The sequence below is a fragment of the Schistocerca gregaria genome, chromosome 1 (genome assembly GCF_023897955.1).
Source record: "Schistocerca gregaria isolate iqSchGreg1 chromosome 1, iqSchGreg1.2, whole genome shotgun sequence".
NCBI classification, from domain to species: Eukaryota; Metazoa; Arthropoda; class Insecta; order Orthoptera; family Acrididae; genus Schistocerca; species Schistocerca gregaria.
The window spans coordinates 280,335,572-280,623,929 of record NC_064920.1 but is presented as its reverse complement, the minus strand read 5'-3'; the positions used below and the strand labels follow the sequence as shown (position 1 = coordinate 280,623,929).

General features: G+C 43.0%; 1 protein-coding gene across 3 annotated transcripts; it reads left to right on the top strand.

Moving 5' to 3' along the window:
• Positions 1-64,141: 64,141 nt before the first annotated feature.
• Positions 64,142-265,344, top strand: LOC126341097 (uncharacterized). Of its 3 annotated transcripts, XM_050001751.1 has the most exons (5): positions 153,803-153,894; positions 154,090-154,215; positions 241,860-242,052; positions 251,649-251,838; positions 263,068-265,344. In XM_050001751.1, the coding sequence occupies exons 4-5, from the start codon at positions 251,677-251,679 to the stop codon at positions 263,602-263,604; spliced, it is 699 nt and encodes a 232-aa protein (XP_049857708.1). In that variant the 5' UTR covers positions 153,803-153,894; positions 154,090-154,215; positions 241,860-242,052; positions 251,649-251,676; the 3' UTR covers positions 263,605-265,344. The 3 variants fall into 3 exon arrangements, with proteins under 3 accessions (XP_049857706.1, XP_049857707.1, XP_049857708.1); XM_050001749.1 differs by lacking the exons at positions 153,803-153,894; positions 154,090-154,215 and adding an exon at positions 64,142-64,402; XM_050001750.1 differs by lacking the exon at positions 154,090-154,215 and having other exon boundaries at positions 153,797-153,894.
• The last annotated feature ends 23,014 nt before the right edge of the window (positions 265,345-288,358 follow it).

Sequence of the window (288,358 nt, the reverse complement as noted above, 5' to 3'; positions counted from 1 at the left end):
GGATCAAAAGTATTCGGAAACGCTTGTGTAGTGCGGAGCTGATCACTAGATGCCATGAGAGGAGAATCTGCCACTATAAAAGTAGGCGAGGAGTGTTCTGTTCTCAGCAGAGTAACAGCAGAATGGGTCGTTCAGGGGAGCTGAGTGGCTTCGAAATTGGACTAGACACTGGATGCCACTGAGTGACACATCCATCAGTGACATTTCAAACTATCTAATCTGGCAAAATATGTTTGTTAGTGACGTGACTCGCAAGTGGAAACGCTTAGAGACAATTACAGCTAAACAAAGACCAGCCAGACGTCATGTATTGACAAACGGGGAGCACCGAGCATTACGGAAGACGGTCGTAAGAAAATAGCGTGAAATTAGCGATATCAATCACTTGTGAGTTCCAGAGTGCTACCAGCTGTCCAATTAACACAGCGATTGCGCTTACAGAGTTAAAGAGAATGTATTAGCAAGTTGGAGCAGCTCCTTACATGCCACAAACATCTGTAATCAAATCCAAGCGACGCTCAAGTTGGTGCAAAGAGCAATGCCACTGGACATTAGATGACTGGAAACGAGCGAATCGGAGTGATGAATCACGCTTACTCTGCGGAGGGTTTGCGAGTACCTGCGAAACGTTACGTACCATAAGGGGCGCTGCAGACAGTATTTCGATAACGGTGAGCTTTCCTTCGGTAGGTCATCGTCCCCTTACTGTGCTTAAGAAACATTAAATGCCCAAGAATATGAACACACTTTACAGCAATGTGTATAGTGTACAGCAGAGGAACAGTTTGGTAACAGCATATATGTGGCAATGGTTTGTGGACAATAACGTTTCTGAAAGTGAGTGGCCTGCCCAGAGTCGTGAAGTGAACTCACCTGCATACTTTTTGAAAGAACAAGACTTCCACTTCGCTTCAGATCCCAGCGCCCAACATTACTACCTTATCTGGTTTCGAGTCTTTAGGAAGAATCGGCTGCCATTCCTCCACAGACATTCTACCACTTCATTGGAAATGTGCCCAGGATAGTTCAAGCGGAATTCAAAGCACCGGCAATGTTTCGTCAAGGACTCATTTAATTAGTTAGATACACTGCATCACTGAAATGCTCACCAATCTGCAGCGGTTATACATTACAAGATAAATATAACGTATAGCTAGGAGCATTACTGTAACATATCATTTCTGGACCTCACCTGTTTGCTCTTTTTCTCGTTTCGTGGCTGTTGTGTACGACTGGGAAAGAGGATTCCTGTAACCTAGAGGTTATAGGCTGGTCTTCCCCTAATCCCCTAGATGGGAAGTCGTCGGAGGCACGCCATGCCGCCTTCAGATCGAATGAGTTCCTAGTGAAGGCCAGCATTTTTCAAAGTTACGGAGAAACTACCAAGAATTCTGGAAGGAAGCAGCACTTAACAGAAGTGCTATACATGCTACCAGGAAATGTCAGTAAAAATATCTGCCTTTTGCTCCCGACTGATTCAGTGAAAGAGATAATGGTTAAATAATTCCATGGCCCGATGTAGTGCCACCTCACAGGATCAACCCACCATCACTTTGCTCCACAATGTTGGAGGCTTTCAGTCTTACCTGGTTACCTCCAAAAACGTTATTAGGATACAAACAGATCCGAGTTCTGTACGTAAACAATACCAGACGCCAATCCTCGGGCGTCCGTTCTGCATGATTTCTTGCCCTTCTGTAATGGAGTCCATGGTATTTGGCGTAAGACGTAATGCTAGCCATGGTCGTCGAGAATGAAGGTTCATATCATGCAATCGTCTCCAGTTTGAAGTGTCACATGATATCCTCTAGCCTCTAATAAAGTCGAATTCAGTTCCTTTGACTCACAAACGTGTAGTGTAAGTCCTCAACATTACCTGTCACTTGGAACCGATTCCGCAGGTCCACACCTCATCACTTTAACTGCCGTGCACACGTCAAGCAACTTCCCCGGTGGACAAACCTTCTACGCGTAACATTGGGGATGCGGACCCGGTCATTGATCGCGGTTGTCCGAGGCAAGAAGGATGTTCACTCTAATGTTCCACGTACGCGCGTCTCTACTGGTACTTTACTTTCAACTGAATGCTACGGTCCATTAGAGAGTGGGGCTTCGTACCTGTAGGTAGCGCTCACGGTAGCGGTGTGTACGTTAAACAAAATGTCGTGTGACAAGGGCCCCCCGTCGGGTAGACCGTTCGCCGGGTGCAAGTCTTTCGATTTTACGCCACGTCGGCGACTTTCGCGCCGATGGGGATGAAATGATGATGATTAGTAAAACGCAACACCCAGTCCTGAGCGGAGAAAATCTCCGACCCATCAGGAATCGAACCAGGGCCCTTAGGTTTGACATTCTGTCGCGATGAGCACTTTTTTTTCTCTCGTTGCGTTTGGTCTGCGCGGACGTCACAAGACTTCAAGTTGATAGTTGATTCCTTTACTCAGTTTTTTTTTTATTACAGAGGGCGAGCAGCAACTCTGACCGAACCACTCAGCTACCGGGGGCGGACGGTGTGTACGTTTACAAACCACGTCAGCGATGGCATTCCGATCGGCACAGTAAGAGTCACGATTCCAATACACCTGAACGACGTACCTGTGTGATGCAAAACTTCTGTTGGTGTGTGTATTTTACTAGAATCAGAACGAATATTTTCATTTAGAACACACCACTATGCATGTCGCTCATGTTTTACCACATAAAAACGAAGAGTGAACCCATTATCAAGCAGGCAGAGGCACTGAAATGCGTTGATCTATTATTAGTGTAGGCGGGACATAATTCGTTTGGCTACACCTATGTTTTGTCTCTCCGTAAAATGTGAACCGTGATGAGAAAGAAAGTGAATGAAAGAAACGAAAAGAAAGAATTAGACAACTATATCTCGAAAGTGCACCAAAGTAAATGATACAAAATCGTGTGTTTTAAATGGAATTTTATTCTCATAAATAAGTTTTCAGTTTCCGGCGAGTAACGCGCAAGCAGTACAGTGCAGTTTCAGATGTGACATGTAGTACGTTTTGTAAATAACGTAAATAGCAATTTGAGATTGAAAGCATGCGTATTTTTAATTATACGCGTTTATCGCTTATTCGTGTAGTCTCTGGTTTGCATTAACTCAGAGTATCGGGAGCTTGCTGTGTAGTATTGTGTGCTACGAATAAACAGAAACGCGTCTACAGCTGCATGAATGGCTACATGAACTACAAGAAAAAAACCAATTTCTTAAACTTATCTAGTGTAGTTTGTACGGGTGTTCGTGTGTCACACAATCTCGCTATTTACATCGTTATCCTCTCCCAGGGTGTCTGGAAGCGAGTGCGCCGCGCCGAGTAGATGCGAATTAGGTTTCCAGAGATTTCATCTCGCGGAGTATCACGTTCCATCTGCCAACGCTCATTACAGCTGATACTGGAAGCCCTTACTCCACCCGTGAACCGTGCCGCGTCGGCGATCGGCGGCAGTTCATGCGAAACACGCAGGCCACTGGAGCTGATATTTACTGCTAATGGAATCATTACCGGCTGAGCGGCGCAGGTGGCGTGTTCCCGATAATCTCGACAATTTACTGCTAATACGACGTGTGCAATAGCTTCCCTCACGGCATATGCGTCGGTTAACGCTCCGGCAGCGCGTTAACATCTAAGGCGTGTAATGTTACGGCGACACCCGCTGAGCTGCCGATACTGATACTTACGCATCGTTGCACCTCCTAAAGTAATAGCCTGTAAGGCAGCTTCGACAATCTAAAATCAGTCTGTATTATTACCTTGTGATCGTTTCTGGAGCAAATACGTAACAGACCAAAGTATCACTGCCTTCCAGCTATTACTATGAGCACAACAAATATGCGGTCTGGTAACAAGAGCCGGCCGAGCGGTTCTAGGCGTTACAGTCTGGAACCGCGCGACTGCTTCGGTCGCAGGTTCGAATCCTGCCTCGGGAATGTATGTGTGTGATGTCCTTAGGTTAGTTAGGTTTAAGTAGTTCTAAGTTCATAGGGATTAATGACCTCAGAAGTTAAGTCTCATAGCCCTCAGAGCCCTTTGAATCATTTTTGTTAACAAGACCTGAAAGATAACATTACTGATCCTCAGAACGACGGTCTAAAACCGCTCTCTTCGTAGACTATCTACTGTTAGAATACCATCGTGAACCTAGAGAAAAAGTTACAGAGCGCCAGGTGGCGGAGGATGTTCTAATGCCTGAAAAAAATGTTCAAATGTGTCTGAAATCTTATGGGACTTAACTGCTAAGGTCATCAGTCCCTAAGCTTACACACTACGTAACCTACATTATGCTAAGGACAAACACAGACATGTCCGAGGGAGGACTCGAACCTCCGCCGGGACCAGCCGTACAATCCGAGACTGCAGCGCCGCTAACCGCTCGGCTAATCCCGCGCGGCAGAGAGAGAGAGAGAGAGAGAGAGAGAGAGAGAGAGAGAGAGAGAGAATAATAATAATAATAATTTACAACAGCTGTAATGTGTTTGGTTTCTCTTATCTTGTACTCCTAAGGAATGACATCTTCTCTTGATACACTAATCGCACGCCACACTACACAAGCAAATCACCCTATGGCTCTCTGGCTCTCTCCATACCTCATAGATTGTGTATTAAGGTCACCAACCTCACTTTACCTTCATAACCCCTTGAGACAAAGATTATAAACTTAATAGATTTCCTTAGACCATCTGCCCATCTGACTAATTCAGTATCAAAGATTTGCGGTTCCTTATTGGGATCGGAGAAATGTAGGGAGATTATCAACTGGAGGAACTTGGCTACAACTAAGCATAAAAACCAATAAAACTAAGGCGACCGAGACCGTCCTACACGTTCCATGTTAAATTTAAGGAACTTTTTGTCCTAAACTACACTACTGCAAAGATATTTTTTGGAACAGCATGGTGGGCATGTTTGGATGCGATTATCAAAGGGATTTCAAAATGTTGGTAGTCTTTCTGCACATGCTAATTTTATATCACCGCAAAAAATTTTAAAATTTGTCACGAATTTCTAGTCATGCTGCTCTTTCATTTTTTTAAAAAAATATTTCGAAAAGCTATGTTACAATATGTTGTTATACGTTGCGCAGACACTGAAAATTTGAGGTCTCTAGTAGTTCACTAGAGCATGTTCCTTGTATGAACAAAACAGCACGTTGGTCGGAAATGGAGTCTGAAACTTCAACAACAGCTAAATTATGTCCCGAACCGTAAGAAGGCTTTTTGAATTACTAAATAACTCTGCATCTGTGCTTCTTTTAGCACATAACGTCGTTTGTCTAGCTTGCCTCCGCAATTATACTGCTTCCATCCAACATTACTTTTTATCTCATTATACGCGAATGACAAGCATTGATGATGTCTTTTCCAGAGCATTTGTAAACGAAAAAATATAAAAATGCAGCAAATAAAGCCGGCGAAAGGGAATGCAAAGGTATAAAAAATGATATTTCCAGGAATTGTAAAATGGCTAAGCAGTGATGGCTAGAGGACAAATGCAAGCTTTTTAAGCAAGCAGAAATAGGGGAAAGATATGGCTCCCAAAGGAAGACCTTTGCACAAAATACGAGCAGCTTTATAAATATCGAAAACTCAGATGCCAACCCATACTAAGCAATGAAAAGAATGCTGAAGAGCGGTAGAACTTGGCTAGCTGTTTACAGCTGAATAAAGTTAGTTCCTCGAACATTACATCCATCCTGAATCTTTAGTGTGTACACGAGTTTTTGAGAGCCACAGTTGGATAGCATTCTGTGTTATCAACATAGGAGAAAATACAAATGAGTATCACCGTTGTTAGGTGGCCATACCGCCAGATTCTGCAAGAATCAGTAAGCATAAATCTGTATTTAAGGTAGCTCTCCACCTGCATTACAGTCCATGTGTTTTAACGTGAATAAAGGCTGTCTTTGACAGTGAACATTGTGTAGTTATGGAACTTTTTTGTGGTAGACATCTGGAAGAAGAACAAGAAGACGACTTTGCATTTGTGATAAAGAAAGTAACCGGCATCTGGTAGCGTATCCAGTAATAACGCAAAATACCCTAGTACATACTCTTTATTAATTGACGTATACATTTACACATATAAAATGAAAAAAACAGATAGGAAGGGATAATACAAAATATCTGTATTTATTGCACATGCTAAAGCAGAGGTGGTCACGCAGTGGCGTGCTTGCAGAAAAAATGATTGGTTCTATGGGAATGAACGAAAAATCAGTTTATAAACCCCTGCACCCATATGAATCTACTTAAAAGAGGGTCATGAAGCATTACTTGAAGAATTTCCCTCTTTTTATGTGTAAATTATTTCAAAGCAATTTTCCTAAATGAATGTGCTCTCTTTTATTAAACAAATATTTCAAGTTGTCTATGAAAAATGTAAGAAAACTATATGGTTTATGTAAGGAGCGAGGAGCGAAGCTCCTCTCACCAAACTAAATTTTCCCCATTTCTCTTGTCTCCGTCGATCGGAACAGACGTATTTTTGTGCAAATCTCTCTGCAGGAGATACAGATTTTGTTTATAATTAAATATGTTAAAATGGGTTGTATTCTTGTTAGCATGTATGACTAATAGTTCTCAAATGGCTCTGAGTACTATGGGACTTAACATCTTAGGTCATCAGTCCCCTAGAACTTAGAACGACTTAAACCGAACTAACCTAAGGACATTACACACATCCATGCCTGAGGCAGGATTCGAACCTGCGACCGTAGCAGCAGCGCGTTTCCGGACTGAAGCGCCTAGAACCGCTCGGCCATTTCACTTTATTTATTTAGTTAGGTGGACAGGTATAATAATCGCACGTTCATTACATTAGTAAGCCTCTGTGATCAATGATGATTATCAAAGGGCTAGGCAGTCGATATACTAAATTCATTTAAAAATGACTTGCGATCTTTCTGAGCATGCGCAAATTACATATGATCTGACCACTGTCTTCAAACTGTGAATCTGCTGCTCCTATTTCTGTCAGATACAGGCCCCACAGAAGTGATGGTGGTGTTAAATTACTACGGCTCGTAGATAGTAAAAACTTCATGAGCCAATTTTATTCTAAAATCATTGCCATCTTTTTAGATGAATATGAGATGCAGTAGGAAATTCACTTGACAAGTTGATTTTTTTAGAAATTTTGTTACTTTATTCAAATACTGAAGCATAACGCGTCTTGCATTGTCTCAGCATATGGTGGACTGGACTATGTGAATTCGACAGAGCTTTTGAAGAAAAATCACTGTATCCAATAGTTTAAGACTGATCCCTATTAAAGAAATTACGCCTTCAAATGCAGTTAATGTGGAGAACTTTGCCATGAAGGACAACTATAGACACGAACAAGCACATGCCGTTCTCTATGAGTAAGCAACGGTTACTTTAAACGGAGAGAAGCTTTGTCGACATAGCCAGCCTTCCGTGGGATTAAAACATCATTTGTTACCTGCAGAGTTCTACTGTTTAGACCTTCCGTATCATATATTAATAAGAGCTTTGTGATGTGGGATACCACACCAGAGGCAACTTGTATACTCCACTAACTCAGTAACGACTCTAGGATGTAGTCGGACGTACAGTATGGAAAATGTTTGCTTCCGTTATCACAAAACATTCCCTAACACTACTGTTACAATTCTTTACCTGCACCCATACATCAGAATTCCACACAATTCCCACTTCGGTAATAATACACTAATTTGTAGCAACACTAGGAAAAAGCTGTATGCAGAGGACGCAAATGGCATTTGCAGCGTAAGTGCTAGAACTTCAATGTATAAACTAGCTATACTGTGTAAGAGGGAGACAACATCACATACCTATATGTTAATGAATATGCTCCACTAAATCTCGTCCGTATGTAGGGTATAGAGCAAAACTATGCAAACAAAAAGTACATCTGTATGTTGCTCACTATACTGCATATATTTCTCTGATCGCGGATCTGAAGCATAGATATCACGATGGATTAAGGAATGCGTTCACAATTGGGGTAACTAAAACAGGGTTTCGTACAGTGCTAGAAGAATCAGAATAGCTCAAGATTATTTTGGAAACTGCAGTGTGGGATATCGCTGAGGCGGAATGAGTCAACAGCAGAAAGTTTTGTTGGCAGAATTAAGAAATAAATGACAGAGAGTGACGAAACAAACACGTTTATTGGCTAGGAAGCATGATGTAGTACATTAAATGATTTTTAAGGGGACTGTGTTTCTAAGAGAACCGCCTTCTGATATGTCGAGGAAGATACAGGCAGAAAACCCCCAAAGGTTTTGGCTGCCACTATCAGGTTACCTGTGGAGTCTGACGGGATAGATGTAGCATAGGGATATTGGATAACACAGGTGTCTTCTCCATTGATGCAGTATGTTATACACATGGACGTTTGGGCCACATCCGGAGATGGTGTCTCTGACCACAAGATAGGAAATGTAACCTGCTTGGGCACCAGAAGCACAAGTGCAGGATATTAATGTATGAAATGGGTAGAGGTGGAATAATCAAGCGTTAAACAGTAACAGGAACTCGAAATCCACCGATCGTATGCATACAGTTGTAAGTGTAGAACAAGCGGTCTCTTTTTAATAGATCTTCAACATCCTCTAAATGCTACTGAGACACACAGCGAAATGCATTAACTAGCATTATACTTCGGGCATGAGAGACGTGTAGACAATTACGATTAAGTAACCATCTCATACAGTACAATGATAAACGTCTTCCTTACTAAAGACTATGGTACTAAGCTGTGATTAACAACTATGTGGTGATGGTACTACGCGTGTGTCATACTAATATGCAGTATTTTGTGCAGAATACCATAATATGCATCTGGAAGAAGGAAAAAGACTGACAAGTTTCGGTTCTTTGAAATTGTGGGAACAATTATATTTAACTATCATTTATTTTTTGCTAAAGTGGCAAACTATGTGGAAATAAATTACGCACAGATTCCAGTATTATTTTATAATCTGATGGCCAGCTTAACAAGTTTTATAGAGTGCCCTGATTAAAGAAGAAGGTAGTATTAAACTACGATTTATAACTACAGTGTCTTATCATACACACAAAGTAACATTATAATAACTGAAAGAAGTGACAGGTGCAAGTCCTACGATTGACTAATATGACATCGAAATCCGAGACCTTCTGATCCATAGTTTAGCGCTTCCTAGGATATATTGTCTACACTATTGTGGGTAGGAGCTATTAATAAACACGTATCGGGGTTAAGTGATGGAAGTACTCTCTACGACATATTGTATGGTGACATTTAATTTCGGCACCCTTCATGTTAAGGTCATATGGCGGAAGCATTATTAGGCCATAGTTCTGTACATCACGTGCTAAACATCCTTCAACTATTAGGAAGGACGACAAGATCAATCCACGAACGATTTGGTTTGTAGCTATTACTGGAGAACCTGGACAACTTGTTACTGATATCCATAACGTAAATGTTATCGAAAATGGTATGCTTCTCAGGAAAAACAATTAAAATTTGCTTATGTCTGTTACATTGGCGTATTGTGACGTATTATAGTGGTTAAAATTTGTTATCAAGCCGCCTGTCAAGAACAATTAGAAAACGGACAGAGTGTAATGTTAAAGAAAACGAAATGTGGATCATTTAACAATTAACGATGTCAAGGCGAAGGTAACATTTCTCCTATGCGGGAACAACAGAGTGACAGTAAGAAGAATATTTTAAAAAATCGGCAAGCAATAACCGGCAACCATCTCACAGAAATATACAAATCCCGTGGCTACACAGTATAAATTGGAAGTGGTTGATGTTAATTTGGGTGTACTAAAGGAAGAGCAGCCTGGGATATTGCAACACCTTCATGTAATAACTATTATCTTTCGCACCAGAATAAAACGCAAGACTTTTCTGGGATTTTTAAAAAAATGCAGATTTTGCTGCGATTTTTAATAAAATGCAGATGCCCGACTACCTGACATCAAACATCACTTCCACGTGCAAGAAAACTTCCGGAGCCACTGAAATGTGATTCTAAACAAAGTTAAGACAGTTGGGATTGAATTTTTAACGTGGTTGAGGTCCAGTTATAGAGATACATAATAAATTTGTGTGTGACAAGTCCTGGAGAGAACAAAGTAAATGGTAATAACAATATAGATTTTTTAAAGTGTCCTGGTATTCACTTATGAGGAGGTTTTACATCTTCCTTGGCTACAGAACATGTTATTATCAGACTTGGAGATACGATGTATAACTACAGAGTGGATCCTGTGTTGAACCCTGTGAAAAATTAAGGGTACTAAACGCCAACAAACAGTATTTACTATGTGCGTCTTTGTACTCTGCGCCAGTCACTTCTGTATGGAGCCAACTAATGAATAAGTTACACAACAGTTGCTGTGTAGTTTGTCTACTTCGTCAGTAAGAATACCCAAAAACTGACAGGTGTGCAAGTAAACCTACCAGACAATCATAAAGAAAAAAATTAACTATGCTCTGTCTTTAGTTTTAACTGTTTACCTGTAAACTATATGGAGCCCGCCTTCACAGTTCAGTGGTGAGAGCGCATGGCTGGTATGTGGAAGCCCCACGTTCGATTTCCGGTGTTGCAAGGAATTGCCACGTATATTTCTTGGTGGGAGACCTGGACCAATGAATACTCAGCCCCATTAGGCCAAGTGAGGAGCTAGTTGAATGAGAAGTAGTGGCTGCAAGGTCAAGAAAGACGAAAATGGCATGACAGTAGTGTGATGAGCCCATACGCCTCCATATTGCATCCAATGATGCCACTGGCAAAGAATGACATGGCAGTCTGTCAGTCACGACTGATTCGTCAGGGACAGAACTGAAGCTTTGCAAACCATATGGATGTTTTTAGTATGGATCTCAACAAAGAATTAGTATTACATGTAAGTATTATATTAAAGCTGGAGAAACCTATTTTTCTTAGTGTAGGATACTATTCTCCACAATACCATCAAGTATAGATATTGTCGAATTAGGATCGATTCACAGGAAACAATTTTATCCCAAATTTCTTTAAAAAAGAACAAATGTACCGAACAAATTTAAAACATATCCTATCAAAGTGCAGTTAATATTTTTTTTACAAAAAGCAAAACTCAGAACTGAGGAGAGAAGTCAAAAACAAAAACAGGAGTAACATCGAAAACAGCTGCCACAAAGTAGAAGTATAAACTGCTACCGAAAAAAGATGCCATTGAAGCTGTGCATGCAAAACTCACATGTTACTTTAAGCACAGTGTATAGAGAAGTCTGGATACAAGTGGAGAATACATTGTATCAGCATTTATTTTCTGTGCCAGTGGCAATTGGCAATACGTTGGACTACTAGCCGAAAATTATGGATTTGAGCACATTCATTATCTTAAAGGAACTACGAAATATATTTTTATAAAGCTCCAATCTTGTTTGGATTTGCTTAACTACGATGGTTACATTGCATGTAAATATGATGGACTGGATGTTGTGCATTCAGCAATAGAACAACCATTTGCCGAGTTTGAAACTGATGGAATAACTAATTTAATAAGCATTCATTTTCAAACATCGTTAACTTGAAGTTTTACATTTAAGTTCCACTAGAATGTGGGGCAGAAGAGTTGCCAACACACAATGAGGAAGATGTAGAATGCTTTAACGACAGTTTATTTTAGGAGATAAGACGCAAAATTAAACTTATCAAATGCTTTCTGCTAGCAGAATTGCAAGAGAGAGCAGCTCTAATTATTAGAGCAATAAAAGAGAAAGTTTACAGGCAAAAATTAGAGATGTATTGAAATTTGACTACATACCTTGTTTGTATTTGTAAAATTACTGGCTGGAGAAAGAATTAGATGATTCAGATGTACATTTGAAATATAAATTAAGCGGGGTGTTATTGAAACTGCACCAATCAAACACATTTTCTGTGCGTAAATATATATGAAAGAATTAATAACATTTTTGTACCAGAATATTTGTTTTCCGATTCGCTATCCTGCCAAATAGATAAAAATCGTAAAAAAATCTATTATTGGTGATCTACGTGCCTTTTGAGCATCTGACATAGTGGATAGCTGAAACGCTAGTTCATAGAATCAAGTGCAATTGTTAGACTCGACTCTGTGAAGCATGATGTCATCGAAAAAATATTGAGCCGGTCGAGGAAAAGATCCGCAGCGGCAGTCGATGCTGTGCTACCCAACCACGTAACCCGCCAGGAGACGCTTGAGTCGGGATAAAGGAGGCATGCGGCTTGGCTCAGGGAATCACTGAGTGTGTACTGTCTGTCTGTGTCTTGTTTATGAGAGGCTGGGCTAGTAGTGGCTTTCCTGGCTAATGATCTGGTAGCCATATCATAAGATTGGTGTATATGGTCCTTTAGCAGAACTAGTGATCGACTCAACAAACGGTGCTCACGTGCCTTGTCGGATTGTAGATGATTCCCGTGGCATAGCTGATGGATTTAATGGAGGGAAATTACCGACACTTCAGTGCATGAAATGGTGAGTTCTATGTCTGCATATTAAGAGATTTTGGCTTGTGTTGAGACAAGTGCCTCACTTATTTGACTGCAGTTACGGCGAATGACTTTGCCTTCAAGTTTTCTATATTTCCAGGGCTCAAGCATGAATGTTTAGCAATTTCTCTATGCACTAATTTGCTTGTTCAGCGTAATATAGTAAGCTGTTTCAGCGCTGGCTCAATCATTTGGGTAACGTAAAGTTTTCCTGTAGGTGCCCTTCAGAGCGATAGGAGTTAAATTGTTTTTACTGCTCTACACTGCTTGACTGGGGTGAGCCGAGATTGAGAGCCATTATGTTTAAATTTGTTTAATGTCAGTTTTATAAGCTTTCTTTAAAGGCAGTTACCTTAGAATCTGCCTAGTTAAAAAGTTTTAATTTAGTTTAAGGAATCGCAGCTCTTCTAGCTGCACTTCACTAAAATTATATGGGTCTTTCAATCATTGCTAAGTCTTATTAATTGACCTTTTCTTAATTATGGCATCATTCGCAGAACAAGTTTGATCTTTAAAACAGTTTCCGGTTTTAAATGGCCACATTATTGACTGCTTCGTTTATTGCTTATGCGTATGTGGTGTGTGTGTGTGTGTGTGTGTGTGTGTGTGTGTGTGTGTGGCTGCGTGTGTGTGTGACTGCGTGTGTGCGTGCGCGCGCGTTTGCGTGTAATTATTTTATACATCAGTTCTAGATTTTTTGCAAGCCTTCTACTGTCAATGTGTTAGTGAAGGCAGCTGCTAGGTTGGTCGGAGGTTGTCATTTCCTTGTGAAACCTACGCCGTCCATTTTATCTACAGCAACAGTGCAATCTGAATTTGTTGTCGATGGTGTTAGCCAGCATATGGTATACAGAAAATAGTGTATGTTGTTATAAGATACAGTTATTGTCATTTTTTGTTAAATAAGTGTGAACAATTTACTGTGTTACGTCTAATTTTGTGACCACGATTCTTCCAAGTCCGAACTGAGCGTAAAATGCAATTCCTACATGATAAAGACAATAAGCGACTGTGAAAGGAAACTAAGGAATGTATCATTAAAACTGCAGCAGAGAGGTGTCTGATCATTGCTCTGAAGAATCATTAATCTGCCTTCCCCTCTGTTCTCGCCATTAAAACTATAGTCTTCTAGATATACAGAACCAAAAATCAGCACAGCATGCCAGAAACCATAACATCTGAAAAACTACATCACCAAGCACAGTAAAGGATTGTAGGGAGACGTACTATGACGAGGATAGAATTGGAAGCTGACATGGACAGATTAGTGGTGTGTTAAGTGTGCTATGCTCGACTACTTTCTACTCTCCCTGTTTTAATATCCCTGTTAATACATACCATTTAAACAAATGCGTGGGCAAACAGATCTTCAGAACAAAAACTTCATCGATAACTTCGGTCACGTTCTGCTAATGAATAATCAGAATCATCTACACAATAAAACGAAATTTAAAATCTCTCACCTCACCATACATCTTAACAATTATTTTTGTTTTATTTTATTCTATTTCCCATACAATTTTATTTCTTACTGTTTCTTAACTTTGCTCAACTACACACATGAATATATAATTATAGTATTTGAAATTATTATCCCATTTATTCCACGATTAGTTTTACTCTTTACCTTTGTAGATGTCAAGCTGTCAAACCGATAACACAGCATTTGCAAACCAAAACGAATAGGATTCACAAGTTTAAAGACGCTGATATTTTAGAGTGTAAGGTACAGTTTTCCACTGCAGATAAATGTATTTCAAATGCGTTTACATTCTATCATTACATTTCTATTGGTGGAGGTAATTACTTGAGAATGGCCTAGAAGGCTGAAACTAGTCCTGAACAAACAAAATTATTACAGTAAAAATGACAACTGTCACCTTCTTTTAAGAAATTGCTAATATCTGTCGAAACACCCGAGAAAATGCACCTGACGACAATGCTGTATCTCCAATCGCGAAGATAGTGGCAGCATTGTAAGTAGATGTTCTGATACTTTTGATCAGACAGAAAGTGCAAAATACAGGCTGCACATCGCTAAGAGTGGAACAGACTCGCACGTGCACTCTGGTGGAGTAAGTGTGGTAAATTAGACTGGTGGTCAGTGGTACAAGGTAGGACAGTAAAGCACCTTCTATGGAGAGCTTGCTGGGACTTGGGTTATCTAGCCAGTGGGCTAGTGGAAGGAATGACCGTCTCGCATCAGGGTCACGTAAAGGCGTCTTGTAGTAGCGAAAACTGTGCAGTGTGACCACAAGGCGGCGGCAGCTGCTGGCGATGAGATGAGTTGCCTGCATGGCTGTTGCTACAGCACATGCGAGGTCCAGCCATCCCGGTAACGCTGGAGCACATTGCTGCATTAGGAGGTAGCGCAGTCCGGGGTGGTTGGTACTGTTCGATGTGCGCAGGTGCACCTCACGATGTGGCGTTTGCTTAAATAATGTTGCAATTACTGCTATCCTACGGCAGCAGAGTTCGCAGTTGTTTGAACCCTAAATATAGGTATCACCACTGCTGATAATGTTGCCTGATGCGAGCAGACGTTTGTTAGAATTTTTAGAAAGTTCTTGTTTCAGTTCTAAAAAGTGAGTGTAGGATGGCCTTCAAATAGCTAAAACTATCTAGCCAACAGCACAGTAACCCTTCTTACCTATATGGAGGCACATCAGACGAGTGCAGGTATGATAAGAGACAGTACACAAGTGACGATTCTGTCTGAATCTTAGTAAAATGAGGTAATGGGTTTTTTTACTGGTGATGGGGAAAATTCCTTTTTAATTTATCATTACAGCTAACATCAGGGAACTGTTGGAAGCAAGAAAATTAAACATACATATGCAGTGAATAATGAGAGAGAGGAATAAGTTAATACTCATAACTCAGTTTTCCTCTCTTATTGGCTTATTCTGCCTGGCGGCTGATCTGTGTTGCTCGCACTTCATGATATTGACCCTTCCACTACAGTGAGTAGAGCAAAAGTGACGAAACTGACACATTTGTCTAGAGAGGAGAGGAGAGGGAGAGGGAGAGGGCAGGGGGAAGAGGATGAGTACAGTGATGCCTTTACTTTGGAGACGTCACACAGTTGGTGCAGAATGCTGGGGAGGTGTTCGACCGCTGACCCTTGGACAAAAGGGGAACAATAAACCCACTGTTCTCGTCTCGTACCAGCTATGATCCACTACAAGTGCAGGGGGGGGGGGGGGCTAAAGATTCTAGAGTGAGACCAAGGCATGAATACAGTGTATGCAGGCTCAAAACACAACAATATAGGCTGCAGTTGTGACAGAGATGACGAGCGTCGCACAGGGTAGACTAACGAGCAGAGCTGCCGCAAACCAGTCTTCAGACTGAAGGCCACTCAATAAACAACATGACAATGGCATTTACTTTGTTGAATGTGGCAATAGCAACGTTTGAAGAGCATGACGTCACATTTAGTTTCCTTCCAGTTTATCACTTTTATTGATACTAGGTCTATATCCAGCAACCCACTCTGAAAGCCACCTGACGGTGGCGGAGGGTACTTTCTCGTAGCACTAACTGATCCCCCCCCCCCCCCTCCCCAGCTCTGTTCTGTTCGCGAATGGTGCGTGGCAAGAATGATTGTCGGTAAGCCTCTGTATTAACTCCAATTTCTCGAATTTTCTCGTTGTGCTCATTTCGTAACAGGTGTGTAGAAGGAAGTGATAAGTTGTCTGTCTCTTCTCGCAAAATAGTGTCTCTAAATTTCAATATTAGTGCCTTATTACATCGACTCCACAAATCTCGTCATTAGTATTATTACGTTTCTTCCTTTTAATTTTATTCCTGACATCCTAACTGGCCCCAGATATGCCGAGAACCTGGATCATTTTCCCTAAATCTTTGAACAACACATATTGACAATAATGTTTGCAGGCTCCATTACACCTCTGATTATTCTACACAATCCCCTATTTTCATAATGCACACTGCAAAAAATGAAAAAAAATTGTTGAAGGAAGGTGCCATTATCCTTCAGTGCTCATATATTTAGGTAAATAATTCAAAGAGGCGCGGGATTAGCCGAGCTGTCTTCGGCGCTTCAGTCATGGACTGTGTGGCTGATCCCGGCGGAGGTTAGAGTCCTCCCTCGGGCATGGGTGTGTGTGTTTGTCCTTAGGATAATTTAGGTTAAGTAGTGTGTAAGCTTCGGGACTGATGACCTTGGTAGTTAAGTCCCATAAGATTTCACACATATTTGAACATATTTTTGTAAATAATTCAAGGTCCTCTTATCCAGGGCCCAGGAAACCGAAACGATCTTATAGTGCAACATATCCTTTGCCCGGATAACCGAAGGTTATACGGATAAGAGTTTTGAACAGCTGCAACCTTAAGTAGAAGAAAGTGATATAAACGTAAAAAAATCGTTCACACAACCTTGCTGAGGTTCTCGACAAAGAATTTTTCTTGCACTAGAATTTCAGCACATGATGCTGTATTGTTTGGGAGAAGATAAATCAATGAGAATCCAACAAACTTCCTTTGGTCTTAGTGTCACTGAACTGAAGACGATACAGCTGACTTTGGGACTTTGAATATTCCTCCACACAACATAAGGTGGAACAAAAATCTCGTGCAGTAAAACTTACTTACTTTGACAAGTAGTTCTGTTTTTCTACAATTGCACCTATAGCCCTCAAACCAAATTCCTTTGTGTGGCGAAGGTACTTTCCGAACAGCTACCATTACCCCCTCATCCCCCACTCGCGTTTGCTGCACTGAACAACGACTGTTGGTATGATTCCGCGACATCTCTGATTTAACCGTCGCGTGCACATAGTAAACACGCAGAAGACATGGTCGGATGTTCATACAAGTTCGTACGTGTAGATACCATTTGTGAGTATGTAAATTACTAGAGCTACAATTTTCTATGACAATCATAACTGTCATCGGATTGCATTAGAGTTCACGTTTAGTGTTATTACCAGGCTGGTACAGTATACAGGGTGGTCCATTGATCGTGACCGGGGCAAATATCTCGCGAAATAAGCGTCAAACGAAAAATTACAAAGAACGCAACTTGTCCACCTTGAAGGGGGTTGGCCCGCTAGATGGCGCTGCTATAGGTCAAACGGATATCAACTGCGTTTCTTTAAATAGAAAACCCCCTTTTTTATTACATATTCGTGTAGTACGTAAAGAAATATGAATGTTTTAGTTGGATCACTTTTTTCGCTTTGTGAGAGATGGCGCTGTAATAGTCACAAAAATATGGCTCACAATTTTAGACGAACAGTTGGTCACAGGTAGGTTTTTTACATTAAAATACAGAACGTAGGTACGTTTGAACATTTTATTTCGGTTGTTCCAATGTGATACATGTACCTTTGTGAACCTTTCATTTCTGTGAAGGCACGCTGTTACAGCGTGATTACCTGTAAATACCACATTAATTCAATAAATGCTCAAAATTATGTCCGTCAAACTCAATGCATTTGGCAATACGTGTAACGACATTCCCCTCAACAGCGAGTAGTTCGCCTTCCGTAATGTTCGCACATCCATTGACAATGCGCTGACGCATGTTGACAGCCGTTGTCGGTGGATCACGATAGCAAATATCCTTCAACTTTCCCCCACAGAAAGAAATCCGGGGACGTCAGATCCGGTGAACGTGCGGGCCACCTGTCATGAAATATGCTATTCAATACCGCTTCAACCACACGAGAGCTATGTGCCGGACATCCAACATGTTGGAAGTACATCGCCATTCTGTCATGCAGTGAAACATCTTGTAGTAACATCGATTGAACATTACGTAGGAAATCAGCATACATTGCACCATTTAGATTGCCATCGATAAAATGGGGGCCAATTATCCTTCCTCCCACAATGCCGCACCATACATTAACCCGCCAAAGTCGCTTATGTTCCACTTGTCGGAGTCATCGTGGATTTTCCGTTGCCCAATAGTGCATATTATGCCGATTTAGGTTACCGCTGTTGCTGAAAGACGCTTCGTCACTAAATAGAACACGTGCAAAAAATCTGTCATCGAGCAGTAATTTCTCTCGTGCCCAGTGGCAGAACTGTAGACGACGTTAAAAGTCGTCGCCATGCAATTCCTGGTGCATAGAAATACGGTACGGGTGCAATCGATGTTGTGTACCATTCTCAACACCGACGTTTTTGAGATTCCCGATTCTCGCGCAATTTGTCTGCAACTGATGCACGGATTAGCCGCGACAGCAGCTAAAACACCAACTTGGGCAATGTCATTGGTTGCAAGTCGTGGTTGACGTTTCACATGTGGCTGAACGCTTCCTGTTCTATCCGGCCAACGGTCCGGACACTTGGATGATGTCGTCCAGGACACCGAGCAGCATACATAGCACACGCCCGTTGGGCATTTTGATCACAATAGCCATACATACACACGATAACGACCTTTTCCGCAATTGGTAAACGGTCCATTTTAACACAGGTAATGTATCACGAAGCAAATACCGTCCGCACTGACGGAATGTTACGTGATACCACGTACTTATACTTTTGTGACTATTACAGCGCCACTATCACAAAGCGAAGAAAGTGGTCCAACTAAAACATTCATATTTCTTTACGTACTACACGAATATGTAATAAAAAATGGGGGTTCCTATTTTTTAAAAACGCAGTTGATATCCGTTTGACCTATGGCAGCGCCATCTAGCAGGCCAACCATAGCGCCATCTGGTTTCCCAGTTCAAGCTAGACGAGTTTCGTTCTTTGTAGTTTTTTGGTTTGATGCTTATTTCGTGAGATATTTGGACCGGTCACTATCAATGGACCACCCTGTATAAGCGTTGTTAACAGCATCAGATGTTGAATGACGACTGGAGGACAAGGGGACGCCACGCGGTAGTGAGATACAGATTTATCAGCAACTGACGGAATTTAACAGACCGATTTTTGATGTGATAGTGGCCCAACGTGGAGCTGAATGAAAACTTGCAGGCAGGCATACTCATCTTTGAGGTTCGGGTCTACAACATCTGACTAACATAAGAGCATATCGCCGTATTGTGCACCGAGCACTTCGCAACCCATTCGTAGATGCAACTGCCATCTGAGAACAAGTACTGGCCTCAGTGCAACATTCCGTGTCATCCCGCACCACTCATAGAAGATTAGCAGCAGCCAGACTGGGAGATTACCTCCATTTGTAGGCTGCCGTTAGCACCACAACACAAACGGCTGCATTTGGAGTGGTGGTGAACAGCGTCGCACAGTGTTCAGCATTGAATCGCGGCTCTGCACCAGCGACGATTACCATCGTCGACAAGTACGGCGGAGACGTGGAGTGAGGTCCCATTCTTCCAATGTTTTGGCAATATACAACAATGTCACCGTGGTAATGGTGAGAGGAACCATCGCGTATGATTCAGGTCATGCGTGGTAATGTCAGAGAACTCTGACAACACAGAGGTACATCACTGGCATCTACGTCTTCATGAACTACCTGTCAAGCAACAATGTGGCGATGCCCTTTTTCAACAGGACAATGCTCGTCCACACGTGGCACGTGTCTGTATCGACTGTCTATTTCATGTTGACCCAAATCTAATAAAAAATTAAGTTCATGAGTTAGTAAGTAGGATGTTTGGTCAGTTAGTTAGTCAGATGATTTGTTTGATAATTAAAAGTTTTATGGCTTCATGACCACGAAACAAACAAAGCTTATCCGAATCTGTGGAAAAAATTCATATTTGTGTCAACGTTTGTAAAACTCTAAGTCCTCTCTCTCAAACCCCAACTTACGGAGAGAGAGGGAGAGTTTTAGTTTAAGCGAATCAAAATTTACGTAGTAAATAAATATTTTTTATTTATCCGTAACCATTTTCCACGCAAAAATGAGAACATGGATTTTCTTGAATTACAGCGCCAACTACCAACAATCAAAACAAATGTTTAAGACAAAATGTGCGTAGTTTTTTATGTAGAATCTGATTCTGTAATAAAAAATGAGCATTCCCATTTGAAATTTTAAAGTTGCCTCCCGCCTCACCCCCAGGGGGCTGGGGTAGCGCGCTAATTTTAGCACCAGCAGATGACCCCCTCGAAAATAATCAGCTTTGGATTGTACGCCTATTTTCGTGTGAAGCTTATTTTTCGAGTTATTCTGGTTTGTCAACTTAAAATTTACATCCTGTATACAGATAAAGACAAGATGTATCCGAAAGTCGAGTACGCAGTTTAAGTAGATCTGAGAGAACTAAACTTAAGAATTTTGCTTATAAAAGCACGACAAAGTTAACAGATTCCTATAAATGTACCAGACTGCATGATCATGACTGCTGGAAAAACGAAACAGTGGACACTTGTGTAATGACGTTTATGCAAAAAGAGAGGATTTTTTAAAGTTGCATGTTGCGTCAGTATATAGAGGAGGGAGAGATCCCTAAGCATTCAAACGTTCGGAGTGATTTAGCTGCAGCAGGTGAGCGTCGAATCCCCACATTGGTGCTCTTAAACAACTACCATAAAGCATTCTCAGCATGCGCATTTTCATTAGTAGAAATACTCTTCAAATGTGCTCGTTTATCTTAACTTCTCCGAAATGCACGTTAATTAGGTACATCCGCATTTTCCGCGGAGTAGAAGATAGTACCATTCAAAAATTATTAGCACCTGACATTGACTGCCACTTTACATTAATCATTTCTAGTATACAAATCACACCACAGAAGTAATATTTCATTGCGTAGACACACAAATAACCATCGTTAACAGAAGACACATCGCTAGAATGCACTTAGCAGAATGCATCTGCGTGTTGCAGAACGTGTTCATCTCAAATTAAAGTATACGAAAGCTGACGCAAGTACTGACCATGAGCAGCGATTATTCCAACTAACTCTCTCGGAACCGCTTTGTTTGGAATCAAAGAGATATTCATAGCTATAATGTTTTCACTTTCCCTCTTAAGTAAGCCAGGTATTACAAATATGTAATGCAATTAAAATAAACCGAACATATTGTAACAGAGACACAACTATATTGAGAAAGTGATGAACCTTTTAGTAATAAAAGGAGCGTAGCTCACCGTCGAACAAAATATTTGAGAACCATCAGCTTACGGATACCAAACATATTCATCCAATTCCCGACTTGTTAGTCGAAGCAAATTGTACAAGCTACTGGCGTTGCCTGCACAATGCGCGTCTCAGTGACAAGTTTAATTTAATCGTTCCATTCTATGTGACTCCGGGTGGATACTTACAGACAATTAAGCTGTGACTCTTCAAGTTGCTTTCCATCAGGAAATTCGTCTCTACGACCATATTAAGGAAATTCAGAATAGGAGGAAGAGCAGCATTGGTCGTAAACTTGTAATCTGTTTAGTGCTGATCGATTTCAGCTAATGTGTAGCTATCTTCAGTGCTACGTGAATAAAGGAACATAATGACAATCAGTCATTAAAATATAATTAAAATCAGATCGAAATACCCCCGTTTGTAAAACATAAATTTACATACCAATTATATCCAAGTCATGATGACCTATCGCAAATAAAATCGCACACGATACCACGTTGTCACTGGAGATAACAAACATCAGTTAAACTGAGCTTGCTGCTTACATTTCCATGCAGCGAACCTCGATGCGAGTCGTCAACAGTAGTTAGGGCCCTGCTATCCTTGTACTCCTAGCGCCATAGTATGGCATCCTAATGAGCATCTTGTTACCGTCATTGTCTTCATTGTGAGTTCTAGTAATTTCCGTTTATTTATGGTCAATACGTTACGTTCATTTATATCGAGGATCAAGTTGCCAGTTCTTGCACCAAGAGTCCATCGTCCTCTTGTCTTCTCAGTTTTCGCTAAAATCATCTGATTTTTCCCTCGTGCAGCAGCATCAGCTACTGTCAGCCATACGGAGTTTGTGGCATTATCCGCCAGATTATTTATATATATCCCCAAATTTAACTGTTTTGCAACACTCATCTAGGGTACGCCCGAAGTTACTTTTAAAATTTGACTATTGTCACTGTCAGGAACGATGGTCGAGTCCTATATGGTAGGATGTTCTGGATCAAGCCACAAAGTTGACAAGATATTCCGTATTTTATGCATTACGTTACAGGGAGTAGCTGTATGTAATGCCTCACCGAAGTCAACGAACATGGAATCAACCTTGATGCCCCTTTCGGCGACAGCGATGCAGGCCTGCAGCCAGGCGATCCTTCTTGTAAATGTGAGTGATACGCACTTTTTTCTAATCACGATTCGTAACTCCAGCAAACTACGATAAATTTCAGTATGATAGGAAGTTGTTGGGCACAATCTACATAATTTCTAACAGGCAAGCCATTACCTCAAGTTGCGTTATCTCTATTAAATGTTTTTAGCTAATTTTCTATTCCACTATCACTTATCTCAGTATTTCATTTTGATGTTATTACGATAGCTGAAATGAGAAACCGTATTATCTTCCGCAGTCTAGATGATCTGGCCTTCCAACGACAAAAAGATGTTTATAAGTGTATGTATTTAATAGTGCTGCTAGATTCACTGACACGGGGTCACACAATCATTGAACGATGTGCGACGACCATAGTTGATGCTTAACGAGAAACTTGCCCGGCACTAGTTTTTGACCACCGAGCGACCGAGAAGGAACTGATACAAACAAACTTCGTTCTATGCCTGGCCTTTTAAATTGCATCCATTATGGGGAAAATAATCCTTGTTACCGACGCATACTTCTGAGAGTAACAGGAAGATACGGAAGATGTCACTAGGGCGAGTTTGTCTAAGTGCATGTGTGACCAGCTAATTGTTACTCGTGGCGAGTTTCTCTTACTCCCTGACACTGCCTCTGCACGGCCACAGGTGTGTTGTATGGGCTGCCTAGCGGCAGGCGAAAGCACCGCGAGGCCACTACAGCTGCGTGCGCTTAATTAAAAAATGGTCTCGTGGTAATGTGAAAAGCTGCCATTGTGTACAAGCTGAGAATTGCTTTTATCTTGTTGTTCTGGTTTTCAGTTTGATTCAGCCTCCACGCTATTCTGTCTCTTGCACGCGCCTTCTTCTTTACTTGACTACTGCAACCTACATCCATTTGCATGTGCTTACCGTACTCCTCTCTTGGTCTTCCTCTACAATTTTTATGATCGACACTTCTTCCATTACCAAAGTGAATATTCCTTGATGTCTATCAACCGACACCCTTTTATAGTCAGGTTGTGGCATATATTTCTTTTTCCCCAGTTCGATTCAGTCACGTCCCCAGCAGTTATTCGATCTACCCGTCAAATCTTCGGTATTCTTCTATACCACCACATTTTAAAAACTTCTATGCTATCCTTGTCTTAACTGTTTATCATCCGTGTTTTACTTCGGTGTAGGGCTACGTCCCATTTAACAACGAAAATGCAGGTAAAATACCTTCCATACCATCCAAAATTTTCGCAGTTTAATATTCGTTGATCACTTGCACTGTACTTTTGATTCTAAAGCCTTAAGCTGTATTACAGAAACTATATTTAATACGTAATCTATGTATTAGTGTATTTGTTTTTGACGGTACATAACTGATTGTAATTATAATGAAAATGTTGCAAATTGCTGGGTAATAGCCAAAGGAACTTTATTGAAATGTATCGGTAGCAACGACAAAATGGTAGCAGCTCTGCCGTTGTTTATCTTTACGTGTGGAGAGTCTACTGCGTTGCGAGCAGAGAGGAAGCAGAGCAGTTGGAGTTATGAAAGGATGTGGAAGTGTTTGTCGGTCTCTCCCACCGACGCGGTGAGCAAGTATACTCGCGCCAATGCAGGCGCGCCTGATTCGTTAACCTGCGAGTATTGAGAGCAAAGTAGGGGTGGAGAGACGGAGGAAGCTGCTATTCCAACTGTTGCCTGTCACGTAATTATCCGGGGCTCTTCTCATCGAGCAGCAGCAACAGCAACAACAACTGCAGCTCAACACTGTCGTCGGGTACATTCTTCGTCGTCTGCACAGCTACAACTTCGTGACACTGTTAACTGACAATCATAGTAGTGTAGAGGCTTTGCCCAGTAACATTCTTTCCACAAACTTTGAATAACTTCTATCATAACTTGCAATAGTTAAAGCTTGTAGGGCATCTGTGTTGTCATTATTCTCAGACATTATTACCAAGCAGGGTCCCTCTCCTTCCCATGCAATAACCGAGTGTCGTAAGAATATCAAAATTTAACTATTTACTGCCAGTTTCAGTTTACAATTTCTGCCTCATTAACTGTTCATTCCTGCATTGCACAACACAGGCTACTTAAAGTAAAGTAAAATTTCACTGGCAAAACTAATAACCGAAGACACAGCATAATTTCAAGAGTGCGCAATTTCATTTATTCTGTATTTAGCTTAGCGAGTGACTTCTTCTGGCTTGATATGTATTTTACTGCCGTTATTTTAAAAGTAAAATCAATTGCTCATTTGCTTAAAGTAAATTCAGTTCAATCTTTCAATAATCAAAAGAAAATTGCTTGCCTTTTTCTAAATTTTGCATTACGTTACACTGAGGTTACTGAAAGTTATATTTTTACATAACGAAGTTTAAGTCAAGCCAGTCTTTTATTTAACCAGTAATTTTATTTAACATTAGTTTCAAAATTTAGTATTTCAGAATAAGTAACTGCAAACTCAGTGCTTTTTGATTCATTTACTTTCTCCTGAGCTGTTGTTATGTGGAAAAGCGTGACAACCTTCTGTTGACATGCCAGTGATTATATGCTTAAATTTCTGTGCCATTACCTTTCTCATAATTCTCGAGATTCATTGCCCCTAGCGAGTTGGCGACCCTTTAATTATTCTCTTTTTAACTAATCAATGTTTTCTTTGCGTTAGCAGTGATTTTGTAGTAAATATTTTGTGGTACCCCTTACCCCCCCCCCCCCCCATTCTTCTCGTGTTGTTCGTGAGCGATTGCACTATACTCCACCCATTTCAAAACTATAGTCTAAATTCAGCATAAATTTAGAATGATTCTTCCTTCATGAGAGTCTGTTGTACACTTTCCTCCAACTAACCGGTGCTATTTTCCTTCGGTAACGATAGCCTTATTTACTGTAAAATTTCATTAGGCATATGCGATCACGGTCAGTTACAAGGCAATCGATTAGGCCCATTAGGAAGGGGGAGGTTACACCCAGACAAAAACATTTTTATACATGAATTCTTCAATTTTTAGTCGATATTAACAAATTTCTCTTTTGTCAGAACCACTATTTTTGCCGTATCTGGCCTGAATTTTATATCCTCTGTACTGCAGAGGTGAGTAAATAAATAAGACGCAAACTGAAATAAAGCGTGTATCGCGTGGACCGACCTGAGGTTTATTTCACTTTTCAACAGGTTCTCCTTGTATATTTTAATGCTTATCCCATAACTCGACAAGGCGTTAAAAGCCTGCAGCATGGAGTTCTTGAGGCAGCAGTCGTATCCGAAGAGTTACCTCTCGGGCTATAAGAAGTTCGCTTGTTTACTTAAATAGCTGCAACCCACAAAACCGATTTGCCGTGCGGGTCGCGAAAATTCCTAGCCGGGGAAACAATGTGGCATCAGTGGACAACCAGGATGAGCAGGATGCTCCTTGTACGTGGTTTCCTTTCGTCCGTTCTGGTGAATTCCTGGATTCAATTGAATACAACTTGCCATGAAACATGGCTCTAACCATATACGAGAGGAATTTCACCATCAACGTCATCTGTGGACAGTCCCTTGACTTCTAAAAACAGTGCTGTTCTGGATGGGTACACAAAGCAAAGCTGCAAAATTCTTCAGACTGTTTTAGCGTTGGACGTGGAATACCGGGCATCGGCTACCTTTCTATGGCTCTAAACTAAACTAAACTCCGTCCACACGGGCCTTGGAAGGCTCAACGGTACCGACCGGCCGCCATATCAGCCTCGGACCACAGGAGTCATTGGCTGCGGATATGGAGGGGCATGGAGTCAGCACACCGCTCTCCCGGCCATATGTCATTTTACGAGACGGGAGCTGCCACTTCTAAATCAAGTAGCTCCTCAGACCGGGTGGCCACCCATCCACGTGCTAGCCCAGCCCGACAGCGCTTAACTTCGTTGATCTGACGGGAACCGGTGTTACCACTGCGGCAAGGCCGTCGGCATTAGCTACCTTTCACGCGACATAATTTGCTGTCTTCCAGAGACGTATGAGCAACAAATATAAAATGATACACGGTAATCTGGCATTTGCGACTCATCGTCCGCTTCCCTAGCTGAGTAGTCGGCGCATTTGACTGTCAGGAAGCTGGCCTGGGTTCGATTCCTGTCCGAGACGGAGATTTTCTCCACTTGGAGACTGGGTGTTGTGTTGTCCTCATCATCAATTCATCGTCATCGACACACAAGTCGACCAACGTGCCGTCCCTTGAAAGGCTTGCAATTCGGCGGCCGAACTAACCCAGGTGAGATCTCCCAGCCATCAATGCCATACCATCATATTATGCTGTCTAGATAGTAAAAGTCACATACCACTTTTGGTGCCTTATTTTTAAGCTAATTTCCTTAGAATCGGCTGTTTTATTTTGATAACATTTCATCACCCTTGTGTCACTTTAGTTAATGTTCCTCTTATAATCTCTTCTCACGATACCATCCACTCAGTGCAAATGGTCTTTCTTCCACGCCATTTACCGTCCCAAGCAAAATTACGATATCATCAACAGCCCTCAAAGTTTGTACATCCTCTACATGGTCTTTAATTCTCTGCCCATATTTCTCCGTGGTCACGATCAGATCTTGCTCAATGGACAGATTAAATAAAATCGAAGATAGGATACTAACCGTTATACTCCTTTCTCAACTACTGCTTCTCTTTCACGTTTCTCGACTTCTATAACTGCAGTCTGGTTTCTGTACAAGTTTTATATAACTTTTCATTCCGTGTATTTTCTCGCTGTCACGTTCGTAAATTGAGTTTATTTCAGTCAACATTCTCAAAAGCTTTCTCTAAATCTACGAATACTATAAACTTAGGTTTGTCTTTCGTCAATCTTAAATTTTAGGAGCCGTGTAATTCGCATTTTGGAACCATGACTTATTTAACAATTGTTTACTACGCCCTTACTTTTGGAGCTTCACTGATTTCACTTTGGTGTTTAAAGATGGGCATTTATAATGAACTGTTTGTGTGTGTGTGTGTGTATGTGTGTGTGTGTGTGTGTGTGTGTGTGTGTGTGTGTGTGTGCAGTATTAATGAAAATGGTGTTACTGAGGCAAAATTTCGATTGCAAATGCGTCTTCCTTCTCAACAGGTTAAACGTTTGATGATACTTCTTATACTCCCATAACATACCGGCAAGCTAACATTTTTTGTCGTATTTCGAAAAAAGAGTGAACATGTCTCCAACCTCATCGTTCTACTGTACGATGCGCTCAAAATGTTTGTGAAATCAATGACAAGTCCTTAACCAACACGATATTTTAAGAGGATTCGGTCAGGGACTGCTGCTGTTGTAAGAGCACGCTGTAGTTGGTGAATTTCACCTTAAAGATTTCTAACGTCTATGCTGTGAAATGCAGACTGTATGCATGTAGACGTCTAGAATGTGGCGACCAGGTCGCCCCTGTGTCCGCTCGAACAGTGGCCCTCTGTCTCCTTCTCTGACCTGCATCTACCTTCATGACCTGAATCCAAATTGATCTCTCCTCGTTCGCAGCCACAGTCCTAATCTAATCTCCAACACTCCTTCACGGCCACTGCGTAAATCCCCAGATCTTCGTACTCCAGTCAAGTCCACAAAACACTCCAAAAGTCTAAAAATCGCCAATCGAAAACGATAGTGCTCTCACGCCGCCATACCATATATCTCTGCGGCAATGTCCGTTCCTCCAATCCCAGCACAATTCATACCACTGAGCAGGCGTCCAACAGCTCGCTTTCTGACGTCACAACCGGCGTGCTAATCAAAACACTATTACCCTGCCTCCATGGGAAGCAGTACTGCTTGGGTGCCCAGGGAACCCCCCAAATTACCCCGAAAAATGTAACAGCTATCCCGGCCACAGAGTGTCGAGTGTCCTGCAGCGCTGGCCATTTCACCTGCTGCGGCAACGTTTTCACAAGTCTACAGATTTTACGGGAAGGTCCACAGGGAACATCATGAGGACACCTACAGAAATGGAAGCACACACTCTCCTAAGCCGAGAACAACTGCCCGGACGCCGGTCCGTTGCAAATCGGCGAAATCAGTCATAAAAGGTCCTCCGCTGGTCCCTGGGACAATCCACCATTGCCCTCTACGAGCTCTCCTCTGCCTGTGGCTAGTGTATCTCCTGCGACTCAGATCATATCCTCTACCTTGCCTTCCATTGTGTGAAAGCACTGGCTCAAATCTACCCTGGCTCGACCGATATCCCTCCTGATTCTCTGCGACTATCCAACAAAATATGGGCTGAGTTCCACCACGTGTAATTCCTTCATGCAACTAGCTACCACTGAATTTAGTATAACGACTGCCTACCCCTTTAATAAGCATCACTGATCAAAGAGGCTTACTAATGTAATGAACATGCCATTATTATACGCGTTTACCTAATTAAATGAATAAAGTGAAATGGCCCTGGGGTTCTAGGCGCTTCAGTCCGGAATCGCGCGACCGCTACGGTCGCACGTTCGAATCCTGCCTCGGGTATGGATGTGTGTGATGTCCTTATGTTAGTTAGGTTTAAGTAGTTCTAAGTCTAGGTGACTGATGACCTCAGGTATTAAGCCCCATTTTGAATAAAGTAAAAGAAAAGGCGAGTCCCAAATACTTTCCGTCTTTCAAGTTGAGTGGCAGGATTATTTCCATCACAGTCTGTAACAAACCAACATCAGCGAGAATAGTTCATGTATACATGCCGACGTCACAAGCTGAAAATGAAAGAGAGACAGAGAAAGTGTATGAGACCATTGATGGGTACATCATCATACCATTGATCATTGCTGATTCTTACTCCATCTGGTGGCAGTTACACGCCCCAAATGCAAAAGAGTGTCTTGAACCTCTATCCATTCGCACACCCACTATGACAGGGTTGTTGGCTGAACGAGGGTGACTTTTTGCGCTGGACGTCTTTGGTCGTCATTGCTGGTGATTTTAATTCAAAATTTAATAAGTAGCGTGTTTCGAACCCAAGACTCAGGGCATTTTGATTAATAGTCAAGGACACTATCGCTTTTGTTTCCTAGATCTCTTCCTCTTCAGGTGTTGATCCCTACCACTCAAACTACTCTCAAAAACTATCTAACTTAAGATCAAAATCAATAACTAATGTCACCGACGGTTGCACCCTAAAGCTAACTAGAACGGAATTTTGCCACCACTTCAGGTTTCGACAACAAACAAAAACGAAACACGTCTCCGATCTTCCAGTAAAGAAAGAGGGTGAAAGGAGAAGGTATACTTTTTTCTCCGCTGTTGTCCGTAGCGACCAAACAGCTTGGTGTCCAGGACATCCTCTCGCTCATCGAGGGGTAAACTTTATGGTTTCCAAAGATGTCTCACGTCAGCCCACACATTCTCGTCTCACATCCGATGCACCCTAATTGTCTGGAGAATGCGTGAACAATGCCCTCAAGTAATTCACAAAGCACACCATACGACGACTTCAGTCCGTAAAACGGTGTATTTGCTCGCTAAATAGTGCCAAAAATCTGACAATTCTGCAACGCCCTCACTAAAAAAAAATATGACAACACCATAGCTTTAACCTACACCTTGACATTATGTCGAGTAGCAGCGAAGTAAGTGACGTCACGGTGAATCAGTTCAGTGAGCTTTACGGCGTCTGTCGCAACAACAATGCCAATTTGGGGCGTGTGAGGAGCCAACAGCCGGCAGCCGTATCAGAAAGGAAATGGTACATGTCGGAGACCACAGCGGCGCGTCTGGAGCACAGAGAACCCTCAGCAAGAAGCTTAGGATATAAAGGTTGACGGGAGGGGAATTTTACAGTCGGTGTTACATATCAAGGTGGGAAGAAGGGCGAGTGGATGTTACCCCACACCCGATTCCAGCCATCCACTAGATGTCGGTAGTTATCACGTTAGCAGGCAGTGTCTGTTACAAGTAGCGCTAGACGTCCCTGGTTCGAGGCGCCTAGGTGGTTGGTAGGACGCCCAGAAGATAACTCCTGTCGACCATATAGGTGTGAATGTGACTTAGTGGCGGCGCCACATGTCCAGCAGAGATCAGTGGGTGGAGGGAAGAGGCGACACCTCATCAATCAGTGCGCCAGTGAGGATGTTCTTGTCCGAAGCATGTAGCTGATACATTGTCCGCAGAAAGACAGTGAACACCCTATTATGTACGTGTATCATTCCAATGCCACCAGTATGTGTGGGCAATATCATTGTCTCGTAATGGCTCTTGAACACTTTACCATATCTGACGAAACGATAGAAGATCGCCTGGTGCTTGGATGCCACCATAACGGGCAGCAGGAGATGTGGGTGAAATGATTACGTTTTAGGGGGAGATAGATGTTCACAAAATGTACTCACGTGATCAAGTCAAGCGTTCGAAAGATATGGAGACGAGCTAGTGCTGTTCATACGAGGGCTGTCCAGAAAGTAAGTTACGATCGGTCGCAAAACGGGAACCACGGAGAAAACCAGAAACATTTTATTTGCAACAGTTAGGTACACCTTCCACCTACTTCTCTACATAGTCACCGCTCCAACTTCGAGTTTTGACGTCGTGTTGTATCAACTTTCCAATATCCTCGTCATAGAAAGCAGCCGCCTGTGCTTTCGGCCAGGTCTGCAGCTCGTTGTCTATCGAAAAATTTTGTCTTCATGGCCAGCGATTTTTGTGAGCAGAAATGAGACACAGGGGGAGCCAATTACGGACTGTATTGTGGGTGATCAAACACTTCTCATCGGAAACGCTGCAGGAGCGTCTTCATTGCCCCTGCACTGTGCGGCCGAAAATTGGCTTGAAGAAGGAACTGCTCGACAGTTGTGTAATGTGGGCTGCATGACACAGGTGAAATCTCTAACCGGGCCTCATGCTTGTCGAGAGACGCTATTCCCTATGCATCTTTACGTGCTCACTGTTCACTCCAAACTGAAAAGAGCGTCGCTACACGATTGATGGGCATACTAGATACACTGGCCAACACATCTGTGCGAAGCTTTACCGGATTTTCCCAGTGGTTTCCATTTCGCGACCGATTGTAACTTACTTTCTGGACAGCACTCGTATTTAGCAGTCAGCGGTACGTAGACACTGCTGTACGTTGCACGTTCCCATGAAGGTCACTCGAGAACGACTGCAAATAAAAAGTCTTTGTCTCATCAAGCGTTCAATAGCGATTTACCAGGGTCGTGGAAAGGGCCTCGCTAATGAGACACAGAACCACACCAGCTGGTACCTGGGGCAGGTCATCTTCCCTAAAACAATCTACGAGAAACTGTGCTCAACTCAGTCGAGTGGGTAGTTTAGGTCGATCACGACGATCGCGCCTTTTTAACTACAAGCCGACATCAGCATGTAAGTAGTATGTCAGAACTCTCCATTACATTGAAAACAATATAGCCAACTTAACGTTGTTCTTTACATTGTGTAAAATTAGAAATAAATAAGCGCTCGTGTATCAATAGTAACAAACTGTGGGCGAAACATGGGAGCGCGATTCTAAACATTGTTGTGAGACGAGGTATGTCTGTGAGAGTGGAAGTAGTGGTGTCGAAATTGTAGGGGTAGGTTCGTGGTTGTTAGACGGAGTGTGAAATAATCCCATGTTTTGCTTGTCAGTGAAAGAAGCCTCCTTATCCTAAAATTAATAATAATTGTTCTCATATAATTAATAAATATGTTGTGCTTTTTAAATATTAATGTAAATTTGAAATAATTTGTTAAACTGGCACTCAGCCATTATTGACATCTACGTCATTATTATTGTCATTGTCTATAATTGGTTTCTGAAGTTTTAAACAGACTTAATTTATGAAATCCCTTCTCACAAGTTATTTTAGAAGTTAACACGGCCCAAGCATATTCCTTTTTATTAAATTCATTCTTAGTAACAATAAGCTTTAGCCGCTGCTGTTGCTGCATGTTGCTGTACACCACATGAAAAAAGGCAGTCATCTAAAGAGGTGAATGCAAAACTTAGGGCCAAAATAGAGACTCTGGTACACCACAACATGTCATGTACTCTTCTTCTTCTTCTTCTTCTTGGTTGGTTCTACAGTCCTTGAAGAACCTTGGCCTCCATTCTTATCTGTCTATTGGCTGCCTTCTCCAGTTTCTTATTCCCATCACTTTTAGATCTTCTTCCATATCGGCCAGCCACATTTTCATGGGTCTACCTCTTCTCCTTCTCCCGTCAGATTTTCTCATGAAAACTTTCTTAACACTCCGAGTTTCTGGCATTCTCTGTACATGTCCTGCTCATCTTAATCTTCCCTGCTCAATTTTAACAGTTTTAGTGGGATTCTAAATTCTTTCATGATCTGTATCATTTTCTTCCTGTATAGGCTGTCGTAGCCTTGCTTACAATCAATGTACAACTGATGTAGTTGCTTGTCAAACTCATAAAACTTCTCTAGCAATTGTCTCAATAAAAATGTCTGATCCATCGTGGATCTGTTCCGCCTAAATCCAGCCTGATAGTCTCCCAATATCACTTCTATCATCCCTTCAAGTCTGGAGGCTAAAATTTTACTAAATATCTTATATGTTAAGTGCAAGACAGTGATTGCACGATAATTGCTACATTCTGACTTGTAGCCTTTTTTATGTAACGGGCAGATAATTCCCATCCTCCAATCCTTAGGCATTACCTCCTTTATCCATATTTCCTATATCAATTCATGGACTGCCTCCTCCATTTTCTTTCCGCTATATTTTAGAAATCCGGCCACTATGCCGTCTTCTCCTGCTGCTTTATTATTTTTTAGGCTCTTGATAGCATTCTTCACTTCCTCTACCTCTGGTACTGCTTCCTCTTCCCGATCCTCTACATCTAACTCTGATTCCAATTCTGAGTCCTGTTCCCTTTCATTCTCAATCACTGTTCCTTGTTCTTTATCCCCTTCTCTCCCGTCAAGCAGTTCGGTAAAATACTTTTGCTACCTTTCTAGGACTTTGCTTTTATCTCCAATTAGATTTCCGTCCTTATCCTTATAGAAAACTGCTCGAGATTGGTAACCTTTCTTCAAATCTCTTGTTTTTTTTTTCATAGAACCTTGTGATCTCTTTATTTTCTCCCAATTCGTCCAGCTGCTCTATCCTTCTCCTTTCATGCTGCCTTTTCTTTACCCTACAAAGGTTATCCGCTCTTTTCCTCTTTTCTCCGTATTCTTCTGCCGCTAACCTCGTGTTCCTTTGCAACATTCTCCGTCTCGTTTCATTTCTCTCGTGTATTACCCTTAAGCATTCGTCGTCGAACCACTTAACCACCCTTCCGTGTTGTTCTCTCCCCAGTATCTCTTCTGCAGACACACTTATGGCAGTTTTCAACAACTCTCATTTAACAGAATCTTCCGCCGGTTCTTAGATGAACAACATTACAATAAATGAAAAGCACCAGTTTGCTTTTGTTCTACAATATTACTTTTATTGCTAAGCGTTTTTCGGCTTACAAGGCCATCTTCAGACATTTACTGAGCATTATCACCAAAGAAGTTAAATGTTAGCATACAACATTGGAAGAGAAGTAACACATCTAGACTGAAGTAGAAGCATACAGTAAGTAACATCTTTGCAATGAAAGAGTACAGATTGAACAGTACATAAATAACAATGGAGTTGACAGGAAAACCTTTAGCACAAAATAGGAATAGCTTGCCTACATAACAGTTTCTATTAATAATCAAAACTAATAAAATAAGATAAAATTAGTACTAGACAAGGCTGCATCAAGAGGTATGAAACATGGAGAGTGATACACAACCAATTATAAAAGAAGAGACAGTTGTCAATGTAAATACAGAATACATAAGGAACTTAGGCAATATCAATAAGACAAACAGAAATTAATGAATGCAGGAAAATGGAGGTGTTTGAAGGAACCTACTGTTTGAGAGTGTGGTGATACTGCATTTTAACAATAACATTATAACCAAAGCAGTGGCTGTGTACCGGTTTTCATTAAATAAATGAGCAAAGTAAAATATGAACAGTATTTGATGAGACAACTACAAGGGGAGTTAAACATGGACAGTAATATAAGTACAAGTTAAAAGGAAACTACAGCCTATGTGGAATACAAAGACAACTGCAACAAATAAAACAATTTATTGAATACAGAAAAATTGGAATATGTAGGAAGAGAGAGTGTGGGAAGTAATGAACAACAAAGATGATTATATGAAGTTTAGGAGAGGGGAAGTGTTGAGTTGTGTCTAGTCATTTAGGATGAGATCTGGACTGTGAGCAAGATGTTTGTTAATTTCCAGGGCTTCCAGCAGGTTGAGTATATGGCCTTTGTTTGCTAAGTGAAGTACATGGGACACTGGCTGGTGGTTGTGACCCTCACTCAGTAAATGCTCAGCAAATGCAGAGTCTGAATTCTGCAACCTCCAGCTGCGTTCATGTTCAGCCAGCCGAGCAATAAAAGTAAAATTGTAGAGCAAAAGCAAACTGGAACTCTCATTTAGTTTCCACATTTATCTTCATTCCCTGTGTTTCTCCCTGCTTCCAGTAACTCTTCTAGTTTCTTCCTATATTCTTCCTGTGTTTCCTTCGTTTGGAGTCTTTGTATATTGTGTTTCATTCTTGTCTTATTCCTTTGATTTCTTACCAAATCTATCTTCTGCCTACATCTAACTCGTACTAAGTAGTGGTCTGTGTCTCCATCTGCCCCTCTGCAACTGCAAACTTCCATAATATCTGATACATGCCTTTTGTCTATGAGTACGTGATCTATTTGGTTTCTTGTGTTTCCATCGGATGATACCCATGTACATTTCTGAATATCTTTCCTTGGGTGATAGGTACTTTTTATTATCATGTTCTTCCCACTGGCAAAGTCTATCAGTCTGAGCCCATTACCATTACTGTCATTGTGTAGACTTTCCTTTCCTATTGTACTTCTATATACCTCTTCTTTCCCAATTTTTGTATTTAGGTCTCCAAGTATTATTTTCACATCGTGCCTTTGAATTTTACCAATTTCTTCTTACAATTTGGCATAAAATGTATCCTTTGCATCTTCATCTGCCTCCTCCGTAGGAGCGTAGACATTCACTATTGTAACGTTAAAAAATTTTGCCCTTATACTTAAAGAACACATTCATCACTTATTGACGTAGAACCAATTACATTAGCCTTCATAGACCTATTTAGAAGGAAACCAGTGCCATAAAGGCCTGTATCTCCACCGTTATACATCATTAAATGTTCCCCCGATGTTGTCATTCCTTGCCCTTTCCATCTAGTTTCTTGTATTGCTGCATTTTCACTTGATACTTATCTAGTTCATTCCCAATTTCTTGTATCTTGCCAGGCCTCTTGAGTGTCCTCACATTCGAGGTGGCTATCCGAATATCCGTGTTCATTCTCTTTAACCGTTTTTCTCACCGGGTCGTCAACAGGCAATCCTTTCCTTTCCAGGCATGTGTATAGCATCGGCAACAGCACTTTTTTTCCGGGGTGGGGTTGTTAGCCTCATGCCCAACCCCCGACTTGGAGAACCTGTATCTTTTTAGGGTTTACTCCCCTAGGAGGCTTGGCTTACCTACGCACATAGAGCCCCCCTGCCCTATGTTGTGGGACACACTTTGTCTCACTCCTCCATCAAGACTAATCCGGCTTGAGTAAACCTGCCAGTAGCTACGCTACCGGCGGCATAGCTCTTAACTTCGTCAGAGCGCGCAAACCCTCCCGCCCGGCACTGAAGGTGACTACGATAAGGCGGTGTCGTGTACTCTAATCCAGTACATTCCGTTGCACATGTCAGATGCTGTGTCACTTGTAAATTCTTATTCAAATACGCAGTCAGATAACTTACACAAATGTTAGTTTTAAGTTTTTCATGTAATGATCTGTTGATGGCTTAAATTATAGTGAAACTGACACTCATATAACACGCACACCGTGTTATGCAGGTTAGATTCCGTTTACTGATAGCTCAATTTGCTTACCGAGTCTATTTTCACTGAAGAAAATAGATATATTGGTTGTAGCTACATTACACATTAGTTGCATATATGTTACAAGCATCACCACATCTGTATACGAACGCTGTGTGTACGTTATTACTACATCCCAAACGTGTTTGGTCGACATGGATGGCATCCCTGACAATAACGCAGAGGGGTGTCAGAAGTATGTGTGCGAACAGCTTATAATCCGAATACATTAACGTCAGTAGGCAGGAGTCTTATGGTCTACACCTGTGTCTCTGCTCATTGCCTGTCCGCCGCAATAACTTCCAGGACGAGTCGCCTCTTATGTCTCCGTTCTCTAACGACATGATAAAGAGAAGCACATTAGGGACAGGGTCGTGCAGCCTAGCTCGAACCCATGACGAGTCGCCTCTTATGTCTCCGTTCTCTAACGACATGATAAAGAGAAGCACATTAGGGACAGGGTCGTGCAGCCTAGCTCGAACCCATGTCCCTTTCAGTCTGGGCACTGTGATCTCCAGGAGGCGCGCCTGTGTCCGATGGAAGGTCATTTGGCGCTTAAGCGAAGGTGGCTACGTTTCTAGTTCCCCTAAAGACCGTGTAATAAAACTCAGAGGTCAACCACTGACAAAGCGCTTTCCCGCCTGTATGTCAAGAGCGTCCAACTAATGGTGGTCTGGCGCAGTGTGTCCACCATCGTATCGCAGAGTCATGAGTATGACGTTGTCTTTCACATCTGTGACAGTTATCAGTACTGGACAGACGACAAGCTGCGTCCCAAATACGTGTCACATTAAAAGCCCACGGCCCGCTCCTACGGCTCTTCTGTTGCCGTGGCAGGGTCACGGTGAAGATGATGGCCTGATTGTTAGTGAATGTAGTCGGCCACACCGATAGTTGCTGCCCTAAGGCTTCGCGAAACGTAAGCGTTGTCCAATTTGCTGGCCGAGTAGGAATTTAATTCACTCCTTGCAGAGTAAGAGCGATAAACTTTCCAAATCAGGAGTATATAAAATTACATGCGGGGATTGTCCAAAATTTTACATCGGGCAAACAGGGCGAGCTCTGGGTCTCAAATGTAAAGAGCATATTCATACGCGAAGCGGTGACGGTACTAAAGGCTCTACTTATGCGGAACATCTTGTGCAAGCGGCTCATGCGCCGAGCCCTCCAGTTAACATTGAGCTACTTCATGCTGAGGTCAAGGGCTTAAAATTAGATATCTTAGAAGAAATGCAGATCTTTAAGCATCTGCAACATGATAGAGACAATATCCTCAATGACCAACTCCTACTAAGAAACAAAAAAATTTTTGATGGTTTTGCGCCGTTACTTCGTTCTTTTCACTCGTAGTTTTGCTGATATGGCGAGCGCGGTTGGCCAAGCTGTTCATCTTCTTTTTATCTTTTTATTCTTTTTACGATGTAGGTGGTTTTAGCCCGGTGAACATCTCACGTTTTATCCCTATATCCCTATCTCCACGACGTCTTTAGACTACGTACCCTCAACCCCCCCCCCCCCCCCCTCATTTGACTAACTACTGACTTTTCATACAGCTTTAAAGAAAAAAAATTTTTTTTTTTTTTGTCATAATCAGCAATCATGTATGTTACTCTTCCGAGATACAGTAACCCTGTGTGCTGATCTTTAGGTTTTATCTTGTATTTAGCTCGTCTCGGGTTATGTCCATTTTAATTTTGGTATACGTTGATCCACGTTTGGGAATATACGGGCTTTCTCGTATTTTTATGCGCATGCGCATTAAGTAACTTCCTATTTCTTGCGCATGTGCATAGATAGCGTGTCTAGCTGGTAAGCGAGCGACCGTTTGGTTGCCGCAGTTTGCGACGGGACACGGCCCATCGAACACATGCTGATGTGAGGTGGAGTGTACACCATTAAGTTAAGTTATTCTTTTGACTTTGTTCACATGTACTTTTATGTGTCATCTTTTTCTTTTATAAATATATAGCTATGCTGAGCTTTTAATTATTGACAAAGGTCTTTATAGACACTTTTGAGTTTATTGTTCTTAAGAAGGTGTAGTTATCTACACCGAAACCTAGGTAAACACTAGGTGTTTTTTCGCAATCGAGGCGGATCTCAGTCCATTAATATAAAACCTATACGATGCCCCAAGCTATGCTCAAGTTCCCTGTGAAATCTCTATGTAAATTCGTCTTGCACTTTTGGGGATTAGAGTGTTCAAACAGACAAACATACACGACAATTCTATAGATTCATTATTAATATAGATATATAAGAACTAAGAGGGAACAATAGGATTGAACGAACAAGAAAGAAGAGGGGTGTAAGGCAAGGATCCAGTCTCCCTTACCTACTACTGATCCTATTTTTTGATAAAAGAAAGAAAGTTTTACACTTTCCTGTTTAGTAGATGTTCCATTCCGAAAATCACTCCGTCGTCGTTCTGGAAATGCTTCCCACGCAAGGGTTCCTTAATCTGAGGGAAGAAGCCATCCGGTGCCATGGCGGGAGAATACTGGAGTGAAATAAGACGTAGCATACAGGTAGTGTGACTGTATGGTACATAGTAGACTGGGGACATTGTCGTGGATCTAAAAACACCACCTCGAATAGCTTCCTGTAATCTCCTCAGGAGATTTCTGAGGATATTCTGTGATTGTTTGCCGTTATGAGCACAACCTGTTAGCATCGCACCATTCTAGTCCCAAAGAACACTCCGTGTAACCTTGCCAGAAGGGGAATGGGCCTTCCCCTTTGTCGATGCTGTTGGATCAACACTTTTCCACGACTGGCTTCACTCGTTCGTCTCGGGGTCGCAGGGACACATCCAGCAGTCGTCCGTGGTGTTTGTCAGCCTGAAGAACTCATCTGGACAGCCCTGACGCAGCTGCAACATTTCTGCTGCTGCCTCGGTTCGGCAGGGACTTTGGAAAGTTGTGGGTAGTCGCGAAATCCGACGGGCTGCGAACTTTGTCGTACAAGATGATCAGATCTAATCCATGACGAGTTTTTTGATGACTTTGCTACCCATCATGATTCACTTTTGACAAAGGTCAGTTCTAGCGCAATATAGCACATGTCCATTAGTAAAAATTGATGTTGGTAACAAGTGAACACGAGTCGGAAATCCAACCTGGGCCGGCTGGGGTGGCCGAGAGGTTCTAGGCACTACGGTCGCAGGTTCGAATCCTGCCTCGGGCATGGATGTGTGTGACGTCCTTAGGTTAGTTAGGTTTAAGTAGTTCTAAGTTCTAGGGGACTGATGACCTCAGCAGCTAAGTCCCATGGTGCTCAGAGCCATTTGGACCATTTCCAACCTGGGATTTTTGCAGCTGATGTGACCACATCGCTGTGATTGTTCCAGTTTATACACAAACGCTATTCCTTTCACCTTCTGATTCCAGACTGCACCACAAGTTGCTTTACGTGAATATTTAGAGAAATTTACCTAATAAGTGCATGTATTCATCCTAACCGCACAGTGGAAAGACATATGAAGCGGCATTGATTTGTTTAGTTCAGATAAGTAAAAACTTGTGTCAGAAAAAAGAGATAACACAGCCAATAGTCACTAAGACACAGAAGCGCATACGTTTCGTCTGAGTGTACCCTCTGGAAGTATGCTGTTGCCCAGTAAAGTGCCACAATCACGTCCCGTCATCTAGGCTTGCGTTATACGCAAACTAGCTTTAGTACACAACCTATCTAGGCTTCAGCATAGAGTGCTAACCACAAAATGTCCGCACCAAAACCCTGAAATTAAAAAACCTTTGTTTTAATACTGTAGTCGAGACCCCTTATAATCGATAAAGACGTAGTTACTTTATGTGGACTTATTCGGGTGAATTTTACAGTGTGCAGCCGATTCCGTCCATAGCTCATTTCACGTAAAACGGGGCATTTCAGCGAGCAAAATCTCTAAGCCATGGAAAAGAATATTTATGGACATTTTTGTAGTCTGAAATTGATATCACGAAAAGTCATTCGATTAGTATGAAATGTAGTCTTTCCAACCATTAGTATGAAATGCAGTTGGCCAATAATATTAATTTAGACTTTCATTTGAATGATGATTGTCCGCAGCTCGTGGTCGTGCGGTAGCGTTCTCGCTTCCCACGCTCGGGTTCCCGGGTTCGATTCCCGGCGGGGTCAGGGATTTTCTCTGCCTCGTGATGACTGGGTGTTGTGTGCTGTAGTTAGGTTTAATTAGTTCTAAGTTCTAGGGGACTGATGACCATAGATGTTAAGTCCCATAGTGCTCAGAGCCATTTGAACTTTTTTTTTTTTTTTGAATGATGATTATTTGAGAAAAGTACTCTATTACAAATAACTACAGGTAAAATGTGTTTGGTTGAAACAATGCTTTCGTTATGTTGCACTTGCCTAACAATTATATTTGTTTATAGTTGCAATATGTTAGTTAGAAAACAAAATACTGCGTTTTGTGTGGACATGAATTTCAACGTTCTATTCTTTCTTACACAAATGTAGTTGTCCATAGCTCATCATGAAATGTTAATTATTTCAATTATTTTAATTTATTAATGACATCAGTTCATTAAATCATATATGATACAACAAAATTTAATAAAACTAAACAACAAATCTTAAATGCTGCATTATAGGCTTTTAATAGGAAAATTTCTCTAAAATAAATAAATCACAAATATTAGATATCACATAATTTCTCCCAGTAAAATCCGCACCAAAGCCTTAGCATACGGTATATAGATCCTAAATATTGCACTTAAGGTGTGTGCTAGCGTGTTTATTTTCAAAACGCCGTTGCTTATTTCATGAAACTTCCTTGCCCACTACAAGCAAGTTATATATGTTAACCGGGGACCTAGAAACGACGGGGAGGCTCCGTCCCCGCCGCAGCCGCAGTGGTCCACACCCCCACGACTACCGCAGTCCACTTCACCCCTCCGGCGCCCCATGCCGAAACCAGGGTTATTGTGCGGTTCGGCTCCCGGTGGACCCCCAGGAAACGTCTCGCACCAGACGAGTGTAACCCCTATGTTTGCGTGGAAGAGTAATGGTGGTGTACGCGCACGTGGAGAACTTGTTTCGGCAGCAATCACCGACATAGTGTAACTGAGGCGGAATAAGAGGAACCAGGCCACATTTGCTGAGGCAGATGGAAAACCGCCTAAAAACAATCCACAGACTGGCCGGTTCACCGTACCTCGACACAAATCCGCCGGGCAGATTCGTGCCGGAGACCAGGCGCTCCTTCCCGCCCTTAAAGCCGTGCGTTAGACCGCAGGGCCAACCGGGCGGGCTTCTGGCCTGGTTGCGCGATCTTTCTGGGTAGTTCAATGCGGTCTGTCACGACTTTCTTTCTATTGCCAACCCCTTCATCTCAGAGCAGCGTTTGCACCCTATGTCAGTGAAATGCATGGGCTAGCAGGACAGAGCGGATTAGGTTGTGGAAAGGGGCCAAAATAAGTTGCTGTCAGTTGCACTCAACATACAAACTTTATTTATCAACACACAATATTACAACAAAGATGCAAAACACTCAAAACTTTAATTGATCTCCTTTGATTAACTTTAGATCAGCTGAAGGCTGCACTCAAAATCCAAGACATAAGGCCTAAGCAAGAAAGTGAAATACAAGGTTCTTCTGGAAGTTTCACCCAAGAACATTTTCTAAATCTTCAAACTAAACACGATGAAGGCCTTAGAAATTTATTTGTAATGGAACTTGTCTGGAGACCGCATATTAAGCAATAAGAAGATTTTCAATCAAAAGGCAGAAGGCCTTATCTTAAAACAAAAGCATAACCATCTTATGCCTTAAGGGCAAGACAATAATTTTAATTTAAGAGATATTAATACCCGGCTGAAAGCCACATGGTCCGCATCTCGTGGTCGTGCGGTAGCGTTCGCTTCCCACGCTCGGGTTCCCGGATTCGATTCCCGGCGGGGTCAGGGATTTTCTCTGCCTCGTGATGGCTGGGTGTTGTGTTATGTCCTTAGGTTAGTTAGGTTTAAGTAGTTCTAAGTTCTAGGGGACTGACGACCATAGATGTTAAGTCCCATAGTGCTCAGAGCCATTTGAAAGCCACATACCGACAAAATATGTTTAATGGCTTAAGGCCTAGAAAAGAGTTTCTGTTTAAAAGGCAGAAAGCCTTATCTTAAAACATCTCATGTAAAATTTGTCTAAAGGCCCCGTATAAAAGAATAACCATCTCATGCCTTAAGGGCAAGAGAACAACATTAAAAATTTAAGAGATACTGATACTCGGCTGAAGGCCACACATCAGCCAAATAACTAAAACCCAAACAAGGAAATTACTATGTGTCACACAAGGAACGACGCTCAGAAGATTCCAAGTGTCAGCCTGGGATTGTAACTCAAACGCCCGTTTAGGTGAGACAGGCAGCCTGTCCAACGACTTCTTAATCTGAAGGCAACCCAACCGACAGACAGCCGACCGACAAATCAACAAAATCAGTTCCGCTCCACGAAACCAGCAAAACGACCACAAGATTTCAATACAACGACACACAGAATATTGGAACCTAGAACAACCAACAACACCTCAGCTGTCGAACTACACGTCGCGCTGGACAGCAACAACACGACGAGGAAAATACACTGCCGAAAATTACGCAGCGACCAGGGCGGGTAACCGGAACGTCAACTGCCACAAGGCAGAAGATGCTGCTGGTCAACTTCAATAACAGGGAATAAATTAAGCTAAACTCCACAGGAAGACGACTGGAATCTTGATCGACTTCAATACATGCACGTTGTTGTTCGCGAGGATGTCCCAAAAGCGAGAACGAAGATCAAACGAAGAAATGTAAACAGTTGAGGGTTTACGGTAGGATAAGTGAGGACTCAACTTTCATGTCCAAGATCGATGAGCGACGAACTTCGTAGCACTCGCAAGCACCGCCTCACACTGCAACCGCGCGTGCACATCGCCAGCGGCCCCGGCCGGAGTGAGGGCGACGGAGACTTCCTCGCTGCTCCACGCCAACCGACCGACTCCATAGGCCCAGAAACAGTGAAATGACCAAGTATACGTCGGCCGAAGAGATGACCAACCGAACGACCAACCAACGGTCGTCCCCCTCCAATCTCCCTTCGTCGGACAGTTCATGTGTGTCGCCAGCAGTGGCGAACACTGGCTGTCGGCGCCTCACCGGCGCTCCGTCCCCGACTTCACTGCTGCTGCGTCCCGACTGCACTGCTGGTCCGTCACCAACTGGCTGCCAGACACACGACGACCCGGAAATACTATCGGTCGCTCCAGAGATAGTACGACAGTGCGTTGCTGCTGCCGCTCAAGGGCAACTAAGGCAGGAAGTTAGTGACCCCAGTAAATGGAATAAGAAAACGAGGCGGCAGTACCGTAATAGAAGATGACAAACAATAAATGGCATGAACAAGAGCCATGCACGGCTCAGTCAGTAGTATGTCTAAGCGCACGCCAGAACACAGTTTAATTATCCATCGGCAACTGGCGCTGCGGTCACCAAAAGGTCCAAGATGGCGCTGGTGGAAATTCAAAACTGTGCAATGGCAGTGGCGGAAAGTATAAAAATGCAAGGGGCGGTGGCAGCGAGATATTTTAAAAAAATTAAAGATGGCTGGATTAGCCCATTTGTGCATTGTACGCCTTCCATCCCCCCCTCCCCCCCCCCCTCCCCCCTCTCTCTAGCCAACCTCAGCACAGCATTTTAGTGGGCATTTTAGCAGGTATTAAAACAAGGCATCCAGCCAAATTAGGTATGCCTCGCAAAAACTGCGAAAACATTGCGACAAGCTCAAAAATATTACGCAATATTGAACTGCTTAACATGGCGCCATGTTCCAAATATATGCAATATTTCCATATCGGAAACTTACATAACCTTCATTTCCTCTGAACTGCGTAAACTCACCCCATCACACACACACACACACACACACACACACACACACACACACACACTGGAGGCAACTTTATGCCTCAGAAACACTGCTGCTGCTTTTAATGAATCACAGAACTTTAATAAAAGAATTTGAGATGCACAAAACTATCTCTCTGACTCTGGCCTTCTTCGACACGCTTAGAAAACGTACAGGGTGTTCCATTTGAAAGGAGACCCACAAACAAACATTTGCTAAAATTACACTAAAAGCTTCCAATAAAAATCATGAAATGAAATGAACATGTCATACCTTGTTCATGGGGAAATAAGGTGAATCACAGAAGGTGCTGGAAATGACCGCTCTCAAAACTGGTAAACACAGTTGAACATGTCATGCACATTCTCAAATGGAGCTGCCAGAACCTCTGGTGTCACTGCCAGGATTTCATGATTGATGTTCCCTCGTAAATCTTCTAAGTTGCTTGGTTTGTTCCCGTAGACCTCGCCTTTTGGGCCACATGAATCACACACTCTTCGACAGAATAGTGATACTTTGTCACTAAACAGTGTTCACTGAGCTTTGGCGACAGCAACGGGCGCAAACACACTGTTTGCGTTAAACGATGTTGCAGACTACACTGTTGCCACGTCAAACGTCAAAAATTAAGAGGTGCAATTTCACCATAGTTATTAGACATGGTTTTGCGGATCTTTGAAGTGGGACAGCTGCATAAACACGACAAACAAAGCTAAATGGACTACAGAAGATTTTTAAAAAAATCAAAACAAGCAGATTCTGATGGTTTATTGATAAGAAAGGCTGTAGGAAATTTTAAAATAACTTTTGGCACACTAAAACAGATTACAGAGTTGAACTCACTCAGACCAAAGCTTAGGACGAAAATGCGCATGCCGTGTTAAAACGCCAGAAGGGACAGGGTGTTTGAAGATGCAGTTCTAGAATCAAGAGCTTCATTTTTCCATCAGACCCGTTTCTCACCTACTATGGAGACTGATTCAAGAAGGACAGCTCTTCCTAAAGGAGTAGACAAAGCAAGACAAAGGAAATAGAGTCACAGAAAAAAAGGATTTATGAAAGAAGAACGACATGGAGAACAGGATAAACACAGTGAAGAAGATGAAGAAGAAAATAAAGAAGAGAAGTGAAAGAAAATTATGGTGCAGACTTGGGGTAAACTGGCGACATCATTTTAGTAAGCCAACAGATAACATGCATGATATCGTATTTGGCATCGGATTGAATATGGTAGTGAAAGTGTGGATGATTGGTGATTCACAGATAGATGTCGATGGAGATGGTATAATAATTCGCAAAGTAATGTACCAGGAAACTAGGGGGTTATATAATCTAGTGCTTAAAATTAGATCTCCTGAAAGAAGTTACACAGCACAAGACCTTCAAAATTAGGGTAAAATTCTCAGCTCTTCCAACGCTAATAAACAAAACTATTCCTATTTTAGGGGGAAAATGGTGAATCGTTACTGAGGAGAGTTGGAGAAAAACGGAGGATGCTGCTGACGATGAAGGACAGAAAACTAAACTGGATAGGCCACAATATAAGAAGAGATTGCCTTCTAGTAAAGGCAATTGAAGGTTTCGTTCTGGAAAAGAGAGGGAAGGGCAGAAGAAGGTTCCAGATGCTGGATGATGTCAGCAGGCCACAAAGAGGGTACCAAAGAGTGAAAAGAAACGCAGAAGACACAGAACCATGGAGGGCTATGCAGTCAAAACCTGCCGCAAGACAGACAACCCGATGATGATGATGTTATTGAGACTGAAGTGTTTCAGGTTGGCTTGGACTGCATGGTGGTTTCGTATACTTCACCTCATGCACCAAACACTTAAACAAATTGCCACCTGAACACTCCTTTTTATTTAATGAATGTTGTTTGCTGAATATTCGTTCGCCGTTAAGTATTATTAATCACAGCCCATCTAATCTGTCCCGTGAACCCATGTGCCTTCTTCCTCAAACTTGGCTCAGATTTAGCCTCCTCAAAGACTGCACATAAGCTGCTGAAAATTAACGTCACGTTCTCATTCACTCCATCACGTAAAAAGGAAGTGAGATTCAATTCACCTTCTTCAAAATTACAGCTCAATATAGGATAAATGAAAACAGCTGCCAACTCGTATATTGCCTCTCCATAATACATAACAGATCTTATATTCAACTTGATAATGAAGAATTACAATACATTTGTTATCTTTGATATTTTGCATTTGTAGATTTCAAGGAGCTCTTTCTTCCGCTCCACCAGCCCAATTGAACTCCTACCTGCCCCTCAGAAGGTAGGGTCCTCCGGGTGCTACCACATCCGTACAGTCACTGGACCATTAGCTCTGGTATCAGCACCCACGATTTAAAACACCTAACAGGGGTGCTCACCACTTATCGACTATTCTCAGACACGAACATCCTTTCTCTGACATTTATTTAACTACGTGGTACCTCTCACCCAAGGAATGGAATGTATCACTACAAGAGATACTGAGGGACAAATAGGTATGGGAGAGAACAAAAACACATTTGATGTTTAGAACTGATAGAGAGTCTGCACCAAAGCCCCAGCACATATCAACGTAATGCACTGGAATAATCCGAATGAATTGGTGGAGCTATTAGTTTTGTAATAGCCATTAGTTTTCTAACTATTCAATGACGGTGAAAGAATGTGTACCAGAGAAGCGTTTTGTAAAGCATCGATTATTGCTCGAAACTCACAACTGTTGCCAAAAATAGTAAAGATTCTATTGCAGAATGGAAACATATACATGAGAACATTTCATCAGTTCAAATATGTCTACAAAAAGTTCGATTCACATATCTGGAAACAATACGTGTAATAATTATGTGGATTGTATTCGATTTCAGAGGAGAACTGGTTCAAAATGGTTCAAATGGCTCTAAGAACTATGGGACTTAACATCTGAGGTCATCAGTCCCCTAGACTTCGAACTACTTAAACCTAACTAACCTAAAGACATCACACACATCCATGCCCGAGGCAGGATTCGAACCTGCGACCGTAGCAGCAGCGCGGTTCCGGACTGAAGCGCCTAGAAGCGCGCAGGAGAGCTGGAAACATAGGCCGAATTACAGAGCTAACATTACACGTTCAAATGACGCTTGACAGAATGCGCATGTAAAACACCGCTCTGATAAACGCCTATCTTATCTAGCTCCCTGGTAAGAGGACAGCAGCCGTGTGCAGCTATTTTCACACCTAATGTAAGATGGTTTGTCTTATCGCGGAAGAGTTAAGCAGCAGTAGTTAATTTCATTTTGCTACAAAAATGTGGCCAGAACAAAGGTGCAGAGAGGCAACAAAACCCGCATTTAAGTTCCTTGACTGTACATATCTGTTACCTATTGCTTGTAATATGAGGATTCAAAATGCGCATCTGAGACTAAGTTTCTTTGATTATGAATATCTTGAAGCATTCTTACCTTCAAGACCATTTTTTTCTTTAAATGTGAAGAATGAAGCTTCATTCTAGTGACTACAAGACAGGACTTTCAGACTAAATACTTTTTTTCCAAATGTTGTTGAGCGCCATAAAGCCAGTTAACAGAAATTCTTGGAAGAGCTAGGATCCAGGATATGACATCATTCAATATTTTCCAAGTGATTTACATTCATTAAAGAATTATTTTTTAAGGAAATAACAATAGTAAAATATAATGAAATAACGTTTTAGAAATTAGTGTTTCTTAAATCGGTGAGCGGAATACTTTGAATTCAAAGGGGCACAATGGCTTAGCAAATTTATCAATGATAACAAAATTATACCAGGCTAACACAATGGTTTTAAATTATAGCCCCAAAACTTAACTCGGTAATTTAAGAGGCCCGAAAAATTTCAAAGCAAAATTTTGAAGGTCAAATATAACAACGAGCAGCACAAATTTAGTAACGGGTGAAATGTTTAAACAAAATTAAATGTCCAAGCCAACGGAATAATTTAAAATACACACCAAAATTTAACACCGTCCTTTGAGAGAGCTGGCAAATTTATGCAATACAAGGGCCAGAAATGGCCTGGCTTACTAGGGAAAACTTGATCCAGAATGGGCGTGACACCAAAAGGAATCCAAACCAAAGAACAAAAAATACGTCCCACGCAAACGAGTGAGGAAAAAAAGCTAATTTAAGCAGCAGTCATCGCACCGTAGAGCTGCTTCGTACAAGGTAACGGCAGCGGCGAAGTCCAAATGCTGACCAGTTACATCGTACCGCGGGTCAGCTCACCCATGTCAGGCCGCACGCATATACGGCATAAAGAGTGGCTGACTCATCAGGCAAGTGAAGGGCGCTCATAAAATAAGCGACACACAACGAGAAGATGCCTGAAATACTAGAAAGTCAATTAGTACAATAACACACTTTCGGCAAACAGCCAGCTGAGCAAGCAGTCTATACTAAAGTATAAGAGCCGGCAAACCGCTTTTAACAGACTAAATTAAGAATTTGAAGAATGGTACAATTTAAACACAGGAATAAGTATATTGATATAACCAAGCTACAAACATAACTCAAGTTGATTTTCAACAACGACTTTGAACTACCCTTCTGGGTGGAAACCCTGGTTCTATTAATAGTATTACGGTCATAACCAATACAAGACGTCCCACAGTCTCCATGAGTCAGGTAAGGTATCTCGCTTTACAACAGCCAAGTGTGCCAACACAGAAAATTTCGCAGCTCTCCGGCAGTGCATCCGGTATACTAATACATCTGGCTGTATTAGAACCTAAAACATTAATAAAAGGGCACATTAATTATTAACGTGCATGACAGCACCAGTAGCAGCTGCGACCGCCGTCACATTCGCACCACTTTCACAGACGGTGAGAGTGATAATGTTAAGAATCGTTTGGCAAGGAGAAACGCTATTAAAACCGAACAATAAAAAGCTGTCACCACAATTGTCACACCAGGGGATCACAAGCGAGTAACGTTTCAGGAAAGCAACACATGGCGGTCAGCGAACACCAAGGTGGCCAGGCTCGGACAGTTTCTGTTAGTCATACAGGCCACACAAACGGCGTATACAAACTTCCCGGAAAACACAAATTCACAACTCAAAAAAATCACCTAGAGTATGGCAGCGACAACAGAGCCAGCTAACGCCGCCAAACTAGTCCACACAACACGATTCGGCAACAGGAAAGATGTGACCTTTCAGGGCACCAAAATCAGCTACTTATAATCTAAGTCGTTCCCGTTGCAACGGTTCCCTCAGAGCGAATCATTCGAGACACTGGCCGTTGGCGCGTGACGACACACATCTTCAAAATGGCTCAAATGGCTCTGAGCACTATGGGACTTAACATCTGAGGTCATCAGTCCCCTAGAACTTAGAACTACTTAAACATAACTAACCTCCTAACCTAAGGACATCACACACATCCATACCGGAGGCAGGATTCGAACCTGCGATCGTAGCAGTCTCGCGGTTCCGGACTGAAGCGCCTAGAACCGCTCGGCCATCGTGGCCGGCTGACAACACACATTTCCACCAACCGACTTGCTTCCTCCTCGTCCCCAGTGACTGTCCATTCCCCACTCTCCGCCTCACGAATATTTCAAACCGGAAGACGTGGAGCAAGAAAGCCGCCCAACGACCAGGAAAAACGAACCAGAGAGTCGATCTACTGACCGCAATCGATATGAGCCGACATGGCTCAACCTCCCTCACTAAAATCAGAAACACCCCCCTTTTTATTCCCAATAAGGAGCCTTACATTACTTCCTTGACTTGGCTGATGTGCACCATCAAGGTTTTAGCAGTGGCAAGATTGTGGACCAAAAGACTAACTGGGCTCGGACCCTAAGGATTCAGCAAGGTCCCATAAAACACAGAGTGAGCTCCTTAGAAACACCCACATCTCTGCTGCCATCAGCACTGAAGTTGCGAACAGAAACGTTGGCCCCAGATTTAGCATGGAGCTGCTACCTCCCCCGTTGTAATGTCTTATTTGGTAGCGGTGAGTAGGTTCTACATTGCGTCTAGCCTTATCCCAATTCCGTTTGATGATCTAAGAAGCTATATCCTGAGCCAAGGATCACAGATGCTGCACAAGTAGGGTAGAGAAGAATGAAGCAGGCAGGTGAACATTGAGGAGGACAGAATAGCCTTCACCGCTTCGTGTTGCGCAGTATCAAAAGCGAAATTAACCCAAGAGAGCGAGCCATTCCACTTCAGCCAAGACCTGGCGTCGGGGCATTGTCACTCACCAGGACTTCAAACGGTCCAAAACTGGTAGAGATGTTGGAATGATAATGGAGGTAATCGCCACAGTAAGCCTTCTACTAGGGACAAACCAAACGAAATATGAAAAGGTATCTATCACAGCCAACACATGATTCTTCTCTTTTGTGCGAGGGAGAGGCGCCATTTAATCAATAAACAACTCACCCATGGGTTGCTGCTCCCGCTCGTACTGTAGAAGTCCCTTGCATGAGTTGTGACTGGGTTTTCCAACTCACGTGGCTCGCACTCCCCCACTAGTCGTAGGATATCGTTATATAATGACGGCAATTGTCTTGTGAAACTCCAAATCCCCGCCAAAGAATATCGTGAAAGTTATAAAAATGGAAGGAACACGCTCCACAGGCAAACAAACCCTAACATCAGCGAATCTCCCAATCTTCCGACAAACCATGTCCTTCTTCAACAGATAACCAGTTATACATTCTCTGACCAGCAGACATCGTCTAATGGGCCCCAAAAGGTGCCTCGACCAAGACACCACAAACAGGATTCACGGGCGAGGAATGACATCACGCTACTCCCTCGGCACCTGCCTTGAACATACGACTAAGTACGTCGGCCACTTGGTTGTCAGGCCCCTTAATGTGCCGAACTCTGAACGGGAATGCAGATACCTGTGCAGCCCTTCTGGCGATTCTACCAGCCCTTCTAGATCGCGCTGATGCCCAGCTTAAGGCTTGGTTAACCGTCTCCAGATCACACTACCTTGCTCGAGATAGAATTTAAATTTATCAAGAACAAGGAGAACGGCCAAGGTCTCACACTCGTAAGTGAAATACTTCATTTCAGAAGCAGTTAAACTCCTTGAAGCTTAAGTGATGGGACGCCAGCATTACACGCGTCAGTCAGTACAATGAAACCTGTGCCGTCCCCAGTGGAAATATTGCAAAAAAAAATGGAACGTGATATTTAAAAACAAATAAAGTGTATGGCAGATTTTATCTCGACACCAAATATTTTACTGTGTGTGCATACTGACCGCTCCGGAGGTATTATTATTATTATTATTGTTATTATTATTATTATTATTATTATTATATAAAATATGGACATAAAATTTCGAGTGTAAAGAGTAACCTGTTTGCACTACTAAAACAATGGACAAAATGTAAAGAAGAGCTGTGTTCAATCGTCTTCTTTTATCAGTTCACTCTCTCTCTTCTCTTCGGTGCGAGAAGTCGGACATATTGGCGAGTGCTGTTGAATATAAGATCAATTGTAATCTTAATTTGATAATATATTAGGTTTATGTTATTATTCATTTTTATTTGTAACAGGTGAACCCAATCTCATGTCCACTTCCTTTAAATATCTGTATTTCAAGTAATTTTCAGCGCAACAATTGGAGCCGCCGCCATTATGTGGCAATCTTAATTTATAAAATTAGCGCAAGGGAACAAAACGGCCGTGTAAATCAAAATAAGCATTTTTTCCATAGCCGACAAACGTGGCAGCAGAAGACGTAGTTTTAAAATTTTCATTTTCAGTTCAACGGCCGAGATCCAGAGCCACGACTCGGACTACAATGCATTACAAAAAAAGTGGTAAGAAATAATTCTCTCGCGCGTGTGTCGGCAAATGCTAATAATAATCAAAGATCTCATGCCTGAGCAGCGGTCAAATGTGTGACAAGAATGGCCTGTCTCGGCTGAATTTCATCTTCCCTCTTGCAGATGCTTTGTTGTAAGAATGGCTCATTCAAAGAAGAGATATTGTAGAGCAACGTCGACACATGAAGCATAGAACAGCAAACGTGTTGATACTACAAACATCTTTGAACGGTGCCCGAAACAAAAGGAAGAGGAACTCCACACCTCCTCCAGCGCCGCGCGTTATGACCGCGTTGTTTGAGGCGCCAAGTCACAGATTGCGCGGCCTCTGCCGCCGGCGGTTCGAGTCCTCCCTCGGGCATGGGTGTGTGTGTGTGTGTGTGTGTTGTTCTTAGCATACGTTAGAGTTCGTTTAAGTAGTGTGTAAGTCTAGAGATCGATGACCTCAGCAGTTTGGTCCCTTAGGAATTCACACACACACACACACACACACACACACACACACACACACACACACCTCCTCCAACCTCCACCAGCAATTCCGAAAGCTGGTGAAAGAGCCGTATCCCAATTCAGCCCTCTCAGCCTAAAGAACGCCGCATTTCCAGAGACTACAGATATAAGCTGAGTAGAATGCGAAAAGAAACTGTGTAATGTGTGATGCACCTGTGCGTGGGGAACATCAAAAGATTGTATGCAATACGTGCCATCAACAACGGTCATGAAGCCTGAAGAAATTCACATTGTCGGGATGAGTTCCCTGTTTCTCAGAGGTTTTTCCTTTGCAGTCGATTTTGAACAGCTCCTCAACGCAACATTTTAAGTCAAGAGGCGATTTGCGATATATGGCCATGTTCTTTACTAAAGGGCAACTTTGATTTATTTTTTGCATCTTTCTTATGTCGGCTATTCTCATGATTTCGTTGGGTATTCGTACCTCCTGTTTTTTCTGCATTTTTGTTAAGTAGTTTTGATTCATTAGATAAATTGATCAAATATTTTTCTTCTTCTGTTGTTTCTGTAACTATTGTTTGCATTCAATACTCTTAGTACGCACTCACTCAGATTATGGTGCAAGAGTTGATGCAATTTTATTTTGAATACTTGTGTTCCCGCTGGGTGAAAAATATGTATCAACGCCTTTTTGTTTGCGGACCTGAGCGGTGCGAGTTTTTGTGGTTTATTGTAATGGAAAGAGCGCGTAAATCTTGAAATCTATTTTTCTTTAATTTTCCTTCAATAATGGGTTTAAATTCTACCGTTGCATTGCTTTTCACCATTTTTCTGGCCAAACGTAGGTATGGTAATCGAGTTGACGAATGTATAGGTATGAAAGGGTTTGAAATCGGTGTAGTAATGGTTAATAACAGCAATGGTGAATTTTTACTGCAGCTATAGATGCGAATATTAATACGCCAAACGAGGAACAGTTGATTTTCGATGTGTGGCAATATTCTGCTGAAACAGTGGAATCTATTTACATGTTGGTCAGTTTTCACCAGCAGGTGAGATGTATGTACTACGGTATGGATCATTACTACTTGATTACACGCATCTTCAGATCATTGCGCTTGTTTTAAAGTAGTCACAGTAGGAGACTACAGAATTAGTAGCTATTTCATAGAGAATTAGTATGTACAGCTAATAATTTAGTTCCTGTACAATGAACGAAGATTTAATATACGGCGTCAGAAAGGAAAAATGGAAGCATAACGTCCCTAAAATCGCCAATTTGTTGCATATTGTAATGCCATGAGTAATAACGTGATATATATATTCCTTTTTTTACTACCTTTACCTCATAGATATATTGCTGATGACAAAGAATTTTTTTCATTTGGTTATATAGTGTAGAACATGAAGTGTGGCTATGTTTACTTTGCTGTTTTCTATACAACTTCCTTATGTAAAGACTTAGATTTTTTCTGATGATCTTTCAAAATTTTTCATTAAATGTATTGTGTGAAACGGAATGTAATAGGCAGAAGTGTTTTAAGAAGTGTGGAGCGAGAGAGGTTCCGATAGTTGTCGGATCGAACAGTGTGACAGACAGTCGCGGATGGCGCGTGAGCGTGGCGGTACGAAAGCAAGTATTGTGTGCAGTAATGTTCATGATGGACATTCTAAACGGACACTGTATTACTTGAACGCTTTTGGTTTTTGCACAAAGATACTTATGGAGGTGACAATGCACTCGTGAACAGACATTATTGTCGTCGGTTTAGAATTGAGCTGCATTACATAAACTGTGAACTTAATATTGTTCATTTTCTTGATAACGATATATGACCTATACTGGAACACTAACAACCAATATGGAAACTGTGAACTGTGTTGCTACGTAAGTGACTATTTTCGCAGGAAAAGTGTTATTGTGAACCACGAATATTAACAATAGATGCACTGTCTAACTTCGCAATTGGCAAATTATAGCAAATGGAATGTTAATTTAAACACGATGTAAGGACTGTGCCAAAAGTATCGTGTGTGAAAGGTGCAGTTGAACTAATACGACCTTAAAGTGCTGCATAAACAGTTACTTTGTTCCGGCCTATGACAAATGGATGCTAAGCAACTTATTACCACCTCCAGCTGAAACAGGATGTAAGGAAAGAGGATATATTAACGCCAAGGACACGAATAGATAAATTTTGTAGGATGCATATCAGCAACTTCAAACTGCTTCTACCGTCGTCGCCGCATCACGACAACCCAGCGTAGGTACGACTCAAAACCAATCCTCTCTCCGAGAAACTCACAATTGTAACCAATATAATTTCTTTCTGCCTTCTAACAGACTATCTCTTAATGTTTCACTCCGTAAATAAAAGTATAGTTGTGTATTGTAAAGACTGTTCACCTTGAGTTATTGTTGATCCCACCACTAACAGTAGTTATTGCCTTCCTTTTATTTGGTTTTACTTTTCAGTGTGTTTGTACTGGTCGTTGCATGCATTGTCTGTGTCTTTTGGAGGGGGGTGCTTCGACACCTATATACAGCCGTTTAGGCAGGGGAATTTGTGTGTTGCACTGTGCGAAGTGGTCAGACGTGTAAGTTGAGGCATCCGCCATTGAAGTTATTTACACCGACCAACTACAAAGAAGTAGGTTATTCGCCATTGGTTCAAGTTAGCGTGTTAGAGCGAACTTTGAATCGAACAGCTGTCAAAGTACGCGATCTTTGTTTACATGCCAGTTAACGTCATATTTCCATTCATTCATGTTTAGATGCAAGTTTATCAGCAGTTAGCTGTTACTGAAACGCAAAATTACACTATACTGTGTCCTTATTTATCAAATTAACTCCAGAGTGTTTCACTGTTTTCACTATCAAGGGATTTTATTATCAGAATTTTAACATAATGGGGAAACTTCTCATACATGAGATTGCTTTTGAAGTTCACAGAAGCAAAACAGGTTCGGGGATTTATGCAATGTTAATTTACTTCATGCTGTTTTTCTTTAAACATTTTCTGATTACAAATTCACGGTCATAGTAAACCTCCAGGAACCGTTTTCTTCACATATGTCGACCATGTAGTGACAGGACAGTATTATGTGGATCCTGTCTGTTCGAATCTGCAGAATTCGGATCGAAGTTTCGAAATTTTGGCAATAGGAGATATTTGTTTGGTAGTGGTCGACAAACACAATATGGCGATAAAAGAGGATGAACAAGTAGCTAGTTTCAAGGTGTGGGGAGATGACCAAGATAAAAACAAAGAAACAGAATTTGTTATAGAAAAGGAGATAAAGGACCAAATATTAAAATGGAACCAGTGCCGAAGGGCAAGCAGAGCAGAGTGGAAGAGTGGAAAATATGTTAGCTAGGTTGTAAGCAGAAGTGAAAGAAATAGGTGGAAGGATAGAACGTGGTAAAAAAATCTGTTACTAAAAAAGCAGAAGTTTCAGTAAATCTCAAAAGGAAACGGGGGAGGAACTCAAAAACCTAGACAAGAGATTTGAACAAAGGTTGAAGGATTTTAAAAAGGAGTTTGAAGAGGGAATGAAAAGGAGAATCTCTGACGTCAAATTCGATATGGGAAAAGATTTTGAAAAGTTGAAGGATGATGTGAAAGAGACATTTAAGTGATCAGAATTCGGGTTAATGGAAAAACAAACGAAGTTCGATGAAACGATGGAGAAAAAAACTAAACAGCTTGGATAAAAATGAAGAAGCCCAAACTTAAGAATGTCAACAAAGAAAGACTAAGTTCAAGGAATATTGTAATCTAAAGAGATTAAAGAGGCCACTTCTATGATTGAGAATAGTGTAGAGATGTTAGAAAAAAAATATTAGAAAAAAAATACAGGACAGGAATTGTACAGATTCTGCTGTGGTGAATTTGAGTCAACTTTTATAGGAGAATACTGGTCCAAAAAGAAACAGTGATGTTATAGGGGCCTTTAAGACCGCTCCAATGTATGATAGGTGAAACAAAGAGAATATTAAAGAATATAGAGAAAGATGGCTTAATAGACTGGTACATTTAGATGGTACTTATAGTGACTGGTATCCTATAGAGGTCCTAATGGGAAAGTTACCACCCAATAAAAGGTGTGGACTGATAGGGAATAACAACAAAGTAAAAGATATTCTCAGTAGCGTAAGGGATGTGGATAGATGGCAAACAAATTGTCATTTCATGAAAACAGAGATTCTGAGACGTATCAGGAGACCGAGAGCAGATTAACAGAATGATTCAAGTAAATGTGAGAGGTAGCGGAGGAAGAGGTCGATCGGATTTTAGAGGTAATAACGGAGGTCATGGTGGATGGGGAAGTTCTCATGCGGAAAACGGTACCCCTCAACAGTAAGGGCCCAAGCTGGGGCGGGCCAAGTGTCTGGGTCCACTGATCTTGCAAGTTGTCATGATGAGGCAAGATGTTTGGTGATGTATAATATGGATAACGCTGATCGTGGTGATTGGAAGGAAAGTGCCCGAAGTTAATGGTAGAAATGATGTAGAATCAGAAGGTTCATATTTTGAAATGTTTCTTATATCACAGTTTCAATTGCGATATTCTTTCTGGACATTTCCCTTTTTCGTATTAGAAGCCAGTTCACAACGGCGCGACAGCAAAATTTATTAGAATAAAGATTCGGCAATAAGAAAAAGTGCAGTACAAAACCTAAGAAAATTTTTCCTACAGCAAAACAATCAGTGATATCTGAATTGAAACTTTTCGCAAACAAGCGAAATACCCTAACATCCATATTTTCGAAGGTGTAAGCCATGTGCCAGACAAATGTTTCAAATGGCTCTGAGCACTATGGGACTTAACTTCTGAGGTCATCAGTTCCCTAGAAATTAGAATTACTTACACCTAACTAAACTAAGAACATCACACACATCCATGCCCAAGGCAGGATTCGAACCTGCAACCGTAGCGGTCGCGCGGTTCCAGACCGTAGCGCCTAGAACCGCTCGGACATTCCGGCCGGCCATGTGCCAGACATCTAATCCAAATTCATAAGATGCAAATGAAACATGTGTACAAAATCTGCAGTATTTTCGTACGATATATATATGTAATGATTAATTTACGTCAAGAAAAAAGATGCGCACCTAAAAATCCTGAACATTGTAATGACATTTAGAATACGGCCTATCGTAGTTATGTGACTATCGAAGTACGTTGGCGATAAAAATCCGTCCTACGCATCTGATTGCTTCTTCATAGATATTCCGACTCTTCGCCTAGCGCTAAGGCATGAACGACAGGGGCAATTCGTACTTTCCTCGGATAAGGGTCAGCTGTACAATCTCCGGTTAGCGGAAGGTTAAGGGCTATTCTTGGAATAGCGCGAGAAACGCGTTGTAAGCTCCCAGAATAACGCCTAACCCGAGAATAAACTCCAGATAATTTAACCGCAGATTTCTGGCCAATTAGTGAGTTTACCTGGGAATAAGATTTCAAGATGCCAAGGATAATGGCAGATGCAGACAGCGAGGACGAGATTTTGGCTGAACTGTTCATGAGAATGAGGAAGAAAAGGAAAGAGAGGAGACGCAGATTGCAAATTTATATGCAACTTTTGCTTATCAAAGGAAGCTATAGTCCGTCTCGACAATCTTGTACGTGACAAAATGGAACATATGACGGGCATGTGACACTATTTGTTTTCTTAAGTAATACTGTTTATTTGTAGTTATATGCATTCGATTTCAGCGACTCGTGAACTCCGTCGTGTTACTTACATAAATCAGTCACATCAAAATGACGACTAGTAGAAAAATAGTCTTGACTATCTGGCGTGTGTAACAATTTCTGCAGAAGCGAAAAGGACTGTTTCATTTTCTTTAGCAGACAGTGCCACAACAGACTTAACCATATAGAAAAACCATACCAGTTATGTGTACTATTTGTATTACCAGCTTCTGTGTTTTTGACAAAATATCGATTTTTGGTGTTGCAGAACGTTTTGATAAAATTTCATCAGTAGCAGAAAATTTTTTGTGCACTATTTTTTCTGTTGAGAATGTCCCTTTTTGTAAACACCATATTAGTGTCAGAACAATTTTCCGCCTTTTAGTGAAAATATTAGGGTCACAGGCCCATTAACGCTTCAGAGCAAGAATATTGTCTCCCACCTACCATTATTCACTGAAGCTAGTCAACTGTTTCTCGTACTAACAATCAGACGAAGTTTAACACAGTAAGATTAAGAGGAAAGTTAACTTTTTTTAAGTGGTGCTTCCTTAGCTATAGAATATAGCTGATGATTCTCAGTTATTAGTATTACCCATTTAAGCCCGCCCATATTTATCACAAAATAATACCTGTTTTTGTAGATTGTGAAATCAGAACAGTAATCTAGTTATTGAATCTGTATAGTTGTAGCATGTGGAAGGTGTGCCTGGAATGCTACGTTTTTAACCTTCCTTGAGTGTCAAGTTATTTTCAGTGTGCTCCTTTACGTCAAAGTGTAGATAGTTGAAAGTAATTTAAATAGAATTATCTTATATTGCACTTATGTTAAGTACCAATCTTCTGAGACTGGTGGCTTACTATGATTGTTTAATGTAACAAAAAGTTTGTTAGAACGCTAATGTTCCTAGTTGATTCAGCCAGTTGTAATATTATTGGACTTTCCGTCGTATGAAAGCTGTGAGTATCCTTGGGAAGGCATTCACCTAGCTATGTATTAAATGATCAACTTATGAGATGAGACTTTTTCTTTGAAAGACATTTCTTTTATATAAGTTAAGTAACTAAATATGCGCATCTAGCGCGAACGCTAATCCATAGATTGCGCAGTCAGAGAAACATTTTAACAGAAGCTGAACTGAGCGTTCCGCTTCGATGTAAATAAAAAATATGACGGTAAAAACCTTTGTATATCTTCAGATTTTGTCGTACTTCTTCTTGTAATGTGAAAGCGTAAAGAAGGTCGTCTTTAAGCAATAAAAGTGAGCGGTCTTGCCAGCTTTCAGACAGCAGTTATTAATTAATAAAATTCGGTGCAGTCATGGACGGTGCAATAATTGTTTCGAAGGAAAGAGAAAAGTAATGAGCGTAACTTCTGATAAAGACATGAACCAAGAAGCGAGCACACGACAGGCTGAAATCTGATCGAACCAACACGGTCAGAAAGTTACTTATGTAAGTTATACTGTTTATAAATGAGCCCTAATTGCTTGTGAGAATTATTTGAATATATTTAGTGTTTACCAGATTTCTTATTCTATTCTTTTCCTTTTTTACCTCCATGTCATATTACTTTTATAAATGTCAAACAGCCTTTACTACAGCAGAGAATACTGCGGCATCCTGGTCTTAGAAAGAAGGCCGCTCCTTGTTTTCTATACAACTCATGGCCTCCCCATTTACTGATTTCATTTGCAAATGCAATTTTTTTATTGTTCATTGTTAAAGGTCCCTTAGAGAACTATAAAATTCATAGTGATTACATAAAGAAATCCGGGTTGTTCTTTTCCAAATAACAGAAGCCTTGGGATATTCAAAAAGTAGCCCCCTTCCGACAACGACCAGGAGCTCACCAGAAGACGGACGCCTTCGATCTCTTTCATGTTTCCTGTGCCAAAACTGTGCCAAACTGGGAACACGACATTCTAGTATGAAACACAATACATATATAATTGTTGGTTGCTGAAGGTGGTTGTTGTTGCTGTGGTCTTCATTCCTGAGACTGGTTTGATGGAGCTCTCCATGCTACTCTATCCTGTGCAAGCTTCTTCATCTCCCAGTAACTACTGCAACCTACATCCTTCTGAATCTGCGTAGTGTATTCATCTCTTGGTCTCCCTCTACGATATTTACCCTCCACGCTGCCCTCCAATGCTAAATTTGTGATCCCTTGATGCCTCAGAACATGTCCTACCAACCGATCCCTTCTTCTAGTCAAGTTGTGCCACAAGCTCCTCTTCTCCCCAATTCTATTCAATACCTCCTCATTAGTTATGCGATCTACCCATCTAATCTTCAGCATTCTTCTGTAGCACCACATTTCGAAAGCTTCTATTCTCTTCTTGTCCAAACTATTTATCGCCCACGTTTCACTTTCATACATGGCTACACTCCATACAAATACTTTCAGAAACGGCTTCCTGACAATTCGATACTCGATGTTAACAAATTTCTCTTCTTCAGAAACGCTTCCCTTTCCATTGACAGTCTACCGTTTATATCCTCTCTACTTCGACCATCATCAGTTATTTTGCTCCCCAAATAGCAAAACTCCTTTACTACTTTAAGTGTCTCGTTTCCTAATCTAATTCCCTCAGCATCACCCAGATTAAAATTGAAAGAATTGAAATACATTTAATTAAATTTATTTTTTCTTTTATCATACTAGACAGTTCAAAACCCAACAACACACCCCTCGAGCGAAGACCCTAGCTCACAACATATGCTATTGCTGCTGTGATCTCCAGTCTGAAGACTAGTTTGATTCAGCTCTCCATACTACTCTATCCTGTGCTGCCCTCTTCATCTACGAGTAGCTACTACAACCTACATGCTCCTGCACCTTGTTACTATATTCGTCTCTTTGTCTGCCTCTATGATTTTTACCACCCACACTTCCCTTGATGCCTCAGAATGTGTCCTGCCAACTGATCCCTTCTTCTAATCAGGTTGTACCACAAGTTTCTCTTCTGACCCATCCTATTCAGTACTTCGTCATTAGTTATGTGATCCACCCATCTAACCTTCAGAATTCTTCCGTAGCACCACATTTCAAAAGCTCCTATTCTCTTCTTGTCTAAAATGTTTATTGCCCATGTTGCACTTCCACTCATGGCTACACTCCATACAAATAGTTTCAGAAAAGACTTACTGACAATTAAATCTGTACTCGATGTTAACAAATCTCCCTTCTTCAGATACTCTTTTCTTGAATCTGTAGAAGAAAATACTGTTCACTCTTATCTCCTATTGGGACAATAACTTTCCATATTTTAGTGAATGCTTCAGAGCAACAAAAGTGTCCACCACCTGGCATTGTTTCCATAAACATATAAATTATTTCTGCTTACTCAAACTAAGTTTAACATAGAAAAATTAATAGGAAAATCAGTTCTTTTTAAAGAAAGCTATAGCAGATAGTTCTTGTATTTCTCGGTTGTTATTATTATCCACATTTATCATAAAGTAACTATCGCTATATTACAAGAACATAGCTATTTCTTGAATCTGTAGAAGAAAATACTGTTCACTCTTATCTCCTATTGGGACAATAACTTTCCATATTTTAGTGAATGCTTCAGAGCAACAAAAGTGTCCACCACCTGGCATTATTTCCATAAACATATAAATTATTTCTGCTTACTCAAACTAAGTTTAACATAGAAAAATTAATAGGAAAATCAGTTCTTTTTAAAGAAAGCTATAGCAGATAGTTCTTGTATTTCTCGGTTGTTATTATTATCCACATTTATCATAAAGTAACTATCGCTATATTACAAGAACATAGCTACTTGTCATTCGGCTAATAGGAATCATTATTTATTGAATATACATGATCAAAACAGTGGAAGGAATGGCTGGCAAATTATGCTTTTAAATTTCTCTTGAATTGTCTCATGTCATTCTTTTCTTCCTTTTGGAAATGACACTGTTCAACCAGTGAACCAGCTACTACAGACACTCAGATATTTTGTCTCTGGTGGTTTCTTTTTCTCCATAGGAGACTTCATTGATATTGGCTAAGGGGCAGCCAGTACCATTATTAAATGGATGTGTATGACACTGAAAAACATGCACAAGAGACAGTTTTTTAAATTATTTCAGTTCTCCGAAGTAATTAAAAGAAGATGAAATAGACAAATGTTTACTGATTAACTTATTTTCATTCTCATATCATTTGTTTTATTTTTTATTTTCTGATCCTAATTTTGAACTTTATGATTTTTTTAAACGCTACAGATCTTCCCTGTCCTCTGATTCTTGTCAAACTACTTTTGAAACAACTCTGCTAATTCTTTCACATTTGTGAACAGGTATTTTTATTCTGAAGCCAAAACTGACAGATCTAAGTTGAGAAGACTATAAAGAAGAAAAAAACACAGTCACGGTGTCACACTTCTTGTTACTTCCTCTCCCCCTCCTACATTGTATATAGCTGTCAGAGATGATTGCACAAGCCAAATTATATATGAAATAGTTACTGTTCCTGAAATATTTAGGATGAGATACAACAACAGCTTCCAGTTTGATATATGCCATGAGCACATTTCTACCCACGATTTCAAAAAAGTAATGGTAGCTTATTGTTGTAAATGTTGGCATCTTAATTTTCATATATACTCGATATAATTAATAATCACCACATCAGAGGAATAAATGCCCAAGAACTGCAAATGTGAATGCACAAATAGTGTTCAATAATTCAGCGAGGGTATTACCTGTCTAACATCCACTGCTACTCCATTGAATTAATCATTCTAAGAAGTAAATACAACAGCAAGCTAGTCAGTAAACCCTCTCAGAATTTTCAGTCAAATCAATCTCCATGATGTCTGTGTTGTCACAGTTGGCTGGAGATACACACAGAAGGCGGCCTCTTATAGTTGCTGCTATATTTTATATCTACTTACAATTCACCATTTAACATACAGCTACAATTGATGGAATAGTATCGTCTAGAAATGTTGCATCTCCGTCCAAATGACTGTGGCGTCCTATTCACAGCTTTATCAAATCGCGTACCGAGCGAGGTAGCGCAGTGGTAGCACACTGGACTTGCATTTGGGAGGACGACGGTTCAAACCCACGTCCGGCCATCTTGATTTAGGTTTTATGTGATGTCCCTAAGTCGCTTCAGGCAAATGCCAGGATGGTTCCTGTGGAAGGACACTTCCTTCCCATCCTTCCCAAATCCGATGGAACCGATGACCTCGCTGTTTGGTCCCCTCCCCCAAATCAACCAACCAAGCATCAAATCGTGTATTTCATTCTACGTAATTTGGAATTTACATTCCACATAAGGGGCCACCATTCTGTTAAATATCTTGCGCTAATATTTTCATTGAATGAGACTACAACAGTTTTGATACTTTCTACAACAATTTTGAACTCATTTACAATATCTACCATCACCAAAGTATCCTCAAGCGAAATGTTTTGCGATCTGGAACTTTAATCACTCGTGTTCGATCCGCTATTCTTGCAGACGACCGAGTAAATATGAAATGACGTAAGCGAAAATACCCGGAGTCCTCTTCAGTTGCTGCAACTTAACTGAGGAATAAAATGGCGACGTACAACTTGCATTCAAGTTAATGCATGGTTAGCCTATTCCTCGTTTAGTTAGCCCTGTATTTACCCCGAGGTTGTACAACCGGCCCTTAAGCTCAATAGCCTCAGAAGCAACACAGCGCTGAGCGGCAGCTCGGCGCAACTAGTCCCAAAGTCCCGCTTCTTGAGCTTCTTCCTCACGGCGCTAGATGGCACAACGTAAGGCAACAAGTGGCGGCAACTACCGGCGCATCATGTTATCAGCCAGCCAGATTACGCTTGAGTTCACGCAGAACCGCAACCTGTGTTGGTGCGAAATCTCGGCAGCTGCTCACGAGGGCCAGAACATCCCACTTCTCTATTCCAAGACTAATTCCTACTACTGAGAGTGAGTACCTCTATCTAATTGTAAACTCTGCTCTGCGGTGAAATGGACAGATCTGCCAGCAAGCGTTTCCGCGAAATTATCTTTACAAGTTCTTCGCGCGCTCCCCATAGTGTCACAAACAACATTCGGAACTAATGGATAAAAGACAACTGTTAATTTCCATTGCTTTTTCTCTCTTTACTATTCATTTTTCTTGTTGTGATAAATTCGTGACTGTATGATGTAATTACAGTGCAGTTTGTAGTAGCTTTCTAAACAATCGCTAGATGTCTGAATGCTCTCGTGGCCGTTGCAGACAGGTACTGTTGCATGCTTGTGTGATAACTGATGCCCTTGGATGGAATTTCGAATGACCTTAATTGACAGATAAGGTGCCAAGTACAGTTGCCAATATTTTCAAAAAATGCATAAATGTGTGGTTTTCTTTGATGTAGAGTTAAATAACAATAGTGTGTGTAGCTTACAGAGCTTTCGACTTAGGCGCACATAGAAGATTAAAAAGTATTTTTTTCTGCCTAATTAGGTTGCTTCAAGTAGCGATCTAGTTATTACCGTTCTGAGCAGGGAAGCATCTTGTGGCTATTTGAAGAACGTGGAACATTTACTCATCGCTGTCACTGAAGAGCAGAAGCTTGTTTACCGCACTGATTTGATCTATCAAGTCCTTGGCTGTGATATTACGGGTGTTCGCAAAGGATAGTCGTAGCTCAGAACGGACTATCAGAACTATTTCCGAGTTGTTTACATTTCTGAAAACTCTGTCATCCCTTTAAATAAACACCGTCCTGAATTATGTGGTTAAAAACTTACTGTGTAAGTACTGCAGAATTTATTTATTGAATGCCTGACATGGAAAGTATTTGCGATTGAATGACACACTTAATCATTCTACAGAAATGTGCACACTATTCTGCAGCTGATATTTTCAATAGACTTATAAGAGAAGAGAAATACATAGCTGAATAAATGTCAGATGCAAATCTTGTTTCAAAGAATTTCTTGCGCCACATCCCGATTATTTTGCACTTGACTTCTTTCCAGTAGTTTGTACTCGTTTGCGCGCTTCTTATAACAATTTTGTGGACTGTTTCTAGAGCTCGCGTCAGAACGGCGAACGAGTAGTAGTTGTACTAAAAGCTGAGAAATATACAGAAAGGTCCTACAAATACGTTGGCTGAAAATATTGTCAGTAACAAACTGTGGAAAACATGTTGTCTCACGAGGTACTGCAGAAGTCAATTAAAAACACGAATGGATTGTAGCGAAATTCCGTAGGAAATATGTAATTCATGTCGATGGGTCATCCACAAAATACCGGCGAAATAGATAATAAGAAAAAAACTGTAGGGAAGCAGGACACGGGCGAGTCGTCATAGTTGGCCTTGGTGGTCTCCCACCGCTTGCCTTTTTGATGCTCCACAGCGCAGCACACCTCTCTCGATCACGGTCCTATCTTTATCCTGAGAAACTGACAAGAGATCTGAGGGCGTGAGTTGTCTATTTGAGGTGCGCGCCTTCTTGTCAGAGATCCCTCAGTCTTAGCGAACCCTAGCGGTCCGAGTCTAGGCCATAGATTCGACTCCCACCAGAACAAATGATTTACTCCTTAAATTTCATGGTATCATACGATTTTGTAATGTACGTGGGATCATGGTGTCAGGCTCCGGAAGTTTGCTAGACCATACTGATTTATATCTTGTCTCAACTTATTGTTTGTTGATTTGAAATCGCTACATGTTTTAAAACGTATGACAGCGAAATAAAACAAGAAACATTAATAATCAAGAAGAAAGTACAAAAAACGCAAGCTATTTCCCGAAAAAGTGGACATTACAGCTTTCCTCAAAAATCTAGAAAAAGAACTTTTACTTATTAATCCTACGCTATGCCAGACTTCGTTAAACGACTAGGAATCAGAAACAGAATCCCTGGAAAACTCAAAGAATAAATTCAAAATTCACATACTGATGACTTTCAATTTTTTTAGAGGTCACAGTGTGGGCGTTATCCAAGTAACAGGTATTGGTGTCTGTCAGACACACTATTTTTAACCAATATTCCACCGGTTTCCTTGGCAGGTATATGCGAAATCTACATCGACCACAGAAAGGCAAAAGCAATTTGTCAATGGATGCAGCACAGTTTGCAGAGTAACACCACTAACATTTCACGATAAATCTACAAAAGATGTTTGGCAGTGTGGCAGTCGCATCTTCTTTCGCCCCTAATGTCCTGTCAGCTTGATTCTGAAATCAATGGGCTGTCGATATGAACAAAAACTTCTCCCTGCAGTACTGTGAAAAATAACACGTATGGTTGCAACCATCGAGAAAAGATGGATTCATTGCCAGATTTGGAGATTGCAGCCAATACAAGCTGGTTCAAAAGGCTCTGAGCACTATGGAACTTCTCAGGTCATCAGTCCCGTCGAACTTAGAACTACTTAAACCTAACTAACGCAAGGGCATCACACACATCCATGCCCGAGGCAGGAGTCGAACCTGTGACCGTAGCGGTCGCGCGGTTCCAGACTGTAGCGCCTAGAACCGCTTGTCCACTCCGGCCGGCCAATACAAGTAAGGCCATAAAAGTTTTCAGATACAGGCCATCAAAATCATGTACGAAAGATATGTTCTTTTGAGAGTACTGTCATATTACCGATGTTTTTCTTCGATCACTGTAGAACGCACCTAAAATGTTTGCTCAATATCTGGATTCATATCCAAGGATTTACGCGTAAGTTGCAAATCAGGAATCTGCAGCCCTGTGTATGTTAGTTGCCTTCTTCTGATGTTAGCTGATGGTAGTGCTTTTCTCCAATTGAAGCAGTTTCCCCTACCATAAAAGTACGAATCACAGCGATATGACAATCACTGAGATCATCTTCATCCGTGTTATGTCGTCCTGTCCATCAGCACCATCATCCAATTCCTGTTTTGAAAACGTGTCATCACTTTCTATCTCGTAATCATTGTCCTCCAAAAGTTTGTTAATCATTTCTTCCATATGTACTCCATTTATTCTCAGAATTCGTTGCGAATCACCAATCTACTCAGGCTGAAGTGGACCTGGGAGAGGCAAATGCGCCTATTACGAGACACGGATAATAATAACCAAAATATATTGCACCAGAATAATCGCAATAAATTCGAAATCTTGATAAATACGTCCAACCAGTAATAATGACGCAACTGGTATCATAGGTCCGCGAGACGTCAGGACGACGTACTGTGTATTTAGTGAAGGTTAAATAGTGCGATTGGTACCCCACGTTCACAGCAAAAGTCACCGCTTCATCTGGAGGGTACACGGAGGGAAAAAGCGAAGGGACTCCCGAAAGGGAGACAGAATGCCCACGTGAAAGACAGCCATCTATAAAATTTGTACGCCAGTGGTAACTTCTCTACATCTTCTGTGCAGGCCAGCAGAATGTACTCACTACCTTGCAGAATGAGGACGTAACACCAGCGTGCAAGCACGTGTTGGCTTCGGGATTCATCGTGTACCTTCCATCCCGGATTGTTGATGGAATTAAACTCCCGTGTAGAAAAAGCTTCAAATGTCTCATTATTTTGCAAATGAATTAATCTGTTTTACTCGTCTTAAACACACACCTTATTGGCTGAAGACGCAAAACACAGATTTATAGTCTGTGTAATATGTGCACTGTGAGTGACACTGTCCTAAGACATACAATACACTAATCAGCCAGAACATTATGACTACCTACCTCGCAGACAGTACGTGCATCTTTGGCACGGATAACAGTGGCTAAGTGTCGTGGCATAGAAGCAGTGAGGCCTTAGTGGGCCGCTAGAGGAAGATGACACCACATCTGCACTCGCACAAGCCACGTAAATCCAAATATGAGACAGTGGTGCAAGGAAAATAAGTGATGATTTGTAACTGAAATAAGTTCGGGACTTCAGTTTAGAAGGATGTAAACAGTAACATCACATGTAATGTAGAAATGAACACAAAGGTAACTACTGCAAAATAATTCTTTTAAAAACTATTTTCTGCAGCCCAATAAAGAAACAACTTAGGAGGAGATTAGTTAAATGCTTCACACAGAGGTGACAAGTCATCAGACGGCGATATGCACAAATACAGATGGCGGTAACACAGCGTACACGCAGTTTACAGGCCGGCCGCGGCGGTCTCGCGGTTCTAGGCGCTCAGTCCGGAACCGTGGGACTGCTGCGGTAGCAGGTACGAATCCTTCCTCGGGCATTGATGTGTGTGATGTCCTTAGGTTAGTTAGGTTTAAGTAGTTCTAAGTTCTAGGGGACTGATGACCACAGATGTTAAGTCTCATAGTGCTCAGAGCCATTTGAACCATTTTTGAACGCAGTTTACAAGGACGGTGCACTGGGGAACTGTCATTTGTACTCAGGTGATTCATGTGAAAATAAAGGTTTCCGACTTGGTCGCACAACAAGCACTAACAGACTTTGAAAATGGAATGTTAGTTGGAGCTAGAATCAAGGTACATTCCATCTTGGAAGTCGGGAAAATTCAATATACCGGGATCCACAGTGTCAGTAGTGTGACGCGAATACAGAATTTTAGGCATTACTTCTCAGCACGGACAACACGGTGGCCGAAGGCCTTCACTTAACGACCGAAAGCAATGTCGTTTCCGTAGAGTTTTCAGTGCTAACAGACAAACAACACTGCGCGAAATAACGCACATAAATCAATGTGGGACGTACGATGAACGTATCCGTCAGGACAGTGCGTCGAAATTTGACGTTAATGGGCTTTGGGAGCCGACGGCCGACGCTAGCGCCTTTGCTAAAAGCGCGACATCGCCTGCAGCGCCTCTCCTTGGCTCTTGACCATACTGGTTAGACCATAGACGACTGGCTTGGTCAGATGAGTCTCGATTTCAGTTGGTAAGAGGCGATGGTAGGGTTAATGTGGCACTGAACCCTGAAAGCCATGGACCGAAGTTGTCAACAAGGCACTGTGCAAGCTGGTAGTGGCTCCTTAACCCTTTATTTGGCAAATGGTGAAAATAAAACAAATTTTCAGTGCTTATATTTATTTATTACGCTTATAGAAATACAATTCAGCCAGTTTTAGAACTTTTTGACAAAAATTATGAAATGTTGTTTACAAGCAACATTGCCAGCAGTAGCTCACATCTATACATATTATAGAAAAAAAGTGTTTGCCAATAACCTCAAGCAAAAGGTTTCCTGTACGTAATTTAATTTATAAACACATTTGTGCATTCCTGCTGCATAATAGAACTGTTTCATTTTCGCTTCTAGTTCTTCTTGCAATGGAATTTATGGAAACAGTTCCTCTTAGGAACGAAGCACAATACGAGATTGCATTTTGAACACGACTGTAGAAAACCCAGATGGACAATAACGACATTTGAGACCGTATACAGGCCAATGCTCCATATTATCAAATCGGACATCTTGTGTAACAGTCGAAGCTATTGGCTTCCTCCTCTTCTTTTGTGGTGGTGTTATGTCCATTGAGGGCCTTCCTACTTTCCTTTTCCCTGAAAACATCAAACCATTGGCAATATCTGCCATGAATGACTTCAGTAAGGTCTACTTGTCCAGAGATTCTCTTCGAAATACCGGCCAGGCACTTTAAACACTCAGATCTAGCATAAATCCAATCAATCTCATGCGCCATCACCTGGTTTTCATTGGTACTCCGTAGAGCTCTTATCAGCATACGAGCAAGATCAACTCGTCGCATGTGCTTGTTGTACTGACGTACAGTACTGGGACAGGGCACATCAATTCTTCCTTTTTCATTGTTGTTGAGAGTGGTTGGACACCACAAAATGAGCTTGCAAGTGTCAGATTTTGTTTTGAATATTCACTGTAAGCATATGTAATATACTAATGACTCATGTCCCAACTATGGGCAATGTTGCTCAGACAACATAAAACTTTTATACTATTTACGTAATTCAAAGCAATATTAGATTGAAATATTTCTGCTGTAAACTCACCTCTGGGAATTTCTTGAAGAAAATCTGCTAAGATTACTGCCAATTTATTGAAATCCACTCTTTCAGAACCAAAATAAGACACCCTTGTTGATCACAAGAGATCTCTGTAACATTACTGCACAAACAGCCATCTCGTGTGGAAAACCTTGAACTATTACAACTGGCAATCGCAGTATGTAAAGGAACGTTGCCTGCAGCCAACAATGCTAGTAAAAGGCACTGGGAAGTGTTTGTTGTGCCATAAGGCCAACGTAAATTTGATGTTGCTTGAGAGCAACACTGCCAAATAAGGATTAATGTTGTGGGCTGTGTTTATACGGAATGGACTGGATTTTATAGTCCATTGAGACGATGGTCTACTAGAAATAGCTATGTTCGGCTACTTGGAGACCATTTGCAGCCATTCATGGACTTCGTTTCCAAACAACGGTGGAATTTTTATGGGTGTCAATGCGCCGAGTCACAGGGCCACAATTGTTCGCGATTGGATTGAAGATCATTCTGGACAATTCGAGTGAATGATTCGACCAGCCACATAGCCCGACGTGAATACCTTCGAACATTTATGGAACATAATCAAGAGATCAGTTCGTGCAGAAAATCCTGTAGCGACAGCACTTCCTCTATTTTGGATGGCCGTAGAGGTAGTATGGCTGAGTATTCCTGAGTCCACACCACGCCGCGTTCCTCTACTTCTTCGGGTAAAAGGGTATCCGACACGATATTAGGAGCTATCCTGTAATTTTTGTCACCTCATTGCATATGGAGCGCCCCAGTGTATGGTACGGAAACATGCACACTAAATCCTAATCTCAAAACCCCCTAAACAGCTAGCCTCTCTCGGTTTTAGAGAAGAATGAATGGCGTGAAATAGACAGATAAAACAGGGAGAGACTGCATCATGGGTGGATCCCCTAGAAGGAAGAGAAACAAAAGAAGACACAGAAGATACCAGCTAACAGACGACATCAAGATAAATGCGTCAAAAGCAGCAACGTAATGGATGGTGGAAAACTGAGAGGACTGGAGATTGTTGGACATGCTGTGATGAACCTGCCATATGGACAGAATAGATCATAATCATTGTCAATATCAATTATTTAAAAACAGTGTTAATCGCATTTATTATTATACCGCCAACCGGTTTCAACCCGACGTAGCGGTCATCTTCTGGGCGTTTTCACTGTGCAATTATACATATCCGTCAAAAAGACTCCATTATACAACAGCTAAAATTACGTAAATGTTAAAATATGTTAGCCATTGGTCGACTGCTGGTGGTGTCACTCCTGTCTACGTGTTGTTGTTGTGGTCTTCAGTCCTGAGACTGGTTTGATGCAGCTCTCCATGCTACTCTATCCTGTGAAAGCTTCATCTCCCAGAACCCACTGCAACCCACATCCTTCTGAATCTGCTTAGTGTAGTCATCTCTTGGTCTCCCTCTACGATTTTTACCCTCTACGCTGCCCTCCAATACTAAATTGGTGATCCCTTGATGCCTCAGAACATGTCCTACCAACCGATCCCTTCTTCTGGTCAAGTTGTGCCACAAACATCTCTTTTCCCCAATCCTATTCAATACTTCCTCATTAGTTATGTGGTCTACCCATCTAATCTTCAGCATTCTTCTGTAGCACCACATTTCGAAAGCTGCTATTCTCTTCTTGTCAGAACTATTTATCGTCCATGTTTCACTTCCATACATGGCTACACTCCATACAAATACTTTCAGAAATGACTTCCTGACACTTAAATCTATACTCGATGTTAACAAATTTCTCTGCCATTGCAAGTCTACATTTTATATCCTCTCTACTTCGACCATCAGTTATTTTGCTCCCCAAATAGCAAAATTCCTTTATTACTTTAAGTGTCTCATTTCCTAATCTAATTCCCTCAGCATCAACCGAGTTAACTCGACTACATTCCATTATCCTCGTTTTGCTTTTGTTGATGTTCATTTTATATCCTCCTTTCAAGACACTGTCCATTCCGTTCAACTGCTCTTCCAAGTCCTTTGCTGTCTCTGACAGAATTACGATGTCATCGGAGAACCTCAAAGTTTTTATTTCCTCTCCATGGATTTTAATACCTACTCCAAATTTTTCTTTTGTATCCTTTACTGCTTGCTCAATATACAGATTGAATAACATAGGGGAGAGACTACAACCCTGTCTCACTCCCTTCCCAACCACTGCTTCCCTTTCATATCCCTCGACTCTTATAACTGCCATCTGGTTTCTGTACAAATTGTAAATAGCCTTTCGCTCCCTATATTTTATCCCTGCCACCTTCAGAATTTGAAAGAGAGTATTCCAGTCAACATTGTCAAAAGCTTTCTCTAAGTCTACAAATACTAGAAACGTAGGTTTACCCTTCCTTAATCTAGCTTCTAAGATAAGTCGTAGGGTCAATATTGCCTCACGTGTTCCAACATTTCTACGGAATCCAAACTGATCATCCCCGAGGTCCGCTTCTACTAGTTTTTCCAGTCGTCTGTAAAGAATTCGTGTTAGTATTTTGCAGCTGTGACTTATTAACCTGATAGTTCGGTAATTTTCACATCTGTCAACACCTGATTTCTTTGGGATTGGAATTATTATATTCTTTTTGAAGTCTCAGGGTATTTCGCCTGTCTCATACATATTGCTCACCAGATGGTAGAGTTTTGTCAGGACTGGCTCTCCAAAGGCCGTCAGTAGTTCCAATGGAATGTTGTCTACTCCAGGGGCCTTGTTTCGACTCAGGTCTTTCAGTGCTCTGTCAAGCTCTACACGCAGTATCCTATCTCCCATTTTGTCTTCATCTACATCCTCTTCCTTTTCCATAATATTGTCCTCAAGTATATCGCCCTTGTATAGACTCTCTATATACTCCTTCCACCTTTCTGCTTTCCCTTCTTTGCTTAGGACTGGGTTTCCATCTGAATTCTTGATATTCATACAAGTGGTTCTCTTTTCTCCAAAAGTCTCTTTAATTTTCCTGTAGGCAGTATCTATCTTACCCCTAGTGAGATAAGCCTCTACATCCTTACATTTGTCTTCTAGCCATCCCTGCTTAGCCATTTTGCACTTCCTGTCGATCTCATTTTTGAGACGTCTGTATTCCTGTTTGCCTGCTTCATTTACTGCATTTTTATATTTTCTCCTTTCATCAATTATATTCAATATTTCTTCTGTTACCCAAGGATTTCTACTAGCCCTCGTCTTTTTACCTACTTGATCCTCTGCTGCCTTCACTACTTCATCCCTCAAAGCTACCCATTCTTCTTCTACTGTATTTCTTTCCCCCATTCCTGTCAATTGCTCCCTTATGCTCTCCCTGAAACTCTGTACAACCTCTGGTTCTTTCAGTTTATCCAGGCCCCATCTCCTTAAATTCCCACCTTTTTGCAGTTTCTTCAGTTTTAATTTACAGGTCATAACCAATAGATTTTGGTCAGTCCACATCTGCCCCTGGAAATGTCTTACAATTTAAAACCTGGTTCCTAAATCTCTGTCTTACCATTATATAATCTATCTGATACCTTTTAGTATCTCCACGCTTCTTCCATGTATACAGCCTTCTTTTATGATTATTGAACCAAGTGTTACCTATGATTAAGTTGTGCTCTGTGCAATATTCTACCAGACGGCTTCCTCTTTCATTTCTTTGCCCCAGTCCATATTCACCTACTACGTTTCCTTCTCTCCCTTTTCCTACTACCGAATTCCAGTCACCCATGACTACGTAACGGCAGGAAACAATGCGAGACTAACCCTTCGTAGAGACTTAGTGTGCTGAGATCACGCGAATAGACGGCAACACCCCCAGCGGCAATCAACGGCATTAAATACAGTTTATTATGTGTAATTACTAGTCACCTTGGTTTAGCATAAATTAAAGTGACAGTAAATAACAGAAAACGGAACCATGCCATTACCGTCATCATGGTCCTCGCTACACAGACTAGCGAGCGCCTGGTATACGCTTTATAATCCATGGCAACTGCGTCCTCACCGCAAGGACAAGAGGGCTTTGTAGTCCTTCCATATTGGCCGTTTTAGTAAATTGACTCAAATGTTTTCTACGTAAATATACGAATAAAAAAATGGCTCTGAGCACTATGGGACTTAACTTCTGAGGTCATCAGTCCCCTAGAACTTAGAACTACTTAAACCTAACTAAGGACTTCACACACATCCATGCCCGAGGCAGGATTTGAACCTGCGACCGTAAGCGGTCGCGCGGTTCCAGACTGTAGCGCCTAGAACTGCTCGGCCACAACGACCGGTAAATATACAAATAGATATAATTCAAGACGACACCACTTTGGGTGTGCCAAAAATTGTTTTACTTTATATTGTGGCACATAATGTAATATACTTTTACGAATTTTACGAGTTGACTACGGAACATTTATTATTTTATAATTAACACTCTAATTGTAACTCTTTTTAAATGGAATGGTTCCGTTTTCTGTTATTTACTGTCACTTAAATTTATGCTAAACCAAGGTGACTAGTACTGAATACAATAATCTGTATTTAATGGGTCCCGACGGAAGTTAGTCCTCCCTCGGGCATGGGTGTGTTTGTACGTAGGGTAATTTAGTTCAAGTAGTGTGTAAGCTTAGGGACTGATAACCGTAGCAGTTAAGTCCCATAAAATTTCACACACATTTGAACATTTTGTATTTAATGCCGTTGACTGCCGCTGGGGGTGTTGCCATCTATTCACGTGATCTCAGCACGCTATTTAAGCCCCTACGAATGGTTAGTCTCGCATAGTTTCCTGCCGTTACGTAGACAGGAGTGACATCACCAGCAGTCGACCAATGGCTAACATATTTTAACATTTACGTAATTTTAGCTGTTGTATAATGGAGTCTTTTTGACGGATATGTATAATTTCACAGTGTAAACGCTCAGATGATGACCCCTATGTCGCGTTGAAACCGGTTGGCGGTATAATAATAATAAATGCGATTAAGTCTGTTTTTGAATAATTGATTAATCATACTAATTGCTGCTTCATCTCCACAATCATGTTGTCCAAAATCATTGTCACTGAATTACAAGGCATTATATTTCTATCCCTAATCGACCGTTGGACTGTGTTTTCTTCGTGTGTGCTGTCGACTCCTGGGTGTACAAATGCGTGTATGACTGAGTATATGACACTCGGCAGTATGCTTCTTGCTGCGGTGTCATAGTTTGTAATGTAAGACTCCGTTGCTGTACTATGAGCGTGTAGCGAAAGAAAATAAGTGACTGACGAAGATAATTGTTTCAGTTTGTCTGTAACGAAAAATTGTCAGAAGGCAGAATTTACGTATATTTACGTATTCTTGTACTTCTCGCTGTTACCTGCAGGAAAGACCTAATGCTCTATATCCCCCCCCCCCCCCCAGGAGTCTCGTTTACGTCATCTATACTGTCTTCCGTTTTGCATTACTGTAGTTCCTCATGTCGTTAGTGCCGACAGTATCCATATTCATCGTTCACTTACTGACGTCTGGCATCAATGAACTATGTGGTGCTCCTTACGTGGATCCACAATCAGTTTCCTTCGTCAGCTTCTAAAATACATACCTACGAAAGACAGTATTAAAATGCTCACATGGGTGGGAATGTACATCATTATGTGATACAATAAGCTGCTGTGAACGTATCACTGGACCCCCGTACTTGGACTCGAATCACTATCTCTGGTTTGAGCAGGCAGCGCTATTCTTGATGTTGGACCCAAGCAGCCCTCAATATCCTACTTTATGGCATCAGCACGGCAAGGAACTAATGTTTCAACGCAGAAACCTGTTCAAGAAAAATTAGAAAGCACGTGCTAATCAGTAGATACGCTGTCTGAAACTTAGCAGAAATGTGAAGTGGCATGTAGTAAGTCATTATACAGATCTGCTCAGTCGTCAGTTAAGTGCGGTTACAAATGGAACGCTAATGTCATAAAATGCTGAACTCTTGTTAATTTATTTATTTACGATCGCGATTTCAGCTATTGCAACATTCTCAAGTAACAGCTGTAACATAATAAACTAAGTGACTAATTCACTTTCAGCGATACCTTCTGTTCTCTAAAAATTTTATAATAGCTAAATTATTTTTTGAAGCTATACCAGTTCCTACTTCACTGAGGTGCGTCAGTGCAAATTCATTTCTCTTACATCATTAAGGCTAGTAGTTATGTAGAATACATGTTCTGAAATACTTAGCTTCCCTCCTTATTAGTAATGCGATAGTTTTCAAGAAACTGTGAGTTCATAGTTAGATAACGCAGCAAATACGAGAGGCGTTAGGTAAAAATATATATCTGACGCTACAGACATGACCTTAGCACCTCACACGTTCATAGAGCTTTAGTTGTAAAATGGTAGATAATGGTATTGATGTAGGTACAGTGACACAAATGAGTGGAATATGACTAATTCGACAGCAGTTATTACGGTAAGAAATAAATTTTAATTCGTTGAGTGACTTCGTTCAGAAACACATGGTTTGACGTGTTTACACTGTTTCAGCCATATGCTACTTCTTTTTTTTACTGGGTGTCCCAGGAGAGATGCCCAGTAATCAGGGATGTGACACAATGATCATTCGAAGCAAAAATGCATAGTAAATATAGCCTCGAAACACATATATTAAAAGCTATGAGCACTTCATCTTCGATACTGTGAAACAAATCTACTGGGAACTCTTCGATTTCCATGTTTTGAGAGAAGGTGTGCGTATTGTGTATTGAACCGGGGGCCTAAAACGACGAAGAGTCTTTGTCCCACCGTAACCCTCACTGTTTCACAACCCCACAACAGGCCACAGCAGTCCACTCACCCCACCGCCGCCCCACACCGAATCCAGGGTTGTTGTGCGGTTCGGTCCCCAGTGGACTTCCCCGGGAACGTCTCATACCAGACGAGTGTAACGCCAAAAGTTTTCGTGGTAGAGTAATTATGGTGTACACGTACGTGGAGACAGTGTTTGCGCAACAATCGCCGACATAGTGTAACTGAGGCGGAACATGGGGAACCAGCCTGCATTCCCTGAGGCAGATGGAAAACCACCTTAAAAACCATCGTAGGCTTAAGCCCTCATGAGTTCAACTCTATTTCTAACTGAAGGAAACACTTCACGGCATTCGCTTCAGAACTGATACAAATTCGATGGGCAATAGACCGAGCCGCTCGAACTGTCAACACAACTGGCTCTGCTAAGATTATCCTACGACTTCCACATCGCTGGCAACAGGTTATACACAATGCTGGTGACTACTTTAAAGGTCAATATTAAAGATAAAACCCTTGTATTTAAAATTTATTGTAAATCTGTTATGTTTTTTAAAATGGTGGGTTTTTTCTATAGCACACATGTCAACAGCGTTTTATACAGACACGTATCTTTGGAAACGGGCACTCTTTCACCCTCTCGTCTAATTTTTTTTCTGTAATACAGGTAATAATGGCTGAGTTTATATTGTGAAGAAGCACATTAATTTTGAAATAAAATTGTTACGTAGAAATACATGATATATTGCCTTCGTCGGTCATTGTAAATCTTCTCGTGACATCTCTAATATTTTGTGTGGGAATGTAATGTCAAATGTACAAAAATCCATAGAGAGCATATTACCTAACCCACTACACTTATGCGATAGCGAGATTTAACATTGTATGTAGTTTGCTCTGATGGAAAATGATATTGCCCTTGAGCGAGTGATTTCGAAAACATGTGTAATGTATTTTTTTCCTTCAAGGCCGATGAAATTAGGAGCACTGTGGAGATAGAGTAGGCTTTATACATTGTTACACAAGTTTAACTACACGATTCCGGAAATTTACGTTAGCTTAATGGAGAACTGTATCCAGCACAGTAAGACGACGGACAATCGTGCCCCTGTTTCATTAACGAGAAACCGTACCTTTTCTCTAATTAAAAATTAATAATACCTTATTTCATATCAGAAACGCTGTCTTCACCCTTTTCTACTGTCCATGAAGCTATTATGTAAACGTCGAGCAAGTCATCGACTTTACTCCGTATACTCATAAACAAATACGCTTTCGCATACACTGGGCTATCATTATAGGATTAATTTAAAAATAGTCCAGGACCCCGGTACTCACCAAGATGTCAAGAGGTTTCGCATGTTTGTAAGTCAGATGCTATAACTGTAAACTCCTTTCCCAATACCCCGCTTGAGACTGGGTCTTTGTCTCCCATGCTTGTAGCCGGACCTTTTGTCTCTAGAGGCCTCATCGTCGACAGAACGTCAAACTCCAGCTTTCTTTCCATCCCTTCTTCCTAACACAGCGTGGATGCTTCATCTAAAATTTTGTGAAAGCATCAATTACTAAAAACAAAACACAGTACACTATTCTTGTTTATAATCGCATTCAGACGTATGTAACTGGATTTACTTCACAGCGATATCGACGCGAGGACTGTGTTACATCTAAGCACCAGTTTGTGGCAAGGAAAACACACAGCATTGCCTCTGATACTAAACCGTCAATCACTGAGTTATCGGTTTCATTTTTTTTTTTTCCGATACACCGACGTCAGTCATAATGCCGATAAGCGTCAAGTCTGAGTATTGTGCATCCTATCTTCGGCATTGCAGCAGCGAAACTCTGCTGCGCCGTTTACTTCGCTGTGTTGCGAAGTGACATTTCCTGTGTATTCTGTTGCCTTTGACACAAGCAAACAATTATGAGCATCTAGAGAAGGTGCCAATTATAGCGGCAGTAAGATTGTCGCCGGAAAAGTTACTAGCGCGTCTGTCGTAGGTTTCGGCTGTATGTTGGGCTGTATCACTATTCTTCGCTTCAGTAGATAGGTTCACAGCAATATTTTGTCCACAGTTGTTTGACGAATTTCACTAGTGTACTTTTTATTATTCTCGAATCAAAAATATACAAATTTACAGTAGCCATACATATCGATAAATATGTACATATATATACACAAATTGTATTTATATCACATGTGCCCAGTACTTTGCAACCTCCAAGGCACTTGGAGTGGCTTGCAGGAGATCAATCTTCGTGCAGGATGTAGGGCACAAAAGGCACTGGAGCTTGCGGCTTGTGGTTTGTTCTTGTCCATAATCACTGGATATATCTTCTGTTATGAAGCCCCATCTCTTCAGGTTGTCTCTGGATCGTCCAACTCCTGATCGTAATCTGTTTAAAGATTTCCACACCAGCCAGCTCTCGTTGTGTCCAGGTGGTAGTTCAGCTCCTGGCGTCTGCAGGTGAGACATCGACTTCTTCCATAACTCCAGCCTTGCCCTCACTGGTGAAATGGTAAGCTTCTCGGATGTTCTCAGGAAGCTCTTTCGCGATCTCAGCCGTTGCTGTGGTGGTTTATGTTCGTGCAGTGTATGGGCACTGTCCTGTTCCACTTTCTCTCCTTGTTGGCAGCCACTGTTCTGCGTATCCATTGTGGCGCTATTCCAGCCAGGCAGTAGAGCTTATCAGCTGGAGTAGGTCTTAAGCAACCAGTGATCGAGCTGCTGGTTTCGTTGAGAGCAATGTCTACTTATCTGGCATGAGATGACCTGTACCAGATTGGAGAAGCATATTCAGCAGTAGAAAAGCACAGTGCCATTGCAGAACAGCGAATAGTTTGTGTATGTGTCCCCACTGTGTCTCAGCTAGTTTGCGAATTAGGTTGTTTCGAGCGGAGATCTTCATTTTGGTGTTCTTGCAGTGAGTTTTGAATGTCAGAGTTCTATCGAGAGTGACTCCCAAGTATTTAGGTGCGTGATGATGCTGGAGTTGGATGCCTGGCCATGCAATATGTAGCTCACATTAGCTTCCCTGTTCCTTAAATGAAAGGCACACACTTGTGCCTTCGAAGGGTTTGGTCTGAGTTGGTTCCGACTGTAGCAGGTTGACAGTTTTCTAAGTGATGTTGTCAGGTTTATTTCCACTCTTTCAAAGCATGAGCTCTGCGTAGCAAGGGCTAGGTCATCTGCATATAAGAATCTTCTTGTGCCTGGGGTCAATGGCTGGTCGTTGGTACAGATGTTGAAGAGAAATGGAGACAAGACGCTTTCCTGAGGTAGACCATTTTTCTGCGTGGTGGGCGTGCTGATCCTTTCACACCAGAATCATCATCTTGGTCCTTTTCAGTTGACCATCATATCGATGAAACTAGTGTACTTAGAAGATAGGTTCTGGCTGCTTCATGCACATAGCTTAGCCTTGGTTATACACCGTCCAGCGTCCAGTCGCATTATAGTTGGGGTTGGGGGGGGGGGGGGGGGAGGAGAGAGAGACGCGGAAAGGGGACAGTCGTTCTTGTAGTGCGGAAACGGGGCGATTTATCTGACTTCCAAAGGCTTTCGGGCATTTCCAAAACTCCTAATTCTGTGAACCGTTCGCGTGGCGCCGCGGTTAAAGCATAACATGCATGGCAAAATAACGCTGCCCGAAAGAGGAACCGAGGAAACTGTGGTGCACAATGAGGCATAAACAAGAGTGAGCATAGGCTCTGGACATGTGCACGGGCGAATAGACGTGCAACTGTTGAGCACTGACGGCTTACCAACAATGTCTCCTCAGTGGGTGTTCAGCTGTTGCATGGTATGCAACAGGCTCTAGAAACCGGCTCCAAGGTTGTATGGGACCCTCACCAGTTGGGTCTGATTCAAGAGATTGAGAAGGTCCAAAGAAGAGCGGCAAGATTCGTGACTGGTACATTTAGGCATCGCGAATGCGTTACAAACCTCATAGAAAGTTAGAATTGGGACACACTTGCAGATAGACGGCGTGCTAAACGGAAGGGGCTGCTCACTAAATTCCGAAATCCGATCTTCACCGAGGATGTAGAGCATATATTACTACCTCCAACTTTCAAATCGCGCAATGATCACCATTAAAAGATAAGGGAAATTAGAGCTCGTACTGAGGCGTCCAGACAGTCGCGATCCGCAAGTTGAACAGACAGAGAGGGGGTGGGGTAATATGACTTTGGCGCGAACTGTGCCCTCCGCCACACACTGCTTGGTGGCTAGAGCAGTATAGATGTAGATGCTGCGTATGGGCGTCTGCAGCAGGCGCCTGGTTCACCCACTCATGCTGACTGCCGTTCACTGGCAAGGAAAACTGGAGATTTCACGCAAATACCGCAAACGGACGTCCACTGCGTGGGGCAGGTAGCCTTTTCAGATAAATCACGTTTCATGCTTTATCAGCCAGGGTTGCCAGGTTGCAGGGTACGGCGCGAATAGTCTGAAAACAACAAACAAATTGCAACAATCGTCGACACGGTTCAGGCCGGAGGAGGAAGCGTTGTGCTCTGCGGAATGTGTCTGTAGCTCGTGGTCTAGTGGCTAGTGTTGCTTCCTCTGGATCACGGGGTCCCAGGTTCGATTCCCGGACGGGTCGGGAATTTTCGCCAGCTGGGGACTGAGTGACTGTGTTGTCCTCATCATTCGAAACGTGGCGAGACTGGAAGTGTGAAAGATGGGAACTTGTACGGGCGCTGATGACCACGAAGTTTCGCGCCTCACAAACCAGTATCATCATTTGGGGATGTTTTCGTGGCATCCATTGGGTGATATCCTCGTTCTGGAAGGCACAGTGGATAGACAAAAGTATACATCTCTCCTTGTGGACCAAGTCCACCACTAGACGGAATTTATTCTTGCTCGACCGACGTCATACACCAGCAGGACAAGGAAACGTGTCACACAGCTCGCAGTGTATGTGCGTGCTTTGAAGAGCGCCACAACGAGTTTAACGTACTCATCTGGCCACCATACTCCTCGGATTTAAACCCGATCGAGAATCTGTGGGATTATCTCAGTCGAGCTGTTGGTGCAATGGAACCTCAATTGAGGAACCTAGCGCAGCATAGCACTGAAGGCCGTATGGCTTCACATCCCTGTCGCTACCTTCCAGAATCTCATTGACTCTCCTCCTGCATGTCAAGATCGTCATTGAGGCTTGCGATTAGTGGTCACATTAAACTGAATGGACAGTGTAGTAGGCCGTAGATTGGCGTACTAACACGTAAAATTGTGATAACGTAATTAAACTAGAATGCCGATAGAAATTACAGCTAAGAAAACTTGCATTACGACTCAGTTGAGATGCTACTCGTTTTTAATATAGATATCCCTCCAGTTTTTAATAATATATCAAAACTCTTCATTTTAATTGGGTGAATCCACAAATGTAATTAAATATTACTCTAACAGATAACATACACCACCCCTTTTAAGATTAGTTCCGTGCTAGCTCCTATATACTCACCTTAAAATATACACTCCTGGAAATTGAAATAAGAACACCGTGAATTCATTGTCCCAGGAAGGGAAAACTTTATTGACACATTCCTGGGGTCAGATACATCACATGATCACACTGACAGAACCACAGGCACATAGACACAGGCAACATAGCATGCACAATGTCGGCACTAGAACAGTGTATATCCACCTTTCGCAGCAATGCAGGCTGCTATTCTCCCATGGAGACGATCGTAGAGATGCTGGATGTAGTCCTGTGGAACGGCTTGCTATGCCATTTCCACCTGGCGCCTCAGTTGGACCAGCGTTCGTGCTGGACGTGCAGACCGCGTGAGACGACGCTTCATCCAGTCCCAAACATGCTCAATGGGGGACAGATCCGGAGATCTTGCTGGCCAGGGTAGTTGACTTACACCTTCTAGAGCACGTTGGGTGGCACGGGATACATGCGGACGTGCATTGTCCTGTTGGAACAGCAAGTTCCCTTGCCGGTCTAGGAATGGTAGAACGATGGGTTCGATGACGGTTTGGATGTACCGTGTACTATTCAGTGTCCCCTCGCCGATCACCAGAGGTGGACGGCCAGTGTAGGAGATCGCTCCCCACACCATGATGCCGGGTGTTGGCCCTGTGTGCCTCGGTCGTATGCAGTCCGGATTGTGGCGCTCACCTGCACGGCGCCAAACACGCATACGACCATCATTGGCACCAAGGCAGAAGCGACTCTCATCGCTGAAGACGACACGTCTCCATTCGTCCCTCCATTCACGCCTGTCGCGACACCACTGGAGGCGGGCTGCACGATGTTGGGGCGTGACCGGAAGACGGCCTAACGGTGTGCGGGACCGTAGCCCAGCTTCATGGAGACGGTTGCGAATGGTCCTCGCCGATACCCCAGGAGCAACAGTGTCCCTAATTTGCTGGGAAGTGGCGGTGCGGTCCCCTACGGCACTGCGTAGAATCCTACGGTCTTGGCGTGCATCCGTGCGTCGCTGCGGTCCGGTCCCAGGTCGACGGGCACGTGCACCTTCCGCCGACCACTGGGGACAACATCGATGTACTGTGGAGACCTCACGCCCCACGTGTTGAGCAATTCGGCGGTACGTCCACCCGGCCTCCCGCATGCCCACTATACGCCCTCGCTCAAAGTCCGTCAACTGCACATACGGTTCACGTCCACGCTGTCGCGGCATGCTACCAGTGTTAAAGACTGCGATGGAGATCCGTATGCCACGGCAAACTGGCTGACACTGACGGCGCGTGTGATCATTGCTTGTACAGCCCTCTCGCAGTGTCCGGAGCAAGTATGGTAGGTCTGATACACCGGTGTCAATGTGTTCTTTTTTCCATTTCCAGGAGTGTAGTATGGTATTGTGTGTTTAGAATAACTAATGTTAAAGTTTATACTATAAATATGACATGCATATCATTTAATTTTTCTTTCATTGTCACCAGTGGTTTTCATTTCAGAATATGATCAGCACTGGTGTACTAGTGACAGTACATTTTGTACTATCAGATCAGTTCCTGTTATCACATAGATAGTAAATACAGGATCTACATTGGAGAGGAGGCTGTGAAAATACGATCATCAAATCTACTACACCACTGACGGCGTTGTGAGGAAGAAAGAAAACCAACTGGTAGCAATAAAAGAAAAATTAAGTACTTGCAGTGAGAGTACTTGAATTTTCATTTCACTAACAATTTATCAAAATATTTCGTATAATACTGTTACTATAAGCATACCAGTTCTGCTCCTAACTACTACCATTTGTCCGACGGTACTGTCCTCTATAGATGAATCTTTAGTGATGTCTGAAAACTATGGGCGTGTACAGTGCTTACTGTAGCTGATCCTGAAGTATACTGATGAGCCAAAACATGATCATCATTGACCATCGCGAAACTGAATGCCGCCGGGCGGGGAAAATACGAGGCGCAGTAGGGCTGTAAGCAAAGCATAGACGATCTGGGGTATTGTTCTAGAGCGATGATACGCGACGGGAATGAGGAAATTCATAGACTTGGGTGAATTTGACAAAGGAGAGATCGTTATGATCCAGCGCCTAGGAAGAAGCATCCTCGAGAAGGCGACACTGGTCGGTTACTCGCTAGAGATGGTCTCCAGAGGAAGTCAAGCCACCAGCAGGCGACGACCTGTTGGACTTCCACGCTTTATCACAGCACGCAGATATCGGAGTATCGGAGGCTTTCCTGCCTGCTCTGTCAAGCGGGGTTGATGGCGATCTGTGGCAGATTTGAAGCACAATGTAAACGTGTCGCCTGGTCGGATGAGTCACATCATTGGTCGATGGTTACTTCCAGATACGCCCTCATCCAGGCAAACGGCTGCTCGGAAAACGGACCTCGCCTCGAACGCGTGCCAGTGTGGAAAGAGCTAAGCTATGGAGGGACATTCACGTGGGCTTCCATGAGAACCGTTGTTGTAATCGAAGGCACCAGCTCAACTGTGGAGACGGTGAATGCTGTTACAGACCACCAGAATTCTTTCATGTCTGACGTCTTCTTTGCCGGCGACGGCTCCTCTCCACGCCACAAGACCAGAATCGTGCTGCCGGGGTTTGAGGAGCATCATAGTGACTTCGCGTTAGTCTTGGCAACTCAATTCGCCGAATCTGAATCCAGTGGACTATACGTGGTGCGCAAAAATTGTATTCGCATGCATCCATGTCTGAAAAATGTTATTGAGTACGTCGAAGCAACACGCGCCCTGCAATATGATGTTTCAGGAGGAGGAGGAGGAGAAGATTAGTGTTTAACGTTCCGTCGACAACGAGATCATTAGAGACGGAGCGCAAGCTCGGGTGAGGGAAGGATGGGGAAGGAAATCGGCCGTGCCCTTTCAAAGGAACCATCCCGGCATTTGCCTGAAGCGATTTAGGGAAACCACGGAAAAACTAAATCAGGATGGCCGGAGACGGGATTGAACCGTTGTCCTCCCGAATGCGAAATATGATGTTACATGCCTAGAAACAATACCGTGAGCTTGTAATTATAGTCTGTCCCTGTGCAAGAGTCACAGTATCCGTGCGGGTATAGGATGTAAATCACCGTGACATGAAATCGCTGCTGAATTGCGTACCAAAAGTGGAATAACATGCTATTCAGCAGTTGGTCATAATGTTTTGGCTCATCAGTGTATATGCTCAAATGGTTCAAATGGCTCTGAGCACTATGGGACTTAACATCTATGGTCATCAGTCCCCTAGAACTTAGAACTACTTAAACCTAACTAACCTAAGGACATCACACAACACCCAGCCATCACGAAGCAGAGAAAATCCCTGACCCCACCGGGAATCGAACCCGGGCGCGGGAAGCGAGAACGCTACCGCACGACCACGAGATGCGGGTAGTGTATATGCATTTCATATACTCGAAGCCACGACCGACAACAGAAAAAATTTGATACTAGTTGACCAGCTCACCTCTGAAAAACTTTCGTATGCAGGTGGACGGAATTACAGAACAATAGAGCTAATCTACATTTGCTGCAAGGTATGGGAAAACTAGCTCCTCTGAAAGAATCAACGCGAATTCAGGAAAAACCACTCGTGTGAACAATAGGTTGCTTTGTCCACAAAAGACATCCTGAAACAATACAACTCAAGTGAATGGGTCAATTCCGTCTTTCTAGATTTCTGTACTACATAATCGAGTACCAAACAAGCTACGATCGTACGAAGAATCTTTGCAAGTAAGTCATTGACACGACGAATAATTGACTACGAGAACACAGTACATTATATTGGCGGCGAATGGTCCACAGAAAATAAACATAAATGATTTATCTGACAGTATCAGCAACACTGTATGATTGTTCGCTGACGATGCTGTCGTGTGCAGGAAAGTAACATCGTTGCATGATCGTGGGTACTGCAGAAAGACTTGCAATGAATGACAGCTGTCTTTAACAGATCGTATAAATATTGCGGGTTAATGCTAGGAAGTAATATGAAATGGGGCGATCTTGAGAAACCAGTACCAGATAAACGAGTGGAACATTAAACCTTTCTGGCTGGGTTCTCGGCAGATGCAATCTATCTGTAAGGGAAGTCGAAAGCAAGTAGCTAGTGCGACCAGTTCTGCAGTATTCTTCCAGTGTCGGAAGCCCTTATCAACCAAGCATGACAAACTAATCCAGAGTCTCTGAAAAGAACTGGGCTGTAGAGTGGGGAGGTAAAAAACATGCCCTACTGGTGCTCTCATTTGGTTTCGCCTTTGTATATAAATTTCAAAATGACATCTCTGCTTTACTTTCGCAGTAGCTGGTTCCTACTTCAAAATCCTTACTGCACATCATTTTTTATTCACTACACAAGGTAGCGGAACGGTTCGTCGCAGTTACTGCTTGAGTTCTCTACAGCATATTCAATTTTCGTAGTTAATTAATGCTGATCTATAACTGTTCACTTCACTGGTCTGAATCTATGAAGCGTTGCAATTAACAAAGCGTTCAAATGGCTCTAAGCACTGTGCGACTTAACATATGAGGTCATCAGTCCCCTAGACTTAGAAATACTTAAACCTAACCAACCCAAGGACTTCACACACATCCATGCCCGAAGCAGTATTCGAACCTGCGACCGTAGCAGCAGCGCGGTTCCGGACTGAAGCGCCTAGAACCACCCGACCACAGAGGCTGGCTGCAATTAACACTAATCGGACTTCTGGCGGTTTCGTATGTTTACCACAGTTTCAGAAGAAACATTCGCGTGATTGCAACTTGTTGCAATATATATACGGCTGTATGTGGGACTTACTGCATTCATGTTGGCACTAGAGCAGAAGAGTGCTCTGCGAATATTCGCGGGGACGTTGCAAGGGAAATCGAACAGGAAGCGCGTAGACCACGTGTTGACTCCCATGATTTCCTATGTGGTGCGAGGCAGAGCTAATTCCCTTCTCGAAGTACGGTGGATCCATAGTGTCGTTTCCTCACTGTGTCTATGTTCCGAGCCGCTACAAGCACTCTCCCATAACGTCGGAAATTAGTCACCCAAATACTCACTGGTCACTGCATCCAAAAATATACATATACACTAAGAGCAAGAAAAACGACACACCACGAAAGAATTATCTGAATGGGACGTAAAAGCGGTAGGTGTTAGGTACATGTACGGGCAAACAAATTTTTACAGTTTATTCAAGAGAAAGAGCTCCATGTTAATATCGTGTTGGTTCACTTCTATTCCTTATGCACTCAGTTATTCGGCTTGGCATTGATGGAAAAAGTTGGTGGATTTCCTCTTGAGGGATATCGTGCCAAATTTTGTCTAACTGGCTCGTTGATCGTCAAAACCTCGAGATGGTTGAGGAGCTACCCATTATGCTCGAAACGTTCTCAACTGGGGAGACATCTGGCGACCTCGCTGTTCAAGTTAGGATTTTGCAAGCACAAAAACATACAGCAGAAACTCTCGCTTTGTCCGGGCGGGCATTATCTTGTTGAATTGTGAACCCAAGCCCAGGACGTATCGCTGACAAGTATCGCTCTCACAAATAAAATATCGAAATATCGTTCAGTTTACAGCTGCATGAAGTCAGTGATCTATCTCAACTGCGAAACATCCCGACAGATTTAAACTGAAATGGACCGGAAGGCGAACCGAACGTTGCATTCACACCTTCCCGCTTTGTGCCTCGTCTTCGTCCACCTGTGTCAACCTCACGCGCTACAAAAGATATGTGCGCATGCGTTATTACATTCGAACATACACACGCTGCTCCACTGATCGAATTGGTCAGTAGTGCTAACAATGTCAGCGCAGCCGAGATAAATACGAAACCCCAGATATAAGTGTTGTGGTTGGCAGGAGAGCCAACCGTGTTACTGGAGGAGGCCGAAATGCACGCGTTTTAGCTCACGCAGGCTGGTGTGAGGTCTGGAACATAACAAGGGAATTAGAATTGAGAAAAACGCACGTAGCTGGTGGAATACTTAACTTTAATCCATTAATGGAGAACGTCGCTCTTTATGGTACATGACTCATAATAACAATAGTACAGATACTGGCGCCTTGCTAGGTCGTAGCAAATAAAGTAGCTGAAGGCTATGCTAACTATCGTCTCGGCAAATGAGAGCGTAGAAGTCAATGAACCATCGCTAGCAAAGTCGGCTGTACAACTGGGGCGAGTGCTAGGAAGTCTCTCTAGACCTGCTGTGTGGCGGCGCTCGGTCTGCAATCACTGATAGTGGCGACACGCGGGTCCGACGCATACTACCGGACCGCGGCCGATTTAAAGGCTACCACCTAGCAAGTGTAGTGTCTGGCGGTGACACCACAATAAGCGCAAGTCCTGGGATAATTAACACCTTGCATAATGCATATGTCAGCTTAGGGTAAGGGGTAAAGACGGCAGGAGTGCTTCGTTTAATTACTGCACTCGTGATTTCGAAGTAATACTCTATCCTATTGGGCCGCTGATACCGAACGAAAGCACAAAATTCAGAGACATTATACCAATGGCGACAATATAACTCTGATGCTTCGATTTACTGCTTCCGCGAACAGTTAACCAGTTTGAAACTCCTGTTCAAGGTATCTGCTGTGTCCAAATGTAGCAGCAGTCCACAGGCTCTCCAGGCTCTGGTGAAATTGCTGGAAAACTGCATTAGGTCCTTTCCGTGGAAAACAAACACATATTGTGCTTAAGTGTTAGTCAATAGTCCAAGAATATGCAAAAAGGCATTTATTTCTGAATATGCAATACTGTAGAGATGTATACACTGATGGCGTGTTTCTACATCTGAAAGACGTCTGGTCAAATTTCATGCTAGTTGCTTTAGGAGCGGTTCTAGTAGCACCACTATGAGGATGCAAATCAGGTATGATTTAAATAAATCAGTACTGTAGCGGTCATGGGCGTTAGTTAACCTTCCAGACTAGACATAAGGTCGACGTCAGTCAAGGATGCCTATAAGGCGACAAAGATTCCATAAACTGCTCACTGAGTTTGAACAAGGTCGTGCAATGGTGCTACGAGAAACTGGATGTTCATTCCGTGATTTGGCAGTAGCGTAGCCACTGTAAATGATGAATAGCTGCGGTGGTCACGGGAAGGCACGGTCTCAAGAAGACGGGGCTACCGAGAGAGAAGGCAACCGCGTTCGGCGTAGGGTTCTGGTGCATCGTATTGCATCTGCAACAGCAATCTGAGTGGCAGTTGGCATCTCAGTGACACAACAAACTTACAAATCGGTTACATCAAGGACAGCTTCCAGGCAAACGCCCTGTAGTGTGCGTTCCACTGACCTCAAACAACCGCCATTTGCGATTTCAGTGATATGAAGCGAGAGCTTATTGTAGGGCAGTGTGGAGTTCTGTTGTGATTTATGATGCGAAACGCAACTCCCCCATTTTCACTGACATCTTGATTCCTTGACTTCCGGAAAGCATTTGACTCGGTGCCCCACTGCAGACTCCTAACTAAGGTACGAGCATATGGGATTGGTTCCCAAATATGTGAGTGGCTCGAAGACTTGTTAAGTAATAGAACCCATTACGTTGTCCTCGATGGTGAGTGTTCATCGGAGGTGAGGGTATCAGCTGGAGTGCCCCAGGGAAGTGTGGTAGGTCCGCTGTTTGTTTTCTATCTACATATATGATCCTTTGGATAGGGTGGATAGCAAAGTGCGGTTGTTTGCTGATGATGCTGTGGTGTACGGGAAGGTGTCGTCATTGAGTGACTGTAGGAGGATACATGATGACTTGGACAGGATTTGTGATTGGTGTAAAGAATGGCAGCTAACTCTAAATATAGATAAATGTAAATTAATGCAGATGAATAGGAAAAAGAATCCTGTAATGTTTGAATAACCCATTAGTAGTGTAGCGCTTGACACAGTCAAGTCGATTAAATATTTGGGCGTAACATTGCAGAGCGATATGAAGTGGGACAAGCATGTAATGACAGTTGTGGGGAAGGCGGAAAGTCTTCTTCGGTTCATTGGTAGAATTTTGGGAAGATGTGGTTCATCTGTAAAGGAGACCGCTTATAAAACACTAATACGACCTATTCTTGAGTACTGCTCGAGCGTTTGGGATCCCTATCAGGTCGGATTGAGGGAGGACATAGAAGCAATTAACAGACGGGCTGATAGATTTGTTACTGGTAGGTTTGATCATCACGCGAGTGTTACGGAAATGCTTCAGGAACTCGGGTGGGAGTCTCTCGAGAAAAGGAGGCGTTCTTTTCGTGCATCGCTACTGAGGAAATTTAGAGAACCAGCATTTGAGGCTGACTGCAGTACAATTTTACTGCCGCCAACTTATATTTCGCGGAAAGACCAGCAAGATAATATGAGATTAGCGCTCGTATAGAGGCATATAGGCGGTCATTTTTCCTTCGTTCTGTTTGGGAGTATAACAGGGAGAGATGATGCTAGTTGTGGTACGAGGTACCCTCCGCTACGCATGGTATGGTGGATTGCGGAGTATGTATGTAGATGTAGATGATGATGATGATGATGATGATGATGATGATGATGATGATGATGATGATGATGAAAGCGGGTTCTGCTTCGGTGCCTGTGATGGCCGTGTATTGGTTAGGAGGAGGCCAGCTGAGTGGCTGCCACCAGTGCGTCTGCGGCCGAGCCATGCTGGACCTACACTTGGAGTTACGGTCTGGGGTGCGATTTCTTATGTCTGCAGGAGCACTCTTGCAGTTATCCCACGCAGCCTGACTGCAAATCTGGACGTCATCCTGATGATTCGACCTACTGAGCTGCCATTCGTGAACAACATTCCAAGGAGTGTTTCCGAAAAGGTTAACATTCGCTCACGAACAGCTTTTGTAATCCAACATGCTCGACACAGTGTCGACATGTTGCCCTGCCCTGTTTGCTCGCGACAGTAGTCTCCAGTCGAGCACACATGGGACGCCATCGGACGACAAGTCCTGTGTCACCACAACCAGCATTAACCGTCCCTGTGTTGACTGACGTAAGTGCAACAGGCGTGGAACTTCGACACCTGTGCGCCACAATGCATGCACGTTAGCATACTTGCGTTCAACATTGTGGCGATTACACCGGTTATTAAGGTACCAGCATTTCATACATGCAACGACTTTTATCACGCTGACATTAACCTGTGGTCTTGCAACATTACTCATTTACGGATGTTACGTAGGCAAATTCATTCCCGAAATATTATTCGCAACTGCTTATTTCTTGGTGTTCGGTTTTTTCCCGTCAGTGTAGAGAATAATTCCTTTTCCTTTATGTACACGTCAAATACAGTGAGCGTTTTATGTGCGTGTCTCTGTGTGTAGGGGGGCGGGTGAAGACCCTCTTATTTTGGCAACTAGGGTTAATTAGATTTTTTAGTTTCTTCTTCGTTTACCTGCAGCCACCTAACTCCAGAGAAGAGCTATTCTATGTCGCGCGAGATTTTGAACTGAGATGGAATTTTCCGCATTGTTTTGTGGCCTTGATTTGGAAGCATATGGTTCTGCAGTACCCAGACAACAGCTGTTTGAGTTATAAGCACGATTTCGTTGCTATCTTACTTGTTGTCGTCGGTAATGGGGTGGTGTCAAACACTGTATGTTTCATCTCCCGCAATGGTGCCTCGCGTTTTCAGTGATTCTCATATTCTTTGCCAGTCATTTTGTACGTTTGACAAGAGTAATAGAGTACGTGGAAACCAAAACAGCCTTTTTTCACAAATTTCTTTTACTGTCAGTAATCGGTTTCAGTCGTAATGGCCGTCGTCAGACTGAACTGTCTGCATAAACGTAGTAAAAGGAGCAAATGAAATTGATAACCATGGTTGGCGTCGCCACATAATACAGAAACATGATCAAGTTGCGATGAACACTCTTGGGCCGTAATGTAGGGACGTCCTTAGCTAACCAAGGTGACCACTTTCTTCCTAAGTTGTCTGTCATCACTAGTTTATTTCAAGTTAGTGTCTCACTGTGGGAGATGGTGTCGTTTAAGTGTTAACGTTGTGATAATGAGCCTATACGTTACCAGCTTGTCCGAGTGGTCTAATGCGAAACACATGAAAGTATCTCACTAGAACAGATATAGCCTTTATTCAAGCGCTAATGTTATGAATGTTTAGTCCTGTCCACATCAGCTTGGGTGAATCATCGCTTTTAAGAGGCCTCATTAAAAATCAGACAAAATAACTGTTTTTACCTAATCTGCTAACGCTGCTATTCCTCTGACTGCGTACTGATAATATTCCACTCTGCATAGTCCATTCAAATAGTTGAAAAAAGTTGAAATTCTAATGCATAAACAACTCCCCTGGACGGCAAGCGTAAATTTTTTCTTAAAAAAAAAACTGAGTGTTATCTCAGAGGTTCTTCGAGAACCAGCAACATTTTAATCGCGCTTACCAATAAAATAAATTCCCCGGTTGTTTCCCTTTTCCTGTCGCTCTGCACTGTATTCAAGCTGCCGTTCTAAGTGTCATAAATTCCTGGTAATTCGCGGTTCGTCACGGCCTATCAGTAAATAAGATGACAGCTCACCTGGCAGCGTATTTCTCCGAAAGAGGTTTACATCATATCAGAAGCCAGAAATAAGTATCATGATTACGCGAACGATATGTTTGTTAGCTAGGCGGCGTTACGGTATAATCTCTGAAAGCTGTATGTCACATCTTGTTTGAAAGTTTTTGGAATAGCGAGGGAAGAAATTCCATTAAGAACAGAAAACATTTTAAACTCTCGCAGTTATCGTGCCCGCCGGCCGGTGTGGCCGAGCGGTTCTAGGCGCTACAGTCTGCAGCCGCGCGACCACTACGGTCGCAGATTCGAATCTTGCCTCGGGCACGGATGTGTGTGATATCCTTAAGTTAGTTATGTTTAAGTAGTTCTAGGGGACTGATGATCTCATAAGTCCCTTAGTGCTCAGAGGCATCTTTTTTTTTCGTATCATTCTCGGTAAAACCAACAGGAAATCGAAGCGGGTTATGACACCAGCCTTGTTAAAGCAATCGTCTCAGAGTTCATTCAAGATCAATTACACAACCCTCTAGTAAGTATAAATGGAATGCGATTTGAAATGCATTTATCTGAAACATTGGCCCGACGCATTGATTAGTGCGTTTAGGCTTTATGAGGGTTATTGTGGTGGGGGCGTCTTGTATGCCCTTGTACGGAGTTTATGTACATTACATATAGACAACGCCACATCAGAGTTTCCTTTTGAACATACACTCCTGGAAATTGAAATAAGAACACCGTGAATTCATTGTCCCAGGAAGGGGAAACTTTGACACATTCCTGGGGTCAGATACATCACATGATCACACTGACAGAACCACAGGCACATAGACACAGGCAACAGAGCATGCACAATGTCGGCACTAGTACAGTGTATATCCACCTTTCGCAGCAATGCAGGCTGCTATTCTCCCATGGAGACGATCGTAGAGATGCTGGATGTAGTCCTGTGAAACGGCTTGCCATGCCATTTCCACCTGGCGCCTCAGTTGGATCAGCGTTCGTGCTGGACGTGCAGACCGCGTGAGACGACGCTTCATCCAGTCCCAAAAAATGCTCAATGGGGGACAGATACGGAGATCTTGCTGGCCAGGATAGTTGACTTACACCTTCTAGAGCACGTTGGGTGGCACGGGATACATGCGGACGTGCATTGCCCTGTTGGAACAGCAAGTTCCCTTGCCGGTCTAGGAATGGTAGAACGATGGGTTCGATGACGGTTTGGATGTACCGTGTACTATTCAGTGTCCCCTCGCCGATCACCAGAGGTGTACGGCCAGTGTAGGAGATCGCTCCCCACACCATGATGCCGGGTGTTGGCCCTGTGTGCCTCGGTCGTATGCAGTCCTGATTGTGGCGCTCCCCTGCACGGCGCCAAACACGCATACGACCATCATTGGCACCAAGGCAGAAGCGACTCTCATCGCTGAAGACGACACGTCTCCATTCGTCCCTCCATTCACGCCTGTCGCGACACCACTGGAGGCGGGCTGCACGATGTTGGGGAGTGAGCGGAAGACGGCCTAACGGTGTGCGGGACCGTAGCCCAGCTTCATGGAGACGGTTGCGAATGGTCCTCGCCGATACCCCAGGAGCAACAGTGTCCCTAATTTGCTGGGAAGTGGCGGTGCGGTCCCCTACGGCACTGCGTAGGATCCTACGGTCTTGGCGTGCATCCGTGCGTCGCTGCGGTCCGGTCCCAGGTCGACGGGCACGTGCACCTTCCGCCGACCACTGGCGACAACGTGTTGAGCAATTCGGCGGTACGTCCACCCGGCCTCCCGCATGCCCACTATACGCCCTCGCTCAAAGTCCGTCAACTGCACATACGGTTCACGTCCACGCTGTCGCGGCATGCTACCAGTGTTAAAGACTGCGATGGAGCTCCGTACGCCACGGCAAACTGGCTGACACTGACGGCGGCGGTGCACAAATGCTGCGCAGCTAGCTCCATTCGACGGCCAACACCGCGGTTCCTGGTGTGTCCACTGTGCCGTGCGTGTGATCATTGCTTGTACAGCCCTCTCGCAGTGTCCGGAGCAAGTATGGTGGGTCTGACACACCGGTGTCAATGTGTTCTTTTTTCCATTTCCAGGAGTGTATTATTTTTGAATACGATTTGACAGGAATTCTTGGTTTCTGTTTTGTAAGGCATCGCGATGTTACCTGAACAAAGATTAATGTAAACAGCTATACCAAACTCCAATGAATGGACTTTCCCTCTCCTTTCCCCTAGGAAAGACGTTCCCTAAGTCAAGCCTATAATGTAGGTTTGCAGGTCGTCGAAGTTGAGCTGCAGGACTAAGAGAGATAGTGTAATGATATTTGTATGAAAAACATGCACCGGACGCGCTTTTTTAATTTCGATCCACGTCTTCATTTCTGTAGCAAGATACAGTCCGAACAAGCGCTCCATCCCGAAAGCTCTGGAGGCTATCGGGATATTAAAGCTTCTTCTCTTGTATAACATGGACGCTCGTGATACGAACCAGTTATTTAACAAATAACTGTGAATTACTGAACGCGGAAGACCGTTGTTACAGAGTTAATATTGCAACAGCGTACAGCAAATCATAAGGTAGTATGAGTATTACTTCTAGTTTGTAACTCAATAACTACATGTCTGCGCAAGATTTTTACTACAGATGGAAGTGCATACTCATTCGGTGATGAAAACATGAATCTTTGAAAGCATCGTGGTACCCATGTACAGTAAATGTAGCTGCTAATCATTTCGATTGTGAAATAGTATGTAAATTATCTTCAGTGACAGGTTTTCAGGGGCTATTAACGAATGCGCCAATCTTTTGCGTATGTTTTTCTGTCTTCGACTGCTAGTTTTATTATGGCGTGTAGCGCAAGCTTCCAGTCATCATTAATACTGGCAGGTCTACGATGCCGGCACGTTTTTCACAGCTCGCAGCTGAGAGTAATAAGAGGTGTGCCAGCATTATTATGACCTGACGAAACATTATTCGTCCGGACATAATTGTGAGATCAAAAATGGCTCAAATGGCTCTGAGCACTATGGGACTTATCTTCTGAGGTCATCAATCCTCGAGAACTTAGAACTACTTAAACCAAACTAACCTAAGGACATCACACACACCCATGCCCGAGGCAGGATTCGAACCTGCGACCGTAGTGGTCACGCGGTTCCAGACTGTAGTGCCTAGAACCGCTCGGCCACCCTGGCCGGCAATTGTGAAATCTTTTACTGTTCTGGGAGGTGGTTGGTCGAAACTACAATGTATTAAACATTAGTTGATTTTATCAGAAGGAGGATAAAAAGATTTACTGAATTGTACACAATCGGTTGTCACAAGAACAAGTCGAATATTTAAAACTGTTTTTAAACACTAAAGCATCGCTTGACACATACAATTACAAACTTTTCTCGTCGAAATAAAAGTCTAACGTTCACAAAAGTACACTTTCATCAGAGACTTGAATCGGATGTCACAGACATGGCAGAGAGAGTCCACGGTTGATTCTATATCGACCTCCATGCGATGGTGCTGCGGTGCTGAAAGTGGGCATGTCTGCAGGAGCAACATCCATTAGTCGTTGTGGATTCATGCGAGACATCGCCGATGTCTGCGGTATCGATGCACGTTGTCGTCTTTGGTGTGGAATCGCGATCTCTGAAAGGTACTACAATCACAACAGGATAATGGGTTCAAATGGCTCTAAGCACTATGGCTGACTGCGGTCATCAGTCCCCTAGAGTTAGAACTACTTAAACCTAACTAACCTAAGGAAGTCACACACATCCATGCCCGAAGCGGGATTCGAACTGCGACCGTAGCAGCAGCGTGGTTCCGGACTGAAGCTCCTGGAACCGTTCGGACATAGCGGCCGGCAGGGTAACGGGGATTTGACCAGAAGGCACGTCGTGTTTCCAGTGTGCCCTGGCTGTATATACTCGTATTCGCTGGAAAATAAACTGATCAATATCGATTTCACATTCAGGTTAATCTCTGGCACTTGTAAGAATGTACTAGTTGTGATAGGACAAGGCTGAGGTACGGAAAATGAGAGGTTGCTGGAGGGAAAAACTGGCTTTCTGAAGTAGCCGATTCAAACGACAGGAAACCTAAATCGGGATGGGTAACAAAGATTTCAACCTTGCTTGTGCAAAATATGAGTCCAGTATCTTAACAACAGTGTCCGTCGCTCAATGGGACACTAGTCTACTAGAAACTCCGTCCTATTTGGGATTCCTGTGTAACACTAATCCAATTACTCTGGTGAGTCGGTATCTACAGTGCTTTTATCTTCATTCATGGGTTACTAAACCCCAACCAACTTGCAAAAGTAAATAAATTAAACAATTAAGAAGTTGAAAACGAAAGCACTTGGTGTGCTACATCTGAATTCGTTATCTACTGTGACTATTGATTCAGTGGCACTAGATTTGATTCCCGGGTCTTATTTAACTTTTTTCCTTCGGTTAAAAGGTTTGATGTAAGTCTCTCTTAGTCGTAAGAGAAACTGAGAAGCTGTGGTAGTAAATAAGCAGCGTAAATGACAAGTAAACCGCCGAAGTTGCGTGAAGTCGGAAGGCTACGAGCCACACGTTATTATTTTTATTATTGTTGTTATTATCACCACCACTAAAATCTAAAAACAGAACTCCTCTGTGGTTTCTGAATAACAACGACCAACATTTTGGAGTATCCTCACCATGATCTAAGATGACGGTTCAATGTCCAGATAAGAGGTGACCGAAGCTTTCAAACGCCACTGCAAGATGTGCAGCTGCACTTCGTTACAGTTTTGTTGACGGATACATGGTCGTGCCATTGAAGTTTTTGGTTTAAAGAAAATGTTTCCAACCACAGTTCACTGCGCAGAGAGTGTAAAGCCACGAAAACAGTTGTGGTTTTGGAGCCGGAAGTTTGATAAAGCCAGAACTGATGTGCGAGACGAGTGAGGGTCAGGTCTGCCAAGCACATCCACCTCACAGGACTCCGTGGGTCGTTTCGGAAGGCTGATTCGAGCCGATCATCGCATTCATTCATGCGACGCAGAATACGCACGGGCTCAACATCTCCATCGACAGTTTAGTAGATATCGTGTTAAATAAATAAATAAATACCACTTCGTTGAATTACGTAAAGACGTAGACTCAGTGCGTGTGGCGGTGACTGTGCGACGAAAATAAAGCCAAGCGAATGACGTTCTCCCTCGTGCACCTACTGTGGTATCAGTCAGAGGGTGTTCCATTACCTGTACCGTATCGCCACAGAGAACGAAGCCTGGGTGCGTCATGTAACACTTTAAGATGAGGAAAGCATCAATATCATGGCGACGTCCCCCCCCCCCCCCCCCCCCCCCACCGCCAAAAGATCAAATCAGCGATATCCGCTAAGACAGTTATCGCCAGTCATTTAGAAAAATATGGGCAGTGGTGCTTGTTGATTTCCTGAGCATTTGGAAGACCGTGAATACTGGCAGTTATTGTGCCACTCTGGTACGGTAACAGAAGGTGATACGTATGAAAAGAAATAATTGCTTTCGAGAGGTGTCGTGTTGCTGCATGACAAAGTTAATTTGCATACAGCCTCAGCTACGTTTGATTTCATGCAGTGTTTCCGATGGGCGATATTGAAACACGTTCCATGCAGCCCCAATCTTGCACCAAGCTATTTTCATCTCTTCAGACCATTAAGAACCACCTGGCCGGTTGCCGCTTCAAAACAGATGCCGACATGTTGAACGAGACATTTGTCGAGTGACTCCTAAACGTGTGAACCTTGATTTATTTTATTCCCGTTTCGGCAGATTGGTCTATCGATGGAAAAATGTATATTAATCCCTTATAGGAACTTTGGATATCTCTTTGATTTCCTGAAAACATCTTTTCTCGCAGATGACTTGTTACCTTATTTTTTTAACTACTCTCGCAATTAAATTAGTGCTCTGCCTGTATTTACCACTCTTCTAATGAAGATCATGGGGAGGGGAGAGAGGGGTGGGAGAGACCACTGGGAAACGTCCCTTCCTTAGCGATAGTGGCAACATGCTAAAGAGAGCCACATACATTCTGTTCAACTATAAGAAGAGCTTATTTTGAAAGATTTCATTTGCTATGACCACAACAAACATTAACAAAAATTGCCCATTCGTATGCGGTTCTAGGCGCTACAGTCTGGAACCGCACGACCGCTACGGTCGCAGGTTCGAATCCTGCCTAGGGCATGGATGTTTGTGATAAGTAGTTCTAAGTCCTAGGGGACTGATGACCTCAGCAGTTAAGTCCCATAGTGCTCAGAGCCATTTGAACCCATTCGTATGGCTGATTTTTTAGAGGCCCGACGAACTCTTGACGAGTTGTGTTTATAGTAGCTCCATTGAACTGTCGCATTACTATGCCTACTTGTCTTAACGCCCATGGATGTCAGCTACGTGGAACTGTCCGATATAAGTTGCGCAATGCTGCGAAGGTGACATGTTATCGCGCGGTTATATAGCTGTGGGAAGACAACCTTTATTGGAGCTGCGCCAGCTATACTGGTATTTGACGGTGCCTGTAATCTGGGCATTTAAGAGCAGATACTGCACTCGCTCGTCACTACTTGCGTAATAGATACCTACAGCTGTCTTTATGGCGCTGCCGTTTGTTAGCCACAATTATTTATTACAGCAGCTGCAGTAGCACCTCTGATGTAATAAATTGCGTCTCTGGTTCTACAGAATAGCATTTTCTTCTTCTTTCAAACAAGGTAGAGTAAAAACAATCTCATTCCAAGATTAATGGAATTACTGACTCCATCTTGCTTGCAGTTGGCCGACGTCTCACGGTTCTTTGGATTTATAAACATGTGCTTGAATGGGAAATGGTCTTGTGTAATCCGATGTAAATGGTAGGGCCGTTGCCCCTATGAGTTACCGGTACAAATTCATCTATTTCGCAATTTACTCCCTTGATCTATAGAAAAAAATTCATATCAGTTGTTTCTGCCTCTTATCTTGTTGCCTTAAAAGGTTTATATATCATGAGAAAAGGCAGTTTTGTTTTGGATTATGTTTGCTATTATGAGCGTGTTGAAAACATGAGTGATGTATTACTGTTTGGCTACCAGAGGTTGTGTTAGTAGCAGAAGACGACAAAGAGAGTGCCCGTTGCTACAGAAACCATATTTAGTCGTCGGAGAGAGAGAGAGAAGCTTTGATGGCGGACATGCAGAACAGAGGATAAATTTAATTTGAAAAAAATGTTCCAATGTGTGAAATTATATGGGACTTAACTGTTGAGGTCATAAGTCCGTAAGCTTACACACACAACCATGCCCGAGGGAGGACTCGAACCTCCGCCGGGACCAGCCGCACAGTCTGAATGCAGCGCATTAGACCGCTCGGCTAATCGCGAGCGGCAAATTTTACTTGAGATGTTCCCTTACTTAACTGAGTATAGGGGACGTTTCTGAGACAATTTCATAGAATGACAACACATTTGAAAAACGGTAACATAAACAGCGTTTTCATTTGCAGAAAGTGCTAGCCGTGTAATTATTGTAGTGTAAAGATTGAATTTTGTTCAATAATATCTACGTTTTGGTATCGAAGTCAAATTATCGGTCATGTGTTCATAATCTAATTATAATTCATCACCATCCACCTTTAGACAACGGCCTTGCCGCAGTGGATACACCTGTTCCCGTGAGATCACCGAAGTTAAGCGCCGTCGGGCGTGGTCGGCACTTGGATGGGTGACTATCCAGGCCGCCATGCGCTGTTGCCATTTATCGGGGTGCACTCAGCCTCGTGATGTCAATTGAGGAGCTATTCGACCGACTAGTTGCGGCTTCGGTCAAGAAAACCATCATAACGACCGGGAGAGCGGTGTGCTGACCCCACGCCCCTTCTACCTGCATCCTCCTCTGAGGGTGACACGGCGGTCGGATGGTCCCGGTAGGCCACTCGTGGCCTGAAGACGGAGTGCTTTAGAGTACCATCCACCTTTATTTAAAAGCATTTTGTAGGAAAAGTAAAGAGTAAATTTGAAGGCTAAATACTGTTTGTCTGAATCAGTGTTCATTCTTGAAGATAATGCAAAAGAAGATTACGGTCTCATGTTAGTACGACTCACTACTGTGTCATTAAAAGTGTTTAATACAACTTTAAGTTAAAGCAATCCTTTCATTCATTGGTCAACATGTCAATAAGTTTCTCCTCACAGCTTAAAAGTAATCTTGTCCGAACAGTTCTGTGACGTCTTGCACCGTTGCGTGTACAGCTACGGGACATAAAGTAAATGATAGGGCAATTAGCCGCGCAGTGATTTATTTCACGAATATGCAGTGCAGCAATTCATATTACGCAAACAAGACCGAGTCGAGCTGAACTATCCGTTGCAGGTAAGAAACAGTTGTAGGGCCGAAACGAACTTTCTCAGATGGAATTAGAAAATGTATTCGTTTGCAGATTTTCACATAATTCAGTGGATCGTTTCCTTATATGACAAAGTTGCAATACGCGACAGTTACCTATTGTTATTTGACGAGGAAACGATTCTGTGTACTACTGATAGACATTATTTTTATTCAGTTTCATTCACAGATAGATTCGGTTTAGAGAATTGGCACAACACACATTGAAAGTTATTTCACAGTTGATGTTCGTGGTTCAAAATACGGCGGTAAAGCCTGCTCCTGATCACAACACATGGGCGACATAAGAAACATTAAAATAAGCCCATACTGCTGCTGAAGTCTAAAAAATGTACAATAATGGTAATACGAAACATTCTTAAGTAAGGCGTTTTCGCATCGAGTTACCACGTTTCAGTGATTAATTTCAGCTTTGATGTCCACGTCTAACTTCCATAACACAGTAATATTATAGATGATGTTATGCTTTCTGGTTTTTACATCTTTCCTCTTATGTTTGCCAAAGAGTTTATCTACATGTGTTGTGGTAGGACCCGTTTGTCGATGTCTGCTTGAGACTAATTAATTCGATTACTTATGGCGATTGAGCCTGCATTTCTAGTTGAAATAACTGAATAAAATACAGCATCTACATCAATATTACTCTGAAAAAGTGGCCGCCCACATTAAAGGAAATAGTGTTCACAGAAGTGTTCTGAATCAAACGGCATCAGTTCGATCCTACTGGAATGATTGAATAGTGATATTGTGACAGAGTATAGATTCCATAGCTGCAAGATCGATGGGGGTAGCAAATCATAATCTTTTATTTGGGCCGATCATGCAAAATAATTCATGAACACAGGAATCGTCGTAAAAACTGCATATATTTACTGCACGGGTATGACGAGAAGAGCGTACAGAATTCCTTTGAGCTTGGAAGAAGTCAGACGAACAAATGCGCGATGAGTTTTGCTGCGCAGCGCAATTTACCTACAAACTAGGAGTGGTTTGCTGCAACGACAGTGGTCACAGGGGCACACAGACCTGGAGTCGGGGCAAGGCTTCACTCTTCACGGAGATGGCTGCACAACGTCTCCTGTCTAGCATCATCCCTGCAGAACTGATCTCTTGCTCCATACAGAAAAGTTTCCTTTCGTGGACGGTTGGCTTTAGACAGTTTCTTGCAGTCGCTCCTCTGATTGCCAATTGGTTCCTTAGGCACACCCCTCCTACAGGAGCAACAGAGGTGTTTCTTAAAGTTACCTGCTAGGGTCCATTTTGCACGAGGCCTGTGAGACTTCGCCTTCACAACCGAATTTGAGCATAACAATCTCGATCTTATTTCCTTTCCAAAGAAGAGGCACTTTTCGAAAAACACCTGGACACGCAATTAATAACCATATCTCCTTCCTTACGTTTATTGTTTTAAAACTGTCTCTATAAATAGCATAGTATCCTATAAAGAACGCCGGCCCTGTGGCCGATCGGTTCTAGGCCCTTTAGTGTGGGACCGCCCGACCACTACGGTCGCAGGTTCGAATGCTGCCTCGAGCATTGATGTGTGTGATGTCCTTAGGTTAGTTAGGTTTAAGTAGTTCTAAGTTCTAGGGGACTCATGACCTCAGATGTTAAGTCCCATAGTGCTCAGAGCCATTTTTATAAAGAACAGTGTATCCTCATTATCACACACCGAGCGTTTTTGATAACGAATCACAATATTCATATTCTTAAAATGGATACAGTTTGCCGACGTAATGAATACTGTCTTCTGCATAATTGTTAGGCCTGTTGTGGGTATGTTTCGTACAAAATACAAGTAATTATAAAGTCCGAGAAACATTTTAAGAAATTGGTGTAGGTAATTGGTCAAGAGCAATGTAATAAGCGATAGGGTGTGCGAAAGACTCAATATATGGCACAAAACTTATCGACGAGTCTGCCTTTTTGCAAGTACAAAATTGTTTTGCTACATACCCAAACATGTTCCACCAGTTGTAAAATCCTAATGGGCTTTTTCTTTTATTTTTGTGAAGTACATAAACTGATAACCAACGGGCTAGTCGCAGTGGTAGCACCAGTTCGTCAGGTCACCGCAGGTAAGCGCTGTTGGGTTTGGCTAGCACTTGGATGGATGAGTGTCCGATCTGCTGAGAGCTGTTGGCAAGCGGGGTGCACTCGGTCCTTGTGAGGCAAACTGAGGAGGGCTTATCTGAGAAGTAGCGGTTCTCGTCACGCAAACTAGGGTGGTGTGGGCCTGCCGAAGTCTGTGTGGACGGAGTTTAGTTTTACATACACTGATAAGCTGCTTCATGGCATTGATGGCACGTGTCGCTGTAACAAGACACGGATCACCCTAGCGAAGATATTGGGAAAATCCATTGATATAATGGGCTTTGGCAACGGTCAGTTATTATATATAAAGCGTGTGAACGGGAATCTCTAAACGACGAAACTGGTCGAATGTTCACGACCTTCTCTCGTAAGCATCTGCGGAAAAAGGTAGGACAGTAAAACTACCACTAGGCGCTAAATTGTTGGTAAATGTGGCATCTCAGCTGAAAACCAAAATGCTGGTGCACGCACAAGTGCTTCGCAGCACATCATTCGTCGTACATTGTTGAACATGGTGCTCTGCAGCAGACCGTCGTTACGTGTTCATTTGTTGACCCAACGACATTATCGGCTAAGATTGCAGTGAGCACGGGACCATCGGGAATCGACCGTCCATCTATGGAAACGTGTCGGCTCTTCGCGTGAATCGTATTTTTGCCACACTAGGTCGATGGTCGTATCCACAAAGCAGTTATCGAGGGAACGGCAGCTTGGAGCGCGCCACGGACGCAGGCTTGTGGGAGCTACTCTCCTGCGCTTGCAAGGGCCCGTTGTAATCGAAGACATGCTGACAGCTGCGAACCACCTGCATCCCTTCATGCTTCATGTCTTTCCCGACTGCGATGTCATCTTTCAGCAGTATAATTGTTCCTGTATCGAAGCTCCAGAACCGTGCTACAGTGGTTTGAGATGCATTTTGCAGTAAACTTACGTTGATGCCTCGGCGACCAGATTCGTCTGATATAAATCGACTACCAGATTCGCCTGATGTAAATCCTATGGAACTCATGTGGGTAGCTATCGGGCGGGGATTAGCCGAGCGGTCTGACGCGCTGCAGTCATGGACTGTGCGGCTGGTCCCGGCGGAGGTTCGAGTCCTCCCTCGGGCACGGGTGTGTGTGTTTGTCCTTAGGAGAATTTAGGTTAAGTAGTGTGTAAGCTTAGGGACTTATGACCTTAGCAGTTAAGTCCCAGAAGATCTCACACACATTGGAACATTGGCTATCGGGCGCTATCACCGCGTACTCTAATCAGGCGGCCGTTTTTCACTCGAATTACGTGACTTGAGCGTGGACAGCTAACGCCACATACCTCCATAAACCTACAAAGTATTTGATCCCTGATATGCAGAATCGGTGATGTATTTCGCTCAAAAACCAGAAACAAGCTATTAAACAGGTGGTCATAATGTTTTCCCTTGTCAGCGTACGTACAGATTATATTACGTTCCGAAATATGTTACATCGGATTTTGTTCTTGTTCAAATTACGTATGTCTTTTATCTTCTACTCTACATTGTGTGTATCCTGTGGCTGCCAACCGATATCAGCCACCGGTCTAAATTAATACATAAATGTATCTGCAAATATAGGGAAATTAGAATATTGTCTGCATTGAATTTGTATGTACAATTCAATCTTTAAAATATATACTCTGGTAAAAATCGTCAACATATGCCAATTTTTGGTTCAAAATGGTTCAAATGGCTCTGAGCACTATGGGACTTAACATCTGAGGTCACGCGGTTCCAGACTGAAGCGCCTAGAACCGCTCTGCCACACCGGCCGCTCCCAATTTTTGGGCATTGCCATTGCTGTATTTGGCTCTTCCGGAGCTGCTGGATTTTTGTGTGTGCTGAACAAGTATTTGTTGCTTTTGTATTGTTGGACTGACCTGTGAACACCGGTACTTTTAATGAAGATTTGGTATGGAGAAATCTGTCGGGTGGATTGCTACTCCTTGATTACTATTCGCATATTTACAGTTTTTACTCACTATTTCTCTTGCTAATTTGTGAATACTGCGTCTTACGTTGCTGTGGCTTGCACACACGTTTCACTGCGCAGTTTTCGACGGTGCTTTGTTTTGTGCGTGCGCGAGCTTTTGTGTGTGTGTGTGTCTTATTTTGTGTTATCTGATAGTTCGTTTAGTTCAGCAGAACGAGAATTGTGTACTTGCAAAAAGGTATACCCATTATAATTCATTATTTTCTGCAAGAGCTCAAAATTCCAATGTGATAGTTATTTTACAATATTTGTAGAAGTTCTATGTGTCCATCGCGTGTCGCACGGCACACAGAGAATCGGCAGTCCAGTTCTGCCCATAATCGATCCACATATTAGGAGTGAAGCCAGTAAGAAAAAAAACGGAAAGACATAAAGTCCGGCCAACATGGTAGCAGGCTAGTCGCCACAACGCGCCTTATCTAGTCACGTATCAAAGTCTCATTCAGCTGATATCGTACACAGTTGTGGAGACGGGGAGAGGCGTCATCTTGTTGAAAAATCGGTTTTACAAACAAGCTCGCTGGCACGATGTTCCTAAAAACTCTTTCACGAACTGTATAACTTGTTACGTTATGTTTAGCCGTTTACATTCACTGATTTTTAAAAATGTTTCATGCGCTTTGTTTCCAATTTGCCGTTAGATATTTATTTGTCCCAAACATTTTATTCAATTTTATTACATTGATGTAGTTTTTCTAGTAGTAAATTGTACTTCGTAAACTTTAATATACGGAGTTGATTTACGAAAACGAATCGTGGTGAGAGATATCCCAAACACTGGACCGCACAATAAATTTTGTTAGCGCGGGATGGGCCGTTGGTAGCCATAATCGCTTCAGCAGTTATATATTTTAGCATCAGAACTACCAGGAAGGGTCGATTTCCCCAAGCTCACTGTAGTCTTTATATGTCTAATCCAACGCTTCTGGAGTTCACGTCAAAGTTTTTCCGTTCTATCAGTGTAAACTTTCCTTACTCCTAAGATATTAAAATAGTAACGAAACAGCCTACTACTTGGCAGCATCGGACACATGCAGTTAGTAGAATATAAGTAGAAGCTATAGGAATGCTTGTTAGTCTGTACTAGAACGACGACTGGCCAAAAAACTGTATGATCCATTGGGATCCCTACAAAGAATGGTGCGCAGATTTTAGTGTCCTGCACAGCATTAAGACCGAGCGAGGTGGCGCAGTGGTTAGCACACTGGGCTCCCATTCGGGAGGACGACGGTTCAATCCCGTCTCCAGCCATCCTGATTTAGGTTTTCCGTGATTTCCGTAAATCGTTTCAGGGAAATGCCGGGATGGTTCCTTTGAAAGGGCACGGCCGATTTCCTTCCCAATCCTTCCCTAACCTGAGCTTGCGCTCCGTCTCTAATGACCTCGTTGTCGACGGGACGTTAAACACTAACAACCACCACCACCAGAGCATTAAGTTTTTCCGACTTGGTTTTGGTGAAGTGTTGATACAGGGAACACTTTGTTATTTATTGCACGAGGACTAAACATTGTGATGTCATACATATTGCATTTTGAAGAGAAACTCTAAGTTTTTTACTAACATTCCATATGCGAACCGTGAGTGACCCGGCAGGCGTGAATATGGTAATCGAATTCTTGCCATACCCGTCCCAGCATGGCATCGTCGACTGTGGCAGTCGCTTCCCGTGTTCTCTGTAGAGAAACTGTTCGTCTGTTCATGTTTCAACCTCAAACTTTGCAGTCATTACCACGGAATTTTTTTTCTATGCTCAGTGAACAATTCTTTTTCGAGATTATGCAGCGACTGATAAGTATGTGTAGTTTCTGATCCACTGGGCAGATTCGAAGTTTATCAGAGTGCACTCGTGTACAAACAGTGCTGAGGCGAATGGTACGGGGGTCGGCGATCGTTCAGTTCAAAAAAATGGTTCAAATGGCTCTCAGCACTATGGGACTTAATAGTTGAGGTCATCAGTCCCCAGACTTAGAACTACTTAAACCTAACCAACCTAAGGACATCCATGCCCGAGGCAGGATTCGAACCTGCGACCGGAACAGCAGCGCGGTTCCTGACTGAAGCGCCTAGAACCGCTCGGTCACAGAGCGCGCCTCTCGTTCAGTTCAGCACTTACAAAAAGATATTTTGGTAGAGACTCAATCCCACATATTGTTTATTGTACAACTGTGTTTCTTTACGCTAGCTTCACGATTTTAGATTCTCTGTTTCATTATACCACGTATTCTGATGAAGGTGAACGCCATGAAAGCAATTGAATTGATAGTGCCACCAGGACTAACGTAATTAGTTAAAAAATGGTTGAAATGCTCTGAGCACTATGGGACTTAACATCTGTGGTTATCAGTCCCCTAGAACTTAGAACTAACAAACCTAAGGACATCACACACATCCATGCCCGAGGCACGATTAGAACCTGCGACCGTAGCAGTCGCGCGGTTCCGGACTGAGCGCCTGAACCGCTAGACCACAGCGGCCGGCTCGTAATTAAGTGCCCAATCAGTGGCATTGGAGTTGTGACTGATAAAACTTGTCTTCCGCTTGAAAAAGAGACTGCCGATTGTTCCTAAAACAATTTCGCAAAGAACAGAAGTATATAAAGGGTACCGTGATCTTCCAATAAAACGTTGTTACTAATGGCGGATTAATTACGTTATGCACCGAAACTGCGTGTGATACACAAAATTTAAATCGCGATGGTGGTCATTCTTAAGTTTTCTCGAAAGAACATATTACGTCACTGCAAAATCGTGAATCTGTTAACTGATTTAAGGACGACGAAGTGTACCAAAATACTTAAGCTTCGGGAACCGCGCGCAGGACATTGCGAAACGATGACAAGGGGCTTTCGATGTACCAGTGCTGGTGCATTTAGGTCATGAGCTCATCCGGTGTACTGACCAAACATCTGATGAGTTTATCGCAGAGTCGTTAAGAGGGCGGAGCGGAGACGCTTAGCGTCCTCTTCACCCCCCCCCCCCTTTCCCTCTCCCCAGTTCACTTCCTTCAATTGTTCTATCAACAGACGTGGCATGAAGTATACGTGTAAACCCCAGGGCTAACTACCTGACAACGTTACTATTTTCACTTCTATACGGCCCTATAGATGTGGCTCAGGGTCTGAAGAGACTGAAGAATTCTGTAACTACTGTTATAACCTAATGTTAGTGAAAATCTAAGTGTTTGACGTGCGGCAGATATGGGACGAGCAAGATGATATTTACTGGAGACTCTTGGAAAGATATTAATAATCGTATCTGGGGAAATGAAAAGAAACTATTATAGCGGTGTAAGCAGAGAAGTTTTACCGACCCAATATATTTGCGCTCAGTTATTGCCACGAAAACTCCATGCCTTGCTGACACTTGGAAGCTACACGTCGTATAAAATGCACACAAAGTATTCTGTCTTAAAGTATTCTGTCTTATCATTATACCTCTTCATTGAAATGAATATCTTTGCAGAAAACCATGTCAACAAGGACAAGCTTTGATACATCATGCTACTGGCTATTTCGTATCTTTGATTCAATGGTCTGTGTGTAAGTGAATTAGACAACGGGTGAGTGTTGTGTGATACAGCAATAACTTCGATTTAAGCACTTAATGTACACCAGCGGGTCTACAGTTATGTCCTTTGAACTTTTTACTACTGTCATTTACCAGTATTAGCAAGACAAATGCAAAAAACTGCGACATACTGATGGTTAAGTTATCTTAAGATAATATTGTGAATGGTGCTTACAAATTACTGGACGATTTCACCAACTCTGATTTCACAAAATGTTATGCCGTTTATCTTGTAGCTAACAATAACTGTTACAAGTATTTTGCAAGGGAATGTTTGTTTTCATTCATACGGATTTCAGGTCATTGCCTGAGGCAGTTTTTAGTCGTCTCAAAATTAAATAAAGAATAGCAGTTTTTGTTACACAATACGTACCGTTTCAGAGAATTGTTTTTGCGCTAACTTAATGAAATGAATGTTCCGTGTTAGCAGTTACAGGTTAACTTGATGTCACGTGTTGATAGAAAGAGTTTGTTTACATAACTTTCCTTCGAATACAACATTAGAGGCTACCAGAAGTCAGCTGATAAAGTCAATCTCGTAATTATTGTAAACTTTAAGGAAAAAAGCCAATTTAATGCGACATCTAAATTGTAGAATAAAAGAAATTTTTGTAATACTGAACTATTATTTGCGCAGGACGACCATACAACAGGCGTAGTTGCGTGCTACTAAAAAATTGTCTTGTGTTGAATAGTGGATACTGTGTAAACAACTTGTGGACGTTTAATTGTTTCGCCATCTACAACAGAAATCAGCAACATTCGCAGGGACGCGTTTCTGGACTATTGACATACCAAAGGAGATTAATTCATAAAAACCGCAGCCCTGATTATGAAGCTGTGATTCAGTAAAGCGCTTTGTCGAAGTTAAAAGCTTCATAGTTTTACAACGGAGTAGACCGATTTTATTATAAAGTCACCGTTTGACAAACAAGGCCCTACGGCTACCTTCCAAAATGAAGCTTTGTTTAACAAATAAATGTTTGTAACTACGTGTTTCAACCCGCTCTCGGAATACGTTTTACTTAGACCAGATGAGATGGTTAATATGTTAGCGTCGCAGGTTCTGACTTCGCAGTTGTATGTTCAGTTGATGAAAAGCCGCTCCAGTTGTTAATTACAACTTCATTAAGTCTACTATTGGTTTTGGTCTGTACATCAGGCTATTTTCAAGTGGATCTGGAACTGCCACTTTTAATGTAAAACGTGATGGATATACAAATCTATATAAATAATTATCAGTTGTGGCATTTATGAAAGATCATCACGTGAGAACGGCTTGACTGATTTGGTTGACTTTTTTGTGTTCGGTATTGTGAGGCAAGGTTTGTAAGAAAGAAAATTTTCGAAAATTCACCGGAAAAGTCAGAAATTAAAATCAGTTGTAAAAGACAACCAATTGTGAACGCCTCGACCGATTTAGTCTGTTTTCTCTTCTTTTTTGTTTCGTAACTGTGGACGGTAATAGTATTTTGAAATATCACAATAAAAATTCGCGATAAGCTGACTGAAGCGTCCTCAGTTCAAGGTGCAACATATTGTGGTCGACTAATATCTTTAAAGGAAGTTGTGATAATGGGGTGACATGTCCAAGAAACAGGCGTTGCAATTCTCTTTCTTCGATTTCTTGAGATGGTCATAAATATGTTTCTTCATACATATGGAAGTGAGAAACAGTCTGAAAAGCTTGTAAGGGTGTTGCAGGGTAGGTTTTGCTGAGAAATATTTGTTAATAAAAAAATTAGATACGTTTCGCCGTTTCCGAGTTAATTTGCATTTGAGCTTAGTCAGGCCGTTGCACGCGCAATTCAAGCGGTGCTCCAGATAAAGTTAGTGTCAGTTTCCACATAACATAGATGAGACGCTCAGGTTTTCGCTTCGATTCGACTCCTACCGTCTCTGGCGGGTCGATTTAATTTTCCCGCAAAACGGCCTGATTGGCTGAAGTCAGTGATAATCAACTTGGAAACGGCGCAACTTATCCAGTTTTTTTTCTGAATAGTTATTTCTCAGCCCAACCTACTCTGCACTGTCCTCACAAGTTATTCAGGCTGTTTCTGACCATCCTGTAGGCCCATGCCCGCATCTCGTGGTCGTGCGGTGGCGTTCTCGCTTCCCGCGCCCGGGTTCGATTCCCGTCGGGGTCAGGGATTTTCTCTGCCTTGTGATGGCTGGGTGTTGTGTGATGTCCTTAGGTTAGTTAGGTTTAAGTAGTTCTACGTTCTAGGGGACTGATGACCATAGATGTTAAGTCCCATAGTGCTCAGAGCCAATTGAACCATTTGAACCTGTATGCCTATGAGGAATTCTTTCCTCATTATGTGAAGTATTATGAAGTTGGGCTCTGTGGCTGTCTTGTATGACGTGAGCTTCGAATGTGTATTTACTTCCGATATAAGCTACCCTTAAAATTAGAGCGAGAAATTGCATATGCTATCATTTTGATAGACGCCTTGCGTTGTATTATGCACGACCTTACCACATGTTAAAATATAATTTTTGTTAAAGCTTCAGCATGACAATAATGCTTTCAATGTATCGAATTATGCAGTTTTATGGCGCCCCCTCTTTCGTACGATATCACGGAGCACGTAAATTTTGTAAGTGCACCAGTCTTTTGCTTTTTTAAATCATTTTACGTTCCCTCTCTACAGCACAAAGTAAGTTATGTTCTTTTTGTACGTTTGCTGTAAGCTTTGTTTTTGTATCTCATTCAACATAAAGAATTTGTGTATCTATCATACATAACCTGAAGTAAAGCCCTAGTCCAGTCATGGACGTATTAAAGTTACTATTAGAAACTGGAGCTGCATTTCATTAATAGTGAATCTGGCTTAATTTAACGTCTCGTCGATGACTCCACAAGGATGGAGTACTGAATCGGTTTGGGTATGATAGTGAGTGGAATCAGCGGAGAAGTTCATCGTAGTCCTCTACTTCTAGTCCTCTACTGCTTTGCTGAGCCATATCTCTTCACTGTTGAACATGCATTCATTGATATCATCCAAACAATGCACGCATGCACTTAACGGATGAACGAAATGGTAGAATGATTGGATAATGAAAGGAGAGCCTCGCGTGATTTCTGACGTGCTATCATGTTGGTATTCAACTCTTGCAGTGGAAAAATTGTGTACAGATTCCGTACAACACCACGTTTCATGAATGAATTCACTCAGGTATCACTTACATCGAAAGGGGAAGAAATTTAGTGGTGGCGTTCCTGAATAAAATCACAAACGTTGGGTGCGAGATGACGCACAGTGAATGTGAAGCACTTGGCCACAAAGAGAGCCGCCCCGCAGCGCGTTGAGCAATAAGCTCTGCGACCACAATAAGAACCACTGTGTGTACCCACCGCCCCTCCTGAAGCTCCTACTTGACTGATAAGATATCTCGGCTTTCGGTGCATCACGGCTGCGGCTGTGCCTCAACACAAGCTCTCGTGGCTTCAGTTCGGACTCTTCAGATCCAACGATCTCCGTGCTGTATCTCTAGCAGTAATAACTCTGGCTACAGTATACCAACGGCCACACGCGTAACTGCAAATCAAAAATATTTGAGGTAGTAGAACGCGTAATAACCTATGAAATCCTACTGAAGAGAAGCAAGATGTCAACAAACTACTTACGTCCACGGTGTCAAAGTGCATACCTTCTGCAACATATTTTCCAACGACAGTTTTCCCTAGCCACTGCAAAAATAACAGCCCATTCTATTGTGTGTGGGCATCAAATGCGGACCTGGTGTACATCTACATTCTGCAACCAGTCATAAGCCGTTCTCTCACGAGGCGTGAAAACGTGGACGAGGGGCTGTAACATCACAAGCAGAACGTAGAAGCCGCGTTATTGAAGGGCGCTAAACACCGTATTTGGTGGGTTTTCTTTCTCATAAAAGTACGTGGTGTGAATATAAGATGTTTCAGGGCATCAGTAAATTGAGAATCTCTCGCGTCATTTTCGCTAGGATTTGTAATAATAAAATGACAGGAAACTACATATCGGTAGGTAAAGGCTTCCTAATGTTGTTTTGAGTGTAATATCTTTGTTTGGGTGCTACGAACGTATACCGGTTCCACCCTACGGCTAAAGGCCATCCGTCAATAGCGCCTGTTTGTGGTTCGAAATGGTTCAAATGGCTCTAAGCACTATGGGACTTAACGTCTGAGGTCATCAGTCCCCTAGACTTAGAACTACTTAAACCTAACTAACCTAAGGACATCAGACACATCAATGTCCGAGACAGGATTCGAACTTGCGACCGTAGCAGCAGCGCGGTTCCGGACTGAAGCCCCTAGAACCGCTCGGCCACAGCCCTATTTGTGGTACAATTTGCATATTAAGTATCAAATAATGATATTTGTAGATGCAGGCTATACGCAATGTGTGCCATTTGCGGAGACACGTTTCTAATTCCGAAGCTGTAGCGGGAGCCGTGTAGGGAAAGGCAGCGGGTTCGCTTCCATCTCCTAATTTTTTCATCTTTTGTTTGGAAAAAAATTAAGGGCTTTCTTATTCATTTAGTGAAGTAGTACTTCAAAAGACGATGCTATTTACTATTAATAATGTATTTGCTGCAATTCTTCTTGCAAAGGGTCAACGACTCGACTAAAATGTTTCCCCAGTGGCCAGAAATCTTAAACGTGACTGCCGGTCTATGTCTGAAAGTAAGCCGAAAGTTTTTAATACTACGAAACTTTCTCTATAAATATAAAAATCTGTCTCTGGAATTATGGTGTGCAGTTTCGGGAAAACCTCCTTCAATTTGAATGAAATTACGAAACGAATCTCGATCTTGAAATCTATGTGCTTATTTACGTCCACGATGTCAAAGTGATGAAGCACATTATTTCAGAATGTTGGTAGTTAATGTAACGTCGAGAATATGGATATTGTGCATGCAAAACTGACACCCGATACCATACTTTTAACTACATTCAATTTAAAACCGAAAATGGGATGAAAATTTAATTGAGTTAACGAATAACTTCAATTACCATATACAGCGTGAGTCAGGAGGAAAGGTACATGCGTTGAGGGGTGATAGTATTAGTGGTTCTGAACAAAAGACTTTATATCGGCGTATGCCCTGTTTCGAATGGTTTCCGAGACAGAACATATTTAATATCACTTTAGTACGTTTTTCTTGAATAACTCGAAAACCGTACCCTCCAGCGGTTTTCGAGTTATTCCAGAAAAACGTACAAAAGTGATATTAAATGTAATCTCGGAAACCATTCGGAATAGGGCATACATCCATACTAAGTTTTTTATTCAGAATCGCTAATACTATCAGCCCTTAGAGCATGTGACTTTCTCCTGTTCACCCTTTATATCAGATCGGTGCACAATATTATGTTATTGTTCTTCAACCAGCAATTCGCTCAGAAAACCATCGACGAGTCCAGAATTTTCTTAATCATTGTCGCAGAAGAGCTAAGAAAATCGTAAACAGAGTTTACGCATCTATTTTACGTGGGTCCATTTCCGTAAAGAAACTGTGGTTTGCGACAACGACCGCTGGGGAGCACTGAGAGTACACATGACGTTTGTTACGGCGTAAAGTCAAGCGCCGGTGCGACAGCTGGGAACAACAAGGAAGAGACGGCTGTGAGAAGAGCTCAGCTTCAAGATTAGCGACTTTTATAGCAGCGTCAACACGTCATTTCGCTTGTAGTCTCAATGTAGCACAGACTTGGGATTGTGTATGCTGGAGAAGATTATGTTGTATGTCGCCCATTGCTTGCGACACCTCTGTGTAACTGCAAAAATTAAGTATTGTAATTTTCTTTTTGTAACAAAACTAATTAATACGACTTGTTTATTTGCCTAGCGATGCGAGTATGCAGGCTTCCGAAACACAACGTTTGTCAGCGCCTCCAGCGTGCCGAAAAGGCCTCTCTCGTGAAGTCAGGTGTCCCGTCCGCGTCCACGTCAACGTTAGCCGCCTCGTCCCGTGTGAGGACGGTTGACTGCGTGTAAAGGCCTCATCACTATTGCTGTGGAGGCCGAGATGCCATTGTTGTTACGGCTGGCCGAGTCTGTAAATTTGTGAAACGGTTTCTGGCGTAGTACACCGCTAAGACAATTTCTCCCTGCCAGTATTACACAGCTATGCCACAGGGTGAGTTACAGGGTAAGAGAACGAAGGTTCTACAACATTCCAACAAATAAATAAGTCACACAAGAATTAAAAAGGTTTACTTATCTGTGTGACGTGTTGAATAATGAAGTCTGTAACACCGCATATAACACAAAAAGGCCTTCCATTGCTAAGTGCAAATAATCGTACGTAAACTTCACAGTACAGGGCAAATGCAATAATAACTGTCTGTTCAATTCTAAGAGATCACTAAACGACGTTCCCTGCAGCCCGGGACGATGATCAGTAACCAAGTGGGCGAGAGCTGCACCTCTATCTTCCGAGTAGCCCTCTGTCCGTTGTCGTCCGGTCATTGGCAAATTGTACGCGGCCGGCAATTGGCCGAGGCGAGGTCGATATCGTCAACGCCGCCCGTGGCGCTGGTGGAACTCGCGCAAGTGACGAGTCTCTCTGGCACTGCCACCAGCTCGCATCTTTGCTCCTTTTTCGGATGACACAGCACTGTGTATGGCGGAGGTCATTCTGGTACCAATACCTTCTTACCCCCCTTCTCTAGTCAACTGTCGAATGGCGCGTAGTAATAATTAGTGTTGGCAAAACTTCGAATTAGTTCAAATGTATGTGAAATCTTATGGGACTTAACCGCTAAGGTCATCAGTCCCTAAGTTCAAAAAACTACTTAACCTAAATTATTCTAAGGAGAAACACACACACACACACACACACACACACACACACACACACACACACACACACACACACCCATGCCCGAGGGAGGACTCGAACCTCCGCCGGGACCAGCCGCACAGTCCATGACTGTAGCGCCTAAGACCGCTCGGCTAATCCCGCTCGGCTCTAATTAGTTCTAAATTCTTTTATATTCTCGTTGATGAGTAAGACAGAAATGAATGAGTGATATATGGCGAGAGGGTGCAGTGTTTACCTTCCGACATTGCCTGCTAGTTTCTCGTGGTGTATTTTATATTTTATTGAGTCCACGTGTGTTTATGTTGTTGACAATATGACTAGTGGTCGCCCTTGGCGCTTCCCGTATTCGGCTGATACGGTGGCCCAATTAGTGTCTTGTAAGATACTCTTCTACTCTGGTGCAGGTGACAGGCATTCCCCTTTAACTTTTTCGGAAAACTCAAGCTCATCTGCAGTCTCCAATTGGTGCGGGACTGGGAAATTTCACGGGACGTGGTAGTATCTGCGTAGTGCCTTATTCTCCAGCGCTAGTATCGTCTGTAAACCCATCTATGCAGTGTTGCAGCAAGCTACACTTCTATAGCCCGTGAACAGATAAAAGTAAAGCCGACCATACTCGGACGATAGGTCAGATTTCCGATCTAGCGCTGATAAAACGCAAGTTCTGGACATAGTCTTCTGGTCAACACTACGGGTGGGCCTCACGTGGCGTTAAACCGATTCGCCAGGTCACCCATCTACCTAGTTCCCGACAAGCGCCTTGCAGACGGCGATGGAGAGCTACCGTTCATCTATGTGTGATGAAAACAGCCCACATCTCGTGGTCGTGCGGTAGCGTTCTCGCTTCCCACACCCGGGTCCCGGGTTCGATTCCCGGCGGGGTCAGGGATTTTCTCTGCCTCGTGATGGCTGGGTGTTGTGTGACGTCCTTAGGTTAGTTAGGTTTAAGTAGTTCTAAGTTCTAGGGGACTGATGACCACAGCAGTTGAGTCCCATAGTGCTCAGAGCCATTTGAACCATTTTTTTTTTTGATGAAAACAGACGAGTCGCCCACGTAGATGACTCATTCTCGACACCTCGGGCAGGTCGACCGGAGAGATACAATACAGCACAGGGCACAGCAAGGACTTCAGTGAAGCTCCAGGTGATGTCTTTCTGATGTAGCACGCTGCCCGATCTCATGACGAGCGTAAATATCGCTTCAGCTAGCTTGAAAGAAGGGGGAGGGGGAGAGAGAGAGAGAGAGAGAGAGAGAGAGAGAGAGAGAGAGAGAGAGAGAGAGAGAGAGAGAGAGAGACAGAGAGAGAGAGACAGACAGACAGACAGACAGAGAGAGAGAGAGAGAGAGAGAGAGAGAGAGAGGGGGGGGGGGGGGCGGGCAGTGTGTGTTGACTCACTGATCTAGAAGTTTCATTCTAATAAAGCGTTAAAAGATATCACCTTCGTTATGATTACTGATTAGTAAATGCCATAGTGGTTGTAAATGCAACATTTCTCACGACGGATTTGCTTAGACTCAACGAAGGTACACAAATATCATCGGCCTGTCGCGAATGAGACGTGAATTGCACCTAAAGACCAACGCCCAAAAACATTACGCTGGAAATAATTCTCATTTAACTCCCTAATCCATCAAATTATTCTAGCACCTTCTTTAAAAACAGAAGAAAATGCTGTACCTGCAGCAGATAAAGATGTGTTGTTCTTGATGTAATGGGCCGCGTAGGGTAGCCGCGTCGTTTAGGGCACCTTGCCATGGTTCGCGTGGCTCCCCCCGTCGGAGGTTCGAGTCCTCCCTCGGGCAGGGGTGTATGTGTTGTCTTTAGCGTAAATTATTTTGAATTAGATTGATCTGTGTGTAAGCCTAGGGACCGATGACCTCAGCAGTTTGGTCCCATAGGAACTTACCACAAATTTCCAATTGATATACTAGGCGAATCCCGTTAAGACCTTGTAATTCTCCTTTTATTTCGTGAACTGTTAAAAAGACAGCGAAACAAGGTTTTCGACAGGGACACGTAATTCTCTTGTATGTTTAATCCTCTTATGTTAACAGAAATATTGAAGCAATACTGGATTTTTTAAAATGGAACAATACGCTTATTTAACGGTATTAATGTTAACATTGAAACTTCTCGCGTTCTAAAATTGAATCGAAGGGTGATCAGAGTTCCCTACTGCAATGCAAACACTTCTGTCGTTTTTAGCAACTTTTTGTGATAGCGCTAATATAAAAGTGTGGGTAAAGTGGACACTCGTGTAAGACTATTTTGTTACTTTAACCTACGAGTCGCCCCTTACAGTAACGACAGGATGTCGCTACTTGTGCCGGGGGATGTGGGAGGGGTGGGGACGGAAAATTATTAAAATATGAGTAACCAGTCCAAGTTGAAAATATTTTACTTTTTAATCATTCGATGACGAGTTTCGGGCCGAAACCCATTTTCAAATCAACGTAAAAACGTCGGAAATGCCGTTTTTCGAGTTCCTTATCTTGAATTGAAAGTGGGTCTCGGCCCAAAACTCGGCATCGAATGATTTTAAACTAGAACTGGTTTTTTGTTCTATTGATTAAGAAAACCCAAGCTTGCATGCTGGAAGTTCGGAAAAATTATTCATCTTCTGGGCAGCCAGTTTATATGAATGACGTTCGGACTGTGCGTTGCAGGTTTTACGTTGTCAGTAGCGTCAGTGTCACGACTTTCCGTTAGGCGCTGGTTCTGGTATGGAGGTGTAAGGCTGCAGCAAGCATCAGCGCGCATTTCAGTTGCAGTCAACATGGTTCTGGGCAAACTAAGCAGGACTTAACTCAAGGGCATTGTTTTATCAAAACAGTGAGAGCTGATGCTCTTCGCGAGTGTGAACACACAAAAGGAAAGGCCCTCTGTTGTTCTTCATCTACATAAGCGATTTGGGAGACAATCTGATCAGCCCTCTTAGGTTGTTTGCATAAGATGTTGTCGTTTATCGTCTAATAAAGTCATCAGAAGATCAAAACCAACTGCAAACCGATTTAGACAACATATCTGTACGGTGTGAGGATTGGCATTTGACCCAAAAAAATGAAAAGTGCGACGTCATCAACATGCATGCTAAAAGGAATCCGCTAAACTTCCGGTACACGATAAATCAGCCTAATCCAAAATAGGTAAATTCAACTAAATACCTGGGAATCACAATTACGAACAACTTACTTGGAAAGAATACATAGAAAATTTTGTCGAAGGCGAACCAAAGACTGTTTTATTGGCAGAATAAGTAGAAGATGCAACAGCTCGACTACAGAGACTGCTTACACGACGCTTGTCTGTGGTTCTTTTGGTGTACTACTGCGTGGAGTGTGATCCGTACCAGATAGGATTAGCGGAGTACAATGAGAAAGTTCAAAGAAGAGCAGCACATTTTGTATTACCGAGAAATACGGGTGAGTGTGTCACTGATACGATAGAGGATTTGGGAAAAATTTGGAAATTTGTGGTAAGGTCTTACGGGACCAAATTGCTGAGGTCATCGGACCCTAAGCTTACACACTGTTCAATCTAATTTAAGCTAACCTGTGCTAAGGACGACACACACACACACACACACACACACACACACACACACACACACACACACACACACAATGCCCGAGGGAGGACTCGAACCTCTGACGGGCGGAGCCGCTTCGACCGTGACAAGACGCCCCTGACAACGCGGCAAAGGATTTGGGGTGAACAGCATTAAAACAAGACTTTTTCATTGCGGTGGAATCTTGTCATGAAATTTCAATCACGAACGTTCTCCGTCGGTTGCGAAAATGTTTTGTTGACGCCAACCTGTGTAGGTAGAAACGATCATCATAAAATAAGGAAAGTCACAGCTCGTACGGAAAGATTTGATTGTTCTTTTTTTTCTGCACGCTGTTCAAGAGTGGAATAGCAGAATTGTTATGAAGTTGGTTTACTGAACCCACTGCCATTCAAGTGTGATTTATAGAGTAGACATATGGGTTCAAATGGCTCTGAGCACTATGCGACTTAACTTCTCAGGTCATCAGTCGCCTAGAACTTAGAACTCAATCTATCTAACCTAAGGACATCACACACATCCATGCCCGAGGCAGGATTCGAACCTGCGACCGTAGCGGTCGCTCGGTTCCAGATTGTAGCGCCTAGAACCGCACGGCAGACATATGGGTGTAAATGTAGGTGCACATAGGTTGAGGAACTTGATTCAGATAATTCAAATTAAGGGGTTATTTGGGAATTACTCCAGGGTGAGGCCGACGGCTAATTGCTCCACAAATTGTTGAAGTTGCAGTTACCACGGCTGGGAATGCTGGACGCAATGTGCAGTCTTCAAGGAGTGCACGAACTGTGTCACGACAGCTGAACACTCCTTGGCCTCCTGTTCGGAAAGTGCTGCGAGCAATTGTGAAATTGTATCTTTAGTGCGGTTCCAGACTGCGGTGGATGCAGAAGATGGTCACTTTGAGCAATAATGGTAACCTGGTATTGAAACATGGTACGCCTTCACAAATGTTACTGTCTTAAGTCGAAATTAAAATGTTTCTTTCTCGCTCTCAGGCTGCGAAAGTTTAATTATAAACAATCCGTATATTAATGGTGCATATGGGTACTGTAGTACTACCCATTTTTGCTTTAAACTTGAGGATCGGTGCTACGATAGATATATAAAGCAAAGAAGGGGAAAAATCCTTTAAAATTGTGTGCCGGATAGGAACTTGAACTAAAGAAATTCGACATGACTAAAGTCATCGACGAAATTCAGTGAACATATTTTCTCATGAACCTAGTCTATTTTCTCATGAACCTAGTCGATGCAGCATAAAGGAATAAATGCAGCTTTCAATTTATGATCACACCAGGTAGCACCTTTTTGTTTGCTGTTTGTGCTTAGGGAGACGTGTGGGACATTTATCTACGATCTCAGAAGAACTGTGGGCAAGAAACGATTAATCTGCGTCGCAATAGGATTCAGGACGCGTGCTATAAGTGACACAGTTAACAGGACAATAAAATAAAAAAGAACTGAACACAAAAACAGAAAAATAAAACTATGAAGGCTATCAGGTACGCCCACATATCACAGGAGAACTTCGGTCTAAGAAAAAACATACCCTGGCGTTTTGACAAATGAGGTGGGAATCCTGAAGAGAGTAGTTACGAGCCAGAATTCCAGCTAGCGGTTACTCAGTAGTAGGTACCTTTCCAATCTGAGGCAGCACATAATCCGCTAAAGTTTGTTCAAACCAGAGTTATCTCGTCCGCTAACAAGAAAAAGTCGATAGTGACGGAAGCATAGAAGAGACAATCAGATCAACAGGTAATTTATTGTAAAACTGAATACTAAAGATAAAATAAAGTGTACGAAGTTTAGAATGCGTTGTAAATACTCAGTACTGCCTGAAGGTTCATCAGTATTTTATTTGCCGTGTAATGGATAACATTTCCTTACCTAAAGTACTGAAATGTGGGTACTATTCTGCAGGTTCCACTTAATTATTTATTTGTTTAGTGTCAGATCATACAAAGTACAATATGTTTTCTATAGTCAGGTAAATATGACCCAAAACAGCTTAAAACGTGTATTTAACAAAACCACTAAAACTACTTCCTGAAACACAGAAATAATGGGCCCAAGTGGCGTGCATTTCCTTTTTTCACGCAGTGGTTGTCGATTAGCCACGGGAAGCGGCGATGTTTTCCGTTCCGACGCCAATATGGCTGCTGCAGGAACAGCTGTGCAATTCAGTAATGAATTCCGGTATAATTTTTCCATTAACTTGCCGTACTGAGTTCATTTTGCAGAATCTTAATAGCCTTATCAATATGCGTTTCCTTCGGCTGTTAGCTTTAGAATTCTTTCACGTATTTTAAAAAAACTAGTCCAATGGAAAAAAGTACCGGCACACGACGAAAACGAGTGGCAAAGAGTTATCTATTTTCAACAACTAGCTGTCTATCGCTTCTGTATTCTGACCCTGTTGTTGAGTCGGCGTTAAGGTGATCCTTGGCAGCTGCAGTGGGTTGGCGCGGCAGCTTCCCGAGCCTGCCTCGAATTAGCGATTTTTGTAGACGTCACTATAGCATCGCCTCATTGTTGTTACACTTCGAAAGAGGGCTAGTGTTTTCGCCTGCAGCTGTTTGCCTTTCACGTCTGAAATCTGGCAACAATGCTGCCAACTATCGAAGACCTCCTTTCGCCGTCCCGACTACTGTACATAGCGATATGCACATGTACACATGGCCGCAGTATCGCTTACACAAGGTATAAAGGGACATTGCATTGACACAACTGTCATCTGTACTCAGGTGATAATTTGAGAGGGTTTCCTATGTGATTATGCCGCTTGACCTGAATCAACAAATTTGAACGCGAAATGGTAGTTAATAATATACGCATAAGACATTCCATTTGAGAAATCATTAGGGAATTCAACATCCGAGGTCCTCATTGTCGAAAGTGTGCCGGGAATACCACATTTCAGGCGTTATCTCTCACTATGGACAACGCAGAGGCCGATGGCCTTCCCTTAACGACCGGGAGCAGCTGCGTTTGCGTAGAGTTGTTAATGCTAGCACACAAGCAACACTATCTATAGATCTCAGCGATCACAGGCCCTGTAGACCACGCGCTGCATCAACGATCTGCTTCCACCGCCTGCTATCTCTTGCAGCCTCTCTCCACCCTGCGGAAATTCCTAATTCTGCAATGTCCTTTCTATGTCCTGTTTCCACGTTGTACGAGGTTGGCCCAATGGTCTTGTTGCCTGGAGAGTTCCTTCAAATGCTTTCTTGCTGATCCTGTTGTTTTATATTCTGGCCACATGTCCAGCCCACTGCAGTCTCCTACTTTTTAATTTCTGAATGGTAGTGGGTTGTTTCATTAACTGATAAATTTCTTTGTTCTTTCGAATTCTCCATGCACCATTCTCTAGCACAGGTCCCCAGAATTTTTCTCATTACTTTTCTTTCGAAAACATTCAGTTTTTCCTCTTTCATTCTTTGTAAGCGTCTAGCTTTCTGAGCCGTATAGTACTATGGGGCACATAAGTTGTGGTGACTGACAAAGCTTTACTTTTGAGTGGGTTGCTTAGTGAGTACATACATCTTGACCCTGAGGCTATTCTTTCATTAACATCCATTGTTATGATATTTTTACTGTTGAAACGTGATCCAAGGTATTTAAACTGGAGAACTTTTCTGAATTATGAATGTTGGTCAATTTCAAAGTAAGGATTTGGGTTTATGACTCGACCTATTTCCATATATTGTTTTCTCTTGGTTAATCAAAAGCCCGATTTTGCTGGCACTGTGCCTGAGAGATCTGTACATTTCTTTCAGTTCTCCTTCAGTTTCACCCAGCAACACTGTATCATCTGCATAAGTGTGTGATTCTAACACAAGCAACACTGCGAGAAATGATCGCAGAAATCAATGTGGGACGCAAGGCGAACATATCCGATAGGACAGTATTTCGAATTTTAGCGTTACTGGGCTATGGCAGCAGTTTTACTGACAGCACGGCATGGCGTGCAGCCGCGTATCCTGGGCTCGCGAGCATAACAGTAGGACCCAAGACGAAAAGAAACCCTGACTTGGTCAGATCAGTCCCCGATTTCAGTAGGTAAGAACTGATGTTGCACTGACCCCACGAAGCCATGAACCCACGTTGTGAACACGGCACCGTGCAAGCTAGTGGTGGTACCATATTGGCATGGGTTTTGTTTAAATAGAATGGATTGGGTTTTCTGGTCCATGGATCCTATCATCTACTAGATGTGGCTATGATCGGCTACTTGGAGACCATGTGCAGCCATGCATGGACTTCATGTTCCCAAACTACTATGGAATTTTTATGGATGACAACGCGCCGCATCGCCAGGCCACAGTTGTTCGCTATTGGTTTGAAAAACATTCTGGACAATTAGACCGAATGATTTGGCTACTCAGATCGCCCGACATAAATTCTATTGAACACTTATAAAACACTATCGTGAAGTCATTTCGTGCACGACATCCTGCACCGGCAATACTTTCGCAGTTATAGACGGGTGTGCACCAGAAATGGGCGCACATACCTCCAAACAAACAAGTGCTTGCGGAATAATCTTTCAACAATTTTCTGGGCAGGTATAAGCTGTCAGAGGTACGGCAGAACAATACGACACGGAACGCTAGTGTTTGAAACTAATTCACTTTTGCAACCTATTGGAAACAAGGGTCAGTCTTCTTCCTGGATATTTCCTCTGTATTTCTACGGGTAAGATACGCCTGTCCACATTTGTACAGTGTTGATGCACAACATGCGAAGGGCGTATATGTACTCTGCGTTTCAAGTCAGACACAGCTTCCAATTGTCCGCTCAGCTGGTGTCTTCTACCGATGTTCCTGCAGCAGAATCCGTGCTTCTTGATGTGTTGCTGCAAGAATCTGTCTGGTGAGTGGGATAAGGACTCAGTGCTGCCAAATAAAAGGTTTAGTTGCAAAGAGGGATGCCAATGACTTATGGAGATGGTATCTGTTCTTTCGAACATCTACAGTTTCTTAGCGTTGCCCCAAGATGAAAGCTGCGTAAGAAACTCATTCTGAAACTTTTTCTTGTTCCATTACGACAGTAAACAAAAACAGTCTCTAATGAAGTGCTGTTCTACAAAAGATGTTGTGTAGGCTAACTGCGTCGTATTTCGACCTTTACGTAAGAGGCAAAGGCGTTCTGAAGGAACAACAAATGTTCCGCAAACAAAGTCGCCACAGCATAACAAAATGGCTAAGAAGCCATAACGACAGCGGAACCATGTGTCAACACTTAACAGTGGAAAAGAAAGATTGAGAGAGCAAAAGGAAATCTTAAATGCTTCAGGTACTCTTCCGCTACACGCGATGGAACACGTTTAATAACTCTGTAAACATGGAGCCAGCCAACATCCAGTAGCCGTCAATAGGTAAATCGGTAAACTGTTCGAAAAGTGCTTGGAAAATTTGAAAGCCCAGTTCATAAGAATATCAGGAATTTGAGGTACCTTCTTCATATCTTCGGCCTAGTAACGTCTTGAATGAAGACTGTTGGGAGGCTGAAATTTCGTTTTAAGCTTGTCTCTGCTGTTTGTACAAGCTGTGATTAAAGAAAGCAGCTGTTGAAAAACAGGCAAATGCGTCTAATGTACTCCATAGGCTTAGTGTGTGTCATTCAAAATGCGTTCACTACTCAGAGTATCGGAAACAGTTCTATCATTACTATAATTCTTTAATAATAATGCTGTACTTAACCTATTACAAGCTCCCTTGTTATTTTTACCATTAATTTTTTAAACGTTTGTTTTGTTCCTATGATGGCTTATAGCCTCCTTACAGCCGAAATTAAATTACCTGTAGTAACATCCCAGTATGTGGAAACTGACAACAATCCCAGCATTTGCCCAAGTGGAAGTACGAACTCCCCTACACCTAACAGTGATTGTCTATTTCGCAGAATACTGGACTTCAGTTTCTGATGAAGATTCATATAGCATTGATGTCAAAAGAATGTATTCAATGCAGTACACTACTCTAAAAAAAAAGATACCAGTTCATGTACATTTTACGGTGGAAAATATACGAGCTACTACCCTATCGAACGAGTGTCGTCAGAAATAATCCGAAAAATAACGTTAACCTCAAAAACCGACAACTAATGCGCCTAAACCTCGATATAATTTTGTACCTTTTATTTAAAACTATAAATCGCAGAAATTAATAACTGTTTTCTTAGTATTAGGCCATTAGTTTTATGAGCTACTTCCAGGAACTACCATGGTCTATTTACAGAGCCGTTCCAGGTTTCGCCCGCAAACATCTGACGATACAACGAAAATCCGAATTCAGATGGATGAAATTTAAATCCCAATCCTTACGAAGTCAAATCCATTGAAAGCAGTGTAACGTGTTTTGTCAATTACAGACGCCAATACTGTATGTTGTCCCTTCAAATGTGGAGATAGGACCTACGGCGTACCCAATGTCAGGTACTAAGTTAGGCGTGGCATACATTATTTGCTACGAAAGTTCCACTCTCTGGTCATAAGCATTTTTATGTAGGTCTTATCACTACTGTGGCAAAAACTTCTGACGCGTGCTGTTCCTAAAGACTGAATAGAAGCTCAGTTTTTCAAGTACGTAGATCACCTACTTTATGATAAAACACAATTGATCAGGATCTATGCTACAGAGGCTGGACTATGTAAATATTGCAAGAAATGCGTACGTAAACATAAATGCAGATGCTGGCCGAACCCGCAGCTTAGGCTGTTGTATTTAACCACGAACGGCATCTCTATAATGCCCTCAATACGTTGCAAGTGTCAGTCGTAGCCAGAGCAGTGTTTTGTGTAATTTCGAATGCAATGAATCGTAGCTGAGTAAATCGAAACGTGGGCAAATTATCGTATGGTGGGTGCTTCCGTAACGAAATCCCAAGTGTCTGGTGTTTCAAGAGGCACCATATCGAAGGTTTATGCAGGGAGAGCGGAAAAACGCCGTCCGCAAAGTCACAGCGCGGACGAAAGTGTCTGTTGAGTGACATACGGGGCACATGAAACAATTCATCCTCGTGCTCACAAAACTAGTTCTGCACGATGCGACGAGTGGTCATTGAAGAGGATTGTGACGAAACGCAAGATGAAGACAGCTGCGTAAGACACTGCAGAAATGACCTCGCAGTCGCGAACCATGGCAGCACCAAAACACGAAGACAGCTCCATAGGGCGCACTGCAATTCCAGAACTATTCATCATTCATCAATGATACAAATGCCCGTGACAGGAAAACCTAGTGCTGAAGCCATAGACCTGGGCTATGGAGCAGAGGAAGAAAGTCATTTGGTCGGATGAGTCCCTTTTTTTTCCATGCTGTTTCAAACTTCTGGCCGAGTTTACGTCGCAAGGGTGAAACATGCCGGGCGTTGGGCGATGATTTTGGGTGCCATATCGTGGTGCTTCATTGATTTCATGGATACTCTGCAAGGTCGCATTACTGCAAAGGATTTTGTGACCATTTTGGCTGATCTGTCCATCCCATGTTGCAATGATTGTTCCTCATCGGTGATGCTGTGTCCCAAGACAGATCGCGTTGTGCAGAACTAGATATGTGAGCACGAGAATAAATTGTCGCATGTGCCCTGGCCACTAGTCACCAGATCATAATATTTTTGAGCCCTTGTAGTCTAATTTGCAGATAGGGCGCGCAATCGGTATCCACCTCCATCAATGTTACCTAAACTTGATTTTGAAAGAAGAATGGTGTAAGTTTTAAAATTCCATCTTTAAATTTGAGGGGAGGGAAACATTTTAATTACCACTGACGCTGAATGAGAGAAAATATAGTTTCTCTAGTTCCGCCTATACGTGGACAGTCGTAATAATAAATTCTCATTCATACCATCGGAGCAACTTAATAGTTTGGGCCTCCCCTATTCACAAGTACGAAGACGAGTGAAACTAGAAAATTTCAATCACAGTTAATGAAAGTTCAAATAACGTAACTGCTACAAGATACTCAACTTCTATATCCTGGGGGGGGGGGGGGGGGTGTTGCTTCGAAAAGTCCTCGAATTCTGCATTGCTGTTGTACTCATTTTTATATAAAGCAGAGTATAACACTTATTCTTGTATATACTGTATTGTGACTGATTATCAAGTACATAGGTGGAATATACCGAGTGATCAAAAAATCAGTATAGATTTGAAAACTTAATAAACCACGGAATAATGTAGATAGAAAGGTAAAAATTGACACACATGCTGTGACGGATGAGAGGTACGCCGATATGTTACGGAACCGCATCATCCCCAGCCTGGCTGATAAACACCTGCTGTAACGTACTATGTTTATGCAGGATAGCGCTCCATCCCGTATAGCTAGACATGTGAAAGATATCTTCCCAGCGTCGTTTGGTGGTGATCGTGTGCTCAGCTGCCACTTTCGTCATGCTTGGCCTCCCAAGTCCTCAAACCTCAGTCCGTGCAGTTATTGGCTTTGGGGTTACCTGAAGTCGCAAGTGTATCGTGATCGACCGACATCTCTAGAGATGCTGAAAGACAACATCCGACGCCATTGCCTATCCATAACTCCATACATGCTTTGCAGTGCTGTTCATAACGCGCCCGGGTTCCCTGGTTCGATTCCCGGCGGGGTCAGGGATTTCCTCTGCCTCGTGATGGCTGGGTGTTGTGTGTTGTCCTTAGGTTAGTTAGGTTTAAGTAGTTCTAAGTTCGAGGGGACTGATGACCACAGATGTTAAGTCCCATAGTGCTCAGAGCCATTTGAACCATTTGAGCTGTTCACAACATTATTCCTCGACTACAGCTATTGTTGAGGGATGATGGTGGACATACTGATCATTTCCTGTAAAGAACATCTTTGCTTTGTCTTACTTTGTTATGCTAATTGCTATTCTGATCAGATGAAGCGCCATCTGTGGCACATTTTTTGAACGTTTGTATTATTTTGGTTCTAATAAAACCCCATGTCATTCCAAGCATGTGTGTCAATTTGTACCTCTCTATCTACATTGTTCCGTGATTTATTCAGTTAGCAAATTTATACTGACTTTTTGATCACCCGGTACATTGGCCGTCTGACAATCTCCGAAAGACTCTTACACAAACAGCTTCCGAAAGACAATAATGCAGAATGACTTCGTGGCTCATGCGCCACTTCCTTTTATATAAAACAAAACAGTCGAATACAATGTTGAACGTTAAGATTAACAAAATAACAGTTAAGTCATGAGATGATGTTAGTTTCCTGCATCGAAAAATGGGCCACATATTGCCCTACATGTTCTGATATTCAATTTACAAAAGTTTACTTTCATGAACAGTTTCAATGAATTCACGGAACAACAATGTAAATTACATTCTAGATTTTTATAAACAAATTACTTTGAATAAAATATTATTGACTATTTTTCAGCTTGCTTTGAAGCAGAGCTATCATTTTAAATGATGATAATGTACATCGTAGTTTTCCAGAAATAGGGAGACGTATATTTACAAGTATATGTGTTGCAATATGACTGCACAGTTCATATCACGAAATTTCAAAGTTGGTTTATTTCCCGTAGTTGTTAATCGGGTAGTATGTCAATGTGAAATTTAATCTGAGATAATAAATTTACCTGTACTAATTTTTAAAGGGCAGTTTATTACTGGAAGTGGGTATAGACATAACAATATGGAGTCCAGAAAGTTGAATGTATCAGCGAATGTGATCTCTTCAGAGAGTGCTGACATGAGGAAGGAATTTCAGACAGGGACGGCAAGGCAGTCCCGTTCAGATTCCCTTGAAAACCACACACAACCCGTGTGTATCCAGTGCAAGCTGTTTTTAATATCAACGAGTTTCCTATAACGCAGGGTAAAGTGTTGTTTTTTTGGATATTTCTATATTTTTGTCCATGCACTGTATATGATTGCGCAAGAGATACGAAAGTGTAAAAAATTTCCTTGTAGCAGCCTCTTTTGTAATACTTAAGAACAGATACAAAATTATCGCTCCTTATCTCTGAACGTATAATAAGTGCCGAGGGATCTCTGCGGGGCCGAGATAACAGCGTGATTAAGGCCGATGGAAAATATTCTTCGGTATTCGTATCTCGCACACGAAATTCTAAAAATATTATATTCTTGCTGCGGTCGAAAGAAATATCAAACCGTATAAATAAAATGCTCCGAGAAATCTTATCGCCGTAAGGTCGTGGCAACTGTCATAGCATGGCAAGGTTCGAGACTCTATCTTGGCTCCGAAATGTGTCGCGAAGGACAAGCTAGAGATAGATTAGGATGCGTAGCGAGGCACAAGAGGACAATACTTTGCCAACGGGAACCATCTCATATTTTTCTCTCTTCACAGTTACTGAGCTATCCTATACCGTTTCATGCCTCCACAGGTTTCTTACAATGCTGTGCGAATCTCTTCATGTTTCCATATGTACTATATCCAGTGTCCTCAATAAAGTGATGAGTATTATGTCTGTCTCCATGGTTGTTGGACGTATCTCGTTATTTATTCATGCAGTCCCAACAATTTCTCCCTTCAGTTTTCCCATACCTTTATCATCCTTTACTCCATACAGTAACTAATGCTGCTCCACTTCGTATATTCAGTTCTTTAACATGTTTAATGGAATCTTTATAGTTTCTACTTCTCTAGTTACCATACAGTCTCAGTTTAACTTTCGTGCATTAATGCTGTACATCATACATATCTCATAATTTTGCGTAAATTTTGCCGTATTTTTAGACAGGATTTTGTTCATATTTTCTTTTGCAGCTCCCCGTTCTGTACCAACTTGACAACAAACATTCCATGCACACTACGAGTGAAACATCGGCAATAATCCGCATAACGTCACATCGCTGACGGCGTGGAACTGAAATTGGCGTAGTATATTAAATGTCATGTATATTCCGAACGGTGGCCAGAGGATGAAGAACCTGCTCTACAGTAGCGGAAATCAGACTAAAGAAATTATTTGCAGGAAAACGAACATTGTCGGTTGGAATATTTTTGCGCAATGTGTATAGTATAGTATGTAGTCCAGTATACCGACAAATGTAGTGAAATGATACCGCATTTGATGTCAGTAATACAATATATAACAAGACATTAACGATTCAGGTGGTACAGGTGGAAATCAGTATAAAGGCAATCGGTTGTGTGCGGTGTTGATGTGCGCGTACGTGCCTTTATTGCAGACATGGAACGGACACCATTAGTGATATTGCGTGTTTTGTGCATAAACCACGATTGTGACAATGCCACGCGAAAAAGTTATTATATGATGAAAAAGCAAAGATCGCTACGTACAAGGAAAAGACACACTCTTATCGTGAAACTGCCGAGAAGTTGAACTGGTCAAGTACAGTGATGGATAAGTTCCTTAGATATGGAGACGACGGAAAGTATGAACGAAGTATAAAATCACTTGAGGCATAGAAAGGCTTCCTTTCGCGCAAAGCAAGGCCACAAACCGTTATTGTTCTCAACAGACGGCTGGTGTGGCCGTGGGGTTCTAGGCGCTTCAGGCTGGAACCGCGTGACCGCTACGGTCGCAGGTTCGAATCCTGCCTCCGGCATGGATGTGTCATGTCCTTAGGTTAGTTAGGTTTAAGGAGTTCTAAGTTCTAGGGGACTGATGACCACAGAGAAGTCCCATAGTGCTCAGAGCCTTTTTTTTCTCTACATGTTGTTGATTTACAATCCTTTTGAATTAAAGAAACGACGGTAGAAACCTGCTATAACAACGAAACGTAATCAGGCTAGATTGGAGTTCGTTGAAAAACATGCGTCGTGGGCTTCTGAATGGGATAAACTGATCTTCAGTGATGAGAAGCAATTTGACTTAAATGGGCAGGATGGATGTCACTGTTATTGGCATGATGTGTGACCAGGTCAGCAGGTAAGAATGAGCAGAAATTGCGAAGGTGGAGTGTTATGATTTGCGCAGCCTTCTGCACTAAAGGTAACTCACGCAGTTTGGCTGAACACTAGAATGAACTGCCGGCTGATGTGGCCGAGCGGTTCTAGGCACTGCAGTCTGGAACTGCGCGACAGTTACGGTAGCAGGTTCGAATCCTGCCTCGGGCGTGGATGTGTGTGATGTCCTAAGGTTAGGTAGGTTTAAGTAGTTCCAAGTTCTAGGGGACTGATGACCTCAGCTCAGAGCCTTTTGAACCATTTGAACTAGAATGAACTGAATCATGTACACTGAAATGCTAGCGACGGAACTGACGGACGAAAGTCTAATGTTTCAACAAGACAATGCATCTGTGTATGTGTGTGTGTGTGTGTGTGTGTGTGTGTGTGTGTGTGTGTGTGCGTGTGTGTGTTTTTACTACTACAGCCAAAAAGTGGTTTGAAGATAAAAATATCGATGTCTTGCCTGGCCTTCACGTAGCCCGTGGTAACCTTTAGGGAATACTTGCAAGGCGTGATTATCGCAGTGGAAGATAGTTTCAGGCCGTATGTGAGCTGAAAAGAGAAATACGATAAATAAATCCCTACCAAAATCAATGCCGAAGAGAAATTTTGAGGTAATTTGGAATAACGGAGGTTGGACGAAGTACTAACAATGCAATAGCACAGTAGGACAGTGAGTGCCTTTATATCAGTTTCCATCTAGGGAACGCAAACGCCGTATATTTTTTAATTGTATGTATCTACTACGTTGATAGTAAATTTATTAAAAGTATTCTTCAGACATTGTACTATCACTTTCGTGAAACTCTCTGTCTTAATACTAATTTTCACTACTGAACCTGGCAACAAAATGCATGTAGCGTGAAGTACCGCTCGTTTTGCGATTGAAATCCTTATTTAAAATCTCCCCTTTCCGTTCTTTTCTTTGCTAGCATTTTTCAGTCTTAACTGTTACTGATGCTAATTTTGTGCCAGACTTCGCAGAAACTACGGCTGCATCACTGGGGTTGTTATCTACTCTTCTTAATGTATCATTGTTGTGAATTCTTTAGATCGCTTCGTGGCCTCTCCGATGAAAAAATGGTGAAGCTGTTGCGCATGCTTTCATCCGTATTAAAACTGGCTTCCCTTTTCCGATGTTTGCATGATCCTGCTGCGGACATGAGAAGAATGTCGTCACTTACCACGTCAATAAAGTCTACGCAACGTTCAAATGGTTCTGAGCACTATGGGACTTAAAATCTGAGGTCATCAGTCCCCTAGAACTTAGAACTACTTAAACCTAACTAATCTAAGGACGTCACACATCCATGATCGAGGCAGGATTCGAACCTGCGACCGTAGCAGTCGCGCGGTTCCAGACTGTAGCGCTTAGAAACGCTCTTCCACTCCGGCCGGCTTTAGGCTAGCAGTTTCCTAAAATTCAGGAACTCGAACACAGTAGAGTCTGTTCGAAAATCTAAAGAATACTTGAATAAACTGTGGAACCAATTGAAAGGAAAGTTCCGAACAATACAAAGTTTTCACAATTAATGTATCATCCGCAACAACTAGAGGCAACTAATTTTTTCGTATGTCACGTTCACTGGAAAATAGTCTTTCTATATGTCAAACATTAGAATGAATTTCAACGAAATCTCTAGCAATAGGCCATTGGCTCAACCTGTCATATACTGGAAATTGAAATAAGAACACCGTGAATTCATTGTCCCAGGAAGGGGAAACTTTATTGACACATTCCTGGGGTCAGATACATCACATGATCACACTGACACAACCACAGGCACATAGACACAGGCAACAGAGCATGCACAATGTCGGCACTAGTACAGTGTATATCCACCTTTCGCAGCAATGTTGGCTGCTATTCTCCCATGGAGACGATCGTAGAGATGCTGGATGTAGTCCTGTGGAACGGCTTACCATGCCATTTCCACCTGGCGCCTCAGTTGGGCCAGCGTTCGTGCTGGACGTGCAGACCGCGTGAGACGACGCTTCATCCAGTCCCAAACATGCTCAATGGGGGACAGATCCGGAGATCTTGCTGGCCAGGGTAGTTGACTTACACCTTTTAGAGCACGTTGGGTGGCACGGGATACATGCGGACGTGCATTGTCCTGTTGGAACAGCAAGTTCCCTTGCCGGTCTAGGAATGGTAGAACAATGGGTTCGATGACGGTTTGGATGTACCGTGCACTATTCAGTGTCCCCTAGACGATCACCAGAGGTGTACGGCCAGTGTAGGAGATCGCTCCCCACACCATGATGCCGGGTGTTGGCCCTGTGTGCCTCGGTCGTATGCAGTCCCGATTGTGGCGCTCACCTGCACGGCGCCAAACACGCATACGACCATCATTGGCACCAAGGCAGAAGCGACTCTCATCGCTGAAGACGACACGTCTCTATTCGTCCCTCCATTCACGCCTGTCGCGACACCACTGGAGGCGGGTTGCACGATGTTGGGGCGTGAGCGGAAGACGGCCTAACGGTGGGCGGGACCGTAGTCCAGCTTCATGGAGACGGTTGCGAATGGTCCTCGCCGATACCCCAGGAGCAACAGTGTCCCTAATTTGCTGGGAAGTGGCGGTGCGGTCCCCTACGGCACTGCGTAGGATCCTACGGTCTTGGCGTGCATCCGTGCGTCGCTGCGGTCCGGTCCCTGGTCGACGGGCACGTGTACCTTCCGCCGACCACTGACGACAACATCGATGTACTGTGGAGACCTCACGTCCCACGTGTTGGGCAATTCGGCGATACGTCCACCCGGCCTCCCGCATGCCCACTATACGCCCTCGCTCAAAGTCCGTCAACTGCACATACGGTTCACGTCCACGATGTCGCGGCATGCTACCAGTGTTAAAGACTGCGATGGAGCTCCGTATGCCACGGCAAACTGGCTGACACTGACGGCGGCGGTGCACAAATGCTGCGCAGCTAGCGCCATTCGACGGCCAACACCGCGGTTCCTGGTGTGTCCGCTGTGCCGTGCGTGTGATCGTTGCTTGTACAGCCCTCTCGCAATGTCCGGAGCAAGTATGGTGAGTCTGACACACCGGTGTCAATGTGTTCTTTTATCCGTTTCCAGGAGTGTAGTACCGCCGTTCTGACCACAGAGGGGCCAGTCGGGTCATCCTCGGACAGTGACGTCACTGTACTGCTTTCCCGGCCGTTTTCGGTTTAGCGAACCTCGAGCCTCCACGACTCGGTCCAGTAACTTGTCAGCTGGCATCACGAGGCTGAGGGCAACCTGTGTCAGGCTTGCCACCGCAGAAGAATCGTCTGTAGTACCGGAAGTCAGTCTTCCGACCAAAGAAAAATCGTCGGTAGTACCGGGAATCGAATTCGAATCCGCCGCATTGCAGTCAGATACGGTGTGTGCCGCAATTTTTATTAGACTCCACCCGGACGGTATGAAATTCAGAACGGAAAGAGGAGTCAGGCAAGGACGGTCGATATCACCGAAACACTCCCGGCAGCGCTACAGGAGGCCTTAAAATCCTCGAACTTGGAAAGCGAAGAAAGGATACGTGCTACGGGAAAATATCCGAAACACCATTTTTCTGACAGCAGTGTAGTGTTTGTTCAGAATGCATTTAAACAACAAAGAAGGCAATAACTTATTGGAGCCAGTTCAAAATTGGCCTTGACAATCAGCTAGAATGAAGACTAAAGTACAATCAAAACATCGGACTCAAATATTATCGAAATAAACGTGAAGTCATAAGATCAAGTCATATGCTATTCTATCTACGGCCTTCCAAGACGAAGACTGGATCGAGAGAAAAAGAAAAACCGTCCCAAATGATTGTGGACTAAATGGAATTTTCAGAATTAACATTGCGATTTTTCCGTCTTTCTTTAACTGGCCATAAAACCTGCTCTGGTCTCTGTAAAACTTAATTCTTTTCAGCCAAATATCCGAGTAGGTTGGGAGCGCAGGTGAAGGTTCCGAACGAGCAATATTTGGGAGGGAATTCCAGTTCCACCACTCGTCCGATAACCAAGATAACCTCCCGAAAATTCAGAATATATTTGGCCAGCTATTGGCTGCATACAACTTAAGACTTATGGTGTTTTATTTTTCTTCCGTTCTTCCCAATACTTCATTTTCTCGCCAGCTGCTCGTCTCTACACATCTGTGCACACACTCTTGGGTCGAGGTTTTGGCTCATCTTCTTCATAGTTTGCGTTTTCTATCAGTAGCCTGAAGTCATTCCTGTCACATATTATTTCTTCTGTAACACCTATTTTGTTGGCGTATTTCCTTACCATTTTTTCAGCTTACTAACGTAATTAAAAATTTTCTTTTTAATCCGTGTTTCTTCCACTCTTTTTAAATGTCCATAAAATTTGAGCTGTCTTTTCCTCGTTGTATCTGTGATCTTTTCTGTATTTTTGTATAAGTCTTTAGTTCTCCTTTTAATCAACCTATTTTCCTTGTTTTTCTCAGGACCTAGAATTTTTCTTAGTATTTTTCTCTCTTTTTTCTAGTTCTCTTAATGTCTGATCTTCGCTTGTATGGATATTGATTTCTTATTGTAGCAGTTTTGTGTTAATTTATATGCAAATTCTAACTTTTTCATTCTTTTTTTGTTTGTTGTGTTATCCTGTCCATTGGCTTGGATCAACTTCCCCAAGTATTTGCATCTATCAACTCTCTTAATTTTTCCATAAACTTTTCTGTATTATGTTTGTGTTCTATATACTCGGTTTTTCCATAGGATATTTTCAGCCCAGTCTTTTCAGCAATTCCGTGTAACAGATCAAGCATAACTGTTGCGTCTGTTCGGTTTTCAGTTACCAATGCCATATCATCCGCAAAAGCTAAACATTTCACTTCAAATTTCTTTCCTTTGCCCATGCTCATACCCTTTCGGCCTCTGTTTGTAATGTGCTTTCCCATGTTTTTACTATTTGATCTAAAACCGAGTTAACGATAATTGGAGACAGTCCGTCTCCTAGTCGAACTTCTGTTTTGATTTTGAATGGTTCAGAAATTTCGCCTTGGAACTTGATTCTGTTTCAGCGTTGAGGAGGATCCTTGGCGCGAGGAGCCCGATCGACGTGTTCCCGTACAATCCCGATTGGGTTTTAATCCGGGGGGGGGGGGGGGGGGTTGGTGCCCGGAGGGGTACAGTAAACTCATGCTGGTGCTCTCCGAAAGACGCACGTACACGGCGAACTTTGGAACACGTTGCATTGTCCTGCAGATAGACGCCATCGTGCCGAGGAAAAGCAAACTGCAGTTAACAGGCTTAGCTGTTTCAGAAATGTGTCCGCCCTTGGCCCGAAAGCCAGTGATAATCCCCTTTTGGAAGTCAGATAAATCGCTCCATTTCCGCATTACAAGATTGCACCGTTGTCCGCATCTCCCAGACAGGGTTCATATACCCTTCACTGATAACGCTGCCGCCTACCGCCTACCGTCTGCGGTTGGTTATTGCACGTTGACGTAGGCGATGCTCACATTAATGTGAGTGAACCGTGTAATTCCCAATTGTGAGGATGTGTGAGGATATTTCCTTTCCCTGCATTTGCCTTGCAACCCGCAAAACGTTGGTCGGAACTGGAGAATAGGACCATTTTTAATGTAATAGTAGGACGATATATCGCATAGAAAAATGTGAAGCCTGGGGTATGTGACTGTGTATGGATTTATGTAGTTCATTGTGAAGTCGATGACATGCTCCACATGCGAAATGTACCTGCGCGATCTAAAGAGCGTGGTTTAAATGTATTTGTATTACCAGTTCTGAATTGTAACAGTGAGACGCAAAACGATTCAAAAACTAAGAGTTGCTCAGTAAGCAGTGAAATAGTGGCATGAAAACAAACTGAAGTGTAAGGTGTAGTTACAGCTGAAAGGAAAATGAAATGAGCAGGACGGACGGGGTGTTGCATGGAGCCTGGCGAATAGATCAAGGAACTTTTTTTGCTTTTATAAGAGCAGACCGAGACGACTGCGTAAAGTAAGTTAGATAACGTGGAGCTGAGGATTTTCAAAATTTTGAGTGTGAGGGAATCACAACGGTTGAAAAGAAAAGTTTCAAAGTGTGGTTGTGTAAGTATTCTTAAGATGAAGTCGAATGATAAGAAAGAGGAAACATGGTAAGAAAGATTATTAGAAGTGATTAGAAAGGGATGAAAAATCTGATCTGGGGCAGAAACCTTCTACAACAAAGAGTTTTAGAAGGAAATTGGAAGGAATGAGAGGAAGATGCAGGAAGAGAATTGGAATGATCGACGACATAAGAAACGAAAGAACACACAAAGCTATAATAAGACATACACTGAACAAGAGGACATTATAAAGTAGCCAGGATGTCTGATGAAGGGACGTCAATTTCATCGTGAAATGTGAATAGCAGGGAGAACGTTATATAGGAGCATTTGAGGTATGTGTGGAGGAAGGTAAAGGGTCTGAAGTAAAAAAAAAAAAAAAAACATATAAAGATAAAAATAGTGGTCCCGAAACAAATGGCATCGCACTGGATAAGTCCGTAAGGAGTAGAGAAGACTGAAGCTTGCATAGAAACGTTGCCCCTTTGGGTAAAACCGATAACAATGACACAAATATAGTCGGCGACATTCCTTTTAGCACTTTGCATACTGATAATGTATCTGCTTAATGACCAATATTGAACTGAAGGTCGCTTCCAACAAAGTAGCAGTAGTGTGCTACAGCAGAAGTTTAATTGTGTGGAAAGACCCGGTTTTGTAGACTCCCGCGCAGCAGTGCACGACCCAGCCTCGTCAATCACGTGCCATCTGACACGAGGAGACCCCGCCCTTGGATCAAGTTCCACAGAGGAGGGTTATCGCCAAGTGAGATGAAAGCGGCAGAGCCGAAAATGGCTTCTGCAATTAAGTGTGAACGCTGCAAACAGCGAACACGAAGTTGCAACTGCTGCCACATTGTGCTCATGTGCACAGTATCACTTTACGGAAACAATGCAGACTTCTATGTAAGATATTAAATTTTCGAAGAAAACCTATTTAACTTCTGTGCTTTCCGCTAACAAACGCTGAGCGAATTAGCGCAGCAGTTACGACACAGGGCTCACACTGGAGACAGCTATAATTCAGTTCCCGACTGGATAACCGGATTCTTTATTGTGCAGTAGTTTCACTGTATCTCTTAAGGAAAACGCCAGGATAGTTACATGGAGAAAAATACGGCGAATTTCCTGCCCATTTGACCACGCCGAGTATTGGACCACAAACGCTATATTACTGTTTTTCCGTCAAGTCGTATGCGTCTACATGAATCTGCGCAAATAACGTCCATATCAGATGGATGGATCGCAGCAGTACCGTATAGCCTCTCTGAGACAGTAAGCATTGGTTCGCGATTTAAATTTGAACACTGACGCTAGATTCGGTGCTCAACAACTTTCGGACAGCACCCTTGGCAGGAAAATTCTCGTGATCAGTATTTCTTCTACCGCCAACTTTCTAATAAGGCTCCTTCGGAACGAGTGCATTCTCTCGTTGAACTGTAACTGTTCTATAATACTCCCTCAGGGAATGCCCGAAGCTACTTTTACGTCTGAGGTTAACACAGAGAAATCAAGAAACTTTATGACGCCCTATAGAGGATTGCATAGGACATTACTTGTCATAAGATATATAAATGACGTAATGGATAACGTCGGCAATGCGCCGGCCGCGGTGGTCTCGCGGTTCTAGGCGCTCAGTCCGGAACCGCGTGACTGCTACGGTCGCAGGTTCGAATCCTGCCTCGGGAATGAATGTGTGTGTGATGTCCTTAGGTTAGTTAGGTTTAAGTAGTTCTAAGTTCTAGGGGACTGATGACAACAGATGTTAAGTCCCATAGCTCTAAGAGCCAAACGTCGGCAATGCAGTGAGGCTTTTCGCGGATTACTGAAGAACTGTATCGGAATGCAGGAACACGTGCAGAGAATCGAAGGCAGGTGCAGGAATTGGCAATACGAATAAGATAGGATTTACAGAGAAAAATTCAGAAGATGCGCAAAATAGCAACACGCTCCGTCACAGGTTCATTTAGCAAATCGAAAGCGTAACTGAGAAGCTCATCCAACACCATTGTCGGCCTCTACATCGTTGTGTGTCACACTGTTAAAATTCCGAGAGCTTACTTTCTTAGAAAAATGGTTCAAATGGCTATGAGCACTTTGGGACTTAACTGCTGTGGTCATCAGTCCCCTAGAACTTAGAACTGATTAAACCTAACTAACCTAAGGACATCACACACATCCATGCCCGAGGCAGGATTAGAACCTGCGACCGCAGCCATTCTTAGAAGATTCAGTCAACATATTGGTTCCCTCTACGCGTAACTCAAGAAGAGACCAAGAAGGCTGAATAAGACAGATTCGAGCTCACACGCAAGCTTACCAACTACAGTTCTTCCAGCAGACCACTCTTGAGCTGAACAAAAAAAAAAGGGAAAGTGGAAGTGGTGCAGAAGTATCTTCCGCCACACAGTGTGATGTGTGATGGCTTGCGTAGTACTGATGTAGATGTTGAATGACGTGCGTTAGCGAACTTTGCAATGACGCCAGATATGATGCTTGTAGACGAAATAAAATTTACATTTGTCCTTCGAGCAACACCTTGTACAGCTACTGCTACTTTTTGAGCTGAATCTGGCACTTGTCGACATCTTATTTATTCAGCCTGTCATTAAGGGCCAACTCATTCACAGTTGTATACATGACCTCGCGACTACCGAGACCCGACTTTAGACGATGGGCTGATGCTGACGCAAACCTTTCGCACATGAGACGTGCCCGCTTACAATCACCGCGTGGAAAAGTACAGCGTACGGCACTCCACTTGCCCAGATACTGCTTTATCGCTGGTGCCGTATGGCGTGGAGCCCGATTTACAACGTTGATAACGTGGCGTGGAATAACGTATTACAGTCACACAAATGTCTGTTAATATTCGTTGGTCTGCAACAAACTCGTTGAGGGGAGATTGGTGTGCAGCGGTCGTAGCAGTTTCATTGATGTATATAGGTTGCCCAATATCGTGTAGACATGCCTCGTATTTTATAAAAAAAAAAAGCAAAAGGTCCAAGTTATAGACAGTTTCCAACAAGTGCTACTACAATTCATACTCGTATCTTTATCTACCGAGATACTGGTTTCGGAATAAGCGTTTACTACCTTGTCAGCTCGATCGACACCTATGGGATTCGACTGTGGAGACATTCCAGTATCACAAGCAGAAAGGAGCTTCGTTCTTTTCCTCTACATATAACAGCGATGGTCACTGCAAATGTTTAGAATCTGTTTACGGTGCCATATCGTGTGTATAACGTTGCTACGATGTACGCTTTGAAGGCTTTGTATGAAATTTGCAGTTACAGACTTTGGATACGTTGATCGGGCTACATAAAAAACTTAAACGTTACCTTTCAACCATCTGCCTTGTAATTTATTCTGAAATCAACGTATAACGGTTCCAGGGTTACTTCAAATGATGTATGATATTTGGATAAACACAAGAAACATTTTGTGCACCTCCTAAGGCGAAGACAGTTTTAATTCTATTGTTAAAATCATCTGTGTTATTTCTACGAAGTTGTTCCTGATTACTGTGGAATCACCGATAATATTCAAACAATGCAAACGATGATCTTGTCCTGTCAAAGTGACACATCGTGCTTGGGTCTGTGTGTGACATGATACGGTTAAACACTCGACGTTGCACTTTAGAAACTGAACAGTCACATTGTGACATTTCAAAAGACTAAATAACTACATTTTGAATCACGGACCGCTGTGAGATTCTTAAAGGTACCAGTAGAGATTTGGAGCCATGCCGACTCCAGTACCGTGGCAGTTGCATCCTCGGTTGAGGATCCATGGCCTGAACAACCCGAACGAGGTGGCCCGACAGGGGTGTTCGGTGGCCAAGCGAGTGCGGTTACTCACCGTGGCGCCCTTCGAACCACGCATGTACACTGCAAGCTGTATGATACGTTGCTTTGACCTGCTGTAGGGATAGGGATGGACATGGTCTCCAAGGATAGATGCGTACTTGTATTTATCGATTGTGCCTTCCAGGGTGACGGGACCACCCACTGAATGCCACTAACATTCCCCAGGCTATTACACTCCCTCCTCTGCGTTGGAGCCTTCCGATGATTTTTGCACGGTCTTTGCTTTGGGACATTTCACGCCATACACGCCAATGGCTATCTGCACGATGGAACATACAACGTGATTCATCTGAAGACCCCACTTGTTGCCGCTCAGCGGAAGTCCAATTGCGGTATTGCCGTGGAAATTCCGGCCTTCGTCTCCGAACAGCAGTCTGCGTGAATCAAATGTCTTCTGGAGGCAGACAGAAGTAACATTCGCTGAACAATCGTTGAGGGAACACTATTGGCAGATCCTTGGTTCATCTGGCCGGTCAGTTGCTCAACATTTTCACGTCTGTTCGCTCACAAAACAGCAAAAGACCTATCTTTCATCATTTTAAAAACGAAAATGTTGAAAAGTCTTCCATTCTAAAGTTTAGTTAGGTGATAACGTGTAGGGGAGGGGAGGGGCGTATACTAGCTAATGTCTGATTGCTCTCAGGGGTAATGGTCTAAGAAAGGATGGGAACCATTGCCCTAGCTTGCGGAAAAGCAAGCCTGCGTTTATAATTTTTCTACATGTAGAGATACCTTTCGACACTAGTAACTACATTGTTCGAAATGAAGCACACCTGACGAGAAATTAGTCACCCCAGTGCGCATGCGCAGATAAATAGTGCGCCTTTACAGATGGCTCAGCGACTGAGTCATGTGCTTAGCCGCACATGCACTCTCTCTCGGCTGGTCCCAGCGGGGGTTCGAGTCCTCCCTCGGACATGGGTGTGTGTGTGTGTGCGCTTGTCTTTAGAATAATTTAGGTTAAGTAGTGTGTAAGCTTAGGGACTGATGACCTTAGCAGTTAAGTCCCATAAGATTTCACACACATTTGAACAGTTTTTATATTTGCCCTGTCTGAGCATCGTGAGAGTAAGGCAGTAGCGATCAGTGAGGTATTCTTTTTCAAGCGCACATTGTGCGTAAACGTGGGTAAATGTAAGCATGTGACAGAGTGGCAAAAAGGGCTATCTTGTTTGGCCATGTTCATGGCCATAAGGCGGGTTACGTTGCTAGATTTGTTCGTGTTTCGCGGCGGCAGACTGTTCAGCGTATTTACAAGCAGTGAAGAACGCAAATGGTCATATAACACGTTTTAAGGATTGTGATTAGGGAAGATTCTAACAGAGGCACTGGAGGCGCGTTTTATGGCTTGTAAATCAAAGTCGCTTCCTGATCGGACTTGATTACAGCGTGCAGTGAATGAAGGTCGGTCCCAATATGTTATCGAGAGAAAATTGCGATGGGAATTGCATGCAATGAACATTTGGAGTCGGTCACCTCGCAAGAGGTCATTGCTAACACAGACAGGTAAAGTTGATCGGGCTGGAAGAATATACAACTAGTTTTCTGAACGCACCCTCGCCGTGTTACATCTCGATTGGCCTACAAAATCATCTGACTTGAATGCTATACAGGGTTTGTGGGACATGCTGGAACAGCAGGTAAACCGCCGACATCAGTATCCCCGCAGTTTGGTGGAATTGCACGATCAGATTCTCAGCGAATAGCTTAACCTGCCCAACCTTGTGGTCACGCTTCCTAACCAGTCCCGGCGGTTATCAAGTCCAGGGGCGGAATTACACGACAGTAAGTGATTCTTGTAATGGTTTTTCTATGAGTGACGGATTTTTTTTCCTGTTAGCTTACGACGGCAGTAGGGATTAAACACAAGGAGCGAAAGGTTCTCTACAACTTGTGCGAAAAGACGATTGCGGTTGCAACAGTCGAAAACATAATAGGAAACCGTTAGTTGAAAAGAGAGTGAGACAGGATTGTAGTCACTACTCAACGATAATCAGTCTGTATAATGAAGAAACGGTGAAGGAAACCAAGAAGTAGTTCTGGGAGAAGAAATGAAAACTTGGTGGTTTGCTGATGACATTTTAATTCTGTCAGAGGCAACAAATAACTTGGAAGAGCAGTTGAACGGAATTGATAGTGCGGTCGGAATATGTTGTAAGACGACCGTACAAGGATAAAGGAATGTAATAGACTTTAATCAGATGACGATTAAAGAATTAGGAAGCTAGACATGCAGAGATCTCCAATCGCCTTAGAAGCGCGTGGCTCAAATGGCGTTCCGTTACTGAAGTACTATGCGACAAGAAAATCCCAAACAAGCTCAAATCAAAAGTATACCGATCGGTAATCCGTCCAGTTGCAATGCATGAGACTGAATGCTGGCCTTCCACAAAGGAAGTAGAGCAAAGACTTGCTGTTACGGAGACGAAAATGCTTAGGTGGCCATCGTGATTAATATTACGAGCTACGTCACAAATAGTGAAGTTCGGAGGCTATACGGTGTTGCACCAATAGTAGACAAAATGAGAGAAGGCCACCTACATTGGTACGGGCGTGACCTTAGAAGAGATGAGACAGCAGTGTCAGAGACTAGTTTCAACCTAAATGTAAATAGGAAACTATTAGCAAGACGACCAAGGCAGCGATGGCTGGACACCCTGCATGAACACCTCAAGGTCTCGGACCTTCACCCTGATCAGGCACAAGATCGCAAGAAGTGGTGACAACGAGCCAGAACAGCGGACCCCGACAGCACGCGGGACAAACGCTGAGGAGGAGGAGGAGAAAAAGATGTACGGCCCTGTAACAATTGTCAGAAGGGTCCAGCCTGGAGGACAGAGCGTTACAGATTGCGGAATGTTTTCGTAACATTCCCTGGGTGATCACGTCACTCTGGATGGTACAGTGGATCAACACAACTATGTATCCATCCTCTGGTACCATGTTCGCACCTACATGTAGTTTCTTTTTCCTCGACGCGATAGCATTTATCGACAGGATAATGCAATGTTTCGATCAGCTCGAAGTGTACTTGTGTGGTTCGAGGAGCACCAGGATGAGTTGACTATACTCCCCTAGCCACAAATATCCCCGGATTGAAAGCCAGTTATGAATCTGTGGGACTATTTCCATTGGGCTGTTAACGCCCTAGATGTTCAGCCAAGAAACCTAGCGCAGCTGGCCACAAGACTCCACATCGTGACGGGACCTTCCAGACCCTGTTTGATACTCAAAAAATGGCTCTGAGCACTATGGAACTTAACTTCTGAGGTCATCAGTCCCCTAGAACTACTTAAACCTAACTAACCGTAGGACATCATACACATCCATGCCCAAGGCAGGATTCGAACCTGCAACCGTAGCGGTAGCTCGGTTCCAGACTGTAGCACATAGAACCGCTCGGCCACCCTGGCCGGCTGATTGATACTGTTCCTCTACGTCTCGCAGGTGTTCGCGCTGCAAAAGATAGGTATTCAGGATCTTGATGGACCAGGCAGTGTAGCACCTAGTGACTCTAAATACTAAACGGAGTTTCACAAGTTGTGCAATCGTTGAAACGAGAGGAATAGGAGACAAGTCTCGCAGAAGCTTCGTTGCTACGAAGCAGTGATTGGTGGCGCAAAAATAAAGGCTATAAACTGTTATTTACAAGACAGCGGGTAATCAGTGTTGCGTGGCGGCGAAGCTGGGAACAAGGTTTGGACGTGACGCCTGGAGCGGCTGCATCCCGCGCAGCGCTTGGGTCGCGTGACGTCAGTGTCAGGGCCGCGTCGCCGCACTGACCTCGCAGCGGGGCGCGCTGTTACACAGTCCGCCCGCAAGCGACTACTCACCGCATTCTGCTACTCGTCACTTCCCAAACGAGTCACTGCGCTCGCACAGACCCATCACTCGACCACCGAGTCACTTGGTTGTTAACTTCTCTTTGTCACCTATCATCCGAGAGTAGTGGATACGCAGCCTTGTAGGTAGCGGGTGATGAGTGGCACAAAGAATAGGAAAGGTTTTGTTCGGCGTTCGTCGTGGGACGTACCATGTAGGTAGGTCTTGTGATCTAGCGCCCTAAACTGAATATAGGTGGATTTGTCAGAAACCCATGACGCCAAAAAATGTACAGGAGATTTCTCTTAAAAAATAAACTGAGTTTTTGGCATTGTCGCTTGCGTTGCTGACACTTACTCTGAAAATATTTCCTTCTGGTCTGTTGTATTGTTATATATGTAGTTGGCTGAATAAGATCCACGTAAACAAAAGAGGGAGAGAGAGAGAACGCTGCAATACACGCACGCTTGCAACCCGGTAGGACAACTGCTCCACACGTGTTGGCACTGCAGGGGAAATGTCCGAGCAGGCTGCAGTAATACGTCGTTTCATATCATCGGTTGTAGTTGGTATGTCCTTATAGGCAGCATCTTTCAGCTTTCCCCACAGAAAGAAGTCCACAGGCGTCAAATCTTTGGAACGTGTCAGCCAAGGCATAGGTCCCCTGCATCCAACCCAATGATTTGGAAAAAATTCCTGAAGACATGCTCTATTACTTCGTGGATTATGCGCTGGACAGCCATCATGTTGGTACTACAGTTTTCTCCTAGTCTACAGACCAACGACTTGTTGCATCCGTGGAAGATGGTCTGTTAGGAGTCTGCGATATTTGTGCCCGTCCATTGTTCCGCCTATGAAAAATAGGATTATGAGTTCGCCGTTGACTATCCCCGCACTACACGTCTACACTCCGTGGACGCTGACGTTCCAGGTTTGTCGGCAACCAATAGTGCTCTTTTAGCTAGCCATGATTGGTAAATGTAGCTTCATCACTAAACAAGATACATCTAATGTATCCCGTCTTAAATCCGATGGACAGAAGTTAAAGCGATTCACATAAACGTTTCCGTGCAGCTCTTGAGAGACGTATGACAGATTTGGGAGCAATTTCGATGGAGTATGCATAGGACACTTGCCTGACTCATTCCACTTCCTCGTTCGATTGTGCGAGAGCTAACATGCATATCCACTGCAACAGCAGCAAGAATATTGATGTCCCCCTCCTTTTTACGTTGTCTTGGTGTTACACTACCTCTGTGACCGAGCGGTTCTAGTCGCTTCAGTCTGGAACCGCGCTGCTGCCTCGGGCATGGCTGTGTGTGATGTCCTTAGGTTAGTTAGGTTTAAATAGTTCTAAGTCTAGGGGACTGATGACCTCAGATATTTAGTCCCATAGCCCTAGAGCCGTTTGAACCATTTGTTACACTACCACTTCCACGTAAGTCGGTGAAGACCTTGATAAATAATTGGCGAGATCTTTGTCGTCTATTGAGGTATCTTGGCGCATATACCGTACAAGAATGGACTACATTCTCTCTCTACTCCCCATACACCATGAGCATGTCGTCTTTTTCTGCATTGGTAAATCCCACCGACAATCACGACCTACTGCTTGGACTGTGTCACACTGACTGACTAGAAAGTCGCAATTTACACAAGGAACACGTAAGTACACTGTACCATAAAAAAGACTTAACATCGTACTTGGAAACTACGAGGCTGTATGGCACAAATATGGTTCCGTGTGGAAACATTGCACAGTACGATATCTCGTAAACAACCCGCACTAAGCATCAATTGTACTTTCCATTTCCTCAATATCTGCGGTGCAAGTTTCGGGTGATTCACCCTGTATTACACTATTGAAGAGAAATGGCATTAATAATGGGCTCTGGCAGAATTTTAAGTTATTTCTTTTAAATCTTTACTGTTAATTACGAAAAGACGTAATCTGCTGTGCACTGTTCTGATTTAACTTTTTCGTGTTATTCATGCCACTGGAGCGTTTTAAGACTCCTCAGGGATACAGCTGCCATAGCGAACTGGTTCCTATGAGATTATTTATTATTTCTCTGCTAAAGGTCTTGGGGAGAGAAGTTTCTTCCTGTCGTGGTACTCCTTGTCTCTTGAGACAAGTTTTTGCACCAGGCTTGCAGGCAAACTGCTAACAGCAAACACGTTAGTAATAATTCTTGGAACAGCATGCGACTCTTATATAAGTAACGATGTTTCATTCGCCTTTTCTTGTCCTCAGCGGAGCGTTGCAAGTTAAAAAGAAAACTGAACAAGGGTGATAAGTGGCAAGTAGTTATGGGCACAATGTAAATTACAGTCGCAGTTCGTCATTCACAATGGATATATTAAAATTACCACACATTTAAGTGTCTTGCAATGATAACGTCTTTGTAACAAGAGAAACTAGTAGTATACGTAACTTACAGTTCAGAATCCAGAACAGACTAGGAAGTATGCCTTACGGACTTTGGGTCAGATTATTGTATAACAGATGATAAGAAGTACTGCACTCGTGTGAGTGGAAAGAATCTTGCAAACCATTGAACACAAAGTTACAACCTTAAAGACTCTAACAGCTTCCCTCACCGAGAGAGGTGGCGCAGTGTTTAGCACGCAAGATTCGCATTCTGGAGGACTATGGTTCAAACTCGCGTCCGGACATCTTGATTTGGGTTTTCCGTGATTTAGGGAAATCGTTTCAAGCAAAGCCCGGGATGGTTCCTTTGAAACGACACGGCCAATGACCAACCACCAGCATCTCTCCGTAGTGTTTTAACTTGAAATGAGCAAAAAGATGCAAGAAAGCACAGATAATGACAAATAAGAGCAAGAAATGGCCCAAATCAGTATTGTGTGTACCTGTTAATAGTACGAATGTGTGTGAATTTTTGCTTCGATTTGGATGTACAAATGTTAAACAACGAAATACATCACTGTAGAGAGAAAGAGGTAAAAGGTATTGAATCCATATATTTTGAAATAAAATTGCGTAAAATAGCTGAAGCGGGAATTCCAAGACATGTAAAACTGACAGTGTCCGGAGACATGCGGACACGGAGAATTGCGAATGCAACCGGTTCACTGAAGGATTAACCTGCTCACAAAGAATGGATAATCTGTACCCTCCCCTCCTGTCGGCTGCTGGACGAAAACAGTAACTGGTAGTCTATAAAATGCACGTCAGTTTCACGAAATAATCACAAATGACTGAGGAATCTGGACATCCACATGAAGCACTACTCAGTTACGTGCCGATCAAAATGTGTATCTGTATACGTATAATTTAAAACTTCTATCTCGATTTATAATTGTGCATTACTCTACAGTAGCACTCACCTCCATGCCATAAGAAATAATAACCATAAAAAATTATTACTTCACTTTTCGTTTAGTAAAAACTTAAGTGCACGACGGATATACACTCCTGGAAATGGAAAAAAGAACACATTGACACCGGTGTGTCAGACCCACCATACTTGCTCCGGACACTGCGAGAGGGCTGTACAAGCAATGATCACACGCACGGCACAGCGGACACACCAGGAACGGCGGTGTTGGCCGTCGAATGGCGCTAGCTGCGCAGCATTTGTGCACCGCCGCCGTCAGTGTCAGCCAGTTTGCCGTGGCATACGGAGCTCCATCGCAGTCTTTAACACTGGTAGCATGCCGCGACAGCATGGACGTGAACCGTATGTGCAGTTGACGGACTTTGAGCGAGGGCGTATAGTGGGCATGCGGGAGGCCAGGTGGACGTACCACCGAATTGCTCAACACGTGGGGCGTGAGGTCTCCACAGTACATCGATGTTGTCGCCAGTGGTCGGCGGAAGGTGCACGTGCCTGTCGACCTGGGACCGGACCGCAGCGACGCACGGATGCACGCCAAGACCGTAGGATCCTACACAGTGCCGTAGGGGACCGCACCGCCACTTCCCAGCAAATTAGGGACACTGTTGCTCCTGGGGTATCGGCGAGGACCATTCGCAACCGTCTCCATGAAGCTGGGCTACGGTCCCGCACACTGTTAGGCCGTCTTCCGCTCACGCCCCAACATCGTGCAGCCCGCCTCCAGTGGTGTCGTGACAGGCATGAATGGAGGGACGAATGGAGAGCTGTCGTCTTCAGCGATGAGAGTCGCTTCTGCCTTGGTGCCAATGATGGACGTATGCGTGTTTGGCGCCGTGCAGGTGAGCGCCACAATCAGGACTGCATACGACCAAGGCACACAGGGCCAACATCCGGCATCATGGTGTGGGGAGCGATCTCCTACACTGGCCGTACACCTCTGGTGATCGTCGAGGGGACACTGAATAGTGCACGGTACATCCAAACCGTCATCGAACACATCGTTCTACCATTCGTAGGCCGGCAAGGGAACTTGTTGTTCCAACAGGACAATGCACGTCCGCATGTATCCCGTGCCACCCAACGTGCTCTAGAAGGTGTAAGTCAACTACCCTGGCCAGCAAGATCTTCGGATCTGTCCCCCATTGAGCATGTTTGGGACTGGATGAAGCGTCGTCTCACGCAGTCTGCACGTCCAGCATGAACGCTGGTCCAACTGAGGCGCCAGGTGGAAATGGCATGGCAAGCCGTTCCACAGGACTACATCGAGCATCTCTACGATCGTCTCCATGGGAGAATAGCAGCCTGCATTGCTGCGAAAGGTGGATATACACTGTACTAGTGCCGACATTGTGCATGCTCTGTTGCCTGTGTCTATGTGCCTGTGGTTCTGTCAGTATGATCATGTAATGTATCTGACCCCAGGAATGTGTCAATAAAGTTTACCCTTCCCGAGACAATGAATTCAAGGTGTTCTTATTTCAATTTCCAGGAGTGTATTTACTTCTACGTTCTGATAACAATTCCACTACTTGCATACGCTAATATCACAACACTGAAAACCACCCAAATTCAGCCACTCCTAACCTCTTTTCAACTACAATTTCGTCTTTAATTACCATCTTTTCCTTCTATATTCTTTCCCCTGTATAATTAATTTTTCTTAAGCTGCAGGGGACATCGGATTTCAGTGAGTGAATTAACTACGATTACGTAGCTTATTTTTTCAACCACTCATATGCCCATTTTCCTTTTTTTTTCTTGACAGTCATAGTTAATAAAATAGCAACGAATGCTTAATCGTTCTTAGACCTCTTGGCCCCTTGAAGCTGCGTTACCAAATGAATATAATGTTAATGGTATAATTTTGGTTCAGTTTATTGAAGTACTGGCAGTATAGTATCGTTAACAGATACTGAACTAGAGGCTCGTTATGTACTGCCTGTGTAGGGATACACATAGTTATTTAAAAATGTTTGCAAATTGGGATGCCACATCGGGCATACAGTAACAATCGGTAATCGCATTGTAACCGGGGTCGCAAAGGTATCCGGGGCTACTAAATGGCGTTGCATTTGTTAAGCCACATGCTACAAACGGACGCCCACTGCAATAGATGCTCAGAGTTTTGTCCAGATCCATCGAGACACTCCTCACGCCTTTAACGGCTCAGCCTCTCAAAGATACCTGTCTATCTTTAAGATGTCCTGCTGCCGCAACAGTCGCGCACACTAGGTCCTCCAGTGATGTAACAGGTTTCATACACAAGGCCCTTTAGATACACTCACAGGAAGAAATCGATTGGGACAGATCGAGTGATCGTGGTGGCCATACTTGGAAAGCTTGCCTGCACATGTGCCCTCATCTGTCTGCGCGGCGGCTCCGACGTGCTGAAATCGAATGCGGCGACGAATAAGCATGGGGGAACATCATTCAGCATGTCCGGCAGAATCTCTCGCAAGAATACGAGATACATGCAACCATAAAGTCGGCCCGGGAGAAAGTACGGCCCAATTAAAGTCTCCGGCGATGCCAACCCCTGCTTTAAGGGTAAAATTGTGTTGTGAGGCATGTGGGTTCACATCCTCCCACGTATCTAAATTCTTAACGTTCATCACACCCTCGACTGAGAAAGTAGCCTCATCGGTGGAGAGGACACTCACTGTGAAGCTTCATTATCGTGAATGTGGAGCCCTCTCGTACCGTTTGCGCCTCACAATTCGTTTGTGATTATTGATCCTTGTTGAAGGCTCGATGTGCCGTGTCAGTTTGTAAACGCTTTTTGGATCACCCTGTATGTGGACACGACGGCTTGAAAGCGGACTTTTCCGGATATCGTCAGTTCAAGAAGGCCTTCCCTCTTCCCGACGGATAGGTGCCCAAACTATCTGGCAAAAAAGTGTTGTACCCAAATCTCTCAAATATCTCCGTTCCATGTTGCTCAGGTATTCAAATTGACTCCTGCGATGAACAATCAGTAGGCGATCGTTCAGCTCAGGTACTATTAAAGCATATTTATTACAAAACAATGACAGAGATAGATCCTTTTGAATAGAAATTTTAAAAAAAGAATGAAACTGTTCGTAAACTTTGTTAAAATCGAATACAGATTTAAGTGTCAGGAAGTCGTTTCTGAAAGTATTTGTGAGGAGTGTAGTCTTGTATGGAAGTGAAACATGTACGATAAATAGTTTAGACAAGAAGAGAATAGAAGCTTTCGAAATGTGGTGCTACAGAAGAATGCTGAATATTAAATGGGTAGATCACATAACTAATGATCAGGTATTGAACAGAACTGGGGAGAAGACAAATTTGTGGCACAACTTGACTGGAAGAAGAGGTCGGTTGGTAGGACATGTTCTGAGGCATCAAGGGATCACCAATTTAGTATTGGAGGGCAGCGTGGACGGTAAAAATCGTAGGGGGAGACCAAGAGATGAATACACTAAGCAAATTCAGAAGGATGTAGGCTGCAGTAGGTACTGGGAGATGAAGCAGCTTGCACAGGATAGAGTAGCATGGAGAGCTGCATCAAACCAGTCTCAGGGCTGAAGACCACAGCAACAACCACCACCTTCAGCTGCTGACGGGCGTTGATATATATCAACGGGGAGAGGTGAAAATGTGTGCTCCGTTCGGGATTCAAACCCGGGATCTTCTGCTTACATGGCAGACGCTCTATCCATATTTTTTTTTTTCGTTGCATTAGTTCGGTGCGGATGTCCCAGGATACGCGTTGAAGTTCAGTGTTGAGCCGTTGAACCAGTTTTTTTATTACAGAGGGCACCTAACCCTCTGAACGAACACGCTGAGCTACCGTGCCGGCGTCCACCTGAGCCACCGAGGGCACAGAGGATAGTGCGACTGCAGGACTCCCGCGAGACCCACATTCTCACCTTATATGTCCACACACTGCATTCGTAGTGTCCCTACACAACACACTCATTACTCGTGGAAGACATTCTTACCAAGTCCCGTAAGCGTTCGGGTAATATGTGTGCACCCGCACAGGAGGTGGTCATGGTCGGTATTGCCAGAACTGTATATTTACATGGATATGGTGTCTCTTCTTTCGGACATGTACGAAAGAACAGACACCAATCAATATAAGTACGTATTTATGACAGTTGATAGTTCTTAAAGGCACTTAGAGTTGTCTGGTGAAAGTCATCTTCTAACGTGGTCCGTGGAAAGGTAGCGGTGGCAGTACCACAGAGCGCCGGAAGTATCCAAGGATAACCGTTGCATTTCTCATTATGTGAGTATAATTAGTTTAGCGACTGCAATGCTTCTATGTCTGCTTCCGTTCGTGTGTGCTGAGTGGAAACGATTACGGTCATCATCCGTTTACGATTGTACTTGCAATACATAATATTTTCGCTACATGAAACTTTGATATTTGTCATTCTCGCACTTTTAATGCTTGCAGAGTCACATTAAACAGGAAAATACACCAGTTAATTTCCAGTTAGTTAAGTCTAGCAACAACATAGTCAGTCTCCACACATTCTTCACGGTTTCTGCTATTCTATCGACGATCGATACTTTAGAGGGCTACTCCTCGCATGGCAGGTTTACACATATACTACATTGACTGCAAAAATTATAAATATTTAAATGAAAAAAAATGCTGAACGTAGAGAAGAGACATCAATAACACAAACACGTTTTGTAGTAGGGGGAAAATTGATGCATATTTACTGCTTTACCACTAAACAAATCATAAACTGGCAAATAGATTTGTCAATTTCCTGCTGTAATGTGAAAAATATGTACTACTCAGTTACAATTGCTACTTTACGTACGCTCCGCTATACACCAAACGGTAGTACATGTGTAGAATTGTTTTGCAAGTCGGCTTGTAATCACTTTCCAGCAGATCCCATTGAGTCCGTGGATAATTTGTCAACTGCCTTGGACCGCTGGTTCGCTTCATACTGCATCTCATGACAAAAACTAGCCCCTTCGCTACACTACTAGTTTTTCCCCTTCTTTCCGCAGAGACCAGAAGTTGATGCTGTCAGTCACCGCACTCTGGAGATAAAACTAGCTTCGCCGCAAACACAGTAACTCACAAATACACCGATAACCTTGTCTATGTGTCTAGTGATAAAACCAAATCAAACATGCATGCTCTGTCTACTGATGTTCCGGATGTGTGTAGGGCACACTGTTCTATTGACTGCGGAAAGTTACGGCAACATCTAAGTGTGGACCAGACGTGGTACGTTCCTTTCTCAATAAAAGATCATTCCCACGACTTATAGGACGGTGCCATCATGGTCTGAGGCGGTGCTTTGCTACTTCAAAGGTTGTACTTCACTTTTATATTTAACATGATACGATCTTTTTACATTTCCAAGTGGTTTACATTTCTATCTGATATATTCTTTGCACTGGCTCCTTAATCAAAGTGGACTTAAAAGCCCAGTAATGTTTTCATTCTGAAAATTTAACTTCCACAGCTACAATCTTTTTATTTTCTTTATTCACTTTCTTCAACTAGTTTCGCGGACGGAGCACCATTGTGAAGGGCTCATTCGTGTAAGCAGCCAAGCTGTCGAACTGGAGTCAGATTTCATCTAGAGAGCGTGGCTATCGCAACCATGAATAAAAAAAATTATGAGAAAAGGTAGGAAATTTGGTGACTCCGTGACTGTTGGTAAGCGTAATTATCTACAGAATGTTTCAGAATGACGTTCTAAAAATTTGGAGAGTTGCCTTACAACAAAACAAGAAAAACTGTGCGGTGAATATGAGCACCAGGTCTGTACAAGAGATGTTTCACAGTAGCAAAGGTGAACAAGTATTCACAGCTCTTAAGGTATGCACTAAGATACCATGCAACAAAAAAATTTGTTTTCAGTATTTCGTGTAGCTACTGACTGATGGTCCCGGTGGGCCACTCGTGGCTTGAAGATGGGGTGCATTTTTTATTGACTGAATTTAAAAATTTGAAGTGCTAACGCAGTCTACTTAAGAGATATTATCTTACGTTCTAAGACACGTATTACGGTTAGAAACTGTGTGTTTGTCGTGAGGCAGCATAGCTCAATACGCGCGAACTGCAGCGACTATATTCATCATAGCGATTGCCAGCAAACTGTAGGCTACACTTAATTCAAAGTCTTTGCCAAGTTTTTCTCGCTGAAACCCCGACAAAGTAATGAAACTAAAGGAGATATCGTTATTCATGCAGCAAAACTCTTTCCAGTAGATTTTTCAGGCAGTAATATATATATCACTGAATGTACCTACCTATAAAGTATATCATTGTACGACAATTAGTTCAGGAGATGTAAAGTGAAACATTCTGATGCGTGAGAAACAGTTTTTCCGAACATAAAGTTGCAGACATGCTTGTATGGGACAGCAGGATGTAGTGGCTGGGAATGTACAGAGAAAATTTTCGCTGCAGCCTTCACGTTAATTGGAAGAAGTTTACCGCTGTGGACAGACACTTCTGAGAAACTGCTTCATTCAAGTCCCACAGAGCTAACCAAGGCTTAAGACAAAGGGTCGTTCGTACAGTTGAATTTGAGTGGATGGCGTTTGATCGTACGGGTAAAGATTTATCAATATATTCTCTTCAACTTGCCCTTGAAATGTCCACTTCGAAGGATGCAGTGTGAGAGTTACTGGTGGAGCAGAAGTCACAACGTATCACAACAGCTTGTGCAAGCGATGGGCCCAGAGCTCAGTTGCTTCCGTGAATTATGGTGACTTAAATTGCCAAAGTAGTCCCTCTAGAGCGATGGGAATCGTATGCGGCGCTTGTCTCTGCTCAGCGCAACGATAGTCTGTCAAATTCGAGGGCTGGAACGGTATGAGATTAACTTGCTGTCACATCATTTGAATTGTGCCCATTACGTTGGTATCATTCGAAACCTGCTGGGCCCCATACCTCCTCCGGTGTGGTTGCATGAAATTGTTGCATTATGAAATCCAATATAAACTGAAAATAGCTTCTGAGTATCAAAATTTTAAGCAGATTTACAATGGATGCTCTAATCTGGCTATCGTCACTATGAACAGTTTCTATGAGCTGCAGTCGTCGATATAAAATATAAGTTGCGTCTGTCAGTAGGAACCTAACTATAGATTTCCGACTATAATAGTATTAGTTCCTTATCTCGAATTTTTCGGTTTAGGATAATATACCACATGTGTAATTTTTTTCTTTACCGCATGTATAATTTTGATCTTGAATGTCTGCAACATCCTGTTCTTATGTGTAAGAATGTTATATACTGAATAAGGGTCTGTAACCTGAGCGCACTTCCCATGACACACATAAGGAGCCCAAAAGACAAATACTTGTAAAGAGAGATTTACGGAATACGATATGGAAAAAAATTATAAATGATTGGAAATTTCGGTGTCACGTGACTATAAATGAAACCCGAATCCATATTACCCAACAGAGACAGAGCTGCAATAAAGAGCATGGGTCGACGATAGTAATGGCCGAGCGGTTCTAGGCGCTACAGTCCGCAACTGCGCCGCTGCTGCTGCTACGGTCGCAGGTTCGAATCCTGCCTCAGGCATGGATGTGTGTGATGTCCTTACTTTAGTTAGGTTTAAGTACTTCTAAGTTTTGGGGGATGATGACCTCAGATGGTAAGTCCCATAGTGCTTAGAGCCATTTGAACCATTTTTGATAAAACAATATTGTATACTAGGGATACATCGAATGAGGTTTATACACAGTAGCCTTGTATTCGGGAGGGTGGAGGCTTCAATCTTCACCCAGCCATCCTGATTTAGGTTTCCCGTGGTTTCTCGAAATTACTTCAGGCAAATACCGGGATGTTCAAATGTGTGTGAATTTCTAAGGAACCAAACTGCTGAAGTCATCGGTCCCTACACTTACACAGCACTTAAACTAACTTAGGCGAAGAACGACACACACACACACACACACACACACACACACACACACACACACACACACGCACGCACGCACGCACGCACGCACGCCCGAGGGAGGGCTCAAACCGCCGGCGGAAGGGGCCGCACAATCCGTGACACAGCGTCTCAAACCACGCGGCATGCCGGGATGGTTCGTACTTTAAGGCAACGGCCAACTTCCTGTCCCCATCCTGTCTACTAGATCTGTAAGTATGTAAATGTCTGTGAATGTTAATTACATTTTTCATTGTTTTTAAATTGTAATGCAAAGACATGTCCAACATTCTTGTAACAGTGATCTGCGGATGAAGAAAAGTGCTAATACTAGGGGAACTGATACAGAAAATAGAAGCTTATCTAACAACAGCCAACCAAAAACTTTTTAGTTTTATCAAAATCTTAAAGAAAAAATCTCTGAAGTGCTAACTTCAAAATCCGTTTTTATGAAGCGACTATTATACCGGTTTCATAATACGGTGTGAAGAATTAATATTTAGAGAGAATGATGAAGAAAAGCAGTTAATATTGAAAAAAATATGGAAAAGTTTTGGGCGGATGATATGGAATAGAGGGCGGGAATAATGAAGAATTCAGAGTCTGAGAAAAGCCGTAACATCGTCAAAGTGCTAAAGAAGGGAAAGCTGATCTGGGCCGTTCATACAGCAAGAATGACACAAAATAGGCTACCTAAAATAGCATTCGGCAGCACAATAGATGAAACGAGAGGAAGACGAAGACCCAGTATTAGACAGCGAGGTAATATCCGGGAGGACACAGCTAGAATAAAAAACACCGAATGAAAACAGTGCATTCGACAGAAAGAAATAGATGATCGTACAGCAGCGTACGGTCGTTAAGCTCCTTGGCCCGTGTAAAGTAAGAAAGAATTAAATTGCAGACGTTCTCTAGCAAAGCGTAATGTGACATGGAAGCAGATTTCCTAAGCACTGAAAAATTACACATTTGGTCGCAGATGTGAAAACAGAAGTTCTTGTTGTTTCGTAGCTGCTCGAGTCAAGTTTGTCATTTCGTCCAAAGTACGAAGATTTTTATGAAAAACGCTAGATATAAAATGAAGCAACTAAAATAGGGTTCCAGTCAAAGAGGTTTGATTCCACTCTTACATTTACATGTATGTGTACACCGCGAGTACAGTACATTACCGCTACTAATATTGCTAAGATGGTAGTGTGGCCAACTTGCCGAACTTGTCATATGCAACAAAACAAGAAAAAATAACTAGTAAAACAAGCTCTAAAGTACGTACTTAGGAGCTATGAACGCTTTGTATTCGTTACTGTGAAACACCTACAGAAGTGCCCACGGCTGTTAAGCTACGAATTTTAGAGTCCATATTTACTGGGAGCTTTTGTCTTGTTTGCTCCATACTACCATCTCCCAAAATACGGAATGAGATGAAGTGCAATTAGGCTTCTTTCGGGCATAGCCGATGTTACTTTCCTTCCTGTAGAACATTTACGGTCCAGCATAGAGTACGGGCGAGGAGAACACTGCAAATGCCATCACCCGATTTCCTAGATACCTTGCTCAGTGGAAAAGAGAGAGGTCGACATAAGCGAACACGTGTCTCGTCTTATCCGTAGAAACCCGACCGTTTCTGAGAAAACGACGCTCGAAGCTCCAACCGAAATTTATATGCGTTTTAGCACGTGATAAATTCATTCAAAGCCGGTAGCACAGTTGGTAGCGTCTCAGCTTCACACTTCCGCGCCCCGTATTCGAAACCCGATTCCTGTTTTTATGGATTTATTTGTTTGTATTTAATCTGCCCGTGTCAGTAAAACACAATAACATAGATATTTCCTATCAAATTAGGGGTGCATGGGCGTTGAATTAATTGTAAAATCAAAAGTGGGTTTCACAGTAAGTGTCCTACATTTATCATATAATATGTGTCAATGATATTTTCAGGGGTTACAATCTTTTTAAATTCTCATATTCTTACTCTTCATTCTTATATAAATTCATGTGTTAAATATTACATTTTATTCTTACGTTTATTCTTCAGGTTAGAAACATTGGAAACTGGAATTCCGAACACCGTGAACATCGCGCGAAAGCATGTTTGCCCTAGAGATTTTTTCTAATTAATCTCACTCGGGCAAAAAATACTGTTACCATTGCTGATGGTTTCACGCGATGGCAATAATTTAGCGATAAATGGTCCATAACAGATTATTTTTCCGAAAACTGGCGCTTGCAGTTGATTCTGAATCAAAATAGGCTACAACAATTTCAACGAAAAAACGTTCAAATGATTTCCTCAACTATTTTTTTTAAACTCATTCATTAGACAACCAATAAGTAGACGAATAAGAAGAACAACGTTGCTTCAACACACATCTTCTGCGGGCATGGGTAGATAAATGAAAAACAAGAATACAGGCAATAATTGGATTTCGAACGCTGGGCGCTAAATTGTGAATCCCCTACGCTAGCCACTGCGCCACCGCTCGGTTAAACGTATTAAGCGCTCAAAGGCATATAAACCACCTGGAAAACTTCTACCGTCCTATTCTCAGCAGCGGTCGAGTATTTACGGATAGTCAGACACGTGTCCGCTTATTTTGACCCACATTTCACTGCGCGAAGTTTCTGGGAAAAGGGTGGGGCACTTAACGTGGTCACTGGACTCGCATTCGGGAGGACGACGGTTCAATCCCGTCTCCAGCCATCCTGATTTAGGTTTTCCGTGATTTCCCTAAATCGTTTCAGGCGAATGCCGGGATGGTTCCTTTGAAAGGGCGTGGCCGATTTCCTTCCCAATCCTTCCGTGACCCGAGCTTGCGCTCCGTCTCTAATGACCTCGTTGTCGACGGGACGTTAAACACTAACCACCACTACCACTTAACGTGGTCTCCTCGTGATTTTCATTAGTCAAATATTTCCCTAGCCCATTATCTATTGTAAATATAAATCTCTTGTCTTTACAGTGCCATTAAAGTTACAAGAAAATATATCATTGCCTTGTAAAGAATACCAGACACACTTCCTGTATGGAACAGCTAATCTTGTAACTACTGATAATTTTCCCTGTTATCGTAATATTTTCGATGAAGTGCCGAAGATTTGCTCTGTATGGACAAAAATTAGTGTGTGGATGAGCTGACGTAGTTTCCTGTCTCAGGTCCCTGTAGGATCCCGGTTGCAGTGTGAATCCATGGTTTTCCGCAAATCGCCTTACCCATTTCGGAGGAAGCTTAGGATTTAACACATACTCAGACGCTTCCTTAGCGACGATACAGTCAATTCGTTAATCTTAGTCGAAATGCGGTTCCATTAGTACATGCCCTGTTGTCGATTATTTGTAAAACGCCTAATGTGAGCCACGTGTTACCCATAATACACGAGGTAGAACCTCGGGTTCAATTACTTTCATCTTGGTTTTAGAAATGAATTAACTTTCAGGTAACTTCTTGAAATGATGGTGGAAATATTTTAGTGAAGACTCATTCTTGATTAATGCTAAGATGAGTAAGTGCATTTTTACTTCATGTTGGCGGCAATGGATTAGTTTGGAGGTATGTAGTGCTGTGTGGCCTATAATATTACACGAACACTTCTTGAAATGATATATTACGCGCTGTATCCCGGTATATAAACGAAGACACAGAGGACTATCCTTGAGCAGGGAAGCAAGCGCTGAAAATGTGCGCAACATTTATTGTATTATTGGTGGACATACAACGTGCGTTTTCCACACTCATGATCATACATGTCAAGTTCGTCTGTCCTATGGACGATTGAACTACAGCCCTTTACTTTCACAGATACTGCCTAGCGAGGCGCGACATTAGCGACAACGGAGGTCAGTCACAGTAAGGTTAGGCTGATGGATATCGAGAAACGTTCGAACTCAGTCAAGTGAATCTACGTGGATAATAGTGGGGCAGACTGTGACCCAGTTTGAACGCCGTGGGTCGCGGAGAAAGGTGCGTCTTGTCCCCACAGAAGTGTAGATAGAGGCGAGCGCAGGCGCGGTCTCACTCCGGTGGCCAAACTGTACCACTGTGTTCCCTAAGTGAACCCACTTTGTGTTGAGCTATCTGGCGACCAGTTACCCCCACTTTAGTAGCAGTAAGATTCGAGTACCTTGTCATATACTGCATTTGGATACTTCTCATTTTCTGACAAGTGATGAGCGTGCTGCTTCTCAAATTCACGAGAGGTACAGGGATGTTAACGACAAGCTCATATAAGATGCCTCACTGTCTTGCGGATAGCCGATGCGCCGAAAATCTGTGAGTAGTTAGAGCAGTATACCTCAGACACTTCTCCTTGGTTGCCTAATTCAACTGCCGCCCAGAGTTCTAGGCGCTTCAGACCGGAACCGCGCTCTTGCTGCGGTCGCAGGTTCGAATCCTACCTCGGGCATGGATGTGTGTGATCTCCTTAGGTTAGTTAGGTTTAAGTAGTTCCAAGTCTAGGGGACTGATGACCTCAGATGTTAAGTCCCATAGTGCTTAGAGCCATATGAACCATTTGAAAAAATTGTCACAGGCTTTAAATTCGAAGTTAAGATCCGAAGTAACGTGAGACGTATAGACTTACGAGCACTGACCGCCCTCTGAACCGCTCGAACTGTTCATTAACTGTTGGTAGATACTTATCATGACATGTCAACTTGTCCTCACCAAATCATCATCAAGCTGCCGCAATCAAACTTTCACCTTCCAATCTAAGCTTTAGCTCGGCCTGTGCTATAGTTCACTTTCGACACCACAACCTCCATCTCAGAACATAATTAAAATAATATGAAAGAAAAAAATTTCAGGGAGAATACACTGCAATTATCCCGACATACAGTTGCCAACTGATGTGTTCATCTTCAAGAAGAGAACATTACCTCTTCCCCTAAATAGAATTGACAACTGTCCTTCACATAAAGCTTATTCATTATGGGTATAGTAGAAAAGGAGAGTGTGGTAATTGCCTGTTAACAACCGTAACTGCGATCAATGACTTGTCGAATATTAATTTATTTCCATAAAATAGTTTCCCAAACTTTTCAAGCTCATTTTCAGAGACAGCAGTCGAAAGCGGCGTGATCCTGGTTAACGGCTACGAAAATAAATATGTAACTTCTACCTGCCCCATTTACAGACGAGCTTGAAAAGGTTGGAAAACTAATTTACGAAAATAAACTAGTATTTCATGAGTGACTGGTCGCAGTTATCTGTGTTTCTATTCAACTTACTTTCAATCTCGACTATAACAAGCTCAGCCACGGCATTGCTGTGAAATCAGATACAAACTCAGCATGACGAATTGTTTCAGTTCTGCTGTCAGTTTCTTCCTCTTTTGTCGCAATTCAAAGGAATGTGAGATGGGATAATTCTTATTTAATATCGTAAACTATCACGGATTCTATAGATTTTTGGAAATATTCATCACGGTTTGTTATTGAATAACTTTGCTAGCCCGTTGTTCAGTTGTTTGCTACATTCACACACACACACACACACAAAATTGTGTACTTGGGATGCCTTGTACTGTGTTTACGCACCTGTCGTGAAATAAAATACAAGTAATAATAACGAGATAGTTAAATCCACAAATTAAATCTCACGTTCAAACTAAACTCGTTACGTATCAATGGAACGGATAACTTCGTAATTTTGACGCTAAAGAAACCAAACGACCAAATGCAGTCAAGGAAAATATCCGAAGTATACGCACAGCTAAATTATTCAAACTACTATAACCAACAGCAATCTCCGTTTTGACTTTCATCAGCTATACACAGTCAGTAACAATTTTCCTTTTACTTGAAAAAATTGCCCTTTCCGCAGACAATCAATATCCTCTGAGTACTTAATTGCATATAACTACTATTACTAATCTTATTTTAAAAGTTACATTTATGGTAATTGCCGCGTGTCCCTCAACAGCAAACGATATATCCACTTTTAAAGTAAAATACGCACAAGCTTTATTTGCCAAAACCTGCAGCTCACCGTAATATTACCCGCTGGCACTGCGCTGCGTGTGTATATCATCATCATCATCATCTGTTTGCTAAAATTCTGAAGTACACAGAAATTACTGTTCTTTTAGTATTCCCTTAAACATAAAGTTCTATTACGGAGTATCGATTACAGAGTCGCTCACCATCAATAATGAAGTACGGTTGCTAAACATAATAATGTTCTTTATACTAATCTTGAGTACGTGCTGAACTTTCCAATTGTATGCTGAAAATTATTCATAAAGTTATCAACATATTTACTTACAATCGTAGAGTAGAAGTATTCTTAATAGAATTTTTGTCGCCGGCACACAGACGTCAGCACTAGCCGTAAGCTCCCTACAGATTTTGGATGTTATTAAATCGTTAGCATCTACAGATACAATTCAAACGTATCACTCATTTTATTCACCCAATTTGCATTCCGTATCTGGAATGAACTTCGCTTAAAGCTTTGGGAGGAATGTAAGGGCATTTGCTTGTTTGCGACAACTGTCACAGGTCAGATGTCGCTACCTTCCTATTTTATAAAAGAGGGGATAACCACCTAGTCGTACATAGCGTCTGTTTTAATAAATTATGCTGCGGCAGCATTGCGAAATGGCTTCCTAGTGAGCCAGACTGAAGAGGCCCGAAAAACTTCAAATTTAAAGGTATGACATGCGGTAAGTTAGCGATTTTGTGAGACGTTGAAATATTTGTAGGAACGAAATTCTTCCTTTTCTTTCCAGTAAACTCTTTTAATATTTATTTATTCATTCTTCGAAAGTTAAAAAATTTCCTACGTAGCAACTATTGCTTCCTGTTATTACTTTAAAATAAGCGTAATGTCTTGCTATATGTATAAACCGGAAGAAATTATTCTGGCCGTCATATGCAAATCTCATCTACACATGAATATTGTTCGAAATGTGTATATATCTAAAAGATTTACGGGAAGTACAATTCAACTTGAGTTACGAACTTCATCATAAACAAAAAAGTACCCAGATTAATAAAACAGAGTACCGTGACAGCATTAAATCAACTGGCTGAAAAGGACTCTACACTACCATACTTCAGAGTTAGAAGGAAAGATAAAAAAATAAAAAGTAAAAATTATCTTCGATTTGTCTCGTAAATATTACACATGGACATCCAATCATACAAAGTAGCCCTACGTCACTAATTACATTTTTACACTGTGTCTCGATAGTTGTCAACACACAAAGCACCTCATAGTAATACGATAACCGTAATTAGACATTTGTGCTACTTACCTTTGAAAAGTAACTTATCGTCCTTTGCTGTTTTTAGATTTGAACCCGTTCTAGCAACCATAAGACACTTTTAATAATATAGGAATCTTAAAAACAGGGCAAATACGAGTAATGTTGAAGTTCCAGTCTCAGCACAAAATAATCGTATTAACACTCAGCGGTACGCTGAAGTTACGTAGCAATTCCAATTTTGCGCATTACGCTATGCTCACTTCATAGGTATTCCTATTCTGTGTGAGCAGTCAGTGCTGCCGCCACAGTTTAACGCTGGAGTTAAGACTAAAGGGGTTGTCATGAAAAAAAGACTTAACACCGACGTCCACCATCTTAGTTGTCTTAAATATTTCCTTCAGGCCTTTTGGATATTTAGAGTCGTGAAAGTTGTTCGATCAAAAATGCCAGCTTCAGTCGTTTATGGGTGTACTGCTCGTTCTGATCGTAGCCTGAAGTGTAAAGTATGAAACAGAGATTCCCCAGAAGATAGAAAATGGAGAATGAATGAATGAATGAATGAATGAATGAATGAAATGATCGCTGCCTGCAGTAATATGCTGCATTTGTTGAAATATTAGGACGGAGAAGATTCTTCTAGTAATCGATAAGATTGCTTTATAATCATAGATTTTCTGCACTTCAAACGTTCAGAACGTTCAGTCCCCTAGAACTTGCCCGATTTTCTGGTAACTACTTCATTTTAAGTCGTTAGGTGTTGTTTTGCTTACTCAAAGTTTATTTCTGAGTTGCAGCTTTCTCGTTGTCTACCTGAAAATCAAATTTGGAACAGTCGGCTCTAAAGCTGTTACACACTGAACCTGAGTCGTTCTGTTGTAGTCGGTCTCAAAAATCAGTCGATATTGTTCGTATGACACAGGATTAGAGGATTTTTCTCACAGTATAATGGGTGTAACTTTCGAATATTAAGTTCTTCTGGTAAATATGCCCTTTTGCTATCATGAATGTTACGATGTTACTGCATTATATTTGCGGTCTCTCAGTGGCTATATATGTTGATGCGCTTCAGATTCGGTTTCTCCTTTATATTTGATTGGTCTTCTGTTTGTTTTCCTCTTGTCTCCACATGTGCTTTCCCTGTAGTAGCCATTTCCCTTTTGAGAGTAACAAGACGCATTTTGGTGATGTCACGCAATACCAAGAAGCTGGTTGACATGTCTGAACATCCCGTATTTATGCATCTCTGTTAATACACACCTTACAGGCAGAATAAAAATCATGACTTAGTCATGACTGTAATACATACCTTACAGGCAGAGGAAAAATCATGACTAAGTCATGATTTTTCCTCTGCCTGTAAGGTGTGTATTAACACAGATGCATAAATACGGGATGTTCAGACATGTCAACCAGCTTCTTTTTATTGCGTGACATCACCAAAATGCGTCTTGTTACTCTCGAAAGGGAAATGGCTGCTACAGGGAAAGCACAAGTGGAGACAAGAGGAAAACAAACAAAAGACCAATTAAATATAAAGGACTTTCCTTTGGTCATCTTCGCACCACAGGGTTTACCATAATAAGTGTAGTCAGTTGAGTTTTGTACATCGTAAGAAGCCACTTGATTAATAAATCTATTCCTTTCTATTAATGGAACACTCTGAAAACATCTCATTCGTAAGCCCTTACAATCATCACCTGTAACGCGAATGACGGTCCGTAATCTTTTTGAAGTATAGGAAATACGTTCCAACACTTCTCTTTTGCCTTGTATTTGTATTCTAAACAGGACTGGAATATTAATCTCCATTCTCCGGCATTTCAGATGCCTTCATTTCACTTCAGAATTAACTTTGTGCACAGTCTCGGTAACAGCAACACGAGTGGGTCTGCTCAACTTACAGAGAAAAACTCGTTTTCCAGCCTATTTGGATACACGATGTGACGCAGTTTTATATCGTCTTTGCTTTATTACGAAACAATGTAACGGTTCGAACTTCGTTGACAATGTGTGAGTGGTTGGCAAGTATTGTGGGAAAGCCGGTAACATGAAGCTACAGCGTTATAAAATGTAACATAAAAGGAGAAGGAAAAAGATCTAACTAGAAAACGGATCTTGACCTTTCTTCCTCAGCGTAAAGTGGTACTTCATCTTTTTTCTCAAGTACATCAAAACTTTAGCACAGATTTTCGAGCACCATGATCGTTTTTAGAAAAACCACACTTTGCATCATTATAGTACTTCCATTCCCCTGTAAGATGGCATTATTAGCTAAATATTAAACTTCGATGAATTCTGATATTTGTGTGTACTCTTTTTAAATGTACATAATATTTATTACAAGTATTATGAACATTTATGATTGTATCTGACAAGTACATTGGCCGGCCGCGGTGGTCTCGCGGTTAAGGCGTTCAGTCCGGAACCGCGTGACTGCTAGAGTCGCAGGTTCGAATCCTGCCTCGGGCATGGATGTGTGTGATGTCCTTAGGTTAGTTAGGTTTAAGTAGTTCTAAGTTCTAGGGGACTGATGACCACAGATGTTAAGTCCCATAGTGCTCAGAGCCATTTGAACCATTTTGACAAGTACATTGTATCAAATCTTGTAGCGAGTAGCAGAGCCAATGTCGGGGTGTGTTGGTTGCGATAGGCCTCGAAACTCAATTGTTGGCAGTATAGGTACCACCTCAAATATTTGGCGGGCCGGATACCGGGGATGTCCGGCCAGCTAACGCGGGCCAGCTTCGGCCCGCGGGCCGTAGTTTGGAGACTTTAAAACAATGAGTTCAATACTTTTGAAGCAAAATATCCATTTTACAGCGTCAAGGCTATCGAGACAATTCCTTTATTAACAAATGGTATGTTTTACGCTTACTGGATGGGAAATACTGGGTTAAATGCTCATTAATACCGTCAGAAGAGCCTCTGGCGACACTTACTGAATTGTTAATTGCTGGAACATGGTTTTTTAAAATCCTTTTTTGCTTTTATCGGCAACACTTTAAATGGCACTTCATAGCTAAGGTTTCAGAGTAAGAAATGTATAAACTACAGCGAAACTGACGCACTGACAACAAGAACTCTGTTCTATGTAAATGTTCTCCATGTAATCCTGTCCCTTCGGCATTTCAAGAAACTTTCACTTCATTGACTCCACAAGTCTTGATAGCGTGCCTTGCTCATTGCACATATTCGTGGGTTAACATAGAAAACGTAGGTGTGCTTGTGCTGTGACAGAATGAGTACCAGTAAGCAAAACAGCATTATATTCAGAGTTCTAGCCCCATCGGCTATCGACCCAAATGCAATAAAATAGGAGTTACATGGATGACGAAAGCTTCTTTTTCGCATCACCTACTTCTCTTCTTGGTTACTTGAAACGTATAAACAGGAAATTACATTTCGGAGGGCAAATGCGTTGTATTTGAAATGTATAAACAAAAAGAAAGTTACATTTACGAGGGCAAAAAGCGTCGTATTGGAGGATCAAATACTCATTTAAGACACACAACGTATGAAACAGCCTTTTTTACACAGTTATTTGCGCAAAACCTGTAATATTTACTTTTTAAAGTAACTGTCGCGTTCACACCACAGAAATTACGAACAAAAAGCAGTCGTCACCATTCAGTATGTAAACAACTCGATTACAAGCACTCAACAGCTACAACATTTGAAGGAAATAATACTATGAACAGAATTGAAACCCATAATAGCAATTTTCCACCGACAGTGTTGTTCCTAAACATGTCACAGTTGTAGAGCGTTTGCGCCGTAACATAAATGTAAGCAATATACATTTTCTTCATGTGTACATACGTCAGTCCTATGACCGTTTTGTAACGTAACAGAACTGATCAGCCTCGAAGGCTGCAATTTTGCCTGCTAAGTTTTCTGCTACGTTTTCTATATAATATTTTTATTTTAAAGATACCATTTTTTAATAGTGGATGACATTGCCGTGAGATATTCCGCAACTGTTTATATTTTTAAAAGTATTTATTAGAGCAGTCTCAGTTGCAAAGAGTCACACTTGATAATTGGTTTCGATCACATTTAATAACAATAACAATAATAATAATAATAACCAGATCTAATTAATCACAGTTGTGATAGATAGATAAATAGAATTGTAAAGTAAAGGTAAAAGCACAATAGTACGCTTACGACAACACTCCATGACATCTAAGAAATTGCTAGGCAACAGGTCCTGTCTACAACGTGGTAGACTGGGCCGTGGTATCCCACATAAGTACCCTTACATTTTCAGTTATAAAGTTCTATTGCTTAGTTTTTAACTCCAGAGCATATTTTATTAGGAGACTTTGGGTGCTTTCACTATGCTCTAAAATTTGAATCGAAATAAATATTTTTAACAGCCTCATGCGGAATGACTGTTCAATATTTTCTTTGAAACACCATCGTTCCCACTCATTTACCTCACCTGGCATAACTTCCAGAATGACAATTTCTTCGTAGGCCACTTTCGTTCGTGATCTTCTCTTGAACTCAGTACAATTTATTTACAAGTTATTCCGATCTCATTTATTGAACATTCTGCAGTTACTATTGTTAAGAAGCTTATCCCCCTCTTTTGTCGGACATCCCTGGATTATCTCCTTCTGCGCTACTTTGAGTGCCGGGATCAGTAGAGACGACGCATTTCTTGCGAGAAAAATGATGCCTACTGCAAAAATTGCCATGGTAGAGCAAAATATGTTTCTCTCTCGAAACAAGAAAGAGCTAAGAGCGTAAACACGATGATATTAGCTGGCGGACACGCAATATCTCGTGCGGCGCACTCACGACTCAAGACTGTCGCGATGCTTCGCTGTAATTAGCAGTGCCATTTCACCCATTCTGCTGGGCAAGGCGCGAGAATGTACGTAAATACGAGGGTCAGTCAAAAAGTAATGCCTCCTATTTTTTTTCTTCGTTTAATTGTCAGAAAATTTAAATGCAATTACATAGGTTGAAAACCACAACATCGAGGATCATTTTGTCATTTTTCAATGTAATCTCCGCCCATCTCTACAGTTTTGGTCCATCTTTGAACAAGGGCATGTATCCCAGAACGGTAAAAATCACAGCTCTGCTTCCTAAGCCATTGACGCACGGATGTTTTGACGGCCTCCTCATCTTCAAAATGAATCCCACGATGAGCTTCTTTTAGTGGCCCGAACAGATGGAAGTCTGATGGTGCCAGGTCAGGGCTGTATCGGGGATGAGGCAAAACTTCCCATCCAATTTTGACAATCTCGTCAGAGGTGTGACGACTGGTGTGTGGTCTTGCATTGTCATGCAAAAGAAGAACATCTGCCATTGATTTTGTTGGGCGAACTCGCTGAAGACGTGATTTAAGTTTTTTGAGGGTTGTGACGTATTGAACAGAATTTATTGTGCATCCCTGCTCCAAAAAATCAACCAGAATCACACCCTCTGTATCCCAGAAAACTGTTGCCATAACTTTCCCTGCCGATCGCACAGTTTTGAATTTTTTCTTCCTCGGCGAGCTTGTGTGACGCCAGTCCATTGACTGCCTCTTTGATTCGGGTTCAAAAAAATGCACCCATGTTTCGTCCCCGGTCACAATTTTTTTCAGAAACTCATCTCCCTCCAAACGGAAGCGCTGCAAGTGTTGGGAGGCTATTGTTTTCCTTGCCTCTTTATTCTGATCGGTTAACATTCTTGGAACCCACCGTGCACAAACTTTTGAGTACCCCAATTGTTTAATAATCGTGATCACACTGCCTTTACTAAGAGAAATAATGCGACACACTTCATCTGCAGTCACCCGACGGTCACCACGAATGATGTCATCAACTTGCTGAATGTTGTGTGGAGTCACTGCACTCACCGGCCTGCCGCTCCGCTTTTCGTCAGTCAACGGTGTTTGCCCTTCAGCTTCCTTACAACGACGAACCCATCGTCTAACAGTGCTGACATCCACTGTCACAACACCATACACCTTCTTCAGTCTTTCATGAATGCGTATGGGCGTTTCACCTTCTGCATTCAAGAATTCAATCACACAACGCTGTCTCAAACGAACATCGATGTCGGCCATCTTACAAACTTCTGCTGTGCTGCCACCTGTTGACACAGAAAGTTACTACTGCAGTGGATTGCAGAAGGTTTGAGGAATGGCGCCAAATTCAAATTTTTCACTTAACTTAATTTTTTTAAGTAGAAAAAAAATGGGAGGCATTACTTTTTGACCGACCCTCGTAGTTACCTTCTTACCACTGCCCCCCCCTCTCTCTCTCTCTCTCTCTCTCTCTCTCTCTCTCTCTCTCTCTCTCTCTCTCTCTCTCTCTCTCTCTCTCTAGTCGCGCGAGCTTACACAAAAAGAACAAACACTCAGAAAAATAACAGCTATCTGCCTGTCATTCCCGCTCATTCGGCGGGATTGTAGCGCAGTGTATTCGTTAATGTTTGCCATCAGAGTTATTTTCGAGCCTCGATCTGTCTTACACATGACAAAATGTTCTACACCCCGGGGATCGAAAAGTATATCTATTGTAATGTAATGCTTTTCTGTATCTCACATTGTACATTACGAGTTCGTCAGTAGTACCAACTCTACTAACACGTTTTTAAATCGTAGCTTTTCTTTATCCTCTTTCTGCCAAAATTTATTCAAAAAGGAGAGAAGGAAACGTAGTAGGTGAATATGGATTGGGGCTAAGAAATGAAAGAGGAAGCCGCCTCGTAGAATTTTGCACAGAGCACAACTTAGTCATAGCTAACACTTAGTTTAAGAACCATGAAAGAAGGTTGTATACATGGAAGAACCATGGAGATACTAAAAGGTATCAGATAGATTATATAACGGTAAGACAGAGATTTAGGAACCAGGTTTTAAATTGTAAGACATTTCCAGGGGCAGATGTGGACTCTGACCACAATCTATTGGTTATGACCTGTAGATAAAACTGAAGAAACTGTAAAAAGGTGGGAATTTAAGGAGATGGGACCTGGACAAACGGAAAGAACCAGTGGTTGTACAGAGTTTCAGGGAGAGCATTAGGGAAGAAGAAAGACCTAAGTCGAAACAAGGCCACAGGAGTACACAACATTTCATTAGAACTACTGACAGCCTTGGGAGAGCCAGTCCTGACAAAACTCTACCATCTGGTGAGCAAGATGTATGAGACAGGCGAAATACCCTCAGACTTCAAGAAGAATATAATAATTCCAATCCCAAAGAAATCAGGTGTTGACAATGTGAAAATTACCGAACTATCAGTTTAATAAGTCACAGCTGCAAAATACTAACACTAATTCTTTACAGACGAATGGAAAAACTAGTAGAAGCCGACCTCGGGGAAGATCAGTTGGGACTCCGTAGAAATACTGGAACACGTGAGGCAATACTGACCATACGACTTATTTTAGAGGAAAGATTAAGGAAAGGCAAACCTACGTTCCTAGCATTAGTAGACTTAGAGAAAGCTTTTGACAATGTTGACTGGAATACTCTCTTTCAAATTCTAAAGGTGTCAGGGGTAAAATAAAGGGAGCGAAAGGCTATTTACAATTTGTACAGAAACCAGATGGCAGTTATAAGAGTCGAGGGACATGAAAAGGAAGCAGTGGTTGGGAACGGAGTGAGACAGGGTTGTAGCCTCTCCCCGATGTTATTCAACAAAAGCAAAACGAGGATAATGGAATGTAGTCAAATTAAGTCGGGTGATGCTGAGGGAATTAGATTAGGAAATGAGACACTTAAAGTAGTAAATGACTTTTGCTATTTGGGGAGCAAAATAACTGATTATGGTCGAAATAGAGAGGATATAAAATGTAGACTGGCAATGGTAAGGAAAGCGTTTCTGAAGAAGAGAAATTTGTTAACATAGAGTACAGATTTAAGTGTCAGGAAGTCGTTTCTGAAAGTATTTGTATGGAGTGTAGCCATGTATGGAAGTGAAACATGGACGATAAATAGTTTGGACAAGAAGAGAATAGAAGCTTTCGAAATGTGGTGCTACAGAAGAATGCTGAAGATTAGATGGGTAGATCACATAACTGAGGAGGTATTGAATAGAATTGGGAAGAAGAGGAGAATGTGGCACAACTTGACAAGAAGAAGGGACCGGTTGGTAGGACATGTTCTGAGGCATCAAGGGATCACCAATTTGGTATAGGAGGGCAGCGTGGAGAGTAAAAATCGTAGAGGGAGACCAAGAGATGAATACACTAAGTAGATTCAGAAGGATGTAGGTTGCAGTAAGTACTGGAAGATGAAGCAGCTTGAGTAGCATGGAGAGCTGCATCAAACCAGTCTCAGGACTGAAGACGACAACAACAACAACAACAACACGTTTCTGGGCCACTCAGTGAAGCTGAGTGTTGAGTTCGTGCCATAGCACTTAATAGCTCGAGCTAACTATACAAACTACAGTGCGAAGTGCCCAGCACCGTTGTAATTTTTTTCCGGAAGCGCAGCAATACCTAAGTCCATAGTATTTCCCGCCGATCTCGACAGTATTGAATCAGCAGTTCGTAGAGTCAATCGTTGTAGAAATACGTGAAAATTCGGCGAAGAATAGAACGCCTGAAGCCAAGTTGCAGAAGGGCCTTAGAGGCAAAAGCCTCCTCTCGTGCCCTCATTCACCCCCCCACCCCCCACCCCCTCTCCCCACATTCCCTGGGGACGCTTATGATTATCTTACTTCGTACTGTCTGCAAGACAGGTGCGCGCGACACGGTGTCAGCCAAGACGGTGCCTCGCAGCCGACACCCACGGGACGCGTGTGATGGGAACGTGTAGGTGCGTGGTCACACGCGGCGATAACGTATTGCGCAAGCGGACGAGCCCTCCCGCCAAGGTTAGGCGCTCCGTAGCTCCGCTTCGGCCTTGCTACTGCGGCTGGCCTAGCCGCGTGTCCAACACACCGTCTAGGAGGGTCCCGTCTCTCCCATCACAGCACCGGTCGACGTTTTATTGCTGCTCTCAGTGGCCTACTGCGCCAGCCTCAGGCCAAGTCTTGATGTTTAGTTCTCAGTCCGTTCTGCGTTATTGTGCCATTATCGCGCTTCTTTCATGTCCGGCAGTGATCGGTGCACGAGGTGTTCAAATAGCAACGGGAACTTAGTAATTTCCCTTAAAATGTTAGTCGGACTGGCACAATTTTATCGTTATTCTGTTCGTAAACATATCTGAAGAGTATCTCCATAATGTTAAGTAAATCAGCTAAGCTGTCAAAGAGGATACTAGTGTTTTTATACACTACTGGCCATTAAAATTGCTACACCAAGAAGAAATGCAGATGATAAACGGGTATTAATTGGACAAATATATCATACTAGAACTGACATGTGATCACATTTTCACGCAATTTGGGTACATAGCTCCTGCGAAATCAGTACCCAGAACCACCACCTCTGGCAGTAATAACGGCCTTGATACGCCTGTGCATTGAGTTAAACAGAGCTTGGATGGCGTGTACCGGTACAGCTGCCCATGCAGCTTCAACACGGTACCACAGTTCATCAAGAGTAGTGACTGGCGTATTGTGACGAATTCGGGAGGACGACGGTTCAATCCCGTCTCCGGCCATCCTGATTTAGGTTTTCCGTGATTTTCCTAAATCGTTTCAGGCAAATGCCGGGATGGTTCCTTTGAAAGGGCACGGCCGATTTCCTTCCCAATCCTTCCCTAACCCGAGCTTGCGCTCCGTCTCTGTTGACCTCGTTGTCGACGGGACGTTAAACACTACCCACCACCGTATTGTGACGAACCAGTTGCTCGACCACCATTGACCAGACGTTTTCAATTGGTGAGAGATCTGGAGAATGTGCTGGCCAGGGTAGCAGTCGAACATTTTCTGTATCCAGAAAGGCCCGTACAGGACTTGCAACATGCGGTCGTGCATTATCCTGCTGAAATGTAAGGTTTTGCAGGGATCGAATGAAGGGTAGAGCCACGGGTCGTAACACATCTGAAATGTAACATTCACTGTTCAAAGTGCCGTCAATGCGAACAAGAGGTGACTATGACGTGTAATCAATGGCACCCCATACCGACGAATAAGCGCTTCCAATATGCGTTCACTACGAAGTCGCCTAACACTGATGCGAACATCATGATGCTGTAATTAGAACCTGGATTCATCCGAGAAAATGACGTTTTGAAATTCGTGACCCAGGTTCGTCATTGAGTACACCATCGCAGGCGCTCCTGTCTGAGATTTAGCGTCAAGGGTAACAGCAGCCATGGTCTCCGAGCTGGTAGTCCATCCTGCTGCAAACGTCGTCGAACTATTCGAGCAGATGGATGTTGTCTCGCAAACGCCCCCATCTGTTGTCTCAGGGTTCGAGACGTAGCTGCACGATGCGTTACAGGCATGCGGATAAGATGCGTCATCTCGACTGCTAGTGATACGAGGCCGTTGGGATCCAGCATGGCGCTCCGTATTACCCTCCTGGACCCACCGATTCCATGTTCTGCTAACAGTCATTATATGTCGACCATCGCAAGCAGCAATGTCGCGAAACGATAAACCGCAATCGCAATAGGCTACAATCCGACCTTTATCAAAGTCGGAAACGTGATGGTACGCATTTCTCCTCCTTACACGAGGCATCACAACAACGTTCCACCAGGCATCGCCGGTCAACTGCTGTATGTGTATGAGAAATCGGTTGGAAACTTTCCTCATGTCAGCACGTTGTAGGTGTCGCCACCGGCGCCAAACTTGTGTGAATGCTCTGAAAAGCTAATCATTTGCATATCACAGCATCTTTTTCCAATCGGTTAAATTTCGCGTCGGTAGCACGCCATCTTCGTTGTGCAGCAATTTTAATGGCCAGTTGTATAGTATCCATGATTATTTACTTTTTATATAAAATGGTTCAGAGAATGTACAAGAACGGAATGTTGCGCTGAAAGGTTTTACAAATGTTTTTGCACATCTGTAATATCTAAAACAACGTTTTATTAGTGTATAAGCATTTCGAAGAAGGACGTGAAGACGAAGCTGACGAGTTCATTGGATGCACCAGCACAACATCAAGTGTAATCGGTGGAAAAGTAAATGAATGATTACAAGTGATTGCCGAATCACAACTAGATAAGTCACCGATGACGCAGGCGTACTATTTGGTTCAGACAATTAAACTTTTCGGATGCATTGAGCATGAAACGCTTTACAGCAAAATTAGGATACAAAACTGTCGCATTTCGAACAAAAACTGCTTGAATGAAAGATTGCTTAGGAATCCCTAGCTGATGTCAAGAAAGATGGTGAACTGCTTAAACGTGCCGTAACATGTGACGAAACGTGGATTTATGGATTTGACGTGGAAGCAAAAGCTCAATCGTTCCAGTGCAAGGATACTGGAGCCGCAATACCGACAAAAAGATCGACAGGCGCCGTCAGAAGTGAAGTTTATGCTCGTTATATTCACTGTGTTCCTCGGTTGTGTGGCATAATGCGCCAAGAGTTATTTACTGCACAAGGCCGAATCCTCATTACGGAGCATTACATAAAAGTTCAATGCCGTTTGCGTGAGTCAATCTCACAAACGCCCGGATTAGTGGCGAAAGAATTGATGTGTTTTGCACTACTATAATGCACCCGTGCACACTTCGTTGCCTGTTCGCGTTTTTTTTTTTTTTTTGGCCAAAAACTATATTCCAGTGATCCCCCCAGCCTCGATAATCGCCAGACATGACCCTATGTGACATTTTTCTGTTGCCAAATGTAAACCGTGAAGGGTGCTCGTTTTACAAGCATAGATGTGATTAAGAATATGTCGATAAGCGCGCTGAAAGGCATCGAAAAAGGTCGAGTTGCGTAAGTGATGCGAGGGTTGGAAAAAAGCACTAGCATATGTATATAATATCCAATGGGGACAACTTTGAAGATAATAGCATTAAGAGACGAACAAATAAAACTACTGTTATGTTTTGAACACACTTCGTATAGGTAAGGCAGTTCAGACCTCAAATGCTCTGCAAAACTTTAGGACGATATAGGTTAAGTTACACAAAATTTTAACTAGTCGGCGGAAATGAATGAAAGTGCCGTATCATGTCGCCAGAGGTCTCCCAATCGTGCACGAAAAGCCTGACGTCACGGAACTCAATGTCGAGCAAAGAGACGATCCATGCATGCAGTCGCCGTGCTGACAACTACAACAGCGGAAAAATTTGGAAATTTGTGGTAAGTTCCTACGGGACCAAACTGCTGAGGTCATCGATCCCTAGGCTTACACATTACTTAATCTAACTTACGCTAAGGACAACACGCACAACCATGCCCGAGGGATGACTCTAAACTCCGACGGGTGAGCCCTGCGAACCGTGACAAGGTGCCTAAGACGACGCGGCTACGCCACGCGGCCAGCAGCAGATGCCCGTTACGTTGTGCAGCACGCACAGCAAACAAAGTGGTGCAATCACATTTAACAGGACTGTCCCGTTGGGAATGTAGCAAGGCGCATAGGCGCTGTACCACCGAGGTCTGGGCTCGCGTGTTCGGATAAGAGCAGGTTCAGTCTGAGCGATGACTCTGGACGTACCCTCATGTGGCGAGAGGTGGAAACACCGTGGATCACTGTCGAACATTGTCGTTTTGATGGTCCAGGTCTTATGGTGCGGGGAGACATAATGTTGCATGGGTGTACTGACCTTCAAATCTTTTAACAGAGTAGACACACTTGTCAGTTTTATAGTGAAGCTATATTCTATCCTCATGTGTGGCTTTTTAGGTGCGCATTCGGCCACGACTTCATTTTTTAAGGATGGAAATGCGTGACAGCATCGAACAGCGCAGGTAGGGGAACTCCTGTAACGAGAGTATATTTGGCGAATGTACTGGGCTGCCCGTACCCCCGACTTAAAGTGCATCGGTCGTATGATGCGTATGGGGGAGACGTATTGCTGAACGTCCACATCTACCAATGGCTATCCACCAGTGGGCAACGCCGTATCATAAGAACTCCTCACCAGCCATCGGGGCAAGCATGGGAGCACGTTGCAGAGCACGAGTTGCCGTCGATCGGGCAGTTCGCGAGATGGATCGTGAGCCGCCAAAGCTAGAGCGGCTGGCCACATCCCTGACGGCTTCATCCAGTACCTCGTTGAACCCCTAGCTGCACATCTCGCAGCCTTCTGCGCTGCAAAAGGTGGTTATTCAACCTTTTGACAGGTGTTCAGATTACTGTGACTGGACAGTGTAGTTGCCCTATTATGGCACCGACTTTGTTTCTATTAAATGGAGCTGTAAATTTTTTGTAGCGTCGGAAAGAGTCCTCGACGAGGAATCCAACGACGGGTCGTGTTTGTAGTTTCATCAAATAGTAACAAGATAAAAGCGCAGTAAACCAGTGTCCTGCCGCCGGGAGAAGAGATCCCAGAAACGCCTGCCGTATTGCACCGAATGTAGCAGCTCTACCGTACCTTCCTAGGTTTTTAGAGGAAACTACTGTACATACGTCCGTCACCTTCTGTAGCCAAATGCTAATGCAGGAAGACACATCAAAGTCCGAACGCGCTTTGTTTGTATACAGGGTGGTCCATTGATCGTGACCGGGCCAAATAGCTCACGAAATAAGCGTCAAACAAAACTACTACAAAGAACGAAACTTGTCTAGCTTGAAGGGGGAAACCAGATGGCGCTGTGGTTGGCCCGCTAGATGACGCTGCCATAGGTCAAACGGATATCACCTGCGTTTTTTTTATATAGGTACGCCCATTTTTATTACATATTCGTGTAGTACGTAAAGAAATATGAATGTTTTTGTTAGACCACTTTTTTCGCTTTGTGCTGAAATAGACACAAACATATGGCTCACAATTTTAGACGAATAGTTGGTAACAGGTAGTTTTTTTAAATCAAAATACAGAACGTAGGTACGTTTGAACATTTTATTTCGGTTGTTCCAATGTGATACATGTACCTTTGTGAACTTAACATTTCTGAGAACGCATGCTGTTACAGTGTGATTACCTGTAAATGCCACATTAATGCAATAAATGCTCAAATTGATGTTCGTCAATCTCAAAGAATTTGGCAAAACGTGTAACGACATTCCTCTCAATAGCGAGTAGTTCGCCTTCCGTAATGTTCGCACATGCATTGAAATGCCTGACGCCTATTGTCAGGCGTTGTCGATGGATCACGATAGCAAAGTAGTCACCATGCAATTCCTGGTGCATAGAAATATGGTACGGGTGCAATCGATGTTGATATAGCATTCTCAACACCGACGTTTTTGAGATTCGCGATTCTTGCGCAATCTGTCTACTACTGATGTACATATTAGCCGCGACATCAGCTAAAAAACCTACTTGGGCATCATCATTTGTTGTAGGTCGTGGATGACGTTTCACATGTGAATGAACACTTCCTGTTTCCTCAAATAACGTAACTATCCGGCGAACGGTCCGGATACTTGGATGACGTCGTCCAGGATACCGAGCAGCATAAATAGCACACGCCCATTGTGCATTTTGATCACAATAGCCATACATCAACACGATATCGACCTTTTCCGCAATTGGTAAACGGTCCATTTTCACACGGGAAATGTATCACGAAGCAAATACAGTCTGCACTGGCGGAATGTTATGTGATACCACGTACTTACACGTTTGTGACTATTACCGCGCCATCTATCACAAAGCGAAGAAAGTGGTCCAACTAAAACATTCATATTTCTTTAGGTACTAATTGAATATGTAATAAAAATGGGGGTTCCCATTTTTAAAAAAAACGCATGATGATACCCGTTTGACCTATGGCAGTGCCATCTAGCGGGCCAACCATAGCGCCATCTGGTTTCCCCCTTAAAGCTAAATGAGTTTCGTTCTTTGTAGTTTTTTCGTTTGATGCTTATTTCGTGAGGTATTTGGCCCGGTCACTATCAATAGACCACCCTGTATATGAGTACTTACTTTTAACCCGTACTTATAAAAGTCACTCGAAAATATCAAAGAACGACTACAAATAGTGAAAAAAGATTCAAAATTAGAATTGCCATTCGGTTGATGTCATTAGAGATCGAGCACGATATGTGATTGGACAACAATGAGAAACGCATCTTCCCGTAGGTCCAGTCTCTTGGCTATGACTTGACACTGAATCTTTTTTTCAATTTCCTCCTCTATTTAAACCAGATGACTTAAGGAACGAATTACCCTATAACCTGTGTCATATCAAAAACCACTCTGCAGTTCAAGAGAAAAGTAAAGCTTTATCTGTTACTACCGTCGTATCTTCTCTCTCGACATATCACAGCTGTTGTCTTTCTGTACAACGTGGGACCAGTATCTTCCTTCCATGTTATCCGCTAACATAATCCGATCATTTCTCACTCTTCTTCGGACGAGTCCACATCATTTCCACATGATGCTCTCTGTACTGTTGTCATGCGCGCCCATTATATTCGACAAGAACGTTATGAGGAAATTGCTTAATGTTAATAAAATTAGCAGTTCTTAAATTTCATTTATTATTTATTACTGTACATAGTATTATTATACACTGCTTGTATACTATACAAACTGTTATATGTAAAATAAGGTCCGAAGACCAGGATCTTACCACATGATTCGGAGGCTTCTCAATGTGCCAACTATCATCACTAATTCTTCCTTCGAACACTTCACACACTCACCAATAATTTCGCATTCTCTGAGCCATCTCTCAAGTACGAATTTTAGGTGAAAAAATGTGCAGGGCCTCATTTCTAACAGTCTTCCTCATTTTTCTCTGTGGAGAAAACAAGTCATGATGTCAATTGGCACTGAATATCCATACTTCGCTAATGTAGATGGCAAATTTTATTACGGGACAGATGATTTTATTTTGGGAGTTTAGTTTCTTTCAAAAAAATGGTTCAAATGGCTCTGAGCACTATGGGACTTAACAGCTATGGTCATCAGGCCCCTAGAACTTAGAACTACTTAAACCTAACTAACCTAAGGACATCACACAACACCCAGTCATCAGGAGGCAGAGAAAATCCCTGGCCCCGGCGGGAATCAAACCCGGGAACCCGGGCGCGGGAAGCGAGAACGCTACCGCACGCCCACGAGCTTCGGACTCGTTTCTTTCTTCTAGATGAAATGTTCTTGTATAATGGTAAGTCACACTACGTGAACTTACGTGAGTCAAACATTCCAGAGACGCTTTTCTGGCACGCAAGACCACAGTATTTTTAGCTAAGGGATTATGTAAAATGATGAAGATGTTCATTAGCGCTCAGTCCGGTTACGTGAATTTCCGTTTTCCTTGTATTCCTTTTGTTTGCCAGATTAACCTCAGCTCCTGGTTCAGACGTGTTCGTAAGTTTCTTTTTTTGTGGAAGACGGTGGAGTGAAAGAACACATTGCGATTGCGCAAGACACCATGAGTAGTGAACTAAGATTTGCGACACGGGGATCGTAGAGTAGGGTAAGACTGCTGTATCCTTCTTCGACATAAAGACAAGAGGTCTTCAATGGTTTCGTTCCTTTGTGTGTTCTTCCTGCACCAGCTTTCAGTGCTGCTACACAGAATAACAGATTCAGTATTCAGAGTGATAACTGTTTGTCAGATTCGGCCTACACTCACGTTGCAGCTGCTGCCATCGCCCACAAATCTGACACCATTAACAGCGATCGCAGACGATCTCGCATGTTGGATGGAAAGTACGATTAGCAGAACGAATTAAATCGAGCAGTAATATTCTTGTTCATACTTCGTTGACGGACAAGTAGCCCTTGCAGAAAATCGCGTCTTTATTTAGACTCCGATCACAATTTAATAGCTACGTAGAGTAGACTGAAAGTCAAGAGACTAATCAGGAAGAATCCACACCCAAAGAAGTGGGATACCGAAGTACGAAGGAATGAATAGCTATGCCTGAAATTCTCGGAGGCTATAGATAATGCAATAAGGAACAGCTTAGCAGGCAGTTCAGTTGAAGAGGAATGGGCACCTCAAAGGGCAGTCACAAAAGTTGGAAAGAAAAACAGATACAAAGAACGTAACTCCTAGGAAACCATGGATAACAGAAGAAATACTTCATTTGACCGATGAAAGAAGGAAGTACAAAAATGTTCTGGGAAACTCAGGAATACAGAAATAAAAGTCGCTGAGGAATGAAATAAATAAAAAGTGCAGGGAAGCTTAGGCGAAATGGTTGCATGAAAAAAAAGTTCTAGCAAGAAGCCATATGCTTGAATATTTAAAGTATCTCAACTGCAGATTTTTCGGCGCTCATTTAACTTTAGGACTCTGTATCTCAATATGAACAATAATGGACTTGCACCACTATTGAAATAAGTCCTTCATATAATTACTGATGGAATTTGAAAATACTGCTATAATCTTCTTAAAACCTATTACCTTACGTTAAAAGTTTAGCACAATGAGGCAGGTATTCAGGTTAGAACTTGTGTAATTTGTTGAGGCAAAGTTACTACGGCGTGCCACTTACCCAGTGTGTGTTAGTCCGGTATTTGAGAATGCGAGCACTTAGCCAATTTCCATAAAGCATTACACATAATTTCAAACTTTTTGTCCAATTTTTCTCTTACATGTTTAACGTGAAATATTTAAGACATTAACTCATTTTTAAAATAATCAGACGTTCGAAGCTGTTTTATTTGTGGGATTTCGAATCTTCAAGTAACTGGGGATGGGCGATTTACTGATTCTATACTACTGATGCAATTATCAAGCAGGCATTACTATAGACACAGAAGAAATTCAGAGAAGTACTACTAGAGCAGTAACTGGTCGGTATAGCCCACAGGAAAAGGTACAAGAAACGTCAGGTAACTTGAATGGGAGTCCTGGGAAGAAAGACGGCGTAGTTCTCGGATTACCCCATTGAGTTAACTGACAGAATTTGTATTCGATTAAGGGTGTTGCGAGCACGTGACGCAGCAAGGAAAGAATGTAAGCGGAAGAGACACGAATGGACAGTCTTTTTGCGAAGATAATGACCACACATGCGGAATTCCACTGATATTAGCGGTTTTGACAAAGGGCAAATCGTTGCGACGTTGCGGCTAGAAACGATAATCTCTGAAACGGCGAAGCTGATAGTCAGTTGGCGTACTACTTTCATGGAAAGTGGTAGAATTACAGTGAAATAGCGAGTAGGCTTTATGGTCTTGGACGACCACGTCTCTTCACAAAACGTAGAGGTCGGGTGATCCGCCGCTGTGTAATCCAGAATAGGGAGTGATCTGTGGTAGATTTTACGACAGAATACAATGCTGGTCCAGGCACAGGTGTTTCGGAGCACGCCGTTTAAAGGCCATCGTTGTACGTGTTCCTGTGCTGATCCAATGACATCATCAGTTACGATTGCAGTCGAAACAGCATCAGTGAGTTTTCACTGTGTCGCCCGTCGAATGAATTGCATTTCTCGTTACACCAGGTCGGTGGTTGGGTCTTTGGGTCTTTACACGCTGTCATCCAGGGAAATGGCTGCACGGAACATTCACTGCACCGCAGATGCTGTCCGGTGAATGCAGACTTACGCTCTGGGGTACTGAGTTCGGCTTCCATGCGACTGGGGTTGTAATGGAAGGCGTCATGACAGCAGTCAACTGCGTGAACGTTATTGTGGACCACCTCCATCGCTTCATACTTGAAGTCAGTCTCTCTCTCTCTCTCTCTCTCTCTCTCTCTCTCTCTCTCTCTCTCTCTACGGCGATGACGTCTTCCAGCAGGATAAGTGTCCGGACATGTTTGGCCCGCTTAGAGAGGGAATGGGAGGAAAGAAATTTCGTTCTGATGAGGAGGCGCAGTAAGCGCTACACGGATGGCTCCGCACACAACCACGAAAGTTTTTTTAGAGGAATCCGTGCACTTCCTACTCGCTGAAGGAAATGCGTTGAGCGACAGGTGACTATGTCCAAAAATGATACACTTGTAATCCACTTTAGTTCAGTCAAAAAATTAAAAAATATTTAAGATTTCCATTTGACTCCTCCTCCCACATACTCTGCAACCACTTATTACGGCTTCCTGCAATTCCATTCGCATACGGAGCGCGTGAAGGATGACTGCTTCATTGCATCCGTGTACGGTGAAATTAATCTAGTGTTATCTTCCCGATCCCTGCGGGAGTGGTACGTAGGGGTTACAGTAGACTCCCAGGCTCCTCGCTTAACTAATTGCTGCAGTTTGTAAATAGCCTTTCGCGGGACTTGCCGTAGATCTCAGAGCATCTGCGAGTTCATAATGTTTCTATCTCCGTGATCCTCTACGACAGGTCGATGATACCTGTTGCCGGTCGGGCTAGTTTTCTTTGTACGTATACGTTTAGTATCCCCCGTCAGTCCTATTTCGTATGGGCCCCGCACACTTGAGCAATATTCTAAGGTGGGTTGCACGCCCCTCTTGTAGAAGCAGTCTGCTTTATAATATAAAAGAATTTTCACAATAACATACCAGTGAACCGAAGTCTTCTATCTGCTTCACCTGCGACTGAGCCTACTTCTTCATTCTGTTTCATAATTCTAGAAACGGAAACACCTAGGTATTTGTATAGGTTGACGGATTCTGCATGTGACTTGTTGATATTTTGTCCTAGAATAGTAAGTTTTCCCCTTTCGAAATGTACAATTCTGTATTTCCTAAGATTTACAGCAATAACAAATTAAAACTGTCCACCTTCTTGCAAAAAGGGAGACTGAACATTCGTGCAGTTTTCTGCTAACACTACTTCGTTGTACATACATTATAATCTGCGAAATGTTTGAGATTACTGCTAATATTGACTGGCAGGTCTACAGTATACTGCATGGACAGCAAGAGCCCCGCCTCACTTCCTCGGGGCACACCTAAATCTACTTATACTTCTGTCCGCGGATAAACCCACAGAAAGCGCCGTTAGGCTGTTTGCATTCACGTGTCAGACGCACCGTGCTTGGGTGGGCAAAGTAATGAACCAGGGGCCGGGGGCGGCATGTCAGCAATGGGTGACGGGCATGTTGCTGTGTCCCGTTCTGGCGCAATCACAAGCGACACAGCGACATGATTGCCATCTGCAGCAGCGTTGGCTATCTCCTAGCAGCGTATCTTCGCGTACCCAAGCTCACTTCTATCCGAGGCTGTAAGTAGATCTAGGATATTTATGTGCTCCACCTTACTTTCATTTTGCTACCTGGATCGTTATAAATGGCTTATCACTCAAAGAAAACGTAAACACTAATATGTCCTTTATTTTCAGCAATAACACGTTTTTCCAGTGTCAGCATCGTAAGTAGTATTTTTTTCTTCTTCTGCGCCGTTAATTCGTTCATGATGGATTTCGTTTACCGCTGTTATGCGGAAGAGTCATTCTGAAAACGTACAATAGAATATTGTAAAAACAACTTACCTCCCCAGATGTGTACCTCTTCACGACTGCCAGGTGGTCGTTGCTGAGGCTGGGTGGCGCCCGTGGGGAGGGCCCTTGGTCGGAGTAGGTGGCATCAGGGCGGATGACCCGCACTGAAGCGTGGTACATCATCTCTTGCTGGCGGCCAGCCGCCAGCAGTCTCTAAGCGTTCCAGGGCTCAATACAACGCAACTACATATGACCCCAAATCGTTCCCCTCCCTGGCTACACCATGGGAGGAACGAAAGACTAAGGATGCCAGCGAATCATACTCGCACCGCTACCTGGTGTGTACGAGAGCTGATGGTGGATCCTTTACATCCATGAAGCCTCAGTTCTTCGTCGAGCACTTAGAGGACAAGTTCGGGGAGGTGGAGGGCTTGTCCAAAATGCGCTCGGGCTCGGTTTTGATCAAATCGGCGTCCTCCGCCCAGTCCCGCCGGTTACTCGATTGTAACAAGCTGGGGAATTTCCGGTTACAATCACGTCCCATAAGAGTCTTAATATGGTCCAGGGCATAATATTCCATCGGGACCTTCTATTGCAGTCCGATGTCGAGCTTCGCGCCAATTTAGAGCGGCGAGGTGTTCACTTCGTCCGGCGCGTACATCATGGTCCAAGGGATAAGCAGGTTGCCACCGGTGCCTTCATCTTGGCCTTCGAGGGTGATACTTTACCTGAGAAGGTCAAGGTGATGGTCTATCGTTGTGACGTCAAGCCATATATCCCTCCCCCGATGCGGTGCTTTAAGTGCTGGAAGTTCGGGCATATGTCTTCCCGCTGTACTTCCAGCCTCACATGTCGAGATTGTGGACGCCCATCACATTCCAATACTCCATGTGCTCCGCCTCCCATCTGTGTAAACTGCAGAGAGCACCACTCGCCTTGCTCGCCGGACTGCAGGATCTTCCAAAAAGAGCGCAAAATCATGGAGTATAAGACCCTGGACCGCCTGACATACACTGAGGCCAGGCGGAAGTTCGAACGCCTCCATCCTGTTCGAATGACTGCGTCTTACGCCGCGGCTACTACTGTTATGGCCCCATTAGCTCTCCCTCAGACTGCCACCTCTCAGAGCCGGAATGCTACGCCTGCCCCCTTGATGGAGGGGGGCACTTCACTCCCTGCTGCTCCTTCACTAACTGCCTCAGGAGCAGCAACCCCCCAACCATCGGGGACATCAGTCCCCACTTCTAAGCTGGGGAAGCCTCAAACTTCCCCGGCTCGAATAGCACGGAAAGGGTCCCTTGGGTCCCTTCCTTCCCAGGTTTCCGCCTCTGGGAAGGGTGACGTCAGCCAATGGAAGAAAAGCAGACCAGCGGCTGGTCGCAGGGCTTCCAGCTCCTCCTCCGTCCCGGAGACTGACTCGCTGGAGCCCTCCCAGCCAATGAAACCCAAGGACCAGAGAGACAAGACGAAGAAGAAGACCTCTAAGGCCAAGAACCACGCGGTGGCATCCACCCCACTGCTCCCTACAGGCTCTGCGTCCGGGGATAAGGTGGAGATCCGGGCGTCCGCTGAGGACCTGGATCTCGCCGGACCCTCAGACGCCATGGAAGCAGATTGTACTGGTCCTCCATCGGTGGCAGCAGGTGACCCAGTGGCGTGATCTGCCTCCTCGGTCCCTTCACGCCTTTTTCGGACATGGACAAAGCGATACTCCAGTGGAACTGCAGCGCTTTTTTCCACCACCTTGCTGAGCTTCGCCAACTCATCAGCAGTCACCCTTTCCTCTGCATTGCCCTACAGGAAACTTGGTTTCCGGCAATGCGGACCCCTGCCCTACGTGGGTATCGGGGTTATTACAAGAACCGGGCAGCTTATGAGAGGGTATCTGGTGGAGTCTGCGTCTACATCCTTAACTCTGTCTACAGCGAATGTGTACCTCTTCACACACCTTTAGAGGCTGTCGCTGTAAGGATGTGGACGCCTCAGCCTATTACTGTCTGCAGTTTGTATATTCCGCCAGATGGTGATGTCTCGCGTCATGTGTTGGCTGCATTGATAGCACAACTGCCTCCTCCTTTTGTGTTACTGGGCGACTTTAACGCCCATAACCCCCTGTGGGGTAGCGCCGCGATTACTGGCCGGGGTAGAGATGTCGAGACTCTTCTCTCGCAGCTTGACCTCTGCCTCTTAAACACGGGAGAGCCGACACATTTCAGTGTAGTCCATGGCACATTTTCGGCCATCGACCTTTCTATCTGCAGCCCCGGACTTTCACCATCCATCCACTGGAGTGTCCATGACGACTTATGTGGTAGTGACCATTTCCCCATCTTTCTGTCACTACCACAGCGTCACTCTTCTGAACGCCCCTCCAGATGGGCTCTAAATAAGGCTGATTGGGGCTTGTTCTCCTCTCGCCACTATCGCACCTCCTTCCCATGACACCATTGATGCGGTGGTTCAGTCGGTCACCACCGGCATCGTTTCTGCGGCGGCATCTGCGATTCCCTGTTCATCCGGGTCCCCTCGGCCGAGGACTGTGCCTTGGTGGGCGCCCGAGATCGCAGAGGCGATTAGAGATCGCCGGCGGGCTCTTCAACGCCATAAGCGGCACCCGTCCTTTGAGAACCTCATCGTTTTTAAACAGCTCCGTGCCCGTGCCCGACGCCTTATTCGCCAACGGAAGCAGGAGTGCTGGGAGCGGTATGTTTCCACCATTGGCGTCCGTACCTCTGCATCGCAGGTTTGGGCTAAGATTAGGCGACTCCATGGCTATCGGCCACCTGTCTCTGTCCCTGGGCTTTCACTGAATGGAGTGGTGTGTCCTGACTCCGACACGATTGCGGACCGGTTAACAGCGCATTTTGCTCAGTGTTCCGCATCTACGAATTACCCACTGGCCTTCCGCTCCCGGAAAGAGCGGTTGGAAAGTTGGAGGCTTTCCTTTCACACGCGCCACGCGGAGTCGTACAATGCTCCTTTCAGCGACTGTGAATTCCAGAGTGCACTATCTGCTTGCCCTGATACGGCTCCTGGGCCAGACCGCATCCACAGCCAGATGCTGAAACACCTCTCTGTGAATTGCCAGCGACGCCTCCTCGATGTTTTCAACCGCATCTGGGTTGAGGGTGTGTTCCCGTCTCAATGGCGAGAAAGCATCGTCCTCCCCGTGTTGAAACCTGGCAAGAACCCGCTGGAGGTGGACAGCTACCGCCCCATAAGCCTCACCAACGTTCTTTGCAAGTTGCTAGAACGTATGGTGAGCCGGAGGTTGAGTTGGCTCCTCGAGTCTCGAGGCCTTCTGGCTCCGTCTCAGGGTGGGTTCCGTAAAGGCCGCTCTGCCGTCGATAATCTGGTCTCCCTAGAGTCTGCCGTCCGTACAGCCTTTGCACGCCGCCAACATCTGGTTGCCGTCTTCTTCGACATGCGGAAGGCGTACGATACGACTTGGCGATATCACATCCTGGCCACACTTCATGGGTGGGGTCTTAGGGGCCCGCTCCCGATTTTTATTCAGAATTTTCTGTCGTATCGTTCCTTCCGCGTGCAAGTTGCTGCGTCCCATAGTTCCTCCCGGGTCCAGGAGAACGGGGTCCCACAGGGGTCTGTCCTCAGTGTCTCCCTGTTTTTAATTGCGATCAATGGGCTCGCTGAGGCGGTGGGATCGTCCGTTGCAGCTTCATTGTATGCAGACGACTTCTGCCTCTACTACAGCTCCGCTGGCATTGCAGTTGCTGAGCGCCAGCTGCAGGGCGCTATCCGCAAGGCGCAGTCGTGGGCTGTAGCGCACATCTTCCAGTTTTCGGCCGCTAAGACCTGCGTTATGCATTTCTGCCGGCGTCGCACGGTTCACCCTGAGCCACGCCTTTACCTTGACGGTGAACCTCTTGCTGTGGTAGAGACGCATCGGTTCTTGGGACTGGTATTTGATGCCCGGTTGACTTGGCTGCCTCATATTAGGCAGCTTAAACATGCTGGCGGCATTTAAACGCTCTCCGTTGCCTTAGCCACACCGGATGGGGTGCCGATCGGTCCACCCTTCTCCGGCTGTATCAAGCGCTGATCCAGTCCCGCCTTGATTATGGGTGTGTGGCTTATGGTTCGGCATCGCCATCGGCATTGCAATTGCTGGATCCCATCCATCACTGCGGGATCCGACTCGCCACAGGAGCATTTCGGACAAGCCCTGTTGACAGCTTACTTGTGGAGGCTGGTGTTCCTCCATTGCGGATCCGGCGCGACCAACTTCTGGCCGCTTATGCAGCCCACGTTTGTAGTTTGCCAGGGCATTCCAACTGCCGTCTCCTGTTCCCGCACTCGATCGTCCATCTTCCAGACAGGCGGCCCCGGTCAGGGTGTACGATCGCGGTTCGCATCCAGGCTCTACTGTGTGGGATTGAGTTTTTTCCTCTCCCGCCTGTTTTCCGGGCCAATCTCCGTCTGCCCCCTTGGTGTGTGCGCCGACCATGCATTCGGCTGGATTTGGCACAGGGTCCGAAAGACTCGGTCCCTCCTCCGGCCCTCCGCCGCCGCTTTGTTTCTCTCCTTGCCGAGTTTCCCGGATCTGCCGTGGCCTATACCGACGGTTCGATGGTCTCTGGTCGCACTGGTTACGCTCTTACTCTAGAGGATCATTGTGAGCAACGGACGCTGGCACCCGGGAACAGTGTATACACTGCCGAGTTGGTTGCCATCTATCGCGCCCTAGAGTATATCCGCTCCCGCTCAGGTGAGTCCTTTGTCATCTGTAGTGACTCCCTGAGTGGTTTACGAGCTCTTGACCAGTGCTTTCCTCGTTCCCGTCTGGTGATGGCCATCCACGAGTCGCTCCATGCTCTTGCCCGTTGTGGCCGCTCCGTGGTCTTTGTTTGGACCGCAGGTCATGTCGGCATCCCGGGCAATGAGCGGGTTGGCACGCTGGCTAAACAGGCAGTGAGTTCACCGGCTCTGCAACTCGGCCTTATGGAGTGTGATCTCCTGTCGCTTTTGCGCCAGAAAGTGCTTGGTGCCTGGGGTGACGAGTGGCGCACCCTGCCCACGCCCAACAAACTTCGGGCGGTGAAGGAGACGACCGGTGTGTGGCGCTCCTCCATGCGGGCCTCTCGGAAGGACTCTGTCGTCCTCTGCCGGCTGCGCGTTGGCCACACGTGGCTGACGCACGGCCATTTGTTGCGCCGGGAGGACCCACCGCTATGTCGCTGCGGGGCAGCTCTGACGGTGGTCCACATTTTGGTGGACTGCCCGCTTTTAACAGGACTCAGGCAGACGTTTGCGCTGCCTGATACCCTCCCTGCCCTTTTATGTGATGACGTTGCTATGGCGGACCTCGTGTTGAGTTTTATTCGGGCAGGGGGTTTTTATCGTATGATTTGAGTGTTTGTCCTTTTATTTCCTGTATTGACTTAGGCCTTTGGCCTGTGGTTTTAAACTGTGGGTTTTAATGTCCTTTGGTGGTTGGCTTTTCCTTATTTTCATGGTCGGCCAACCACCTTCACACTCGGTGTGATTTTAGTTCCGTTTGTCTGGTCTTTGTCTTTCTTGTATTGTGTCGTCCCTTGTCTCAGTTCTCCGTTTTTAACGACTGACAGCTTTTATTTCGTGTGATTTTATCGTGGAACAAGGGACCGACGACCTTAGCAGTCTGGTCCCTTCAATCCCACACCCAACCAACCAACTTTTTTAGCAGCTTTTTCGTCTTAAACGTCATATTTTTACACTTAAATATCCTAGGTACGGTTGTAACACATCAGCAAAAGTGTTCTCTAATATAGCGTGAAGTAATACGCTTAACCCTGTGCGTGTTATAGAGTCTGTCCGCAGAATGACCCCAGAATCTATGAAACAACCGTATTCATGTCTACCTCTTCGTGTAGCACGATCTTCATTTACAGAGTGTGACTATCAGAAGGCGTTCGACACGACCGAAACATGGGCAGTGCTGAGGTGATGAACAGTGCCCGCATTGCCTACAGATGTACCAACTTAATTCGTTTATTTTTTTGAGAACTTCACTCAACATGAGAAAATAAATGAATAACGGATCACTGGATAAGTTACCGTGGAACAGGCCTCAGACGAGGAGACACAGCCTCACCTAAATTATTCAGCTTGTTTCTGGACGATGTGTTCAAATACTTTCCCAGAGGATAGAAAGCTATCAACATGGAAAACATCAGATGTTATCTTCTTCAGCAGCAACACAAACTACCTGTCAACAATGACTCGAGAACTCAAAATTGATTCCCCGAGCTGTAGGCCTCAAAATTAACCTACAAAAGACCAAAGCCATGGGTTCTGTCAGTACCATGGTCTTTATTAACAAGCATGACATAGATGTAGTAAATGAAAATATTTGGGACATATAATCCAAAAAGGGAAAGATAACCAAGCAGCAGATATCAGCCAACGCATTGGCGTCAACTAGATGGCATTCAGAAAACTTGATTACATTTTCTGTAAACTGACAATCTCTATAAATTTAAATAAGCAAGGATTACGACACATACATCCTCCCAATAACAACACACATATTCCAAACAATGACATAAAAAACTACACAAATCGGCTCCGGGTCTGTCAGAGGGCAACAGAGAGAGCGGTGATTTGAGTTTGGGAGATAGGATCAGGAACGAAGACCTGAGGAGGAGAACGGTAGTCTGTAAAGTTGTCAAGGGAGACTGAAGCGGCTTTGGGCACGACATGTGGCCAAGAACAACTTCAAATGAACAAAAACACTCACGAAGTGGCGTCTGTGGGAGTGAAAGAGGAGTGTCGGACGCCGTGTGCCTAGATACACAGACTACCACTACAGTGACATACGCGAAAAAACTAGATCAAGACAGCCCATCAAAGATCGACATCGAAATCTATGGAGACACATGTCCAGGCGTTGGTATCTAGAGGCTTAAGAGAAAAGGAAAAAGACTACTTGTGTATGAGTTCGTAGGAAACGTAGCTCACATTTTACACGCAAAAAAAACCTGGCTTATGTCTCCGATACTTTGACCAATTAGTGATTTTACTGATGTTTCGCCAGCACGAGTAGCTGGCATTGTCAAACAGCTGGGGGTGGTCTGGAGTTGAGCTCGCAGCCGCAGGTTACATGTACCTGGCACGCCAACGTCAGAGGGCTTTTCCGTTGAAATTTCCGGTGCGGTTCTCCTCTTGCTACCTGCGACGGTCGTTCGCTGCAGCACGGGAATGCAGGATCCGTTCAACTTGAGGCTGCCTTCTTTCTTGTTGAAGCTGTTCTCATGTTTGTGTGTTTCTATAGCTTCTCTGAACAAGCCGGTGTGCTGGCTTTTCTCCACAGCCAGAACTTCCGTGTCGGCGAATTTTACTATGAGGGAGGTCTCACACAGCGCATGCTCTACCACGGCCAATTTCTCCACCTGCCCCTACCTGCAATGCCGCTTTTGTTCTGTGATTCTGGTGTTGATTGATCTCCCAGTCATTTCAACATAAACTTTTTCTCATGTGCATGGTATGTGACATGTTCCCGACATCGCACGTGGGTTCCTTTTTCCCTTTGTCGATCGATACACTCCTTGATCTTCTTTGTCGGTTTATAAATAGAATTTACGCCGTGTTTTCGCAAATACGGCCGATTCCGTCTGTTCCGTCTGTCACTCCGTGAATGTATGGCAGAAAGGCCGTGACCGACATTCCTTTCTCCAGTGTGTCACTTGACCAGTTCTGTAAGAAGTGTACCAGAGCTAAACATTCGGCGAAGTATCAGTTGCTCCTCATAACGCTTTCCAGGTACTGCATATCGCATCTGAGTGGGTGCGGCTCACATATTCGTCTTACGATCGTATTAATCGAGCTTCTTTTCTGGCTCGGGGATTGTGATTTGATAATTTGCAGTTATCGATCCGTGTGTGTCAGTAATCAACACATGCTGTGTCCCAGATTTTGACCATTCCTTGTAACCAGCACACCTAGACAGGGTAGCTGTTTGTCGGTTTTCTACTTCCATGGTAAATTTTACGTTGGCATGGGAGGCTGTTGGAGGGTCTTAGGAAGCCTCCGAGCTGTTCCTCACTATGACTCCACACAACGTAGGTCTCATCGACGTATGTGTACCACACCTTAGCTTTACAAGGCGCCAAGGCAAGTACCTTTGCTTCGAAATGTTCAATGAAGTTACCCACCGCTGGACTAAGAGAACTATCCTTCGCAACGCCTTCCAGTTGTTCGTAGGAGTTGCCAGTTTGCATGAAACAGCTCACGGTAAACATGCACGAAAGAGCTTGGTGATGTCTTGTGGGAAAATGAAACCGATGTGCTCCACAGAGTCACCGAGGGGTACTCCGGTAAACAACGTCATAGCTGACCAGGATAACGGTTCGTCCAAGTTTTAGTTTCTTCAGTTTAATAAAATGTTCCGAGTCCTTCACGTATGTGTCAGTCTGCATCAGATGCGGCTGGAGCAGAGAGACAAAGTATTTCTCCATTTCATACGTCCGTGAGCCAGGAACGCAACCAGTCGGTCTTAATACAACATCATTCTTACTGATCTTTGGTAATCATACAGCAAACGTGGCAGGGCTTCTATAGTAAAAGTCGCCGACACGGAACGTCTGGCTGTAGAGAAGAGCTTTCATACCCACTTGTTTAGAGAAAGGGGAAATACACATGAGAATAGCTTCAACAAGAAAGAAGAAAGCCTCAAGCTGAACGGATCGTGGATTCATGTGCTGTAGCGAATGACCGTTGGAGGTAGCAAGAGGAGAACCGCACTGGAAGTGACCACGGAAAAGCCCTCGGACGTTGGCGCGCCAGGTACACAACCTGCGGCCGCGAGCTGGACTCCAGTCCACCACCAGCGATGGAGGGTGAAGCTTTGACAATCTAGCCACTCGTGCTGGCGAAACATCAGAAAAATCATCAATCAATTGTCGGCCGAAGAACCTGAAACAGAAGCCAGCAGGCAGTTTGTCAAGTGGCCAAGAAAGTCTTAGCAATTTTGTACGAAATTCTACCACACAGACGACCGATAACAAAAGTAGTCACGTAGGTATCACCGAAAGAGTGAACTCTGTACCCTGGGTGGCGTGTACGCATCACAAATGACATAAGAAAATCGCTCTGTATGGCTACGTGCAGGAATATAAGTTGGTTACGTAATTGCGGGGGAACAGGAAACCTAAACAACATACCCACTTAGTGTAATTAATAATACTGTGTCTTAATCAGGCGAGCATGGGGGTACAGGGGGTCTTGGGCGTCGCGATCTGCCTCGCACAAGAAAAAAATTTATCAGTAAAAGTTTATATATATTTTTTTACATGTCATTTACCAGATTTCTCTGCTACCTTTCGGAGAATAAAACAGTGTAAAAGCTATGTTTCCAGAATGGCGAGGAACTCCGAAACTACAAACTGTGAAACTTCCTGGCAGGTTAAAACGCTGATACTCCAATCTGGGAGTTTAGAAATTTGTTAGGAGTTGCTCCACCGACAGTGTTACCCAAGCGCCGTTCATGAACCGCCCTCGCAACATCCTCCAGTACTTCATATCCTACCTTCCAGTCCTCGAGGTCGTACTCTTGCAAGCCTTGCACACAAAGAAAAACTGATTTAGAACGTAGGCGGAACTACTGAAAGAAACAATGTTCCCCTCAATCACACGCTGGGGCATAGCGATAGTCTGCGGATCTTGGTTCACAACTGATCTAGTAAGTAAAGTACTGATAGGTTGAGTAGTTTTCTATTTTATACTGTGTAAATTACAACCGCGTCAAAGCTGACACTTCGTTCGTAAATCAATTTCACAACACAGGTACATCTCAGATTTTCCGAGAAATGCTTTTCAGATGTTGTATTTCTCTGAACTGCCGCTTCTGGAGTACGCAGATAACTATTATCATTTTAAACATTTTACATATTATATTCTAATTAAACACGTCATTATTACACTATCAGAACAATTTTAAATACCTTAATGTGAGCCCGGATCCGATCGTAGTCTTACTTGTCAATAAATGAAAAGTAAGCGTGTGGTTGTTAGAGAAAGTTACAGGTTTGATGCAGCATATCAGGGTTGCCCCTGGATTCGATCACATCGGCTTCTTATTTCGAAGAAACGTTCCGAAGGAATAAAAGTGGGATAAATATGGGACGTGCTGAAAAATGCCTTCGAAATGTTTATATAACTCCTATACCCTTTATAATAAAACGAACTTCAATATTTCACATCTTTATTCATCATGTCTACATATTTATTTCTCAACATAGTCACCCTGGCTACGAACACATCTCTTCCAACGAGAGACCAGTTTCTTGATACCCTCAAGGTACAGTGTGTGACTTTGTTAACGGAGCCACAATCTCGCCTCTGCTCGTTCCACTTAATTAGTATCAAAGTAAAGTCCTCGAAGGTGTTCTTTAAGTTTTGGAAACAGTGAAAATCGGATGAGGACAAGGCGGGACTCAATGCAGGAGGATCGAAGACGGTAAACCCTAAGTGACAGCTCTCATGTGTGCTCCGGCGTTGTCATGCTAAAAGTAGAGTGCTTCATGAGTGAACGAACTCTTACAATTCTAATCTCACTCACCGACATGGTTTCGTTACCCTGTTGCTCAGTCCGAACAGATCTCAGAAGGCCCAGCGCTGCCAACCGACCGCCGTATCATCCTCAGCCGGTAGGCGTCACTAGATGTGTATATGGAGGGGCTCGTGGCCAGCACATCGCTCTCCCAACCATTGTCAGTTTTCGTGACCAGAGCCGCTACTTACCTGTCAAGTAGATCCTGCACCCCGCTTGTCAACAGCGCTCGACAGACTCAGATGGTCACCCATCCAAGTACTGGCCAAGCCCGACAGCGTTTGACTTCGGTGATCTGACGGGAACGGGTGTTACCACTGCGGCAAGCCACTGGCCACACAGCCATGTTACACACTACAATTCGGAGCCCTGTATCGGTAGACGGCTGCATATATGCACACATGAAGAACAAGAATGTACAATGTTAACGTATATTTTGTCTACAAGGCTTTAACAGTTTTCACATAAAAACTTCGGAGACATTACTTTCCGGCTAGCCCTCAGACGTATCAGTTGCAAGGATCCTAGATTCATGCTTTTAATTTTCTGAGATATTTCTGGATAATATACAGTGCTGGATCCGCGTCAAGTTGAATCATAGGACGCTACCGAATTGGTACGGAGGAGTGCCACCACCCTAGTGACCTTTCGGTTCATTAAGTAAGAGTGTGCTGTGGGGGTGCCCAGGCACCTTGAGTGGAAAACTTCTGGTGAAAACAACGTTTTTTGAAAGAAACACCTTGGAACAAGACTGCAGGAACAGGATTAAACACTATCAAAATGTAAAGCTGTCTCTACAAGGAAAAGCTAAGGAAGCTTGAGATGTTGAACATCGCATCTTGTTCTGTCGTCCATACAACATAACAAACGTAATTAATAACGTTTTAATGTGTCTACAGCCATATCAGATTTCGAGTGAGTTTTGAAATCAGCTGCCCCCTCCCGAAAAAATTAAGAACTAGTACACAACCTTAAATTGCAGAAACATACAGTCAGCATATTATCTCCATATTGGGTCGACAAGTCAGATTCCGTACTTAGTTTTCGGTGTCATTTACTCTCTGAGGGCTAGTCGTTAAAAATGTATGATTTCGGATTGATTGGTAGGCACTGTGACACGCAAATCAGCAAGTAAGTCACTGCGTCAGCTGGATTGCGACAGTGCTAGCTGTCTAAATTATTTTCTGCTTGTCAGTACTGATAATCCTGTAACGTTTGCTCCTTGAGGGAGAGGGGGAGGGAGGGGCGTGGAGAGAGGAGTCATCCTTCTGGGTGAACTCTTTGAGTGTTTACGTGTCGCTGCGCAAAAGGCAACATAGGCTGACAGAAGCATTTGTGCTGCAAGCTTGTTGTGGATTACAGTCGCACCGCGAATTTCTTATCTGTTTGAACAAAACGGCTTCTTGATAAAACTGGCATCCAGATAGTGCGTGATACAAACAGTGTTGCAGTCCACGAACTATCATGTAGCTGTTAAGGCTTCTCTTGTACTCGGAGAGGTAGGTAGTTGCTTAGTTAAAACATAGAATAGCCCAACCTTCTAGGGACGACGGTTGTCATGGTCTTCAGTCCGAAGACTGATTCGTTGCAGCACTCCACGATAGCCCGCCCTTCTTCGCCTTTGGATAAACATTGTAGTTGACATCCGTTTGGCGCGGCTTGCTGTTTTCAAGCGTTGTTCTCCCTCCACATATTCATCCCCCCTCACTTTCCTCCCTAACAAATTGACGATTCCTTGATGCCTCCGGATGTGTGCTATCAATCCACCCATCCTTTTTATAGAGATGCGCAATCAATTTCTTCCCAATTCGATTTAGTACTTCTTCATTAGTTATCCGATCTACTCACCTAATCCACATCATTCTTTTCTAAACATCACATTTGAAAAGTTTCTGTTCTCTACTTTGTTTACCATCCATATGTCACTTAAGTTCGAGGCTGCACTCCAGACAGGTACGTTTCAAAAAGGCTTTCCAACACGTAATTTTATCTTCGATAAGGACAGAAGCTGTGGTAATGAATTAAAATTTATGACAACGCCGGGACTCGGGTCTCCTGGTTACTGGGAAGATGTGCTAACCACTACACCACCCTGGCACTGCAGCTACCCACTCTGAATGGGCTACCTTAGACCAAGCCCCTCCTAACACAAACTTCAGTTCACGCCTCCAGCGTATTTTACTTTTCTGAAACCGTCACTATTGCTGAAGCTCTCTGATACTGGAATGGAACCCCCCAGCTTTGTACGTAATTGGAAATCCTGCCTGTACTTCGCGCAGTTAATCTATTGATCTGATGGAATTACGCGTATGTCTCCAGGAAAATGTAATTCCAACAGATCACTTTTTTAACTTTATAACCGAAGTTAAGAATTTTTTTTTAGAAATACTTCTCTTGGTATTGCCAATTGGCATTTTACATACCACCTATTTCGTTCGATGTCAGTTATTGTGTTCATCAAATAGCAGAACATACTACTTCGAGAGGGGATGTAGAAGATGAAATTAATAGTTAATGATTCTACAACATTTTGAGAACAGTACAGCTCAAGAAATAATACTAAAGACAACAGAAATCATTTTAATAGATTATTACAAAAATAAGTGAGACTGACACTTAAAATTAACGCAAATAAATAAAGAAGCGGCAAAATGTAAGAGCCGGCCGGTGCGGCCGGCGGTTCTAGGCTCTTCAGTCTGGAACCGCGCGACCGCTACGGTCGCAGTTTCGAATCCTTCCTCGAGCATGGATGTGTGTGATGTCCTTAGGTTAGTTAGGTTTAAGTAGTTCTAAGTTATAGGGGACTGATAACCTCAGATGTTAAGTCCCATAGTGCTCAGAGCCAGAGCCAAAATGTAAGGAAACAACGACTACATTGGGATCACAATAAGTGGGATCACAATAAGCCTTTGACGCTAACCTAAGATAATGTTCATGGGGATAACTGAATTAACGCCACCAACTGCCTTCATTGAAATCGGGCAGCTGAAAGAAAGCCTAAAAAAAGTTTATCCTTAGACGACATACCAAAAGCATATGCTCCTTTTATAAATAGCTACACAGAAATAGTTCAGTTGAAATTAAAAAGTTCAAATATGAGAACGACACACTAAATATCACATAAAATAATCAGATACAGGTCTCTTGTCTGAGTATCTAGTAACATGTGGATGCTTACTGATGTGTCTGGTAAGCTGGCACTATTACATCGATTTAACTTCTGTTGTTTCTTGGTTATTTACCTGACGACGGCGTTAACGGAAAGGGTCGCGATCTAACTAATTTTCATATTAAGTATAAAATACTAACTTAACTTCAAATTGCAACACAATGTAGACTACATGAAAAATACGACAAACTGACGTGAAGTTTACCATAAGCTTGCACACGCAAATGTATAGCGTGTCAGTGCAAGCACACAAACTATGTAGGCCTTGAATTATGTGTATAAGGAAAGATTACTCATTAAGAAATCCTATTTGAGTATCGTGTTACGCCTCGTATAAGAAGAAGTGTCTATCGGCAATTACGTGAAAAGTTTCCCCCTAAAATTTATAGTACAAGAGAAGGACCTGGGACTTTTCCCTGTATGTCGCGGCAAATAAAAATACTGATATGCAATTCTGTGACAGGAGAGAGAAACATTCAAAGACGGTAAACCTGAGCAAAAATATAAATAAATGAAATCAAATGAATAAATCACGATACATAAAACCACTGAAGCGACTGCGTCGAAATTGTTCGAAGGTAATGACCAATCAAGCTAGCAAGATTCTTACGTGAAAAATATGGATGAAGAATGAAAAGATATGATAGGCAACTCTATCTCATGGTGGTTCTGCTTATCGATATTGAATAGGTAACTTGAAAACACGTAAAGTGTTCGGTCGTTCTACCCATGAACGATCTGAAATGCAAATACTCATACGGGCTTGCTGTTATTATCATGTCATATGATCGGGTCCTATGCTGCAAATGAATTTCCAAAAAAATCTTATGCTTTATCTAAAGTTACGCTACATAAAAACATGTGAGCTTACTTTGCAACAGTCAGACAAAAAGACGCCACAGAATCGCGAGAATAGATGAATTAGTTTCATTTGTTTTGCAGCAATAGATACATAGAGTTCGTTCCCGTTTGGCCTCTTTAGCAAATGTCTCTGACCAAATGTTTTCATTGTGATGTTAATTACAAAACGTATTTTACACAGAAAAACAAACAGAAGCCACTTTTGAACAAATTCCTTATCCACTGGGGTCTTTTTTAATACTATGAGACCAAATCGCTGAGGTCATCGGTCCCTGGGCTTACACACAAATGAAACTAACTTACGCTAAGGACAAAACACGCACGCACGCACGCACGCACGCGCCAGAGAGAAGACTCTGACTTCCGACGGAGGGAGCTCGCGAACCGTGTCAAGACGCCCGAGACCACGCGCCTACGCCGTGCGGCACGAAGGTCTCATACACAAGTGACCTTAGATATCCCCATAGGAAATAAGCAAGGGGATTCATGTCAGGTGACCTCGCAGGCCATAGATTGTGACCTCGCCGTGCGAGTGGTACTCTCCGTTGGCAGGTCCCTCGTTTCTTCTTTCCAGTGAGCCAGTCTCCCGCATTTGGCGATCGAGAGAAATTAACATTCGACGTGACGGATGATGCCTGTTAGGAAATGGTTCCCTGTACAGCCTTTCAGCGGCTAGAGCATTGCAACCCCCATACACAAAGTGCATGTCAGTGAGTTCTTCGAAACTATACCGGTACCACCCCATCGCTTTGTAGTGTACGTCTCTGAATTGCGGTAAGTAATGAATGGTCTGTCGTTGATTGATAGCACATTTTGTCGTGGAAAAAGGTAAATACGATACAACAGACCCTGCTTATAGACAAGTAAAATAAAGAAAAACCTGCATCAGGACTTCCTAGTAATCAGGCTCGTCGTCCTCATTTCCTTGCAGGAAATAATGTGGTTTAAATAAACAGCACAGTAAGTGTGAACGTGTACGCATTTTAGTTGGTAATTAGCTGGAAAACAATAGCGCTAGACAAAGCGGCAGACAAGTTTAAGGCCACATCTCCTTCACCTGTCTTCTCCGACCCCAGGTTCCCTACCTCAAATTGTTCAGTGGAGCATCCTCTGTGACCTGTTACATTTTTGCAAGCTGTTACGGAAACACCCTGTATGTGACAGGATCATGCCTCTCGAGAGTGTTCGATGATGATTGGTTTGTGGGACGTTCAACTGCGCGATCATCAGCGCATGTAGAAAGTCCCAAATTTTGCAAGGTCCAATGTTTTACACAATCCCATCTGGCCACTATCACGAATGATGGTTATGATGATGAAATTATGAGAACAACACATACACCCAGTCCTGGGCAGAGAAAAATGCCCAACCCGGCCGGGAACTGAATCCGGGTCCCCGTGATCCAGAGGCAGCAACGCTAGCCACTACATGTGGACTTCTAGAGAGTTGTTTATCGTTCTGAAACGTTGCTGCTGGTATGGAGCGGGATTCTATGGCTGCCTTGCGAATATGGAATCAGTGGATCCAACGCCACTCAAAATCTCAGCGACCCTATACGGCTGGCGCTTTAAAGGACACAAATGCTGTTCGCTCGGCGATGCAGAATAATACAGCCATGTCACGTTAGTCGCCAATGGGGCGGCGTGTTTATTGCAGTAAAATCTTGCGAGGTTATCACGGATTCCGAATCTGAATTAATCTGGGTGAAATTTTCTAAGAACGGTCAAAGTTGGTGATCGGATGCTTTTGTAGAACACCTGGGTCAGGATCTGTAGCTGTAGAGCGCTTCAGACAGTACTTTCAGAATAGCATTAGTAATTTTCCTGGCCATGCCGTTGTAATAAGGGGTGATTTCAACTTGCCAGGTATACACTTGGAGTGTTACGCCATCAAAACTGGTGCCAGAGACAGGGACTCCATCCGGTCCTTGTGGCCGAGCGGTTCTAGGCGCTTCAGTCCGGAACCGCGCTGCTGCTACGGTCGCAGGTTCGAATCCTGCCTCGGGCATGGATGTGTGTGATGTCCTTAGGTTAGTTAGGTTTAAGTAGTTCTAAGTCTAGCGGACTGATGACCTCAGATGTTAAGTCCCATAGTGCTCAGTGCCATTTGAATCATTTTTGAACGGGGACTCGTGTGGAATTGGTCTGGATGTCTTCTCCGAAAATTACCTTGAGCAGATAGAGAACCAACTCGTGATGGTAACGTCTTGGACCTCCTGCCAACAGACAGACTTGAACTTACCGAATCGGTTAACGTAGAGGAAGGTATCAGTTATGATAATAAGGTTGTGACAGCATCAATGACGACGGGTCCTCCAAGGAATGTATAGAACGGTAGGAAGTTATATTTGCTCAGCAAGAGTGATGGGATACAAATTTCAAAATATCTCAGCAGCGAGCATCAAACATTCGGTGATCAGGACGAAGATGTGGAGAAAAAATAGAAAAATTTCAAAGTCATAATTCAATATGCCATAGACAAAATATTTCGAGTAAGGTTTAAGGGATGGGAAAGATCCACCATGTTTTACTAGCCGTGTTAGAAATGCGCTACGTGAAAAAAGAGCACTTTATCTCAGATTCGAGAGAAGTAAAACCCTAGTTGTCAAACAAAAGCTGAACGAAGCTAAAATGAGCGTAAGGAGAGCAACGAGAGAAGCGGTCAGTGATTTTGAAAGTAATACGTTGTCAACAGACCTGAGTAAAAACCCTAAGAGATTCTGGTCTTAAGTAAAATCAGTAACTGGGTCAAAATCGTCTATTGATTCTCTCAGCGACCACACCGACACCGAAACGGAAGAAAACAAAGAGAAGGCCAAAATACTGAATTCGGTCTTCCGAAGTTGTTTCACCGCGGAAAATAGTAACACTGTCCCTCCTTCGAATTTTCGTACGAACATCGAAATGGCAGATATTCAGATAACCGATCGCGGAACTGAAAAGCACCTACAGTCGCTTAGTAATGGAAAGGCGTCAGGATCAGATGAGATAAAGATTATGCGAAAGAACTTGCTCCGCTTCTAGCAGTGATTTATCGTAGACAGCTTGAGCAATGATAGGTGCGCAACAACTGGAAAAAAGCGCAGGCCGTAAGACAGATCCAGACAATTGTAGACCTACATTGTTGACGTCAATCTGTTGTAGAATTATGGAACATGTTTTATGCTCAGGAATTACGACGGTTTTGGAAAATGAATAGCTCCTATAAAAATCAACATGGATTCCGCAAACAGAGATCCAACGAAACTCAGCTCGCTCTGTTCCTCCATGAGATCTTCAGCACAGTGGACAACGACGCTCAGGTTGGTGCCGCGTTCCTCGATTTCAGTAAGGCTTTTGACACCGTCCCGCATTGCCGTTTAACGAAAAAAATGCGAGCTTACGGAGTAGACTTGGGATGGATTCAAGACTTTCTTGGAATTAGAACTCAACACGTCGCTCTTCACGGAACTAAATCGACAGATGTAAGGGTAATATCCGGAGTACCACACAAGTAGAAAGCGTCGGATGCTCTTTAAGGCTATTCGCAGATGATGCAGTTGTCTATACCAGAGTAGCAACGCCAGAAGACAGTAAGAATTTGCAGAACGACCTGCACAAGAGTGATGAATGGTGCAGGCTCTGGCAGTTAATCCTGAACGTAAATAAATGTAAAATATTGCGCAAACATAGGATAAGAAATCCACTACGGTTACACTGTTGATGACAAACAGCTGGAGACAGCGTCTGCCGTAAAATATCTAGGCGTAACTATCCAGAGCGACCTTTAGTGGAATGACCATATAAAACAGATAGTGGGAAAAGCAGACACCAGACTTAGGTTCATCGGAAGAATCTTAAGGAAATTTAACTCATCCACGAAAGAAGTGGCTTATAAGGCGCTTATTCGCCCGATACTTGAGTATTGTTCGTCTATCTGGGACTGATAGAGGAGAGGCGTTGTGCATCACGGAGAGATTTAAAATTGAAATTTCGGAGCAGCACTTTTCAGGAGGATTCGGACAACGTATTACTTCCCCCCACATACAACTAGCGTCTTGACTACGAGGAGAAAATTCGAGAAATTAGAGCCAATACATAGAATTAGCCATGCTGTATTCGCGAGTGGAACAGTGCTGAAGGGATCAGATAGTGGTACCGAAAGTACCACCAGCCACGCACCATTAGGTGGCTTGTGGAGTACGATGTAGACGTAGACTGAAGAAATGGGCTTGTTCGCAGCTAGAGGACTACGCACACGGCCAGTACGACGCTTGCAGCACTAAGAGTACAGCAGCCGTGATCGCAGCTTCCCTTCACGGGGCAGCAGTAGTGCGCCCAAAGAGAGCACTCGACACAAAACTGGCACCACGTCTTCTCCGAGTGCCACACATGCTTCACTATGGTCGTACCCAAAGAGAATGGGCGGTGCCAGGTTGTTTTTTTTTTTTTTTTTTTCATCGTCGTGATATTGGGTGCGATTCAGAAAACAACGCGATCACCTCTGCTTCGCACAGCCGATAACTCGAGCATTGGCAGTTACATTACTGACGTGTCATGGGCAGTCCCTATGGCCTATCTTAGAGGTCTCCGTGACGTTCCTACAAGAGAATTCTAGGCCCCATGTTGCCACTGCTGTTCTCACCTACCTCGATGCCCTGTGTAATCTTACCCTCCCACACATCACTATAAAATTGCTCTTAGTGTGTTCATTAGTTTCAAAAGCTTAGAGAGGCATAAGATTTACAAAAGAAAGAGTTTTAATTATCTTCATTTTCTCTTGTTAGCTGCAGTTCTTGCGTTAAGGGATAAATTCTTGAGACTGAAATTTTGATTCTTGAGTTCTTGTTGAACTGAATAATTGATGAAATTCTTTCTGTTGCTATGACTGTCTTTTTATTTTATCCCATTCTTCCATACCACACTGACTTCAGTCTCCATTTTCATAAAACCATCAGTTACATTATTAGTGACAAAATTGAAGAATACATCCGTTTCCAACAGAGGCATGTCTACTACTCCTAACATTCTGCAGTACTCTAAATATTCCAGAGAGTTTAAAAAGCAAACGAATTCGCAAACTTTCTTGACAGATTTATATCATTACTTTATAAATGAGTCCAGAAATTAATTTAATCACTAGCGTTAGATTGCGTAAATAATACTGTGAATTTAAAGTAAGCCAAATATTTCGTAATTTCAATTATTTCTAAAATATTGATTTTATCCGTACATACAGAGCACAACATAGTCTGGAATATAATACATCGTATACAAAATCAATTATGTAGTTTAATTATATGGAATTCATGTAGTTAAACAGCTGAGATAACGTTCACCTATATCAGATTCGGAATTAATCCTGGCATCGACTACTTCTATTTAAAAAACAAACAGTGCTAGAGGATGGTGTCCCATTGCACATGGCCAAAATATTCTCCAAATCTTTCTACCAATGGAAATATCTGGTCACGGATTGCCGAGAGATGGCCCTCGCCGGCCACGTGATTGATGAATTTTGGCATAGAGTTGAAACAGCGTGGAATAATGTACCCGTATCTTACCATCCAAGCATGTTTCGACACACTGCTGAGAGCCATTGTCGCTGTCAGAGCAGGCAGCTGTATATGCTATATTTCGCAGTTTGTATACCAGCAAATTACTCACAGATTCTGCTATACTATAAAAGCACAATATCGATGGTGTTCAACTGCAACCTCATATATCAGTTTGGTCATACAGCAACGTCGCACGTCAATTTTTATTTAATGTATGGCTTGAAATTTATTTTCCAATCTCTCTTCATCTAAAATTTTATTACTGAAATATAATGATAATTTTACATTAGTTTGAATCGAGATAATGAGTGTTTTTTTAATCTCCCGTAAAACTGCATTTTTTGACATTAGAAGTTGTTGTTCAACACCGTCTGCACGCTAAATTTCGTCATTTGATATCAGTCTTGGTACTGCAATTTTAATGGCTGGCGGTGTATAATACACTAAAAAGTAGACGAGATTCTCTCTTAAGTCGCCTTATCACAAAATATTGTTCATAAGTGTACATTGTTGTAAACATGTGTAGTTTCTTGCGTGTTGTGCAGCACACAGTCACTTAAGGCCGGTTGACAGTGCCGAGTTCTCTCTCTTTAAGCGATGTATTTATTACATGGAGGATCGGACGACTTCCTAGAAACCATCGTGATTGATGATGAAACTTCCGTGTTTCGTCTACGATACTCATAAAAAGTCAGTCAGCGATTGAAAGGAAAGAAAAACATTTTGGTTTCGCTACAAGATAACGGTCTTACTGTCGTCACTATTGTTTAAAAATAGCATTAGATCTTGGTCTGACACTGCATCTGCAGGTTCGCTCCCCTTCCATTTACATCAGTACTCCGCATGCAACAAACTGTATGTTAAAGAGGATACATGGCGTATCATAATTACTCGAATTTATCTTTTTTTACGTGCCGATTACAAGAAACGTGTTGGGCGGAATAATGTGTTGCATTGAATTCTGGTCATTCGGAAGTTTGTGGCTAAGGCTCTCGGCGACAGACAGCTCTCTCTCTCTCTCTCTCTCTCTCTCTCTCTCTCTCTCTCTCTCGACACCTCGCAAATCCTGTTCGTTAAGAACAGAGTACTGAAGAGGTAATACAACGATAGTTTTGTAAGTGACATCTTTCGTGTGCGAATTGCACTTCGTAAGCCTGTTCCACTACTTGAATTATATGGCTATTCCGTCTTCAATCGTCCCAAGCATATATAATCCTCGATACTTTACACTTGCGGCTGATTCCAGCTACCCATCGTCGAGCAAGTGATGTCGCATGTTTTCATCTGTTTGTGCGCGTAACATTTTATATATATATTGAGCGCAATCTGGCAATATTTTTACCAGACGCACATCTATTTCTGCAGCTAAATATAAATTCAGAGGAACGTTTTCTCGAATTCCTTTCCAAGGAGCTCATGATATTTTAAACCATTTATTCTGGTAAGGGTTCCATTGGTGGTATTTTGACTGTTTAACTTACCATTTTCGCATTTCTTTCCTGCCTCTAATTAGTTTGTCGACAGTACGCTCAAAGCTACCCTTCCTTCGTTCTTCAGTATTTACATGAATGTAGTCTGAAATTTTCTAGTATTATTGAAACTGAATGAACGTGATGGCACTATAGTTTTACTTGGAAAATAAATAACTTTTAAATTCCGATTGCAGACTCTGATCTAGAATCACCTTTGCTACCTACGTTTGTACACGAATATATTTATGCAAATCACTTATGTCTGTCATATTAATCGATATAAACTGCATCTATTTGTAAATGAGATTGAGTATAAAGAATGGGTATCAATAATACTCCAAATGGCTTTCTCATCAATCAATCTCACACAATGGCTACCTGTTGCGTAACGGAACCTGTGTCCCATGATAAAACAAATCTACTAAATGTATATGAAGTTTTACAAATGAATACCGTTCCTAATTTTCTTAAAAGTTCATTTATCTCCTGCAAAAATTGTTTCCGACCCTGAAACGGATAACTCGGCTCTATCTGCACGCGGCAAAAAATGTGCAGTGCTGAAATAAATCACTGCGCGGCAAACTGCCTTTCATTATTTATTTTCATGGGCTGCATTAGAACATTAAAATTTTGTTTGCACGCAGTTTGCTAGGAGTGACATTGCAGGTTTTACCACACTTATTTTTCATTAAATAGTGGGGATAAGCACGAAATATTTGTAAGTGAATAGAAAAGTATTCTGAAATTATCTTTACTCCTTTTCATGACACTAAAGCAACTCGAATTAACATGATCAATAACTTTTTAGGCCTACCATGAAATTTGCTTTTACTTATATTTCAGAAAATGTTCAAATGTGTGTGAAATCTTATGGGACTTAACTTCTAACGTCATCAGTCCCTAAGTTTAAAAAACTACTTAACCTAAATTATCCTAAGGATAAACACAAACACACACACACATACACACACTCTCCCATGCCCGAGGGAGGACTCGTACCTTCGCCGGGACCAGCCGCACAGTCCATGACTGTAGCGCCCCAAACCGCTCGGCTAATTCCGCGCGGCATAATATTTCAATTATTTAAAATTACTCTTCGCCCTTTAAATGAAATTCTTTTAACGAATATGCTGGGAGGAAACTAACTAGAATACTAAACACCTCACTGGTAATTCACCCTGCACGCAAAAGCGCAGATGTAGTTGAAACAGAACGAAATCTTTATCCTACAATACTTCGTTATTAGCGCTTGCAACAAATGAAACTAACTACATGTTACCTTCTTCTAAAAGTGTCTCCTGTCTACGAAATCATCTCAAATTCATTCCTTTTGCGACACGTCTGCCATCAAAGTTTCGCATCTGGCATGATACACACCCTCTCTCCCTCTCTGGCCGACAACTGCTTCTGACTCCTTCAGTCGCCCGAGCTCTACTCCATAATACTACAACCCTCCGGTAGCAAAAGAAAACTTATCACTCTTATCTTCAAACATGCAAAGATGCGTACAGTGATAAACATTCCAAAGAAACTGCCAGATGGCCCAAACAAACTGGCACTTCACATGTTTACTCCATCTTTCGCAACTTTTTCTCCTAATATTGTAACACCTTTCAAATATGAACGCTCTTTGAAGTGAAATGTTGACTAAAGTAAGGCAAGGGGTAATTACAAAGTCCAGAAAACATTTTTTTTAAAAATCGGTACAGGTAAAAGGCTAAACAAACGTAACAAAAAAATGGTTCAAATGGCTCTGAGCACTATGGGACTTAACCTCTGTGGTCATCAGTCCCCTAGAACTTAGAACTACTTAAACCTACACACACACACACACACACACACACACACACACACACACACACACACACACACACACACACACATCCATGCCCGAGGCAGGATTGGAACCTGTGACCGCAGCAGTCGCGCGGCTCCGGACTGAGCGCCTAGAACCGCGAGATCACCGCGGCCGCCCAAACGTAACAAATTATGCAGTACATGAAAGACAAACTTTCAAAAATATTTATTTTAACGTGGAATCAACAGGTAAATTTCACAAATCGCTTAAAGAGGCACCATCTCCCGTAGTCAACGAAAAGCATTTTGTATGCTAGAATTTGCCCATTGTCGAACGGTACTGAATATGTAAAAAGATTTCCGTGGCAAGTTTCACACCACTCCGCCAGTTTACAACAGCATGGCGAAATGGTACAAGGAATCGAGGAAGATGGTTGTTCTTGTGTTGCGTAAGGTTCGGGTCGAACTGACGTGTCAAAACAGACTGTGGACAGTGCGCGGGATGTGATGTTGCGAAGCCCCACGAAGTCTACCTTTTGAACTAACGGAGAATTGAGCGTCAGTCAACCAACAGTATGGAAAATTCTTTGCGGGCGAAGCTGTACAAATTGAAGCTCCTGCAAGCCATAATTCGCGACGATAAACGTTGCTGTTCTGCACTGATATGCAAAACGATCCTGAGAATGACGACTTGGTAAGCGAATTAATTTTCAGTGCCGAAGCCACTGTTCATGTTTTGGGAAACACCATCCACACGCAATTCTCCAACACATCCGGGATCCGAAAAAGTTAATGTCTTCTACGTTGTATCCAAGAAGACAGTTCGTGGACCCTTCTTCTACGCTGAGAGATAACTCAATGGTATCGCCTATCTTGACATGCTGCAACTGTGGCAACTGTGGCCCGTGCCACAACTTGAAACTAATACCAGGTATTCCGTCTTTTAACAAGATGGCGCCTCTCCACATTTCCACAATTGTGAACGAGACTATCTTGAGTGAGACGCTACCACGTCGCTGCATTTGCAGCTGTTGGCCTGGCGCTACTCCACTGTCACCAGACTTGAGGCCTTGCGGTTTTTTCTTGTGAGGCTACACCAAGGATAGTGTTTATGTGCCACTCTAGCACAGAACCTCGAAGACTTGCGACACCGCATCGCAGCAACTGTTCTGGCCGAAACTCCTGATACCCGGTCGGGTAACGAAAGGTGAATACTACGGCAAGAAAGGAACAATGAATTGATTGTTGCTGTTAATAACGATCATCCTCCTTTACCTCCTCTGCATTACTGCAGATGACGTGTCACTGAGCAGACTTGTTCTGTGCATGCAGTACACGTGAGGCGCCTAGTTGTTTCCAATGCACTGTGTGAAATACGAAGGTTCTGTTATAGTTCACTAACCTGCTGTCTTCAAGTTGACGTCCCCAGCGCAGAAAACAGCACGCAGGTCGTAGGTTCTGTATCTTGAGGCTGAAACTGACTTTTAGCGAGGTTCTGTTGTGAAATAATGTACCACTTCTTTGCGATGCCATTCGCGCATTTTAGTATAGCCGCACGAGAAGACTCCATGATCTTAATACAACACTTTCTGATGCAGCAAAGTACATGATCAAACACAATGTTTACGAACATGTATCTTTACACTATTTGTGGCACGTGTCTATGCCTTATGACTAACGGAGTGAATCTTTTAATACTGAATACTGGCAAACACATCCTACGACAGACAACATGTCTGTTCTTCTCGGCTGCCTAAACCAGAGTGACGAACAGCCCGAAACACTTCCAGCGCCATACCAGAAAAGGCGTGACCCGAACGCTTCCGAAGTACTTCGTCTGCAACTTCGTCAGTCTTTTGTTTTTGATATAAATTGTTTTTAATAATTCTAAAATGCCTGATTGATAGTCAGCTGTTGAGAGAGATTTATACTAAAAAGTGAAGTCATTCCAATGAGTAGTTTAACTAATAATAACTATAACGTTTTAGCGCCCTTGCTCCGATCACAGCAGCCAATAACAGAGCGGTAGCATAACGCAGGCGGTCTTTCTCACGGGAATGGTACCGAATCTGGCATCTGTCACAGGTACAGTGGCTGTTTATCTGTACCGTCTTCTTGAAGTGTTTGAAGTGTTTCATTGACTTCTATTTTTGCACAGTAAACGACTTTGTGGTCTGAATCGATTATTATTCTGGGTGCTCGTCACGTGCTTTCGTGTAAATCATACGCCAATGACGTTGCAAGTGGGGCAGTGATCAACTGATCGTTCCAAGTGTGGAGTTTCGAAATTCTGATTATTCATGAACACTTCACATGCGCAGAACCGGGGCGGTAGCGCCGTTTGCTAATATCCGAAGTTACCCAAACCTCGTCACTTTCGCACAAGTTACAGTAATGGATTTTGAGCCGTCTTAATAACTGATTTATTATTTATTTTGTGCCGGCCAGTGTGGCCGAGCGGTTCTAGGCGCTTCAGCCTGGAACCGTGCGACCGCTACGGCCGCAGGTTCGAATCCTGCCTCGGGCATGGATGTGTGTGCTGTCCTTAGGTTAGTTAGGTTTAAGTAGTTCTAAGTTCAACTTAACTGATGACCTCAGATGTTAAGTCCCATAGTGCTCAGAGCCATTTGACCATTTGATTTATTTTGTTTTCCTAACACATTGCGGAGTTTGGATACGGCTTGATATACTTCCTACGAATGTTACTCCACAAAAAGAGGTCAAATACCTGAAAGAAAAAAGTATTCATTTTTTACATTACCTGGCCAAAGAAAGAGTTTATACTATGCATAAGTACCAACGTAATTACTGAATGAAGTTGTTTCGTCAGTTAAAACGTCAGCTCTATTGAAGGAAAATAATGGTTTCTCATCCTATTTAGCATTTGCATTGGTTTGTGTGTTTGTTCATACAGGGAATCAGCGGTATAAGTATAGATATTGTGGTCATAGTTACCTTAATATGTATCTTCTTCAGTGTGTTTGAGAAGAAACAACTGTCTGTAAGTCTTCCCACACAGCTGAATTACACCTGTGCGTATAGACTAACATTTTCCGTCCTTGTTTCCACACTTGTTGCCAGGGGAAAATAAGCATTAGTGGCTTGCCACATGTCCTTGGAGGTACTAACCAACCTAAACACACATTGCTTCAAATAGCTATAACTATTGGTCTGCAAATGCAGTAATTACTGTTCTAATGTTGTTCAGTACACTGTCTTCAATCACCAATAAAAATGTCTGTTTTGTACCCCTGTCTAAGTGTGTGTATCTTCTCGCACAAATGGTTCGAATAGCTCTGAGCGCTATGGGACTTAACATTTGAGGTCATCAGTCCCCTAGAACTTAAACTACTTGAACCTAATTAACCTAAGGACATCACACACATCCATGCCCGAGGAAGGAATCGAACCTGCGATCTTAGCGGTAGCGCTGTTCCAGATTGAATCGCCTAGAACCATTCGGCCACACTGGCTGGCTTTCTCGCAGAAATAAAAGAATTGTTTTATAACTTTGGATGACACTTTTCATATTCTTTGACGGTATTCGGTATGAATTTGGGTTTGTTTATTAATGAACACTAACATCATTGCTAGTCCATAATGAAGTTTCTGTATTCAAAGAACGGTCCTTCATAACCTCTCTTTCATAGTAAACAGCTGTCGGAACACATTCAATTTCGGCGTCGACGTCCGTACAAAGGCGATCACTCATGACGGGGGATTCTCAGTACAGGAACAATACACCAGAAGCGCTGCAGTAGACTCAGTACAGTCGATTAAGACAACAAAGAGCAGGTGTAAAAGGGGGTTCAGTCCGTAACTGGTTCTGGAAACTTATTGTTCCCGTGAGGGCTGTAAATTAATTGTAGATCAACTCATCGAAATCTCTTTACAGCATTTTCAGTACAATCCGTGACTTGTATAGTTCTTAACGTGCTGCTCTTCTCAAAATACTGTCGGTACAGGTTATAGCGGAACTTCTCGATGCGAGTGAACGCCGTCTTTGGGCCGCATGGACAGCTAATTGTTCCTAGGGCACAAATAATCTGTTGTGCCGCAGAGTACGGCATGCAACCTGTGTAATTATTTTGTATTTGTGGAAGCGTGTAAAGCAACTGCCATTAAAAGTACATAAAAGCAGAGGCCGTGTCCCGGTGAGGGCGAGTCGCACTGCCAGCTGTTATTAGGCCCGCGGCACAGGCGGCCATCGCGCTGTCGCGTCCTTCTTTTTCTGCTTCCCAGAAACGCCGCAGGTAAACACAGTCTGCAACCCGTACAGTCGCCTTCAGCCACGGCGGGCCTGTGCAGCGTCTTGCGACAGGCTTCCGAAACGCAACCAGTTTTGTTCGGTTACGACTTTCTCCTTGTCTTCTCCCCTTCCTCCTTAAGCACTTCCTCTCCCCTTCAAATTTCTTTCTTTCTTTCTCTCTCTCTCTCTCTCTCTCTCTCTCTCTCTTTTTCTCTCTCTCTCTCTTTTTCTCTCTCTCTCTCTCTCTCTCTCTCTCTCTCTCTCTCCCCCTCTCTCTCCACTCTGCTGTATCCTATACCCGCAATGTGCTAATTCTCACTGTCTGAAACAGTATCATGGTTTAAGATCATTTCGTCATCTTTCGTGACAGTGGCTAGATTGGATAGAGTACAAATTGGACTGTGTAAAAACTGATATTTTGTACAGGCGCTGATGACCGCGCAGTTTGCCTCTCAAATCAGTCATCATCATCATCATGGTTTACAATGTTTCCCCAATGACATTTTATTCTTTTTGCTTTCCTTTAATTGACCGAACAAGCCACTGTCTGACTACTTAACCATGGCAGACCTCTTCAGTGAGCTGCGTAATATCAGGAAAGTATTCCAACCTCTGCTGTGACATATCCTTCGCCATTACATAAACTCGTGCTTCAGAAATACTTAATTTCTCCTCTTGTTTCCTTAAATCAAGGTAGGTGGCTAGCATCCGCCTTATAATTAATGACTCACTGCTTATTTTTATTGCCACTTTTGTAATAGGATCAATTAAAATACAAGATATCTTTAGAAGCATTGGAAACGTGAGATGGTTTCTTGAATGGAATGACGTGCGCTTTGATTCCACACAAGCTCCTGCGTAACAAGCAGCTTGCGTGTTCTTTTTTGCGCCTTTTTACACACACCAGGTCGCAAAAGAATGCAATCGCAGGTAAGTTACGAGCAATTTGTGCGCGTTCAAGATAGAAACAAGCCCACGTAGGATTGTCAGGAATTATATAATGCTCTCCGAGGATGTTAGTTGCCTCCCCTCCCCCCCCCCTCTCCTTCTCTCTCTCTCTCTCTCTCTCTCTCTCTCTCTCTCTCTCTCTCTCTCTCTCTCTTCCCCTCCCCCTGTATACCTGTATCCTGTGTCCCACTGATGTGCTCTGTACACTATATCCGTCTGAAACCAGTATCACGGTTTACGATTATTCTTAAACCGAATGAAGCCACGTCTGACTACTTGACCATTCTCAAGCAAGCTGTATAAAGTGGCAGAGGTTTTCAACCTATGCAGTGACGTACCTCGTCTGCAGTGACGTACCCTTTGACGTCCTACAGACTCGTGCGTAATAAGTATTGCCGCTTCTAGTAACACCTGTTTTTTTTATCTTCAATCAACTCACGTAGATAATATCCGCTTTCTAACCACTGTCTCACGATTTACTATTTTTCAGTTCCACGTCTGTAATCGGATGAAGATAAAATACTAGGTTGTTTTGTGGAAGCACTGTAAAATCTGAGCTGGATTCCTGTCTGAAATGACGTTCACGTTGACGTCATGCAAACTCATGTGTAACAATAGCTTATGTCTCGATCCTCTACTTCGTACGTCACACACACACACAATCAGTCATTGATTTCTAGCAAAAGAATGCCCTCGCAGGTAAGTTACTTGTAATTAATGCGCATACAAGATGGATGCGGACTCAGTAAGTTTCTCTAAGGCTTTGTAAAGTACCAACGGCGTCCAATGACATTTATTGTTCGCTCCCCACTCACTCTCTCTCCCCCCTCTCTCTCTCTCTCTCTCTCTCTCTCTCTCTCTCTCTCCCCCCCCCCCCCCCCCCCCCTCTCTCTCTCTCTCTCTCTCTCTCTCTCTCTCTCTCTCTCTCTCTCTCTCTCTCTCTCTCTCTCTCTCTCACTACTTGTAATGTGTACTCAGAGCTGGGTTATGTCTGCAAATAACAATGTAAGATTATACTCCATTTATGGGGTTATAGAACTATTTGATTATCCAAACATGTTTAGACAAAATGCTGTGACTTTTCTTTTTATGCCCTGTAGGGAACTGGTGTCATAGCGGGTAATTTCCAGTGTGTCTCGTCATAAAAAAGGGTGTGTAATATTTTGTTTTCCTTTTTATCATTTTTATTTCTTCGGTTTTCCCCACATCATACAAGTTCTAAGGTGTTAATGCAACATGCCATATATTATATGAACACCAACCTACTTTAAGTATGTAGACAACGCTGTGAGTCGTTCAAACTGAATTCTCTCCATGCAGTACCTGCGAATACAAGCAATAATTAGTCGACTCGGTAGCGCGTCGCCTAGTATAGGTGTCTTTTTGCATGGCTAGATACATCAGCAGATATGTTGTCATTGGGATTTTCTCCTCTTGCTATGGGAAGCATTAAGTTCGGTTTTTTTCGCGTCTGACATTAATCTGTAGATCAGCTACGATTAATTGGATGAGCTTGTTGTCATGTAAGAGGAAGGACTGGGAACACAATCCCGACAAGCTGCACCGAGCGATGTGGGCGCTTGATCAGATAAGACACCTCTCATTCATGAGGACGATCATACAAATCTCTGATCGGTCGTCCAGATTTAAGTACCTATTAGTTTTTCCAAATCTCTTAAGGTAAATGCTGGAATCACTTTTTTCTTCATCTTTCTCCAGTGCGAGCTTGCGTGCAGTGTCTAATGACGTCCAGCGTGGAAATAAAGGGTTCATTGTTGGGATTAAAACTGTGGTGCAATGATTTCAATGAAAGGATTCACTGCTCACATTGCTATCCTCATAGAAAGTCAGGAGCCGACCGGAGTGGCCGTGCGGTTCTAGGCGCTACAGTATGGAACCGCGAGACCGCTACGGTCGCAGGTTCGAATCCTGCCTCGGGCATGGATGTGTGTGATGTCCTTAGGTTAGTTAGGTTTAATTAGTTCTAAGTTCTAGGGGACTAATGACCTCAGCAGTTGAGTCCCATAGTGCTCAGAGCCATTTGAACCATTTTGAAAGTGAGGAAGAATTGTGGGACCGTTAAATATAGTGAACAGTCCAATGTGCACACGTTACATATTGAGATTATACCAAAGAAAGGCACTACTCCTCAATAGCAGAAATCAGTTTAACCTCTTGCTGTGACTTGTCAACAAAAATATAATTACAAGAAGAAATGATCTCATTGAATTTCTGATAGGAAAAACAGAAATTAGCAGTCCTGCATGGCATTGTAACTTCGAAAGCGTGATAGATGTAACGCCACTTTACAATACTTGCATTCCCACGTCGTTTCTCTTTGTACATTGTGTTTCATGCAGACTTTGCACACACCATATATATATATATATATATATATATATATATATATATATATATATATATTCGGATCGATATGTTCGGGGAAATGGACTCGATGTTGCGCATGGAATCGAAGGGATGTTTCACCCAGTGATAGTTTTCCACGCTTTCCGTAGTTGAGCAGTTGCCCATTTCATTAACTCTGCTTTATTTATTCGGTAATTAACATGTTTTCTTTCTTTGACGATGTATTGTTTTTTTAATAATGTACGTATCGAATAGAATCATATCTGACACACACAGGTTGGCCCGACTTTCGTTCCCATGAGTGTGTCTTGGGATGTTTGTCTGATCCGCATTTGCTTTGACGAGACGGACTCGTTAAAGTACAGCAAGGGGTAGACGAAAAACTTAATATCAAAATTTGGGAATATGAAGTGAAAGTATTCTGTGACCTTGGACGTACAATAACACATAGCGGACCAACACAACACAGTAATTCTACTGTTATTAACCTTCGGCCTTAATTTAAGGAAGAAAGGAGAATGCATTTTTGCAGCACAGCAGTGTGTGGTAGAGAATCGTGGACTTGGGAAAACTGGCAAAGAAGAGAACTAAACCGTTAGAGAAGAATATTGAAAATGAGGTGGACTGATAAAGAATGAAGAGGTTCTGCGCAGAATCGGCGAAGATAGGAATATATGGAAAAGACTGACAAGAAGGGACAAAATGATACGAAATCAGTTAAGAAATGGTGGAGTAGCTTCCATGGTACCAGAGAGGACTGTAGACGGTAAAAACTGTAGAGGAAGACAGATTGGAATACATCCAGCAAATAATTGAGGACATAGGTTGCAATTAGTAGTAGTGAAACATGGACTGTGGGAAAACCGTAAAAAAGGAGAATCGAAGCTTTTGATATGTGGTGCTATAGACGAATGTTGAAAATTAGGTGGACTGATAAGGTAAGGAATGAGGACTTTCTCCGTAATATCGCTGACTAGAGGAAAATGTGGAACACATTGACAGGCATTACATCATCAGGGGATTACTTCCATGGGGTACTTAGAGTTATTTTGATGGTAAAAACTGTAGGGGAGGACAAAATTGGAGTATAGCCAAGAAATAATTTAGGACGTGGTGTGCAAGTAATACTCTGACCTCATCATTCCTGCCGACGTTCCGGTAAGCCGTGCCAAATAAAGCACTTTGCCGTTTTGCGTATAATGTCTAAGCTCGAAGAGATCGCTATTATCGTAAAGAAATTCAACTAGGAAAGAATTCTTGCGGCCCAGAATGCCCAATTTGCTACTCCCTCTGTTCCTGAATAAGTTTTAAATGTTGCATCAGAATTTCGTTTCTGCTGATTATTCCGATCCGATTATATTTGTCAACTGTCTAAAATCTTGTAGTGTCAGGTAACTTCATTGCTAGTCTCACTCTGTAATTATCTAGCTTGAGCAGGTAATTAATATTACACTTATGGATTGAGCGTACCATTCGCAAACAATAAGAAATAAAACGCGCGCTAGCGCTAAGAACTTAGTTGAAGCACATTATAATTCATTTTATTTCCATCAATTTGGGCCACAGCTAGATTGAGTGAAGCTACCCTTTGTAACTGTTATTCTTAAACAGCTGCTTTTTGTAAAACACTAAGATTATAAAGAAGACAATAACTAGCCCATTGCGTTATAAATTCCCTCAGGGTAGACGTCAGATATTACTTTGAGACAATCTAAAATTGGCTGGCCGACTTTTATTTGAATCCATTATCATATGTAATTACCAGGCAATTAGAAGTCCTTTGCTAATGTTATGAGCGCAAAGCGCGTGCAATTCGACAGCATTTTTAGACGGCAGGCTGTAAGGCAGTGGTCGGAATGGACTCTGCATCTACAGCAATGACTTTCACCGATCTTCGTCATTTATGAAAAAATAGTGCCAAACAGAGATTCGAACCCAGGTTTTCCGATTGTTATGAGCGGTTGCCTGTACCATCACGTTTCCGACTTTGATAAAGGTCGGATTGTAGCCTATCGCGATTGCGGTTTATCGTATCGCGACATTGGCGCTCGCGTTGGTCGAGATCTAATGACTGTTAGCAGAATATGGAATCGGTGGGTTCAGGAGGGTAATACGGAACGCCGTGCTGGATCACAACGGCTTCGTGTCACTAGCAGTCAAGATGACAGGCGTCTTATCCGCATGGCTGTAACGGACCGTGTAGTCACGTCTCGATCCCTGAGTCAACAGATGGGGACGTTTGCAAGACAACAACCCTCTGCACGAACAGTTCGACGTCGTTTGCAGCAGCACGGACTATCAGCTCGCAGACAATGCCTGCGGTTACCCTTGACGCTGCATCACAGACAGGAGCGCCTGCGATGGTGTACTCAACGACGAACCTGGGTGCACGAATGCCAGGTTCTGTTTACAGCATCATGATGGTCGCATCCGTGTTTGGCGACATCGCGGTGAACGCGCATTGGAAGCGTGTATTCGTCATCGCCATACTGGCGTATCACCCGGCGTAATGGTACGTGGTGCCATTGGTTATACGTCTCGGTCACCTCTTGTTCGCATTGACGGCACTTTGAACAGTGGACGTTAGAGTTCAGATGTGTTACGACCCGTGGCTCCACCCTTCATTCTATCCCTGCGAAACCCTACATTTCAGCAGGATAATGCACGACCGCATGTTGCAGGTCCTGTACGGGCCTTTCTGGATACAGAAAATGTTCGACTGCTGCCCTGGCCAGCACATTCTCCAGATCTCGCAACAACTGAAAACGTCTGGTCAATAGTGGCTGAGCAACTGGCTCGTCACAATACGCCAGTCACTACTCTTGATGAATTGTGGTATCGTGTTGAAGCTGCATGGGCAGCTGTACCTCTACACGCTATTCAAGCTCTGTTTGACTGAATGCCCAGGCGTATCAAGGCCGTTATTACGGCCAGAGGTGGTTGTTCTGGGTACTGATTTCTCAGGATCCATGCACCCAAATTGCGTGAAAGTGTAGTCACATGTCAGTTCTAGTATAATATATTTGTCCAATGAATACTCGTTTATCATCTGCATTTCTTCTTGGTGTAGCAATTTTAATGGCCAGTAGTGTATTTTGCATCTTCATTATAGCCCCGCTAGGCGTGATTGTCATTAATGGCGACACGTACATGTCTGAAGGACATTGTATTGTAATAAATGCACCTACTGTATAAACACAGACATTCGCGTCATTAACGATAGTCACACCTGGCGGGCCTAAAATGTCAATACAAAATAACATTTGTCTTCCTGTGCTTAGTTTCACGAATATGCGAGCATTTGAATTGCTACCGCGTGAAATGTGTAAATTTCGACCGGTACTGGGGGCTGCTCGGATAGCTCAAGTGGTTAAAGCGAGTGCTCACGACAAGCGCGAAATCCGGGTTCGAGTCCCGGTCCGGCACAAATTCTCATTTGCCACAAGTAGCTGACGCTAATACATATTCGCAACAGTTGAATCCTTTTTGTCCTCAACGCACGCACGTGATAAAAGACTGCAGAATTTCCCCCCAAGGAAGTTGCAAAGCCTTTAAGACGGCAGAGTTGCCGACGCTGGAGCCGCCATTGTAGCGGACGGCGTGGCGAGCGCTCGTGGTAATCAGGGCACTTCCCGCGTCGTAGCCAAGGTCGCACTGGGACGTCCCCCAGGCCACGTCGACGCCGTGTCTAGCCGGTCGCCGCTCGACGCTTCCGCGGTGGCCACCGGCGTCTGATGTCACCGCGCCGCTCCTCGTTTGTTACTTTCCGAGATGAATGCAGCAGGCGGCACTGCAGTCAAGGCAACAGTCCTTACGTAACGCAGCGTAACCTCAATGCCTACTAGGCGGCGTGCTAACCCATTACTCTTCTGTCTTGTCAACACAAATAGAAATAAAAAGCTTTGCAAAGCACTGGTCCTGTGGACGCTGCCCGAGGGTTTCGGCTCACTATTCACAGCAATCTTCGCCTAAGACGTGCTCACCGTCATGTCACAATAGCCTTGGCGGCCACTGTTGTTCTCTGATAAATCTGTCGGGCGCAGTACTTGGTATAAGAAGATAGCTCTGTATCACAGTTTTTGCTATTACTAGACAGAAGGACCTATCAAGTGTCTGTCATACCGTGTAAGTAAGTGACTTAATGATTACATTATTCCTTGCTTTTCTCCCTTCTTGCTTCATTGTAAAGCTGCTGACCTTCTGCACCATTACCATAAAATTACGTTGCCTTTCACGAAACTATGCCCTTGATATTTGCAGCCACATAATTCACACTGTTGCCTGTAGAGGCAAACTAAAATGAAAGCCTCCCTTTGTAATGTAGGAGTAGTTACGTGAGCACGACCATCGCTCTAAACAACTTATTATAAGCTTGCTATTATTGTACGTGGTCTTAGTCGCGAACGAAATACGAATTTCTACAACAGATCTTGAGTACAGGTTGATTCTTGAAGAGAAGATAATAGCAACCAGCCACTTTATAGAATGGCCTATTATTTACGTAAATCACGCCATTACCGGTTCGAACCGATACATTCATCGTTAGACGGCTTGTTCACGTTAAAATACATTTTTGTTGTACTTCACATATTTTATTCCCAAAGATGGCGAAAACTCCTTGGTTTGGTGGTACCCTACAACCAAAAAATGTGATAAAGTGCGTATTTAACTGCAACTGCACCTCTATAAATATGAACAAATTATTAAAATTAAAATATTTCAGTTACTTTACTTACATCGAAACTAAAACACTCACTTTAATAATTTGTTTACATCGCTAAATTCCTGTTAAGATGTTTTTGTGAAGTCAAATTTGTTTTGAAGGCCAAATAATCCACATTCGTCAAAATATTCAAATTTAGGAACAGTGAGGTGGAGAAATTCAGTAAGTAGTTTGATTCTCGTGACCATTCCGTCAAGGAACGTTCATCATGTGCCTTAGTACTGGACCGTTAGGGAGTGATGATATCAACAGGCAAGGGACTCAAAAAAATTAAAAAAAGCATGAAAAATATTCAAGGGAAAATCTTTAAGGAATTGTGGTTCCTGAGGAAGAATGGAATAGTGCCCTTGCGATCCGGTCAAGATGAATGGCTAACTATTCCCTATCGGTCGTGATATAATTTTCCGTCGAATCCCTTTCCGCATGATGCCATCACAACAGCTAGAATCATACTTCGCGTTTCAGTTAGCGCCATACCCATTAACTCTTTGTGATGATGACAGAATAACGCGCAAGACAAGAATATCAGGCCTTCATAAAACTTTCAATCTATCAGAGTTCCAATCACAAGCGACACAGACTTTGTCCTTGATGGGGGTTCCTCTTAAAGAGATTTGTGTGGAATGTGGATGAAGTATTTTCCACCATCCTTGAAAAGAATGTGAACTACGTCAAACAACACTTTGGGTCCAATTGCACCTTAGTGTTCGATGGACATCCTGAGGAGGGAGCTGAAAAAGCATAAAATGTGCTAATGATGCCCGAAGAGACCGCTCTGTGTCATCCGCTTCGGTTACAGCTACTTGTTAAGGTCATTTCAGTTTACTTGTTCGTAAAGTTATATAATAGTGAAATATATTGAAATTACATTTTTCAACATCTTCCCAAAGTGGTTAACATGACTATGTCCCTTTACTTTCGCATGTCTAACACTTCCTTCTTTATTCTTTACGTGGTTCCTAACACCCCTTGCACAGCTAGTCTACTGTCCGTACTGAAAAGGATGTATGCATGTACAGTTCACATCAGAATAATGTAAAAAATGAATAACTCTTGAAATGGAAGCAATCTTCTTGTTTACCAGGACAGACAACATTTCCACAAAAACAGCCCCGGACAAGGGACATTATTGTATAAAAAGAATGGAAAACAGCTGCTTTGTAGAACATTGAATTATTTGAACACCTGTATTTCGTAACATGGGTTTGTTTTGCAAAAAAAAAAAATTGTTATATTTGTAGATGGAGTCGGTATCTCAGTTTTTGTCTATTTTGGACAAGGTCTTTTTTTGTTGGAAACTCTTCAATTTATTTGAGTTGAATTTTTAAAATGTCAGTGTGCATTTAAACAGGAATGACTTTCTAAAATAGCAACATATTCCAATGATTGTTAAAATATGCGTATGGACTGCTATCAAAGGCCTCTCTCTACGCTTCATTTCTGTGAAAACAGAACATTAATAGAAATTTCTTGATAGGGTGCAAGTTTTGGGTGAGTCATTCTGCATGTAATTTGTTTTTTTTTTCAGTGAAATAAAAGATTGAAATAAAAGTAACTGCGCATCGCCCGGTTATCCGCTTTTTAGCACGTAAAATATGTGATCAATATATTCGAAGAGATCTGGATCTATGGCCGAGCAGCCGGAATTCAGATAAATCTATTGAGAAACGGACTGCAATGCAATAACGCTATCGACAAAGCGTGCAAATTAGTACCAGAAAACACACCGTACACAACAGTAATATATACCAGGTGCCTTTGACTGATATATAAAAAATTACGAATAAATTGAAAATATCCGAATTTTTTCTTTTCTGTTACGACCAGGGGAGCACAGACGGACCAAGATTTAATACCACCAGATATTTAGACCACACCTACATGCTCTCGGCTGCTCTGGGAACGTCGATAAAAACGTTCCCAACGTTAAGCCATTGGTCACGAGGGACTCGCATGGTTGCCTTGAATGCGCTCGTTATTCGTGGCCTTGTACTTTTTCGTAGGAGCCGGCCTCTAGAAGAGAAGGAGCAAAGGTCTCTCTCTCTCTCTCCCTCCCTCCCTCGATCTTTCATTAACCCACTCCTCTCTATGAATTCCAAAATGCCTTTTCACGCGGTCAATGGTATTGCTTGCACGGGGTGACATAGCCAAATGTTGCAGGTAGAATCCTGTGGGCACAACCAGATGGACCCTAGTTGACAAAGATAAACTGTAGTATTACCACGCACTTTTTAAAACGCTCCGTGCGGTGGCTGATGGGAACCAATTGAATCGATAAAAAACGAAATTACACGTCTAGCCGCCAATCTAATCTGGTTTCATTAGAAGGCAGCGCTCATCAGGCACCACGCCGAGTGTGTTCTTGTAGTGCGAAATTAGTACACGGCGTTCGAACAATATTGCGGTGAAAAAGACACCGAAGACGTTCAATACATGCCCAGTGTCGGTGCCTAAGTTTGTGAAAGCCTTATGGTAGCGTGTAGAGTTTTTCAGCATTGCCAGTTGCCTTCTTATTCTTTTGCGATAGAATATGACATTGTAATAGCGCAACCCATCGTAGCATGAAAAGCGAAAAGAATTTCCTAGAGAAATCCGATTGTTTCATACAGACGCGAAACATCAGAGCAATTTTGGGAATTGCATGTTAATCTTATTGTTTAACTATGCACAGCGCGCGTTGTTATTAATAAGCACAATTTTGTTCGAGATTATCTGCACCGTGCCCTATTGTGACAAATTACTAATTAAAAATTCGCTTGCGGTTTATTAAATTTTATATTTTTCAGTTCTTTTGCCAAATCAAGAAGTAAGGCATATGCGATCGTGAGATATGGATCGAGAGATATAGCGTAACAGGTAAATAGCAGTTCTTAACACAGGAGGAGAACAATCACTGGAACGTTCTATTCGTTTCTGAAAAAAAAAATGATCGTGTGACATTAATGGCCGGGAGGCCCCATTCGGGGAAGTTCGGTCGCCGGGTTGCAAGTCTTACTTCAGACCCCGCCACATTGGGCAACTTACATGTCAGTGATGATGAGACGATGACGAGAATAACACAACACCACAGTAGTGTAGAACAAGTTGAGACGAACAGTTTGATATGGGACACTGAACAATTTGATATATGTATATATATGAGAAATCAGACTCAAAAGGGGGGTTTGCCGAATATGTAATCAGGTTGAATATTGACAGAATTATGAAGAGAGTTCAGTATGGGAAACAACAGGGAGTACAGAAGGAAAGGCAGGACCTAAGTGGAGCTTAATGGCAGATTAAAACTGTACGCCATCCCGTGACTCGAATCTGGGGCCTTTGCCTTCCGTGAACAATTACACTACCAACTGAGCTACCGAAGCACATCTGACGACCTGTCCTCACAATTTTACTTCCAGTAATATCTTATCACCTAAACCTTCCAAACTTCACAGAAGTTTTCGTAAGTAACTTACGAGACTAGCATTCCTGGAAGAAATGAACTGTGGAGACATGGTTAAGCTACAGCCTGGAGGATGTCCACAGAATAAATTTTTCTCTTCCAGGATTATTAGTCCCACAACTTATGCAGGAGAACTACCGTGAAGTTTGGCATGCTATTGCCGGAGGTAAAGCTGTAAGGACGAGTCGTGAGTTGTGCTCGGGTAGCTCAGTTGGTAGAGCACTTGCCTGTCAAACGCAAAAGGCCACGGGTTCGAGTCGCTGTCCTACACACAGCTTTAATCTGCTAGTAAGCTTCATATAAGCGAACACTTCGTGGCAGAGGGAAAACTTCATTCTGGAGGAACTGAGTGGGTTGTTGAATTACGGAAGGATTAGTCAGAATTGGGGATCTAGAGGGGAAGGAAAGGATAACTTGAAAAGTACACTCTGATCAATACGCCAGAGATCGGAGAAGGATGCAGGTAAAGGGGGGGGGGGGGGGGGGGGGGAGGGGAGAGACGAAGACAGAGACATCAGTCATGCAGACAAGAGAAGAGGATACTGAATATCCCGAAAGAAGAATAGGAGAGAAGAGGAAGGATGAAGTGGTTCTGAGAAGAGCGAATTGCAATCCTTGGAAGGGCTGCCCGTGGTCCTACAGAGGTTGTAACACAAGAACAAGATGGAGCTGTAACTCTACATGTCTCAAACCCGTAGGGCCAAAATTATATATGGCGGGAAAAGAATATTTCACCCGCTACCAGCTTTTGAGTGAGCAGTAAGCGCAAGGCACCTGTTCATAGACCGTCTCATGTTTCATACCAAACAATTGCCTGCCAGATCGACTACCTTAAAGGACAATGCACAGTTGTCTGTGATGTATGCACGGTGGATTTGTCATTGTTTACAGTTTACTACTTGTCGAAGAGTGAAAATTGCTCTTTACAAGAACTTGAAGATACATATTTAATATGTGGTGCAGCGAAGTGTAGTTCTCGGAAAGACGAACGTACAGAAAGAGGAAGTTTTTAAGCAGGCTTTATTTTAATTGATAGAAATTTATTGCCATGGGTTGAAACTTACCAGAAATTGGTTCGCTGAAGTCAGAGACTAGCTTCTCGACAAGGACTTGGGCCCACAGTATATTTTGAGTCGATGGTGTTGGATCACGTGCGGAAAGATTTATAGACAAACACCCCCCCCCTGATGGCCAAGAAATACAGACCGAGTCCAGTGTAGAGAGTACTGACGGAGACAGCGGATGTGAAGGTATAGCGACGTGCTTGGTCCACAATTTCCCTGTGGTGGTCAGACGCGATCGACCTGAACCTCTACGACGATTATCCCTGCCTCACGTTCTAGTGCTGTCGAGCATCGAGGCACTGTCACACACGAATGCCCCACAAACCTCGATATTGCACGGTTCGACTAGTCAGCCAAATAGAGGTCTACATAGAGGCCCATTTCAGACATTGACGAGTGCTGATAAGACTGTCGCACACGCATGGACGTTCTACCTTTACAGAGCATTGCATCTTTGATTACTTACATATCTGCCCATGATGTGTGTGATTACGAAGTTACATTGATAGCCGACCATATCTTTTGGGTGCTTCACTTTTTTTTGTCAGACATTGTATTATGGTTCAATGCGCACATTGAAACTGAAGGTCTTTAATTTGAACAGTTTCTAACAGGTTACTTTGGTACAATGAATTATAAGCTTTTTACGTCAATAGCAAACGAAATATTCATTTCCAACCTTTATTCCCTTATCTCAGAATATTCACTTTAGGTGCCTCTGGCACCTGTGTAATTTTGGTCCAGACGTTTTGAGTCATCCTGTACAGTGATGTAACATATTGCGATGGTAAATTTGACATTAGATATCACGTCGTCATGCAAGTTAAGAGTTGCACATCGAAAGGTTGTTGGACTACTTTTTGTCTGACTTGACTTTCAGAAGTAGCACAGCTTTGTGTGTGTGTGTGTGTGTGTGTGTGTGTGTGTGTGTGTGTGTGTGTGTGTGTGTGTGTAACACGGAGTTCGATCATTGCTCGTATTCCATGTCATTTTACAGAAATCTCTAAGAATCCAGTCAGCTATAAGGTTGTTGTAATCGAGAGTACTACAAATCCGTGTCGCCCCAGGAATTAAAATACCCACTAAAGCACAGCGATTCAGAACAGCAACTGCTTTACTTATACTTCCGTTATATGCCATGAATCCTGGGTATTGTGTTCAGACAAGAAAAAGTAGCTTATTGTGCGTTCTAGGAATTATAAACGCCTAGTCACGTAACGCGTTGTCACTTGACGGAAGTGAGATGTCCACGTAGAAGCTGAGCTACGTCCAGCATTTCTCATGCTCTGCACTACCTATGGCGATGCACTGTAGCCCTCCAAACACCCCGATAAATATGCACGAAAAGTAGATAATCCTTAAATGTATAGCTGCAAGCAATTACTGTTAGTACTTACAACGAAACTACCGGCATTAACCGGTTTATTGTTCTTGTCAGAAAAATGTAAAAATGATAATATTTGTATGAACCGGTTGCGGGACATCGTTTTGCGAAATATCGTTGTCTGTCAACGGATTCGTTGACCAGTAATCATCGATACTTGCTTTTTTTACTATTCCCATAAGTGTGGCAAGCCCAAACCATTTTCTACGTTCGGGTCCCGTAACGTCGACAAATTTGGCATTTTTTTTTTTTTTTTGAAATCCAGTTTCCTTCTATTGCAATTTTGACTGTAAAACTTGTTGGTTTCGTTGCTAATATATTCAAATAGATGGTTACAAATATATAATTCTACGATATCCACGACGCTCTGTGTATCTTCGGGAAATATGTGTCGACCCGGAGACCTTCAAATTTATTATTGGTCCTCCGCAAATCATTGTCCGTCTTCTTTGTCTGACTCATCCGAATCAGTTGGCAACCGTAGCGTTCGCCGAATTCTTCTTGGACGTATTTCACTATCTGCAGACGATTCTACTTCACTTTCATTTTTTATATCCAATGTCTTCTTCTGAATCGGCCAAGTCGTCTGGAACGCCACACAAGACGTCCACGCATTCATCGTCAATAATCGTATCGTCTCTTTCGTCTGCCATGATGAAAGTGCACAAGTACTTATAAAAACAAAAAAACTTTTTGATGTGTGTAACATATTGTTACCTAAAAAAAAACACCAAGAGAATGAAAAAGATACTGAAGTGCTGTCACCGGCCACTGCGCGATACTATGCTCACGACACCACTGTGCCCGGCCGCGGTGGCCGAGCGGCTCTAGGCGCTCAGTCCGAAGCCGCGCCACTGCTACGGTCGCAGGTTAGAATCCTGCCTCGGGCATGGATGTGTGTGATTTCCTTAGGTTAGTTAGGTTTAAGTAGTTCTAAGTTCTAGGGGACTGATGAGGTCAAATGTTACGTGCCATAGTGCTCAGAGCCATTTGAACCATTTTACACCACTGTGGTGTCGCCGGACGGCAAAGTGTTAACACCACATGGTGCTATGATTGGAGGCTTACAATTTATTTTCGCTGTGTTTCGGAGGTTTTGTTCTCTGTGGCTCGCTAAATTTATTTTTAATTTTGAAGACTATTCGCTGAGTTCGAATATTAAAAAGTTTAGCTTCATTACTCTTAATTAAAAATTTAGCTCATAAAGTGTAAATAATGATGCTGCCACGGTAGTAAACACAGCATAGTAAAATTTTAAAGTGACTCAAAAAGTTTCTGCAGGCAACCTCTACTTCTTTCAAGAATTTTTCTTTAGAGGGAGACCAAACGTAGAGGGGAGGGGGTACGAGTTGCTGAGCTACTGGAGAGTCATTAGTGACAACTGGGTTCAAATTCCCTTGGTGTCATTCAGTTTTGGCTTTTCGTTGTTTCCTTACATCGAATAACTCGGCGTTTTTAGTTCGGAAGGATACAGCTGGTATCTTTCTCTATCATTGTCCTGTCCGAGTTTATGCATTTTCTGTGGTGACCTCATAGTGGACGATACGATAAACCGTAATCTTCTTTCAATCCTCTTGTCTAAAAATTTATAGCTTAGACAAGAGATGACAATTACACGCTGCCTGCCAAAAGTGCAGCATTCCGGAGACATGGTCGGCTGTCTATGTAACAACGTACACGTACACACCATCGGGAGAGGGGGTTATGTAAGTCGTTGGAGATGAATTACTTGTGACAGGTAGAACGACCACCAGAGTGCATAAGTGTTGTTCATGTTTAGTGTCGTCACCAGCTCTGGGTCGATATTCAACGAACGTGAACAGCGTCAGATGTTCAGTACTCACTGAAGGACACGGATACTCTGTGTACACGTGTGAGACGGTGGTATCAGCACCTGATACATTGTCAAGGGCGCCTCATTGTGGGTATCCATTAGGCCGGTTGATCGAACCGTACAATATCCAGATTTGTTAGGCATTCTGATACGGCAGTGGCCCAGCGTTGGAATGCATACGAAATTGAAGGCAGGTACAATCGTCGTCAAGGTTCCAGTAGACCAGTTCTGATCACCACAAGGGGGGATCACGGCACTGTGTACCAAGCACATTGTAACCCCTTCACATTTATGCCTGCCATCCAAGAACAAGTAGAGGACTCCCCGCAAAAATTCTGTATCATCTCGCTCCATTGGTCGGAGACAAGCGGCAGCCGGACTGGTGAATTACCGTCCGTTGGACCACACCACAACACAAACAGCTGCGTCAGAGGTGATGCACTGACTCGGAAGCGTCGACTGCTGACGAGTGGCTGCGTGTGCTCAGCAATGAGTCGCGGCTCTGCTTTACCTCGGAGGAACATCTCCAGCCAGTATAAAGGCATCCTGCGGAGAGGTCCCATTCTTCCAACATTTTGGAGAAGCGCAGCGGTATTACACTTTGCGTCATAGTGTGGGGAGCCATCGTGTATGGCTCCAGGTCACGAATGATACTGATTGAGCCGGCCAGAGTGGCCGAGCTGCTCTAGGCGCTACAGTCTGGTACCGCGCGACCGCTACGTCGCAGTTTCGAATCCTGCCTCGGGCATGGATGTGTGTAACGTCATTAGGTTAGTTAGGTTTAAGTAGTCTAAGTTCTAAGGGACTGATGACCATAAAGTTGAGTCCCATAGTGCTCAGAGCCATTTGAACCATTTGATACTGATTGACGGAACTTCGACACAACCGTACATCGCCGACACCCTTTGCCTCCATGCTTTTCCTACCATACAACAGTATCGCGGTGCCCATTTTTCAACAGGACGTTCTTGGTCACTCTCAACACGCAAATCTGTGAACTGCCTGCGTGATGTAGGCGCACTCCCAAAGTTAGGATGCAAAGCATTACAGAAAGTCGAAAGCCTCACGGTTGAAAACGAAAAAGCGACAAGTGTTCGTCATAATCAGGCTTCGTATTGGCTCGTGACAATTGTTGGAATACCACGAGAGGTACTCATTGCCCGCCAGAGGTAGGAAACTGAGTTCAACCTGTGGTTTTGCTCACAGTTTTAGCTCCTCACAGACAATCAGCTACACTGTTGTATCACCTGTATTGCGTCCACGGTTTCAACCAATTTCCCTTTGTGGGCCTGGTAGAGAGCTGCAGAATACTTCACATAATACAGATGTCACCCTCTGCTGTATTTATATATATTTTATTTGCCATAGATTTCGGTGTTACTTTAACCACCTACTGGACCATGAATGTAGAAGACATATCTTCGTCGTAACTGTACAAAATTCAGTATCAACTTATCTATAATCACTTTCCAAATTGATGATACATTAATTCCATTAAACTAAATCAATTTCAGTTTTCATATGTACATGTGACCAGCAAAGTGTTTAAATATACTACATCGTCAAATATATTATTTCTCAAATCAACGTCCTTTTTTTTCCAACACGTACTAATCGTGCAGGAATGAATGTGGTATAATTAGAAAGGTTTTTTAATCTGATTCTGACCTATACACCGATTTTGCCCTAAAACTTACTATTTCTGGAAATTTAAACATAAGAGACTTATGAGTCAGTATCTATACTTCATGAAGCTAACTTTCCTTTTCATATTACCTTATTATAAATACCATTTCATTTGTTTTAAAGAGTTATTAACTGTATAATTTGTATACAGAATTGTCATAGATAATACGCGTGACCACTGCTGTAGTCTATTAACTCTGCCTCTATCCCTTAAAGGAAATGAAAAGATAAAAGTACTCAAAGATTACACTCTTACATCAAATATCGCTTACACCGAAGTGTTGTAATGCTCTGTGAAGAATTTTATTCAAAATCGAGTGCATGGAACTGTATGCACAAGGATGTATCGTAAATTAATGATTGTTATTTCATGTCGTTCGGTTCATTTTTATAGATGCTTTCTCTTCATTCCCACTACAACCCTTATCCCAATGACTACACTTATTCCAAGTACCGTCATTATTTAAAAATATAAAAAGTGCCAAAGATACGCACAGGTCTCTTGACATTTATAATTTTTGCACTGTAATCAGACTGCGATGGAGACGGACTAATAGGTAACAGCAGTGAAGGTGCACAATGTGATTAGATACACATGGGATTAATCGGTAGGGTGCAGGAACATATTGGGTTGCTTCAATTATATTGCGGTGAGAAGTTAGTCCTCTTGTGTCACATGAAGTGATACCCACATGCATCGTAAAACAGATATGTAACTATTGATGCTAGCTAGCTGATACTGCATTTTGTACATTTATGACAAAGTTGTGTGCTTCATTCAGGAGCCTGAAGATGATTTAATGCAGCACAGAAATCAACTGCAAATTGAATGAGACCTCTAAATACAATTGAAGGCGTCACCCCATCTACACGAAGACGTAGTAACAGCTGTTATGTATGTAGAATACTTGCGCAAGCTGATTTCAAAACCGCAAGTCCACCCTTGCTGGCAGCAGGAGCTTGGAGGAAGCTGGTTTTTCAGACCATTTTGAGGCTGACAGGTGTGACTGTTTTTCCAAAGCCGAAGAGTGATTGTAGCCGCAGCCTTCGTGCTGCACTCGGGGGGCAAATTAGCAGCTGGGAGTGACCTTCGCTCCGCCACTGGCTGGCGCGTTGTGTGGCTATTTATTTGTCCCGTCGCATGTTCAGTGGCGCGCTGCACGCTTGCTGTGTTGCTATCCAAGAGTGAAGTAGGTTTCAAACCAACCGTGAAACAGCTTTGAACGCTAGACTTCAGATAGTTCTCAAGAACGACGCGTGCGTTCTCTGCGGCGTTGCATGGGAAGCAGCACACGTTCCGGCCCGTTACTGCGACGATGTGGCATGTGTCGCATAGATGGTAACCGAGAATAGAATAGTCGAGAAAGAAGTCTGCGCTCAGGGTATGTTCTACAATTCTACAACACATGTACGTCCAAGAGATCGGACAGTAGTTGTCCGTATCAGTTGTTCAAGACAGCTGCGGTTTATCATGGTTAAAATGGGAAGAAACTCAGCAGCAAGTTCTGTATAGTATCTGACAGGGATCTCATCGGGCGCTGGATCCACGTTTGTCATTCACTTGAAACTGCCTTGCATGTTAAATCTGTGTCAGACACTGTTCAATGACGTATCCGAGCACGGCATGGGATACTGCCTTCCAGCTTCACTTCTGCCAGTACCTCATCTGCTGTCTTCCTAACGCCACAGGAGCTCTCCTGCGAAGATGAGTGATACATTTCGAGAACGAATTTTCTATCTACATAGGATGTGAAGTTTGGAAGGTAGGAAATGAAGTACTTGCAGAAATAAAGCTGTGGGGGCGAGTCGTGAGCCGTTTTGGGATAGTGCAGTTGGTGGAGCATTTGCTCGTGGAAGGAAAAGGTCCCAGGTTCGAGACCAGATTCGTCATACGATTCCTTTTTGTCAGGAAGTTTCAAACCAGCGCGCGCACACCGCTGCAGAGTGAAATATATAACTGATCTCATCCAGTGCAGCAACACGTAAACTGAGGCAGTACAACTGTACCTTCCTTTCCAAAGGGAGAGTTAAGAACGCAGTTCAATTTTCTCTTTTCTTTTTTTACCCTCATTCCAGCTCTTGCATCATCCATGTTCGCCTAGGCAATAACTTTGTTGCCATACGTATAACGCAAATTTCTTAATTTGCCTCAGAACGAAAACATGTAGCTTATAACTACCCTAGCATTAAAAATCAATTAAATATGTGTTATTTTTATTGCATATCATGAAATACTGGTACTAGGAAGTGTCACACCGTCATATAAACGTATTTGGTGTCTCAGAATTCTCTCCAAATTGATTCACATCTACTTCTGCATGATTACTGTACAAGATAAAACTAAAGTGTTCAGCAGAGGGTTATTATAACCACTTTCAGACTTCATGTCGACTGTTCCATTCTCGAATAGAAGTTCCTGAAAAATAAGTACCTAAATATTGGCGACGGTCAGTGCTCCCTAAATAGGCGGAAGTCAACAAAATATTTTGAAAATGGTTCAAATGGCTCTGAGCACTATGGGACTTAACATCTGTGGTCATCAGTCCCCTAGAACTTAAAACTACTTAAACCTCACCAATCTAAGGACATCACACACATCCATGTCCGAGGCAGGATTCGAACCTGCGACCGTAGCAGTCGAGCGGTTCCGGACTGAGGGCCTAGAAACGCTAGACCACCGCGGGCGGCAAAATATTTTGACAGGAGGAAAAAGCTGTTAATATCACCACAACGAAAAACACCTTTGTTTTAATGACTGTCAGACTTTGTGTGATGTTAGCAGTTAAAATTGTTTGTAACTGTAATCCCTCGGTATTTAATTGAATCGAAAACCATTAAATTTGTGTTATTTATCGTGTAACCGTAATTTAATATACGTGTGGACCTTACACTTTTTATTGTTCAGAGTTAGTTGCCACTTTCACACTACGCAGATATCTTATTTAAATCGTTTTACCTTTAGATTGTAAATGACAGTATTATTCTAAGAGTCTAAAAGAGCTATTCAGATTGTATCCTAAAACATAATATATTAAGAACAGCAAAGGGCCTGTATTACGACTTTGAGGGCCCCAGATATCACTGAAGTTTCGCCAGATGGCCCGTCCCTGACAGGAAATGCCAGAATGTTTCCTCTGAAAAGGATACAAGCGATTTTCTTTCCCGACGTTGCCTGTGTCCCCGAGGACCTCATATCGAAAGAACGTTAAAACGTACTCTTACTTCTTTCCTTTATTTTGCAGAATCTGGCTTCCAAGAAAACAAGAGGTGGCGGCATTCGTTTTGAGCAGCAGTTTGTGTCCGAAAGCCCTGAAACCATTTCTCTCCAAGGCGTCTTATATTCTTTCCATATCTACATCTACATCTACATGATTACTCTGCAATTCACATTTAAGTGCTTGGCAGAGGGTTCATCGAACCACAATCATACTATCTCTCTACTATTCCACTCCCGAACAGCGAGCGGGAAAAACGAACACCTAAACCTTTCTGTTCGAGCTCTGATTTCTCTTATTTTATTTTGATGATCATTCCTACCTATGTAGGTTGGGCTCAACAAAATATTTTCGCATTCGGAAGAGAAAGTTGGTGACTGAAATTTCGTAAAAAGGTCTCGCCGCGACGAAAAACGTCTATGCTGTAAAGACTTCCATCCCAACTCGTGTATCATATCTGCCACACTCTCTCCCCTATAACGTGATAATACAAAACGAGCTGCCCTTTTTTGCACCCTTTCGATGTCCTCCGTCAATCCCACCTGGTAAGGATCCCACACCGCGCAGCAATATTCTAACAGAGGACGAACGAGTGTAGTGTAAGCTGTCTCTTTAGTGGACTTGTTGCATCTTCTAAGTGTCCTGCCAATGAAACGCAACCTTTGGCTCGCCTTCCCGACAATATTATCTATGTGGTCCTTCCAACTGAAGTTGTTCGTAATTTTAACACCCAGGTACTTAGTTGAATTGACAGCCTTGAGAATTGTACTATTTATCGAGTAATCGAATTCCAACGGATTTCTTTTGGAACTCATGTGGATCATCTCACACTTTTCGTTATTTAGCGTCAACTGCCACCTGACACACCATACAGCAATTTTTCTAAATCGCTTTGCAACTGATACTGGTCTTCGGATGACCTTACTAGACGGTAAATTACAGCATCATCTGCGAACAGTCTAAGAGAACTGCTAAGATTGTCACCCAGGTCATTTATATAGATCAGGAACAGTAGAGGTCCCAGGACGCTTCCGTGGGGAACACCTGATACTCGTATCACTTCAGTTTTACTCGATGATTTGCCGTCTATTACTACGAACTGCGACCTTCCTGACAGGAAATCACGAATCCAGTCGCACAACTGAGACGATACCCCATAGCTCCGCAGCTTGATTAGAATTCGCTTATGAGGAACGGTGTCAAAAGCTTTCCGGAAATCTAGAAATACGGAATCAACTTGAGATCCCCTGTCGATAGCGGCCATTACTTCGTGCGAATAAAGAGTTAGCTGCGTTGCACAAGAGCGATGTTTTCTGAAGCCATGCTGATTACGTGTCAATAGATCGTTCCCTTCGAGGTGATTCATAATGTTTGAATACAGTATATGCTCCAAAACCCTACTGCAAACCGACGTCAATGATATAGGTCTGTAGTTAAATGGATTACTCCTACTACCCTTCTTGAACACTGGTGCGACCTGCGCAATTTTCCAATCTGTAGGTACAGATCTATCGGTGAGCGATCGGTTGTATATGAGTGCTAAGTAGGGAGCTATAGTATCAGCGTAATCTGAAAGGAACCTAATCGGTATACAATCTGGACCTGAAGACTTGCCCGTATCAAGCGATTTGAGTTGCTTCGCAACCCCTAAGGTATCTACTTCTAAGAAACTCATGCTAGCAGATGTTCGTGTTTCAAATTCTGGAATATTCCATTCGTCTTCCCTGGTGAAGGAATTTCGGAAAACTGCGTTCAATAACTCCGCTTTAGCGGCACAGTCGTCGATAAGAGTACCATCGGCACTGCGCAGCGAAGGTATTGACTGCGTCTTGCCGCTTGTGTACTTTACATACGACCAGAATTTCTTCGGATTTTCTACCAAATTTCGAGACAATGTTTCGTTGTGGAACCTATTAAAGGCATCTCGCATCGAAGTACGTGCCAAATTTCGCGCGTCTGTAAATTTTAGCCCATCTTCGGGATTTCGCGTTCTTCTGAACTTCGCATGCTTTTTCCGTTGCCTCTGCAACAGCGTCGACCTTTTTTGTGTACCACGGGGGATCCGTTCCATCTCTTACCAATTTATGAGGTATGAATATCTCAATTGCTGTTGCTACTATATCTTTGAATTTGAGCCACATCTCGTCTACATTCGCATAGTCAGTTCGGAAGGAATGGAAATTTTCTTTTAGGAAGGCTTCTAGTGGCACTTTATCCGCTTTTTTAAATAAAATTATTTTGCGTTTGTTTCTGATGGATTTGGAAGAAATGGTACTGAGCCTAGCTACAATGACCTTGTGATCACTAATCCCTGTATCAGTCATGATGCTCTCTATCAGCTCTGGATTGTTTGTGGCTAAGAGGTCAAGTGTGCAGCAGAATACATAATAGGGGCCTGACAAGCAAGAGAGAGATGCTGATAGAGGCTTTATTCTGGCCGATAGGCGCATCCGAAAGTTTGAATCTTTAAGATACGTTGGCTCTGAAGGGCGAAATGTCGGGTAAGAGATCCGGACAGAGATGTACGTAAGTAGGAATCAACATATCCGAACTTTTTATTTTCCTTCAATATCCGTCACAATTGCGATAATAGGTTTTCCATGTGATGGCTTTGAGCATCACGTCCATTTTCAAACCAAATTCGTAATGAATATTTGGTTGAAACTTCCTGGCAGATTAAAACTGTGTGCCCGACCGAGACTCGAACTCGGGACCTTTGCCTTTCGCGGGCAAGTGCTCTACCATCAGAGCTACCGAAGCACGACTCACGCCCGGTACTCACAGCTTTACTTCTGCTAGTATCCGTCTCCTACCTTCCAAACTTTACAGAAGCTCTCCTGCGAACCTTGCAGAACTAGCACTCCCGAAAGAAAGGATATTGCGGAGACATGGCTTAGCCACAGCCTGGGGGACGTTTCCAGAATGAGATTTTCACTCTGCAGCGGAGTGTGCGCTGATATGAAACTTCCTGGCAGATTGCTAAGCCTCCGCTGCAGAGTGAAAATCTCATTCTGAATATTTGGTTACTCCCATGTACGTTGTTGAGAACTGTTTAATTACTGTTACATTGAGGCCAAGTTTGAAAATGGACGCTGTGGTCCGAAACGAGTCACTACAAAAAAAATGACTTATCGCAACTCATGCGGATATTGAAAGAAAATAAAGATTTGATAACACAAGTTGCTAGTCCTGTCCTCCCTCAGTATGTTGGAATTCTTACAACCGGACTTTGAACAAGCCTATAACGAAAGAGCGAGATGGTAACCCATCCCAGAAGCTGTTTTCCAACAGCACTCGAAGATCTCATTTACACCAAGATTGTTCCTCGAAATTCTTTATAAGTGACACTTGTAGTTTCTGCTTTGAGAGTAAAATAAAGCACTCACAAATTACTCTAAATTTGTTACATCGTTACTACAGTACAAGAAACGTTTACTTGCCGCCACTTCAGATATTGTAAATACGATACGTAATACCAAGTTGTTCCTAAATGTTAGAATACAGAAGGAATGAACGTTGTGTGCATCTCAGCCCTGGTCATGAGTAAAAAAGGTGTAGCAAGTATTATTAGCGAACAATAACTTCGTACCGTCTCCACTTCCCACACATGTTCCCGTAAGGCATCGTGCAATCTGCATTTCAAATGCCAATACGTAAATACTTGGTCAACACACTGTATCTCGACGGAAGGCTGTCAGCTGCAAGATGTCAGCGTAGTTGCCTTCATTTAATGTCACTTTGCACTGAAAATCAGTCAGCAACTCACGGGGATGCACAGGTGGCTAGTAGAATAATGGTAATACTGGGTGAAGATGATTAATTCGATGTTGTGCGTTTAATAATTTGCTGTAATCATACTTAACAGTACGAATAACGAGGTAAATGTAAGCTTTCGAATAAAGAGGTAAATGTAAGCTTTCGCCCAGACTAGCACGTGACCACTTCCAGAAAATATTCGCCTCAAACATTAAGTAAGAATATAAGGCAGACAATACCAGAGGTTCTATTGTCTCTTCGGAATCATGTAGCTAGCTGATCCGAAATGAAATCTGTTGTCACTTTTATATTTAGAACTTAGTTTTCAACGATTGTTCCACGAAATCACTTCATTAATCGATATTAACATGATTTTCCACATAACCAGACCGAGTAAAGTATGTTCCCCAAGGATAGCGGTACATTTCGGAACAACTGGGTGCACAGGATGCGCCTGTCCCCTAAAAATGATAGTATTCATACGTTGAACATTTTGTACAGTGATCTGAACAAGTAACTCAGAGTGAAAGTAGTATAACAAAATGTTATGTTCAGATGCATAACTCATCACTTTTAGAGCTTCCCCCCCCCCCCCCCCCCCACACACACACACACACACACACACACACACACACACACACACGCACGCGTGCGCGATTTTACTCAACCACTTGTTATCGCTCTTTGCCAGTCTCACTTAACAGTTTTCCGGATGCGCGATTGCCTGAAAGAAAACAGAGAAGCAGCATGCAGGAACGCTATTAACGTAAAATACATTATATGTATTATGAAACGAAGTGGCAGGCCAGCGAATAATGTACATACCTCAGTGATGTAGAAACTGGACAAGCCTATTCTTCCTTCTGCACCTAATGTTTTATGTTCTTTATTTCTACAGGCAATTCTTGACGATTGTTATAAGTATATGTAGCATATTTTTCTGATACACGGTCTTCGTATGTACTGTACTTCTCTATGGTAATTATTTTACATCCGGTGTGATAATTGGCTGTTAAATGGTGAAAAATCTCTAATTGATTTAAAACCAAATTTAAGACAAAATTTTGTTTTTTAAGAATGTTCCTGAGGCATTCCTTATTGACAATCGTTTTCATTATTCTTAGTGCTCGTTTTTTAATAATAAATGATAGTTTCGCAAAACTTGCATTTATCCAGAACAACACACCCCATACTGTGTGAATTTGTACTGTAATCACATAACACTGTTTCATTGTTACAGCAGGGTCGCCGAAATGCAAAAGCCGCTAAATGCATCATTTTCCATTTTGAGTTGAACGCACTACTATACAGATATTTTTTTTAGCGCCAATATGATGGAATAGGTTTCAGGGTGCAAAACCCGCTGTAAACCGTTGAAAATGGATGTAGAAAATCGTGTGCGGTTGCAAAATCATGTTGTCTTCGGGAGCAAAAACCGCCAAGTTCAACAGGCGGTCGCCATGCCATGTCATGTCCGGATGCAAAGCACGCCAACCTCCATCAGACTTACCAATCTAGGTCTTCAAACCTAAATTACAGTTTGTTAGGAGTAGAAGGGATATTTTTCTTATTCATAATTAGGTTGGTTGCGCTGTAGCAAACGCGTATGCAACAATGAAGCTCCTCGCTGCCGAAGCATTGTCGAAATATACGGCGGTAAAAACAGCTGATCATCAGGCTACGTGTTGACTTCTTTGCATGAGTTATTTTAAGAAAATGAGTAATTTTGTGGACGGTATACAAAGTAAGTTAATCCATTATTCATACAATGCGGAAAAAGTTTGAATTTTTCGGCTACCTACACTACTGGCCATTAAAATTGCTACACCAAGAAGAAATGCAGATGATAAACGGGTATTCATTGGACAAATATATTATAATAGAACTGACATGAGATACATTTTCACGCAATCTGGATGCATAGATCCTGAGAAATCAATACCCAGAACAATCACTTCTGGCCGCAATAACGGCCTTGATACGCCTGGGCATTGAGTCAAGCAGAGCTTGGATGACGTGTACAGGTACAGCTGCCCATGCAGCTTCAGCACTATACCACAGTTCATCAAGAGTAGGGACTGGCGTATTGTGTCGAGACAGTTGCTCGGTCACCATTGACCAGACGTTTTCAATTGGTGGGAGATCTGGAGAATGTGCTGGCCAGGGCAGCAGTCGAACATTTTCTGTATCCAGAAAATCAATTAAATATGTGTTATTTTCATTGCATGTCATGAAATACTGGTACTAGGAAGTGTCACATCGTCATATAAACGTATTAGGTGTCTCAGAATTATCTCCAAATTGATTCACATCTACTTCTGCGTGATTACTGTACAAGATAACTCTGAAGTGTTTAGCAGAGGGTTATTATAACCACTTTTAGACTACATGTCGACTGTTCCATTATCGAATAGAAGTTCCTGAAAAATAAATACCTAAATATTGGCGACGGTCAGTGCTCCCTAAATAGGCGGAAGTCAAAAAAAAATTGAAAATGGTTCAAATGGCTCTGAGCACTATGGGACTTAACATCTATGGTCATCAGTCCCCTAGAACTTAGAACTGCTTAAACCTAACTAACCTAAGGACATCACACACATCCATGACGGAGGCAGGATTCTAACCTGCGACCGTAGCAGTCTCGCGGTTCCGGACTGAGCGCCTAGAACCGCTTTTTTTTTTTTTTTGTTTTTTTTTTGCGTATGCTAATAGTTCAGCCATTGCCAACGAAATAGTAGCTGTATGAAGTACATGGGTCAGCTACTAAAGCCGCTTAGAAATTATATTTATATATACTGAGTGGTAATCACTGAACACACTTAAAAGAACAGGAATATTCTAATTACTTATCATGGAAGCTTGTTTTCATAGTTAGCCTTTGTGATATCACATATTTCGTTTTTCCTCTGATTGCAATATGTTTTAAGAAATCTTATGTCTATTTGTTTTTGCAAAACGTATGCAGTGCAGTATTAGTAAAATGGAAGAAAAATAAAGTGTTCTAATATATTCAGTATTAACTGGATAAAATCTCTAATTTTTTGTTGTTACACATGGAAAAGACAATATGAATAAGCCATTTTCATGTTCTGGAAGTTCTTACATTATTTTAATCCTTCAGATACTATATAGTACGATTGATTGTGAGAGAGTAATTTCAAGGGAAAAGTATGATGAAAGTATAGGTTGTGTGTTTTAGGTAGTTTTCTAAATCTTAATTTCTATGATAAACATAAAAACCAAAACAAAAAAATCACTGTTAGCAGCAGCATAATCAAGCCGGGTTTTGTAGTTTGCGGGCGTGGTCCACGTGGGATGTGAAGCACGGACCCCACGGGGGTTCCCGGCATGATCCACATGCCAGGGGAGAGGTGGAGGCTAGGGCCAGGGAGTCTGAAAATTCCAGCGCCGGACGGGGATTGAACCCCGGCCCGTCTGGGGCGTTGCAGACTGTAACCGCTTTTTTTTTTTACTTTTATTCCCTTTTATTTTTATACAAATGTATAAAAGGAAGGCCGTTCCTCTTCGGCTACATAAACAGAATAATAGGAAGTCGTCCCGTTACGACAAAGGATGCTCCATACTATAGCCCGCTGCGAATTTTTCGGTGACTGTCTTCTCGTTGCTGTGTTGTTTCCGCTGTTTGTTCAAATCTCATAAAAAAATGGAAATGGGAAGAGGTGCTATGGTTATCATCTCATGTCATCGATAATCCAGCTGCGAGGCGGATTATGGAATGCGCTCCAAAGGAAATTAGAAAAATATTGCCTCTATTTAGGGTTCTTGACGATCGCACAATGTCGTTCGTTGAGGTAATACCAAAAATCGGGTACTGTCTTTTCGCCATTACCGAAGAGGTAGTGAACAGCGTGGCCGCTGATCCACGTCACAGAGTTCGTTTTGCTCTTGGGAAATAAATCTTATCGGGGAAAAGAAGTGATCGGATAGTTATCCTGTCAGGAGTCGTGCGTGTGAGAAAAGCCAATATCTGACGTACCAAATACCATACGTCCTTTGCCGACCCGCATTCGAAACGATGTTCATCTAATTTTTCTTTATTTTCTTTAAAATTCCGTTCCGCCCAGCGTGGGGCTCGAACTCACGCCATTGGGATTAAGAGTCTCACGCTCTACCGAAAAACTGTGTGCCCATGTGTTCGTTGCATCTGCTCGGGGCGGACGTCGTAAGACATCCATTTATGTTCGTTGTTGATCGTTTGACTCAGTTTTTTTTTATTACAGAGGGCGCGTAACCCTCTGACCGAACACGCTGAGCTACCGTGCCGGCTATCTTATTACCCTCCTGAACCCACCGATTCCATATTCTGCTAACAGTCATCGGATCTCGACAAACGCGAGCGGCAATGTCGCCATACGAAAAACCGTAATCGCGATAGGCTACAATCCGACCTTTATCAAAGTCGGATACGTGATGGTATGCGTTTGTTCTCCTTACACGAGGCATCACAACAACGTTTCAGCAGGCAACGCCGGTCAACTGCTGTTTGTGTATGAGAAATCGGTTGGAAACTTTCCTCATGTCAGCACATTGTAGGTGTTGCCACCGGCGCCAACCTTGTGTGAATACTCTGAAAAGCTAATCATTTGCATATCACAGCATCTTCTTCCTGTCGGTTAAATTTCGCGTCTGTAGCACGTCACCTTCGTGGTGTAGCAATTTTAATGGCCAGTAGTGTATCTCGCCTACGAAATACTAGAAATCTGAAACAACTTTTTGACTGCTTCTGGAACAGTGAAACCAGAAACAACTGGTTTAAAGAAGTACAATTTTGTAGAATTTTGAGACGTCTCTTCGAAATGAAACGTATTCTGTTTATATTCGCAATAATTAAATTCCATCCTTCTGTCACTCCTAACAGATCAGCGAATGTTTGTTTCGTAATTGAATCGATATGCTTGTAAAACTTTCTAACTGCATAAACGGTGCAAAAACCGCTAAGTCAATCTTTCACTTCAGATTTTAACATGTAAAACTTAATCGCAGATTTCAGCTATTAACGCCAAGTAATTATGCATTATCGGCGTTTGCAGCTAGTCTACTCAAGTATTCTTCAGACGTAACAGTAGTTACTTAACCTTTTTCCCGTCTTAAACGATCATCTAACCAAACTACTAGGAATTTCATGTAAGAAATTTGTTCAGTGCTGCAGCCCCCCACATTATAGGAATTTATGGCTTTCTGCTTTTGTTCTTACGTCTTTAAAGCTAATCCATGTCGTTTTCTTCTCATTTACCACCATGCATTTGTCTGCTAAGTATCTTTCTTCCTCTTCTGTTGGCATAGAGATCTGCTACAGATCAGCTTCGTTGAATTCTTTAATAAAACATACTGGTATCATCTGCGAGCAACACTGAATTAACTTTTCTGTGTACTGAAAAGTACTTCTGTTTATGTTACTTTGGTGGATATGAGAATAACACAAATTGTAAATATCTGAACTTAGCGCAACATTCTTCATTTGCCCTAAGCACACAAAAGGTTCCATCTGGAACAGCACTTAACGGTGCTACCCTCAACGCTAGGCAGTCATTACACTTGGTCGAGCAATAAGAAGGTTTGCTATCCCACTCTGCAGAAGTGTGGGTGTAATTATCAGAATGTTTGGCCAGATTATCACAAACTCACCTAATGTTTCAGAATACGTAACAGACGCCCTAACGGATAAGCATCTTAGCGTTCAAGCTCTTTCCTGGAGTAAGGGTGACTTGACTGGACCACATCATTCACCATTCACATGTTTTGCCGTCTGATGACATTCGTTTTAGTTTATGTGCACTGATCCGAGACCTCGATTTTCCGTTTGTTCCAGGAAAGGAGGCTGTTGCAGCGGTAACAGCGGTGATGTTAACAACCAGTCGACTTCCGTAGTCGATTCCGACACGACGAGCACCGACCATCTGGAAGCTCGCAATTCCCACAGGAAGTTGACGTCATTTGTAGAAGCACCTACCACACTACAGATAGTCGACACTGGGAGCGGACCGGATTAACCGATTAACACGGTAGGTGGTAGCGCAATCTATAAGACAGTACTGAAAAGCCCCACCATGAAAAAACCCACCAACGCTGCTAATTACTATTGTTGGAAAGAATTTTAAAAATCACTGTCGTTGCTTAGAAACAGTCGCTGATTTTTTCGAAATTTGCTTATTAACTGCCATGACGCGGTTTGGGTTTAACCCATCATCTGATGAGCTGTAACAGACAGACAGCAGTAACAGACGTTATGATACAAATTTTTCAGTTCTTTGGTCTAGTGTTATTTCATCCCTCCAACCCCTCTCCCGCTCCTATGGACAGCGGCGGGCTCACAGGGATGCAATTTGCCTCTTTTCAGCCACACGAGATTAAAATTAAAAAAACAAGTATTATAAAAAGTGAACGTGGCGGTTGACAAATGTGAACGTATTACACAATAAAAAGACCGATCGTCAGTTGCACAAGTTAAATATAAAAGGTTGATTTGCGGGCTAATTGAAATATAGAAACAGATGAATAGAAAATGAGTGTCGTGCACGAATATATAAAAACAGATAGACCATCAAATAAAGTAAAACGGAAAGGCCGATTTGTTGACTGATTAAGCGGGCCAGAGTGGCCGAGCGGTTCTAGGCGCTACAGTCTGGAACCGCGCGACCGCTACGGTCGCAGGTTCGAATCCTGCCTCGGGCATGGATGTGTGTGATGTCCTTAGGTTAGTTAGGTTTAAGTAGTTCTAAGTTTTAGGGGACTGGCGACCTCAGAAGTTAAGTCCCATAGTGCTCGGAGCTATTGAACCATTTTTTTGTTGACTGATTAAAATACTCAGATGAGTGAAGAGACGAATGGATGTCCACTATCAGGAGTAAGGGTATCACGGGAACGTAGCATTTTAAAGTAGTGGTTAGGAGGGGGTTTGTGATGGTTGATGTTTGTAGGAGGGAAGAGCCAAGACTTTAAAAGTTGGTGGAGAGGACTGGAGGAGAAGGAAGCGCTGACAAGAGATGGGTATTTTACAGAAACGAACATTTCTCCTAAGTCAGTTCTAAACGAACAATATTCAAGAACAAAACTTTTTGGTACAGAATTCATACAATTTTAGATTCAAATACATGAGACTGTTTTTGACGTCATACTGTCATAAGTAGTATACAGAATAACAAGTAGCGCTATTAGTTACATATTTAAACTGTTTCCAAATAGCGTAGAGCAACTGCCAGAGCCTCCGCATGTGGAAGGAGGAAGGCTGGGTCACAAAAGGTGGCGTGTGTCGGTGCACGTTTAAAAAGCGCCGCACAGATATATGATCATTGTAAGTACAGTATCACATCTAAATTTTTAAGGCACGACTGCCGAAGGTGCATGTCAGTATACAAAAATTTTAAAAATTGCTTGCCCACACATGCGTGAAAAATCCCATCCTATTTATAAAAATTTCAAGTGACACGTTATATAAATCAAGCATATAAAGATGTATACGAGGCTTTTTGTTTGTATACATACGTATACAACTGGAATCTGTTACAGTGCAAACTGGCTATGTAACTTGGCATAATCATATTTTCATTTTTATGACAAAATTAAATTTCATGGGTCGTTGCTCATTCGACCAATTGCAAATACGTACAACAGTAGTTACAAAAATTAATTCTCACTTTCAATTCCATAATAGAACAAAGGTGAAACTACGAACGCGCCGCATTTAAACGTCAGTGCAGTCGTACAAGGAACACTAAACGTCTTGAATGCAACTTGGTTATATACTTCATAACAACATGTCACAAACAAACAAAAATTATTATTTGCTTATTTTTGGTGCACCAGAGAAATAATAAATTTTTATATTTGGTACAAACAGTCGGCATACAGACAGATACAATGTCCCAGATTTTTGTTACCCAGGCTGCCACGTAATTGTTACTCGATTAGTAGAGTTACCGAAAAAAGTGTTTGGCGCACATATTTTGATTGAAACATTGATATCACATTTGCAACCTTCTTATCGTGACATGGAACCTCTTCGCATGGAAAACAATGTACAAGAACTCCTGGACAGTTTAATTGTAAAGGAATTTGTCACTGCAGATCGATCAGTTCCATCTGCGCTTGTACAGGTCCGTTTTCAACTGAAGTGGCAAACGCTCTCGAAACCAGCTCAAAAATAGATGGAGAACATATAGAAAACTCTTCAATAGGTTTGTTTGTAAATAACTAATCTGCTACCAGTCACGATTTTCTTTATTTTATTTTTCGCACCACGATTTTTGGTAAATGATTCCCATTTTCAAGTGAGATTTTTGTGTTTATGTCATTCCTGTTTGATGTTGAGGTTTGAGATTCTGCTTCATTTGTTTGACTTTAATGCAATATATAAGAAAACACGCGAATTTTAGTTGGTTTTCGATCCTTTTGTGAAGTTAGTGGCGAAATTAAGAATAATTTGTACTTACAGTTTCCTTATGGTCCATTTGTGCAGAGTCTCTCACACACACTAAACATCACACACAACTTGTTGTACACTTTCAAACATCCAAAACATTTTACATAAACAAAAGTTACACAGATGTTTATATAAGTAGTCAACAGAGATGACATTATACGTCTTCCACAGAGGTTATTTTTGTACAGAGGTTATTTACCTTCACAATTTGGATCATAATTTACTTACGTCTATTTTCCAGTTGTGCTTATTTCTATGTGTTACTATCTTTATTTAAGTATACTACCAAAAAATCTGAAGAGGTTATTTACCTTCACAATTTGGATCATAATTTACTTACGTCTATTTTCCATTTGTGCTTATTTCTATGTGTTACTATCTTTATTTAAGTATACTACCAAAAAATCTGAAGAAATTCACTGATTCACTTTCAAGGTTTTCGTTTAATATTTTATCTTCATATTTTCTGTAGTGTGAAAAATATCTCCAGTTCTTCTAGCAAATCCATTTTATGTCCTTTATTTAGTCGGTGGAGTACTTTGACATTAAGCTCTATTCTTCCAAATGGGTGCCTGTGTTGTGTATGTGTTGCTATGGCTGATGTAGTGTGTCTGTTGTGTGTGTAGGCTTTCGTGTGCTCTGTGTACCTGGTGTTGATATTTCGGCCTGTTTGTCCTAGGTAGAACATGGAGCATTCCTGGGATGTGACATTGTACATTCCAGAGTCTGTGTATGGATCATGCTTACACTTTATATTGTGTATTAGTTTTTGTTGTAGTTTATTAGATGTAGAAAAGCCAATTTTTACTTTCGTTGACACAATCCTAGACAAACTGAAGAAAGACCCAGGTACATATGGCACCACAGAAGAAAGAGAAAAAACAAATGTATGTCTAGTATACCATACATTGGGTTTACAACCCTTGTAATTTTTAACAGAAATAAATTTACTATTTTGTTAGTGCCAAACAAAGGAATACAAATAGGAAGAGGATTGAAAGTAAATTCGCCAGAATTTGAGCTGCTCTGTACCCTAAGTTGGTTTACAACAACAGGACGAGTATGTACATCCCAAAAATCTGTTAAAAAAAACTGTGTTTGCCGTTTCATTTGTGCGTTCGCTTCCCATGTTGGACTGCTGCAGACACAATAATTACCGGATGCAGCGTTCCTCTATTTTTCGTGTTTCCTCCTGTCGGGCGCGTTGTCACCAGATAAACATCATTGCAATTACAGGCAGGAGCTCGTGTTTGCTGTTTTTTTCCCCATATGTCTCTTTCAGACGATTGCCTATTGCAATTATTACGCGATTTGAAGGCGTAAACTTAAATCTGACATTTTAATTGATCATCCAGTTGTCCTTCGTTTGAACAGATATCTTACGAAACCATGCGATCTACACGTACAGTACAAAGCGGCATTCTCCATATGAGAGGAGTTGTTTACTAACTACTGTTCATTAGGAGAATGTGTAGCACCACACAGAGATCCCCTGTGCCAGGCCGTAAAGGAGATGCTTCTTTTCCATTTCCATTCTGCAACCAATGCACGACCAATCAGTTTAAATATTTAGGCTACTTAAACTAGTAATGGTATTCGAAGATCGTTTCCGCTGCAGATTGTGATTCGTTAAGCATATAAACATATCTTATGCCGGCCGCGATGGTCTCGCGGTTAAGGCGCTCAGTCCGGAACCACGTGACTGCTACGGTCGCAGGTTCGAATCCTGCCTCGGGCATGGATATGTGTGATGTCCTTAGGTTAGTTAGGTTTAAGTAGTTCTAAGTTCTAGGGGACTGATGACCACAGATGTTAAGTCCCATAGCGCTCAGAGCCATTTGAACCATACCTTATGCAGCGACCTGAATTCAAAAGTTACCGAGGAAGTTAACTCCAGCCCCGAATGCTTCTATTGTAGTGTTTCGTTTTCTAAGTGTATCGTGCAGATAACTGTGATTTATGGATGATTGTGGTAATGGGGGGAGGAGGAGGAGGGTGAAACCCGGCATCAGTGGTAGACAAGTTTCTTGAGAACAAATATAGACAGTCACATTTCACGTTCAATTTTAGAGCAAATTAATGTGGCATTTTTGGAGTGGTATGTTTTTCGTTCTAGACTAAGACCTAAAGTAACGTGCAATATTCCTCATATTAACAGTGCTTTACTTTCGGGTAAAATATTCCGGAGGTAAAATAGTCCCCCATTCGGATCTCCGGGCGGGGACTACTCAGCAGGACGTAGTTATCAGGAGAAAGAAAACTGGCGTTCTACGGATCAGAGCGTGGAATGTCAGATCCCTTAATCGGGCAGGTAGGTTAGAAAATTTAAAAAGGGAAATGGATAGGTTAAAGTCAGATATAGTAGCAATTAGTGAAGTTCGGTGGCAGGAGGAATAAGACTTTTGGTCAGGTGAATACAGGGCTATAAATGCCAAATCAAATAGGGGTAATGCAGGAGTAGATTTAATAATGAATAAAAAATAGGAGTGCGTGTAAGCTAATACAAACAGCATAGTGAACGCATTACTGTGGCCAGGATAGACACGAAGCCCACACCTACTACAGTAGTAAAAGTTTATATGCCAACTAGCTCTGCCGATGACTAAGAAATTGATTAAATATATGATGAGATAAATGAAATTATTCAGATAGTGAAGGGAGACGAAAATTTAATAGTAATGGGTGACTGGACTTCGAGAGTAGGACAAGGGAGAGAAGGAAACATAGTAGGTGAATATGTGGGGCTAAGAAATGAGAGGAAGCCGTCTGGTAGAAATTTGCACAGAACATACCTTAATTATAGCTAACGCTTGGTTCAAGAATCATAAAAGAAGGTTGTATACATGGAAGAAGCCTGGAGATACTAAAAGGTATCAGATTATATAATGGTAAGACAGAGATTTAGGGTTTTATATTGTAAGACATTTCCAGGGGCAGATGTGGACTCTGACCACAATCTATTTCTTATGAACTGTAGATTAAAACTGAAGAAACTGCAAAAAGGTGGGAATTTAAGGAGATTGGACCTGGATAAACTGACTAAACCATAGGTTGTACAGAGTTTCAGGGAGAGCGTAAATAAAGTAGAAGAAGAATGGGTAGCTTTGAGGGATGAAGTACTGAAGGCAGCAGAGGATCAAGTAGGTAAAAAGACAAGGGCTAGAAGAAATCCTTGGGTAACAGAAGAAATATTGAATTTCATTGATGGAGAAAATATAAAAATGCAGTAAATGAAGCAGGCAAAAAGGAATACAAACGTATCAATAATGAGATCGACATGAAGTGCAAAATGGCTAAGCAGGCATGGCTAGAGGACAAATGTAAGGATGTGGAGGCTTATCTCACGAGGGGTAAGATAGATACTGCCTACAGGGAAATTAGAGACCTTTGGGGAAAAGACAACCAATTGAATGAATATCAAGAGCTCAGATGGAAACCCAGTTCTAAGCAAAGAAGGGAAAGCAGAAAGGTGGAAGGAGTATTTAGAGGGTCTATAAAAGGGCGACGTACTTGAGGACAATATTATGGAATAGGAAGAGAATGTAGATGAAGATGAAATGGGAGATATGATACTGCGTGAAGAGTTTGACAGAGCACTGAAAGACCTGAGTCGAAAGAAGGCCCCGGGAGTAGACAACATTCCATTATAACTACTGACGGCCTTGGCAGAGCCAGTCCTGACAAAACTCTGCCATTTGGTGAGCAATATGTATGAGGCAGGCGAAATACCCTGAGACTTCAAGAAGAATATAATAATTCCAATCCCAAAGTAAGCTGGTGTTGACAGATGTGAAAACTACAGAACTATCAGTTTAATAAGTCAAGGCTGCAAAATACTAACACGAATTCTTTACAGACGAATGGAAAAACTGGTGGTAGCCGACCTCGGGGAAGATCAGTTTTGATTCCGTAGAAATTAAGATTGCAACTATGATTTGAATAAAAATTCATGAACTATGGCGGCCGAAGATTTTTGTTATAATCAGTCACTATTATTATGTCAACTGCACTTCCAAAATATAGCGGAGGAGCAGATGAGGTCCAGGATATACTCGCGAGGACTGCAGGAGGATACAGTTAATGTGATGAATGGGAGCTTGCTTTAAATGTAGAAAAATGTGAGTTAATGCAGATGAGTAGGAAAAACTGTTGCGTGATGTTCGAATACAGCATTGGTAGTGTACAGCATGGCACAGTCAAGTCGATTGAACAAACAGGCGTAACGTTTGCAAAGAGATTTTTAAAATGAACTAGTAAGCGAATGGTCGGCTTCGGTTAATTGAGAGGATTTTAGGAAAGTGTAGCTCATCTGTAAAGCAGACCGCTTACAGAACACTAATGCAACCTACTCTTGATTACTGCTCTAGTGTTTGGGATCCCCACCAGTGTAGAAAGATCGAAGCAATTCAGAGGCCAGACGCTAGATTTGTTACTGGTAGGTTCGAAAAACACTCGAGCATTGCGGAGATGCTTCGTGAACTCATACGGGAATCCCTGGAGGGAAGACGACGCTCTTTTCCCGAAACACTATCGAGAAAAGCAAGAGAACCGGCGTTTGAAGCTGACTGCAGAACGATTCCAGTGCAGCCGGCCGCTGTGGCCGAGCGGGTCTAGGCGCTCCAGTCCGGAACCGCGCTGTGCTACGGTCGCAGGTTTGAATCCTGCCTCGGGCATGGATGTGTGTGCTGTCCTTAGGTTAGTTAGGTTGAGGTTGACCTCAAATGTTAAGTCCCATAGTGCTTAGAGCCATTTGAACCAATTTGATTCTACTGCCGCCAACATACATTTCGCGGACAGCGAAGATAAGAGAATTTAGGGCTCGTACGGGGGCATTTCCCACAGTTGTAATTGCGGGGGGCACAGAAAAGAAAATTGGTAGTATTGGTACGAGGTACCCTTCGCCAAGCGTCGTTCTGTGGCTTGCTGAGTGTGAATGTAGAAATAGATGCAGATGCATAAAAGCGAAAATATCGGCTATGAGCAACCGTATGAGGATGCAGAAGACACATTAAGTATATTCACAGGAATTACTGTCAGTAATGGAGGATAGCACCAAATTATTTAAAATCATAGAAATAGGTCCGGTTTGCTCTTTCTTTAACACCATAACCTGGGAGGCTGAGTACATAATTGCTACGAGGGCGTGCTGAAAACTAATGCCTCCGAATTTATCTGAAAATTCTTAAAGCTTTTTAACTACAACAAACATTATAAACATTCTAAACCCTTGTCCTTCCAGCTCTCTGCCGCTGGAAGACAATTCTAGCGTGTAACATGGCGGAGTGTAACGTAACTATGTCGATGCGTGAGAAATAGCGAGCTCTAATCGAGTTTCGAATAAGAGGAGTTAGTCTACACATGGAACCCACTCTCCTTTTGCGCGGCAGTGCCAAATTACAGAGAATGCTGCGACATCCGCAACAATTCGACGCCTTGGGTTCACTGTCATCGATCATCCTCAAAATCCCGGCTTAGCCCCATCAGATTTTCATCTCTTTCGAAACCGTAAAAGAACACCTTCGATGACTTGTGGTGGTGCTTTCTACGTGTGGGTATTGTTGTCATTTGTTTGTTGTGTAACGTTTTGCGATATTATTGTTCTGCCTGCTTCACAACTGGAAAATTATTTACACCATGGACTCAGTTATGGTGTTTCTCGCAGTTAGTCCGACAAGCTGTTTTCATATCAAAAGACACCACCAACACAAATTGTTCTAGATACACAGCTGCAGTTTGGTTTTGATAATTGTTTTTATTTTTGTGAAAAGTCAATGCTTAGATTCTCCCAATATTCGTTAAGCGGAGATCAAAAAAATCTACTATAGTTACGTTATATGAATATAGTTCAATATTAGAAAAAACTATTACTGCTTCAAAAGAAGAACCGCTAATCAAGAGAAATCTCTTACATTTACAGTTATTTTTATTATTTGTCAAAATATTTATTACGACTCTGGGCCGTTATCATTTAGAACAATGGCGTTGATCTCTGCACTGATGTTCCCCTAGAAAATATGCATAAATTATTTAAGTCACGCACTTCCTGAGTATAGGATCTGTTACAGTAAAACATTAGCTGCACTTTTAAGTGATATTCGATTATAATTAGACTAAATATTACATGAAAGTTCCACATTTTCGTGCCTCGTCACAAAATGGCTTCTTACACAATCAAGAAACAAAAGGGAAGTCTGTCCAATCCTTATTCAAAAGGAACAGAGATTACAATTACATTCGCAGATCATATTAGTTTGTATAGTCTTCGTGCTTTTTCTGCGATAATATTTATTTGATTACGACGTTAGCTTTGTTATATTTGCGAAGTTCTTCAGTATTATTTTTTCACCTTAAGTGGCGTACCGCCACAGACTTCACTTTGTTAGTGATGAAGCGGCACAAGCAAAGGTGATAGGATGGCTCCGTCAATAAAATCACACATTCTACAATGACGGTGTCAATGAGAAATGTATTCGCCCTCAGGCTGACGGACAGAAATAAATATGTAGAGGCTAAGACTAAAGATGTAAAATGTTCATAATTTGTTTTATTTTAAAGGGCTTTAAAAGTCTTCACATAAATTTCGAGGCTTTATGGTAGAGATAATTTCGTCTTTTAAAACATGCAAATTTACTTCTCTTCTGGAATAGCATCAAAGAAACCATTGATTTCAATTTCGCGACGGATTTACTACCGTGGACAGTGTGGCATTTCGTCACGACATGAAGCATTGCAGGAGAGGTTTGAAATATCATTTATCACAGTGATGCACAATTTTGGGATCGGATACCAACAAGAATTAGGACCAGATCCCTCATTAGCGACCTCAGGTGCGGGCTCGACTATAATCACAAAGCGCACAGATCAAATTTTAGAGCTCTTGGGACATTCTTCAAAGAACGTCAGGTACATAACGTCTTACTCTCGACGGTAGAAGACTTCGTAGAAGACTGCTGATATCCAATGGTGGTGTTTGCAAGAAGGAAAGGTTAAAAAAAAAAAAAAACATTGTCTTTACGTAGAAAGGTGAAAACGTACATACAGCGTTGTTTCTCGGAGTGCTGCTAGCCTGTCACGAATTCTCCTTTCATTTCATTATAATTTTCTAGGGCCGAGGGCATTAGTTTCCTCATGCTTCACAGCGCATGCCAATTAAGTTCACATTTCCATTTCTTGTTGCAGGAGTGGTAAAGGGTCCGAGCAGAATACCATGGTGTTCCAATCGGATTTTATGGATGACGAGTACGAGGCGCACAGTATTCAGCTTGACGAGGAGACAGGCGAACATGTGGAGCCGATCCAGTTCACGTTCGTGGAGGGACTAGCCACCACAAACGAGGAGACCGGAGAGCCCGAGGCATTCCGCCTCAAGGTGAGACTCAACAGTCATTACGTATCACTTCGTAGCGAGTATAGCGGCAGGTAAAGCAGCGCAGCTCACAACGTTCTTCATTCACACTTTTGAGGATCCTCGACCTTAATTGTCTTCGCTTGCCTAGGTACTGCAGAACTGTAAGAGTCCCCAAGAAACACACAAATACTATAAACTAAAGAGCCATTTCACTCCACCACCTCCCGTCTGCCTTAGGACCAGCTCTAACAGAACGGCCTGTAAATATCAAGGAAGCATAGTGGTTCTAATTCCTCATTATGTTGGCATCTTCATAACACTCCAAGACACAAATGAGTAGCGCCTTCTCCAGTTTAGTCTGCTGCCTACGTGCACTGCTAATATCGATGTCCTTGCCTTCTTCCCGGAGGTTGTTTTCACTTATAGGAAAGTCAAAACTTCTCTGTATGCTGATTAAGTTCTTCTGATGACCATTTCTCTTTAGATTTCCTGGTATTTTCTCTGCAGTCATTGCACCTTGGCTTTCTTATTCCATTCGTAAATGACTTATTTCGTTGTATTCCTGTTTTTCCCGAACATTTTTGTACTTACTTCCTTCTTTCGTCAAACAATTGAATTACTTCTCCTGTTACCGAAGATTTCTTCGTTTACCTTCCTTGTACCCACCTACATTTGACTAACTTCTGCGACAACCTTTTTTTTCACTATGACCATTCCTTTTCAGTTGAAATATCTACAGTGGTATTCACAATTGAATCATCTACAGCCACGGTCAACTTCGAACTCACATAATCATTCTACAATGTTTCAAAATCCCTCTTCTTTTCACGCTGATTCTTCTTGGCGGTTTTTGTAGGTATCAGCTTATTCTTCACCATTACGAAATAGTGAATTGCATTTGTATCAGCTCCTGGGCACGTCTGACAGACAAATATTTATCGCTCTCTCTCTCTCTCTCTCTCTCTCTCTCTCTCTCTCTCTCTCTCTCTCTCTCTCTCTAAATAGTCTACATAATGTAATAAAGTTGGTGTTTTCCCATGAATCCAGTTCTTTCCCAAGTATACTTCCCCCGCTTAAGATTCTTCCGCAATGTGTATACTGTTAAATGGCTTAAATACACTGGTGTCCAAACTTAAAGCAACAAACCAACATTATGCAAGGTTGCATTGATTTTGCCACAAAACAGTATTATCAGGTGATAGTAAAGTAGCAACAATATAAAGAATACAGAAGGGGCAACTGCAAAGCGCGTAACTAAAGAAAAATGTTCGTTTTTTCCAACTTAAACGATTTATGCACACATTTCAACAACTGGTTAATGCTCAAAGTATGGTGTGTGACCACATCTGGCAGCAATATAGACCTGACAAACGACGGGACATGCTGTGAATGATGCCATCAATCTCATGTTGGGCAATAACGCCCATTCCTCGTGCAGCGCTGCTCGCAAGTCTTGGAGAGCGGTTGATGAATGCTGACGTGTCCCTACTGCATCCCAGATGTGCTCTAAGGGATTCAAATCGGAAGAGCGACCTGGCCACGCCATGCGTGCAATATCTTCCGTTCCCAAGAACACAACAACCACGCGTGCTGTGTGAGGTCGAGCATTATCGTCCAGGAAGAGGTGTTAGTGGTCAACATAATCCCTGCTCACACCATTAGGTATCATCCTCTACATTAGTCTCTTTCCACAATGGTAGGGTCCCGAAATCGTGTTCCACCTTTCCTTCAGATGCAAATCCGTCGAGAACTGCGGTCCAGGCCAAATCGGGACTCATCTGTGTAAAAGTCCAGTGAATGCTGCGAGGTCAGATGGAAGTTGCCGTGCGGTACTAAGCCGGTACTGTCGTGCCCTCACAGCCAAATAACGGGTCTCTCTTTCTGATATTACACGTGGTCGGCCCCTCCCTGGTCTTCGAGATACAGTTTCGATCTCTCTAAACTGTCGCTACGTCTGGAAAACAACAGAACCATTCACATTCAGCCATCGGGCCACATCACTTAGCGACTATCCTGCTTCCATTCTTCCCATGTGCCCCCTCCTCCACAGAGAGCCTGGTAGGTTCTTCCTTGTGCCATAGTGCACAGTCTGTAACTGTGCCACAGCGACTGTGAAAGTGGGACTACCCGGCAATGGTTCTTCCATAAATGCCACAAAGCCTGTACTCTTTTGTAACTGTTTTATATTCCCTCGCCTACTACAGTGTTCCGATCGATCCCTCATGCAGGTTCGTATCCGGGGGTCCTCTTCTGGGTGGGTGGGAGAGGGGGGGTGGGGGGGACGTTGTTACTAGCTCTCCCTCCCGCCGTTGTAATTTTTTGTCGCGTTTACTTTTAACGTTCAGAGGTGCCTATGATTTTAATAATAAAAACACCTAAGTATATTAAGTATATTGGAATTATAAAGACCATGATACATTTCAAAAATCTATACAATAAATGTCCAAGAGCAATGTAATAAATCATACAGCACATGAGAGATAAACTCTCGAAGTTTCTTCTGCAATGTTTATAAATTTTCTGTGTATTTACCCTTCGTCACAAGGCACACATCTATTGGATAGCCAATTCTGCCCATATACACCCAGCATGCTGCAGTTAGTAAGTAAGAGCAGCTGCCGCGATGCCATGTCACAAGTCTTCGAGGGCCTGCGGTAGAGATTGAACATGAACACTATTCTTGATTTAACCCAAGACAAAAATTTGCAAGACGTCAAATCTGAAGACTGCGGTAGCCACTCGAATAGAGCCACGTCGTTGGTCACAGCACGCTCTATCCAGGAATATGGCGATGCTTCGTTCAGGTAATCCCGTACACATTGTGGAAATATGGAGGGCCGCCATCTTGTTGAAAGATGAAATCCTGTGGCATGAGCCACAACTGCAGCATCTCGACATAAGTGATACAATAGGCAGTGATTTCAGCGAAGAGGAAGGGTCTGTAGACTGTCTTGTTGGGTACAATGCAGACAACTTAACTTCTCGGAATCCTGGTCGTGTCCGACAATAGTATGTGGAGCCTCTGCCCCAATACTCGTTCATTTTATCAGATGGTCTTTCGCGAAATATGAAAAGTCTTCACTAAAGATTAATTTGGTTCCAAACTCGTCATTTTCGAGACGGTTCTGCTTACAAATGCAGAACACCAGACGGCACAATATGCCGCCATGGCTTACAGCTTGCAGGAGCTGTAATTTGTAGGCTTCAATCTTATTCGCATTGTTGGCTGAGGGATGTTCAATTCTGCACTGCTCAATAGTTAGACTTTGTGGGATTTCGGAGCATCACGTCCCTCTCATGGTCCATCTGTATGTTCTGACACGTCCAGTCAGTCCGAATGTTTTGCACTGCACAAACAGCTACCTTCCTCGAATTTCTGATATCACTTCACTGTCTTGTTGCAAATTAGTGGTGTCTCGTGAACCTTACCGGCGAGAGCTCTTTGCACACTCACTGACGTCTGGCAAGTGACAAATTGTAGCATAAAAAATGCTCTCTGTGCTCTGTTCGCCACCATTTTTAGCAGCAGCGAGTCAGTCGCGGCCCTGTCAATGATTTCCCAAATTAACTAGCTGACACCACGTTATAAAAAAATAGATTAAAGAACTTGGTGTAATTAGTTTGTTGTGTTATGTTTAGCTATTCACCCATACATATTTTTCAAGATGTGTCATGGACTTCATAATTCCATTGTACATAAAATTACTTAATGCAGTAATCTGTTAGATAGCACTTAGTACATAGCCAACACAATTTACAAAGAAACTAATCTCACGGAAAAATATAATCTGAAAAAAGGTCATCCAAAGAATTGAAATTTACATGTGCCATGAAATTGATCAACAAACCCTAACAAATTTTCAGTGTCACAGCTTACAAAAATACGCTGAGGTGACGGAAGTCATGGGATGCTTCCCAATATTGAGTTGGAGCTCATTTTGCCTAGCGTAGTGCAGCAGCTCAACGTGGCATGGACTCAACAAGTCATTGGAAGCCCCGTGCATAAATATTGAGCATGCTGTCTCTATAATCTCCCACGCCGGAGGTTCGAGTCCTCTCCCTCAGGCATGGGTGCATGTGTGTCGTCCTTAGCGTAAGTTAGTTTAAGTTAGATTAAATAATGTGTAAGCTTAGGGACCGATGACCTCAGCAGTTTGGTCCCATAAGGCCTTACAACAATTTTCCAATTTTACCTCCATAATCGTCGATAAGTGTTACTGGTGCAGGATTTTGTGCACGAACCGACCTCCGAGTATGTCCCATAAATGCTCGATGGGAGTCTTGTCGGGCGATCCGTGTGGCCAAATCATGTTCTTCCAACCAATCTTGAAAAACTGTGGCCCAGTGACATAGCGCAAAGTCATCCATAACAATTCCATCGATGTTTGAGAACATGCAGTCCCGCAGTCCTTGAATGCCTGAAAATGGTCTCAAAGTAGTCGAACATAACCATGTCCAGTCAATAATCGGTTCATTTGGACCCCAGGCCCCAGTCCATTGCCGACTGGTTTGACCGAGCGGTTCTAGGCGCTTCAGTCTGGAACCGCTACGGTCGCTGGTTCGAATCCTGCCTCGGGCATGGATGTGTGTGATGTCCTTAGGTTAGATAGGTTTAGGGGACTGATGACCTCAGATGTTAAGTCCCATATTGCTCAGAGCCATTTGATCTGAACCCAGTCCATTCCATGTAAACACAGCCCACACCATTATGGAGCCACCATCAGCTTGCGCAAGTGCCTTGTTGACAACCTAGGTCTATGGCCTCGTGGGGTCTGCACCACACTCAAACCCATCCATCAGCTCTTACGAACTGAAATCGGGACTCACTTAAGCAGACCACGGTTTTCCAGTCGCCTAGGAGCCAACTGATATGGTCACGAACGGAGGAGAGGCGGTGCAGGCGTCGTCGTGTTGTTAGCAAAGTCACGAGCCTCGGTCGTCTGCTGCCACAGCCCATTAACGCCAAATTTCGCCGCACTACCTGAACGGATACTTCATCGTACGTCCCACATTGATTCCTCTCGCTATTTCACGCCGTGTTGCTTGTCTGTTGGCACTCACAACTCTGCGAAAACGCCGCTGCTCTCGATCGTTAAATGATGGCCGTCAGCCACAGCGTTGTTCGTGGTGAGAGGTAATACCTGAAACGTGGTATTCTCGGCACACTCTTGACAAAGTCGATCGCGTAATATTGAATTCCCTAACGATTTCCGAAATGGAATGTCCCATGCGTCTTATCTCCAACTGCCATTCCACGTTCAAATTGTGTTAGTTCGTATCGTGCGGCCATAATGAAGACGGAAACCTTTTCACATGAAATAGCTGACTACAAATGACAGCTCCGCCACTGCACTGCCCATTTATGCCTTGTGTATGACATACTACCGCCATCTGTAGACGTGCATATCACTATAAGTTTTGTCACCTCAGTCTAAACTCTAAGTGTGCACCCCCATCATCAGTATCTCACCATCTACTATGGTAACGATCAGAGATTTGCGGATTATACTTTCACGAGTGTGTAAAATTTACATTTAATGAGGAAAATGCTGTTTCCTTCTGTCTATAATAGGGTAAGTCGGTCTTTATATTTTTTCGCAGTAGAGTCTCGTTCCCTTTCTATCTTGCCTTACTCAGCTTTCTGTCGTTTTACGGATCTATTTGTAGCATCAAGAACTGTGTCAGATTTGTTGCTGATAGCAGTACAGCCAGACAGTATGTGCCTTTAGCTGGCTAACGTCCTTGTGGGTGGTAAGGCAGCAAGTCTGTCCACGTAATATTTGGATTACATTTAGACTAAATATTACATGAAACTTACACGTTTTCGTGCCTCGTCACAAAATTGCTTCTTACACAACCAAGAAACAAAAGGGAAGTCTGTACAATCCTTATTCAAAAGGAACAGAGATTACAATTACATTCGCAGATCATATTAGTTTGTATAGTCTTTGTGCTTTTTCTGCGATAATATTTATTTCATTACAACGTCAATTTTTTATATTTGCGAAGTTCTTCAGTATTATTTTTTCACGTTATGTTACGTACCGCCACAGACTTTACTTTGTTAGTCATGAAGCGGCACAAGCAGAGGTGATCTGGTGACTCCGTCAACAAAATCACATATTCCACAATGACGGTGTCAATGAGAAATGTATTCGGCCGCTGGGTGACTGACAGAAATAAATACGTAGACACGAAGACTAAAGATGTATAATGTTAAAAATTTGTTTTGTTTAAAGGGCTTTTAAATGTCTTGACATAAAAAATTTCGAGGCTTTATGGTAGAGACATTTTCGTCTTTTCAAACCTGTACATTTTCTTGTCTTCTGGAATAGCACCAAAGGATCCAGTGATTTCAATTTCGCGACAGATTCACTACCGTAAACGGTGTGGCATTTCGTCCCGCCATGAAGCATTGCAGGAGAGGTTTGAAATATCGTATATCGCAGTGACGCACAATCTCCGGCAAACAACTGGAAAAGAGCTATTTTATAGAATCCATACCATTTTCGAGACTGCTCTCTGAATGCTTGATAGGTTCCTGGGACTTAGGCCAGATAATATTGTAGAAACCGCACAATATTTCAGCGAGACAACTGCTCGCCATCTTCAGGTGCTATTGTCGAGTCGCTGAGAAGCTCGCCAATTTATATGTTGGCTTTCTAGAACAGCGAGGGCGCCAGCGGGGGCATAACGTCATCGAAGACCAATCGTGGACGGCGTCCAATACCAGAGCCCTCTGCTGGAGAAACGGGTCGCGGTCTGCGGAAGCGCGCGGCGGCGCGGGAAAATGCGACTGGGAGCTTCGGACCCCGTCTCGTGCGCGAGTGTTGGCGCGCGATTTAAGCCTCTGCGCTAAGGTTTCCTATCTGCATTGACTCGGTGCAGTTGCTAATCTGCGGCTGACGATTCCTTAGTGCCGCCAAGGCTGGCTCCCAGGCTTTGCTCAGGTGAAACTCCGTGTCTCTGTTTATTAGGTCACTGCTTATACGTATTTCGACCGCCTCTTTGATAATGGAGTCCCAGTATGTGGAAGCATACGAGAAAATCTTGGCTTCTTCATAGTCCATGCCGTGACCCGTGTCAAGGCAGTGTTCAGCAACCGCAGATTTCTCTGGTTGACCCAACCTCGTGTGATGTTTATGTTCGTAGCATCTGTCTTTAACCGTACGACACGTCTGGCCAATATGAGACTTCCCACAGTGGCACTGGATTTTACGCTACTGGCCATTAAAATTGCTTCACCACGAAGATAACACACTACAGACGCGAAATTTAACCGATAGGAAAAAGATGCTGTGATCTTCAAATGATTAGCTTTTCAGAGCATTCACACAAATGTACTGACACCAGGAACGTTTGCACCCGATTTCTCATACGCAAACAGTAGTTGACTGGCGTTGGATTCAGGAGGGTAATACGGAACGCCGTGGTGGATCCTAACGGCCTCGTATCACTAGCAGTCGAGATGACCGGCATCTTATCCGCATGGCTGTAATTGATCGTGCAGTCACAACTCGATCCCTGAGTCAACAGATGGGGGACGTTTGCAAGACAACAACCACCTGCACGAACAGTTCGACGGCGTTTACAGCAGCAAGGACTATAAGCTGAGAGCCCTTGGCTGCATTTACCCTTGACGCTGCATCATAGACAGGAGCGCCTGCGACGGTGTACCCAACGACGAACCTGGGTGCACGAATGGCAAAACGTCATTTTTTCGGATGAATCCAGGTACTGTTTACAGCATCATGATCATCGCATCCGTGTTTGGTGACATCGCGGTGAACGCACATTGGAAGAGTGTATTCGTCATCGCCATACTGGCGTATCACCCGGCGTGATGGTATGGGGTGCCAAGGGTTACACGTCTCGATCACCTCTTCTTCGCATTGACGGCACGTTGAACAATGGATGTTACATTTCAGATGTTACGACCCGTGGCTCTACCCTTCATTCTATCCCTGCGAAACCCTACATTTCAGCAGGATAATGCACGACCGCATGTTATAGGTCCTGTACGGGCCTTTCTGGATACAGAAAATGTTAGACTGCTGCCCTGGCCAGCACTTTCTCCAGGTCTCTCACCAATTGAAAACGCTGGTCAAGGGTGGCACAGAAACTGTCTCATCACAATACGCCAGTCATTACTCTTGATGAACTGTGGTATCGTTTGAAGCTGCGTGTGCAGCCATCCAAGCTCTGTTTGACTCAATGCCCAGGCGTATCAAGGCCGTTATTACGGCGAGAGGTGGTTGTTCTGCGTACTGATTTCTCAGGATCTATGCACACACATTGCGTAAATAGTAATCAGATGACAGTTCTAGTATAATATATTTGTCCAATGAATACCCGTTTATAATCTCCATTTCTTCTTGGTGTAGCAATTTTAATGGCCAGTAGTGTATATATTCCTGGTCTCCTCAGGCCGAGGTTGTCCTTAACAGAGCCAAGCAGTGATTGCACTCGTGATGGGGGCCGGAAATTGATTTAATCCGGTATTTCTTGAAAATTCTGCCCATCCTAAAAGACACGCCACCGACATATGATAGAAAAACCAAACCTGTGGTGTTCTCTGCTTCTTGAGGCTGTTCTTGAGGTTTGGAGCGTGCTGGTCCTCTCTGAATGTTGGTTGAGAAATTTGTAACCTAATAGTCGTAAAAATATGTACCTAGGTAGAGGGGGGGGCGAGGGTTGTCGTGATGACTCCATCGATGCACCCTTGGATACGCAACGGCCCTGGTAGATGTTAGATTTGCCTGTTGTTGTTGTTATTGTTTTTGTGGTCTTCAGTCCTGAGACTGGTTTGATGCAGCTCTCCATGCTACTCTATCCTGTGCAAGCGTCTTCATCTTCCAGTACCTACTGCAGCCTACATCCTTCTGAATCTGTTTAGTGTATTCATCTCTTGGCCTCCCTCTACGATTTTTACCCTCCACTCTGCCCTCCAATACTAAATCGGTGATCCCTTGATCGCTGAGAACATGTCCTACCAACTGATCCCTTCTTCTAGTCAAGTTGTGCCATAAACTTCTCTTCTCCCCAGTCCTATTCAATACCCCCTTAGTTATATGATCTACCCATCTAATCTTCAGTATTCTTCTGTAGCACCACATTTCGAAAGCTTCTTTTCTCTCCTTGTCCAAACTAGTTATCGTCCATGTTTCACTTCCATACATGGCTAAGCTCCATACAAATACATTCAGAAACGACTTCCTGACACTTAAATCTATACTCGATGTTGACAAATTCTCTTCTTCAGAAACGATTTCCTTGCCATTGCCAGTCTACATTTTATATCCTCTCTACTTCGACCATCATCAGTTATTTTGCTCCCCAAATAGCAAAACTCATTTACTGCTTTAAGTATCTCATTTCCTAATCTAATTCCCTCAGCATCACCCGACTTAATTCGACTACATTCCATTATCCTCGTTTTGCCTTTGTTGATGTTCATCTTATACCCTCCTTTCTTGACAGTGTCCATTCCGTTCAACTGCTCTTCCAAGTCCTTTGCTGTCTCTGACAGAATTACGATGTCATCGGCGAACCTCAAAGTTTTTATTTCTTCTCCATGGCATTTAATACCTACTCCGAATTTTTCTTTTGTTTCCTTTACTGTTTGCTCAATAAACATACTGAATAACATCGGGGAGAGACTACAACCCTGTCTCACGTTCTTCCCAACCACTGCTTCCCTTTCATGTCCATCGACTCTTATAACTGCCATCTGGTTTCTGTACAAATTGTAAATAGCCTTTCGCTCCCTGTATTTTACCCGTGCCATCTTCAGAATTTTAAAGAGTATTCCAGTCAACATTGTCAAAAGCTTTCTCTAAGTCTACAAATGCTAGAAACGTAGGATTCCTTTTCCTTAATCTAGCTTCTAAGATAAGTCGTAGGGTCAGTATTGCCTCTACGGAATCCAAACTGATCTTCCCCGAGGTCGGCTTCTACCAGTTTTTCCATTCATCTGTAAATAATTCGCGTTAGTATTTTGCATCCGTGCCTATCCCTTTATATATGTTGAGTGTCCACTTGAAAGTTCACCGTCTTACCTCCTTGCCTAGGGACGCCAGATGAAAGTTGATGTCGTCAAGCCCTGAATCAAAATTGCGCAACGGATATTTAGGGAGAGGAGCTTGAGAGGGCTACCTAAAGAGCGTGTCCTTTCTGTACGATACTAGGCAAGGGGCTGGAGGGCTCACACGCTGTTGTGTGGGTCCCTGCATTCTATATCTTTTATTTTAAATTAATTCCTTTAACTTGACTTCTTTGTGATTTTTAAGGTATGTTAAAGATTGATGACAGTTGATTTCCCATTTATTTTATCACTGGGCTTCACAGCGATAGCAGCAGTTGTTTCAGTTTACAGATATTACAATTTTACAACTTATAGCTCGGGTATATTATATACTAATCTGCACGCACATTTCTTCGGATAAGACGAAATTGCGTTGGCCAAATGTATACCACCAAAGTCTCCCAGTATTTTACGTAGGACATTCACTATGTGAGGAGGATAACGGGCAAACTTTAACACAGGGAGTCAAATTTCCGGAATTAAACGAGCACATTAATTTCCTTTCACAATCCGGAGCTGGAAATAAAAGAATTAGTAAAAATATTCAAATACCTCTCTTCCATGCTTGAACATTGAGACAGACGCACTGAGGGCAAGTCTGCTCACTTACGTCTTCTGTAACACCCCCCCCCCCCCCCCAAGAATATGGCGGGCACAAGGAGGTCTTCCTGGACGCCGGGGGGTGAGGGGTGGGGTGGTCGAACCACTTGCCAAATCTTGTGACACTGGAAAGTCTTTGACTTTTACCTGCCTGTGCTGTCTCTCTGATCCCCTATGCTGGAGTAAGGTTGGCACTACTATACTACCGAACTACTTCCCAACAAAGATTTGGCCAAGCTTTACGCAAAGGTGTGAGGAGGATTAGGAAAGTGCATGTGCAGATTCACATCCACGTACAAGAAACGCATAATACACGACACATATAAATACGTATTATGAAGCCCGACACATTTCTTTCCACCCGTCCACATGGGTTCTGTTGCACCCGCGGCCGGCCGCGTCGTGTAATAGAATTGGCCGCGGAGCCGCCTCTGTTTCTATTTCCCGGTGCGAACGAGCAGCGAAACCTGCTGCTTATAGAGCGGAAACTACTGTACCGTTTCACACTTACACTCTACCTCTGAATCTTGTGCCTGTACTTACTGCAGCGATGTTCTGTCGAACAGGAGGCTGCGGAGGAGCGCGTGTGTAGCGGGGGTCGGCGCAGAAAGCCCTTCCAGATTCCGCGCAGCGCCCTGCTGCAGGACGAGGACGAGCCAGACGTGAAGCGGTCCGGCCCGCTGGTGCCCGCCGCACCAGCCGTCCCCACCGGTGTCGTCCTCAAACGCCACAAGTCGTGCATAATCGAGGAGCACGTCGGCCGCGCCTCGCAGAACATGAACCCCGCCGTCTTCCTGCTGCCCACGCTCTTCCTGTTCCCCGCCTGGGCCAGCATATTCTGCATCATCCTCGAGCTGTGCATCCACATGTGGGCGCACCGCAAGAACTGGGAGCGCAGTGAGCTCGTGGGAGCGGGCACCAGCCCGCTGCCCGCTCTCTACCGCTCGCCGCTCAACACCATCACCTCCGAGTTCTGCGCCTACTGCCAGTCGGATAAGCTTATGGCCACCATAGGCAAGCTGCAGGACGAGCGCAAGACCAGACTCGACAACAGGAAACTCAGATACTGCGCCTACGTGGAGCGGATGAGTGTCGTCACATAGCGAGCACGCCTTCTCTTCAGAGTCTGATGCCGCTTCAGTTACATTATGCACTCCACCAATACCCACGTGGCTTCGAACTGCTAAACTATTTCGACACGTTGTCTTTTGCATCACAACTCTTATATCGTATTTGAAATGTGTTTCTGGATATATTTTGTTGCAATTTAGCGACGTATTTCTAAAGAAAAAAGTTTTTAACCACTGCTACTTTATTTTGTTGGCAATAAAGGAATCTTTTTTTCTTAGTTCATAGATTAAGTTCACGACTACAAAGCCTCAAAAATGTGAGATATCACAGTAAAATTATTTCTTCTGTTCATTGTTAACTGCTGTGTTGTCCTGAAAAGCTACACTCTACATCACCATCACCTACCTGAAGAACAATCTGTAATTGTTTCTAGGAATGTCCTGCTTTGGAGTTTCCAGATGTTGCAGATATGTCATGTTGTTGTATATTTACTGAAGTAAGCTGCCCAATAGAGTGTACCCAGTTTTGTTATTTTACCAGGCCGAAGACGGGCATGTGCCTGACACCTGTCCAGCAATGAAATAAAATAAAGACTATACAGTCTATGGGGCGGTTATTTTATATATATGGCAGATTTTTACTTGATTATTTTTATGCTACTTAATTCATTTTTTTTAGCTTCCACAACATTATGCATTCTTTTCTGCGAAAATTCTACACAGGAACTGAGGGCTTACTGGAAAGCGCCTCAGTATATCTTAGCATTGCTTGCAGAGCGCAGCATATTGATTTCAGTGAACTTAATTTGTGTACTACTTGCCTTACGTAATACAGTGGTGCTGTTTGGCATTCTCTGAACATATACGTAATTAAAGATCGTTAATGTTTGTTAAAACAGTGGATTGAAAAAACTGAGCAGTAGTTTTTTCCTCCTTTGGGTCAAGGGAAATGTTAAGATAATTAGAGTTTTAATAAAAGTATATAACTTTACCTACTACATTAGAATAACTCTAAATAGATGATACTTTATGCTAATGTCACATCACTCTATCACTGACATCTTCACTGGTAAGGAGGGAATATTATTTCTGTAAAATAACATTAGTCTTAATTAATCGAAAGTACGTACCTACAGTAGTTGCTGCTGAGTACAATTGAGTGGTTACAAGAACAGCACAAATTAAGTCAAATTAATATCTGCATGTTCTTATTCCACTACTGAAGTCACTGAATCATTTTATTATCTATAGAGGTAAGTAAAATTTATGACCACTATGAAGTGATCTATTTTTTAGTGCCTTTTGTAAAAGATAGTAACCTGTATTTTAGCTGCACTCCTGAGACCTTGCACACATAGCTATCCAAAGTTATTTTATTAAAAAGCAGAGGAGAACCTTATGGAGTTTAGTCTACAACTTAAGTACAATTTATAATATTTTATATGATTCTTAAAGTTTATATATCTGATGCCAAATACAAATTCTGTATTTTTAAATTGTGTCCACTTTGTTTTGCAAAAAATGTTGCTATTATAAGAATGTTGTTGTTGTGCAGTTACTGAAAAGATAAAGCAATATAAAAACTGTTATTTAATAAAAGTATATATCGAAATGTTTTAACAAGTAGATGTTTTCTATTTCAGATTACTAATATAATGGATATGGTTTAAATGAAGTTAAATTTTGTAGTATTTGTAATAACAACAAAGGAGAAGTGGGAATTTGCAATAGCATTTGGATTTATAGTGGATAATAAAATTGACATTTTGTATATTTCTATGTTCTAGTTTTGCCTTGCTATATAGTCTGTCCCAAAAGAATGCAGAGATGCAGTTAACATTGACTGGGGTATGCCAGGAACTGTTGTAGTTATGATCCATACAAACTGAATTGGTCTCTATTAGAGAAATATGTTATTCCCTATTTTTTGTGTCAAGACCATAAGGAAAGTCCATATGTGATGACAATAATAAGCATGTACTACAACTGTCATTAGACTCATTTCCCCTTTTTTTAAGTTTCAGGAATAGTCAGAATTAAGTATTTTTGTGTTTGTTGTAAGAGTATAGCACAGTTGGCATGATAATATACTGTTATATGCTGCTGTAAGAGTCTGTCTGATCCTAAATTCTATTTTTCATGATTCATTGACTAACTCAAATACAACCATCTAAATGTCAAAACCATTTACACTTGCTCATGACTCAATTCATATGCTGTAGGTAAACAGTGCACCCTTCATAATAAGATATGTAATGATATGAAATACTTACCTTCTTTTAGAAGAGGAAGGTAATCAGAATCAATAAAAAAGGCAAGCAAAATGGAAACACAGTGAGGTTGGTGATGTGGGATTAGCTACATTATGCTTAAAAACTGTGAGTAAGGTTTGGTACATAAAATGGAAGTTCTCAAAAATCACCCAGTTTCTTCATATTCCCTCCAAAGTCAGGCACAATCTTAATACAGTTGATAAACTATTCTTCCTTATAGATCAGTTAAAAGATATTTATCAAAATTTTTGTTGGTCAATTCTACTTTACTCTTGACAAATGTTAAATATGTTCCTCACTGGCCTCTGCACACACACACACACATTTTTTCTTGTCTGATTATGAACTGTCAGATGCTTTCAGATGCCCCTGGAAGTTGTCGAAAAATTTAGTAGACCTCCATGTGACATTGATGACTTTTGCAGACACTAGGAGTGTCTTCTGCACTAAGCAATTACTTTAAGTGACTCCCAAAGGATTAGTGTTGGGAGTTATATGCAGTCCATGGAACTGGTTCCCCCTACCTATCAATCTGTCGTGATAGATGTCACCCAGTGCATCTCAAACAACATGACTGAAATGCACTGTAGTCACAGCTTGGACAACAGGCAGTGGACAAAAATATGGAAACACCAGAAGCATAACACATCACCATGTGTAATATTGCGTAGCTAACATGTTCACATTCAAAATGGCATGTAGCCATCATGGAACAGATAAATACATATCATGTTTGGTTTTCAAGGGTATCTTATACCATTCTGCCTGCAAAATAGTGGCAAGTTCAGATAATGATGGTGAAGGTGGACATTGGTAACACACTGTTCTCACCGATGCATAGTGCAAGACTCAATAATATTGAGGTCTGATGACTGTCAGGTGGTCAGGGCAGTTGCGATAATTCACCCATGTTCTCACGAAACCACTTCTGGGCGATGTGAGCTGTGTGAACAGTGGCCTTGCCGTTTTGGAACACAGAATCGCCAATGGGGAACACACATTGTACCGTATGAAGGACTTGATCAGCCACAATGGTCGTATAATCCTCAGCAGTAATGCTACCTTGCAGAGTAGCCACAGAGCACATGGAACATATGGCTTACAAATCATCACAAAATCTGTCATATTTCACTCTTGGAATGTAAATTAGCCCAAAAATTGGAAACAGTGGCAACAAGATTCATCTGACCAAATGACTTCCTTCTATTACTCCACAGCGCAGGTTTCTTGGCTTAGGCACCACGTTTTGCTGTTATGGGCATTTGCATCACTGGCGAATAGTTTTGAAATTCCAGCTATCACTGTAACTCCCAGCTAATGGAGCTCCCTTTGTGTCGTTTCGGTGCTGACAAGGACCGCAGGTGTTATTTCCAGTTCTTACCCTGTATGTAATATCAATCATAGACATGATGCCTCTCGAAACCCCAAAAACCTTCGCCTACCTGGGTTACATACACACTCACATACGAGGACCATCAATTCGTCCACGTAGAGTTCACTTAGCCCTGTTCTCATCATGACTGACATTTACAACGTTCTGAGAACATTCTGCAAGTGCCGTTCGTGGTCCAATCCAACAGCCCAACCTGGAGGATTCTCCTACAGTATTTATTGGCCATCAAACGCTAATATAACTTAAACCACTAGCACCTGAATAATTTGAAGTCCACGAGAAATTAATCGACGTAGAGCAAGTCGACACTTGAGGTTCGAGACGCTCAGTGTCTACCACAGAGGTAATCAGTGACACTTCATAAAAAATAAGCAAGTTCGAGGTTTACCACACGACCTAGGCTCAGGTATGCTGAGGAAATATTTCAGAGTCCAAAACCTGTAACGAGACCTGCTGACGAAAGTGGCAGTACATCAGGGCGAGACCACGAATTCGGCGGGTCTGGTAGAGTGGAGCTATATTGTAAAGTGTCCAGCGGCAGTGGGCATGGGAAGCCCGTGACGTGGCGTAGTGTTGGTGGCGATGACGTACTACTCGATCAGTGGCCAGTTATATTGCCATCTGCTTTCCCCATGCGACCTACAATCACGGACACGTGGCACAACTACAGTATAACGCTTGTGGCGAAGCCGGTAAACCAGCGTGTCTGTCATTGATATGCTTTGTCCACTGATGACAAAGATATAAGAATACGCTTCCTTTTTGGTGGGATATCTCCTGCAGAAAATCTTGAGAAGTGTCCTCAGCAATATTGTTGAGAGAACCTGAAATATATGGTGTGAAAACACATTTATCAGTCAGACGTACGAGAGTTGGAGTTTTAATCGTGGCAGCTATTTATTTACAACTTATACAAAATAGATACATGTTTCAAAGTTTATGTCACAAGACCTGAATTCCCGGGAGTGTTGTGGGTGGTACAGTACTTTCGAACACCATCGATCGAACAAATCAGTCGCAGCCTGTGCGATATATGCCCGAGCATTTTCCTGCAAAATGATAGTCGGGTCATGCAAGAAGTTTCGCTGCTTCCTTCTCTAAGATATTCATTTATAGAACACAACCTGCGACTAGGCTAGAGAAAGAAGTGGCGACACTTTCTGCTGGACGTGCCCATCATTTTGCGGGGCAGTCCTCGGGTGTCTGTCGCAAGTTGCGACACATTTGTTTGATCGGTGAGTCTGGATTATACTGTACCACCCACCAAACTCTCCTAACTTAAACCCTCATGACTTCAAAAATGTTCAAATGTGTGTGAAATCTTATGGGACTTAACTGCTAAAGTTATCAGTCCCTAAGCTTACACACACACACACACACACACACACGAGGGAGGATTCGAACCTCCGCCGGGACCAGCCTCACAGTCCATGACTGCAGCGCCCGAGACCGCTCGGCTAATCCCGCGCGGCCCTCGTGACTTCAATTTGATTCCTAAGTTGAAAGAAGCACTTCATGTCATTAGCTTCAGAGCTCTTCCAGAGATTCGTAGGGCAATACACGGCTCCACTCGAACTATCAACACAAATGGCGCTGCTAACGGTGTGCTACGACTTCCACATCCCTGGTAACAAGCTACACAATGCTGATGACTTCTTCGAAGTGTAATATAACTTTGAAACATGATTTTTTTTGTATAAGTTTTAAATAAATAGTTGCTCCCGTGACCAGACGAAACTTCTTTCAGTGCTCTGGGAGAAGGCTCATCAAACTTGAAGACATAAAATACTAGTCCACTTCATTACATAAATGAATAACAGATTTACTCAACTTCAACACACTTCTTTGCCACATGACTACTGAATAATTTACTACTGCCATTGACTATGAAAGCATCACTTGACGCAGTAAGTAAGAAACTGTTCCCAGGAGGAACACTGTTCGACATTTACAACAGTGCAAGCTCATCTGAAACTGACTGCTGCACACCGCACAGTTCTTACATGGTCGACACCTCTGGTGTGAGGCTGCTACTGTGCTAAGAGGGAAGGCGTGGTCTTCACGAGCGCCTCTCACACATCACTGTGAGACCTCGTCTCTGGTTGTATAAATGCGCGTTGCCGATTTTGCTGTAGCCACAATTAAAGTTCCAACACAATTCTAGCCTACATAATTTTAAACTACTTGCGGTATATAGCTTGCATTGTAGCATGTTTTCATCTGCCTACAAAACTGGTTATGAAAATTTACCATTCCATTCCTTCTAAATAACAATTCATGTGCAATCAAGACTGAAGACACGACCAACAAATTGGCGGTTTCCGAAAAAAATCGTGCATAAAACTGCTCTGGTCGATGATCGGCGAGTAAAAGATTCTGCGCATGTCAAAGGTGACACATGCACATGAGCTGTCTATGAAATAAGTTTCTTAAGTTTACTTCTATGGTCAAAATCTTTTTTAACAGATTACCGGTTTCGGTCTTTAATGACCATCATCAGAGTCATGTTGTCAGTATTTTTACTGACAACATGACTCGTGCATGTAATGTGATTTATATGTACACTCCTGGAAATGGAAAGAAGAACACATTGACACCGGTGTGTCAGACCCACCATACTTGCTCCGGACACTGCGAGAGGGCTGTACAAGCAATGATCACACGCACGGCACAGCGGACACACCAGGAACCGCGGTGTTGGCCGTCGAATGGCGCTAGCTGCGCAGCATTTGTGCACCGCCGCCGTCAGTGTCAGCCAGTTTGCCGTGGCATACGGAGCTCCATCGCAGTCTTTAACACTGGTAGCATGCCGCGACAGCGTGGACCTGAACCGTATGTGCAGTTGACGGACTTTGAGCGAGGGCGTATAGTGGGCATGCGGGAAGCCGGGTGGACGTACCGCCGAATTGCTCAACACGTGGGGCGTGAGGTCTCCACAGTACATCGATGTTGTCGCCAGTGGTCGGCGGAAGGTGCACGTGCCCGTCGACCTGGGACCAGACCGCAGCGACGCACGGATGCACGCCAAGACCGTAGGATCCTACGCAGTGCCGTAGGGGCCCGCACTGCCACTTTCCAGCAAATTAGGGACACTGTTGCTCCTGGGGTATCGGCGAGGACCATTCGCAACCGTCTCCATGAAGCTGGGCTACGGTCCCGCACACCGTTAGGCCGTCGTCCGCTCACGCCCCAACATCGTGCAGCCCGCCTCCAGTGGTGTCGCGACAGGCGTGAATGGAGGGACGAATGGAGACGTGTCGTCTTCAGCGATGAGAGTCGCTTCTGCCTTGGTGCCAATGATGGTCGTATGCGTGTTTGGTGCCGTGCAAGTGAGCGCCACAATCAGGACTGCATACGACCGAGGCACACAGGGCCAACACCCGGCATCATGGTGTGGGGAGCGATCTCCTACACTGGCCGTACACCTCTGGTGATCGTCTAGGGGGGCACCACTGAATAGTGCACGGTACATCCAAACCGTCATCGAACCCATCGTTCTACCATTCCTAGACCGGCAAGGGAACTTGCTGTTCCAACAGGACAATGCACGTCCGCATGTATCCCGTGCCACCCAACGTGCTCTAGAAGGTGTAAGTCAACTACCCTGGCCAGCAAGATCTCGGGATCTGTCTCCCATTGAGCATGTTTGGGACTGGATGAACCGTCGTCTCACGCGGTCTGCACGTCCAGCACGAACGCTGGTCCAACTGAGGCGCCAGGTGAAAATGACATGGCAAGCCGTTCCACAGGACTACATCCAGCATCTCTACGATCGTCTCCATGGGAGAATAGCACCCTGCATTGCTGCGAAAGGTGGATATACACTGTACTAGTGCCGACATTGTGCATGCTCTGTTGCCTGTGTCTATGCGCCTGTGGTTCTGTCAGTGTGATCATGTGGTGTATCTCACCCCAGGAATGTGTCAATAAAGTTTCCTCTTCCTGGGACAATGAATTCACGGTGTTCTTATTTCAATTTCCAGGAGTGTATTTAACGATGCTGGTGCTGATTCCGCATTTAACATTTGACGATGCCACTATGGCTGCAATACATTAGGACTTTGCTTTTATGAAACAGATCTGATGATGATCATTAAATACCGAAACCGGTAATTAGTTAAACAAAAAAGATTGTAACCATAGAGGTAAATTAAACTTATTTCATATACAGGTCACTGGGTTTTTTCGCGACGATGTCGCACCTTGTGACGTCTGTGAAATGTCTTCCATGCGGCGAATGGGCTGTTACCAAATGCCTGGATCCTGTGTCAGTAGCACGATGATTAAGACCAGTAAAGTTAGGATGCCTCGGCTGTCTCATCTCTAGAAGCACGGGTCCATTACCATTCCCATGGCTGTACATACAAAGTATAGCTGACTGTTCATGAAACGAATGTTGTGCAGCGGTTGAACCAAAATACTTACCGAGTAACTTACTACTGCTCTTGCTGCTGCTGCTACCGCTACTACTACTGCTACTACACAAATGATACATTCAAGACAGCGTAACCTCAGATCTGCATAAATGTCAAAAGTAACCATATCTTCTCGTGAATCGAGGATACAGTGGTCACTTCAGCACTGACTTATATAGATATCACACACTTATCTGAAAATAAATGAATTATTGGTTACAGACTTAATATGTTGGAATGTAACTCTAGAGTCGTTATACTTTTAACTAACAAAACGAAGTTTAACTTGAATTTATTAACATTGTGTGGAATTTGTTGTGATCTGCGAACGTGTTACACAATTATCAGTCACTATTATTTCCCAGTATTTACTAGCACAATGATTCTGCCAGCATGCTGCCATCATCAGGTGCCTCTCAGTTACATGTACATCAATTTCTATTTATTGAGTCTTTTGGAGAGAGATGAGATCTATTTGCTGGGTGTGCCAGTGGGGTTTAGTATTAAATTTGCCCCCATCCAAACATTTATTTTAATGTACAACATTATCCATATTGCTTGTTTAAATAATCAAAGTGAAGTAGTTCCTTTCTTTTCTGCTAAATATATAGTTATGGCACATAGAGCGAAACAACAAACACAACGCAATCACTTCACACACCGCTGTTTTATAAATAAATGATTTTTTTGCCCACATATTTATACTGACATCTTTTCGCCTTCGTGAAAGTCTTTCTGGCAGTCCCTATGCATCCGTTGGTACAATCAACGATTAAAAGCAGATGTAGTTCGAGTATTATGGAATATCGTTTACTTCTGTGCTTGTATCGCCAAATTGAACTCAAGTTTAACTCTCAAACACACTTCATCATAAAATTAAACAGTTTCGCAATAAGCATTTCTATTTACTGTAATAAATTTTAAAAAAATTAGCACAACAAAAGTTCTTAAAAAAAGGTGCACTTGGAGGCTAATACGGAATGTGCAGAAAATATGGAACAGGACTGTAAAAATGCAGATAATCGTGTAAATCTAGAAAAATTACATGTACACAAAATACAATTTAGATTGCTCTTAATTTAAATTCTTAAAATAGTTATTTATTTGAGTAGTAGAGGTCATTGGTTATGCATTCATATACTTACGGAAGTCTCAAATCTAATCTTCGCTGTAAGCACCTGCACAGCCTAGTACCAAGTATTCCATATTGCTTGTCATGTCATCTAAGAGTTCACAACACAACCAACTATATGTATAGTACAAAACCAAGCAACACATAATGATCTACGTAGTTACATAGTTTTACTTATTAGTTTACATTTTCAATAATTATTGCAAACTTTAAAAACTCACCTCTAAAAATGTTGTCGAACTGCGAAAACAATTTTTTTGTGCCGTAACTCTCACGATATCTGGAGACGAACTGGACTTGCTACACAGCATCGTAGAAACATTTTTAAGTAGATAATGCGTCTTCTGCTCGGGAGCACCTCTCGACGGGTGACAAATCTCAGTATTCCATACTGTACGATTATTCCATAATACCAGCAGTTGATGTACCTGATAAAAAAAAGTGTGTAGGAAAACATCGTACAGTAATTTTTTCGGTGGATTGTAGCTTATATTGTCTTTCTCCAATCGCTTTGGAAAAACAACAAACACTACGAAAGACGAGGAACAGAGGACTCCTTTTAACTTATAATTTCCCATTTTCAACGAAGTATCATATCCGTAACACTGGTTAAGACTTGGGAAACAGCGGCTGCATTTTGCTTTGTTTGAGGGTCCATTCAAGCATTGACTTCAGGCACTTTAATCAAAGCACAGAAAATTTGAGCGAAGGTTGTCAAAATTGGTCCTTTAATAAGGATTTACACTCAAATGTTCCACATGTGTTCTTTGCCCGTCTTCAAATACATTGCACTATATTTTGTTCATCATAAGAATAAACCAGATGTAAACAAATAAACAAACGCAAACATGATGATTGGTGAAAAGCTGAAGCACACGTACATTAATGTTACGCTCTTGAAAGTAGGTCCTTCTTATTTATTATATTATTATTAAGTTATTTTAAATGAAACTTAGATATTCTAATGTATCAACTGCCATCAACGTATTGCTTAGTCACGCTTTAGCTATGTATTTATTTCAAACATTGTGTCACAGTCTCTGTACTGTTGTGCTCTGATTGTTGCACTGTTAATACGCAGTATGAAAATGGACGAGGCTGCTTCTTGTATCGTAGTGGAACACGGTTAAAAATGCCGAGAAATAGGTTGTTCCTAAAGTTTTTCATAAGTGTACAGAAAAAATTGGTTTCGAAGTTTTCCGAGGGACAGTATTTGTTGCATTTGAGATACAAATACATATTGAATATATAGCGGACTCGGTAGTGTAGTAGCTTGATAATTTAGGTTGCCTAATTGTAATATGTTTCTCGGATTCTGGTAAGGAATGAGCTAAGAGATTACAAGAGGACTAACTGTAATTAATACCGTCATTGGCTGCAGCATTCGATAGTATGGTGGAATCCTTGAAGTACAGTAGCCCTATGCTTTTGTGTCACGCATAGCTCGCTCGGAAAAATTACCCTGTGTTTAATTTAGGAATTTTGATCATTCTTGTTTGTAATTAGAATTGTGTGTTAGGTGAGAACGAGAGCATTTTATGCTTTCCATCTGGTCATCTAAGAGCTTTCCATCTGGTTACCTAAGAAGCGGGCGGTAGTGCCGGACGTTTGCCGAATATTATGTCATTCTCTTTAAAATTAAATGACATTCGAAGCTAAATTGTTTCTTTGCTTGTCTCTTTTTACTTCTGAACTCCAACTGCTCACATAATTACAGGTTAGTGAGACCAGCTGGCTGGCCAGTGCTGTCCAAATTTAATGCACCAGTAAAGCTGTTATCCCGCATTATCGCTCATCTACGTACATGCAACACGGCATAAAACATATCCTTATGGATTACTGCACAAAGATTGGGTTCCGCTCCACGTGAAACAAAATCCAATGAAATTCAAGTAAACTCGTAAGAATACATGGCGTAATGTTTACATCAGGTTTATTCTTATGATGAACAGAGTATAGAACAGGGTTGCTGAAACTTTTCAGGCGTTAGATCGGCTACATGCAATTTAGATATCTACTGACTGAAAAATTTATAAAGGTTTAAGCACAACACAATACCTTAGCCAAAACTAACTATATTAATTACACAAGATACATAAGTGGTAATTGTCTCTCCATCAAAAGTCAAAGGCTTACTCCTCAGATATTAAACATATGGAAAAAATTAAAACATACACGTTGTAAATGTCGAAAAAGTTTCGTGAGAAACTTACTTTGCATATCATTCACAAGTTTATTATAAAAAGGGAATAATTTGTCAGTGCCAGCTTTACACAGTCTTTTACAATGTTATTGTAGTATAGGTTTTTATACTCACTAATATTAAAAATTTATCTTCATTGTATTCTGACTTAAGGGAAATTTCATTCTGAAATCGAATTCAGTCTCACTATAAGAGAAAAAGTGCTCATTTTATTTGAAATGTTTTCCACGTTTACTTTAGGAAAGGTTGTACTGTGGCAGCCAGAACGGGTTCCATTGCCTTGAAGGTAGCAAATCCAGTGCGTTTGCCTACAATGCAAGGCGCTCCATCAGTAGTAATGGATAAAATTCTGTGGATTGGCAATTCGTGTTCAGAAATGGATGTTCGGAATGTATTGTGAATATCTTCTTCTCATGTAGTGTCTTTCAAGGCAATAATTATAACCAAGTCGTCTTCTACGATGAAATCCGAAAATATCAATCTTGCAAAAATCATAGCTTGAGGAGAACTGACTCCATATATTGATTCGTCTAATAGCTGTGAGAAAGACAAGCTGGACTGCAAATTTGTTATCAGTCGGCCTTTTACATTTTTAATCATCAACTAACTTTTCTTGTTATAGCAGGTCTTGACAGAGCTGTATCTCTAATGACTGATATTATCTGTGACTTGTTTTTAAATGTGGAAAACAAGGAATCACTATCTGAAAGAAAGCACTCTTTAACAACTGCGCCATCGTCAAATGGTTTTGCACGTTTGATCATTACTTGTGATACACGAAATGCTGTGTTTCACAAAAGACTTTTTTGTACGGGCCTTACTAACAACGACAGGTGTTTTTTGTTTTGTTTTGAGGCGAAAAGCAACTAGGGTCATACGCGGCCATTTCAGAACTATAGAACACGGAGGCAAAGAGAGAAGTTAAAAACGACTACACGTTAACCCCCAAACGACGGAGGAGAAGACAGCTGAAAACAGAAACGTGTAGAAAGAGCTGTAAAATACTCCATAGAGAAACGTAGATCCTCAACTAAAGATTAAATGTCCTTTGCCATACTATTGCGCCGGATACAAAATAAAACGCGGTCGACACCCCGCACGTCGTTCGCTAAAGCGGCCGATAACTCAGACGGCAAACACATCTGCCTGGTAGCACACGGCAACACATAGATCATCGAAGGGAATGTAAGAACTAACAGGCTGAGATACGAGAACTGCAGCCTTGGCAGGAGCGTCAGGAGCCTCATTTCCTGTCAGACCGACGTGATCAGGAACCCACATAAACATCACAGTGGCACCTTCAAGAGTGAGCAAGTGACAGCTTTCCTGGACGCTTTGCACTAAGGGATGGACCGTGACACAGCACACAGAGGCTTTGAAGGGCACTGAGAGAGTCGGAGCAGATGACGCAATTGAAAAGCCTGTGTTACCAGATGTACTGAGTGGCTTGATACAGGGCGAAACGCTCTGCTGTAAATACTGAACAGTGTTCTGGAACCCAATACCGAAAAAAGTAGATACCAATGACGAAGGCACGCTCAACGCCACAGTCAGTCCGAGAGCCATCAGAGTACACTATGGTACTGTTGTGAGACTGAAGGCGATAGAGCGAGGCAGGAGTAGTGTCCTTAGAAAGAGAATGAAGGCCAAGGTGAACATGGGCCGCAACGTGAAGCCAAAGTGATGAAGGGTTCACACCCACCGGGAAAGTGGCAGGTAGCGCGAAACTGAGCTACCAGAGCAAGAGCCAAAAGTGAACTATAGAATGTAACAGAGAAGAGGGATGCGCCCCATACTGGTGATGAAAGAAGTTCAAATGGTTCAAAGGGCTCTGAGCACTATGGGACTCAACTGCTGAGGTCATCAGTCCCCTAGAACTCAGAACTACTTAAACCTAACTAACCTAAGGACATCACACAAATCCATGCCCGAGGCAGGATTCGAACCTGCGACCGTAGCGGTCTCGCGGTTCCAAACTGTAGCGCCTAGAACCGCTCGGCCACCCAAACCGGCATGAAAGGAGTCATCGAAGAAGGAGGCATAGGTGGCTATGCATGGCAGAAAAACGGCATGCACATCTGTTGAGAAGAAATGAAAAGCAGTAGGACAATGGTAGGTCAGCAGCTTCTGCATACAGAGATTCAACCAGGCTAGTGTAAATGGCGTCAGTAGCTAAACGGATGCCACGATGGCGGATAGTATTAAGACGACGTAAGAAGGACGGACGTGCAGATGAGTAAACGAAACATCCATAATCTAGTTTCGAATGGATAAGAGAGTGGTGCAAACGAAGGAGGGTGGTACAGTTTTCTCTGCAGGAAGTATCTCTGAGGATACGTAGGCCAATGAGGGACTGTTTACAGCAGGCTCCCAGGTAAGACACGTGGGAGGACCAACCAAGTTTCCTATCGAGCATGAGCCCGCGGAATTTCGTAATTTCAACAAACAGAAGAGCAACAGGCCCAAATGCAAAAACGGTTGAAGAAATCAATTGCGCCGCCAGAAATTCATACAAACGTGTTTTTGTTAGTGGAAATCGAAAGCCATTGTCGATGCTCCATGAATGAAGGCAATCGAGACATCGCTGAAGACGCCAATAAATGAGACTAGTCCTCGGTGAACTTCAATAGACCGCAAAATCGTGAACGAAAAGGGAGCCAGCGATGCCCGGCGGGAGACAGGCCACGATAGGGTTAATGGCAATAGCACAGAGGACGACGTTCAGGACAGAACTCTGAGGCACACTTTTTTCCTTGATAACGGTGGCCGACAAGGCAGAACCCACATGGATCTTGAAAACTCGATCTTTTAAAAATTCCTGAAGGAAATGGGTCAGACGGCTACCGAAACTCCATGTGTAGAGATTACAGAGGATGCCAGTCCTCCAGCAGATGTCATTGGCGTTCTCCAAATCGAAAAACACAGACAAAAATGGGATTTCCGCAGAAAACCATTCATGACATGGGTGGATAAAATGTCGAGATGATCAACTGCAGAACGGGGCGCTCGAAATCCAAACTGTGCAGTGGTTAGTAAATTGTGAGACTTGAGCCACCATATCAGCCGGGCATGAATCATACGTTCCATCCCCTTGCAAACACAGCTGGTGAGAGAAATGGGGCGGTATCTAGAAGGAATATGTTTGTCCCTACCGAGTTTAGGTATGGATATGACAGCTGCTTCACGCCAGCGTCTGGGAAACGTGCCCTCTGCCCAGATATTGTTGTACGGATGAAGCAGTAAGTGCTTGCCCACAAGATAAAGGTGCCGCAACATCTGAACGTGAACATCGTCTGGCCCTGGGGCAGATAATTGGGATGAAATGGGAGTGTGATCTATCTCCCTCATAGTAAAGACACCGTTGTAACAAGACAGGGTGATAGTGGGAGGAGCTTGAAATCTCCGCAAAATGGCGGCTCAAGGTCTTTGAGATAGCAATAGGGTCCTCTATGACATTGTCTGCTACTGTCAGGCCGGAAATTGGGGAATGGATCTTGGTCCCAGAGAGCCATTGGAGGTTGGCCAACATGACATAAGAGGGAGTGGAACTGCTAAAAGAACTAGTGAATGAGATCCAGATAGCTGTTTTGCTATCCTGAAGAACGCGACGACACTGTCCACACAACTGTTCATAATGAATGCAGTTTCCTTTATTTTATTTTTATTTTATTTTCATGTCAAGTTCCGTAGGACCAAATTGAGGAGCAAATCTCCAAGGTCACGGAACGTGTCAGTACATGAACTTACAAAATAAAAGTAATAACAGATAAAAATAAATGTTCACGAACCTGAAAAAACTCAGTCCATAAGTTTAAGTATACGCTATCAGCAATACAATAAGAATCAGCTTAATTTTTCAAGGAACTCCTCGACAGAATAGAAGGAGTGACCTATGAGGAAACTCTTCAGTTTCGATTTGAAAGCACGTGGATTACTGCTAAGATTTTTGAATTCGAGTGGCAGCTTATTGAAAATGGGGCACCCCCCACTTGACAGTCCCCACTCAGATCCCACATCACAGCCGTTATCAACAATGTGAATCCAGAACGAGATTTTCACTCTGCAGCGGAGTGTGCGCTGATATGAAACTTCCTGGCAGATTAAAACTGTGTGCCCGACCGAGACTCGAACTCGGGACCTTTGCCTTTCGCGGGCAAGTGCTCTACCAACTGAGCTACCGAAGCACGACTCACGCCCGGTACTCACAGCTTTACTTCTGCCAGTATCCGTCTCCTACCTTCCAAACTTTACAGAAGCTCTTCTGCGAACCTTGCAGAACTAGCACTCCTGAAAGAAAGGATACTGCAGAGACATGGCCTAGCCACAGCCAGGGGGATGTTTCCAGAATGAGATTTTCACTCTGCAGCGGAGTGTGCGCTGATATGAAACTTCCTGGCAGATTAAAACTGTGTGCCCGACCGAGACTCGAACTCGGGACCTTTGCCTTTCGCGGGCAAGTGCTCTACCAACTGAGCTTCCGAAGCACGACTTACGACCGGTACTCAGAGCTTTACTTGTGCCAGTATCCGTCTCCTATCTTCCAAACTTTACAGAAGCTCTTCTGCGAACCTTGCAGAACTAGCACTCCTGAAAGAAAGGATACTGCAGAGACATGGCTTAGCCACAGCCTGGGGATGTTTCCAGAATGAGATGTTCACTCTGCAGCGGAGTGTGCGCTGATATGAAACTTAACATTGTGAATAATGAAATTTTGTTGCCTGTTGCTAAAGTAAGAGGTGAACCAATTGTGAGTTACTCCCTTTATTCCATAATGGCCCAACTTCTGGGGCATTATTGTGAGATCAACACAGTCAAATGCCTTTGTTAAATCAAAAAATACGCCAAGCGTTCGAAACTTTTTGTTTAGCCCATCCAGTACCTCATAGAGAAAAGAGAATATAGCATTTTCAGTTGTCGAACGACTTCTAAAGCCGAAATGTAGATTTGATAGCAAATCGTGTGATATAAAATGATCAATTAACCTTACATACACAGCCTTTTCGATAACTTTTGCAAACACTGATGCCATAGAAATAGGTCTTAAATTATCTACATTATCCCTTTCTCCCTTTTTATAAAGCGACTATACTATTGAGTACTTTAATCGCTCAGGAAACTGACCACTCCTAAAGGAAAAATTAGAAATATGGCTAAATACAGGGCTAACATGTGCAGCACAGTACTTTAATATTCTACTAGACACTCCATCGTAACCATGAGAGTCCTTAGTCTCCCTCTTGTCTGTATCACAGAGGAGTATTTAAGACATCAATCTCGGAAGGGCATTTGCTAAGAAATTTATATGATTTCCTGTAGAAACTAAATTTTTATTTAATTCACCAGCAATGCTCAGAAAATGATTGTTAAATACTGTACATATATCTGATTTATCAGTAACAGTAATATTATTACTGCGAACTGACTTTGTATCATCGACCTTGTGCTGCCGACCAGACACTTCCTTCACAACTGACCATATGGCTTTAATTTTATCCTGTGAATTAGCTATTCTATTTGGATACCACATACTTTTTGCCTTGCTAATAACATTTTTAAGCACCTTACAATACTGTTTGTAATGGGCTACTATAGCTTGATTGTGACTACTTCTAAAATTTTCTTGTAATTCCCACTTTGTTCTACATGATATCCTTATCCCACTAGTCAGCCAACTGGGCTGTCCATTACTGCTAGTACCCCGTTTAGAATTTTCTAATGGAAAGCAACTCTCAAAGAGCATGAGATATGTGTTATGGAAAACATTGTATTTATCATCTATATTATTGGCACTATAAACATCTTGCCACTCTTGTTCCTTGACAAGTTTTAAAAAAACTCTCTATTGCTGTTGGATTAACTTTCATACGTAGTTTGTAATTAAATATGACATTGGTTTGACTACAAAAACCGTTTAGTGTTAAAACTTGTACATCATGGTCTGAAAGGCCATTCACCCTTTTACTAACAGAATGCCCATCTAGTAATGAAGAACGAATAAAAATATTGTCTATGACTGTGCTACTGTTCCCCTGCACCCTAGTTGGAAAAAAAACAGTTTGCATCAGATCATATGAATTTAGGAGATCTACCAACACCCTTTTTCCTGCACAAACGTATACAAAATTAATATTGAAGTCACCACATCTAACTACTTTCTGGTACTTCCTACAAAGTGAATCAAGAACCCTCTCTAGCTTAAGCTAAATGCTCTGAAGTCGGAGTTAGGGGACCTATAAACAACAGCAATTAGAAGTTTAGTTTCACTAAATTCAACTAATGCTGCACAACTTTCAAGTATCTGTTCAGTGCAGTGTCGTGATACGTCTATGGACCCAAATGAAATACTATTTTTTACGTACAGAGCCACTCCCCCACCACGCAAGGAACTCCTTGAGAAACAGCCAGCTAATCTGTAGCTTGGTAAAGGAAGCCTCTGAATTATCAAATTATTTAAGTCGTGCTCTCATATATCAATAATTTCAGAGTTAACATCTATTAACAATTCACTAACTTTATCTCTCATACCCCTTATATTTTGATGAAAAATGCTAATTCCTTCTCTACTTGGAAACATTACATCCTCTGGAGGTGAGCCCTTAGTTAGAGGCACTTCCTTTAAGCATGTATACCTATCAGCTGACTTCATTCTAAAACAGGTGCAGCTCTAACACCAACTACTACAGGAATTTTCCATGAGTGACACCACTACCACCACCACAACCCACTACACTGTCACCTATAAGCTTAGCCAGTCTCCCCTTCCCATACCTATTGAATTGCAGGCCATGCCTAGTGAAACCCCATCTACTGAAAGGCCAAACTGGCACCACTGAGAAGTGTTTTGTATGGCATTGTGACCGAGCACTTGAATTGCCGAAAATTGTGCGCATGTTGGGTACCGAAAATGTTGACGGATGTGCACAAAACCAAGCGTTTAGACAGTGCATTGACTTTCCTTGAGCGGTACCACAACGACGGTGATGATTTCTTAAGCCAAATTGTTACAGGCGATGAAACATGGGTGGCCTACACCATACTAGAATCAAAGCAACAGTCCATGGAAGTTGAGCAAGGGCATCGTTTTGCTGCAAGACAATACCCGTCCGCATGTGACGAATCTGACCAAAGATCTCATCACTTCTTTTCGATGGGAAACTCTAGATCATCCTCCGTACAGCCCCGATGTTGCGCCCAGTGACTACCATCTGTTCCTGCACTTGAAGAAACACCTGGGCGGTCAGGGTCTTCAAGACGATAACGAAGTCAAAACAGTGGTGATGCAGTGGTTAACAAGTCAGGCGGCAGACTTCTATGAGGAGGATATTCAAAAACTGATACAACGAGATGACAAGTGCCTCAATATTGACGGAAATTATGTAGAAAAGTAGATTAAGGTACAGGCTTTCATGTAAAAATAAAATTATTGAGATATCTTAGCACGTCTTTTTTTAAATTTCAAAACGGTACTTACTTAAATAACACGCCTCATATATGAGTAATATTCACAGTAATATACGAGTAATATACAAATCAAAAAAAGTTTTGCAACACCCCAGTTCCCAGACCTGAAGGTAGATATTGACTGTGGATATTGTATCACAGACACAGTACCTTTGACTGTTCATAGATGTCACTAAACCCGCCCAAAGATGTAAACAACCATGCATGAGCAGCGCCTATTAGACGGAGCGGGTCCGAGAGCCGATCAGTTCCAGACATTCCACCAGGAAGAAGGTACACGGCTCGTGTTGTCGATAGTTCAACAATGCCTAGACAGTCAATACCACGGTTCGATCGCGTCCACATTGTTACTTTGTCCCAGGAAGGGCTTTCAACAAGGGACGTTTCCGGCGTCTCAGAGTGAACCAAAGCGATGTTGTTCGGACATGGAGGAGATACAGAGAGACGGCAACTGTAGATGACATGCCTCGCCCAGGCTGCCCAAGGGATGACCGTTACTTATGGATTATAGCTCGGAGGAACCCTAACAGCAACGTCACCATGTTAAATAATGCTTTCCGTGCAGCCACAGGACGTCGTGTTATGGCTCAAACTGTGCGCAATAGGATGCATGATGAGCAACTTCACTCCCGACGTCCATGCCTGGGTCCATCTTTGCAGCCACGACACCATGTAGCGCAGTACAGATGGGCCCAACAACATGCCAAATGGACTACTCAGGATTGGCATCATGTTCTCTTCACAGATGAGTGTCGCATTTGCCTTCAGCCAGACAATCGTCGGAGACGTGTTTGGAGGCAACCCAGTGAGGCTGAATGCCTTAGACACACTGTCCAGCGATTGCAGCAAGGTGGAGGTCCCTGCTGTTTTGGGGTGGCATTATGTGGAGCCGACGTACGCCACTGGTGGTCATGGAAGGCGTCATAACAGCTGTACGGTCACGATAGTGCAACGATACCGGCAGCACAATGGCGAGGCATTAGTCTTCATGGACGACAACTCGCAGTATAACGACATGGCTCGACTAGAGTGGCCAGCATGTTCTCCAGACATGAACAGTATCGAATGTGCCTGGGATCGATTGAAAAGGGTTCTTTATGGACGATGTAACCAACCAACTGCTCTGAGGGATCTACATGTTACATTTAATGGCATTATATCTCGGATCGTCTGCAGCTTTGAGGATCTCTGCCTCCAGCATTGGGAGACATGCTTCTAGAAACCTGACTGCATCTCGATACCCCCACCCCCCAGCCAGATTCTCAGTTCTAGTGAACGAGATAGGCCCCTCAAAGGCCCTAGCAACAGTCAAGTACACTCCTGGAAATGGAAAAAAGAACACATTGACACCGGTGTGTCAGACCCACCATACTTGCTCCGGACACTGCGAGAGGGCTGTACAAGCAATGATCACACGCACGGCACAGCGCACACACCAGGAACCGCGGTGTTGGCCGTCGAATGGCGCTAGCTGCGCAGCATTTGTGCACCGCCGCCGTCAGTGTCAGCCAGTTTGCCGTGGCATACGGAGCTCCATCGCAGTCTTTAACACTGGTAGCATGCCGCGACAGCGTGGACCTGAACCGTATGTGCAGTTGACGGACTTTGAGCGAGGGCGTATAGTGGGCATGCGGGAGGCCGGGTGGACGAACCGCCGAATTGCTCAACACGTGGGGCGTGAGGTCTCCACAGTACATCGATGTTGTCGCCAGTGGTCGGCGGAAGGTGCACGTGCCCGTCGACCTGGGACCGGACCGCAGCGACGCACGGATGCACGCCAAGACCGTAGGAACCTACGCAGTGCCGTAGGGGACTGCACCGCCACTTCCCAGCAAATTACGGACACTGTTGCTCCTGGGGTATCGACGAGGACCATTCGCAACCGTCTCCATGAAGCTGGGCTACGGTCCCGCACACCGTTAGGCCGTCTTCCGGTCACGCCCCAACATCGTGCAGCCCGCCTCCAGTGGTGTCGCGACAGGCGTGAATGGAGGGACGAATGGAGACGTGTCGTCTTCAGCGATGAGAGTCGCTTCTGCCTTGGTGCCAATGATGGTCGTATGCGTGTTTGGCGCTGTGCAGGTGAGCGCCACAATCAGGACTGCATACGACCGAGGCACACAGGGCCAACACCCGGCATCATGGTGTGGGGAGCGATCTCCTACACTGGCCGTACACCTCTGGTGATCGTCGAGGGGACTCTGAATACTGCACGGTACATCCAAACCGTCATCGAACCCATCGTTCTACCATTCCTAGACCGGTAAGAGAACTTGCTGTTCCAACAGGACAATGCACGTCCTCATGTATCCCGTGCCACCCAACGTGCTCTAGAAGGTGTAAGTCAACTACCCTGGCCAGCAAGATCTCCGGATCTGTCCCCCATTGAGCATGTTTGGGACTGGATGAAGCGTCGTCTCACGCGGTCTGCACGTCCAGCACGAACGCTGGTCCAACTGAGGCGCCAGGTGGAAATGGCATGGCAAGCCGTTCCACAGGACTACATCCAGCATCTCTACGATCGTCTCCATGGGAGAATAGCAGCCTGCATTGCTGCAAAAGGTGGATATACACTGTACTAGTGCCGACATTGTGCATGCTCTGTTGCCTGTATCTATGTGCCTGTGGTTCTATCAGTGTGATCATGTGATGTATCTCACCCCAGGAATGTGTCAATAAAGTTTCCCCTTCCTGGGACAATGAATTCACGGTGTTCTTATTTCAATTTCCAGGAGTGTATTTTAGAGGGTCCATGACGCTGCTAATCTGATGTCCTTCATTATCAGGTGCCATTATCAGAGTGCCATTAACTCTACAACTAGGAGACAACTGCATCCACCTGGTGGATGATAGTGTTGGGGAGGAAGCGCCTTGACGGAGGAGCGATATGCACCGAGACAAACATACCTTTCACTGCCAGTGAGGGCTAACAGCCGGAGCTGGGGTAGGAGGAGGTGGAGGCGGTGAGCTCCTGTTGGAGCAACCAGACTGTGGAGAGGGCGCTTGTTGATGCTGCTGCATATTGGAACCTTCACCATCGTCAGCTTGTGGGGTAGGATATCGTTGATCTGTCTGAACCACCCCACGGATGCCGGAGGGTGTGCAATGGTGCGGGGGCTAGCACAGCAATAGCTGCAGTTGCTTCCACCACCCCTCACACGGCAACGAGCTGTGCTTTACATGGCAGTGCACATTGCTCATGTGCGTGTTTGATACCTGCCCCCATAACCACCATGCTAGGTGCATGTGCCACAGTAAGCTCTTGTGGTGTTGGTGTTGGTAGCACCTCTGCAACATACAAATAATGGAAAAGAAATTAGGTATAATGCTCAAGATTTTTTTTATATATGCTGTAACCAAATCCCAATGAAGTACAGCACCATTCCAGTATAATAATAATATGCTGTAATGATGACGGTTGCACTGTAATCACCTTTTACACTCTGGGTTCCAAGACTGAGCAGTTCAGTCGATCTTCTGCTAGTTCCCCCACCCAATCAACTATTTCTTCCCTGTCATTCAAAAGGACGAGTGACACTGCTTTTAGCAGCCCCCATTTCATGCTCTCACCCCAGTATTTCACCCTTCCCGAATGTGGAGCTATTAATTCATCTCATGGAAGTCGTTTACAAGAAGATATTGATTACAAGAAACAACAACAACAAAAATCTGTACTGAATTTGCCTTCGCCGAGATGCTGCTTATACATAGCTACGAAGAAAGACTTTTTCAGAATGCAACTGAATAAAAGATTTAATGGAAAGATACATTTGCACATTTATTGTTTTGCCTGCCAACTGCACTCGGAAGTATTCAACTGCACGATGCACAAATTTAAAATTTTTTGGTGAGCTAGTAGGCCCAAGAGTATTTTTTCTAGTCCCCCCCCCCCCCCAAAAAAAAAGACATCTAACTAATCAGACAGACGAAAGTTTACAGATTCCAATGTGGCTTTCTAGAAGCAGTGCAGACATTTATCTGTCATAGCAATAGTACGAAAGTTAGAGATGGTTCTTTATTATTAGAATTATCGCGCTTCCATGTTAGTGGACCGGCTCACACGACAGATGATCAACTATGCAACTTGTGATCAATCGGTTACAAGTTCGTTCGTCGTGTGTAATGCGAGTAGCAGGCGGCTGCAGAGCCGAAGTACTGCCTGACTTGGGCTCATCTGAACGCTCACATTGGATTCAATGTATTCTTTCCCCCAAAAGACTCAAAACTGCATTCAACTGATCGACTAGAATAAATAACAGACGCTTAATACCATGTGTAGCTAATTCAATAGAACCAGAGAAAGAGTATTGTAATGATAATACATGTGACAACATAATAAATCACTCAGATATTCCTTTTAACATCTTTGCATTATGAGACACAATATTAAATGTTTAAATATCCCGAAATGCAGAGTTCTGGTTGTATACAACCAACAAAATTACATTTTAAAGTACATGCTCTTTTCTACATTTGGTATTTATCGGACTTTATGAGCTTTAGAGGAAGATCCTGCCGCTAGAACAGCTCATTTCATAATTAGAAACACATTTCACTGTTCCTCAGCGGTTGATATTCGTAATCTATTTCGTTTCTCGGTCCACGGGATCCTGCCGCTAGAATAGCTCATTTCATAATTAGAAACACATTTCACTGTTCCTCAGCGGTTGATATTCGTAATCTATTTCGCTTCTCGGTCCACAGGACATTCGTGAGAGAGAATACTCTTTCCACGTTAGCATCGTGTCCTGGAACACTAAAGATGAATTTTAACATATTTAGTAATTGAGAATACTGCTCTAAGCATCCACACTGCTTAAAGAAATTGCTACATCAATTATCATTATTCTTGCTGAGTTGTGACATAGTGAACTGATTGAGGAAGCAAAACTGGTCGAACAATGTTCTTTCGCCTATTGATAATACTTTATCTTGGAAAAACATTACTGCCATCGTCACTTCATTCAAAACAGGTTCTGAGTCCAGCAACATCCACTTGAAAATCTAAAATTCTGCCTAGTTCATTGACCATTTTTTTAAATAACGCACGTTTCGTAAAATTGTTCAGTATCAGAAGGAAATTTCTGAATATCCCTAGCTGATGCAACGTCTATTTTCTGCAAGATAGATGTCACTTCGAGTGGTACAAGTTTTTCCTCTTTACGCCGCCCTGCCACTCTGACAACATATTCCAAAATCTCAGCTACTTCTATAATACAGCCATCTGCCTTCTCGAGCATAAGTATTTGTCTATGAAACACGCACAAGTGACAGTGCAGAAACCATAAATATGGCTCAATCAACAGATTCTGATATAGAGTTGTTATAAATTTAGATGTCTTTTTTTTCTGAGAGGAAGAATGAGTTAGGAGCATCATGCAATTTCAGTACTGCCTCTCTGCAACAAACAAGGATAACCGCCAGAAAGCATGATACTCTATGTCAACAAAGTTACAAAATCTCTTTAGACGATCTATTCGTAGTGTGTATATGTAGAAGTAATTGAAAAGGTCAGTTACAGATGTTTCTACATCGACACTCATCATGCCGCATTATGTAATATGTGTGTGCTGGGAATCCAACTCCAGCGACATTTTCGTTTACTTTACTTTTCAGTTTCTCGAACACATTGTTTGTGCAATCTCATTGTACTGCTCCAAAATTAGTGTTGCCATTGTCACCACAAAACGCTACGCAATTTTATTAATTTTGTTTCGCTCTAAAGCAGTGGCGGGTGTATTAAGGGGAGCCGGAACGATCCATCTCCTCCATGTTAAATTTAGCAAATAGAAGGAACTTTGTTTCTAAAACCATTAAACATATTGCTCTGAAATTTGGACTACATTTTCAGTGAATATTTCTCTACAAAGTTATAATTCCATGTTAAGAAATATTTATGGGCTTTTGTTT

What these genes read in the sequence shown, in the direction of transcription:
- LOC126341097 (XM_050001749.1), top strand. Translation starts at nt 251,677, where the DNA reads ATGGTGTTCCAATCGGATTTTATGGATGACGAGTACGAGGCGCACAGT. An exon ending in CCGAGGCATTCCGCCTCAAG is followed by an intron (nt 251,839 to 263,067) that starts GTGAGACTCAAC and finishes TCTGTCGAACAG; the next exon opens with GAGGCTGCGGAGGAGCGCGT.